This window comes from Nomascus leucogenys, chromosome 11 (genome assembly GCF_006542625.1).
Source record: "Nomascus leucogenys isolate Asia chromosome 11, Asia_NLE_v1, whole genome shotgun sequence".
Lineage (NCBI taxonomy): Eukaryota > Metazoa > Chordata > Mammalia > Primates > Hylobatidae > Nomascus > Nomascus leucogenys.
The window spans coordinates 64,109,977-64,398,334 of NC_044391.1; the positions used below are offsets into that span (position 1 = coordinate 64,109,977).

The following is a 288,358-nucleotide window of genomic DNA, read 5'->3' on the forward strand; positions in this document are numbered from 1 at the left end:
TTCAAAACCTAGTTTATGGAGAGTCTTTTACATTAAGTGGTGTTAAATTTTATTGAAAATATTTTCTCCATCTCTTGAGATAATAATGTGGTTTTTGGCTTTAGTTCTGTTTATGTGATGAATCACATTGATTGATTTGCGTGTGTTGAACCAACCATGTACCCCAGGGATGAAGCCTACTTGATCATAGTGGACAAACTTTTTGATGTGCTTCTGGATTTGGTTTGCCAGTATCGTTGATTTTTACACTGATGTTCATCAAGGGTATTGGCCTGAAGTTTTCTTTGTGTTGTTGTTGTTTGGTCTCTGCCAGGTTTTGGTATCAGGATGATGCTGGCCTCATAGAATGACTTAAGGAGGAGTTGCTCCTATTCAATTTCTTTGAATAGTTTCAGCAGGAATGGTACCGGGTCTTTGTACATCTGGTAGAATTCAGCTGTGAATCCATTTGGTCCCTGGCTTTTTTTGATTGGTAGGCTATTTATTACTGACTCCCAGGCACTGGAGGGGCAAGGAAAGCAAAATCCTCCCATGCAGAAAAGCACCAGCAAAGCAATGTGTGGGAGTTGTCGTGGGCCCTGGTGAAGCTGCAGTATGGGGAGGGGGCAGGGAGGCTCTTGTTTGGCTGTAGGGGCTGCCATGCTGGAGCTCTCTGCTGATCAGGAACAGTCTGCCAGTGCAGAAGCTATGGTGCTGGCCCCTTGGGCACCCAAGACTGCCCTGCCAGCAGGTGTGGCCATTCTGGGACCTAGGAGAAGCCATCAGACCAAAGGGTGCTCTAGTTGGACCAGCTTCATCTGATGGGCAACATCGCCTTGCAGAGTTCAGGTCTGACAGTTCCTTTAGAGCTAACATCTCTATGGGAGCAAGTAAAGCCTAGGGAGATGGCTGTCCCTGGCTATGTTCTGCTATAGATGCTCCCACACCAAACCCTCTGGGCTCCACATCAGCTGGCATGCTGACCCTATTACTTCTTTAAGCAGCTCTCCATGCCAATTTGAGTGTCCATGGTGGTCAAGGGGTCTCCTCCCACATGGGTTCTAGAGGCCCATGGTAAGAGCAGGTTACTCCTTGCCCGTTCAACTCACCTGTTCCCCTAGAGCCACTGGGGGCCAGGAACAAGTCCTAGCACACTATAGCCCATGGAGCATTCCCAGCTTTCTCCCCCTTCAGCCCAGCTTCTATGTCTTCCCTTCATCCACTGTCAGTGCCTTCTCTCTAATGATCTGTCAGGAGCACACTAGTCATCTCAGTCCCTCAGTGAGAGGGTTCCACTGCATCTAATTGGACATCTTGCCACCAAATCGAGAAGTGACAAATATTATGAAAACAACCAACCAAAGAAGAAAATTAAAAAGGAAAAAATGGAAAAAGATAAGGCTTACTGAGATGAGACAGATTAAATTTTGGGTTCTAGACTGTGCAGCAAGAGCAGACTTCAGACAACCTGAAGCCTGAGTCTGCTGAGGAGTGCTGTGGGCTTTTAGGAAATCTATCTTTGTTTTGTTGAATATCTCAGTAAACACTCTGGAATATGTGGGAATTATTTATATCAGTTGCTTCTGGTGAGTGGGCTGGTCTTCAAAACAGCCAAGGTGAGGGAGATGTGGATATAAAGCCCTTCATGAAAATGGCTGAAGGAGCATCTCACATCTGGTGGCATCCTCACTCCTTGTTGGTGACATCCTTCCCATTTTACATCCTCTGTCATTAAATAAACTCTGGACCCTCTTCTGCTGGGATATTTTCATCAAAAACACCATCACACCATTGTAACCAACATGATGAAGTTTAACTACTCGTAGAAAGAGATAGCAGAACTAACTTCTAAATTAGCAAGGGGAAAATTTTTAAAAATATGAAAGTCAAACATGTAGTAATATAAAAAGGGCAGAAATAAAAATGTACTTGAAAAACTAGAAGTAGCCAAGATAAACTCCCCTCTTAAAAGACACAGACTGGAAGATTACATTTTTTTAAATCCACATATGTTTCTTAGGTGAATCATGCTAAAACTCTCATGATGAACAAATGAAAATAATGGAATGGCAAAAATAATATCAGGGAAGTTCTGCACAAAGCAGAGTTCAGCAAATATGCTGTGGGGAAAGCCCCAGTGAATTTGAATCATATCAGTTTTCTAAGGTGTCACAGCAGACCCCCATACCAGTCCAAGCACGGCTGATCTCTCCTTCTCCTGGCAGAGAATAAGGAAAAAAGAATAAGGAAAGAATAAGAATAAGGAAAAACAGATGGAGATCATTAGCTCACCTCAGAAAGGTTCTTCCTCCTTGGGATTTTAGTTATCCTGGTAATCCTTGCTTATATAAATGAATGAGTTGAGGAGGAGTCACTCATCTTCAATTTCTTTGAATAGTTTCACCAGGAATGGTACCAGCTCTTCTTTGTACATCTGGTAGAATTCAGCTGTGAATCCATTTGGTCCTGGGCTTTTTTCAGTTGGTAGGCTTTGTGATGCCTTTAAAAATAGGCTTGACTTTTATTTTAATTTAGCTTTTCTAGGTCAAAGTAGAAGCGCTCGTTTGCTATGACCTCCTACATCCTCCTTGAAGTGGAAATCCCAGTTACCTATTAATCTTTCTCATTTCATTTGTCTCCCCCTTCATCCATTCAGTTGCCAAGTCTCGTTGACTGTTTCTGCCAAGTTGCTTGAATTTGGTTCTATCTTTTCTTATTCACAACCACCACTTTGGTTAGTCATTTGATTATCTTCCTAGGATGACTACAGTGACATCTAATTCCCCATTTCTAATTTCGGTCCTGTACAAACAATTCTCCAGACAGTTCTGTAAACTAATCATTGGTAAATGCAGCTCCAATGATGTTGGTCTCCAGCTAAAATATTTCCACGGGTTTCTGACAAGATATAACATCAAATTTTGTTCCCAATTTAATGTCAAATTTTTGTCCCATGTTATCTCTTGTTTTATGGTTCACATTGCTTATGCGTCATCCAAACAAGTCTACTTGGTGATCCCTTAATATATCCCATACATTGCCCCTATTTGTCCTTTGTTCGTGTTATTCTCTCTACTTGACAAATTGACAAGTATTTATTCGTTTACCCCTAATATCTGCTTACAGAATCTTACCCATGATTCAAGTCACTGTTTAAATGCTGCCTACATCTTCGTTTATGCTTCAACGGTATCTCATGATTTTGCCTGATTCTAAATCTTTCTGGTATGTAGTTTTTACTTGCCTTTTGGCACTTACTAAAAATTTTGTCCTACCTTATATTGATTTGTCTGTCTCCACTACTAAAGTGTAAAATTTTGAAGTCAGGGACCTGTTTGTACGATCTGGTAAAATATTCACCTATTAAACCATTTTGGGCAGCAAAGGAGAATAATATTTGTAAAGCAACAAAACAATGGACCACATAATCTGTCTGATTGTACACAGATATTTTCTGATGTGAGAACCTATTCTCTCCCTTTTCTGCTTTGTTTCTCAGCATATTTCTGCCATACTAGGAGTAGAAGATATTCACATTGCCTCTAATAAATACTTGGAGCAAAGTAAACCTCTTGCTTGGCTGTTTTAGCTTTTTCACCTTCAAAGCCTTTATATAGAGATGATTTGGAGCAAGTACAAAATATTGCTCTAAGCAGCATATTGTCTTAGTTTATAATTGATCTTAAAGTTTAAATATTCAGTATTTGTCCACGAAGTGCTTTTAGCACCTCAGAAGAATAACATAATTCAAATACAAAGTGCCATTATGTTGTTATGTTCAGCTCTCAGTCTATGAGGCCATATTTATTACTCATGTAGTTGAATACTTTACATTTCTACAAATCCTTCCCAGAAACAGTCCCACCCTAAATAAAATTGTTCAAAGTGAAGATTCTTAGTTTTAAAGTTAAAAATAAATGATAAAACTGGGTAAAATGATCTGTTAAGCCCCATTTGGAACCAAAGAGCATCAATGAGAAACTTTATAAGTGAAGCAGAGAAACAGTTATTTGTGCATCAGCTAAACTCTGTTGCCTGCAAAGTATCAACTGTCATGTTCTGTAAAATGCTGTGAGTCATACAGATCCAGCAAGCACTTATCACTGCCTATCATCAGCCTATGTGGACTCCGAGCTTGGAGAAAACAAGCATAAGGGTCTAAAGCCTGAAATGATTAATAACATAGTTGAAAGAGATCATAAAAGGAGAATTCTTTCTTGTCATTGGATAATCTGTTATAAGCTATTTGGGCTGTATCTACATTTAATAAAATAACTACTTAATTCAGTAAACCTGGTTTAAAAATGTGCAAACTAATAAGTGTAAGTCATGTAAATACAGTGTAAATTGATATCATAAATATAGCGATTTGCATAATTTTAAACCAAATGTTCCCTGTCTCTGAACTCCAGGAGCAGATTAAAAAGCCCCAGAGAGGGAGGAGTGTAACAGTGGAGTAAGAGTGTAACCCTAAAACCAGACCGCCTAGGGTCAGATTCCCAGCTCAACAATTAGCTATACAGCCTTGAGCAGGTTGATTATAATTGCTCAAGGTGTACCATTAGCCTGTATACCACTAACCTTGATTGCAGTATCAGTTACTGAGTATATACATTTGTCAATACCCATTTAACTAAACACTTAAGATCTGTGCACTCTATTTTATATAAGTAATATGCAGTAAAACAGAAAAAAATGTTTAAAAATAGAATTCCTATATGAAAAGAAAAAATCACAATAGTTATCCCGTATGTTTGTTGTAGGGATTAAATAAGATAACACATGTAGCCCATTAGCATTGCTGCCAGTTTAGTATGATTTACAAAAAAAAGAAAACAGAAAAAATCACATATAAAGTACCCTACAAATTATAACTATAATTATTTGAGTAAGGGACCAAAATTTTGCAAGGTAAATATTACTATCCTTTTTTTTTTATTTGTTTTAAATTTATAAGGAGGCCTGGAGCAGTGGCTCATGCCTGTAATCCCAGCACTTCTGGAGACTGAAGTGGTTGGATCACTTGAGCCCAGGAGGTCTAGGCTACAATGAGTTGTATGGCACCACTGCACTCCAACCTGGGTGACAAAGCAAGACCCTGTCTCAAAATAATAATCATAATAGGGCTGGGTGGGGTAGTTCATGCCTGTAATCTGAGAACTTAGGGAGACCAAGGCAGGTGGATCACTTGAGATCAGGAGTTCGAGACCAGCCTGGCCAACATGGTGAAACCCCATCTCTACTAAAAATACAAAAATTAGCCAGGCGTGGTGGCGCATGCCTGTAATCCCAGCTATTCTGGAGGCTGAGGCAGAAGAATTGCTTAAACCCAGGAGGCGGAGGTTGCAGTGAGCTGAGATCGTGCCACTGCACTACATCCTGGGTTTCAGAGTGAGACTCCATCTCAAAAATAATAAATAAATAATAATAAATTAATTAATGAGGAAGCATAGTCTTAAAAATTTATACAGTCATCCCTCACTATCCATGGGAGATACATTCCAGGACATCTGATGAATACTAAAATCAACAGATACTCAAGTCCTTGATATAAAATGGTGTAGTATTTGCATCCTCCCATAAACTTAAAATCACCTCTAGATTCCTTATAATGTCTAATACAATGTAAATGCTATGTGAATAGTTGTTATACTGTATTGCTTAGGTAATAATGATAAGAAAAGTCTGTACATGCTTAGTACAGAGGCCATTTTTTAAAAAAATATGTTTGATCTGCCATTGGTTGAATCCATGGATGTGAAGGGCTGATTGTACTAACTTGCCAAAGATTTGAAGCTGAGCTTTAAATTCTGATCTGTTGAATGTCAAAGTTTTCTTCACTGTAATAGAAAATTACAATGTGGACCCTCTTTAGGAAGTTTGGCTGGATCAAATGAACAGTTTGGTATAAATCTTGTTCTTTTCCTGTAGTTTAACCATGGGAAAAGCACTCAAGTGATTCAAATGTTTTAGTAAAAATATTCTGAACACAGAAAATTCAAATTTGAAAGTTTACAATTGAGAATCTTAAACTGGATACAGCAAAGGAGGGATGAAAACATTATGGAAAATGAGAAATTCATACTTGTTGTCTTTTAAATGCTAAGGGAATATTTTGCTGTTTCAAATCTGTTTAGAACTGGTACTTTTTCAAATCTGTTTAGAACAGCCTAATAAATGGTGGTAGAAAACAGATAAACTTTGTGTATGACTTTTTGGAGAAATATACATCAACATGAAAAATACGTAAACATAAAATTAGGTACAAACTATGTTAGTTATATCGTTTGAATAAAAAGAAAATCATTATGAAATATACAGCTTGTCTGTATGAACCTATTTCCAAATGACATTTTGTAGGTTATGAAATATTCACCTAAAATTACCATTTGTATATAAAAGACTTACGAAAAAGTTCCCAAATTTCTTCTAAATCACAGTTGAATTTAGTTCCACTTTTTAGCTCATCTCCATTTGCCATACAATGAAAGTGATCCTGAGAATTAAGTAGCACTTTAAATAATATATTACCAGCTTTGATTCTATATTAGTATCATAAACTCATTCGTATCTTAAGAGTTATTCTCTTTGATTTTTGAAATTCTGACATTTTAACAAAATTATGTAAAGGGTTTGACTATTCTTCTGGAAAATCTTATTTAAAATACATCAATAGCAGCATCTTTATGTAAAAAAATCAATGGTTCTGTCATTTATTCATTAAAATAGGACTAGCTACATATTCAGAAAGAAAAAAAAAACCTGCGCAAAGTGTGATTGGTATAGAAAGGCATCCTCAGAGAACTTTCAACTTAGCAAAGGGAAGCAGAATTCATACTGAAATGACCATCATAGACATTACTATTTAAGGATGTCATTTAATACAAGGGCAGTGGGCTAAAAGTAAGAAAAATATTTCTGGAAAAGTAGTTTACTCTGAACATAGAAAGTTCAAACTGAAAGTTTGTAATTAAAAATCTTATATTTGATACAGTGATAATATAGAAGATTTAACAGAGCGATTCAATGAGAAAAACTAAAATGAGCAGAGACACAAAAACACAAGAGCAGAGACCCCAAAATAGGAAAATAAGAAGAAGATTAATACCAACTGGTACAACTACAAATTTTAGCTAGTAGAGAAATAGGAGATAAACGTTAGAAAAGATGGTTGGTGGCAGATTGGGAAGGTCTGAAATGCCAGAATAAAAAATTTAGACTTTTATTCCCCAGATTGTGAAATGCTGGCTTTATCTTTATTCTAAGCAGTGGCTTTCAAAGTATGGTCTTAGGAATCTTCGGGTCCGCCAGTGAGTCTCATGAGGGGTTTTATGAGGTCAAAACTATTTTCCTAATACTATGACCAGTAATAGCAGTTGTCACTCTCACTGCCCCAGAGTTGTCAGTGTAGTTTTCCAAGATGTGTGAAGTAATGTGACAATCCAGGTGTTTTCTCTTAAGCAAGACATTAAAGAGATTTACAAAAGCATAAACACATGCCATTTTTCTCAATAATCATGTTTTTGTTTTGGAAAATGTTTATTTTTCATAAAAATATATTATTTATATAAACATGTAATGGTGTATTATAGGTATTTGAAAATAAATTAATACATATTTTTAGAGGTTCTCAGCTTTTGTTTCTCAACTAAATAAAAATATATAACCTACATAAACAAAAGCTCTTTGCGGGTCTTCATTATTTTTAAGAGTTTAAAGTGATTCTGAGACCAAAATATGTGAGAACCCTAACAGTAATCTGGTCTTGATATAGACTCAATCATGACCTCTAGTGGATACATCCAGCCATTTTGTAAACTTGGGCACATCAGATTCAGTCACCAAAATTAAAAGAAAATCATTTGAAATCTCACTGTCATTTCTTCTTGAGAATTCATTCACGATCTTCTATCATAGGTACCAAATCTATTTTCAGGTACAGTGGCTAGGGCTAGAGTTTTCCAAGTTATCCCTGGACGACCTGCTTCAGAATCACCTGTGAGACAGGCTTACAAGGAAGATTCCTGGGCCTTATCTAGAACTTTCAATCAGAGTCCCTGTGATGCAGCCCATCTGCATTCCCTCAAGAACCCCACAGTGTTCCTATCAACACTGACATTAAGATTCTTGTTTTAGTGTATTTGTGCTGTACTTAAGAGTTTACAAAGAATCACCAAAAAATGGTGGTTAAGACTTACATGGAGTCAAAGACTTTCGCTCACTTGTAATTTCATTACTCACAGACTTAGGTGCTTTTCCACTAGAAGATATCTCGTTATCAGGTAGACATTTAGAACCTAAAGTTGATGGGTCTGTCCAAAGATAGAAGTACCTACAGGTCCCTAGTGAGACCTTAATTCATCAGAGAACCACTCTACCCTCATGAAGGAGGAAAGTATGAGTCAAACCTGCACTTCTAAGACTAACATGCAAAAGAATCACTAGAGACTGCAAAGCTTAAAATATTTACTATCTGGTGATTTAGACAAAATTTGCCTACCTCTTGGTCTAGATCAATGCTTTCTAAGCTTTAACAAACAAATAAATCTTCTAGGGATCTTGTTAAAATGTAGCTTCTGATTCAGTGGATCTGGGGCCAAGATTCTTATTTCTAATGAGCTCCCAGGAAATGCTGCCGAGCTGCTGGCCACCTGAGAGCAGGATTGAAATGCAGAACCCCAGGCCTGAGGGCATGCCCACTGACTCGGCAGGTGCCTTTCACCAGGAAACACAGGTAATCCTCATGCCAGTGAGTGATTACACCGGAAACACTGGTGTAATCTACAAAAAAAAGAGCATGGTTTTTGACTTCTGACAAAGCTGCATTGGAATCCCACTCTTATTTGTTAGGTGTAAGAATGCAGCTTACAATTCAAGCTCTCCTAACATCCGCTTTTTCCTCTGTAAAGTGATGACAAAAATACTTTATCCACCCACATCATAACCTTGTTGTGAAAGTGGAATGAGACAATGGAAACAATTGGTGAATAATAGCTAACACATACTGATGGCTAAGCCACTGCTGTGAATAATTTACAAACAAAGAAATCAAGAAACTGACAAAGAAATTCAGAGTAGTGGAACAACTTGTTTGAATTCAGGCAGAGAAGGGTAAAACTGGTATTCATTCTTGGCTCATATTATCTACTCCTGCCCTCTTAAAGGCCCCCAGCCCTTTTCAAATGTCTGTGTTGATGACTTCTATCATGCTTTGTGAACATATTCTGAGACACATCTCTATGCACAAATGAAAGAAACCTACATTGTGTCCCAATAGGAAAAATGTTGCAAACCTCAGTACACACACCTGACCTTGCCAAAACATCAAAAAGCAATGAAGTAAATCTAAAGTTATCCTGACCAATATCCTATGTTAGGGCAATTTTGTTTAATGAAGATTAAGCTTCAAAAAAATCCAGCAATAGGCAACTTTTATGATGACTGTATTACATGCTGGAGGAGATAGCAGTGTAAAAGCACCTCAATTATCTAGTTTCCTTGTCTTAAAAATCACCTTAGAGATTGCTCTCAGGGCAGTTTTGATACCAAAGCCTCCATCTTCTTATAATCTCCCTTGCCTTCTGAGAGCTATTTCAGTCCTTGCTATTTTGCTCAGCAGGAAGTCACCATCCCTGCTACTCACTTTCATTTTTCCTTCCTGCCCTTATTAGAGGTCACAGTCCTTGAAAGCGCTTTGGAAAAGCTTTATAAAAGGCAACAGCATCCTCTACTGACCGTGACTCAGAATGTCAAAGGGGCACCAACTCTAGCATTTGAGCATGATTTGTGTTACTTCTGCTTTAGTACCCTTATCAGGGATTTTTTTATGTCCCTATTTTATGCTGATTTTCATGTTAAAATGAAACATTGGTGTGTGAACTAATTTTGAGTAGTCAAATAAAATGGCTTTCAGCAGAATAGTACACCAGGTGTTGTTTCGAAAAACATGTAATTCTTTGCACATGGCATGGCCTTGTTTCAGAACCTCCAGGGCTTGCATTGTGATTCTTTGCCTAAGTCTTGTCACAAATTCCACATGGCATTTTTCCCACCATTGATACTTCCAGCACCATAGGGCCTGTCAGATCACATGGTCCAAGTGGCAGGGCTGCCTGGACCCCAACCTGAATGAGCTATAAGCCCTTCCCCATTCTAGACCCAATTCGTAGAACTCACACACTGTCCCATGATTCAGTATAAGAGCCAAAGCAGTGTTTTTAGTTGTAGAATATGCTGCCTCAGAACCCAAAGAAGTCTTCCAGCTATTTTCCTCTCTTTTTCATGGTAAGAGCTATAAAATACAATACTTTGATTTTTATCAGGATGGGATGTCCCAGCAGAACTCTGATCACTAAAATCCCTAAACTCATAGGTTTCTGTCAGGTTTCTGACATTTTTATGGGGTTTATCTCCCCTCCTCTGGAGTGGAGTGGGTGTGTTTTACTTAACAAGACCTCCATCATGTCAGCCACTTCTTGCTCATCTAATCCAATCTACATATGACCTTCAATGTAATGGATCAATGTGATGATCAAAGATGAACACATGATCCATATTTCTTTGGAGTATGACTGTCACAGAAGACGAGAAAGTTAATACAGTCTTGAGGTGAAGCATAATTGTAAATGTAACTTTTTGGGTCCAATCCATGTGATTATTAACTGTTTCTAATTTCTTTCCTTTCGGGGATAGAAAAGAACAAATTTGGTAAATCAGTGGCTGCAGACCATGTGTCTGAGGCCATATTAATCTGTTATAGCAAAGATACCACTTCTGCCACCAAGACTGTGTTGAGAATTACTATTTGGTTGAGTTTGTGGTAGGCTATAGACAAGCTGGTGAATTAAATGGAAATAAGATGAGAAACACTATCCCCGGAACCTGGATTCGTTAGATCCTTAAGGGCACTAATCTCTGCCATCCTCCTGCAATATCACTACCTCCACAATGTGATAAGACTTCCAGACTGGGTGTGAGATCTGGAGACCTCCATCTTCCCTACTATGACAAATCTCACCCCACAGGCCGAGGACCCAATGTGAAATTGTACCAACTGCCATATGTTTCAATCCCAGTTGTACCTTCAGATTAGAGGAATGATCACCAGGTGGACCTATGGATCTATGGACCTAGGAAACCCCCTATAAATTAGAACATCGCCAGGATTCCATTTATTATATGGACCCCATCCCAATGGTTATGATGACACTTCAGGTCTCCAGATGTAAGTATTAGCTCAGACCCAGTATCTAATGGTCTCTGAAATGCATAGACATTCCCATTTCATTAGTGCACAATATCTGAGTAAATGTCCATAGATGTTTCAAAGGAAGTACTGGGAAAACTATTAGCATATAAATTCACTGGGGTTTGGCAGTCTTTCCTCCTGGGGACCAAGCCGCTCCTCAGTCAATGGGTGTTGGGTCTGAAAATTGCCTCAAGTCCAAAAATTTGGCAAAGAATGACTGTGCTTGGCCTCCTTTGATGCCTTCTACTGCTACACGCTGAGTAGTGCCCTTGTTGACTCCCCTCATATTTTGACCCTTTAGATGACATATTCTGTTGACTATCTCCGTAACTCTCAGCAGGGCAGGCCCCCTCAAATGCCACTTCTCCAGCTTCTGCCAGTACATGTTGGCTAGGTCTTGCAACTCCTTTGGGAAATATCTCTTTTCCTTTGTTATAAAGCCCAGTAAGTCCCTAGCTGGGTCATGCTGTGACTTAATCCTACTTACAGGTCCAGTGTCCTAGTGGAGAGGGAAGGGCAGATCCAGAAAGAGGTACCTAAAACCTTGTGGAAGAGAGGCCTCTGCATCATCTTCCAGAATGCAGGGTGTACTGGTTCGTACTAGGGAGAGGCTGGCCATTCCCGTAGGCTCAGAAAGTTCAGAAGTCTTTCAGTTCAAAACATTTGGAGGAATATCAGGCCAGATGATTCTCTTCATGTGTCCCAGGTTTTCCCAAACAGGTCCTACCCTTAGTTTGTCTTCTTTTTGCTTCCTTTTGTTGCTAACATTGATCTTACAAGCTGTGATCGTGTTTTGCTTTTATTTAAAATCAGAAAATATTCTGAGTCTTTCTCTAACCTACAAGTTGTTTGGAAGTTTTGTTTTTAATATCCAAATTAAATTTTCTGACACCATTACATTTTCACATTTTTTCTTGTAGTTCTGTCTATTTTTACTGTTTATATTTTGAAGCTATGAGTTTGGGTGCATGGGTTCAGGATTGCAATAGCTTTCTGATAAATATTTTCTCTGGTTGTGTCAGAGGCATTTGAACAAGAGTGACTCCATCTTGGATAGGGGCTGTGTAAAATAAGACTGAGACCTATTGGGCTGCATTCCCAGGAGGCTAGGCATTCTTAATTACAGGATGAGATAGGAAGTTGGCACAAGATACAGGTCACAAAGATCTTGCTTATAAAACATGTCGTGGTAAAGAAGCCGGCCTAAACCCCGCAAAAGCAAGAGGGCAGTGAAGGTAACCTCTGGTCATCCTCACTCCTCATTATATGCTAATTATAATGCATTAGCATGCTAAAAGACACTCCCATCAGCACCATGACAGTTTACAAATGCCATGGCAACATCAGGAAGTTACCCTATATGGTCTAAAAAGGGGAGGAACGCTCAGTTCCAGGAATTGCCCACCCCTTTCCTAGAAAACTCATGAATAATCTACCCCTTGTTAAGCATATAATGAAAAAATAAAGTGTTCTTACACTAGCAGCCCATGCTGCTGCCCTGCCTGTGGAGTAGCCATTTTTTATTCCTTTACTTTCCCAATAAACTTGCTTTCCCTTTATGGACTCACCCCAAATTGTTTCTTGGGTAAGGTCCAAGAACCCTCTCTTGGGGTCTGGATCAGGACACTTTTTCAGTAATAGTTGTTTGTAATAACTGTCTTTACCTTTTCCAATGCTTTAGGCTTAAAGGATATTTTGCAAATTTTAGTAATTCTACAAGGTTCATACTTACTAAAATATCTCCTCCTCAACCCCTTATTTTTAACTTTTGCAATCACTACGTTTTATATGCATTTCTTTAAAGCACATAAGCTGGACTTGAAAAACGAAAACAAAACCAAAATTACTGATATATCTTGATTCCGTTTTACTGCCTATTTTGTGCTATTTTTTAACCATGCTTTTTCTTTGCTTACTTTATTTTCCTCCATAGCTCCTCCCTTGATGAAGTTTTGTTTATATTCTCTTTCTCCTATCCTTGTTTAGAAGTTAGAATTTTCAATAGTCACCCTTATGATTTTAAACATGCTTATTTAACTAAAGTCTGAATTTTATCTCTCTACTTTCTTCCCAGGCAAAATGAGATCTTCAGAAAGCTTTAATTACAAATCACCCTCCTACCTCTTTCAAACTCATCGTAGGTCAGCATTTTAATTAAAAAAAAAAAAAAGGACATTTTTATTGTTAGTTTTTGCAGTCAGAGCTTATTCAGATTTACACAGATGTTAACTAAATCCTTTGCATTTACATTCTCAGATCAATGCCTTTACTATTGACGTAAAATTTTTAATGGTCAGTAAAGGGTCCATGAGTAGGTCATTGAGCAAGGGTCCATGAGTAGGAAACACAGTCTTTGTGTGAAAATAACTTTATTCCATGTTTATTGCTATTTTTCTGAGTATACAACATTAGAATGACCGTTCATTTCTCTCTACACTTTGAGCTTGGCTATGCATATTGTGGTTGCTGCTGCTCTATCTTATCCAGCATCTCTGCAGTGAGGGGGAGGCCTATGTTACCCTAGCTCACAGAGTGGCCATAACCAGAAGGTCTCTCTAAGAAAAGCCTTCAAGTAGAGCCTCTTCAAGTTGGGATTTCCTTTCCTTTCAAACAAAAACATTCTAATTTTTAAAGCTGGCTTTGTCTACTCATGTGTTGAAGATATGAGCAGAGTTTATAAAATATTTTCCCACTGCACAGCCCAAATCTAAATGAACCAGATTAATTTTTCCTCTTTGTCCCATTGTACCCTGCACCAACTTGAATTGTAGCACTGTCACAACCAAATTCACTTACTTTGCATATGCGTAGCTCCCACACTACAATGTAAGCATGATGAGGGTTGAAAAGGTATGTACTTAGAATTGTATCCCTAGCTCTTCATAGGGTACGTATATAAACAGTGTTTCTTAAATGAGGCAATGGATTAATAAGTTATATTTTCTTTCTTTTCTTTTTTTTTTTTTCATAGTTAGGGTCTCAATCTGTCTTCTATGCTGGAGTGCAGTGGCACAATCATGGCTCACTACAGCCTCAAACTCCCAGGCTCAAGCAATCCTCCTGCCTCAGCCTCCCAAGTAGCTGAGACTACAGGCATACTCTACCATGCCCTGCTAATTAAAAAAAAATTTTAGTAAAGATGGGGTCTCACTACATTGCCTAGGCTGGTCCTGAACACCTGAACTCATGTGAGCCTCCTGCCTCGGCCTCCCAAAGTGTTGGGATTATAGGTGTGAGCCACCGTGCCTAGCCAGTGATGTTTTCAAAAGTGGGAAATCTTAGACCTACTTCTGAATTTCAGTGGCTGTATTAGTCCGCTCTCATGCTGCTATAAAGAGTTGCCTGAGACTGGGTAATTTACAAAGGAAAGATTTAATTGACTCACAGTTCTGCATGACTGGGGAGGCCTCAGTAAACTTACAATCATGGTGGAAAGAAAAGCAAACACACCCTTCTTCACAGGATGGCAGGAAGGAGAAGTACCAAGCAAAGAGGGAAGAGCTCCTTATAAAACCTTCAGGTCTTGTGAGAACCCACTCACTATCACAAGAATAGCAGGATGGGGGTAACTGCCCCAGTGATTCAATTACCTCCCACTGGGTCCCTCCCAAAACATGTGGAGATTATGGGAACTACAATTCAAGATGAGATTTGGGTAGGGACACAGCCAAACCATATCATTTCACCCCGGCCCCTCCCAAACCTCATGTCCTCACATTTTAAAACACAATCATGCCTTCCCAACAGTCCTCCAACATCTTAATTCATTCTAGCATTAACCCAAAAGTCCAAATCCAAAGTCTAATATGAGACAAGGCAAGTCCTTTCTGCCTATGAACCTGTAAAATCAAAAGAAAGTTAGTTACTTCCTAGACACAATAAGGGTACAGGCATTGGTTAAATATAACTGTTCCAAATGGGAGAAATTGGCCAAAACAAAGGGGCTTCAGGAACCCATGCAAGTCTGAAATCCAATGGAGCAATCAGTAAATCTTAAAGCTCCAAAATGACCTCTTTTGATTCCATGTCTCACAAGTAGATCACACTGATGCAAGAGGTGGGTTGCCAAGGCCTTGAGCAGCTCCATCCCCATGGCTTTGCAGGGTACAACCCCCCTCAAAGCTGCCTTCATTGAGTGTCTGTGGCTTTTCCAGGTACACAGCGCAAGCTGTCAGTGGATTTACCATTCTGGGGTCCAGAGGATGGTGGCCCTCTTCTCACAGCTCCACTGGGCAGTGCCCCACTGGGGACTCTATGTGGGAGCTTCAATGCCCCATTTTCTTTCCACACTTCCCTAGCAAATGTTCTCCATGAGGGCTTCAGCCCTGCAACAAGCTTCTACCTGGACATCCAGGAGTTTCTATACATCCTTTGAAATCTAGGCTGAGGTTCCCAAACCTTAATTCTTGACTTCTGTGTACCCCCAAGCTCAACACCACATGAAAGCTGCCAAGGCTTTGGGCTTGTACCCTCTGAAGACATGGCCTGAGCTGTATGTTGACCCCTTTTAGCTATGGCCGGGAAGCAGGGGACAAAGTCCCAAGACTGCACAAAGCAGCAAGGCCCTGCTCCCAGCTAATGAAACCATTTTTTCCTCCTAGGCCTCTGGGCTTGTGATGGGAGGGGCTGCCATGAAGACCTCTGACATGCCCTAGAGACATTTTCCCCATTGTCTTGGCAATTAATATTTGATTCCTTGTTACTTAGGCAAATTTCTACAGCAGGTTTTAATTTCTGCTCAGAAAATGGGTTTTTCTTTTCTATCACATTTTCAGCCTGCAAATTTTCCAAACTTTTATGCTCTGCTTCCTTTTTAAACTTAAGTTTCAATTCCAAAGCGTATCTTTGCAAATACATATAACTGAATTCTTTTAACAGCACCTACATCACATCTTAAAAACTTTACTGCTTAGAAATTCCTTCTGACAGATACCCTAAATCATCTCTCCCAAGTTCAAAACTCCACAGATATCTAGGGCAGGGGCAAAATGTCACCAGGCTCTTTTCTAAAACGTAGCAAGAGTGACCTTCATTCCAGTTCCCAACAAGTTCATCATGTCCATCTGAGACCACCTCAGCCTGGACTTCACCATCCATATCAGTTTCAGCATTTTGGTCAAAGCATTCAACAAGATTCTAGGAAGTTCCAAACTTTTCCACTTCTTTCTATATTCTTCTGAGCCCTCCAAACCGTTCCAACTTCTGCCTGTTACCCAGTGCTAAAGTCACTCCCACATTTTTGGGTATCTTTACAGCAGTGCCCCACTCTCAGTACCAATTTACTGTCTTAGTCCATTCTCATGCTGCTATACAGAACTGCCTGAGACTGGGTAATTTATAAAGGAAAGAGGTTCAATTGACCACATGGCTGGGGAGGCCTCAAGAAACTTACAATCAAGGGGAAGAAAACACATCCTTCTTCACATGATGGCAGGAAGGAGAAGTGCCAAGCAAAGAGGAAAAAGCCCCTTATAAAATCATCAGATTTATGAGGACTCACTCACTATCATGTGAACAGCAGCATGGGTGTAACCTCCTTCATGATTCAATTACCTCCCAACAGCTTCTTTTCATGACACATGGGGATTATGGGAACTACAATTCAAGATGAGATTTGGGTGGGGACACAGCCAAACCATATTAGTGGTGGTTCAGATATTTCCCAGACTTCCTTACTAAGGCAAGTTGTCTAAAATCTCAACTAGGAGAGTCATGTAGAATCTCAATAAGCTGGGGCTTTGCCATTAACGAGTACATCTTTATTTCAGTAAAGTCACTCATAAGCTTCTTTATAATAATAATAAAAACAGTGTACCACTTTATGAGGAGCACTTATATTTGAATTTGATGTGCATTCTGAAAGGCATTTGCAGAACAGCTATCCTTGGAACAGACAAGACTAGAGGTAGGTATGTCTCACCAGAAATGTACAATCAGATATGTTTTTACTTTCAAACAAGACTTCATATGTTTTCACCTTTGCTAAAACCTATTAGACCTTAGAGAACTAGAGCTTTTATTTTGCATGGTTGTAAAACTCATGTCTTAATCCCAAAATTTTATTTACAAACATACACTAAAAGATTCAAAGAAGCCATTTTAGCCTAGAAAAGGAAGTTAATAATTTTTTGTGGGTTGTGATTTGGCATATGGTTAGAATTAGAAAGTGACCTCTATCTCTACATTTTTGAGAGAACTGCCTCTGGCAACATTAAACACAGACTGATATTAAGTAGAGTTTGCATAGTGATCTTTTTTTCTTTTCTTCCCTGTTCTTTGCTTCAGAAACTGATTCTGGTTAATTCAACACAAAATAAATTATTCAAGCATATCCAGTTGCAGCCAGGAAGAAAGGCCAAAATCACTCCACTGGTTGGTGCATTGAAGATTTGCTGACATAGCAGCTGTGCATTGGACTCGTCAGCTTGCTCTACTGATGCATGATGCTGCCACAAGAGCTCCCGCTGCTGCCTCTGGGCCCTGAATCTAGCCATCACCGATGTGCCATCTGTCACTGGTGTGTACTGCACTGCTTCTACTTCTCGGAGTCACTAACTTCTGATGAAAATCAGCGATGGTGCATCTGACTGTTGGAGCTGAGGTCATATGGCTAGGTCTTAGTTGCAAGGGAGGTCAGGAAAGCAAGTTGTCTGATATTTTCAGCCTCTACACTGGGAAACATGCCCCACCTGATAAAGTAGGGCATGCATGAAACATAAGAAAAATGATGTAGATACTGAACACAAAATAAATGATGACTTTTCTCCAGGGAATGTCTCCTGCAAGATTTTAAACTATCTTTGCCCGAGATTCCATGCAACTTTCCTTTTCAGTTATTTTTTCTCACACCCCTCCCTAAATCCCAAGTCTAGGATTTGCCCCACCTATACCTCAATGACACAATACCTCTTTTTCTTTTTTTCTGGCTAGTCCTAATTAAAAACAAAACAAAAGCAAAACTCCAACACTTGCTACTTGAGAAGATACTGAAAACTACATACCAAACTAATTATATACTCTGCGATGACAGGGACTGTGTTGACTTGCTCAAATATTCTTAGCCTAGTGTCTTGGCTAGAGTTGTTTTCAATAAAAACATGCTGAATAGCTTTGGGAAATTCATCTCTATCGAATTAGGCCATTAGGCGAGGCTCTGGGAAATTTGATTCCTCTTGGCTATCCAGACCTTGTTCAGAGAAAGCAGAGAGATATCCCATCATGTGTCAAATTTGATATATTGGTGGTGGTTACCCAGGAAACTATACTAAGAGTTTTGAGGATATATTCAGATTGATTAGTAGTAGGAAATGTCTGGAATGATTAATGCCTACTCTGGGTGCCAAATGGGAGAGTACTGGCACATTTCCTGGTATCTACCATCTCTGGTGTAAATACAGATACATCATTATTACATTTTAAAAATTTGGTTTTAAAAAAAAGCAAAAGAGGTTTTTTTTTAAAAAAAAAAACACTACTTTTATGAAATGATGGAAAGACAGAACCAAAAGTCAGAATACTAACTGATGGATAGATAAGTGTTTCTCTGTAAAGAGAGTCTTTGTGCTAATGTAACTGAAGTTGGCTACACTCTGGCTTGGTTGGCACCTTCACAGATACCTCATACTGAGATAATCTTTTTCAACCATCTGGGTTATACATTTGATGAAGCTGCTTAGAAAGCACTCGACGTTACCTTCCAAGATGGTTTTATGATAGGTCATGCCAAGACATTCATTATGTGATATGTTGAAACAGAAGAGAAATTGGGCAAGGGAAAAAGCAGAGAATTAGGAGGAAGATCAGAGGAAAAAGGAATCAGAAAGGGCAGAAATGGCAAGGTCTAAATAAGACCAATATTGAGAGATCTAATCCACACATTGGACTGTGGCTAATTCTTTCCAAGGTGAGGGGTGATTGCTAATTCAGAGCAGGTCAGGAGCACAGCAGTGGTGTTCAGTAGAGACGGATGGTGAGAGCATCAGATTTAAGTCAGATGGTCCAAGATGATCTATACTGCGAATAATGTATGGAAAAGCAGAAAGCCTCCTCACTTTCCTTGGGACTTGTGTTTCCAAGAGGCAACACTTCCTCTACTCCTCACTACATACACAAAATGTTTGTATGCTATAGGATTAGTTTACGAAAGTATTGACCCTACAGGTCATCATGACAATAGTAATGATAGCTAACGTTTATGAAAACTTATTATGTGCCTGAACTAGTGCAACATTTTACATATTAATATCTGCAACAAAATCAGACAGGTAGTATTAACATTCCCATGAAGCTCAAAGAAATTAAGTGGTTTTCCCAAGATCCCAGGGCATACATAAGCAGTAGAGCTGGAATTTTGACCTCAGAACCAGTCTTCTACTAACTATAATGCTTTCAAAGCTGCTTTCTATATTTAAAATAAAGAGATTTTGCTAATTGGGCCATTTGTACTACTGAAAACATTTTTAGAAGAATAGCCCGTTTAGCTTCACAATTTTTATGCCAGGAAGGTAAGCAAGACATTTTTTCTTCTATTCATTTTGCAATTGAGAATACTGAAGTTCAGATTGTATCAGTGTTTTTCTGTGAGACCACACATCCAAAAAGTGGCAGAGCACATCAAAAACTCACGTTTTCTTAATTATAAAACACTGGGTATAAAACTGTGAAAGGAGTATATCTTTGCTTTGACATATGTAAATTGAACAGTTTTCTGTATCACAAAAGTGAAGAGTAGATTGGTAAGTTACCCCGAACAGTTTTTTACTCACATTAAATACCAAGTAGCTTTACACATTTAACAAATAGTAACTGCTAACTGGTGTGCCAGACACAATTTACACATATAAACTTTCACAGCTGAAAAGTACCTTATAAGTCATTTGTTTTGAATTTCTGATTTTATAGCTGAGGAAAAAAAAACCCAAGTGGTGAAATTATTCAATGTTACCTTATTCATTACTGCTACACCCTGGTCCAGAAAGCCTCTGTTCACATTCCACATTTCCCCCCTTTATAGAATAAAAATTCCTGAACAAAATTATTACATGAAAAACTTCTTTATTTTCTCCTGGAGGTCAAGGAAGATTTTGTATTAAGAATGTTCTCCGATTGAAGTTGTAAAAAGAACGCATGTATGTATGAACATAGGATATTAATATAGATGTCGATATTAATGTTAAATTGGGTTAAAGATGACTCAAAGATAGTTTGCCTAATGCATTGCAATAGTTGTGCCTGAAGATTTCCAGGGAAGTACGGAAGAAATTAGGTTGGCAATTTTTCTTGATTCTTCTGAGGAATGGCTATGGCCAGCAGATGCCACTGTTGTCAGTTATAAATATTCTTTCAAGTTTCAAATATGGAAAATTACTAGAAAAAGGGGTAAGTGAAAAGCAGCAAAAGTAATCATGTTATCTTTTAAAGATTGAGTAGTGCAAGTACTGTATAATTGAATCCTATTATTTACCTTTTAGCAAAATATTTAAGTAGACACTTAGCAAAAAAAGACACTCTAAAATTATAAGAAAAAAATTAACAGGGGAAAGAATGAGTTCTCCATGTTTGAAAATTGTACTCATTTTTAAAAATTAGAAGTTCATACAATGGTCAGTGTTGATTGATAGCTACATTTAGTAGCCAACATATATTTTATCCTGATGAGTGACATTGAGGGAGAATAAAATAAATTAATTCTGTTCCTTTTTGTTATTATAGCATCATAAAACAGTTTTATATTTTTCAAATCTGTACTCAGTTGTGAACAAGTTGTTATTGCAAAATTTATTATATTACTATCTTCTGTTTCCATCAATGTTTGTACATGATGTTAGGGTTTGTTTGTTTGTTTGTTTAAGAGACGGTGTGGTTCCGTTGCCCAGGGTGCAGTGCAGTGGCACTATCATAACTCACTGCTACCTTGACCTCCTGGGCTCGAGCAATCCTCCCACCTCAGTTTTCAGAGTAGGTGGGATTACAGATGAACACCACCATGCCCAGCTAATATGTAAAGGATAATTTATAGTATCTTATTTATTTTAAAAGACGTGTAAAACAAGAATTTATATAAAATTGTATTTGAAGTTTATAACATTGAAGGTAGATTATGATAGGTTAAGGATCTATATTGGAATTCCTGGAGCAAACACTAAAAATAGAGAGAGAATTACCTGTTTTACAATTTTTTTAATTGCAGTACTGACTATATTGATTACAATCTCTCAATAATCAATACTACAATTAGAAAAATCAATAAATATATAGAAAATATTTAAACAATATGATAAACTAACTTGACATAATTACTGATTGTACAGGAAAATGAGATATTTTTGTTTTAATATGGAAGAGAGGCAAACATGGTTTTTGAATGAAGAACAGGAACCAGTGTTGAGATAAAGGAAAGGGAGACAGAATAATCAATGGAAAGAAGTCTCAGAGAATTCAGAGTGGGAGAAATCAAAGGCAGAGGTTGAGTGTTTATCCTTAGACATGAGCAGGGTAATTGTTTCTCCATCAGGGCATGAAAAAAAAAAGATAAAATAGATGCAGGGAGCATGTCATCTTAAATGTTAAACAAGTAAATCGTTATAAGTTGTGTATTAATATTTGCAACTAATTTAAGGTACAATACAAAAGCATGCTTTTTGGCAAGAGATTCTCAAATGTTTTAAATTACATCCACATAAAGCTGCTTGGCTTTTATTCAGAAATATGACTTTTTTTTCTTTCACTTTTTTGGGGCAGGGGACATGGAGAGGAGACGTGTAAGTGGCAGGAAGTTGAAAGAATTTATTTTCAATGGTTTTCTTGTAAAATAGAAAGTAATGCTATCTACTGAGAATTTGGGGTTAGAAAGGAGGCAAAATATTTGAGCAAAACAGCAACACTTTGACACAGACACTGCGAGGACAAAGGAAGTGAATTTAAAATAACAGCCCCAAACTGTAAACTTCTATTTTTCTTGTTCCCACTCTGATGGTAATTTTTAAAAAGCCTTTTAACTTAAAAAAAAAATCCTAAACCAAAACTGAAAAAGATAATAAAAAAGTGATTCTCAGAAAAAGAAACCAAATGTAAAAAAGTATGAGAGATCCCCATCTGGTATTCAGATAAATATAAATTCAGACAATGAAATACCATGCTATGTCCCATCAGATTAGAAAACAAAACAAAACAGAAATTCAGGTGTCATTGAGAATATGGATCAACTAAAATTTTTATTCTCTTCCAGTGGTAATTTAATTTATTAAACCACTTTGGAGGTACTTGGGCAAATTCTAGGGAGGTTGAAGATGATATATTACAAGGACCTGCTTCTTGCCTTGGGAGAGATTGTTGTCCCCAACCATTTCCATACATCTGGCCATCCTGCCCTGCAGGAGTACATTTCCCTGCCCCACTGTGTAGGACTTGGTCATGTGATCTGGTTTGGTCACTTGAATCTGAGTGGACACCAATAGTCCTAGTATATACAAGCTTTCAGAGGCATTGCAAGCTGTTGCCAGCTTTCCTGCCAGGTTTCCTATGCCATGAGAAGGGCATAGATAGGAGCTGTGCTTCATCCTAACTGCACGAATTTGATTAAAAATTTCTTAGAATTAGCCGGGCATGGTGGTTCATGACTGTAATCCCAGCACTTTGGGAGGCCGAGGCAGGTGGATTGCCTGAGATCAGGAGTTCAAGATCAGCCTGGCCAACTTAGTGAAACCACATCTCTACTAAAAATACAAAAAATTAGCTGGGTGTGGTGGCGGGCCCCTATAATCCCCTCTACTAAGGAAGCTGAGGCAGGAGAATCACTTGAACTCGGGAGGCAGAGGTTGCAGTGAACCAAGATCGCGCCATTGCACTCCAGCCTGGACAACAAGAGTGAAACTCTGTCTCAAAAAAAAAAAAAAAAAAAAAAATTAGAATTTCTAAAGCTTTAGAGTTATAGATCTTTGCAGTGAAAGTTCTTTTTTTAACATGTAAAGACAATAAAAACAAAGTGCTAATGAATCATAAAAATATGTTTATTTAAATGTTTATCAATTGTAAGATTCTAAATATACATGAAAAGATTCCTGGAAAATGTCACACATTTTGTATTAATGTTTGTAACTGGCTTAAGGCACATAATACAAAATACTTCTTTTGATACAGACATCTTCAAATGTTTAACCACATTGAAACAAAATTGCATTAGAGCTTTATATGGTACAATACATCTGTAATAAATGTTTGGTTGGGAGAAAACACTTTGTGAGTAAAACAAGTACACTAGTATTCACAGGCAGAAATCTATTAGTAGATTCCATTTGGCTTTTTTTTTTGTTGTTTTCAGAGTAGATTTCCATAGAAAAATATTATTTGTCTACATGTCTTTCAAAAGCATATTATTATATAATACATGGTTAAATTATCTGCATGAAAAAACCTCTTAATACCTGAGAATTTGCCAATTAATAGTTAATTTTTATGCTCCCTTATGTTCTGGCTTTGAGAAACCTCTGATATAAAATAACTTAAACATCTCTAATAAAACTTTTACATATGAAAATATATTTTTATGTTTACCAAAATAAGATCTTCAAAATTAAAAGAATTCTCACATATTTAATTAATAGAATACAGTACATAACTTTGAGAAAATAGATTTTTAAAGAATATATATACACATAAAAGAATTATAAAGGCAAAACAGGATATAAACATTATAAAAACAATGTATTGTTCTTATAAGTACAATCAAATTTGAGGTAGATTTTAAAAATTAAATTATATCATATCTTTATTATACCCACAAAATTTTTTATTTACTATTTAACCCAAACATACATTTTTAATACACAATTCGTACCTCATTTTGAGGACTATTTTTTAATTGAAGCACCATAATCCACAAGCAAAAATTAAAGGAAAAATAAAACAAGGTATTTAAACAGTTTGAGTAAAAAGTATAATGGCTCTGTGCTTTTTTATGCAACTATTGATTTGTCAGAAAGATTCAATAATGTTTATAGTAATTTTGAATGTTTATTATCCTAATATTTACTTGCTTCATTTTAGCAAGTAGAATAAACATTTCATTGTACAATACAAAACTGAGCAGAGATTTACATGTGTGTTTATAGGTATAAAATAAGTGTGGTCCAGGCCAAGATGTTAAGAGCAACACTGTCTTGGTATAATTCATTCAATCCTGGTATTCTCTATTATAAATTATTATGTTCTTTAAAAAATATCCTGATTAGATATAAAATAAATTAAGACAGCTCTTAAATTTCTTTTATAGACCTTATTAAGCAGTGATTTGAATCCCTGATGAGCACCCTGAAAAAAAGGCAGAGACATATTGGACATGGAAATCTCAGGAAGGGAGAAATAAAGAAATGAGCACCAGTTATTTGAATGTTCCAGAGAATATCTCCTCTTTAGGGCATACTTCCCCCTTCTAAATGTTCATATGACTTGAATTGGGAGACCAGTAGTCATGCGAGGAAGACACTTTCCACAGTATCCTCCACACTTGCCGAAAATTCTGGTTCCATCCTGAAAATTGGAAGAAGAAATACAGAAGAATCTTATACAAGCTGGTATCTGCATGCAAATAGCAGAAAAAGCAAATGCTTTGAATCATATGGCTAAAATCATTAGCAGAGCTTTCCTATAACAATTGCATTTAAGGTCAAAGATCATACCCCTTTTGATATTAGTTCAAATTGGTGGACATGGGAAAGTTAAAGGATATTAGATAACCTGAGATTCATATTAGCTAGTTGAATATTATATACCCTACTATAATTTAGACAATTTAAATCTCAATTAAGATTTAAATCCAATCCACATATTTCAATCTCAATCCACATATTTTTTCATCTAGGTATCTGTTTGCTTCAGTGAGTTTATTAAAACCTCTCCCAATTTGCAATCCAGTATTTACATAATTTTATATAATAATCTCTTAGACTAAATAAAAGAAAGATATTGTGCAAACTTGACTTTAAAGGCATATAATTCATATTCTATCCCATTTATTTCAAGCATCTCGTGGAGGCATTAGAAACACACTCTGGAGAAAAGTATAGAAGGTGGTAAAATGGAAAAAAAAATAAATAAAAACTCGGCTGAAAGCAGTCATTAGAATTAGAAAAGAACTAAAATGGGAGACTGTTCCATAAGCAGAGCAGTTCACTGAGGAACAGGTGGCAGAGGTAGGCTAAAGTGGGTTGGTTAGGACGTGATAGATGCCTCACATCTTTAGGTCTAAAAGTCAAGACTGAAGACATTTCCAGAACATGAGACAAAAACAGGTTGAACTCCTATCATATCTGGAAAAGGTAATTTTTTTAAATCTAAGGGAGTAAAGATAGAGAAGAAAACTGTAGGTTCTTGGGACATTTTGAGATGGAAGAATGTTTTGAGACCGGAAGCTTTTGAAGTTACCTTCTCTTTCTAAAGCAATTTTAACTCTGGAGAATCTGAGTACACAGAGAAGGGAATGGCAGTAAAATCCCAGAGTTGTATTCCCTATTCCCTCTGTTGAAGTAAAAACTCAATCTTCATTAAACTTATTGGCAAAGGAAAATATGTTTGCATTTCTGTAAGTATATCTGGATTTTACCAGTCAGTTTCACACCAGGCAATGGATTTCAAGAAATACTTATGTGCAACATTTTTGATTGAGAAAGAACTTCTCAATGAAATGAATAATGAATTAATCTTTAGAATAGAAGTTAATAAAAACACAAATCCTTTGTTAAGCACAATTTTATCATCTTCAGAAATAGAGTGTTTTAAAGGCTATGACTATCAGAATATTAAATTTCATTTATAAGAAATATTTATATAAATAGGAGTATAACAAAATTTACTTTTATCATAAGAAATAAAAGTCATAAAACATTAGAGTATACAGGGGCTGTTGCTGGTGCTAATTTATGTGCGATATAGGTGAGAACACATATAACCTAGATCTAGATTTACTATGGGCAGGGCTATGTTATCTAAGACACAATAGCCATAAGTAATAGAAAGCATTTCATGAAGTGTACATGTTGGAACACCACACCTGCAGAAAATTAAGTGGATTCTACTTTGGATAATACAACATGTGCTGTAGTTACAATAATTATATGAACAAACTATAAAAATAGTTATAACTATATATATAAAAATACTACATAACAGTCTATACTTTTATAGATAAAATAACAATGTTATCTAGATAAAGATAGGAAAACATGAGTACAACATAAATACATAATCCTAACTCTTGAAAAAATTGTGAAGAATATTTGTTAAATGACAAGTGTCTCCAACACCACCCCCATCACTAAAACAGTGAGGGAAGAAAACAAAAAATTTAACCCTCATTTTGAAATATTAAAACCTGTAAACCTCCAGTAATTAAAGTATAGTAAAAAGCATACCTTTTTTGAACATCTGTATTTCAAGTCATTAGCTCCAAACTTGAGATAGACAAAATCTATACGTCCTGGCATTTGGCAATTTATGTTCAAATAGCTATAGCCCATATATGGATTCATAAGTATACAAAACCTCCACATGCACATTAATACAAATGAATCCCGTTTCATTTCATAAATTGATGTTGTGCTCCATTATACGTAATATACCCATTATATGCAATAACTCTTTAGTCATCAATTTCATATAAGTTTACATTTTAGGTAGAGAACTTTTTCATAGCTCAGAAGTATTTCAGACAGGCTTTTTGGTCCCACAGGACTTACCTCTGATCTTCGTATGCTGACAGAGGTATAACTCCCCTGAGCGAGCCACTTTGCTGTGCTGGATATCTTCATCCCAGTTCCTACCAAATTAATGCTAAACTGTCCCTGGATTGTAAATAAAACAAAGAAAAATAGATGGAATTTACAAAATATTTAAGAATGCTCTTGGCTAAAAACATCTGAATAGGAATTATATAAGGATGGACTCAAAATACTTTTCAAGGGTCTTTTATAAAATGAAAGAATATCGATATAACCTTACTGTAAAGAAAATGAACCAGTTAAGGACTTTGACAATTGATTGCAAGTGACAACTGAATTAATACCATATAATGTTATTTGTGAAGAAGTAACTCTGCCCAACTCTAGGACTCTATGATTTGACAACTAGAAATAATGGTCCTGTAGAAATTAGCAAGTCCTGACAGAAATAGTGTTCATGGGACCTACATTTGCTGCACTTTAACATTTCTACACTTTCCATTTTTGACCCTTCATTGCTGACTTCTGTGATGTTTCACCTATCTAACATATTTTCCAGAATCTCTGTTATCGCCCCATTCCTTTTGTGGTAAGAATATTACTTCTTAACTCACCACACAAAACGATCTAATATAATATTATTGTCCTGGAAATTACATCCATTTTAAACACCAGAAACGGTGTGTAGATGTGTGATGCCACATGATTTACACACATTATGGTGTGTGGGTCCCCTATGAGCTTCATGATCTAATTCTTTCCAAGTACAGGAACATTTTCATGTCAAAATATTTCAAACTATCTTTGTTAACAATTAAATTGTAAATGTTAACTGAGAAAATGTGTTATTAAAATGGGTAACATTTGTGTCATATTTATATAATTTTACAGTACAGATTTGAACATTGAAAAGTAGAACTGCAAACATGTTCAGTCTACTGACAATGTTCAGTATGCATATAGATTCAGAACAATATTAAGACATTCTTTAATTACCTCACAATATCTCAGTGGCTTAAGACTCATGAATCTTGAGCAAGTCTGTGATGAAACACTGGATTTTATATTATATGAATGAAAATATTATCTTGTCATAAAAGCAAAAGCTAAATAAACTCCATATGTAATGTGAATTATTAATATTGCTAAAACAATTAGATATCAATTTAGTCATTAACTTGGATTTCTTAGCAATCTTATATGGTATATTTCTCATTTAAAAACAAATAAAGATCAAATATTTGTATAAAACAATGACAATAAATTGAGAATTTCCCATTGCAGAAATAATTAGTTTTAGATCAATTTCAAAGAAAATGTATCACATACAACATCACTTGGTTATGAAATTTAGAATATGAACTCTATGTCAGCTTCATTGCTATATTCCCAGAGCCCAGAACAGGGCCTAAGTTCTCAATAAGTGTTTTCAAATGGATGAATTAAGTGCAGCATTAAAAACATTAAATAGTAGTATTATAAAAGTAAATACACAAGTACATATATAAAACTCTTCAGACTCTATGATGATGAATGACACTAAAGCTAGACAAAGTAGTATTTTATGTTTACAAATATTTGAATAAAAAGAATTGATTCTTATGATATATTATTCTATTTGATACTTAATCAACCTGATACAGGTTTTGCACTGTACACCTCCAATCTCACATTCCTTCTCAAATAGGCTTTTCACCAAATAAAGTTATTAAAAAATGAAAACGTATTCTACCATGTAAATTTCTTGTAACCAGATGCTCCTTGAGTGCCCGGATTGGGCCATGCAACTTAATACTGTTGTTCCATTCTTCCATTTGTCCTCTACCTCCCTGATAAATGTGCCTTAAAAATATTCAAGTGTATACACACTGGAAGTAAAAGGAATGAATCTGACTGACTACTAAGAGCCTTAGGTGGTCATTAACACAATTAGTTGAGTCTAGAACTATTGATTGTTCCATTTCTCTGGACTAATTTTCACGAGCTTTACTTCTATTCTTAGTCCTCACTTAAAAACTACATAATACGATCTCAAAAAAAAAATGGTAAAACAATTATTTGAAATTTGGTATGATGTTGACAGAGCTAAAAATACATCTCACTCATTTGTTCAAAATGAACTGACTGGCAGAGATGATGTCAAGTACCATGAGAGTTCAGACAGATCTCACTCTAAATCTGTTAAGTGAAATAGCATATGTACCCCAAAAAAGTAATTCAACGAGAGAACAGTAAGTGCCATATAAAGGTATTTATACATTCCTATAGGATTTTAGAAGTAATGAATAAGTGAATAAATGTGTTAATTAATTCCAATACTTCATTTAAGATTAAAATTTAAACCTCAAACCTAATCTTTAACCTAAAAATTAGTTCAACATACGAGGTTCTCTCTCTCTCTCTCTGTCTCTCTCTCCATACATGCATATGTAGTATGAAATGTCAGGAGAGTAGATACAGAGTATGAAACTTATCTCCTCTTCTACTCTCCTGACATTTGGAAGAAACAGCCACTATACAAAGTAAAATTTCAGTAGCCAAATCACAAATGGAAGGTAACATGATTCAGAAGACCTAGGAATTCAATAAATTGGAATGTTTATTCTTGAGTAACTGGCTGCATCAAAGAAAAAGGTAAGTATGGGTATAAGATAGAGGAGAAGCATATAGATAGATGCAAGTTTTAATGTTCCACTTCTTAGATTGACTGGTTGGTTCATGTGTGCTCATTAAATAATTATGTTTTAGAATTTTTAAATGTACTGTACACATTTTATTATGTATGTATTCTATAGATCTAATATAATACCAATACAGATTTTCTACCCAGAATCTTTGTAGATACAGAGAGTTGATTCTAAAATTTACATATCAAGGCTATGGATTTAAATAGTCAAAATAAGCTTACAAAAGAAGAATGAAGCTGGAGGACCCATACTACTTTAACACTTGTCATAAAGCTATCCTAATCAAGACATATGGTGTTGGTGAAGACAGACACATGTATATCAAAGGAAATAAAGACCCACATAAATATGGCCAATACTTTTGACAAATGTAGAAAGGCAAATAAGTGGAGAAAACATTGTCTTTTCAACACATGGTGTTAGAACAGTTGGCTATCTATATGTTTTTGGCTCAGACAAAAAAATTAAGTCTATAAATCCCTCAGACTTAATACAAAATTTAATTCAAAATAAATTGTAGGTCTAGGTATAAAGCAAAAAACTATAAAAAGTTTTTGAAGAAAACTTCCAAAAGGAGAAAAATCTTAGTAATTTGAGTTTATTTAATGGTTTCTCAGAAATGATTCAAAATGTATAGTCCATAAAAGAAAAATTTGACTTTATTAAAATTGAAAACTGCGTTGTGAGAGATTCTTAAAAGAAAGAAAAGGCAAGGTTCGGAGTAGAATGCCGTATCCAACAAAAGACCAGAACATATAAAAAGCTCTCAAAACTCAACAGTAAGGAAACAAACAACTCAATTTTTCAAATGAGTAAGACTTGAAAATACATAGCACCAGCCAGGCACGGTGGCGCATGCCTGTAATCCCTGCACTTTGGGAGGCCCAGGTGGGTGTGTCATCTGAGGTCAGGAGTTCAAGACCAGCCTGGCCAACAGGGTGAAGAAACCCTGTCTCCACTAAAAATACAAAAATTAGCTGGGCGTGGTGGCAGTCACCTGTAATCCTAGCCACTCAAGAGGCTGAGGCAGGAGAATTTCTTGAACCTGGGAGGCAGAGGTTGCAGTGAGCTGAGACTGTGCTACTGCATACCAGCCTGGGCGACAGAGCACGACTCTGTCTCAAAAAAATAAATAAATAAATAAAAATAAATTTTAAAATGAGCATAAAAAGACATAAAAAGAGATCGGGGTAGCAATGTTGATAAAAGACAAAGGAGAATTTGAGTCCCCAATCATGAAACCATGACAAGCAAGTGCTAAAAGTAATAATCCACAAAGAAGACATAACACATAATAAATATTATGTATCAAATCATACAGCAACAACTTTTATGAAGCAAAAACTATGAAATATGCACGGAGACACAGACACACCCTAATAATAGGAAAAATCGATATACCACTTCCAGTAACAAGAGATCAAGTGAACAAAAGTAAGGACATGATCTAAACAATGTAATCGAAAGGGTAGATCTTACGGATATATATTAAACTCTACACCCTGATAACAATGAATACACATTCCAAATACCTAATAACTGACTCTTAACATTCAAACTGGATGCTGGCCATGACCCACTGACATTAGCCGAATATGATTATTTCTCTTACTTTTATGTAATTACCAACCAGTTAAAGAGATCCACATTCCTTCTGTTTTTTAAAAGTTTTTGTGGCTTTGCAAAAAGTACAAAACATTTACTTTACTTTACTTTCGACATATGCATTCTAAAGTCACACCACACTCCTTAACTTCGTCTCATATTGCAATGTGGCAAAGTTTATTTTCCCTAAAGAGTGCCATATGTGTCCATACTCTTTTTAGCATTCCTATCCCAGACTATCCTGTCACGTGCAAACACAGAGGATTTGGGTTTGATGAATCTCAAACAACAGAATAAGTTCTTTCTGTGACATCAAACATCTGGAGAGTATGCATGCAAATGCTGTGTAACATAACACAGAATCTGGTTTATATATTACAGAACATCTCCAAAAATATTGGGCAGTTTGTATTTTTGGTAACAGTAGCCTCAAACAGATAAATACAGGCTGAATATAGATGGGCACAGCTCCATTTGACAGCATGTGTCTATGCCCAATAACAACTAATTTTGGAAACGGAGCTTTTCATTTCAGAAATGCCTAGAAAACCATGCAAGGGAGACATCTCGCCCCAGTGGGCAGGAAGAGCATTTTATTGCTGGTTCTGCCTATGCCTTTCTTAAGGATCTTGGACAGACTGTTAACATAGAATGTCTGTCTCTTCAGCTATAAACTGGGTAATCGCAGTTTATAGCTATATAACTTTTTCAAGATCTTATAGGGAAAAAAGAGGATTACAGAGAAATTGGAGAAAGGGAGTTAGAAAGAAATGGAAATAGCTATCATACGATTTAAAAACCTGATTGTGCAAATATCTCATTCAAATTCCATGTACATGAAGAAATATTTTATTTGTAATAATTGGATTTATGTTGATATTTCCTATAAGAAAAGTTCTTTAATAAAATAAAATAAAATTTTAATTCCATTTGACAGTTATATGATTTACTTGTATATGCGTCTCCTGTGATTTTCTTGATGTCTCATTGACCAGACCTTTCCCAATTCAACACGTAATGACAAGCACCAGATTTCCAGAACTGGGTAACCTTTCCAAAGTAACAACATTTGTTAGGCCTTGTATTAGCAGACTAGGTTGCATTGTCAATTTACTTATCTCTAATTACATCAAATATATGACCAGAAGGCACAGCTTAAAAGGAGGATGGATTGTTGGACAAAGTTGACCAGTCTTGAGATAGGTTAACCATTGTAGAATGTATAATCTCCATTTAAGAGGGTTGAAATGATGTGTCACCAACAAAAGATATCCACATATCAAGGAAAAAACTGTTTAGAATGTTAAAAGTTTTAGATTACACATCCTTGACTTAAGAACAGGTATAAAAAGAGACAGTGCAGGACTTCAGGAGAGGAGGGGCTCAGCAGAGAAAGGACGGTCCTTGGAAGGGAACTGAATGGAAAGTAGTAGGTCAGAGTCACCATGTTGGAGGTAGGTATTCATCACCAGTATGGGTGAAATAGGGAATTGGGAAGAAGAATGGACATAAATAGGGCTAACCAGCCTCAAAGATTGAATGAGAACGTAGGATTCCTCTGCAAAGTTGCCTGCCTTTAAGAATACGATCATGTGAGGAAGCACTTCTAGAATGGTGATGTGAGGATCCCATGGACACTCTCTCCAGTGAAACAAACATGACTGGTGAAAATTATAATTATAACCACCACTTACGGTCTCTGAAATTTGTCCTATGGTTATACGGAAAAGGGAGAAACATTTATTCAAGAAAATCTTCTTCAAGAAGACATTTATTCAAGAAGAAAATCAAGAGGATTTTCTTGAATAAATGTTTCTCCCTTTTCCGTATAACCACAGAACAAATTTCACCACACCAACATGGCACATGCATACATATGTAACAAACCTGCACGTTGTGCACATGTACCTTAAAACTTAAAGTAGAATTTTAAAAAAAAAGATGAAAAGGGGCCAAGAGACAGGGAATGCAGGCAACTTCTAGAAGCTGGAAAAGGCAAGAAAACAGATTATCTCCTAGAGCCTCCAGAAAGGAATGCAGCCCTGCTGACTCCTTGATTTTAGCCCAGTAAGACCCATTTCGGATTTCTGACTTCCATAACTGTTAAGTAATAAATTTGTGCTACAAAAGAAAAAAAAAAGAAAATCTATTAAATCTAGGTAAGAACAGTGAGAACCTGTGGCATCTGAACCATGACTCACCCTCTTTTCCTCCCACCTCAGCAAGATGATCATTCTAATCATGGTGAATGCAGTTAAGGATACAGGACTCCATTTCCCCCTAGCTCCCTGCCACGGCTATGGTTTCTCTTTGAGACAGGCAGGCCACCAGTATTTCTCATCCCACCCAACTCTGTACTGCAGAAGTTGTATTATAGGCAAGAGTAGCTGAGAGTCTGAAGCTCCCTTCTTTTACCCAGTCCCTACCCATAGAGCAGTCAATCTATCCCAGGCATGGTAGATCAAGCACACTAGGCCTGAAATGTCCCCACGAAAAATCGTTGGTAAGGCAGACACTCCATGCTGACAAGGTCAAAAGCCAAGAAGACCAGGGATTACTGCCATGACTCAGCACTCCATTTATAGAGCAGGGGTGTTACTCTGAGGAATGGACCACTGTCCCTGTCCCCAGATCCACAGTATTGCAGAGCTTCTTCCCAGGGAGAGAATCAAGTTTTAAAAATAGGAAATTCACTAGCTTTTCCTATTGCGACTGAGCTTATTTGGAATAGAACCTGGAGAAGTTCAAGTTTAGGTACTCTATGGAAAAGAAGATTTTAGTGGTGTGTTGTTAAGAGGAGGGCAGTAGCTCAATGAAGGCAAACGGTCGATAAGACTGAAGTTTAACAGAGAGAACCAGGGAATGAGGCAGCTAAGAAAGGCTCTTCTTGGGGACTTTCCTGATCTCAAAAACAGACTATAAAACTAATTGAGGCCATGGGGCTTCTATTTAATTGGATCAGATTATGGAGTTATTTATGCCCCCAAAATATTGTTGACAGACTAGGGAAATCATCTAGCAATTAGTGGAGACTAAGAGCTAAGCATGATATCAGTAGAGACAGACCATGAATAAACTCAACACAATTTCAGGGAAAGAGAACTGAAGAAAGCCCAGCTAAGACTATTGTTATCCCTGAAGGAGAGGAGCATCACGGTCACTGTGCATGCCCAAGACTGTGCCTGCTGAGGAGTAACATCAAAGGCCGCATACTACAAGGGAAATAGAATTCACTGAAACAGTTCAGCCAGGTAATTAAAAAAATACACAAACAAAGAAGTAAACAATAACCATAACAAGAAGCCTCAGAAGGGAGGGTGAAATCAGTAATCACAGTTGCTAAAATATAGTACCTAAAATGTCCAGTTTTCAACAAAATTTATGAGGCATACAAAGCATGATGCATACACAGGAAAAAAGTCAAGAAAAACTTCCTTTGAGAGATATCAGATGTCAGACTAAGCAGACAAAGACTTCAAAGCAGCTAATATAAATATGTTCAAAGGACTAAAGAAACCATGTTTAAAAAAGTAAAAGGAGGTATGATAACTGTGTCTCATCAAATAGAGAATAACAATAAAGATGAAGATATCATATTTTACAAAGAGTCAAAGGAAAACTCTGAAGATGAAAAGTACAATAATCAAGATTAAAAAATTCACGAAGGGGGCTGAAATTGTCTACTGGAGCTAGTAGAATTGGCAAACTTAAAGGGATGTTAATGATGCAATCTGAAGAACAGAGAGGAAAAAAGAAGAAGAAAAATGAACAGGGCCTCAGAGCAATGAACGCACACCATTAGGTGTACCAACATATGCATAATAGAAGCACCAAAAGGAGAGAAGAATTAAAAAGAGTAGAGAATATATTTGAAGAAATAATGGCTGAAATTTTTCCAAAATCAGTGAAAGATATTAAAATAATGAGTGAAAACTTTCCAAAATCAGTGAAACATATTAATTTACCCATCCAAGAAGCTTAGTGGACTCCAAGCCAAGTAGACACAAAGAGAGGCACATCAAATATGACACAGTAAAGACACTGAAAGACAAATGCAAAGAGAAACTCCCCAAAAACACCAAGGGAAAAATGACCACATCCATGGAACCCAATAAGATAAACAGCTGACATCTATTATCTACTTAGAAGTCAGACAGCAGTGTGATGACATATTCAAAGTGCTGAAAATAAAAACTGTACATCAATAATTTTTAATAAGCAAATCTATCATTCAAAAAGAAAGGCAAAATAAAGACACTCCTAGATAAACAAAACTAAGAGGAATTCTTGCTATCAGATCTACTTTACAAGACATACTAAAGGAAGTTCTTCAGGCTGAAATCAAGTAACATCAGACATTAATACAAATCAACATAAAACAATCAAGAGTACTGATAAAGTTAATTATATAGATAATTATAAAATATGCTATAATTGCATATGTCTTCACTTTTCTTATTTTAACTGATTTAAAAGCAATCACATAAACCAAGGTGTATATAATTATTGACCTGTAATATATAGACATGTAATATATTTGACAATAATGGCTCAAATAAGACAGGTGGAAGCAAAGCTGTTTTAGAGTTAGGAAATGACGCAAGACGATAAGTCAAATCCACGGGAAGAAATAAAGAGAACCAGAAATACTAAATGAGGTTTACATAACAAACTCTATGAATATACAATTGCTCTATCTTCTCTCATATTATCTAAAAGACATAAAATTATTTAAGTTAATATAATAACAATATGTTGCAAGTTTGTTGCCTTTATAAATGGTATATGTATAACAAACAGCAGAAAAAGAGAAGAAATAGGTCATTTATAGTTAGTACTGTCTTTATATTTCACTGGAAAGAGAGAAATGTTCAATAGTAAAATGTAAAGTACATTCTGATAAGATATATATTGTAAGCCTTTGAATAACCACTAAGAAAGCAATTCAAAAAATTGAGGAAATTAAAATGTTACGCTAGAAAACATTCACTGAATAAAAAAGAAAGCAGCAAGGAGGAACAGCTGAACAAAGACAACATGAAACAGATAGAAAACAAAAAGTAAAATGGCAGATGTAAATCCAGACATAGCAATAGTGACGTTAAAAAAATCCAATCAAAGGCAGTAATCCAACAAAATACTCTATAAGAGACATTCTTAACAGCCAAAGATATAAATAAGTTGAAAGTAAAGGGATGAAAATATATACAGCAATTCTAACAGAGCTGGAGTGGCCACACTAATATCAGATAAATTAGCCTTTAAAACAAAAACATTACTGTAGATAAAGAAGAATATTTTATAATGATAAAAAGGTCAATATGTTAGGAAGTTATGACAGTTATATATTCGTGTACAACAAAATCTCAAAACAAATGAAACAAAAGAAAGTACACAAGAGATTGAATTGAGAAACAAACAATTTAAAAATAATAGTCGTAGAATTTCAGCAGATAGAACTAAGCAGAAGATCAACAAGAAAGAAAGAGTTGAACAACACTATAAACCAGTAAGGTCTGTAGTCTATAGAACACTTCACCCAACAACAACGGAATGCACATTCTTCCCAAGAATGTATTGAATGTTTTCCAGGACAAACTATATGTTATGCCATAAAATAAGCCTCAATAAACGTAAGTGGATAAAATAACACAGAGCGTGTTTTCCAGTCACAATAAAGGTTGAAATCCAAAAAAAGAAAATTTGGGAAATATACAAATATGTGGAAATTAAACTCCACACTCTTAAATAACCAATAGATCAAAGACATAACTATAGATAATAGAAAATAAAATAAATGAAAGGAAACACACAACATACCAAATATTTTGGGATGCAACAAAAGAATTGATTAAAGGAAAATTTATGACTACAAATGCCTATATTAAAAAGGAAAAATAATCTCAAATCAATAATCTACACTTCTACCTTAAAACACTGGAAAAAGAAGAGCAGAGGATTGTAAGGGAATACTATGAACAATGTGTGACAACCAATTTGTTAACTTAGATAAAACAAACAAATTCCTAAAGAGACATAACTACCAAAACAAATTCAAGAACAACAAAAATTTGAATACATCTATAATAAATAAAGAGAGTAAATTGGTAATTAAAACAACTTTCACAAAGAAAAGCCCAAGCTCAGATGGCTTTGCTGGTAAATTCTACCAAACATACAAAGAATAATTTTTTCTCAAACTCTTCCCAAATAGTACAAGAGGAAAAAACACGTCCCACTACATTCTATAAGGCCACTATTTCTGTGATACCAAAATGAGACAGATATCACAAGAAAAAAAATGATACAACAATCTCTGCTACAAACATGAATGAAATATTCTCAAAAAATAGTAGCAAACCAAATTTAGCAATATCTGAAAATAATTATACCCCATGACTAAGTGGGATTTATCACAGGAACGCAAGGTTGTGTTTCAACATACAAAAATAAATCAGTGTGGTAACACTCTATCAATCCAGTAATGGACAAAAACCACAGGATCTTCTCCACAGAAAATCCAACATCCTTTTATAATAACACTTAAGCTAGAAAGAAAAGGGCATGTCCTCAACCTGATCAAGGACATCTAGAAAATAATCCTAGCTGACATACTTAACATACACATGAAACTAACATACTTACTGCTGAAGGACTGAATGCCTTTTGCCTAATATTGGAACACAAGGATGTTCACTCTTGCCACTTTTATTCAGTATTGTAATAGAAGATGTAGTCAGCACAATAAAACAAGATAAAGAAATAAAAGATACCTAGATTGAGGAGGAAGTAAAATTATCTTTATTCACAGATGACATCACTGTGTATAAAGAAAATCCTAAGTAATCTACTGTTATAAATAATAAATGAGTTCAGCAAAGTTGCAGAATACAAGATCAATCCATACTAATATAAGCAAAAATTGATGATTTATTTGGGCCCCAGATTTGGGTTCTCCTTACCAACCACTCTACCTGTCAAAGCCTTCTTAATGCTGAGCTGGAATCTACTGCCCTATTAATGCCTCCTGGAGGAACACACACGACCTCACTCCTCTTTCATGGTAGTTCTTTAAATATGTAAAGGTCGTTACCATTATCTCCCACTCTTTTCCTGGCTACCTTCTCCATTTTCCTTAGTTGACATGATTTAAACCCTTCTTTCTTTCCTGTGATCTCCTCTTACTCCTAAATAGATTGAAAATGATGTTTTACAGACAGAAATTTTAAAATAACTGTAATGTTCCAGTGTCAAATAAAAATAAATCCTTCAGTCTTGCTATTTTGTTTTGGAATCTTACGATTATATTAGGTTGTTTATAAATCACTCCCTGCTCTAAAGGAGTCATACTGAACTCATGCTGGGCGAAGAAAACACCTATGTCTTTTTCATGTAACATCACCACATTCTGTTTGAGTTTCTGGACCTAAGTTAAGATGTATAGATTTATTCAGGTTCTTACTCATTTTAGCCTGTAGTTCTAGTGTCTCTTGATCTCCTTTAAGTTCTCTAACAGAAAATGTCCTCTCTTCCTAATGTAAGCGTAACTTCGATCATATGATGAAAATTATAAATGGAATAGTCTAAGAAGAGATATCTATGACAAACTATTAACTAATTCTCTTCAAAATGATATCAATATAGTAATTACCACTTGTCTTAGGTAGTAGATTTGATTCATATATTCAGTTAGCAATGAGTCACCTAAAAGTGCTATATTCATCTAGCTTACAATTCTTTATCTATCATAAAAATATTCTTTTCATTATCTATGTAAAATCTCTAGTTAAAAATGTAAGAGTAAATTTTCTTCTAGGAAGCATGCTCTATATTGGCAATCATGGAAATGACATAAGAGCATGTGAAGAGAACTCTAGAAATAAAGGATAAAAGCAAGAATAAAAATATGAAAATGTATTCAATATACATTTTATTGATAATAGACTGTCATTTGGAGGGTGTTACAGACCCAGGAAGCTAATAGAACTGATGTCAGCAGAAGTGTATGAAAGTCATATGCTTGTGATCCGTTCCTTTGCCTTTTGACAAATATCTATTCATTTCCATGGACTAAACAGAAAGATGAAGAAACTGATAACATATTATGGCAGAAGAAATAGAATCTGTTTAAACTTACTGTTATACCTTTTAAACAAACCCAAAATTGGCAAAGATGCTTTTCCTCCAAAGGTTATCTATAACCTTTGAAACAAAGTGCATACATGAAGCTTTGCATTTCTATTTACTTATGTTTCTTGCAATATTCTGGTTAAAATAATGAATGAAGAGAAGCTATAACTTTTTCACAATGTAAGAAAATTAATCAAACAAACATGAAATACCTGTGGGCATCTGAAAGCACTGTAGCAATCTCCAGCTGTGGCAAATGGAACTGCATTTCCAAATATTGTTTTGGAAAAAAGAAGGTCCGTAGCTAGAAAATAATAAATAAAACTCTTTAGCATGGAGACAATAATGCAATCTTTGTTGTCAAACACAGAGTTTTCATATTACTTACTTAGTAAATATACATATTTATATATTAATTTTAAAATTTTAAGCACCAATGCCACAATTCTAGTATATATCATAGAACAGGCTCTCATTGAACAAATTTTGTTTAATGCAAAAATGTTCATATCAAGAATTGCCCTAACAAATGACAAGTACATTTGTGATTAAACAGAAGAGTTAAAACTAAATAAATGCATTATTACATTTGAAGTCATAGAATACTTGAAATAGGTAAAGTGGAGTCAGGAGCAAAATCACTGGAGAAAAAATGGTTATGTAAACACAAATGACAAAATGATAAAACTGAATGCTTATAGACAGCATATATAAAAATTCATTTAGGCAATTCAAAATCTCTCTGCAAAAAAGTATGCCATTTTCTTTTATTCATGTCTTATTGCGTTATGTTATTCTTTTTATTTTTTTCAAACTTACTTTTGCTAACAATGTTAGCAAAATTTCCTGACTGGTAATAATGCTGAAGAGTCTACATAAAGTATCAAAAATAGAGCCATTGGATTAAAACAGGCTGGAAGTAACCCTAAAAGTCAGCTGCTTCAATCACCTATCATGTTTGAATCAAATATTATCCCAACCAAATCATCTAGCCAGTGGCTGTCACCTCCACTATGTATTCCAAATCTCTTCACTTTCAAGACTGCAAAATCACTGCATGTCCCAGGATGACATCAGTCTTTCAGAGGCAATTCCCAAAGATAGCATTTCTGGAAATATTTGTCCTATCTCCAAAGGGAAGTTTCAAAAACCAGGAAGCTTTCCATGGTTTACCAGAGCCAGCTTGTACCAACTAGTGAGAGCCAACTGTGTGCATCTCTTCCCAAGCCCAGGTACAATGAGGTCATGTTGGTAGCTTATGATTGGTCAGGGTGGGAATATATACACCATGTATATATTAGTGCCTAACACCACAAATCAGACTTTTTCTTCCCTGGATAACTGGTCGTCATTCATCTGCACACCACTATTTATTTGTGGCATTTGTGGGTTAGGCTGGGGCACAGCAGAGACACAACTTTCAAAGCATCTATTGTTACTAACTCCAAAAGCATGTCAGTCAACAGCCAGTTTCATCAGCCAATTACACAATGATGACTCATAAGTATATATTCCAGTCTACCTGATCTGATGAGTTACAGAACATATATCAAACTCCTATTGGGCATCATTACTTGGATGACCCACAGATATCTGTAATTTAGCTAATAATAAATAAAGCTAAATGCATTATCTTTTTCTCCAAATTTACTTGCCCTACTCTATTTCCCATTTCACTAAACTGTACTACCATCTGTCTTGTTATTTTAGAAACCTTTCTAAATATTCCATGTCACTAATTCTCACACCCCTTCTATCAGAAAATCCTGTAGTGTCTACCTCTTTAATATTTCTCAAATAGGTATCCTAACCCATGTTCCCAGTACTCATCACTTTTTATCTGAATTGTTACATTCGCTTCCTAATCATTTTTCATGGATACAATCTGTTCTGCCGCCAACCAACTCTATTCCTTCCCCTGCTTATGCCTTTATGCCTTTATTCCAATGGCTCCTTTAACTTGCAAGATAAAATTCAATTGTATAGTTTAGTATACACTGTTCTTCATGATCTGCTCTCTGCTAACTTCTCTAATAAGCTACCATCCCCCAACCTACATTTGATTTATGTTAGACAAAACTAGACTGCTTTTTATTCTCTGATATCACCAAAATGCTTCTCCCTTCCATGCTTTTGTTCATGCTTCTCCCTCCTAAAACTCATTTTTTTTTGCCTCTTTTGTTAACTCAAAGTTGTCTTGAGATTGTTCAAGCTATCTGTTCCTATAAACCTCTTGAGAAAAGTGAGGACTTTTAATTCAACAGATACTGATTTACAATATATTTTGCATTGGGCAGTACTGTAGATATTGCAAACACAACAGTGGGTGAAACAGAGGCCAGTGGAACCTGAGTCTTACCAGGAAGAGACAAGTTATAAAATAAATATTACTGTTATGGTAGGGGTGATACTTGCTATGGAAAGAAAATAGAGCAGAAAATAGAATGGGGAGGAAGAGAATTTAGTGGTGGAGAGTGGTTCTGGATGGTCTTATTTAGAAGATAAATTTCAGTAGAGACCCAAAAGAAATGAAGAGGTAAACCACACAGACAGCTACAGATGAATGTTCCTGGCAGATGGAACAGTAAGAGAAAAGGCCTTAAGATGGGGACATGCCTGGTGTGTTCAAGGAACAGAAAACAGGCCACTGTTTCTGTAGTAGGAGTGATGACGGGGCTCAGGGCAGCAGAAAACTGAGAGGGAATAGAGGTGGGAAGGTCATGGTGACTTTTGTTGACCAGTGAAATGCACAATTTTGTCCATAACAGCATGCACATTGAAAATTCACCTGACAGAAGTTGATGATGAATTACATGTGGGTGTAGAAGAAAGGTAGAAGTTGAAGATGTTGCCAGGTTTTAGCCAGACTAAGTAGAATATTATTGGTGGCATTTACTGCAGTGGTAAGCATTTGGGTTTGAGGAGCAGGTTTGGCAGGAAATATTAGAAGTTCAGTTTTGGATACATTGAGTTTGACATGCCTATTAGACATTCATATGAATATGCTGAGTAGACAGTTGGATTTTTGAGGTTAGGGTAGCAATCCAAGTTGGAAATGTGCATTTGGGACTGTCATTTAATAGACGGTACTTGAAATCTATTAATTTAATGAGATTCCCAAATAACAACTGAATCCTATAGCTCCCCAACATTCAGAGTTGTAGAAGATGAAGAATAACTTGCATAACTTGCCAAGTCGATAAACGGTGAGAAAGACAGGAGAAACAGTGGATCAAGAAAGGCACAAAACCATTAGAGGATGATGTCCTGGGATCCAAATGCTGCTGATGCATCATGTAAGATGGAAAACAAGACTTTATCATTGAATTTAGGGAAACAGCCTATTGATGACTTTGATAAGGACTGTTTCCTGGAAGTGATATGAATAAGAGATTGATTAGAGTATAGCATGGGGAAAGAGAAATTGGAGAGTGCAAATTATAACTCATTTAAGAAATTTTACTATAAATGAACACAGAAACTGGACAGTGGCTGGCTGGAAGGATAGAACTCAAGATGATTTGCACGTGATTATGATGAAAGAAATAAAATGTTTCTCTATGAATAATTTAAATGATTCAGCAGCAGAATTGAGGATGTGAGAGAGATTAGAAAATGTGCTGAAATAATGTTCTTGAGTAGGTACAAGGCACTGAGCCTAGAGGACAAGAAGCAGGATTTGCCTTGGATGGGAGCATGAAGATTTTATCCAGAGTAAACAGGAGAAAGCAAAGGAGACAGGTAAAGATTCAGGTAGGCTGGTAGATGTGGCAGTGGGAACTTGAGCAATTCCTTTCTGGTTATTTTCTCAGTGAAATAGCAAGCAAGATCACCAGCAGTGAGTTAGTAGAGTGGAGGTATTAAAAATTTTGAAATTTGAAGCTACAGGAGAAGGTATAAGTTAGACGTTTAGAAAAGTAGGAGAGAGAATGGACTAGGGAAGTGCAATAGGATTATTTGGCAGTGCCATGGATCTGTGTAAGCTTAATACTCATGTGTTTAAAATGGTATCCGTCAGAAGGGCTGTGTATTATTTGCCACATTCAGTTTTATGCTGCAAGCACAGAATGGGTGGAGATTTAATTTAATCAAGGCTGGATTTTTACCATGCAAGTTTGAGGAAGAAAAAGAGAGGAGAAACTGTATATATTTGACATTGTATGCTCCGGGCCCAGACCAATGCCTGGCAAAATGGCAGCTTTGTTAAAAAGCAGTCTAGTTAACAGCAGATAAGCTACTGAGTGTCTATTAGAAACTTAGAGTGCTAATAACATACTTATAACCATACACATCATTAAATAATAACCAATATTTATAGAGCATGTACTCTATCAGGGATGTCTAATCTTTTGGCTTCCCTGGGCCGCACTGGAAGAATAATTGTCTTGGGCCGCACATAAAATACACTAACACTAAGAATAGCTTATGAGCTAAAAAAAAAAGTCACAAAAAAAATCTCAAAATGTTTTAAGAAACTTTACAAATTTGTTTTGGGCCACATAAGGGCTGCAGGCTGTAGGTTTGACAAGCTTGTATTATACGTAAAACAATGACTAGATATGTTAGAAATATCATCTCTTAATCCTCACCAAACAAGAACAAAAAAAGAAGGAAAGAAAAAGGAAATGAAGAAAAAGCCTTAGTAGTAGTTTCTCATTTTACACATGAGGGAACCGAGGCTTACAGACATATGCCCAAAGTCACAGAGTTGATAAATAAAGAATTACACCCAGACAGTCTAGAGTTTATTATTGTAACCATAGTAATATAATGCTTCCACACTGTAGTAGATGGTGGATGTTCAGTAAATCATAGCCACCATTATTAATAATAATGGTTCATAATTTTATGACTATAATTTATATATTATGTATTCATGCATATACTGTCTTAATTTTTTTTGTTGCTCTCTATGACTTATGCACCATGGTAGGCACTGATGATTCAATGGCAATTGAGATGGAGTCTCTGCTAGTGAAATGCACTTTTTTGCCTCTTCATGTAGATGTGTAACTTTCTGGACAGCAGGCTGCATTTGCCCGGTGCATATGAAGTTCTATAAATATGTTTTGACTTGATTGTATTATAAATTACTTTCTAGATAAGCAGTATGATCTATAATCTAAGGTCTATGAGTAGGACTTTGTTTTCCGTAATGCCAGTTACTAACTGTATGAATGGAACAAATTGCTTAACTCCCATATTACTTGTAACATTGTGATATAGTATCCGCCTTAACTAATAAAAGAGTGTTAAAAAGGTCAAATGAGATAATGTATTGGAAAATACCTGATAAATTATCATTAGAAACTAATGTAAATGCTTACTTTAAACCCTGCAAAAAGCTTCCACAAGTAGACCGAGGATATTAACTTTCTTATCCTTAATGTACCTGAGGATTTTAAGGTAGAGGGTTTTATCTTGGAAGGGCAGTATCTTACTTGTTACTGTCATTACATTTTTATTAAGAGTCCCCAGCTGGAGTGGTGGCTCATGCCTGTAATCCCAGCACTTTGGGAGGCCAAGGTGGGTGGATTGCCTGCGATCAGGAGTTCAAGACCAGCCTGACCAACATGATGAAATCCCATCTCTACTAAAAATACAAAAACGTTAGCCGGGCATGGTGGCATGTGCCTGTAATCCCAACTACTCGGGAGGCTGAGGCAGGAGAATTCCTTGAACCCGGGAAGTGGAGGTTGCAGTAAGCCAAGATTATCACGCCATTGCACTCCAGCCTGGGCAGTAAGAGTGAAACTCCGTCTCAAAAAAAAAAAAAAAAAGGCCCCATGGTGCATGTCATTGCAGAGGAAGTATGTAGCTAACTGTTTTTAAAAAAAGTAAGTAATTTTTGCACAATGCCAGGTCCTTCTCTGTACCCTGGCTACAACATACACCAACACATTGTTCGACGTACATAAGCAAATGGAGGCTTTTAGATTTTAAAATATAGATTGAGCACTTACTTCTAATTTGCATGGAAGTGAGATCAATTCTTATTTTGCTGAAAACCGTGTATCCAGCAGCTAAGTGTCCATTGTCACATTCACAGTCTTCCCTCCTACTTCCATTAAAAGGACATTGATATGGATTTTTTAGTCTGTAACAACATTGGAATATTTTAGTGTTAGATGCAGTTACTAGGCCATAATGTAGACAAACTTTGGGAGTAGAAAAATAAAACACACTCCTGCTCTTCGATATTATAGTGTCAACAAGTTAAACAAGAAAGAAGCAAAAATCACTTAAGGTGAACATACAACATTTTCAATGAAACATTTAAGAAGAGCTTGTAGAAAAATAATTCAACAGCAATTCTTCTAGCTTTTATTACTGGAACTAGTTTGATTTTGTGAAAATGCACATAGTTCTTAAATTCTTCCCTTCTTTATGTCCCACTTCTCACCCACAGTATTCTTAGTCAATCTCTCTGTTAATAGTCAATATTAACAATACATGTTAATATTTAAGGCTTTATTTCTGAACAGGCATTAACAACATCTGGTTTAGGTCCTAACATGTCTACCTTCTCCTACATTATTTGTCTCACATGTAAGCTATTCAAGTATCACTCTGAAGGCTAGAAGTTCCAGTTCTCTTGGAGGACCATGAAAATGCTCAGATAGACCAAAACACGTCTCGTACCTAAAGGCATACACTTCAGAAAAGTTTTCTTCACCTTGGACCAGTGTTAAATATTCCTTAGGGTTCTCCAAGTACATGTCTGCACAATAAATCTAAAGAAAAAATATAAACATCTAGAAAAACTTTTTCCAAAGTTAATGATCAATGTTAAAATAAAAAAGGAATTGTTTTCATAATACCTTTATTATTCTTCCCTTAATGTTAAGGTAATAGTCACCATCCTTTCTAATGTGGTTTTTCACTTGAATTTCTTTGCAGGTGGTAAATGATTTACCTTCAAAGACAAATTAACACAACTTAACACAGAGCAAATTACAAACACAGCAAGAACTTAATCATAGAAATATTGCTACACTCTGAATATCTGACACTTTGTTTAGTGGAGTGTGCAACTACTACAGATATTTATTTTAACTGAAACTTATTAGAAACCCTTAGGTATTAGGTAGATTTTTGAAGTCTACTACTTACAGTCATTGGCATAACATTTCTTTTGAGCACCTGGTTTTAAATGGTTTAAACATAAGTCACTGGACAAACCATGTTTGGTAATGCATTTCACTTGTCTCTTCATTATCCCAATTCCACAAGTCACTGAGCACTGTGAACAGAGTAAAATTTGAAGGTAAACTATATTATGAATCATAAGGCCAGAAAATCCAAGTCTCTTTTTCTTAGACCAGGTATTTCTGGAGCACACTGAGGATCAGTAGTGGCTAGATCCACAGAAGACACAAAACTATGCTGGGGGCTGGATAGTCACAGGTGGGAAAAATCCTTAGGCATGAGCCTGAATCTGTGATTTCTCAGTTACTGGCTTCTTTTCATTCATTTTGTGCAGTTAGCAACAATACATTGTAAATACTTAATAAACATTAGTCAGTGATAGTAATTAAAACTATCTCATTAAGTTATATGCTAAGTTTGCAAAGTGATATTTACTTGCTGTCTATCAATTAAATTGGAAGTAGAATATGATATAAATAACTTTCATTACTCATATGTTAGATTTATTTACTTCTTCACTTAACCAATAAATATTTCTTAAGCACTTACTCAAAGTGCAAGCCACTGTGCTAAGTTCTCTGAGGAACAGAAGTAAGTATGAGTTATGGTCTCTGCTTTAAGCAAGTTATAGCAAGCATCAAACAAGAGATAAGATATTTATATAAATAACTGATAATGTGGTTTTTAGACAATAGTGGTCTGAGGCAACTCTGAGGAGCTAGTTAGACATACATACAGATTACCAGATTTCCCACACCTAAAAAGTCTTATTCAGAAGTTTTAAAATTCATAATTGTACACCAACCTTGCTCCATTTTCCAACTTTCCAAGTGGCCAAATGCAAACAGCTGTTAATGCATTTGTAAACCTGAGAGGAAGGCACCACAGGGCATTCTTGATAGACTACAGGCCGAAGTCGATGGAGCTTATGTTTCTTAGTAGCTGGGATCTCAGTGCAATATGTAATCCTTTGTCTGTAACTAAATCCACAGTTGTTTGCACACTGAAAAATACATAATTACAAGAAAGAAAATGTCATTAACTTTAGCCAGGGCCTAATATTTGTCAGATGCTTAATATATATTGTGCTGTGTCATTTCCACAACAATCCTATTTAATTAGCTTCATTTACAGATGAGCAAACATAGGTTCAGTCATTAGACAAGTTTCCCAGTGTTGTACCAATAAATGAAAGAAACTCAGATTCAGGCTAGATTTTCTATCTGTAGTGCCCGTGTGTGTGTGTGTGTGTGTGTGTGTGTGTTTTCATTACATTACCATCTTAATTGTATGAATTAATAAAACATTTTGAGGGTCCTTACCGTAAATAAAGGGTATCTATTAGCCTTAGATCACTGGTAACTACGTATAAGTTAGCACAAATGTATCTTCATAGATATCATGGAAAGTCTAATAACATTTGACTAAAATAGGTAAGTGATTTAGGTGTAAATTAAAGCCCCAATCCAAAAATGGGCAAATAGATTTCTGCTTTTAGCAAAAGAGGAGTAACAAGGAATAGATTTACCTTCTAACTTTAAACAACCAAAACATCTGAACAAAATATATAAAGCATGGCTTTTAAGACACTCAACATTAGACAATGAAGAATAGTAATCCATGACAGATGAGAAACAAAGTGACACTATAAAATCATTCCAGCCTACTGCTTGGAAAACTTTCCAGGTCTTGGCACAAGGAAAGGAAGACAGCAGAGCTCTGACCAGCAGTGTGTACATACCTGTGAGGACACCAACCAAAGTGAGGCAATTAACCAAACAAAAGGCTTAGAAGTTACTTTTTCTAATGATCACACAGAACCAAATATAGTGCCTATTCCCTCCAGCTAGACTGGAAAATTTAAATACATGAAGAAATAGGTGAAGTACTCAAAAGGGTCTTGCCACAGTAGAGAGGAACAGTTAACCCTAGATTAAACAATATACTGATCTGCCTACCAAATCTTAAGTGCAAGGCAAGAGAGGGTCAAACTGCTCTCCAACAAAATAAATGCAACCCATAACAAAACTCAAAATATATGTATACGAGTAAAAAATATCTAGTCACCAAAAAGGTAAAATTCATGGCTGACATGCAACAGAAAATTAATTGGCATGCAAAGAACCTGGAAAATAAGACTCATAATGAAGAAAAAAACCCGTCTATCAAAACATCCCTAGAGGGGTGACAGCTGTGAAAATGGAAGAGTAAGGACATCTAAAAATTCTCTTTTCTATAATAGCAGTGACAAAATGGGCAAAAATTGCCAGATCAGTTTTTTCAGAACTCTAGATACTGACCAAAGACTTGCAGCAATCCAGAAGGCATTTATTCAATAAACATGGCTAACTCTTGGTAAGAAGAGCAAGTTTTGTGATGGTTTAATTTCCCCTATTTCCATTCTCTTCTTTCTAGCTCCATGGTAACCTTCAAAATCAACAGCCCTGTGATTATGGTGAAACCAGAATTCTGGCAGCCACTGGAGGGGAGCAGAACAGGCTTGGATATCATTCAAAGCCTCATTCCCAGAGAACTGTCATTATTTGAACTATTCAGTGGTTTTCTGGAAGACCCCACTTGCAAGAATGTCTTTATTTGACCTGACTTGCTCAGTGCTAAAAGTCTAGGGACATTTGTTGCACTCAATTAAAAACCATTGTTTAACTTTACAGTTTCCAGGATGCTGAATAACAGTTGGAGCAACAACAGGCTAGCTAAAAAGGCTTAAAAGGAAAAGCTAGGGAATAAGATGTTCATCAGAGCTTTGAAAAGCTCCAATGTATTAATGGGATCTAGATGGCCGTGAACATGCATCAGATTGTACACATGTCCAGGTCTGTCTGCAAGCTCAGGAAGCATCTGAGGCGGGCCTGCAGCCTCTCTTCCAGCTGACCTCAAAGCTCTACACACGCAGAAAGTTAAGATTAAGGAACAGTTGTCAACAACCTGATGAGTGTTGAAGGCCACACCCTACTCCCAACCCCCCAACACACAGTACCTTGGCAAAGGCTAGGGAACCAAAATTATTGGTTCCAGATATTAAGGAAATTACTGTCTAGTCATAGCTGACAACTAAACTAAGTGAGCAGAGACTTCAGTGGCCATGTATGACAAAGAATACAGACTTAACAGTTAGTTCAGAAAAGTCACTAAAGAAACAAACAACAACAAACAGCAGCAACAACAAACCCTGGGGAGGAGGGAGAATCTGAATAGACATATCACAAGTAAAGAGATTAAATTTGTAACCAAAACACTTCACACAAGAAAAGCCCAGGACCAAATGCTTAAAGAAGAGTTAGCACCAAGCCTGCCAAAACTCTTCCACAAGACAGAATAAAAAGGAGCACTGCCTAACTCATCCTATGAAGCCAGTATTTCCCAAATCCAGACAGACATCACACACAAAAAAACTATAGACCAATATTTCTTAAGAATATAGATGTAAAGTTCTACAACAAAACACTAGCAAAACAATGCCAGCAACACATAAAAAGGATTATACACCATGACGAAGTAAGATTTATCCCAGGAATGCAAGGTTATTGTAACATATGAAAGTCTATGTAATATACCATACTAATAGAAGAAGGGACAAAAAATATGATAATTTCAGTAGATGCAGACAAAACATTTGACAAAATCTAACACACAATATAAACACGAAGCAAACTAGGACTAGAAGGGTACTTCTTCAATCTGATAAAAGGAATCTACAGAAAATCCATAGTTAGCATACTGAATTGGGAAAACTAAAAGTTTTCCTACAGAGAGCAGGAACAAGACTGAAATGTCTGTTTTTACCACTTCTATTTAACATTATTCTGGAATTTCTAGATAGGGAAATTGGACAAGGAAAAGGAACAAAAGGCATCCAGCTTTAAAGAAAGAAGTAAAACTATCTATTTGTAGATGAGATGATATTGTAAGTAGAAAATCCCATTTAATTCACACACTAAATAATTAAATCCCCTCCAAAATTTTCAATACACAAAAAACAATTCTATTTCTATACACTAGCCATGAATAATCAGAAAATGAAACTAATAGAACAATTCCATTTACAGAATATAAAAAATACTCAGGAATAAATTAAAAGAAGTGCAAGATTTGTACACTATGACATACTTGAAATAAGTTAAAACCTAAATTAATGGAAATTCATTCCACATTCATAGATAAGAAGACAATATTATTAAGATAATAATATTTATCAAATAGATCAAGAGTCATTGCAATCTCTAACAAAATCTCAGCTGGCTCTTACACAGAACTTGACAAACTGGTCCTAAAATTCACATGGAAATGTAAGAGACTCAGAATAGCCCAGTAATCTTAAAGAGGAAGGAAAAAAGTTGGTTCACTCATACTTCCTGACTTCAAAACTTACTATAAAATTACAGTCATCAAGACCACATGGTAAAATATATTGATAGGCATATAGATCAAGAAAATAGAATTGAGAGTTCAGAAATAAACCAATACATTTATGGTCAATTGTCAATTGATTTTTGACAAGGATGCCAAGCTAATTCAATGGGGGAAAGAATAAGCTTTTCATGCAGAAGGATGAAATTAGACCCCTACCTCACATCACATACAAAAATTAACTCAAAATGTATCAAACTCCTAATTGTCTGAGCTAAAATTATAAAAGTCTACGAAGAAAACACAGATATATATCTTTGTGACCATGAAGTAGGCAACAGTTTCTTAGATATGATACCTAAAGCCAAAGAACTAAAACAAAAAACAAAATAAATTTCACTTCATCAAAGCATACTATTAAGAAAGAGGAAAGATAACTCACAGAATTGGATAAAATATTTGCAAATCATCTAACTGATAAAAGTTGGTACCCAGAATATATAAATAATTTACAACTCACCCAGTGAAAAAATGAGCAGCCAGGCATGGTAGCTTATGCTATAGTCCCAGCACTTTTGGAGGCCCAGGAGGAATGATCCCTTGAGCCCAGGTGTAAGAAACCAGCTTGGGCAACACAGGGAGACCCCATCTCTAAGAAAAAAAAAAAAGCCAGAAATGGTGGCACATGGCTGTAGTCCCAGCTACTCAGCAAGTTTAGGTGGGAGGATTGCTTGAGCCTAGGAGGTCAAGACTTCAGTGAGCTGTAATTATACCACTGCACTCCAGCTTGGGCAACAGAACAAGACTGCATCTCAAAAAAAAAAAAGAAAAAAAGAAAAAAAAAAAAAGATGGGCAGAAGATTTGAATAGACATTTATCTAAAGACATACAAATACCTAAAACACACACAAAAAGATACTCAACATCGTTAGTCATTAGAGAAATGCAACTTAAACATAAAGCAGATACCATTTCATACATACTAGGACGGTTATGTTAAAAAAAAAGATGGATTATAACAAGTACTGATGATGACTGATGATGATATGGAGAGAGAAATAGGAAACTTTATACGTTCAGAAAGAAAAATGGTGTAGCCACTGTGGAAAACAGTTTGGCAGTTCCTCAAAAAATTAAACAGAGTTATGATACCCAGCTATTCTATTCCTAGGTATATGCCCAAGAAAATTGAAAACATATGTCCACACAAAAACTTGTATGCAAATATTTCTAATAGCATTATTCAAACGTCAAAATTGGAATCAATCCAAATGTCCATCAACTGACACGTAGACAAAATATAGCATATTCCTACAATGGAATATTATTTATCATAAAAAGGAATAAAGCATTGATGTATGATAAAACTTGTATAAAGTTTTAAAATATCATGCTAAGTGAAAGAAGCTAGACACAAAAGACCACATATGGTATGATTCCATTTATACCAAATGCACAGAACAGGCAAATCTACAGATAAGGAAAGCAGATTAATGGTTGTCTGAGACTAGGAGAAAATGTGAAAATAAGGAATTACTACTTATGGGTGCAGAGATTTTTCTGGGAGTGATAAAAAGGCCTGGGATTAGATCATGGTAATGCTTGCACATACAGGTGATTATACTAAAATTCGCTAAATTATAAACATGTGCATAGATGTTACAATTAGATGTCCAGAAGAAGATGTTAAAAGGATAGTTTAAAAAAAAACTTCAAGAAAAAAATAAAACTTGGAAAATTTTACCTACAAAAATAAAAGTTACTAACTATGTTTCATATGTTCAAAATGTTAAGTAGAGATATGGAAGACATAAAAAAGCTGAAATTAAACCTCTAAAGATGAAGATGATAATGGCGTAGATAAAAAACAGACCAGATGGGGATCAGACATCAGAAAGAAAAGAAAAGCAAATGTAAAGACATCCATATAGTGGAATATTATTCAACAGTAAAAGAAAAAGCTATTGATACATACTACAACCTGATCGAATCTCAAAATACTTACATTGCAGTAGACAAAAAAAAGTACATACTGTATGATCCACTTATATAAAACTCTGGAAAATGCAAACAAGTATAGTGATAGATCACTAATATAGACAACAGGTGAGGTCACTTATTGGGTAGGGAAGGAAAAGGGGGGGGAAGAGATTATAAAGCAGCACAAGGAAACTTTTGGGAGTGATGGAGATGCTCTTTATTTTGAAAATGGTACTGGTTTTATGGCTGTGTACATGTGTTAAAACTTATTAAGCTATATATTTTGAATATATGTAGTTTATGGTTCATCAATTACACCTCGATAAAGCCATTTCTAAAAAGTGGACAACTGTACAGGGCCAGTTTGCCAAATTGTTCCTGGTGGTTGGTTTCACAGTTGGCACCTACTGACACTTCAGACTTGCACTAGAGTTTAACACATATGTCACTATTACTCTATTTTCACCGTCCAACTGTCAGTGTTTATTCCTTAGATTGATATGCATACCATCATCTGCCCTCATATTCAAATTTTATACCCAGTTTCAGCTGTGTCAAATTGTAGATCCAGCTGTTTTATCAAGGAGCAAAATTTCTCAACTTCCTTTCTTTACCTTACCTGTGATGAGTCTGCTGTTACCACAATGTAATTGCAAGGAGGGTTCTTGCAATTCTTGGATGTAAGAGATATGGTTGAAGAATTACAGACTATTTCATTCACTTGTCTGATTTGGTTATCTGTGCACTCCGTTCGTTGATGTGAATCTTTTCTCTCACATGATGTTGAACACTAGAAATGCAATAACCAAATGAATAACACATTCTTATATGCAGTGTCTTTGAAAATTTACTTGTCGATACTCACATTCAGCCTCTCTCTTTCCACCCCCTTGTGCTGCACACAGTCCTGACTCCAACATTGCCTCTGAGAACGAGGTCGGGTGGACTGATCACACATTTCTTCAACCACCTGACCAACACCTTTCAGTCTGCAGTATACATCCCTCTGCTGAACTCCAGAGCCACAGGTCACAGAGCACTACAAAGGAGTCCAGTTGATTTGAACAATTAGCTAAGAAATAACAAATTATATAAAAATAGCCAATGGAGCCATTACATATTATTTATTTTAAATACAGCCTGGTGTTAAAACATGAATTAGATAAAAAATACATACAATAAGTATTTTTACCATTATCTCTGTAAATGTATATTTTCTCTGTTTGGCATAAGGCACTTCAAGCTTTACAGAAACTCTGACAAGCGAATCAAGTTATAGTAGACAGCAACTCAATCAATGACTCTGTCTTCTGACTTAAATGAGTATAATGTCTATAAAAATTACCACAGAGTTAATTATGAATTATTCCACAACATTGCTTTTAAATGTTAATTAAATTCTTAGACTATACTCATTATCTCCCTCAAAGAAACAATAATTTCCAAGATTGTGTTATATTCATCTTTTTATCTATAGTACTTACTATAGTTTGTACCTGTTATGGAATCTAAATACTTGCTAATTTTTTTTATACTTTAAGTTCTGGGATACACGTGCAGAACTTGCAGGTTTGTTACATAGGTATACATGTGCCATGGTGGTTTGCTGCAACCATCAACCCGTCATCTGCATTAGGCATTTCTCCTAATGCAATGCCTCGCCTTGTCCCCAAACCCCCTTGACAGGCCCCAGTGTGTGATATTCCCCTCCATGTGTCCATGTGTTCTCATTGTTCAACTCCCACTTATGAGTGAGAACATGTGGTGTTTGGTTTTCTGTTCCTGTGTTAGTTTCCTGAGAATGATGGTTTTCAGCTTCATCCATGTCCCTGCAAAGGACATGAACTCATGCTTTTTATGGCTGCATAGTATTCCATGGTGTATATGTGTCACATTTTCTTTATCCAGTCTATCATTGATGGGCATCTGAGTTGGTTTCAAGTCTTTGCTATTGTGAATGGTGCTGCAATAAACATACATGTGCATGTGTCTTTATAAAAGGACGATTTATAATCCTTTGGGTATATACCCAGTAATGGCATTGCTAGGTCAAATGGTATTTCTGGTGCTAGGTCCTTGAGGAATTGCCATACTGTCTTCCACAATGGTTGAACTAGTTTACAGTCCCACCAACAGTGTAAAAGCATTCTTATTTCTCCACATCCTCTCCAGCATCTGTTGTTTCCTGACTTTTTCATGATCACCATTCTAACTGGCATGAGATGGTATCTCATTGTGGTTTTGATTTACATTTCTCTAATGACCAGTGATAATGAGCTTTTTTTCATATGTTTGTTAGCCACATAAATGTCTTCTTTTGAAAAGTGTTTGTACATATCCTTCACCCACTTTTTGATGGGGTAGTTTGTTTTTTTCTTGCAAATTTGTTTCTTTGTAGATTCTGGATAATAGCCCTTTGTCACATAGATAGATTGCAAAAATTTTCTCCCATTCTGTAGGTTGTGTGTTCATTCTGATGATAGTTTTTTTGCAGAAGCTCTTTAGTTTAATTAGATCCCATTTGTCAATTTTGGCTTTTGTTGCCATTGCTTTTGGTGTTTTAGCTATAAAGTCTTTGCCCATGCCTATGTCCTGAATGGTATTGGCCAGGTTTTCTTCTAGGGCTTTTACGGTTTTAGGTCATATGTTTAAGTCTTTAATTCAAATTTTTGTATAGGGTGTAAGGAGGGGGTCCAGTTTCAGTTTTCTGCATATGGCTATCCAGTTTTCCCAACACCATTTATTAAATATGGAACCCTTTCCCCATTGCTTGTTTTTGTCAGGTTGTCAAAGATCACATGGTTGTAGATGTGTGGCATTATTTCTGAGGTCTCTGTTCTGTTCCATTGGTCTATATCTCTGTTTTGGTACCAGTACCATGCTGTTTTGATTACTGTAGCCTTGTAGTATAGTTTGAAATCAGGTAGCGTGATGCCTCCAGCTTTGTTCTTTTGCCTTAGGATTGACTTGGCAATGCAGGCTCTTTTTTGGTTCCATATGAACTTTAAAGTAGTTTTTTCAAATTCTGTGAAGAAAGTCATTGGTAGCTTGATGGGGATGGCATTGAATCTATAAATTACCTTGGACAGTATGGCCATTTTCACAATATTGATTCTTCCTATCCATGAGCATGGAATATTTTTCCATTTGTTTGTGTCCTCTCTTATTTCTTTGAGCAGTGGTTTGTAGTTACCCTTGAAGAGGTCTGTCACATCCCTTGTAAGTTGTATTCCTAGGTATTTTATTCTCTTTGTAGCAATTGTGATTGTGAGTTCAATCATGATTTGGCCCTCTGTTTGTCTAATATTGGTGTATAGGAATGCTTGTGACTTTTGCACATTGATTTTGTATCCTGAGATTTTGCTGAAGTTGCTTATCAGTTTAAGGAGTTTTGGGGCTGAGACATGGGGTTTTCTAAATATATAATCATATTATCTGCAAACAGAGACAATTAGAACTCCTCTCTTCCTATTTGAATACCCTTTGTTTCTTTCTCTTGCCTAACTGCCCTGGCCAGAACTTCCAACACTATGTTGAATAGGAGTGGTGAGAGAGCATCCTTCTCTTGTGCCAGTTTTCAAAGAGAATGCTCCCAGCTTTTGCCCATTCAATATGATTTTGGCTGTGGGTTTGTCATAAATATCTCTTATTATTTTGAGATACGTTCCATCAGGACCCAGTTTATTGAGAGTTTTTAGCATGAAGGGGTGTTGAATTTTTTCACCTGCATCTATTGAGATAATCATGTGGTTTTTGTCATTGGTTCTGTTTATGTGATGGATTACATTTATTGATTTCTGTATGTTGAACCAGCCTTGCATCCTAGGAATGAAGCCAACTTGATCGTGGTGGATAAGCTTTTTGATGTGCTGCTGAATTCAGTTGGCCGGTATTTTATTGAGGATTTCTGTATCGATATTCATCAGCGATATTGGCCTGAAATTTTCTTTTTTTGTTGTGTTTCTGCCAGGTTTTGGTATCAGGATGATGCTGGCCTCATAAAATGAGTTTGGGAGGAGTCCCTCTTTTTCTATTGATTGGAATAGTTTCAGAAGGAATGGTACCAGCTCCTCTTTGTACCTCTGGTATAATTCACCTGTAAATCTGTCTGGTCCTGGGCTTTTGGTTGGTAGGCTATTAATTACTGCCTCAATTTCAGAACCTGTTACTGGTCTATTCAGGGGTTTGATTTCTTCCTGGTTTAGTCTTGGGAGGGTGTATGTGTCCAGGAATTTATCCATTTCTTTGAGATTTTCTAGTTTATTTATAGAGAGGTGTTTATAATATCCTCTGATGGAAGTTTGTCAAAGATCAGATGGTTGTAGTTTTGTGGTGTTATTTCTGAGACCTCTGTTCTGTTTCATTGGCTATTAATTACTGCCTCAATTTCAGAATTTGTTATTGGTCTATTCAGGGATTTGACTTTTTCCTGGTTTAGTCTTGGGAGGGTGTATGCGTCCAGGAATTTATCCATATCTTCGAGATTTTCTAGTTTATTCATATAGAGGTGTTTATAATATCCTCTGATGGAAGTTTGTCAAAGATCAGATGGTTGTAGTTTTGTGGTGTTATTTCTGAGACCTCTGTTCTGTTTCATTGGCTATTAATTACTGCCTCAATTTCGGAATTTGTTATTGGTCTATTCAGGGATTTGACTTTTTCCTGGTTTAGTCTTGGGAGGGTGTATGCATCCAGGAATTTATCCATTTCTTCGAGATTTTCTAATTTATTTGCATAGAGGTGTTTATAGTATTCTGACGGTAGTTTGTATTTCTGTGGGATCAGTGGTGATATCTCCTTTATCATTTTTATTGTGTCTATTTGATTCTTCTCTCTTTTCTTCTCTATTAGTCTGGCTAGCGGTCTACCTATTTTGTTAATCTTTTCCAAAAAACAGGTCCTGGATTCATTGATTTTTTGAAGGGATTTTCGTGTCTCTGTGTCCTTTGGTTCTGCTCTGATCTTAGTTATTTCTTGTCTTCTGCTAGCTTTTGTATTTGTTTGCTCTTGCTTCTCTAGTTCTTCTTTGCTTATGAAGCTTAGTTTGGCTGGATATGAAATTCTGGGTTGAAAATTCTTTTCTTTAAGAATGTTGAATATCAGCCCCCACTCTCTTCTGGCTTATAGGGTTTCTGCAGAGAGATCCAATGTTAGTCTAATGGGCTTCCCTTTGTGGGTAACCAGACCATTCTCTCTGGCTGTCCTTAACATTTTTTCCTTCATTTCAACCTTGGTGAATCTGTCAATTATGTGTCTTGGGGTTGCTCTTCTCCAGGACTATCTTTGTGGTGTTCTCTATATTTCCTGAATTTGAATGTTGGCCTGTCTTGCTAGGTTGGGGACATTCTCCTGAATAATATACTGAAGAGTGTTTTCCAACTTGGTTCCATTCTACCTGTCACTCCCAGATACACCAATCAAACATAGGTTTGGTCTTTTCACATTGTCCCATATTTCTTGGAGGCTTTGTTCATTCCTTTTCATTCTTTTATCTCTAATCTTGTCTTCACACTTTATTTCATTAAGTTGATCTTCAATCTCTGATATCCTTTGTTCCGCTTCATTGATTCAGCTATTGATACTTGTGTATGCGTCACGAAGTTCTCGTGCTGTGTTTTTCAGCTCCATCAGGTCATTTATGTTCTTCTCTACACTGGTTATTCTAGTTAGCAATTCCCCTAACTTTTTCTCAAGGTTCTTGGCTTCCTTGCACTGTGTTAGAACATGCTCCTTTAGCTCAGAGGAGTTTGTTATTACCCATCTTCTGAAGCCTACTTCCGTCAAATCGCCAAACTAATTCTCTGTCCAGTTTTGTTCCTTTGCTGGCAAGGAGTTGTGATCCTCTGCAGGAGAAGAGGCATTCTGGTTTTTGGAATTTTCAGCCTTTTTGTGCTGGTTTTTCCTTATCTTTGTGGATTTATCTACCTTTGATCTTTGATGTTGGTGACCATTGGATGGGGTTTTGTCATGGACATCCTTTTGTTGATGTTCATGCCATTGCTTTCTGTTTGTTAATTTTCCTTCCAACAGTCAGGCCCCTCTGTTGCAGGTCTGCTGGAGTTTGCTGGAGGCCCATGCCAGACCCTGTTTGCCCGGGTATCACCAGCAGAGGCTGCAGAACAGCAAAGATTGCTGCCTTTTCCATCATCTGGAAGTTTTGTCCCAGAGGGGCACCCATCAGATGCCAGCTGGAGCTCTCCTGTATGAGGTGTCTGTTGACCCCTGCTGGGAGGTGTCTCCCAGTCAGGAGGCACAGAGGTCAGGGACCCATATGAGAGGCATTCTGTCCCTTAGCAGAGCTCGAATGCTGTGCTGGGAGATCCACTGCTCTCTTCAGAGCCAGCAGGCAGGAACATTTAAGTCTGCTGAAGCTGCGCCCACAGTTGCCCCTTCCACCACGTGCTCTGTCTCAGGGAGATGGGAGTTTTATCTATAAGCTCTTGAATGGGACTGCTGTCTTTCTTTCAGAGATACCCTTCCCAGAGCAGAGGAATCTAGAGAGGCAGCTTGACTAGAGCGACAAAGCTGCAAGCTAGAGTTGTGGAGGGCTCCACCCAATTTGAAAAAATGAATTGTGGTGGGCTCCATCCTATTTGAACTTCCCTGTGGCTTTGTTTACACTGTGTGAGGAAAACTGTCTGTCAAGTCTCAGTAATGGCTGATGCCCCTCCCCCCACCAAGCTCCAGCATCCCAGGTCGACATCAGACTGCTGTGCTGGCAGCAAGAATTTCAAGCCAGTGATCTTAGCTTTCTGGACTTCATGGGGTGGGATCTGCTGAGCTAGACCATGTGGCTCTCTGGCTTCAGGCCCCTTTCCATGGGAGTGAACAATCCTGTCTTGCTGGCATTCTGGGTGCCACGTACAAAAAAAAACTTCCCGCAGCTAGCTCAGTGTTTACCCAAACAGCCGCCCAGTTTTGTGCTTGAAACCCAGGGCCCTGGTGGTGTAGGCACCTGAAGGAATCTCCTGGTCTGTGGGTTGCAAAGACTAGGGGAAAAGCATAGTATCCAGGCCGAATAGCACCGTCCCTCCAGGCACAGTCCCTCACGGCTTCCCTTGGCTAGTGGAGGGAGTTCCCCGACCCCTTGTGCTTCCCAGGTGAGGCAACACCCCATCCTGCCTGCTTCTGTTCACCCTGCGTGGGCTGCACCCACAGTCTAACCAGTCCCAGTGAGATGAACTGGGTACCTCAGTTGGAAATGCAGAAATCACCTGCCTTCTGCATTGGTCTCACTGAAAGCTGCAGACAGGAACAGTTCCTATTTGGCTATCTTGGCTAATTTGTTGATTCATGATTATATTTCAATGGATAGGAGTTTTGGAAAGCTGGCTCTGTAAATTGTAAACTTAGACAACCTTGTCCAAGTCTTGTTTTTCTTATGTGTACAATTTTGTGTTATTTGTGAAACGTCACAGAACACTTTCCATACATTTATTCCTGTCAACAGCCCTATAAAAGCGGTACTATGGCTGAGGACACTGGGACTCAGAGGGGTTAAAGTCCCTTGCCGGAGGTGCTGCCTATAGTTAGTGATTGTCTTAGTCTGTTCAGGCTGCTATAACAAAATACCATAAACGGAATGTCTCACACACCAGAAATCTATTTCCCACAATTTTGGAGGCTGGAATTTCAAGATCAAGGTTCTGGTAGATTCTACATCCAGTGACAGTCCACTTTCTGGTTCCTACCGGGCACGCTCTCACTGTGTTCTCATATGGAGGAAGAGATGAGCTAGCTTTCTGGGGTGTCCTTTATAAGGGGCTAGAAAAGGCCCCACCTCCTAATACCATCACCTTGGGGGACAGAACTTCATCATATAAATTTTGAGGGAACACAATCATTCAGATAACCCCATTCTTTCCCTGCCCCACTCCTCAAATTCGTGTCCTTCTCACATGAAAAATATATTCATTCCATCTCAGTAACACCTAAGTCTTAGCTCATTCTAGCATCAATTCAAAAGTCTATAAAGTCCAGACTCTCATCTCAATATCATCTCAATCAGATATGAGTGAGATTCAAGGTATAACTGATTCAACCTGAGGCAAATATCTCTTCAGCTGTGAACCCGTGAAATCAAGAAAGTTATGTGCTTACACAACACAATGGTGATACAGGCAAGCCATAGAGTAGACATTCTCATTCCAAAAAAGAAAAGCAGAAAAGAAGAAAAGAGTAATAGGACTTGAGTAAGTCAAAAACTTGGCAAAGCCAACAACAGTAAATCTTAAGTCTTGAGAATAATCTTTGATGCAGTGTTCCACCTTCTGGACACACTGGGGCAGCAATTGGGTCCTCAAGGCTCTAGGTGGCATTGCCCCATGGCTTTGTTGTATTCAGCCCATGCCACAGTTCTCATGGATTGGAGTTTGGTGCCTATGGCCCTTCCAGACTGAAGTTGCATGCCAGTGGCTATAGTGGTCTGGGGTCATGGGGGCAGCTATGACGCCATGGCATCACCTTAGGTGGTGACAATTCAGCCAGGTTTTTTCTTTTTTTTGCCACTTTAGAACAAGGATGGACTTTCCTCCACTGTCCAATAACATGATAACGTGTTATGATTTCTATCTGAGACCTCATGGCCTTTACTGTCCATATTTCCATGAACATAGCTCTGCCCTTGCAATGGCCCTCTTCCTGGCTCATGTGCCCAAGTCTGTAGGCAGCTCTATCCTTTGAAATTTAGGCAGAAGTTGCCACACAACCATGACTAATTTACTCTGTGTGTCAGTGGAGATAGTCCCACTTGGACACTGCTAAAGTTTATCACCTGTGCACTCTGGAGGGATGGCCATCATAGCCATTGCTGTATTTGGGACCACTGGAGACACACCTGGGGTAGTTGAGGACTGCTGTGCCAGAATGTGGGAAGCAGAGCCCATAATGAGAGGTGGCACCAAACCATTGCAGCCCTGTTCTGTCCTTAGGCCATTGCACTCTGGGCCTGTGATGGGAGTAGGCATTCCTGAGGAGCTTCAAAATGCTGTTGGGAGGCCATCCTTCCATTGTCTTAGACAATATATTATGGCATCTGTTTAGATAGCTGTCTAATCTCCCTATTGTACTGATAAACAGCTCATAGCTTAGATTGAAATGGCTGACTCAAACTAATCAAACTAATCTCCTTATCAAATTCAGCCACACCTTTTGTATTCTCTCCTGAACAAACTTTCTCATTTTTTTCAAATATAAATAGGCTGAGAATTTTCCAAAATGTTAAGTTCTGCTTTCCTTTGTATTAACAACTCCATATTTGTATCATTTCTCTCTTTTTAAATTTTTCTATTAGCAGTCAAGAGAATCCCAGTTGCACCTTCAATATTTTGCTTAGAAATATCCTCAGCCAAACAGCCAATTTCATCACTCATCAGTTCTATCTTCCACAAAACACTAGAACATGAGTACAGTTCTGTCAGGTTTTTTTTGTTTGTTTGTGTTTTGCCTCTTTAGAGCAAGCATGGACTTTCCTCCACTGTCCAATAACAATCTCTATCTGAGACTTCATGGCCTTTACTGTCCATATTTCTAAGAACATTCTGTTTGCAACTACTTAGGTATTCTCAAAGATTGAGGCTCTCTCTAAAGCTCTCCTCTTTTCTTTATGGGCTTTTACAAGAATAGCCCTTAATGATCCATTTGTAGCACTATAGGCTTTTTCTAGAATGCATCTCAAAGCTCTTCCAGCTGCTAGTCATTACCCAGTTCCAAAACCACTTCTGTATTTTAGATATTTGTTATAGCAGCACCTCATTATCAGTACCAATTTTTCTATCTTAGTCTATTAGGGCTGCTGTAACAAAATACCATAAACTCATGGCTTATAAACAACAGAAATTTATTTCTCACAGTTCTGGAGGCTGGGAATTTCAAGATCAAGGTGCTGGTGGTGTCAGTGTCTGGTGAGGGCCTACCTTCTGATTTATAGAAGAGTGCCTTCTCACTGTGCCCTCACATGGGTGAAGGAACAAGCTAGCTCTCTGGAGTGTCTTTTATAAGAGAACTAATTCCAACAATGAGTGCTCTACCCTCAAGATTTAGTCAGCTCCCAAAGTCCCTACCTCCTAATACCATCACCTCAAGGATTAGGATTTCAACACATGCATATTTTTTTTCAGGTGTAGGGTTGGCAAATATTCAGATCATAGCAGCAGTGAAAAATAGTTGAAGTTCCATTCTTTTTTTACTCCAGACTGAGCTCTTACTGTGTTGCCTCCTGGGGATGAAGAAGAACTTGGCAATCTTTCAACTCTAGGATGTCACGTGTTCCAAAATTAAGTAGTAAAACCATATAATAACAGAGCTTAACTACAAGAGCTGTGATGCCAACGTTAATAAAGTGTAGAGTATGTCTAAAGATATTTAATTTGTGAGTTTCATTGTTATATTCCTTGTCATTCCAGTAGGAATTGGAGGTCATAATGAGTAATATTGTTTGAGGATCCATTAGTATTCCCAACTGTAATATTATAAGGGGGAAAAATCAGGTTATTCACCAAGTTCATTATTTCTGCAGGATTCCAGAGTAACTAATTTCCTTTTCACAACAGTAAATATATATCTGCAAAATACAGTTTTACCCTGAAAGAAAAAAATTTAAAGCCCACAAAAGCTAAGAATTTCATTTACCCAGTAGACTAAAATTCCTCTCATAAACTGTGTCAACATTTTTACTGGAAAAGCACTTTAAAATTTAGTTTTCTCTCTTGTGAGTAAAAGCAGCAACCACTGACTTCAAAGAGAATTTTTGTTGTTTTACTTATGAAGTAAAATATAAGGCATATCTAAATGTATAAAATCTTATGTATATCTATATAACGTACACTGACCTTCATGTTATGCTTAAGCAGTTGAATTTTGCCAACTCATTAAATATTTTCACAAAAAAAATACAGTTCTTTGTGTAGAGAATAATAATTTCATGTGCACCTTGTGTATGGCACAATATTAAATAGACAAATGTCTGGATGTAGTTTAACTTAAATGAATCTCTTATGAAAATGTCTAGCCTATAAAATAAAGGTCCTGAAAACATTTTTTCACAGCTAATTTCAGAAATATAAACTATATTTGGAAAACATCCTGCCTCTAAGCCTGAAAAAGAATTCCTGGAAAAAAATAGTTTATAAAACACAGTTTAGCAAGAAGTTCTATTAGATAAATATACTTTCCTACAATTCAATAAACCACACTTGATTATTGGTCCTTTGATCCTAGCATGAGTTTAAAAAAAATCCACTAAGAGAGGAGCTAGCTACTATATTGTTGATATGAACCTCTTCTCTAAAAAAAAAAAAAGGGACTACTACTTGGAAGAAAAAAGTAACTTGTTTTTCAGTTTTTAGGAATAAAAGTACAAAAGCGTAAATCAGTATGGTTTTAGATTTTAACACAGAAGAATTCATTGCTTAAATTGAATATTCCTTAGCCTGCTGTCATCAATAACTCCAATTGCCAAGTCCAATAGAAAGTTTTCAAATCTTTTCTTAATCTCCCGAACACATTTGGCACCACTGATCACTTTCTGTTGAATTATTCTGGTTCTGTGATTGAAACTCCTTTAGTTCTAGGGGGTCTCCTCTTACCTCTTGAATTGCTCCTTCTCAGGGTCTTTTACTATTTTCTCTGCATATTCTTTAAATGTCAGCATATCCCAGGGTTCCATTTATAACTGGCTTCTCTTAAAAAGCTCTTTCTGAGCAATTTCTTCTATACGTGAGTAATTTCTAAATGTTATCTCCAGCTTTGATCACAATTCTGAGTTCTGCATTTACATTTTCATGTATTTATAAGAACTGTTTCATGTACTTACAAGATTTTTATATGTTTTCTACTTAGATATGTCAAAGGCATCTAAAATTTAACAGTTCCATAGCAGAACTCTTTCCCTTTTCCCAAAGCCATTTCCTTCTATGGTTGTAGATACAGGGAAAACACTATCATCCACTCTTCAGTGGCTTACTAGAATGACTTCTCAAGGTACATTATAACTCCTAAATATGTATCCATTATTTTAACAGTTTTATAGAGCTAATATTTATAAGCATGTCAAATTTTGTCTTTTAAAAAAATCCAGGTAATGAATGTAAAGGCATTGTGAAGCTGTAAGTGCAATTACAACACCAGCTAATTGATTGGGATGCACTACTTCATCTATATTACATAACTCAATCCAGACAGTTCATAAATATCCTATTTATGAACAAATAAAACACTGCGTACATTAGTGCTTTAAAGACTTGAGAGTGGAAATGAATTAGGTAAATTTTAGCAAATCCACAGGTACTGTAGCCATTATAGCTATTGTGGAGCAGAGATAAGGAAATATTAGCTTGTGCATTGCAAAAATGGGTTCATCAAGGCTGACTCACTCTGCTATTTAATAAATAATTATTTAAAATGAAAATAGGGAAATCTTCTATTTTGATGCTTTGTTTGTATATTTTTTTATTATGGATAAGGTTTTGATTTCATTATAGTCACTTATTTGCAACTATGGTTTATTTCAACGGAATCAATAATATAGTAGTACCATTAGCAGTAGTATAGTATTTTAAGGTTAAAGAGACTCTAGGAATAAGTAATCCTAATTTATCTTTCATTATGAAATCCTCCTATAACAAGAATGAATGAGTGACCATAAAACCTACCCATACTTAAGTAACTTCATTGTGGGTATGTTCACTGTATTGTGAAAGCAGCCATGGCATTTTTTAATCTCCAATGTTAGCAAATATTCTCTTATATTGAACTAGAATTTTTTTTAAACTTTAATGTACTGTCCAGAATCTGTCTGACTTTTAAGTGTAGAACAAATACATACCTACTTTCATGTGAGAAAGTATGAAGATGTGAGGACTGGAATTGTGGCAGCCATTTTATGACCATTACGAGTTGAACAACAGAATCACAGAAATGCCAATCCAGCACTCTAATGTTGCAGAGCTGCCGAATTAAAATTAAAACCAGCAACACTCTGATTTTGTTATGTAAACAATGAAAGTCTTTGTAGTTTAAACCACTAATAAAATCAGGGCTCTTGCTACTCGCAGCAGAACACTAGAAAACTGACATAACATAGTTACTACCATTTAATCGTTTTTCTCTGGGGATCTGGAAAATTGTCAAGATTTTTCTTATAATCTGTATTCCAGAATAGGCACTACTCCAAATATCTGATCAGGATACATTAGTGCCCAACACTTTGAACATCATCCTTCTGTTAATGTAACCTAATATGTTAGTGATTTAAGCAACTCCATCATATTTAATATGTGATCAACTATATCCTCAGTTATTTACCCTTTAACCTGTAAAATTTATATATATATATAATCTCATATTTATGCAACAGACATTTTTACATTAAAAACTTGCAATGAATTCAGCACAACTTAGAAATTACATTTCTATTGACTACATTATTATACATGGTGCAGTGACGGCCTGAAATTGTGAACTTCATGTGTCCTTCTTGGCCAAAGGGGCAATAATTTGCTAAGGAAATACAAGGATGAGCTAATGCATAATGATAATAATGGGATAATGATAACTAGTATAATGGAGAAAGCTCAAATAGACCTGTGTTCACATCCCTGCCCCCAACATTTCCTGCACTATGACCTACAGAAGCTCCTTAACCTTTCTATAAGCTGTTGTTTCTTCATCGCCTAATGAACATAATAATACCTGCATTTGTGGGGAACAAAAACTCTCTTATAGTGTCAGGAAGTGACTGTCCCTTGCTGCTCCCTTCTTCTTCTCATCTTTTTTACTTTTTTAATGGAGATTCAATTGTTTATGCCTTGAAAAGTTTGATAAATGCCTTAAGTTAGAGTGCTAGTCACCTCAGCCTACCCCAAGAAAGGCCATTTTAAATATCAAGAAAGATGATAAAGGAGGAGCATTAACAGACAGCATTGAAATGAAAAACAGAATTTCACTAGCTAGAAAAAATTAGGAAGCAAAGTTTACCTAGTGCTGGAAGCAGGAAGGCATCCTCCCTATCCCTGAACGCTAGTCCACCTTCACCAGTAGAAATGTCCCTGAATACCCTGACATTACAAATGAAGGAATCACAGATTCTTAGGAGCTTTAGGGACTTAAAATATTAACATTTACTATTTTTCAAATTATAAAACATATATGTATATGTCAGAAATTCTGAAAATATAGAAATATTTATAGTTATGTATTTTTGAAATATAGACAATATGGAATTACAGAAATACAAAATCTCTTAAACATCTAGCATTTAGCACATAATTTCTTTCTTTTTTTTTTTTTTTTCCAAATTATGGGCTTTGGGTGGGGAGAACTGGGCAGCAGATTTGTGGGATTTTGGAATTTATATCACCTTTGGTCCCAGCTCTGATCTTAAAATGCAAGTAAGAAAATGATGGGTCTCAAAGAAGGTGTAAGCAGCCAAGAAGCTGATTTGACCTGGTTCTACATTGAATATTGTTGTGTGAGATTCTTTAGGTATCTAAATTGTCCAGCAGGTTTGCCATGATTAAGGGGAGGTGAGAATTCAGAGTATTTTTTTTCCTAAATAGAGACTGTGCATTTGGATGGCACTATAAGTTAAGTAGATGGGACCTGAGACAATGAAGAATCTAGAACCATACTAGCTTTAAAAACTTGAATTTACAAGTGAAGCTGCTATTCCCAAATAGATAAAATTAAACGAAAAAAAAATCCCCCTGCTTCCAGGAAGTGGGGGTGGTGTGGGGTTTTTTTTCTTTTAAATGATTCGATTATTTAATTTGCACCTAAGGATATACATCTGAACATAGAAGACAAACGGCCCTGTAGAGCAATGTTTGTTCCTGTTTAGCAACAGTCACTAAAATGCATTACCAAATCCTTTCATTAAAAAAAAGATACAAATATCAAATGAAGAGTGTTCCTTCAAAACTCATTTGAGCACCTCTGTGGTCAAAATTTACCAAATGAGTCTTTCCATTTAAGGCATCATGTAAAATAGTAATAAAATGAAATTATTTTAAGAGTGAGTGATTATATTAAAGCAATGTTACAATTTATACAATCGGAATAAAGCAGCAACCAGTGATTATCTTGTAACTACCTCTGAAATTGCACTTCTGTTTAATACATTCTTATATGTAGTGCAATGACAGCTTGCAATTGTTAACTTCGTGTGGGTGCTTTTTATAGAATGAATCAAAAGACAACAACTTCACAAGTGGTCATTTGTTTCTGGCAGAGATTTGGGGACTGTGTGGGTGAATGCAACTAATTTCTGCGACAAGGAAAACTAATTCAAAGAGAAGAAAGCAAATTATATAAAAAAGCATCTATTTTTTATAGTCCTTAAATATTTATGTCAGTGTTTTTGAAGCCCCAGAAATACGTTCCTTTAGCAGATCTTACATAATTTCATATTTGGTGGTAAGCCAAGGCCAATTTGTTACCACAGATGATGGATTCACTATTGTGGAGCTGGAGGTTCAGAGACAGAAAGTGTCTCTGATGAATACCAACCACAGCAGCTGCAGCAGCTGCACAGCAACAAAAGAATCTTTGGGACCAACAGGAATGTTGGTGGCCAAGACACAAAAAGTCTCTCCCAATTCCACTCCCATGCCCCTGTGTCTCCTGTCTGATGTAGGAACTGGGAGTTAACTGCTGGACAGATCTGTGGCTGGTCATGTTCAGTGCCTTTACAATGTTTCACACCCTTGGGGAAAGCTACTTTGCCATTATCCTGCCATACCTCTATCCAGATCAAGTAAGGCAAACCTCCACTTTAAGCAAAACCACAATATGAGAAACATAATAATTTAAGAGATGGTGAGTATTTTTGCAATTAGATCACAGTATTCAAAGTAATAAGTATTTAGCTTAGATACAAACTAGGTGCTTAGGAAACAAAATATCCATTGTCACCAAGAGAAAAAGAGATACTGGTCTGAGATAATTCTGAACAAGTGAGCATGGGTTAGGTTTTAGTCTTACTCCCTAAAGATAATGCTTAGTCACAGATGTTATTAAGTGACACAAGATGATATTAAGTGACACAAGCATATCTGAGTTCTTCTGAGCTCACAATACATGAATGTAAATAATGGTCAAAATATATGTAGAGAGGCCATTATAGGCTCAGGAACAGATGACGATGAACTATTAAACTAGACCAGGGTATGTGCAATGGAGATTCAAGAGCTACTTAAATGAGAAATGAGAGAATCTGTTGAGTGACTAACTATGGAGGCAAGGAAAAAGGGTAAGGATGGATCCAGTATTTCTTTCTTGAACAACTTAGTAGGGAGTAGTGACATTTAGGAAATAAAACAAGTTAATAGAGAAATCTTTTAAATTATGACCTCTGGTAAAGCATGAAAAATAACTGATTTATTTGATGAACATTCAATATAGAAGCAAATGCCCAATAATACAGCTTTTTTGTGGGATAAAAAACAGAGACGCATTAGCCTCTGGTTTTCAATTAAACATTGACCACAAGCCCCAGCACATTAACACTTGACAGAGGCTGCCTCTTCTACAAAGAAATTTGAGGTTTTTACTCAGTTTGGGAGGCTTTTATTCAGTATCAGTGAGGCACTGACGTAATTCCACTCCAAAGCTGTGCACCCTGCATTGACATGCTGAGCGCGAAGACAGAATGATGATGACTTTGGACCCAAGGGGAAACTCCATTTCCTTCTATCTCCCCAATAGACATAACTCAAACATCTGACAGAGATAAGGAAGTTCCAACATCAGAAGATGGGTTTCTTTTTCCTTTTGCAGGACTAGGCCCTTTAAGAAATAGATAAGCTCTCTGAGGTACTGCTGAGAGCAGCCAGATGGCGACATTGAAAGTCTGGCCCCATTGAAATCAGTCCTCAGGAAATTATTCCAGTTATCTTTTCTGACTTCATTCATGGTTTTGTCCTGTCAATACTTCCCAAGCTGGTGGTGTTTGACAGTCATTTGCAAATGCATGCCTACCTGAATTTAAATTTTGATCTCTTTTCTCTGAGTATGCCAAGTGGTATCAATTACCCTTCTTTTATAGGCTAAATTGTCAGCCTGGGTCTCATTTATTTATCAGCTTCATTTTTGCTGGGTCTTTTCATTTTTGGGAGTCTTTTCATTCTAGCGCAGCCTGGGCTATCTATCTCTGACAACTCCGTAACTCTCAATCTCTGATTACAATCCCATCTGGAATTTACCCGTCCCTTCTCCAGGATTCAATCTTAGCTAAAATTCAAGATTTGGGGGTAGAAACAAGGCAGTTACTAAATGTATCATCATATATACTTTTCTGTTAGACTGCAGAGAATAGTATCATGATTATCAGTAGCCTCTGCTAGTATTCAGTAACAAAATTTCTTATTAAGTTTATAGTCACAAAAATCAAACGACTAGGCTGGGCACAGTGGCTCATGTCTGTAATCCCAGCACTTTGGGAGGACAAGATGGGAGGACTGTTTGAGCCCAGGAGTTTAAGAACAACCTGGGCAATATAGCAAGACCCTGTCTTAATTTTTTTTAAAAATCAAATGACTGATTTATTATTTAACTATAAACTTAGCAAATGTGTTAACACTGTTTAGTATTAATACTAACTTAGAGCATAGTGCAAAAAAGTATATAACAACACATTTTAGAGAAGTAAAACATTCAAGGTTATGAAAAATAAGAATTAAGATTTTCTTTTTAAATGCAAAAAATACATATATAATTAGAAAATATACTTCATATACCTCATTCCAGCTATTGGCTTTCCATGAAGGGCATCTGACGGATCTACAGGCTTTGTGAGTTGGAGGTTTCTGTACTTGACTGCAATTTGTGTCTTCTAATTTCCTTTGGAATTGGTCGATGCAAAACACTTCACGGTACTTTCTACCTTTACCACAAGAAGCTGAGCACTAGAAAAGAAATATGAATGCACTTGATTCATTTTCATCTTGATTAATTTAAGCTTCTCTTAAAGAAGTACAAAATGTAACAATCCACACATAATTGCTTTGATATTTTTATTAAGATATGCTCCAGTATTTCTAACTAGCGAAAAGTTAAAATTTACCAATCTGCTCTGGACCATCAATTAACGTGAATATCATAAGGTAATATGATGACATTTTTATAATTTATTCTACAAAAATGTATTGATTGTCTACAATATACCAGGTACTCTTCTGACACACCAATGCTTTAAATCTTTTAAGGTTAGACTATCCTCAACTCCTTTTATCATCCAATAAAACTTGCATTCAATTTTGTAACATCAATACCCATTCTATTTTTATCTCCACATGCTTTTCTATACTGTAAAATATGTTTTCTGTGTTAAAAAATTTTAGTAATCTCTCAGTGAGAAAACTGTTTGAGAAAGCAGAAAGTTTATTTTTTTAACGGCATTTCAGTTCAGGCTGTTTTTGGCATCAGTGTGGAAGATGTCTTTCGCTACCATCAACCTTCTGATTTATTTAGTAAACCAAAAATAACTGAAGTCTTTTTAAAAATATAGGTAAGATAATGATTTGACTTCATTTGTCAGCCAGTTTTCATTTTTTGAGTGAGGACAGTGCAATATGGTAGAAAGCACGTGGGCTCTGGCATTAGCACTTCTGCCACTTATGGCCGGGTGACTTTAGGCACATTTCATAACCTGTCCAAGCCTTGATTTTTTTTCATTTATAAAACATGAGTAGTAGCATCAATCTTACAAACTTGTTGTGAAGATTAACATAAGATAGAGCATATGAAATGTCTAACCCAGTCCTACTACACTTGATAGATCCTCAGTAAACATTAGCTTCCTCTTCCACCATTTTCCTTCATATAGTCTCACAGAGGGTATCGATAATTTCAGCATGATATATGTACCAGGGGAAAGCTAAGCAAAGAAGTCAGAGTCCAGACAACCTTTCTCACTCCTCTGAGACCGTTGCTGGCATATGGTTTCATTTAGAAACACATTATGCACTTTATGCATATTGTGAATTCATAGAATATTAGACTATATGGACTATTTGATACTCAAATACATTAAACTTTTAAAAAATGAACAGTCTGGAGATAATTTACCTTTTTATATTACTAGCAATATGTTGCAATAATGCATTGATTATTAAGAACTGTCATCATATCTTAGATGTTCTCTACCTCTCCTCCACCTCATTAATACTTACAGCCATTCCATGCCACTTAGAACACACTTGGTTCTGTGAAAATCTCTAATGGATCTTCATATGTTGTATTAAGATACATTCTTTCCTTCTATTGATCTAGACCTACCTATATGCTTTACTGTTCCTGACCACGTATCTTGGGCACTTTCCCTGCCTCTTTCTTTTCTTCATTGTTTATTTTTCAGAGTATAACCTATTATATACTAAAAAAAATCAAATATTATTGAGTATCAAGTATATACCACAGAGTGTGCTGACTACTTTGGTTATGTACATGTTCACACATGGGAGAATAATTTTCCCCAAAATAACACTTTTAAATTGTTACCTTTTGAACAAAGGAAGCATTTATTACTCCCTCTGCTAGCCACTTTATTAAAAGGTAATAATTATTGTGAATAGTCATGCAAAGATTCATTAAACAGCATCTCTTGCTTTTGCCCTTGATGTATCCTCAAAGTGGTTATAATCTAAATGATACACATCATCTATGAAGTGAATTATACCAGTGTAGGTCTTAATATTGCACTCAATGAAGATCAGAAAAACAAAAACACTACACGATACTAAATACCATTAAAAGGATACAATAAAAAGCATGATGGAATTTAAAAATTCATGAAATGTAGCCATTTCTTTCTAGGATATTTGTAAGTGCTCAAAGAGAAGGTAATATTTAAATTCATTCTTGAAGGAGAGGTAGGTTTGTTGATGGACAAAGATGAATGGTCTTATGTGTATGTTTGATATGACTTATCTAGACATTGTCCAGATGTGTCTGTTTTGTAAAATTCCCAGAGTTCTTTTAACAATGCCAAGAATCCAAGAATCAGCCAGTAAATATACAGTAAATTGTTGACATTTCTGATAAGAATGGCCAATTCATTTACAAAGCTATGTAACATAAGAGGAGACAGGTTAAATTCCAAATCTAATTAAGAATTCAGCAATACATTTCCTCTATAAGCATTATCTATGAGTGGAATGTAAACTCACATGTGTAGTACACTGCCAAAGTTAAGAATTATATTTCAAGAAACTGAATAGTCTTCTACTCTATAACTTTAGGTCATCTTTGCTTCTCTCTCTTCTTTGTTACTTTAATCTATTAAACTAGTATAATCTATTACTAGTCTAATCCAGACTGTTATCGAACATAATTTAAACATAAATCTATTTTTGTCAATATATTTTATAATTTATAAGCATATTTTATGCTTTTGTTTTTTGCTCAAGAGCTGACAATGGGTTTCTTATTGTCTTAATAGCAAACTAAACTTATACTCCTTGCTTTCTTGATCCACCAAATTTTAGTCAACGTGCCTTTCCAACTTTACATTTTGCTGCTTTTCACCATGCAAATCTTTGCTCTCTTTAAGCATAATTGCTTTCTCTTTAATGTGACACATTTGCTCAAAAACAGGGCCTAACTCATTATTTCCTTTACCTAGACTAATCACTTCCTCTAATAATTATCCTTAAAGCCCTAATTCAATCCCATGTCTAGGGTAAATACACATCAATCTTTCACTTCCCTGAACTCTTCTGAGTCCTACCCTGTTTTTAGCACTTCATCATTTTCTGCATTTTCAATTTTTGTCACGTGCTTCATCTACCCAGCTTCCTGGAGAGCAAGTCCTTTTAGATCACCCATGTCACCTACAAAGTGGCATGTGTAATAACTATCAGCTGATGGATGTTGATTAATGGTATAAGCAATTTTTAATTTGCTTTTATTAAACTCTAAAATAATTTATTTAAAATTTTTAAATTCCATGAAATATATTTATTGGTTAAAAAACCAAAAGTCTTCTAGGAATGACAGAAAAAAATACAAAATCAAAGAATTATAAAATAAATTATGCTTTAGATGTACTTTTAAAGTAAAGCTCTTTTTCTCCAAGATCTGAAGAGGGTAAGTACAGATTCTATTCTCAAGATTTAAAGAGGAATAAGTCCAGTATTTTATCATATCTGATGGAATTCCATCTGGGAATTTCTCTAAAGTAAAAAAGGACGTGTTATGCAAAGAGTTATGTTTTAGTTGGAATGAGGCATCCATAGAGTAAACAACTAGTGAAATGATACTTTCCTTTCAAACCATAATACATTCTGAGTTGTAAGGATTCCACAAAATAGCCCATTTGGTAGGAGTATTCAAACATGCAGTTTTTTCTTCTGGTATCCCAGCAATCTGTTGTTTTTTTCCCTCTGTTTTATAACCCTGACACCATCATAGTCTTTTGAGGTTTTATTTAATGCTGTATAATTCATTTCTAGCATTCTCATCAAGAGACTTTTTCTCAAAAATCAGCCCTAGTTCCCTTAATTGACATAGCCTTAAACTCTTGCTGAGATTTTTTTTTCCATGACTACTATGGAACAGTAGATACAGCACACAACCCATTTCAGAAGTAGTGATACTAAATAAACATACAAGTGCCCCCGAACTGATACTTCTTATAAATCAGGTGAAGACAAATGTCTAAGATAAAACAGAGCATTTGAAACAAATGCAAAATTTGCAAGCCCTGAAAATGTAGTAGACTCTTTAGAGTTGTTCTAGTTGGCTGGTACTTTGCCTTCCAGGATGGAGAGCTGAAGTTAATTAGTCCCCTCTAACCTGATAACTTTGGAACAAGTATATTTTTATTTTTAGAGAAAAGCTGTACATAATTATAGAATAAGATTACTTCTCATATTTGAGGTGTGGATTTTTTTGTTTATATTATAAGGATGCTGCAGAAGAATGAACGTATTGACTTAATTTGTGGGTATCTTGTTGATTAATTCTGGAAACTTAAATTATTAAACAAAATAAAATAAGGAAATAAAATTCATTTAGCTTCAGCTGTAGAAAATGGAAGCCTTTTTTTTTTTTTTTTTTTTTTTTTTTTTTTGAGGCTTCCCTAAACTCTTATATTGATCTGGCACTGTATCATTTCTGACAGTAGGGGGAAACATACAGGTACCAGTTAGAATTAATATGTACCCTAACTAGTAATTGTATATCCCTGAAAAGTAACTATTACACTAGTCACGCATAAACTGTGCCCTTTATAGATCTTACAAGCTGGGTAACTATAGGATACCTATTTCATATACATCTCTGGCTAAAGGTAAGATGAAAGGGAATTTTTTTTTAAAAGAGAGAAATAGCCAAACTAAGAAAACTCTAAAGACATCTGTAATGCTATAACAACATGCAAAATAAAATAAAATCAGTAAAGAACTAAAAAGAGTAATGCAGAACATCACACTGATTAGATTCAGGACAAGACTGAAAATGTCTCCCATAAAGCAAATGGAATAGTGAAGACGAGACAGACAGAAGAGATGGAAAGTCAACGTATGAATGTCGTTTCCTGGAAAATACTCTGTCATTCCCAGCTGAAGTCATCATATCATTGCACATGTCATCATATCATTTCCTCCCACGCCGACAAGTTCACCCATTTCATCCCCACGTCTTTTTCAGTGCTGAGTTTAAATCTCATTTCTTCTCAAAACTCCCTTCTCTGATGAAGGATGTCTGATGTCCAATTTAGACCAGATTAGGTAGCACCCTTTCTCCCTTGCTACACTCAGTACACCTCTAAGTGTCAATAGAACACTATGTCTCTTTTCTTTTCCAGACTATAAAATCTGCTGAGAACAGACATATTATAGGGAAACACACACACACACACACAAACGCACACACAGAAAGCACCCAGAATCACTCGCTTTTAATTTAGTGTGTCATGAATCATTCTACCTTTCTTTTACAAGGAGGAAATAATACCAATGCACCATGAAACATAGGATCTTGCATCAATTTACTGACCAATGTTTGTCTGAAATGGTAGATATTCCGCTGGCCCACATGAACTGATTTAGATGGTACGTTTCCAATGTAATTGTTATTTTATATAGTAATGATCATCCTCAATTTTAGCTATAAAAATCCCTTAGCTGGCCATTTGAAAAAAATGCCTGAAGTTTGATGTATAAAAAATAAAATGAAATTAAAATTAAGAGTAAGCATTATTTATCCATTGGATCTTTTAATTAAGCTTGGCTAGAAAAGTAGCAAATATCCATTTCATTTGCTACTACATAGTTTCATCTATGGATGAAGGTATATATATATTTGTTTTTATGTTAATCATTTAAACTTTAGTTAAACTTCTCTAAGAGTAAGTATCAAAACTAATATTTAATACGCTAAAAATTAGTCTTTGAAACACAATATTAGAAAAAGGCTTTGACATCAACTGTAAGTTTTATGTTAAATATTTTTAGTGACTAAGATAAAGTTGATTATTGAGAGGGACTTTAAAGAAAACCTAGTTTACCTTCATACATGTTTCCTTCATATAAATTATTGTGTTCTAATTTAAAATTTTCTAAATCAGCACATAGCCTAATTATTGCCAGCTGAACAAACTTTCAATGAGTGAATTTGGCAATGACTCTTTTGCTGAAGCAGAGATTGTTTAGTTATTCCAGGTCAATCAGTAAGAACTAGAAGTATCTTACAACAGTTAAACTACTACTCCTTAAACATGCCTCCACATTTGCTGATAAGAAAAATATTTAAAATGAAATAGAGGCCAGGTCAGGGGGCTCATGCCTGTAATCCCAGCACTTTGGGAGGCTGAGGCCAGAGGATTGCTTGAATCCAGGAGTTTGAGACCAGCCTGGTAACAAAATAAGACCTCATCTCTACAAAAAAAAAAAATAATAATAATAATAATAATAAATAAATAAATAAATAAATAAAAATATGCCAGGCATGGTGATGGTGATGCACATCTGTGGTCCCAGCTACTTGGGAGACTGAGGTGTGATGATCCTTGGAGCCCAGGGGATGGAGGTTGCAGTAAGCCATGATCACCCCACTGCACTGCAGCCTGGGCAACAGAACGAGACCTCTTCTCTAATCATCATCATCATCATCATCAATAAATAAATTAAATATTTCAAAATTTGATAATATAATTGTAAACATTTCATATGCTTTTTCAAAAACCGTTTTGGGGGTGGTTAAAAATTATTGCACTTAATTTTTCAGCTACCATAAATAACCTAACTAGACATAAACTTCATAATTATCGTTTTTCTCCCTCAATCATTTTATTTTAGTCCTCTATTGTTATTAAACAAAAAATGATGATAAGAAAATACAAAACTGAGTGAAAATAAATGAGGTGATATTATTCAATTTCACTTTGGCTTTTGAAGTTTTCTGAATTTTTTTCAAAACATAATAATTAAGAAGTCATCAAATGATCAGACAACACATTTTTACTTTATTACTAGATATGTAACTTCTCTTTGTCTGCTTTCTGACAGCAAGGTGCATAAGTCATCATTGAAAATGTAAGCACTTACAACCATATGGCTGGGTATCATGTCTATCCTATTGCTCATTGCATGCCAGGTATTAGCTAATTTCTGCAGACAACCAAAGAAAACATGCTGAGGGTTCATGCAACATTTTTGTTTAAGTAAAGGTAAACTTAAGGAAACACACGTATTATACACAAATTATATCACAAATTCAAATCCACCTTCTCATTACAAACCAGAAATCATTTCCATCAAGGTAAGTGCAACTTCATAAGATGTATCATACAATACATAAAATAGAGTGGTTTTTCTTTAAACATCCACATATTATAATAGTTAAAGATAATCAGATGTTGGAGTGTCTCTCTTGGAACAATTTGAGAGGATTAGTTGTGTTTTCTTTAGTCTTTGGCAGTTCCAAATGTATCAGTGAACTTTTCAACATTATTATACGTATTATTTATCCTGTTTTTATCTCTTTTCAAAATTAAATTATTTCATGCATCTGCAGCAAAGTTAAAAATTTTTAATAAAGAACATATTATAGCTATTTTGCTAAATAATTATTTAAATGATGTTTGAGTGAGTATATTAAATGTCTTTAGAACACTATTATGAAATAAAAGATTAGTGAATGAAACAACATATTAAATCAGGAAATGATAGAATTCCAAGTCAAAACAGACCAGAAATTAGATATTCTGAGAAACAAAATGCTATCATGTGTATGCATCCATGTACATGTCTTTCATTGTTTTAGAAGCCTACAATAACATTCTCTAAATAAAACAGAGGCTAAATATAAACCCCAATAGTTCTGAAATCTTCCAGAAGCCAATGATACTTGTAGATCTAAGAGAAAAGCCCACTACAGTAAAATCTTAGATATGAGTTTATACAACTACTTTGTAATTGAGGGAATTCCCTAGAATGAAGAAACCTTTTTTAAATTGAGCGTCTCAATTATTAGCAAAGTAAAACATTAAAGTAGCTATAATAGAGTAGTAGGATATATTTCTGCTTAAAACAAAAAAATTGACAAAATATGCATATTAAGAGTAGAGTGTCAACTTTAAATTAGTACTGCTACTGTTCCTTTAATTCAATGCACATGTGCTCTAGGGAGTAAGACACTAAATCCATCAACAGGGACCCCATTCATAGTGCTTCCTGAAGGATTATACTTACAGTTTTAAAGTTTAATGGAGTTTGAAAATGTCCTTTTTAACTTGTTACAGGCATTCTTTGACTATTCAGCTCTAATAAGCCAAGAAAGCATTTGGTTTTAAAAATATTTACCACTGAAATATTTCATTCCATTGCATTGCATCTAATCATATTTAAAATTTGTAGCTCCAGACATTTAAAAATTTAAAAATCAGATTAATTTGCAAATATATTTTACTCTCAACTTAAAGGAAAAGACCAAATGATTAACAACAAATATATCCAGCAGACTTTGATTAAATTAATATCATTGTAATAATAATACGTAAGTTTATATTATTTTGAGCATATATGTACATGTATGTACACTCATAATGGATTTACAGTTCTTGGCTAATTAATGCAATATGAGAGAACTTACATGTAATTCATCTAACTCAATTGGAAGTAATATTTAAAGATAATTTACTATAATTATTAATATTTTCTATATTATAACTTTGGAAAAGTTTTGTGATTATTTTCACTTTCAAATGTAAAACCTGAGGGAAAGCTGCAGTAATTTATGCAAGTATCTTGTACAGAAATACTCACTTATCTCATTTTATAATATTATTTTCCACAAATAACTATTAGGAAATCGAAACAAGAAATCATCCATCCTAGTGAGTGAGAATTAAAGGATTCAATTATTGGATTAATTTTCTTCAATAATAAGTTTTGATAAAGAATCATTTCAAACCTGCAAACATTAGTTATTGAACTTGAGTTTATTTTGGTAGAAGCAATAGTAAATGTAAGTCTAACTCAAGATGTGAGCACTATTTGTAGCAAAAAATACTCAAGAAAAACTGCCATTCATTTAAAGCTTGTAATTTATACTTTTAACTTTCTAATAATATTTTTTGTATGTACTACAAAGGGGAAATGAACATTTCAGACTCCTCTATAAAATCTGTTTAGCAAGTGGAACTCATCTAAAGAGTTCCTGTTTGGAGATTTTGTTGACTCATCCAGTAACATGAACTTTTACAAGTATAGGGTGACATGGAGAAAAATGGTATGGTTAATATGAGAATAATGCAAATGTTGTCTATTTTTAACAATTTTTTGGGGGCCATTGTTGTGAATTTACTTTTTCTTAATGTTTTACACAAATCAAATGAAACACTGCTTTTGAAAGAATGTGTGCCACATTCCATTATAAAAACTCCACTCCCATCTTACCCCTGAGAGCCTGCATCCAGAAGCATGACCGTCTGCCTTCCTGGACTGACAAATGCGGAAAACTAGTGTGAGTAGACCATAAAAAGATAAAGAGATCAGAAAAATATCTAAAGCATACCTTTTTAAAAAAAAATAGTCTTTTAAAGCATTACTTACTATGGTAACATTTACAAAATTCTTAAAATCAAGTGCCAACAAAATAGCAGGATTTACCATTTCAAGCTCCCACAAATGTTTTATGTGCTAGCTGTGGGAGTTAACAGCCATAAAGCCAAGAAGTTTGCTTTTAAGTAGGGTTATAAAGTCCTAAAAAGGAATACGCACAGAGTACTCTGAGATGAGAAACAAATGAGTTCTAAGGATGCTTTGAAAAGAGAAATGTCAGAGTTGAGATTAAAAGACCACACCCACTGCACATATTAATGTCTGTTTTCCATATGTAAAAAAAAGTTGAGGGGAGAATGTTTTAGAGATTAATTTCATATTTCAATGAATTTAAGTTAATTTCTAAGATTTTGCCTTTAATCACACAAAATTAACTATTTGTATCAATATTTAAGTTGAGGTTTCATCATTTTCACTAGTGGAGAGTAGCAGATAGAATAAAAATCTAGTAGTAGATGGGATTTGGTATCAGAGGGCTACAACTGAATCTCAGTTGTCAGAAGCTATGATAATAATAACACTTACATCCCAAGGTGCTTGTGAGATTAAATTAGATAATGTATGAAGAAACCTGAAATAGTGCTTGACACAATTATCTAAAAGCATACTAAACCTGTATTCCTTTTTTTTACTTCCTTTCTCAAATCCTGAGTGTGTCTTTATCAAGAGAAAATAAAGAGAAATAATCCCGTGAAAAAAAAAAACACTGTAGTTATGACAGAAATGTAGATCCTATATGGACAAAACAAAAATAGAATACTGTGACACTAAAACAATAAGAATGCAAGTAAAACATTTTGATAATTAAAAAATATAACTAAAATAAAGATTTCAATATATAGTTTAAATATTGATAAAGTTTCCCATCAAGTAAAATCAAAAGACAGAAGTAGAAATAGGAAGATAAAAACAAGAAAATTAGAAGACCAATCCAAGAATCCCAATATTTAACCAGAAAGAGTTTTTTAAAAAATGGTTGCATAGCAATTATCAAAGTGTAATACAATAAATTTTCCCAACACAAATCTTTTTAATGAAAGAGCTTACAGAAAGAATGTCTAGAAAAGTAAATTTTAAGCACATTCGTAAACACTAAGTCACTTCACCAGAAACTGTAAGAATGACAGGGATAAACAGAAAGAAAATACCAAAAGCTTCAGTGGAACAGGCATGGAAACAAGGGCACATTCAACTGGGAAGGAATCAGAATGCATTTGGACTTCTCAATAATAGCTCAGAATGCTAAAGTAAAATAAGCAATGCCTTAAAAATTTTGAGGGAAATTATTTTCAGGCTAGAATTTTATAGCTAGTCAATTATTCCAACATAAGGACTGACTAAAGACAGTTCCAGGTTTGCACAGAAAGAAAATTGTACCTCTCATTTTTTTCATTTTTAAGGAAGGTACAGGCAGGAAGAAGTGTTTTAGTATGAGAGGGTAAACCAAAAACAGAAACATATGTGATGTAAGAAAAAGTTATCAAAACCAAATACCAGTGAAAACACTTCACAGGATGAGAGACTGGTACAGCAGGGTTAAGGTCATCCATGCCAGATCAGAGGAGGCAGATTAGGGGTGGAGGGGTCTCTGGAAGGAGTCCAAAATAGAAGAAATATCTGAGCATTTAGAAAAACCGTTCATAGAGATTTTACATACCTGTTCAAGCCCTTGAGGAAAAAAACAGTGATTAAAACATGACAAAACTAAGCAAATTTTAAAATAAGCAATCCACCCCAGGAAAAATGAAGAGTTGTGTAAGAAAGGAGCAATGTTTCAAAGTACAGTACACTACTTGGCTCCACACTGACATTGCAGCACTGCTGACTTCATCAAAATTTATTTGGAATTAATTTGGAATTCTCAACCTCTATAAAAGGGAGTCAATAGGTAAATTTGTTTGGATATATCCAGAAACAGCTGAATAAGCCTATTATTTGGCAGTATGGAGGGTAACTATCAAAAGATACAGATGAAAGGATTAGAGATTACTTCTAGGGGAGGAAAGACTTGGATTTCTGGAAAGCAGAAGGCAGAGAGAAACAACTGTCTTCAAATATTTACCCTATAGAGGAGGAATTTGATTGATTCTTACTTCAGGGTGCAGAATGAGAATTGGAAGCAAATGTTTATTTAGTTTTCCTAAAAAGAAATGGGCTATATTGTATTATGTATGGCCTCCAACTTTAGGAAGTTTCACTAGGACACAATTGAAGCTTTACACACTTCAATTGAAAATTGTCTTCAAAGAATTTATGTTTTGTGTAGATAAGAAGGGATAAGAGAGAGAAAACTGGAAGTCCTTCCCAATTTTAAAGATATGATTAAAAGAGAGGGAAAATCATATCTTAAAAATATTTCAAGAATCACAATAATTTAACTCTTTAGATATATACAGTATTTATGAACTAATGAAAATACATTGCATTATTGTTGTTTACTCAAATGAGAAAAATGCAAATTCTACCTGAATTATGGGGCATCCTTTGACAGAAAGGGATTCTGCCATCCTTTAGTCTTCAAAACTATCAAATAAGTGTCAAAGGTTTATATTGCCTCTTTTACTATGACATCAAGTGTCTAAATGAAACCTTTAAGTTTTCCCCAGACTTTTATATTTTAGCTTTTGATAAAATTGGTTTTCAAAAAGCATCTGTTTTTTGTTTGTTTGTTTGTTTGTTTATTCAGACGAAGTTTCGCTCTTGTTGCCCAGGCTGGAGTGCAATGGCATGATCTCAGCTCACTGCAACCAATGCCTCCTGAGTTCAAGTGATTCTCCTGCCTCAGCCTCCCAAGTAGCTGGGATTACAGGCACCCACCACCATGCCCGGATAATTTTTGAACATTTAGTAGAGATAGGGTTTCACTATGTTGACCAGGCTGGTCTTGAACTTCTGACCTCAGGTGATCCACCCACCTCAGCCTCCCAAAGTGCTGGGATTACGGGCGTGAGTCACCACGCCTGGCCCAGCATCTGCTTTTTAATACCATAAGCTAAACATCTTTCCAAGTAATGTCTCTTTTAAAAACTTCTCTAGAATTTTTCTAAGCATCCAAAAAAAAAATAAAAATATAAAGAAACATTTCCTCAATCTGTAAGAAACTGAGTTTTATTCATCATAGTTTTCTCCACATTTTGACTTTAAAAATAACTATGTAAAATTTTCAGAGCCTCCGAGTGACACAGAAAACTTTAGAGAGAACATTTAATAAAATACAAAGAAATCTCTTAAGGTACCTCCTCAGTGTATACCATAATATTAAATCTCCTACTTTACCATATATGAATAAATGGAATACCTTATTAACATACTAGAAATTTGAATAAAATGATGAAATCATAAATGAGAATGCTAAACTCAATAACGGCAGAAACCAGTTCCATAAATGTTTACTGAATAAAGAAATGAACCGATGCTATGTAGGAAAAAACCATAGGAGCAAATTTGTATATATAGAGATAATCAGGTTTATATATGCTTTCGCGTATTTCTACTCAAATTATTTTTATACTTTTTTTACATTACAAAGCTTCAAATTGTCTAACATTTTTGCTCCAGAAATGTAAGATCTGATATACTATTCTACGCTTACTCTTCAATAGAGAGAAAATTCAGTTGCTTGACCGTTTTTATTTAAAGGGTGAAGTTTTACAAAGTTGCAATGTATATGTACAACAAAGACCTTTTAAATATGCAATCTACTTTATCTGAATGGCGCAGAGATGAATGATCTTCAGTCCCACAAAAATAACCTTGAAAGGAAAGCTGCACGTAATAGATCTCTTTTTCAAGATTTCGGTTGTTTCGTTCTGATTCTAACGGGTATCCTGTAGATCAGCAGAGACAAGAAAGTTCTCCTGATTTCACCTGATTGACACCTTGCCTATTTTAGAGGAGAAATGCTGACAAGGAGACAGGATTCCATTTGAGCCACTATCTGTGAGCCAGCTCCCTGTTACAGAAGAAATGTCCACGAGTGAGGGAGGCATCATGTCTGATTATCTTCCCTATTTCTAGATGTGAAAATTCTCCTAAGGCCCGCGAATAAACAATAAAGAGGTTGCCCTTAGATAGATTCTCTAGTTGGCAGAATAGGTAATAATTTTTTTTTTTTTTTTTTTTTTTTTTTTTGGAGACGGAGTCTGGCTCTGTCGCCCAGGCTGGAGTTCAGTGGCGCAACCTCACTCACTGCAAGCTCCACTTCCCAGGTTCAAGCCATTCTCCTGCCTCAGCCTACCAAGCAGCTGGGACTACAGGCACGCACCACCATCCCCAGCTAATTTTTTATATCTTAGTACAGATGGGGTTTCACCATGTTGGCCAAGATGGTCTCGATCTTCTGACCTTGTGATCTGCCCGCCTCAGCCTCCCAAAGTGTTGGGATTACAGGCGTGAGCCACCATTTCTGGCCAGTAATAATTTTTTTATTAGTGTATCAGTATAAATTTTATTTTATCCTTACCTTCTCCTAAAAAGAACATAGTCACATCGTTTACACATTATCATTTATACATTATCATTCACACATTTTAATTATCACACTATATTTAATGGCATCCCAAACAGAATGATTAATCATTAATGATACAAAATGTCTTCTGATTTTTTCTATCAAATATTATAGGGTTTGTGTATGATGGGCAAAATCTACTATAAGACATGAACTTTCCTAAATTTTTCAATGTTTACACCTTGAAAAAAGTTATAGGAAAGAAATAGAAATGGTTCTACTGTGGGCAAGTCTTTTCCTGACAATTTTAATGATTATAAGAAAGTAGAAATCTGACTGCTTGCTTTGGTATTTTAGGTATGTTGTTACTCATATTTTAGAGCTATTTTAATTTAGAGTAATTCTTACTATTAATAAATATCACCTTAAAAGAAATACTTGTCTCAAAATAATGCGACAATCATGTTTAAGTATTTCAATAATTTATACTTAATGATTAAACATATCAAATGGATTTTATAAAACTATTTTTTCCTGCAAATTTAATTTCGTTGCAAGTTTCTACTGATTTTGAATGGGTTCTAACTTCCAGAGGTGGAATTCTTTACCAAATATCAAACTGATATTTAAAATACCTGAAAAAGCTAACAATAATGAAACTTGACTCAGGGAGAAGAAAATTCATTTCTTCCCTTTTCAGTCCTTGAGGAATCGTTCCCATCCCACATCCCACCACACTCCTAAGCACTTTCCTCTGCACTCACATGATTGTGTGTGCAGAACTAACCATATGTATATTCTTTCATTTTAACATTTTTTAACCTGCTGTAATAAAAACTCTCTTATGTCCTGATCTAATTGTATTTTTATCCTCTACATCTATTGGTATCTAACACACAGTAACTGCTAGGTATATATCTACTGAATAAATAAACTTAATAGAAATTCATAAAGGTTATAAATTAGGGATTTAACATTTTTTAAAAGGAGAAATAATGCAGGGAGACTAATCGTTCTTCTCTTAAGTAAACCAGCAGAGTAAAGTAGCAGGTTTTCCCTCCTAAAAAGTTTGCCTTTCAAATAATTTTAAAATAAATCTTTGCTACACACAAGCCATCCATTCTCTAAACAGAACAGTTTGCTGTTCTCTCCATATTTGTTCACTTTAATTCTCTCAGAACCTCCCATCTATCTACTTAATGCAAAGAAGTAGAAACTTGTTTACTATTGCTACTTCTCAGTAGCTATTCCTGGGATTGGATGACCATAAAAGACTGAAATGAAGAGGTGATATATCCTTCAATACATATATTTAACAGGATACTTATATCAAGAACAAAAAAAACCTCCCATATATCAATAAGATAATGCAGAAAATCCAACAGAAAAGTGGACAAAAGACTTCCATAGGTGCTTCAGAAAATATGATATCCCCTGGGAATAAACAATTTAGCCATCAGAGAAATGCAAACTACAACCACAAAGAAATACCACTACACACTCACTAGAATTGCTAATATTTAAGAGTCTGATAATATCAAGTGTTGACAAGGATTTGGGGCAACTGAAATTCTCATACAGCCACTTTAGAAAACTGTCATATACTATGTACCAAAACTACACTAGTTTACACTAGATACACTAAGATCCTGCAATTCATCTCCTGGCTACCTAGCCAACAGATATCGATATACATGTTCACCAAAAGACATGTCTGAAAAATGTTCATCACAGCATTGTTTGTAGGTCCCACATTAAAAACAATCCCAAATATTTGTCAACTGAATGATAAATATTAATACAAATCATATTAATTCATCTATTCATAGAAGTCATGCAAGTTATATACAAGTCATAGAAGTTATATGTTTATACAATACAGTACTAGATTGCAATGAAAAACTACAATTACATGCAACATAATTGAGTCTCAAGTACAGTATCCTAACTCTCACAAATTTTCTAAGTTCCATTCAAATAAAGTTTAAAGGCAGGCAAATGAATCTATTATGTTTGATGTGAGAAAAGGGGTTACCTTTTGGGAAGATAGTAACTGCAAGGCGGGATGTGGGGGAATTTCTGTGGTGCTGATGTTCTTGGTTTGAGCATTGTCTACATAGTGTGTTCACTTTGGAAAATTCATTGAACTGGACCATTATGATTTGACGTTTTGCTGGATGTCTTATTTCCATAAAAGTTTGCTTAAAAAAACAACTCCAGTCCAAATTGATTCCTCTCTTATACTAGAGTACAACTTTCTCAAGTAGACTTGTTTCAGATTGTTTGAAATATTATTAGCCTTTTCTACTATATTTGGATTTCTAACTCGAGGAAAAATAATACATACTTACTGGATAAGCAAACTATATTAAGCCTTTATATAACAGGCCCTATTTCAACCACTTTTCCTATTCCATTTTATCCTTAAAAAATACCCTCCTTAGTTAGCTATTATTTTCATTCTAAGAAAATGAAATGTTAGAAATGCTAAGTAACTTGGCAAAGGTCACTGAGTAAAACAGGAGTAAACTGAGGCATTCTAATGCCACAGCTCTTATTCTTACCTACAAGATCTAGGATAGACTTAATATTTAATATTTCAAGGCTTAGGAATAATACGTCTTCAAACTCTTTTGGTAAATGAAAGTTCACATTTCTTTTGGTAAAGTCAAGATTATATTCTCTTACATGAGACTATCTAATCCAAAATCTTGTTATGCATCATCAAATGGGCCTTTCACACTGCAATGTGTAATCCTAGTGTTCTCAGATTGACTTTTTCACTCACTGCCCAAACTTTTAATCTCCTCAAGTCCAAAACTTCCCTGATCTCAAAATTACCCATCATGGCTTTTCTCAAGTTTATTGTGTTCAGATGTTGTCTTATACCTCTTTTACTCCCACCTTCAGATGCCACCCCACCCTTGGATCAAAAACAGCCCCATCAATCACTCCTCCACTGGCTTCTTCTACTCTACCTACAGACACTTGAGTGCTCTGGGTGAGTAATCCATAAACATTTGATGACTAGCTGCATGAATGGCCCCTAAATCATCCTCGGCTTTTGGAACATTCCCTCCTTGAATTTTCATCTCTAGTCTTTCACTTTTCAGTTTGCTGATATTTTATGATGAGAATTGTCCACTAATCTTCTCAAGACACAGTTCTGACACCCAGTCCAAAAAAAAAAATTAGTTTTTCTATACCTATAGAATTTTCAAAATTTCTGAGGCATGATCCTCATTGGTCCTCTTTGACATGGCCCCAGTTCATATTTCTAACTTTATGCCCACCCCTTGTTCTCACAAACCAGTTTCACAAACTGGCTTGTCATTACAAACAAGTCAAACTGACCTTTTTTTTTTTTTTTTTTTTTTTTTTTTTTTTGAGACGGAGTCTTGCTCTGTCGCCCAGGCTGGAGTGCAGTGGCGCGACCTCGGCTCACTGCAAGCTCCGCCTCTCGGGTTCACGCCATTCTCCTTCCTCAGCCTCCTGAGTAGCTGGGGCCACAGGCGCCCGCCACCACGACTGGCTAATTTTTTTGGTATTTTTAGTGGAGATCGGGTTTCACCGTCTCGATCTCCTGACCTCGTGATCCGACCGCCTCGGCCAACCAAAGTGCTGGGATTACAGGCGTGAGCCACCGCACCCGGCCAAACTGAACTATTTTTTTCTGGTCTCTATGGTTTTGCTATAGGTGGTCTCCTACCTGGTACCTCTTTTCCCACTCAAAATCCTATCTACCCATCAATCCTTAGACAGACACCTTCTCTCCCATAAATCCTTTCATGTTTCTCCAATTAGACGCATATTTTTTGACTTCCTATGATATCCCTTTCTGGCTTGTTATAGTTATTTGCATGTATATTTAATATTTTTCCTAGACTGTGAGTCCTTTGAGGAGAGTATGCCATTCTTATTTATCTTGTTTTCCACAATTCTTAACCCAGTGCCTGGTAGATATGGGATCTCAATAATCTTGAGTGGAATGGTAACATGCAATTCTGGCAGTGCAATGGCCAGGATTCCCTTCATAACTACTTCTAAGACCTCTGGGTTTCCCTGAGTCACAGCTGCAAAATATCAAAAGCTGTCTAATAGGATCACTTTTCAGTTCAGTTAACTGACACAGAAGGGTTTACTATGTGACCTAATAACTGAACTATCAAAAACTTTGCAATATTTCATTTAATTCTTACAAGAAGATGTATAACATATAAGAATGTATAAGAGTTTTAATACATAAAAGGCCATGTTACAACATAATGTGATAACAAAGTACCTTCCTAGATATGTCCTACCACTGGTTAGGAACTGGGTAAAATAGTGTATGAGGTTAAGTACAATCTAGGGGGTGAGGATTACAACCAGGAAGCAGTCAATGGTGGCTATAAAAACAAATTACGTAATTCCAATACTGACTCCAATTTATAAGTTTTGAGAGATCTTATTGAACATATATTCCTCGTAAGTATCTGAGTTTCTAAGTCACAGCCTTTCAAACAGATATATTGCTCAGAGGTGGCAAGGGTGATTCACTGGAGTACCCAAAACATTATTTTTTAGGACATATACTCATACACTCCAGGAAAATAAGCAAGATTTACTACATGGGGCTATATGTCAGTCTGACGTACAACATTTATAACTCATTAGATTTCCTGACAGAAGAAGGAGACCATCACTCTGTCATCCACTTTCAGTGTACTCACTGCAGCTCATACATGCACACTGAGGAAGATACATGAACTCTATCATACGTATAAACTCAAAATCCTCTGTAGTGAGATGAGGAGTGCCAGGAGGAACTGCAACTACAACTGCTGCTGCTGCTGCTGCTGGTTGGTTTATGTTTTAGTTTTAAGCACGCAGACTTTTGCTGGTTACGTTTAAAGTCATAATGATGAATGGGCTCATAAAGATGAATTACCAATTTTTATATTACCAAAAAGAGGCTTGTTCCAAATTTGCTGAATATTTTTCTATGAGAAAAATGTGGTACCTAATATCTAGTCTTTAAGGTGAAGAAAACATTTAGCAGTAGTTGAGAAAGCAACTACTTTTGGAAACTCCTTCTACTCAGGAGAGAACATTTTGTTTGGAAACGTTTCTCCTGCTAGGTGATTTTGCCTAGGGCATTGTTTTTTTTTTGAGACAGAGTCTCGTTATGTCACCAGGCTGGAGTGCAATGGTGTGATCTTCGCTCACTGCAACCTCTGCCTCCCAGGTTCAAGCGATTCTCCTGCCTCAGCCTCCTGAGTAGCTGGGATTACAGGCACGCGCCACCATGCCCAGCTAATTTTTGTATTTTTAGTAGAGACAGGGTTTCACCATGTTGGCCAAGATGGTCTCGATCTTACTGACCTCGTGATCTGCCTGCCTCGGCCTCCCAAAGTGCTGGGATTACAGGCATGAGCCACTGCGCCCAGCCTCGCCAAGTGCATATTTTTAAAACTTTGAAGCAAACATTTCAGAAACAATATGCCAATTGTGTATTTCTAAAATGTTGAAACAAAAATTTCTAATCTATTTAAATGGCTTCTGAATATTTCAAAGTTTCACTGAGTTTTAAAGCTTCTTGTTAAAATATTGAACTATAGCTTCTTTTAGTAGTACTTCAAGAACTGAATGACCTGGAAAATAGAAATTTGCGAAGCAAATTTCAATTTTTTTCCAATAATTATTTATACTGGATTTGAAGTCAATTACTGGTCAGTGATAAACTTTGTTATTTGGAGGTATTTTGTGAGGTATATTTTTCAGCTAAAGAAGTTATTGAAACCACATATTGAAATAAACCATATTTTAAAACTGCTATAGCACAGTGTTGAAACAAAATTTTCAAAAGTAACGCAATAGTCTACTACTTTAAAAAAAATTAAATGGTTAGAACAGTTGTGAGAGAAAAGTTACTATTCACAAAATAAAAATTATATTTAACATTAATTATTCAACTTACCCTTTTAAATTTACACTTGTATATCTTCTAGAAATCACATAACCATATGCTAGTTTATGTATGCAATGTATGACTATATAATACATATATATAAGGGCACATTCTTAAAATGTTCTACTGAGAATGATATATATGATCAAAAAATTAAAAATCAATTAAAAATTAAAACTGAAAAAAAAAATCAAATGACTTAAAAATGTTTATTCCTAACTAGGAATAAACATAAAAAAGTTAATGTCTGAGTGATGTGATAATGTAGAAATTAAAATATGATTTTCTCAAACTATTGGAAGGTAACACACAAAGGTTCTATAACAAAAATTTGGGATATTTAAATGTACTAATATTAAGAATGCTTATATATCTTTTATAAACAGCCTCAATATACAGCACATAGATATTGTGGAACACCGAGAACAATTTCTTGAGATTCTTAAACATTCCTGAAGCATTATGCCTGAAAAATAGGAGAACTGCCATGGAAACATGGACATTTTCACTTTCTTTAACATGGAAACATATAGAAAAAATATGGCCTATAACCATTTCATATTGAGAGTTTTTAGGGTTATTTTATACTGTACATTCCAACATTATCTCACACACACACACACACACACACACACACAGTCTCTTCTTTCATGATCTCACCATTAATTAGAGTATCCACTTAAATTTTTCCCAGGCCATACATTTCAAATCTGCAGGGCCCAATTTTGTCTTCAAAATTATTTTCAGAACATCATATCTAGGACAACCTATACATGCATCTACATTCTGTTCTTTGGTGACATATGAAATCCACATATGCAGAAAAGGTAGATGCTGCAATTATGCAAAATATTATTCTTTTATGGTAGGGAATTAGGACACTGCTTATCTCTTGCCAGGTTATGACACAGTAGCCTACTAGTTTAGGCTTTGTAGAAGGAAAAATTGCCGAATTATTTTATTGTTAAATACAATCTTCATTACTAATTCTTGGATTATCTCAACCTAGTAAGCCCCAAATATTATGGGTCTTCAGCATGATAAATCACATGGTTGTTACTGAAATGTGTTAGAAATCTCACCCTGCATTCTGACCACCTGTTTATTAATTACGTTCATTACTAAACTGCAAACACCTTGTCCACAGTGCCTGGTTTATTTCTAGTGACCAGTACGATGTCTAATATGTAGTAGATACTCATACTTTTGGGGAGAATCAGTGAATGTACTTTAGAAAGATACAGTAGAAAACATAATAAAGGGAGAAATACTAGTTAAATACTTAATTGTTATGAGAAATCTATTATAAAATTTATTTTTAAAATATATTTCTAACCTGTTTACTAGGCTTATGTGTCTTTTTCAAATTTAAGAAAACAATTACTATGTTTTCACTGAACACTCCACTTTACAAAGTCAACATAAAGAAGTGGCAGTTTCTTGAAACTATTTGCCTACACGTTACCTGGCTCCTGCTGGCCTTAGGAGCAATAGAGGCAGTTTCTTCCCGAGTGCATTTCTCTTAAATGGGAGCTACAGGGGGAGGCAGAGCCCAGCACCCTTTGCTCAGACCCTTAGTGCTCTTTTCAAATGGACAAACGTCAGATTTACCGGTGTTTGCTGCTACTACGTGCTCATTTCTTCTTCTTCCTCTTCTTCTCCTCCTCCTCCTCCTTCTTCTTCTTTTTTTTTTTTTTTTTTTTTTGAGATGGGGTCTCGCTCTGTCACCCAGGCTGGAATGCAGTGGCACCATCTCGGCTCATTGCAACTTCCACCTCCCAGGTTCAAGCGATTCTTCTGCCTCAGCCTCCAGAGTAGCTGGAATTACAGGTGCATGCCACCATGCCCAGGTAATTTTTGTATTTTCAGTGGAGACGGGGGTTTCACCATGTTGGCCAGTCTGGTCTCGAACTCCTGACCTCAAGTGATCCAGCCGCCTCAGCCTCCCAAAGTGCTGGGATTACAGGCATGAGCCACTAGGCCCGGCTTACATGATCATTTGTGACAGTGCTTCTATTTGTTGCATTCCATTATATCATATAATAGATTTAGAACAGTATATATTTTTTTCTGTACAATGTTTCAGAAGGACATTTTTTTAAGAAGAAACACAAAGTGAATGAGCCAGAACTTAGGGTTCAAGTAGCAAGCTTTCATTAAAAAAAAAAAAAAAAAAAAAAAAAAAAAAAAAAAAAAACTTTCTCTTTTTTTGTGTGAAGAAAAACAATCTTTAAGGCAAAAAGGAAAAAAATATATATTCTCTTCACTACTGTTGGGTAGTCATCATTCCCAAAGCACACTGGAATACACACTATTTGTTTACCAAATATGATTTCATTCTATGTCAGGAATAAAAACATTCCAAGAAAATAAATAACTTCTAAAATGAAACTTAGTGAGAAAATATAAGTTGATTAATATGAATTTACTTAAAGAGCATTTGCTAGTTGAATTATGTTACACGTAATGTCCCTTACTATATATGAATGAGAAAAGTAAAATTTTTACTCACCTTTTAAAGACTACCTTGGTCATAAGCATATCTATTTTTAACCTATTGAATAAATTTGCTTACATCATTAATTTGTATTCATTGTTTATAATATATAAAAAGAAAATTATAAAAATTTCACAGTATTGAAAAATTGACTGCTAACAAATAAGTCTGATACTTTTAAATCCCAGTGTTAGTTTCTAACAGGAATATTATGTAAAAAATACAATAGCTTATACGTAAACTAAATACAATTATGAAAACATATACTATTCAACAATTAAATGTTTAATAAGAGAAATTAACAGTTTGCTATTTAAGAAAAACACCACCGAAAGAAAGGAGGCATTCCTTATATTAATAATATAAGATCTGTTCAGTGACTCAGAACATTTTAAGTGCAAGGAGTAAAAATACATCATACATATGAATGACATAAAGCACAAAGCCACAATACCCACTAATAAACGGGTTGAAATACAATCATTTCATGCTGACTGATCACCAAAAATGTAGCCATTAAATTAACGTAGGTTAAGATTTATTTATTCCTTTTTTTATTACAGCACAAGACTTTCTACAACATGAAGAAAATTTAAATGTATCTTAAAGCTTTCTAATAATATTTTAAATAATTTTACATTTCACATTTCATTTGCTTTAAAATGAAAAATGTTTCTGAGATTTCATGTCACTCACTCATACACACACACATGCATGCATACACACTCTTAATTTTCTACTTAGTCAACAGGACCTGCTGAAGTTAAAGTTATCCATGAAAGAATATTAATCTGATATGCTAATAAGGTATTCTGAAGTTTGTCTAATATGCACCAACACTGAAAGAGGTAAAATGTTATATTTGGTATTGACAACAGAACTTCAGATCCCCTAAACCCATTTAATATAAAAGGCTAATTTAACAAATAAATATGCTGCATATAATAAAAGAAATCCAGTCACTCTAATGATATGTAAGTACTTCATACATACAAAAAAGTAAATATGATTGTAAAAATTCTATACAAACCTTTATTGTGATTCTTAAAACTTCAATATCTTCAACTTATCAAAAAAATAAAAATATTACATTTCTTCATAGTGGAAAGAGTGAATTATTCAATGAACTCCTTTTGGGATATACACGTAGTAACACTAAAGAATTCTGCACATCTGTCTTACTATTTGGCAATCTGTGATTATTGTTTTCTTGGTCATTTGTTTTTGTGAGGTTGAAAAGTCATCTATACACAGGACTTTAATGAACATTCAGATTTTTCACTTGTGATATAATTTACATACAAAAAAATAGCATAACAAAAATATATTGGAATATAGTATTAGATACATTTACATAAACATTGCATGTATATCACAGTGGATATGTAGAGAAGGTTGATAAACCTTAAAATGTAAAACATCAAAGGATCAAAAACATCTAAAACTGACCTGGAATGAATTATTTGTAATTTTAATATTCTATAAATCTAAGTACCTCTTTATGTTAAACTTAAAAGCATTATAATGTTTATTAAATAGAACAGGGGTCAGCAAACTTTTCCCAGAAAAAGCCAGATAGTAAATATTTCAGGCTTTGTGAGTTACAGAGTTTCTATTGCAACTAATCAATGCTACTGCTGTAGTGCAAAACCAGCCATAGATAACACATAAACAAATGAGCATGACTGCGTTCCAATAGAACTTATTTACAAAAATAGGCAACAGGCCAGATTTGGTACATGGACCATAGTTTGCTGACCTCTAAAACAGAGAATCTGACTCACAAACACTTAATTTTAATTGCTTCAATATCTAATATAAAGCATGAGACCTAAGTAAATGTTTAATGCTTGGTGAATTGAAGTCATGAATGCGTAGGGAAAATAAAACGTCTGTGCTCAGAAACAAATGCCATTACAATTCAATCTCATTAGCGGTTAGGATTCTGCTTTCCTAATTGGGAAAAAATTCCAAGAAAGTAATCCATAGTCTTCTTAAGAACTAGGCTTGCAAACTAAAACCAATAAAATGAAAGAAAATGCAACAGAGACATAGTAAGCAGAAAGTGGATTTCCAATCTAAGGATAGCTAATAAAATATCTTTTTACAGTGAGTTCTTATAGTATTTGAAATCTCCCCAAGTAAACTGTAAACTCCATAGGGATAAGAAATCTGTTTCAATTCTTTCTGGATCGCAGTGCCTAGGATATAGTAGATGGTCAGTAATGACATTTATTAAGTACCTATGTGAGTGCTTTCCATGGCAAAGTATGTTTTTCATTAGTTCCCACAAGATGATGGTCCTTTGAGGCAGCAATTTTACTTTAAGATCCTCCTATAAAGTTAAAATGTTCTGTTGTTTAGTATCATCAGTCACACTTTGACTATAAAGATGAATTTCAGTGGTTTGTAGTTCTCCTTGAAGAGGTCCTTCACATCCCTTGTAAGTTGGATTCCTAGGTATTTTATTCTCTTTGAAGCAATTGTGAATGGGAGTTCATTCATGATTTGGCTCTCTGTTTGTCTGTTATTGGTGTACAAGAATGCTTGTGATTTTTGTACATTAATTTTGTATCCTGAGACTTCGCTGAAGTTGCTAATCAGCTTAAGGAGATTTTGGGCTGAGACAATGGGGTTTTCTAGATATACAATCATGTCATCTGCAAACAGGGACAATTTGACTTCCTCTTTTCCTAATTGAATACCTTTTATTTCCTTCTCCTGCCTGATTGCTCTGGCCAGAACTTCCAGCACTATGTTGAACAGGAGCGGTGAGAGAGGGCATCCCTGTCTTGTGCCAGTTTTCAGAGGGAATGCTTCCAGTTTTTGCCCATTCAGTATGATATTGGCTGTGGGTTTGTCATAGATAGCTCTTATTATTTTGAGATACGTCCCATCAATACCTACTTTATTGAGAGTTTTTAGCATGAAGGGTTGTTGAATTTTGTCAAAGGCCTTTTCTGCATCTATTGAGATAATCATGTGGTTTTTGTCTTTGGTTCTGTTTATATGTTGGATTACATTTATTGATTTGCGTATGTTGAACCAGCCTTGCATCCCAGGGATGAAGCCCACTTGATCATGGTGGATAAGCTTTTTGATGTGCTGCTGGATTCGGTTTGCCAGTATTTTACTACAAGGCTACAGTAACCAAAACAGCATGGTACTGGTACCACAACAGAGACATAGATCAATGGAACAGAACAGAGCCCTCAGAAATGATGCCGCATAGCTACAACTATCTGATCTTTGACAAACCTGACAAAAACAAGAAATGGGGAAAGGATTCCCTATTTAATAAATGGTGCTGGGAAAACTGGCTAGCCATATGTAGAAAGCTGAAACTGGATCCCTTCCTTACATCTTATGCAAAAATTAATTCAAGATGGAGTAAAGACTTATATGTTAGACCTAAAACCATTAAAATCCTACAAGAAAACCTAGGCAATACCATTCAGGACATAGGCGTGGGCAAGGACTTCATGTCTAAAACACCAAAAGCAATGGCAACAAACGCCAAAATCGACAAATGGGATCTCATTAAACTAAAGAGCTTCTGCACAGCAAAAGAAACTATCATCAGAATGAACAGGCAACCTACAGAATGGGAAAAAATTTTTGCAACCTACTCATCTGACAAAGGGCTAATATCCAGAATCTATAATGAACTCAAACAAATTTACAAGAAAAAAACAAACAACCCCATCAAAAAGTGGGCAGAGGACATGAACAGACACTTCTCAAAAGAAGACATTTATGCAGCCAGAAAACACATGAAGAAATGCTCCTCATCACTGGCCATCAGAGAAATGCAAATCAAAACCACAATGAGATACCATCTCACACCAGTTAGAATGGCCATCATTAAAAAATCAGGAAACAACAGGTGCTGGAGAGGATGTGGAGAAACAGGAACACTTTTACACTGTTGGTGGGACTGTAAACTAGTTCAACCATTGTGGAAGTCAGTGTGGCGATTCCTCAGGGAGCTAGAACTAGAAATACCATTTGACCCAGCCATCCCATTACTGGGTATATACCCAAAGGACTATAAATCATGCTGCTATAAAGACACATGCACACGTATGTTTATTGCGGCACTATTCACAATAGCAAAGAGTTGGAACCAACCCAAATGTCCAACAACGATAGACTGGATTAAGAAAATGTGGCACATATACACCATGGAATACTATGCAGCCATAAAAAATGATGAGTTCATGTCCTTTGTAGGGACATGGATGAAACTGGAAAACATCATTCTCAGTAAACTATCGCAAGGACAAAAAACCAAACACCGCATGTTCTCACTCATAGGTGGGAATTGAACAATGAGAACTCATGGACACAGGAAGGGGAACATCACACTCCGGGGACTGTTGTGGGGTGGGGGGAGGGGGGAGGGACAGCATTAGGAGATACACCTAATGCTAAATGACGAGTTAATGGGTGCAGGAAATCAACATGGCACATGGATACATATGTAACAAACCTGCACATTGTGCACATGTACCCTAAAACCCTAAAGTATAATAAAAAAAAAAAAAAAAAAAAAAAAAAAAAAAAAAAGATGAATTTCAGCCTGAACCAGAGCTTGACCTACTCTTCAAATAACATGACTTGAAACTTGGGTTTGCATCTTATTATAAAGATGTTTGAGTAGGGCAAAACAAAACAAGAGCAGGCATCAAGGGTTGGTTATAAAACTGGAGTTATAGCTGATTTTCAAATAAAGAACCACTTAGCTTTATAAATTTAATTACAAATAGGTTATAAACTCAAATCAGTCGTTTTTCACTTAATGGAAATTTACTTGGTCATTCATGATTTAAAAGATCAATGGTAATCAAAATGCCTATTTCAATATAGTTATATATTAATTACTTCTCAAAAAAAGATATTTGAAGACTACTAAATAATCATTCATGAACAAAGTTTATGAGTTTTGTCTATGGCGCCAATAAAAACCCAGAAAATTAAAATATTCCCAAACCACTAACTCCACAATGTGGGAGAAATGCATAATCATATAAATTATTACATAAATTAAACTTTTGCATGATATATGTAAAACACTGTAAATGAGCTACGTTATGGAAGTAAATTTCTCTACTTTTTTAAACATAATATTTTCACATTTCCAAACAAAATAATAAGTAGGATAATGACAAAAAACAAGTTTTAAAGAATACTATTTGGTTTTTGGAGTGGTTATGGATATCAACAGATGAAAGCCACACATAATTATATGCTTAAGCAAGACACAGCCTTAATTTGCCACTTTTACAAGCGCAATGTCAACATTATATATAAACATAAATAATACAATAGTCCTGATTAATTGACAGCAAGCCAAAGATAAAATGGAGAAAAATATTTCCATTAGAACAATAGTATGGTTCAAAGTTCACATATTAAAAAATAAATATATAAAAAAAACTATTATATATGTTACACTACTTGAAATTAAATAGATTCCCCTTCCAAACTATCAAATTTCAAAACACAAACCAAGAGGGCCAATGATATACTTTAAAAATAAATCGGACAAGATAAAGTGTATGCATTCCACAATTTATGAAGAGAATAAATTAAAGCAAAAGAGACAAAATAAAGCAAAACAAAACAAAAAAGAATAAGAATATTATCATACCATACACAGCACGGAATACTATGCAGCCGTAATAAGGAATGATATCATGTCCTTTGCAGGGACATGGATAGAATTGGATGCCATTACCCTCAGCAAATTAATACAGGAACAGAAAGCCAAACACTCCATGTTGTCACTTATACGTGGGAGCTGAATGATGAGAACACATGGCCACATGGTGGGAAACAACACACTGGGGCCTGTTGGGGGAGGAGTGTGGGGGCAGGGAGAGCATCAGGAAGAACAGCTAATGGATGCTGTGCTTAATAGCTAGGGGATGGGATAATCTGTGCAGCGAACCACCATGGCACACATTTACCTATGTAACAAACCTGCACATCTTGCACATGTACCCCTGAATGTAAAATAATAGTCGAAGAAAAGAAAAACAATGAACTCTCCGTCACTCAGACTCAAACTTTAAAGTATGACATGTTAACAAACAAGAGTGCTATCATACCAATGTCCACGGTTCCTGATGCCATGACACATCAGCAGGGCAAGCATGCATATGACACTGTATTACACTAGGTGGCTTGTTTACGATTTCACAGTTGCGATCTTCTAATATTTGGCCATTGGGAAATTGACATATTACAAGTCTTGATTTTATTCCTCCTCCACATGTTTGTGAACACTAAAAACAAGAATAGTAAAAGTCAAAACTATGTGGTTTTAAAGATAATAATGTATTGCTTCATTCAATGTTTAAACGTAATTAGTAATTATGTTTACTCTAGTAATTTTAACATAATTAGTTTACTCTAGTAATGTTACTACAGTAATGGTAGCATTTAAGTTTATAATTACTTCATAATTATCAACATTTCTCCCTAGACAAAAAAATAAATCAAAGTTTCAATTCCACGACTTTAAAAATTGACCAGATTTTGAGGATTAGTATCATAATATATTTCAATAAGATATCCAGGACCTATAAGATAATGTTGGCAGGTTAAGCCAGAATCAAAATTTATTTATTTAAGTAACGAGCATTAATTACATAATGTACAATATCCAATCAGCAGGTTACTAAGTAACCATGAAAGCTACTAATAATAAGGTATGTCTAATTTTATAAACATGAAATGTTCAGTATTTATAATATAAAAACAGCAAATAACAAAACAGCTGTATAATGTGAATCAATTTCTAAAACTCATGTGGAACAAAAGCCTGGCAGGAAATATACCAAATCTTGCTAAAAGTTTGTATCTCTATTTGGACATATAATCTGAATTTTCAAAATAAGTGTATGTAAACTCAGAAATAGAAGTTACTTTCATTTTGGAAAACAGTAAAAGTGTATCTTAAAAATGTGCTTGATATGTATTAGCACCTGATTTGGGTGTACTTTAAAAACATGGTTTCAAACTCCCAATGAACAGAAATTATGTGCTAAAAATCATTAAGCAAAAACATTTGACTAATTAGGTCATTCATTTTATTTATCCAAAGCTAATAGAAATTTTTGCTTCTTATTTATTACCATTCCACATTATGAAGGAGGTTAGTATTAAAAGTGACTTTTAAAAATTATCTTTTTATTTCCAGTGCCTAGAGAGTGCCAGTGCATGGAGCAAGTGCTCAATAACTGACAATTATCTGGCTTAAAGAAAAAGATTTGCCAAATGCATAACTTAGTAATAGGATTAAACATGCTTTATATTTTATTCTAGTTTTCTATTTTTATATCAACCTAATTTTCTAAGAAATTAAGAGAATACACCAATTTTAGAAAGATACTAGTAATTCAAAGACATATTGCCTAGCATATTAGAGTCTGTTGAAAAATCTAGAATATGCATTTTTTAAATCATGAATGAGTGACCTAAACCATGACAGAACATCTATTAAAAGAACATGGTTTAATCACTCAATTAGAAAAAAAAATCTAGTCAGGAGAATCACTTGAGGCCAGGAGTTCGAGACCAGCCTGGTCAACATGGTAAAATTCCCATCTCTATTAAAAATAAAAAAAAAAATAGCCAGCCATGGTGGCACACACCTGTAGCCTCAGCTACTCGGGAGGCTGAGGTGGGAAGATCACTTGAGCCTGGGAGGTGGAGGTTGCAGTGAGTCGAGATCGCGCCACTGCACTCCAGCCTGGGCGACAGAGTGAGACCCTGTCTCCAAAAACAAAAACAAACAAACAAAAAATCTTTTTCTTTTTTTTTTTTTTGAGACGGAGTCTCGCTCTGTCGCCCAGGCTGGAGTGCAGTGGCGCAATCTCGGCTCACTGCAAGCTCCGCCTCCCGGGTTCACACCATTCTCCTGCCTCAGCCTCTCTGAGTAGCTGGAACTACAGGCGCCCGCCACCACGCACGGCTAATTTTTTTGTATTTTTAGTAGAGACAGGGTTTCACCGTGGTCTCCATCTCCTGACCTCGTGATCCGCCCGCCTCGGCCTCCCAAAGTGCTGGGATTACAAGCGTGAGCCACCGCGCCCGGCCTTCAAAAAATCTTTTTCTACGTAGTATAGTGAAATCAGATTATCGAACAATATAAGATGCTTTTTACTTTCAGTCTTCAGAGATGTAATAATCTCACAAGTTTAGAAAATATTGTGACTTACTTCTCCCCAATTTCCGTAGTTCCACTGTGGACAAGGCCCTGAACCACAGTGCTGTACCTCTGGAGGCTTGGAGGCTGCATTGCAGTAACCAGCACTTTGTCCATTTTCATCCTGGCAGACCACAGCTCTACGCTGAAGACCTCCAGAACAACTGCTAGAGCACTGACAAGAATAAAACACAAAATATGCACAAACTGCAGATTCCACATCATGAATTTACATGGTTAAAAAGAAATCAGCATTGATTCAATAAAAATCAAACTCTACATTAAAATCTCCTTCATTGGAATCACAATTTGAATTGAGAAAATCTGTCAAAACACTTGAGTTTTACTGGGAGCTTCATTAGAATTTGTTGATGAAAAGGTGGGACTTTCAAGTTTGCATTAGGAAACAATTTTCACTTCTATCGTAAGTGTTAAGTAAAAAGAAATTAAAGTTTTGAGGTCTCACTAGAAAGAAATAAAAGACAGTATTAAATTACTTAACTTTACACTGCTGTTTTTCTTTATTTTGTACTATTAATGTTATGTAAAATATGAACTACAACTATACCATTTGTAGTTTGTCATGATTTTATACCAGCTTATTGTATTGCTATCACAATAATTTGGGGATTTAGGTTTATTCATAAACATTTATAGTCTTACCCCTTAAAGCGTTTTCTTTTGTTTTTATTATCATGAATTCTAATCAGATTGTTAGTATATATCAATAGTACATTCCTCCGTAATCATAATAACACATTAGTGCATAATTCAATAAGAATTCTAGCATTTGTAATGAGCATCAAAGACGCTTAATCCTTTTAATATTTAAACTATTGATCTTGAAATAAATTTAGCATTTAAAGTACTTATGGCATCATATACATACTTGTTAAAAGGATGTAATATAACAAAATTACAGAATTAATATAACTCAATAAAGATGACTTACTGATCCCCATGGTCCGGTTCTCCACTGGTTTCCTCTGACTGATGGATGGACCACCTGATTTTCATTATCTTCAAGTTTGTGAGTTAATGGCAAATTCGTGCTTAGATAATAGCTTGGCTGCACAGGGGAACTAGGAAAGTGGCTGTGTGCAGGAGGGCAGGCTGCCAGGCTACATTCCTGTTCCATCAAAGGGCGAACTTCAGGATCACAGTAATTCTCGTCAATTGGCTGATGGTAGTTCGTGCATAAAACTTGTCTAGTTGTTTTTCCACGGCCACAGGAAGCTGAACACTGATCAAAAATTTAGCCAATGGTAATATACAACATTAATTTATATTTAATATCAGATATATTTAAATTTTTCATTTTCTTTTTTTCTCGTAAGAATACTTACGGGTGACCAATCCCCTGCTTGCCACTCTCCACAAGGGGTAAAACAGTCCCATATTTCAGCAGGTCGGGGTAAGTGGGCACAATATGATTCATCTGCTATTCTATCAAGAGCATCACGACAGCTTACATAGCGGGCTTGAGTACCTCTTCCACAAGATACGGAGCACTTTTTAAGAAATCAAATTGTATCCAGGCATTACACAGTAGTACCTCACCCGTGTCCCTTATACGTAACTGTTGCTCACATTTCTAAAACATCCAGTTTCTTGAGAAATTTTAAATTATTATAGATAATATTACCTGACATCACTTCTGAGTCAAATAAAGATGGGGTAGTGAATATTCCAATCAGTTTAGATCATAAATTTCACAAATAATGTATAACAATTTCAATAATACATAAATATAATGATTTAAAATAATGCTTAGTTATTTTCTAAAATTAAAGATCCTGCAAATATTTTAGGTAAGAGAATCTTACGATATCAATAAAAATAATTTTGATATATAATATCTACTATCTAAGTAACAGGTATAATTCCACAATTAAAATATTCAGAGAATATGTGAAGCTTAAAAATACATATTCTATAAGATTTTAGTAACGTATACTCCACATACATTAAAGCTTTCAGTGTAGAAAAACAGCATGAAAATGTTTGTAGTTTAAATAAAAGCCGATAAAGCCTAATACTAAATCTGTTTCTCATAACAACCTGTGACATAAGTATTATTAGTATTCCCATTTTGAAGATTAGAAAATAGACTCAGAAAACTTCAATTTCTTGTCCAGAGACACAGAGCTCTTGAAAGGCAAAGGACTTAGCTATTAATTCCTAATTCTAAACCCTATACTTCTTTGATACCACCAAAATACCCGAGAATAAATGCATACATTAATTTGTGAAATCTCTAGCAACCATTTTGTTGATGTCTAAAAGCCGCTGTAATAGAAACCCTGTATCTATTAAAGAAATTCACTTACTGGGGTCCAAGAACCATGTCGCCATTTTGCCATCTTTTTTATGAGAACAGTTGATAATGAAGCGGTCTCAAGTTTAGAAATAAATGAGCAAGGTGTAAGTACACAGTTCTGTTCAGAAGAAAAATGGAGCTCGTAAAACATTAATTAATGACTGATTTATACAAAATCTAATACTTCACTTCTTCTGTATGTCTCAAGAACAGTTCCATACTAAATTACAAATTGGTAATATGAATGTTTTCATTTTCAAAAGCACTAACTACAGTATTGTCAAGTGTCAGTAGTGGATAATGACTGAATCCTAAAGTTTGGACCATTCTGTTTGATTGCTGAAAAGGAAAAGAGCATCAGTCCTTTAAAAATACTGCTCAGCTAAAACATTCTGAATGGACACAAAACTCTACCTTAAAAAGCACAATACACTTTAGGAGTTCATGATATTTATAATAATAGATATAATCCTTCTTCTTCAGTTCAAAGAATGGAAATTCACAAGTTAAATGAGTGAGGCCTTAGCAGATAAAGAGTAAAAAAAAAAAAAAATTCATTAATAAAGCTACAAAGCTGGCAAAACCAAGAACAACAAATTCTACTTTTTTGCCTCTCTCTCACACATACACGTTTTTAAGGAATACAAGTTTAAGTGGAAAAAAACAAGTAAAGAAATAATTTTAACACATCAATAACCTTTCTGTCTCATAAATCTTTTTGTTTGTAAACCATGAGTCTTTTTACCTGTCTGTCACTGGGGCGACTAGCTTCATGGCATTCTGTGTCCTCTAACACCGCACTAAGTAGCTCATTGACACATTTAACATCTCTCATCTGATACCCATGTCCACATGTGGTTGTGCACTGAAAGAAGAATATGAATAGATATTAAAAAAACATTGTTTTCCAAAAGTTACATAAACTTCTATTTTCTTAATGAATACCCTGTTAAGAATATACTTTCAATAATCTTTTTATCAGTCCTTTATACCAGATTTAAGACTTACAAAGAGCAAATTCAATAAATATGCATATTTATTCAAATTTAGTAAATACCAATCAAATATTGAAGTTAACCAAACTGTACAACAATTAATGTATTCTAAAAAGTTGTCATATGAAAATATAAATAGAGGCCTGATATTTTAGAAACAGTCAATATGATTTAAGGAAACTAAATACTTTTCAAACACCACTTAGTGTATGCATGTCATTTGATATACTAAGTAAATTTTAAAGAGACAAAGAAGGAACAGCATATAAAGTTAAAGGGAAAATGAGAGAAGGCTTCCTGTCAACTGTGGCAACCTCTACAGAATAATAAGCTACTCCATCCTCATCCAGCCTGAGCATTGCTCATCCTGCAGACTCCTAGCTGCCTGTTCAGCAAAACATCTAAACAATGCCTATCCTAAAAACAATAAAGATATCAATGCAGACACAGAGATGAAAATATTTATAATCTAAATAATGCTGATAAAAGCATAAAGTCTGTAGCATTTTGGTTAACAAAAGGGAGTTCAAAGGCAAAGCTGAAATATTTATTACAGCAAAATTAGCAGTACTGTCAACATGTTACACATAAAGATTCACATTTCAGGGTTGTTGCTGTTGTTTAATAAACCAAACCAAATTCCATTGCATCCACTAAGGGAGGAGTAAATATAACACAACTTTTGTGCTATTCTGTAAAGACAGATCAAATTAGAAAAACCCGTATGATATACTCACAGGACCCCATGGTCCTACTTGCCAGGAAGCACATGTATGAAGTTCACATGGACTCAGAGATTCAGGTTTGGTACTTGAATTACAGAAGCCATCACTCAAGTGATCTACATTCAGCTGACACCATACCTGCCGCTGCTTTGTTCCTTTACCACATGTAACAAGGCACTGTAAGAACACAACTGATCATTATTTATTTGCAGCATTAGTCAACACAAATGCCTTAAACTGATGCAATGATCAATTTTCATATGGAAATACAGTTGAAAAACCATTCCCAAATGCATTTTCCCTCACTCCACTAGAGATATTCACTGGGTAAAATCAGCCTGCCCCTAATTTCTGCTGCCCAAGTCCCACTGAAACATCCATTTATCCTAGAAACAAAGGTGCAAAACTAACCTTAGAATAAGTATTCATCCCAGGCTGCTGTGGACCCTAGCACTTTCTTATGCAAAGGGTTATAGATTAAATATCAGTTAGTGTTATTACTAGTCAGATACTATAAATAGTATAAAGACAAACTATCTTGTACATTTCATTTTTTTTTTTTTTTGAGACAGATTCTCACTCTGTCACCCATGCTGGAGTGCAGTGGCCAATCTCAGCTTACCGCAATCTCTGCTCATTGATACCTCCACCTCCCAGACTCAACAATCCTCCCACCTCAGCCTCCCGAGTAGCTGGGACCACAGGTGTGTGTCACCACATCCGGCTAAGTTTCACTATGTTGCTCAGGCTGGTCTCGAATATCTGAGCTCAAGCAATCTGCCCACCTCAGCTTCCCAAAGTGCTGGTATTACAGGCATGAGACACTGTGTGCCTGGCCTGTCTTATAAATTTCTGACAGCTTCGATAATAGTTATTTACAAAATGATGAAATAAATTTAAGCACTTTTAAATTTTGTAAAGTCTTAAGATTACAAAGCTTTACTAACACAATATTTTAATAGTTCCAAGCCTTATGTGTTTAACGTACCTCACTCCATTCACTAGCAGCCCAACTGGGACAGGAAAATTCATTGCAATTCTCTCTCGTCACTCGGGACAGTTCTTGGCATTCATTGTCAGCAAGACGATGGCCAAAGTTATTCATACAATAAGATTCTCGAGACCTTTCCCCTCCTCCACAACTCCTGGAACACTGATTTAAAAAAACAAAAAAGTGGTAACTAATGGAAAAAAATCAGATTTTCAACAAAATTATACTTTAGAGTAACATAAATATATAATTAGAAAGGGGCAACTTTTTTTAAGCAATCATTTTTATTGTACCTGAGACCATTCTGAATAATGCCATCTTGTGAAGACACAGTTACCATGGCATAATTCTCGGGTAGGAGGTTTAAGCTGGTCACCACAGTAGTGGTCATCAACTTGAACAGTCTGTCCTTTATGAATGGAATACTTCATGCAATGGATGTCCAAGGTTCTATATCCTTGACCACACTGGGATGAACATTCACTTTTGCCAATAACATGCCACCTTGAAAAAAGATGTTACTATACTTAGGAGATATATAACATAATTTAAAAACAGATTCAGAGACACTCATGCATTCAGTTTTTAAAATCCTAAGAGTTGATGGACAAACCACCAAAAAACAAAACCAGCCTGGAGCCAGGAAGCCAGCATTATACTACCAACCTCATGCCAGCATTTGGTGGTAGCTTTGGAGGTGTGTCCAAGGAACCCCAAGCTTCCTCAAAAACCTTTGAAAACAACTGGTTTAGATCATGATTACCAATTACTTAGTGGCAGATTTAAGATAATAACTGAACATATCTGACTGCCAATCAGATAGTTTCTCCCTATGCAATCCCTCTGTAAATATTTCGATTTTATGACCAGAGAATGTCTAGGAATTTGACTACATCAATAAAAATAAAGCATTTAAAAAGTTAACTAGTTTTTGTAAAGTACACCACACTTTCTCATTCATTCCTGTAATCTATATTTAGACATGCTTCCAGGTAAAACATGTTTTCCACAAGTAAAAGTGTTAGTTATAGCCAAATTATCCCAATTGTAGTATAGCATTCATCAGTGTGAGGGCACCAGTAGAACAAAGCACAGAATTCGCGGAATTCATTTCCATCCCTAATAGCATCTCAAGAATTTCACTGTGCTTCCTTTCCCTACTATGTAGTGGAGGCAACTTATATAGGCAGTTCTACTACTGTGCTTCTGCTACGTCTTCAAACAACATCATGAATATATAGAAATTCTCATCAAGTGACAGAGGTTCTGGCCATACCTGAATGTTAAATGGCACCTGCTACAATGCTAAAAATACATGTATAAATATGATAGATGGACTCATTGTATACCATGTCACTACAAGACCAATCACACACACACACACACGTACACACAAACACACACACACACACAAACCAAATAATAAGAAATTTAAATTAGAAGTATAAATTTGCTGTCATGATCTAGGACCAATTTCCCTAAAGTTTAATGGACAAAATACTGATAGAATATCAAGGAAATCAATCAATTTGATTTCTCCAACCCCCAAACTTCAGAAGTTTACTGGTTCATTAATTCAGTGGAAAATAAAGAATCATGCTAAAAAATTTATTTTTTCAGATCTTTAAACCATCCATTTTCAGATTACAGTTTACTTGTATTTATTTTACAGACAAAATTGCAATCTTTTTCTACACAAAATGTTGAGGCCTATATACTGGTATTCAGAAAATACTATGAATGAAAATTCAAATCAATTATGTACTGAGTTTTACCATAAAATAGTGAGCCTGAAATTTTTTCATGGCATGGCAGATGATGAGTAATAATTACATGTCCACGCTGTGTCAGTCACTGTGTTAGACATTTTAATCTTAGCTCACTTATTAATCTGGTTATATTACATATTATTTCTCTTTTACCTTAGTTCACAGTCTGTATTGCAACTTTGAGTAACAAATGATGGAAGTGGCAAGTGGTCACATTTTTTATCAGACACAACACTATGATCACTCTTATGTATGCAAGTTATTTTTCTTCGCTGAAGACCTTGGCCAAAGTCAAATGAAAATAAAAAATGAAAGAAAAATTCACAGTTAGATGTTCCATGATTATGTAATTCTGCTAATAGCTTAAAGGAGTCAGCTAAGCAAGTAAAAATTTCCAGTGCAACATATAGGATATACTAGTATAGAAATCTAGTGAGAAATGACTTTTTATAATAAGTAAGCTGAATCCTGAATGACTGAAAGTTTGCTTAATGAAGAGATGTACAGAAGATGGGACAGGCATTGGAGTAAAACGAAATTCACTATAGTGGTATAGGGTGGATATTGGTGAATAATTGAGTAGCTAAGGACAGCGCTGTTGCTATACAGTACACTATATTACTGTCATCCATCAGCTACCTCAGCTACCTCCCCTTTTCCCGTAAGAGGATTGCACATCTCTATTGCTACAATGTTATATAGTAACTTCCTGTAGGGGAAGAACTCTTTCCTGTCCCTTGGCATCAGGCTTTTTATCAACAGATTGAAAAGAAATGTGACCTATTCCAGTCCCACCCAGCTCTCTTTCCTTTTTCCCTCTGCCTCCAGAACATCATTTCCCAGATAGAGCTGATCTTTCAGCCTGGAATCATGAAAGAAAAAGGCATAGACAGGCAATAAAAAGAACAGTGTCTGTCACTGGTTGTGGGGGAAGGAAGGAAGAATAAATAGATGAAGCACGAGAGATTTTTAGGGCAGTGAAACTACTATGTATGATATTATATTGGCGAATACATGTCACTATACATTTGTCAAACCCATAGAATTTACAACACAAATAGTAAACTCTAATGTAAACTATGGACTTTAGTTAATAATAATGCATCAAAATTGTCTCATCAATTGCACAAATGTGCCACACTAATGCAAGAGGTTAATAATAGAGGAGTGTGGAGGAGAATGGCAGAGGGAAGAAAGATGAATATGCAAACTTTCTGTACTTTCTACTCAATTTTTCAGTAAACCTAAAACTTCTCTAAAAAAATAAAGTCTAGGCCGGGCATGGTGGCTCACACCTGTAATCCCAGCACTTTGGGAGGCTGAGGCAGGTGGATCACGAGGTCAGGAGATCGAGACCATGCTGTATAACAAGGTGAAACCCCATCTCTATTAAAAATACAGAAATTAGCCAGGCGTGGTGGCGGGCGCCTGTAGTCCCAGCAACTTGGGAGGCTGAGACAGGAGAATGGTGGCTGAACCCAGGAGGCAGAGCTTGCAGTGAGCCGAGATCGCACCACTGCACTCCAGCCTGGGTGACAGAGTGGGACTCCATTTCTATAAATAAATAAATAAATAAATAAATACAAAAATAAAATAAAATAATAAAGTCTATTAAAAAAAAACAAACAAACATGGATACAGATACCAAGTTGGAGTAGACCCATAGCCAATTAGCAGCCAAAACATGACATGAGCAATAAATAAACCTTTATTGTTCCAAGCCAATAAGATTTGGTGGTTTGCATGCAAGATAACTACAGCAAAAGCAAACTAAGAGAAGTGGTCATAACTGACCAGAGTCATTTGAACTTTATGCTTTCTGCAATGAGGAAACAGTAAAGAGTTTAAGCAGTCAGTGACATGAACAAATTTCTGTTTTATCAAAGTTCAACTTTGTGCTTCCAGTAAACTAAACATGATCATATATAGTTATCTCTGCTCCTTCCTAAATATCTTTTGAAATAACTATGAGAAATTCTGAAAAGGCATAAACCTAAAAGAAAAAAAAAAGAAAAAGAAAAAAACAGCAAGAAAAGGAAATTTTGAATATGAAAAGTAGATGGAAATAACTATTTAACAGAGCCAAGGAAGATGGAATCTAAGCCTGCAAAGTGGGAAAGTAAATAAGCAACAAATCATTCATGACATAGAACCCAAGAAAGGCCCAGGAATGGAAAACACCAGGTTCCTCTGATGGGGTGAATGTGTGAGGGGTAGGCCTGAAATAATAAAGAATTAATTGAAAAGTATTTAAAAGGAATGGTTAGACCACTAGCTTCCTAGTTGAGAACAGCACTATCCAATGAAAACAGAATGTGAACCACATCTGGAACTTTGTATTTTCTAGTAGTCACGTTAAAAAAAAAGTTAAATTAATTTTAATAACCTTTATGTTTAGCGCCATATATTTAAAATATGATCATCTGAACATATCAATATAAAATTATTAATAATATATTTTATGTTCTTTTTTCATTCTAAGTCTTCCAATTTAGTATGTATTTAACACTTACAGCACATTTCAATAGATTAGCCACATGTGGCTAGCAGCTACCATATTGCACAGCATAGCTCTAGAAAAAGTGAATTTGAGGGCGTAAGACACAGCTGAGAAAAGCTGGAAACACACTCTACTGAAACAAGGTGGCTAAGTAAAGTTCCCCACACTGAATGATGTGATCCCAGCCCATTCAGTGCTCAATCTCCTGCTGGCACCATGCCAACTTCTGTTATCCCACAGCACCCTCATGATAATCAGAAGAAAAGAGAATTCCTCTCTTGAAGGACTGTTTAACTCAAGAAAAAAGATCAACTGACAACAACATTTGAGACTTCTCTCCAATGACATATGAGAGGGCTACTTAATGACCAAATTACTGTATAATGAAACTTCTAGTTAACTTGTCTGACCCACAGAGGACTTTCAGTCAGACTTTTAGTAGTTTTAAAATATGAACAAACAGCACAAGATCAGCAGACATTTTAGGAAAGCCTCTAACACACACAAAAAAGGTAAAATAAATAAAAACAAGATAGAACTAGGATGAAACACATATAAGTGAGGGAGCAGAAGAAAACTTAAAGACTACGATTAATACACTCAGAGATACGATAGAAGGTATCACATTCATAAAACAAAAGCAAGATGTTATGAGAAGAAACATTAAGAAAACAATGAAATTGAGAGAATAAATTAGAAAATAAATATCAGTTTAGGAATGTGAACATCCAAATAATACTAGTTTCCCAAAGATAAACGAGAAAAGTTAATGTGAGGAAGTCATCTAAGAACATGATAAAATTTCTCAAGACAAAGATTTATGTTTCCAAATTGGAGTGGCATCTTAATTACCTAGAAAAATAGATGAAAAAAACAATAAATCAAGGCATATTGTCCTGAAATTTCATACCACTAGAATTAAAGAGAGGAGCCACAAAACTTCCAGAATACAACATGCCATGTACAAGCACAGTAAATTGGAAAATAAGCTAGAAAACAAGACCTTCAAAATTCTAAAGAAAAACAATCTCTATTTATACCAGATAAACTGCTGATCGAGCATGAGAATATAGTTATGTCATTTTCAGATATGAAAGGTCTCAAAAATATACTTTTCTTCTCAAGAAAACACTGAAGGATATGTTCCACCCAATGAAAGAAGTAAATCCAAAAGAGGGACTGATAGGGTTTAGAAAAGAGGGAATATAACAGAGAATACTGAAGAGAATTCCCCGGACAATAATGAAGGGAAATCTCAAGATGACAGTCATTAAACAAGCCTAAAAAGCAACATGAACAAATTAGAGAAAAGAGGGCCACAGTAGCCAAAGGTCAAGAAAAAGTGAAGGAAAAATCAAATTGATAAATTCTATAATATGCTTGAAAATATTAAGACAAAATGTAGAGTTCTGACAAAAAGTTTGAGGACTGATAACTTTCAGTACACAGAAACAAACAAAACAGAGGGAATTTAACTTTAACTTTAGAGAAACTAAAAAAAATTACACACAAAAAAGGGAATATAATCATAGTTCACTACATGGTAAAAGAAATGATAGTTGCTTTTCCCCTGCACGTGACTGTTTAAGAGAACTCTCCTGCTTTGGACTCCCAAATCGTCTCTCACCGTATTTGTCCAAACTTCCATTTTGAATCTTGTTATTCTCGGTGTGTTCACTGCATTTTAAATCTTGTTATTCTCGGTGTGTTCACTGCATTTTAAATCTTGTTATTCTCGGTGTGTTCACTGCATTTTAAAATGTTCCTTCATTCTCTTGTTGCTGAAATTTCTCCTTCTAGCTCCTTATATCCATGGTCACAGATGAGCTTACCCACTCATGTTGGAATGCTGATCCCACCTCCCCAAATTCCAATTATCTTCTAAAAGGATATTCAGGACCTTTCTGTCAAAATAAATTTTTCCTTCTTCTACGTTAACCAAAGCTCTGTGTTTTCTACCTCTAGCATTTATCCCCATCTATCTTGCATCATTTCCTTGTATCCCTCCACTGAGACACTGTTAAAACAGGAACATTTGTTCCCATGAAATCATTCTGAGAAGCACTGTCTAGAAGCCACAGGACCAAGACTGTGCCTCTTCCTGAATAGGGCACCACAGTTCCTTTGGCACCTCGTCAGGTCAGATGGTAGACTGTTCTTCACATTCTCACCATCTTTGGTCACCGCCTCTGGCTGCCCACTTTCTATGATAAGCTCATCTCCACATGGTTCTGAGCTTCCTTTGCCCTGACCCACTCCTGCCCTAATTCCCAAGCTGTTTCTCTATTCTTCATGAAAACTTTTCTTCCATTCTATACAACATTCTCTATCTTCAGCTTCAGTATCCTCAAAAACTGCTCCCTCCACCTTTTCTGAGGTCCACACTGTGCGTATCTATAGTACTGTATTTACCATTTTATTAATAAATTAACACATATATTCATGCATCTGTTTCAAGCACTAGAATAAAACATGAATTCAGAATTGGGATCTTATTAATAATCTGAACATATTCCCTCAATAAATATTTACTGCATTGAACATAATGTTACACAATTAAATATTCATAATTACAGACTTCAGACTCTAGTCTTTCCACTTTTTTCCCGACTATAAATTGCCCTGCTGTTCCCACTCTGCTCCTTTACCCACTCTATTTCTTTCTGTTTTTCATGCCATCTATACAATTATACTTTCTCGTGGTCAGGGAAGGAAAATAAAAGATGAAAGAACGTTTGATATCTCAACAATAAAAGAGGAAGCCAGGTTGTTGAGAAAGACTGTGTGGAGATGAGTCGAAGAAAAGGCAGATATTTCACCAGGAAGCAGGATATATATAAGTTAGAGAAACTTTCTGTGGCTGTGAAAAAGAGAATGAGAATGGGAAAGTAAAAGAACAGTAATAGATAGAGAAGGGTGAAAAGAGTAGCATTAAATAGTGCTGTTAAGTATAAGAAACAGAAAGAATTAGTGAAAAAAGTAGAAAGGAAAAAAAGATTGAAAACCTTTGTATGTCTGTGTGGGATATGTGTATGGACAGTGGGGAGGATTCCATAGGCAGCCAAGACTCAAAAGTACCCAAAATGATGCCAGAATGCACAGTCAATCTTTTGTCCCTTATTGAATGCCAGCGTACCTTGACACATTTTGGTACAGCCTTCCCATGGTCCATAGGGGTCCCATGTGAACACGTCACTCCTCTCTTCCAAAGGGATATTGAAGGAATAATGTACATCAGGGTTGTATAAATTACCCACACACAACACCTCAATAAGAATATAACAGAACATACAATTAATTCATAAAAATATATTCTTAAGACATCATTTTATATTTGATAATGTTAAGCACTTAACCAGTAGTTTACTAATATAATTAAATCTAAGTGTTTTTACTGATGACTGAGAATTTACCTGCAAAATAAGTTCTTTCTCTTGTCGATTAGTACTATTAATTCTTTCAACTGTGTTATTTGATCCACTGTATTCAATAACAGTTCTTGTTCCTTGCACATTGATTTCTTTTTTTGATGTACTTAGAAGAAAATTTCCATTGAAAAGAAAATTCCCTTCAGCATCAGATAATGCTGTAAAAGAATAAAGCATAACCCATGAAATAGTAACACCAATCAACAATACAGAAAATACTTGTTTAACTTTTTCTTTTTTTTTTTTTTCTGAGACGGAGTCTTGCTCTATCTCCCAGGCTGGAGTACAGTGGCATGATATTGGCTCACTGCAACCTCCGCCTCGCCTCTTGGGTTCAAGCAATTCTCCTGTCTCAGCCTCCCGAGTAGCTGGGATTACAGGCATGCGCCACCACACCCGGCTAATTTTTGTATTTTTAGTAGAGACGGGGTTTTGCCATGTTGGCCAGGCTGGTTTCAAACTCCTGACCTCAGGTAATCTGCCTGCTTCGGCCTCTCAAGTGCTAGGATTACAGGAGTGAGCAACCGCACCTGGCCTTAACTTTTAAAGTTCAAATCCTTTTTTGAAATTAAAGAATGCAAATGTAAATTAATGTTGAGGAAATAAACTTTATTTTACTGTAATGTGGGATTTTATCAGTAAGTTGGGTAACTTCAGCACATCAGCCAAAGATATTAAAATAAATTCACTCTATACTTTTCTATCTCAGATGGTCATCTTCTTTCATGAGGTATGTAGCGTCAGGACAAGCAGTGGGAAAGCAGAAAGAAGGCATGACCCCCGCAGACAGATAAGTTCAATCATCCTAGTCATCAATGGTAGGGAAAGAAGGAGCAGCCAGACTGCTGCATCATTCCATTTATGCTTATCTTAGAAAAAAGGTACAAAGCTTTAAAACTCTAGGATCGGGAGGCCGAGATGGGCGGATCACGAGGTCAGCAGATAGAGATCATCCTGGCTAACACAGTGAAACCCCGTCCCTACTAAAAATACAAAAAAATTAGCCAGGCGTAGTGGCGGGCGCCTGTAGTCCCAGCTACTCCAGAGGCTGAGGCAGGAGAATGGCATGAACCCAGGAGGCGGGGCTTGCAGTGAGCTGAGATTGCACCACTGCATCCAGCCTGGGAAACTGAGGGAGACTCCGTCTCCAAAAAAAAAAAAAAAAAAAAAAAAAACCTCTAGGATCAACATTCTAGAAGGCCATGCAATGACTATGCCATTCTCTATACAAACGTCTAGATCGTCTATAGAAAAGCCCTCTATCCCTGTTAACACATACATGGATATCTGCTTTTCAGAATAATACTCCTATTTCCTTCTCTGTTCACGTCCCCTTCTTGTTCTCTCTTTTTCCCAGGGACAGCCATTAATATATACCTATAGAATATGTGTATGTGAGTATATGTATTTATATACTATATATACAAATAGATAAGACAATTATATAGTATGTATTAGTAACGTTACTTTTTAAATATAAAATTACATGTCACCCAAAATCATGCGTAGTAAAAAGAAATCAATGTGGGATTAAAACAATGGATTTAAGTTCAAGTTGTTGCGATTAATGTCTATGTAATCTTGGACAAACCTCATGCTCAGTTTCCTAAACTGCATAACAGAAATAATAAAAATTTCTATTTCAGTCTTTTAATCAGGATCAAGTTTGAAAAATGTAAGTGTGTGAATTGTAAAGTACTGTGCTATTTATGTTTTTATTTTTATTTTATTTTATTTTTTTTGAGACGGAGTCTCGCTCTATCGCCCAGGCTGGAGTGCAGTGGTGCAATCTCGGCCCACTGCAAGCTCCGCCTCCCGGGTTCACACCATTCTCCTGCCTCAGCCTCTCCGAGTAGCTGGGACTACAGGCGCCCACCACCACGCCCGGCTAATTTTTTGTATTTTTAGTAGAGACGGGGTTTCACTGTGGTCTCGATCTCTTGACCTCGTGATCTGCCCGCCTCGGCCTCCCAATGTGCTATTTATTTTTAATTTTCAAGAGGGTGTGTAATACCTAAAATTTTACACTAAGAAAACCCCCATATTAATCAAATACTTTTTTGCTTGCTTAAGTTATACTTTTCAATGGAAGAATAACCTTTTCAGCAAACATTTGTTTGGCATTCCAGGAAACCTCACCGAAGCACACAATTATCTATGGCTAAACTTCCTAATATAAATACAATACCCCTCTGAAAAAGCAATACTGAAGGGATTATTGTAAAATAAATTTGGTGTTTCTGTGTATATGTGGACTAGTGTAACTGTCATTATGTATTACACTGAATTCAGTGAGGAACAAATAAAGTTCTATATTTAGTCTATGACATAGACATTCCTCTATTTAAGAATCTGCACTTTATCAACTGTTGCTAGGTCTATTTAAGGGATTATTGGTTACGTTAAATTTAAGGGAAATAAACAAAACCTTACTGGCTTAGAAAAAAAGTCCACACCCCGGGCGGGCGCGGTGGCTCACGCTTGTAATCCCAGCACTTTGGGAGGCCAAGGCGGGCGGATCACGAGGTCAGGAGATCGAGACCACGATGAAACCCCGTCAGTACTAAAAATACAAAAAAATTAGCCGGGCGTGGTGGCGGGCGCCTGTAGTCCCAGCTACTCGAGAGGCTGAGGCAGGAGAATGGCATGAACCGGGAGGCGGAGCTTGCAGTGAGCCGAGATTGCGCCACTGCACTCCAGCCTGGGTGACAGAGCGAGACTCTGTCTCAAAAAAAAAAAAAAAAAAAAAAAAAGAAAAAAAAGAAAAAAAGTCTACACATTTCACTACTTTTAGTTGCCAAATTTCATAAATATAAATGTTTTAAAAATTCCTTCTATTGACATCACATGTCTATTTTACTCACTTCAATTTAGACTTTGATATTTCCGTTTGTAATTTTCTCACAAAGTATATTGATACTTTATTGGTGAACATTTTTTATTTTTTTGAGACAGAGTTTTGCTCTTGTTGCCCAGGCTGGAGTGCAGAGACACAATTTCAGCTCACTGCAACCTCTGCCCCCCGGATTCAAGCGATTCTCCTGCCTCAGCCTCCCAAGTAGCTGGGATTACAGGCATGCGCCACCACGCCTGGCTAATTTTTGTATTTTTGGTAGAGACGGGGTTTTGCCATGTTGGTCAGGCTGGTCTCAAACTCCTCACCTCAGGTGATCCACCTGCCTCGGCCTCCCAAAGTGCTGGGATTGCAGGCATGAGCCACCACGCACGGCCAACATTTCTAATTTTTAAAGTTGAGAATAACCTGTGATCTAGTCCCAGAAAGATATATTTGTCTACATTTGGAATCTAAGAGATACCTATTAAATTATTTATCTCCAATACGGTAGCATATATCTATGTAAATGTACTGAAGCAATATTTTTAGCACAAGGAAAAGAATTTCAACTAAATGTAAAAGGCTAATAAATCAAACTATTTCTGTTTGATTTTAATAAATATTTTGCATTTTTTATTGAGGTGAAACTGATATAACATAAAATTAACCATCATTAAACGAACAGTTCAATGACATTTAGTATATTCACAATGACGTACAACCATCACCTCTATCTAGTTCCAAAACCTGTTCACCCCAAAAGGAAACCTTGCACCCATTAAGCAGTTGTTCCCTTTACATTTGGCTTTATAGTTCCAAATGCAATTCATGAGATAGGCTGTTCATTATAGATTCAGACTGCCAGTTACATATAGGTTAATTATTTGAGTCAATATTTCACATCTTATTAATGTACAGCAGATGCTTTCTCAATATCAGCTCTGCACCATTACCTACCTACTCCAGCTTGATGAATTATAGATAACTCACTATTAAGATATTTCACAGGCAGAAGGAAAAGGTTTTTAAAGCATCCTTTTCATGTTTGTGTCTAAAGTGAAATTCTTTAAGCCTGAAAGCTAATTTCTAAAAATAAATAACATAAATTAAGTTTATACTTTAGAAATAGCTAACAGACAATATACTGTGACTACATTCATTAACATATAAAAATGTGAAACTACAGCTCTTTTTCTGACTTTTTTAAATACAAGAGCTTTTAAAAAACTGTATTTAAATACTTTAGCTACATAGTAAAAAAAATTAAGAAAATTATTTAAAACATTTAACCCCAAAGAATTCTATAATTAATATTAGATAAAATGATAGAAGAGAATTTTACTCTAAATACACATGAAACTAATTGAATATAACTTCTGGTTATCTAAAATACTCACATGAGAAAAAAACTGAAAACAAATTATTGTTCAGAATTTCATCAAGTTTTTTTTTTAAAGTAATACATTTTGGACTGCTTAAGAACGTATGTATAGGGAGCCCTAAGCTCAGTATGAAATGAAATTGCATGTTTGCTAAAGGGACTCTTGTTGTCTTGCAAGAATTTACATCAACTACAGACTTCCATGAAATTGCACATGAGCCACATACTGGCTACTGTTTACAAGAAGTGTTTACCAAGGTAACTGTCATCTGGTTGTCCAGAATAGCTGTACTGACGAATGTCAACGTTTGTTGCTCCTGCGGGAATCTTTACAACAACATTATAACCTGCAATATAATTTTACATATGTTAAATTTCACAAAAAGCAGATGGCCCAGAGATTATTACTGCTGAACGAGTGAAAAATATGAATAGCATAGTCAGACTTAATTTTGTTGTGTCTATACAAAACTACACAGTGGTTATTCCTTTTGAGTCAGTACCTTACACAAATTACTGAGGATTGAGAAAAAGTGGTTGTTGTCAAGAAACAGAGTTTAAGATTCTTAACTTTTCCTAATCTTTTCCTACTTCTAATATCCTTAATGTAGAATGGAATGAAGCTAGTATTTTAGCTCCTGAGACATTTAGTACACATACTTATTTTTAAGCTTTGTTAATGCTTTTATATTTTATACTGGGAAAAAACTAGAAGATTTCAAATACAATTCACAAGTCCAGGAGATATTAAAATAATTGGTCATTGCCATGATATATTCGCACAGACTCAGTAAACAGCAAAATAATAAAATTTTTCAATTTCATTATTGAAAAATCATAAAAAAGAAAAAGTTTAAAGCTCAACTTTTAGTTTGTAGTATAAGCAGGAATCTCTTCATCTATTCCCCAAATTTTACATTATTTTTACAAGAATACTAATAAACTTGTTATGAGAAAAGTAAAAAGTTTACTCAAGTGAAATGAATGTGATATTTCCATTTTATGAGGCCAAATTCAGCGACATTGGCACTGCTCAAAAGAGGAAACATTTTACCTAATATATATTAAGAAAAAACATTTTCATGAAACTAAAAACACTCACATTACATAGTTATCCAAATACTCAGGTTTTTAAATATATAATTGGTTATACTCTAAGGATATTATTCTAAGTTTTTCCTTTTCCTTATTTATTAGGATTTCCCCCTAGTTACTGCACCATGAGTAAAAGAAGTAATTTTTCTAATACACTACCTTTGATAAATATGGAATTAACTTAAGAAGACAGTTTAAAAAGAGCTTAAATTTACAACCCTAATGTCAGACTATCTTGCATGTGTTTTAGAGCAGCCTTATTTATATCTAAGGCATCACAGTTTTAGTGTAAGATGATAAATAGTTTCATGATTCGGTATACACTATATGCCTACTGGTTGTAGGTTATTGACCTACAAGAATAATTTTAATTAATCTCCTTTTCACTATAAAATATTCTCACCCATTACTTTTACTATTTATATCTTTAGTATTTATTATATTTTTTTCAAGAAAGCAAGACTAAGGCATTGCAAAGGTGACAAGATGAAGGCTACCACCAGGGGGCAGAAATGTGACAAATGCTAATCAGACCTTGCAAATAAGTTTAACACATTGTTCTATTTGCAAACTGATTAATAGTACAATTTTCACAAGATTACATATTTGATCTTAATTTGGTTCATATGGCTTTATCCTGGAAAAAATATTTTTCAGTAAATACAGACTGTAATAAGTATGTGCCATGCATTATAGAAGGGAATCAAATGTGTGTAGCTCCCAAGAAATAACTAGAAAAATCATATATCAAATCATCTAGTAACCGAGATTCGTAAATATCAGAGTATAAAACGTACTATGTTTTTCACATACATAAAAACATAAATATTAAGTTTTAAATTATACTGTTTTAATGGAAGTAAGTAACAATTTGAACACACATGAACACAATTTAAAGCTGAACAGTCAGACTGTAAAAAATAGGCTAGGTGTGCCTGTAATTTTGGGACTTTGGGAGGCCGAGATGGGAGGATCCCTTGAGGCTAGGAGTTTGAGACCAACCTAGCAACACATTGAGACCCATCTCTACACACACACACACACACACACACACACACACACACACAAATTAGATGGGCATGGTGGTGAGCACCTGTAGTTCTAGGTACTGGGGATGAGGAGGTGGAAAGATTGCTGGAGCTCAAGAGTTCAGAGCTGCAATGAGCTATGATTGTGCCACTGTACTCCAGCCTGGGCAACAGAGTAACACCCTGTCTCTAAATAAATAAATGAATAAATAAGGTTGTAAGAAATAAATTTAATTTGCAAAGAAAGTTTTAAAGATCTGCTTTTATTATCATAAAAACAAAAAACGTTTGTCCAGAAAACATTACAATGGAAAATACTTTACATATTGTCATGCTATTTTGGAGAAAAATTAAATTATGGCCAATATGTGATCCAGATACTGCCTGGAAAATCAAATGTGACAATAATTCTGAAACATTTAATTCAGAAAATATTTAAGTTAATGGTTTCATCCTTCACCTTCAATCAAAATTTTCTATGTACTATTAATAAGAAATGCAACAGATAGGCCAAATCATACCAAAAAAAGAAAGTGATTCAGGTAATGAAAATATTTGAAAGCAAGTTTCCTGGGAAAAATCACAAATATATACATTTTAGGTTATGGGGAAAAAAACATTTCATTAATGGGAGGATTATTCACATATCACACATCACAGTCAAATAGCACTGAATTTACTCTAAGAAATGCACCTAATATATTTTTAAGAATCAGATTTGCCTGGGGCAGGTGAATTCATTAATCAAGGATACATCTGGTCTAATACAGTATTTAATTTTTTTATATTTAGGAAATTTTTCCTTAACAATCATTTTGGACTAAGGGTATAGAGTAGACAAAACAGTAACAAAGAATTACTGTTACACCTTCTTCACAGACTCCATTATTATACTAAATAAAAGTGAAATCTAGAAACAAATACACAACTTACCATAATGAGAACTGTTGAAGACACCTATTATTGTCTTGCATGAAGAGTTGTCCCCACCACACACTCCACATTTGTCTATCTTGGCACTGGAGTTTAACACGTGATCACAACCAGCTGCCTTCAAGACACAATTACAATCAATATTATAAGAATGACTAATTATGAAGAAAAGAGAGAAGATCCAAATACATACAATCAGAAATGACAGAGGGGATTTACCACTGACCCCAGAGAAATTCAGATAACTCTCAGAGGCTACTATGAACACCTCTATGCACATGAACTAGAAAACCTAGAAGAAATGGATAAACTCCTGGACACAAACACCCTCCCAAGACTGAAGGTGGAAGAAAGAGAATCCCTGGACAGACCAATAATGAGCTCTGAAATGGAATCAGTAATAAGCAGCCTACCATCCAAAAAAAAGCCCAGGATCACACGATTCCCAGCTGAATTCTACTAGATGTACAAATAAGAGCTGGTACCATTCCTAGTGAAACTATTTTAAAAATTGAGGAGGAGGGACTCCTCCCTAACTCATTCTATGAGGTCAGCATCATCCTGATACCAAAACCTGGCAGAGACACAACAAAAAAAGAAAACTTTAGGCCAATATCCTTGATGAATACTGATACAAAAATCCTCAACAAAATACTTGCAAACCAAATCCAGCAGCAAATCAAAAAGCTTATCCATCACAATCAAGTAGACTTCATCCCTAGGGTGCAAAGTTGGTTCACCATATGCAAATCAACAAACGCAATTCATCACATAAACAGAACAAAATACAAAAATCACGATTATCTCAATAGATGCAGAAAATGCTTTCAATAAAATTCAACACTCTTTCATGTTAAGAGCTTTTCATAAACTAGGCATTGAAGGAACATACCTCAAAATAATCAGAGCAATCTATGACAAACCCACAACAGCTATTATACTGAATGAGGAAAAGCAGGAAGAATGTCCCTTGAAAACTGGCAGAAGACAAGGATGCCCTCTCTCACCACTCCTATTTAACATACTACTGAAAGTCCTGGCCAGAACAATCAGGAAAAAGAAAAAAAGAAAGGGCATCCAAATAGAAAAAGAGGAAGTCAAACAATCCCTGCTGGCTAATGACATGATTATATATCTAGAAAACTCCATAGTCTCGGCCCAAAAGCTCCTTAACCTGACAGACAACTTCAGCAAATTTGCAAGATACAAAATCAATGTACAAAACTTACTACCATTCCTACACACCAATATTAACAAACTTGAGACCCAAATAAGGAACACAATCCCCTTCACAATGGCCACAAAAAGAATAAAATACCTAGGAATACAGCTAACCAGTGAGGTGAAAGATCTCTACAATGAGAATTATAAAACACTGCTCAAAGAAATAGAGATGACACAAACAAATGAAAAATATTCTATGCTTACGGATAGGAAGAATCAATATCATTAAAATGGCCATACTGCCCAAAGCAATGTACACATCCAATGCCATTTCTATAAAAATACCATTAATGTTCTTTATAGAACTAGAAAAAACTATTTTAAAATTCACACGGAACCAAAAAAGAGCCTGAATAGCCAAAGCAATCCTAACCAAAAAGAACAAAGCTGAAGGTGTTATGCTACCCAACTTCAAACTATACTACAGGGCTACAGTAACCAAAACAGCATGGAACTGGTACAAAAACAGACACACAGACCAATGGAACAGAATAGAGAGACCAGAAATAAGTCCACACAGCTACAACCATCTGATCTTCAACAAAGCTGATCAAAACAAGCAATGGAAAAAGGACTCCCTATTCAATAAATGGTGCTGGGATAAATGGCTAACCATATGCAGAAGATTGAAACTGGAACCCTTCCTTACATCATATAAAAAAAATCAACTCATGATGGATTAAAGACTTCAATGTAAAACCCCAAACTATAAAAACCCTGGAAGACAACCTAGGCCATACCATTCTGGACATAAGAACTGGCAAAGATTTCATGGTGAAGACACCAAAAGCAATTGCAACAGCAAAAACTGGAAAATGAGATCTAGCTAAATTTAAGAGCTTCTGAACAGCAAGAGAAATTATCAACAGAGTAAATAGACAATCTACAGAATGGGGGAAAATATCTGCAAACTATACATCTGACAAAGGTCTATTATCCAGCATCTATAAGGAACTTAAATAAATTTACAAAAAAAAAACAGCCCCATTAAAAAGTGAGCAAAGAACATGAACAAGCATCTTTTAAGAGAAGACATACATGCAGCCAACAAGCCTATGAAAAAAGCACAATATCACTGATCATTAGAGAAATGCAAATCAAAACCAAAATAAGATAGCATCTCACACCAGTTAGAATGACTATTATTAAAAAGTCAAAAAATAAAAGATGCTGGAAAGATTGCAGAAAAGAGAACGGTTATACACTGTTGGTGGGAGTTTAAATTGGTTCAACCACTGTGGAAAGCAGTGTGGTGATTCCCTAAAGAGCTAAAAACTGAACTACCATTCAAGTCAGCAATCCCATTACTGGATATATACCCAAAGGAATATAAGTTGTTTCACCTTAAAGACACATGCAGGTGTATGTTCACTGCAGCACTATTTACAATAGCAAAGACATGAAATGAACCTAAGTGTCCACTAATGGTAGACTGGATAAAGAAAATGTGGTACATATACACAAAGGAATACTATACAGCCATAGAAAAGAATAAAATGATGTCTTTCACAGGAACATGGATGGAGCTGGAGGTCATCATCCTTAGCAAACCAACACAGGAACAGAAAGCCAAATATTATACGTTCTTGCTTATAAGTGTGAGCTAAATGATGAGAACACATGGGCACAAAGAGGGGAACAACACACACTGGGGCCTGTTGAGGGTGGAGGGTGGGAGGAGCGAGAGGATCAGAAAAAGTAACTATTGGATACTAGGCTTAGTATCTGGATGATGAAATAATCTGTACAACAAAACCCGGTTACAGGAGTTTACCTGTATAAAAAAACTTGCATATATACCCCTGAACCTAAAATAAAAGTTAAAAAGAAGAATGACCAACTATAAGAATGGCGCTTTGAAGTTTACAAAGTTTTTTTCACAAATATCCTTTCAATTAACAGGAGATTCAGTACAACAGAATTGTTTCAAATATGTACTCATCTTGCTGTATGTCAACGTTTTCACATATTCATTTACATGGTCTAAAAAGCCAAGTTTATTAAAGGGTCATCCACAGACCTCCTGCATCAACATCACATGGGGTGGTATTTTAAAAGACAGTATCCCAGATCTTCTGAATTATAATACTGGGAAATAAAACCTAGGAATCTGCATTGTAACACTGGCATTGATTCCAGTACCCACTGTCATTTGAAAACCACTCTTAAAAGAAATGTAATTCAAAGAGACTAAAGTATGAGTATGTAAGTAACACATTAGAATACTCCAAAAAGATGACTTCCATGGTTATTATTTTAACTCATGACCTTAGAACTCTGCAAATAGTCCTAGCTTCAAATAAATATTTAAAAGTAACATTTTCTCTAAAACTAGTACCCAGCATAACAGTGCTTATTTTTAAAAATGAATGAATAAATGAATGAATATGCAAGTAGATGGCTTGTTCCAGAAATTTCAAAAAAACAAATGCAGCTCCTCTCCATGAAGAAGCTGTCCTCTGCATACATTGCAATAACTCTTTCCATTGTTTAGAATGGCCCTCTAAATTTAGTGATCAGTAAAGAAAATTTCTTAAGCCTAGTGAATTTTTTTATATACAAGGCAGACATTTTCAAAATCAAAATTTTAAGCATATATTTTCTGAAAGTAGTATGCCTCTATATGTTCAGATAATCTTCAGCATAACTTTTGCATTTTCATATGACTTTATGCTGCTAATTTAAAGCACAATTTTTTTCAGGCCACTGAATAAACTTTTCAGTATTTAAGCTGTTTCCAACTTAAATTATTTTAATTCTCTTTGAACATCTCATTAGCTCTTTGGGTGAAGAACATTTATCACTGAGATAAGGTAATAGGTATTTGTTTATGGGGAGATGAAGTCGGCCCTATTGAGCTCCACTTTAACAAAAGGAATAAGTTCATAAGATTATACCTATATTTTTAATTATTTTTTATCTTTTATTTTTAAATTGACAGATAACATTGCATGTTTTTATCATGTACAACATGATGTTTTGAAGAATATTAATACATTAAGGAATGGTTAAATCTAGCTAATTAACAAATGCATAACCTCACATAGTTATCATTTTTGTGAAGACAGCACATAACATCCACAAAAAATAGAACTACCATACGATCCAGCAACCTCACTACTGGGTATATATCCAAAGGAAATGAAATTAGTACATCAAAGAGATATCTACACTCCCATGTTTATCATAGCGCTATTCACAATATATATATTCACAGCGCCAAAATATGAAATCAAACTAAGTGTCCATCAGTGGATGCATGGATTTAAACAATCTGGTTATATACAAAATGGTATATTATTCAGCCATAAAGAAGAGGAAACCTTGCCATTTGTGACAACATGGATGAACCTGGAGAACATTGGGTTAAATGAAATCAGCCAGGCACCAAAAAACAAATACTGTATGATCTCATTCATATGTGGAATCTAAAGAAGTTGATCTCATAGAAGTACACTTACTATATTCTTTAGACCACATTCACTATCCTAGTTCTCAAACTCGCCATCCATTCTGCCATTGCAATGTTTGTGCTTTAACTCAGCATCTCATCTGCTCTGACCTACAACCCTGTTAAATGGACCACCTGCCTCCAATCTTCTAAACCCAGTATCTTGAAGATTCCAATATGCAAATCGAATCACATCTCTCCCTTGACTTCAAATGCTTCTATGTGTTTCCAAGGAGTTAAGAAAAATAAAGTGCATTTGACAACCATCTGCTAGTCCCTAACTCCAACTCTGCTCCCATACTTCCTCATCTTCCTAAAACCTACCCATTTCAATACTTAGCACAAGTCTTATGCGCACTAATGAAAGGTTCTCTGAATCCTTTACCCACCTCCCCATAAAATAAGACACTCCTTTCAATATCTCCATGCTACCTTGCAGATGACCCATAGCACTACATTCTAATTGTTTACATGCCTATTTCCCCCACAAATCTGTGACCATCTCGAGTGGGGTTCTCTGCTCCAATCTTTTATCCTAGTGACTTGAACAGTATCTGACATCTGGTAGCTACTCAATCAATGTTTGTTGAATGTACATAAAAAATAAGTGACAGAGAGCTGGAAAGAGGAAGGGAGAATATCAATGGTTTTAACGGACAAGGAAAACGTTACTGTAGAAGCTTACATTTAAAGTAGCAAAATCTCTTTACAATCCTTGTATCCTATTATTTTCTATATTTTTAGGAAGCTGACCTCATTCCTATTTTGATTGTGAGTACAATAGACCACAGAAAGTCATTAAATTTATCTTAATGCTTTGTTAAGGCATTCTTGATGACAGAGAATTCCCAGTAACCAGGCTAACCTTACTTCTATAGATAGCATGATAACAAACGTTGCTTTGTTGGAATGCATAAGAACATATGCTGAAATAGTAAAAGTAATATTTGGTTATATAAATAGAAAAAAACATTATTCTTAAAGTCACTTTAAATATAATAGAAACTTATAGTTTACTTACCATACACTGGCCTTGAACACAGATGTCATAAGTTTCAGTTCCACAAGGAGTACCATCTTCAACCATATCCTTCAATAGGTAGAAATCATTGGTCCCAGCAGCCTGACAATAGAGTTTACAACGATCTTTTGTGCCAACTGTAAAAAAGAAAAAGGTCAAATTTTTAATGTATAATAATAAAGCTATGTGTTCTTATGTCTCAGAAAAATGTACATCAAAGAAACAGCATAATCTACTTACTGCCACTGTATCTTGGAAGCCACCTCACATTAGAGGGAATGCCACTGATGTCCAAATGTTTACCATTAAAATCAGAGCACTGCTTCTCTCGAAAGTCTTGTGTGCCTTTTGGACATGAATCAGTACTACATGATCGAAATTTCATCCTGCGGCCCACACAGTAATTTCCTCCGTTTCTTGGCCTGGTCAAATTCATTACATTTTAAAGCACATCAGTACAACATTATTTGTGCCACTTACTTCTAAAAGTTCCATTCTTTTCTAGGAACTAGAAAACCAGTGAAGTCCCACTAACGCTTTTTAACAGAAGTATGTAACATGAGTTTTAAGCAATTCTATGGATAATGAACCACAAAAATATCCACCTTAGCGTGGACAGTGAGCCTGGAGGGCAGAAATGATACCGTATTCTTGACTAGGTTAACTAGCAAGAAACCAACAATAGAATTTTGTTCTTAAACTTCCAAAAAGGGGTTTGCTCATTTTCTGGAAAGAAGAAAAGACATATAGTGAGCCACAGACAATAACAAAGGCAGATGCCATGTTAAATAAAAAGGAAATATATACACATCTTTGTCATGTATATCTTATTTATCACTGAATTCAGGGAGTTTTATGGTATCAATCTATATCCACGCTATTTTGACTTATGTTGGAAAATAAAATTTTTTGCAGAATTTTTGGAATATAAAGACTTCCAGTATAATTTATCCTAAAATTTAAATGAACCAAGATTTTATTCAGAGTAAGTCACATTTCTGCATTAAAAATGCTTATTAATGATACTTTAAGTAAAGAGTATCATATTGCTTACCAATTTATATATCATATATACAACAGAAACATTAATTTAAAATCTTAATGCAATATCTAAGCCCTTTTAAATAGTTCGATGAGGGGGAGATATGCTTTAGCACTTATTCAGCTAAAGACAATGATGCATCTATAACACAAGAAGCAGAGAAAAGAAAATATCACATGTCACATTGCATAAAACAGTAAAAAGTTGGGAACCAAACTATACATGTTATCCAGAAGATCCGAAACATAAGTGAAAGTAGCCAGGACGTTTCATTAGGCATACAGTAAATGTGAAAATGCCATTATATAACTGTCATTCATAAGTATGTCTCAAAATTTATACTAAATTAAAAAACAAAAAAAAATGAAGACAATGGATCTCAGTTCAGATTATAAAATTTAATCTATTTAGGGTTTTTTTTAAATGTCTGAATCTACCAAAATATAAATCAATATGGCTTAAAGTGTTCCAGAAGTTTTCTGAATCTCAGAAACTTACGGACTGACCTCCAGTTTTAGGAGTGAGTGAAACTGATGTTTACTTTCTGGTGCCTCGAGATAATCTTAATTTATAGTGACATAAAAAAGACATACTCAGGATGATTACAGTGCCTGGTTGCGCTTTCTATTCCGCCTCCACATGTTCTTGAACAAGAACTGTAAGGTTCCCATGGTCCCCATTCACCATTTACAGGATGTGTTTCCATTTCTTTGTTTACACATAGCCCACGACGGCAATGCTATAAAAATAATAAGCACAAAAAGAAATGATGCATGTCTCTAATTAGAACATCACAAAACTTATAATAGCAGCATAAAGATCAATAGAACAAACTAAACAATTTGAAGCTAGCTGTTATTAATTCAGATTACATTTGAAACGATTTTATGAATATTTCCTACCTACTGAGTAAGATCTGTGGAATACAAAAGGAGTGTAATATTTCTCTTGGCTTTAAGATTTAGAGTGTCATTGGGGAGGAAGGAAAAACTAAATAGTAAAATGGAATATGGGGGGTATTTTTTGAATAGAAGAAACCAAATACTAGGTTAATATGGTATATTTCCATCCTTCCATTTTTTTACTCAAAGTATCTATACACTCTTCCACTCTTATTAAAAGCGTTCCACTTTATTCTATCCGAAGTCTCAAATGACAACCTTGTTTCTTTACTTTCATCAGGAAAATGGAAACTTACAGAAGAATCTACCCACAGTCTCTCACCACCTGTTCTACCCATTCAACAGCATCTGCACTCACATTCAGCCTTGCTACCTGTTAGCACACATGCAAAATTCACTATCCCAGACAAAGTCAATCCCTCCGCTTGTGCACTTAATCCCACCCCTTCTCACTACACCAAACATCACTCCAGCAATTCTCTCATCTCTTTTACATCATCGTTTCGGTGATAGCTCATCAAAGTATGACCATGCACTCATGCCAGTCTATGAATTAGTTACCAGACTGAGAGAAGATAACACAACTTGAGAGTAAGAATTTAGAAATTTTTGTAAGATTTTTACGGGGAAATTTTATGTCTAAGTAAATAATTTAAAAATTGGCTTATGTTTATTTTTAATTGTGGCAAAACATGCATAACATAAAATTTACCATCTTAGCCATATTTAAGTATATAGTTCAATAGTGTTAGGTATATTCACTGTTGTGCAACCAATCTCCAGAACTTTTCCATCTTGCAAAACTGAAGCCCTATACCCATTAAGTGACAACTCCCATTTTGTCCTCCCTGCTACCTCCTGGTAACCACCATTCTACTTTCCATTTCTATGAATTTGACTACTCCAGATACTTCATATAATTGGAATCATATAGTACTAGTCTTCATGTGACTGGCTTATTTCACTTAGCATAATATACCCAAGCTTCATCCATGTGTCAGAATTTTCTTATTAAAAATGAATAATATTCCATTGTATGTTGTCTTAGTCCATTTTGTGCTGCTATATGAGAATACCCAAGATTGAATAATTTATAAATAACAGAAATTCATTTCCCACAGGTCTGAGATCTGGGAAATCTAAGGTCAAGGTACTGGCAGGTTTGGTGTCTGATGAGGCCATTCTCTTCTTCCAAGATAGCACCTTGCACACTGCATCCTCTGTAGGGAGAGAATGCTGGATCCTCACAGAGCACAATGCAGAAGGACCGAGACAGCTCAATCCTGAAGGCCCTTTTATAAGGCATTAAACCCACCCATGAGGGAAGAGGCATTATGCCCTAGTCTTATCAAACAGGCCCCATCTCCCAATACTGTTACATTGGCAATTAAATTTCAATATGAGTTTGAGAGGGGGCAAACATTCAAACCATAACATATGCATTTACCACATTTTATTTATCCTTTCATCCATCAATGGACACTGGGTTGCTTTCATCTTTTTTTTTTTTTTTTTTTTTTTTTGAGATGGAGTCTCGCTCTCTCACCCAGGCTAGAGTGCAGTGGCGTGATCACAGCTTACTGCAACCTCCGCCTCCCACGTTCTTGTGATTCTCCTACCTCAGCCTCCTGAGTAGCTGGGACTACAGGTGCACGCCACCACACCCAGCTAATTTTCGTATTTTTAGTAGAGACAGGGTTTCACCATGTTGGCCAGGATGGTCTCAAACTCCTGCTTTCACCTTTAGATATTGTGAATAATGCTGCTCTGAGAATGAGTGTACAAATATCTCTTTGAAATCTTGCTTTCAGTTCTTTGGGTATATATCCAGAAGTAGAATAGCTGGATCATATGATAATTCGATTAATAATTTTGTGAGGAATGGCCATACTGTTTCCCATAGAAAAATGTGGCTTGTATTTTGAATGTCTTTTTCCCATTTCATTTTCCTAGTCAATAATTTTTATTACTTTGTACAAAAGTATGTTTCTAAATAATCAGAAATTTTAAAAAAGAACAGACAATCTTTTACTACAGATAATTTGCAAAGTAGTTCCCTAGACTATTACTACAGATAATTTGCAAAGTAGTTCCCTAGACTATTACTACAGATAATTCGCAAAGTAGTTCCCTAGATTATTCTCATTAACATACAAACACCGCTCTTATTTCTCTCACTTTAAGAAAACAATAGCAACAACAAAACCTTTGTTAGATCTCACTGCCCTTACCAGCTACTGCCCTGCTTCTCCTTGAAAGAGTCGGCCATGTTCATTCTTTAACTCCCTGTCTATTCTCTCATAACCCCGCCCCAGCCAGGTTTTTATATCCTATTCCTCCATGAATCTGCTCAAATTGTTAGAAATGCAAAATGCTCATTCCCCGGTGCTACAAAGAAATAGCACTAGAACATAAATTTAAGTTTCTCAGCAAGGCAATTTTTCCTTTCTGCAAAAAGGGTGCTCCTCACAGATGGAACAATGGCGAGAGCACACCTGGACAGGGCAGGGGAAGGAGTTCTTACTCCTGACACAGACAGCCCCTACTGCTGTGTCATTCCGTACTGGCTAGGGTTGGACCGCATAGTCTAAGCTAATTCTGATTGGCTATTTTAAAAAGAGCAGGAGTACAAGCCAGAGTGGCAGGGTGAGTAGTCTGGTGGGAAGGATGGTTAGGAACAGGTAACTAATGATGACTTAGGTCAGAGCAGGTGACCAAGGGAACAGATATGAACTACTGATTAGGAATGGCAGGAAAGTTGTTTACTGAAACTAGAGGCAAGGAGGCAAAAAGAACCACGAAGTTAAACTTTAAAATGGAGAATCAAAGAATAAGAGAGCTGAACATACTGACATACTGATTCTTTGAAGAGAAACTTGGGGTTCACTATATTTAACAACGTGTAGGACACCAATAGCCAGTTCTCATTCTCTGTCTTCCTTGACTTATCAGCAATGTGTGCACAATTAATCACTCTTCTTCTTTGACATATTTTTTTCCTCTTCATTTCCAGAGCTCTACACACTTGGTTTTCTTCCTTTCTTCAAAACTAATTGTTCTCATTTTCTTCTGTTTTTTTTTTTTTTTCCTTTGTGACAACTTAGTGTTGGAATGTTTCTCCTGGCTCACATCTAGTTTTTTTATTCTTTTCTGTTAACAGTCACTTCTAGTCCAGCTCTCTCTCTTAAATTCTCTTCTTCTCTGTGACAACTTAATGTTGGAATGTCTCTCTAGGCTCATATCTTGGTTTTTTAATTCTTTACTATTAACAGTTACTTCTAGTCCAGATCTCTCTCCTAAACTCCAGACTCATATATATGTTTACTCACTTATGACTATTTACTGGAATGTCTAATAAACATTTCAAGCATAGCACATCCAAAACTGAATTCCTGCCTTCCCAAACCAAAACCTACTTTTACTGAGTTGATCTAAGTTGTTCAGCCAAAAGGCTAGTCATCATTTCTCATCTTCCTCTTTGAACACTCCACATCTGATACATTAGCTAGAATAAATGTTCTAGTTCCTTTTAAAATATATCAAAAATTGACCTTTCATTATCTCACTACTACCACTCTGGTTTGAGCACTAGCACCCCTATCAGCTATCACTGAAATAGCTAAGTAGATGTCTGTTTCCACTCTTGTCCCCGACAGTTTAGCCTTAACACAGTTGCCAGAATGATCTCTTTTTAAACTAAGTCAAATCAGGTATGAATCCATTCAAATCCTTCATTATTTTACCTTGAGTAAATATGCAGTTCTCACAATGGCCTGTGTGAACCCCCAAAATTTAAGACAGGTCTCAGTTAATTTAGAAAGTTTATTTTGCCAAGGTTGAGGGCATGCCCATGACATAGCCTCAGGAAGTCCTGATGACATGTGACAAAGGTGGTCGGGGCACAGCTTGTTTTTATACATTTTAGGGAGACATGAGACATCAGTCAATACATAAGAAGTACATTAGTTCTCTCCAGAAAGGTGGAGACAGCTCAAAGCAAGCCCCTCCCCATCCCCCACTGGGGACTTCTAGGTCACAGGTAGGTGAGAGACAGATGGTTGCATTCTTCTGAGTTTCTGATAAGTATTTCCAAAGGAGGCAATCAGAATATCCATCTATCTCTGTGAGCAAAGTGATGACTTGAATAGAATAGGAAGCAGGTTTGTCCTGAGACGTTCCCAGCTTGAAGAGTCCCAAGATATTTTTCTTTCACACCTGCAATGCCCTACGAAATCTTCCTTCAGTTACTCCTTATAAGTCTCTTTCTCTCTTCACTTCACTCCAGCTAAAATGTCCTCCTTGCTCTTCTTTGAACACTCCAGGCATACTCCAGACTTAGGAGCTCAGCTATTCCCTTTGTCGGGAACTCATTTACCCCAGATATCCTCATAGCTAACCCTCTCATCTCCTTTAAGACAGCTAATTTGGTAACTTCATATAATGTCTGTCTGTCCTGACCATCATATTTTAAATTGCAATCTACCCTCTCCTACCATAAAACTTCTAATCAGCTTCCTGCTCTATTTTTCTGGTCCATGGCACCAATCAATCGGTTTGATGGTACTATTATATTAATTATTTGTAATATTCTAGTCTCCCTTTAGAACTTGAGCTACATGAGGGCAGAGATCTTGTTGAGAGACAGGACTAGCTGGACTACCTAGGCTGACTAAGAATCCCTAAGCCTAGCTGGGAAGGTAACTGCATCCACCTTTAAATACAGGGTTTGCAACTTAGCTCACACCCAACCAATCAGGTAGTAAAGAGAGCTCACTAAAATGCTAATTAGGCAAAAACAGGAGGTAAAAAAATAGCCAATCATGTATCACCTGAGAGCACAGCAGGAGGGACAATGATTCGGATATAAACCCAGACATTCGAGCCTGCAATGGCTACCCTCTTTGGGTCCCCTCCCTTTGTATGGGAGCTCTGTTTTCACTCTATTAAATCTCGCAGCTGCACTCTTCTGGTCCATGTTTGTTAGGGCTCGAGCTGAGCTTTCACTTGCTGTCTACCACTGCTGTTTGCTGCCATCGCAGACCTGCCACTGACTTCCATCCCTCCAGATCCAACAGGGTGTCTGCTGTGCTCCTGATCCAGCAAGACGCCCATTGCCACTCCTGATAGGGCTAAAGGCTTGCCATTGTTCCTGCATGGCTAAGTGCCCAGGTTCATCCTAATCAGGCTGAAAACTAGTCACTGGGTTCCATGGTTCTCTTCCATGACCCACGGCTTCTAACAGAGCTATAACACTCACCGCATGGCCAAAGATTCCATTCCTTGGAATCCGTAAGGCCAAGAACCCCAGGTCAGAGAAAAGGAGGCTTGCCGCCATCTTGGAAGTGGCCTGCTGCCATTTTGGAAGTGGCCTGCCACCATCTTGGGAGCTCTGGGAGCAAGGACCCCCAGTAACATTGTCTGTTTTGTTAACTCATGTATCCTACAGCAACAGAAGAAAATGAGAAATAGTGTACCTAAAATAGTGCTTGACATAATAGGCCCTTGATAAATCTTTGCTGATTGAATGAATCCTACAGCCAAGCTTATAGCAGTAAAAATGCTTTGTGTTCTCCATTAGAAAAAGTCATTCAGTATAAGAAAGCCATATTAGAAGTGAAAAAAAAATCGTAATGTACTATGTGTATGTGCATTTTGTTAGCATCTTGAACAAAAAATTTAAGTAATCCTTACTCTTTTTAAAAAATAATTTGAGAGACTAGAGCATGAAAAAGTTATAATGTTATACTATTCACCATGTAGTAAAATTAACTTATTATCAGAAGGGTTCACCATGGCTTCACACAAATTGATTTACTACCAAAAGTGTTCAGCACACAGACTCATTAGATAGTCACAAGATAAGCAGAATAAAGAAGGATGTTAAGGCAAAATTATAGAATATTTGTTTCAAATGTCCCTTCAATAAAAGGTTTATTTAATACTGAATACAGCTAAATATATAGGGGTTCACTGTGTTTTATTAATTTTAAAAAGATAACTTATACCTATTATAATCCACATGATGCTACCCCAAATACCACCTTTGCTTTCAATCTGCATTGACTGTAAAGTAAATCTTAGCATCTCATCACATTTGCCTTGAATCTCAATAAATCCAGGCCTATCCTACCATCTCATTGGGAAAATATTCAAATGGCTAATAAGCACATGAAAAAAATGCATAAGATTGATAATAATCATGGAAATACAAGTTAAAACCACAATGAGATTCCATTTTATACCTAGGAGAATGGCCAAATTTTTTTAAAAGACTAACAGTATCAAAAGTCGGCAAGAAATACAGGGTAATTGGAACTTTCCTCCATTGCTGCGGGGAGTCTAAAATGGTGCACATACTTCAGAAAATTGTTTGGCACTGTCTTATGATGTTAAACATACACTTACCCTATAATCCAGCAGTTCTATGCCAAGAGAAACACAAACGTATGTCTACAAGAAGACTTGTACAGGGATGTTCATGGCAGCTTTACTCATAATAACCAAACACCAGAAATGATTCAATTATCTATTGACAGGAGAATTGATAAATTATAATACATCTGTATAGCTGAATTATACTGTGGCATAAAGGAATGAACTGCTAATGCACACAATAATATGGATGAAGCTTAAAAATATTATGTTGAACAAAAAGACGCCTGTCCCATTCCACTCCTTCAAAAAAGAGGACATTGCATAGTTCTACTTACAAGAACCAGAAAAAAAACAATCTGTGGAAATAAAAATCAGAATAGGAGTTTTCTCTGGAAGGAAGGAGAGTTGTCTAGATAGAGGCACAACTGAATTTTATTTTTATATATATATATATATATATATATATATATATATTTTTTTTTTTTTTTTTTGAGATGAAGTCTCACTCTTGTCCCCCAGTAGTGCAAAGGCGCAATCTCGGCTCACTGCAACCTCCGCCTCCCAGGTTCAAGCGATTATACTGAATCAGTCTCCTGAGTAGCTGGGATTACAGGCGCCTGCCACTAAGCCTGGCTAATTTTTGTATTTTTAGTAGAGACGGGGTTTTGCCTTGTTGGCCCGGCTGGTCTTGAACTCTTGACCTCAGGTGGTCCACCTGCCTCTGCCTCGGTCTCCCAAAGTGCTGGGATTACAGGCATGAGTCACCGTGCCCAGCCACAACTGAACTTTTTAAAGTGATAGAAATGTTCTAATTTTTATTGGGATGTTGGCTGTATGTGCATCTACATTTGTTAAAATCCATCAAATTGTATACCTAAGATCTATGCATTATATATACCTTAATTTCAAAAAATCATGCTTATGCCCTAACTGGATTTAGAATATTAATAAATTAGCTATAAATAGTATATCTCTTAATATTTGTAAATATATCAATCACTGCTTTTGCCACAGGCAATCAATCCTGAAGGTTCATGGCATATAGTAACTTGAAAAGTTGCTAAGGAACAGAGGAAGGTACCAGTCCTGGATTTTAATCAGGTGAACATCTTGGAGCACATCTTCAAATGTGCCAATATCAGCAGCCCAGCATTCATACTTCAGAAAGATTTTTTTTCCTCTGCTGAGCCTCAGGTAGTCACTCTCACAAATGCCACCTTTTACTCAAAAAGCTATCTACTAATACTAGTCACAGGAACCGAGAAAAAAGTAAAGTCCTTTAAATAACTCTTATCCACCAAATAGAAACGTTATATAAAGATCAAATTTTAAAATTCAAAGCCAGATGAACTGAAAAAGCCCACTAGAACTTTCGTCCTAAAATTACAAAAAGGTTAGTAGTGTGTTAGATGATTTCAATGAGTACTTCAGCTGCTACAAAACTTGAAGTTCCAAATAAAATATTAGTAACCAATTAATTTGTGATGTGAGCAATATTCATAGGAAACACACACCTTTTGATGCACGTGATTCAAGAGAAAAGCAATAGCTAGTATAAATATATCGAGGAAGCAAGAAGTGGTAAAGGCACAAGTTCAGCTACTGAACTGACCTTATTTTTAAGAAGTTTATCTTTTTTGGCTAATGTGAAGGTAACAAAGAGGCAGAATTAGCCAATCCATTGCCAAGGAAGTGTTCCTTTTACACTGAGGGAGCTCAGAGATGCTGACAGACTAAACACTTAATGTAGTCAACACTGGCCACTGAGGCCATCCTGGATCACAAAGTACCCTCTGACTTCATCCTCTCACAAGACACTTTTCATTATCATGGTGAGCGTTATCATTCAACATCATGTTGATGGCTTTAGATAAGTTCATGACTGATGGAATAATAAAGACCTAGCATGGTAGGTGGTTGATTTTAGCAGTATAATGTATCTTGATACACTTAGAAACAATAAAGGTCTAAAGAAGCCACTTAAAACTTTCAGTTGTATTAACTGAATTTTAAGGGAGAAAACGAATGAATGGAAACATCCCTGAATTTGGAGAATTTGCCAAAATATTAGGACTGTTATATCTGTCCTCAATTTTAATAATAATGTTACAATATACATAGATAACTATATATCCATGTAATTATTTATATGCTAACTATACAAAACTTTAATATTCATCTGCCATAGCTTAGAAATAGGGTAAAATTAAAGATTTAATTCATCGACAATGTACTATATCAAACAAACATGACAATAACATTAATTCAACTAGCTGAAGAAAAGTTGACAGCAAATAACAGAGTGCTAAAATGCAGAGCAATCACATCCTTGGATAATATCTTCATACAAGACTCACCCTTCAAGAAAACCTACCATTCCAGGACCGCAGTCTGTTCCATCTGCTGGTGGCACGTGTTGAGTGAAACAGCCTTTGTGAAGCTTTTCTGCACTTGTGCACCACAGATTCATGCATATATTCTCCTGAGTAACAAAAGGCAGGCAAGCCAGTGTAAGGATAACACCACAACACTGGTTCAATTCAGCATTACACATTGGTTTATAAATTGACCAGTTTCCTGGTTCTATGGTATAAGCTGAAACTAATCAGCAAATTTTTTAACTAAGTTCTAGTCATTAATTTTCTGCTAAATACATAAAATTGTGACATTTTCTTTAAAACTTTTTTAGAAAAACTTTATTCATACATTGAATAGGAGTTATAAATTGAAGTGGAAATTTTCAAAATTATTTGAGATAGTTTTCTCTCTTTACAAGGTATCTTTATAAAGAACTTTTTATTGTTAAATGTTATTCATAAGAATTTGCCAAAAGCCGCTTTTGATACAATGGTGGAATGTATGAATAATCTGCATTGAAATAATGTATAATGTATACTGAAATTTCCTATTTTGTGAATACAATGCATACTTTCAACTTTTGAACAAAGGGCTCTGAAGTTTTCGAAAGAAACAAAAGTCCACAGAGGGTCATACGAGCTATACCCAATATAATTCCTTTCTTTTTCTGAATTTAAATTCAAAGTTTATTTAGTGTCTAAATCAGATTGGAAAGAAATGTATCTTTTACAATGATATTTTAAGGTAAATCTTCCCCACTTCACAGTGAATGTTTAAAGGCTTATTGAAATTTAAGGTTTTAGGAAGAATAGTCACTGTGTGAAATGAGCTTTGCCTGTCCTCCATTCTCTAATTAATTCATTCATTCAACATTCAATAAGCATTTATTTTGTGGCATGTACTGTGTGACAAATCCTAAACTGTACCCTAGGAATATATATAGATATTAATTTTAATGACTAAGTCTACATTCTTGGTCCAGTGATCCTCACAACCTAGTAGGGAGGGAAGCAATCAGGCAACAATACATAGGGAATAAGGAAAACTGAATGAGGACTCTACATGGAAAAGTAAAGCATGGATTCACCAAACAAATCCTAAATTTACCCCCATATAAAAGAAAATCATAATTATAAATCTAATAAAAGTGTTGGGATCAACTATTTCAATGACAAAAGTATCTCATCTATGAAAAATCCTCAAAATATTATAAAATAATAGCTCAATGAAAACTAAACAATATGCCCCAAATTTAATTCTTTTGAATTCAAATATATGTAAAGGAAAATATACTCTATTAGTTAGATTCCTGGTGCCTTGAAAACAATTCAGATTCAAAACACCTATAATATCATTTGAAAATGAATATTTCAATGATTTTATTTTCAAATTATATAACTTCCCTATTTTCTAAATGAGAATACTTCATAGGAATTTGAGAGTTAACAAAGATAATTTTTAAGTATCCAAAACAGCACCTGACACATAATAAGTAGTCAATAAGTTTTAATTTTCCTTTTCTTAACCTCTTTTTGATAAATACTAAATTATCAGACTTAAAGGCTATATTTAGTTCAAGAGAATAAACACATTTTGAAACATATTCTAAGTATAACTTTATGGAAGTTTTCGAGCAAAATAAAGGAATTTTCTTTTCTTACTATATGGGGACACATTTGTGACCCAGGACCAAATGCAAGCTCACACTGCTTGTTTCCATCGTATTGTGATCCAGGAAGTTCTGAAGGCAGATTATATATTTCTTCATCTGGTTTGTCAAGAAGACATTCCCCATAACCAATACTGTACCAGTGACAGAAAATAAAATATTGTGAATACACATGGATGCATTCCAGTATGATTCTTTATCACATTTTTTGTAGTTCTTTACTTTCAAAGAGAATATCAGTATTTATTCATAACTTTAAAAACCAACTCACATCAATATCAGGATAGCAATGTTCGTACACATAAGGATGACCTCACAGTTTACAAAGGATCTTTAATATGCATGTTTGCACTTGATCCCCACAACCACCTTGAAGGTGACAATTTTAAAAAATGATAAGCAATAAACACAAATTCATCAGAATATTATTTTTGAAACATACATCCATATCACACTTTTGGTCTACTTTGCTATCCAATAGTAATGCCTCAAGTGTAATGACTAACTGTTAAAATGTTAGAAAAATAAGTTTTAAAATCACTTGAGAAAGTATATTTCTAGTCCTAAACAACAACAACAACAACAAAGAAGCTTCAAAAAGTTTTATGATGTCTCCACCTCAAGAGGTCCTTCAAGGTGGGAGTATAGCAGAGTCAAGATCACTGACTTTGGGAGCTTACATTTTGGTTCCCATCAATTCCCAAGATGCATGGCCGTGGACAAATTTTTTAATCTCCCTATCTCCCTGAACCACAGTCTCCTCATATGTAAATTGAGAGTGGTAATATCTTTTAACATGCTATCAGAATACATGACATGTTTGAATGACTTAGGAAAAAGCATGAGAAATATATATATGACTCCTAATTTACTGTGCAATGTCCAGTATGCAGAAAACTCTGTGGAAATATACAGCTATTCCAATTGGGCTAAGAGCAACAATTTGTCCCACTGCAATAATTAAAATAAATCTTTTTTGAAAAATTTTACTGGCTAAAAGGAAAACTATAAATTTTCCAATTAAATGAACATGTAACCTTAAAAATTTCCTTTGAAGAAAATCAAAATATTACCCCTTCTAAAAAGAAAAATGCACCATTGGTATTTTTACATGTCACATCAGTATTTTTAACCACTGAACAAAGCTGTATACAATTCTGTACAGATCAGCGAGTGTTAAGTTGTGATTTTAAGTCAAGCTCCCATAGAAGTATGTATTATCACTGTTGGTTATAATTTGAGGATATATTTATAAATATATATTCCAAAGCATGATTTTATTTGTTCCCATAGGTTTCATAAAGAGAGAGGGAATTAGAAAATAACTGATGATAATTAAATTGATGATTTAGAATACATCTGTAGAAGAAGTGAAGTAGTGTTACATTTATACAAAAAGATTATTGGGAAGGAGCTCAGGCTTGACTTTTGGAAAAGTTTCAGTGACTCAGAAAGAAACACCATTTGGATAAAAGAAATTGGGAAGCAGAGAAACATGAAGAAGGTGGAGAAATGAGACAAGAAAAACCTGGATCTACTACCTCTCTTCAGAGCTAGAAAGAGCTCCTGAAAGAATATGTAAAGTTAGAGACTTGGCATCTCTGTGGCTGATAGAGAACTATCAGAATAATTCATAGTTTGACTTTAGCTATTCTCTGTCCTTCAGGGGCACCTCAAACTTGAGCCACTCAAATTTCTCTCAAAATATTACCTAGTCACTTCGAAAAAATTCAAAAACACATAAGGAAACTGGAATTCCCATTAAATCTCCCATCAAACATAGTTTTCATCACAAGAAAGAATCCAGAATAAAAAAATAATAGCTAGGTCTAAACTACAATAAAAATATTTATTTTAAAGAGTGAAATTATATATATGTGTATATATATACACACATATGTATACACACACACACAACTCTTCTTGTTCTTAAACATCCATTTGTACAGTGAAAATAAACAAATTTAAACAAGAAAGAGCTAAACAGAAGTTGAACCACCTTTAAAAATATCAATTTCAAATCTTACAGTCGAATACATGTTCAATTATTTAACATAAATTTACTTACTCTAGGAATTCAGTAATACATTTCCGACTACAGTTTGACCAGCTCCAAGGACTCATGTGGAAACTTAAAGCAGGGGCCATTACATGATACTGTGTAACTTTCATTTCTTTACATCTAGGACTATCATCATGTTGAACACCAAGTCTAAAAATAAAAATAAACACTTAAAGGGAATATCAAAAGATGCATACAATATTAGTAACAGATCCTTTATAGTCGCATTATAATACAATACAAAATATAGATAAATCTGGTTATATCATAATTTGAACTCCATCTATCCATAAGGCCTTACAATGTTCATGTTTAGAAGTACCTGATGACTGAGAAATATTATAGGCTGGTGATATGGCATCTGAATCTACACAATCAAAATATTTGGACTCTGTTGCACCTCATCACAATATGGACCACAGCATTGGCATAAAAGTGCCTGCAGATTCGACATGGATATCCCATGTTGTGGATAGAGATGTGTGTGGATAGAGATTAGGTAAAGGTAATACCACACTAAATTCTAGACCATTGACTATGGCTACAATATCACAAGAACTTCGTGAATCGCCAATTCTCATCATTCTACAGTATCCATCTATTTTATATGAAAGACCCTAAATACTATTTTAGGTCCATACTTCCTAAGTGATGCCCAACAGAACTAGAATAATAAAAACATTCCTAGAGGGCAGTCAAATCTTCATGACTTAATTATTAAGTAATTAGCAGGTTGGCAGCAGATCCTATACAATTTGGGGGGAACTCAAGTATAAGCTCAAGTTTAGAAGGAACACTGAAACCACTTAATTCAGATCCTTGCCTGCTAAAATTTGTAATTAAACCGTTTTTTAAATTAAACAACTTACCCACATACTAGAGACACCTAAAGAGTTTCTCAGGAAGAAAACAAATATCTAAGATGGTACTCTCTGCAAAAATCGTCTTCTACTGGTTAGCAGCCTTGAAAACCAGCACATAGTGCCACCCAGATGTTGCCGCAATACTTCTACTGTCCTCAGATATTCTGTTCATCCTATCCCCCAACTTCATAAACAACTTACAAAATAAAGTGTGTAGCTTGTTGATGATTATGAGATATAACCATGCAAAAAGGGAACTGAAGAGATGATCGTTTACTAAAAATTATCTCCATTCGAAATTATTATTCCCCTTGAATGTTCTAATGATTTCTCAAGGCATGACTAGGAAATTAAATGTGGTCAAACTAACAGAGGCAACTCTAGACTCAGGTCCTTATTAGCAGATAACAAAGAAACACCAGGAGTTCTGAGGGATACATTTAGAATCTTTTTTCAGAGGATGCATTTGTAGGGGTTTCTGATTTTCCATGGGAGCTCCAAGGGTATCATGAGAAATCACGGCCTCTATTCTTACAACATAGAACCCCAGCATATTTTTCAGTAATGCAGGAAAAGGTAAGAGAATCCCAAATTTTTATGAGCGACTATGGAAAAAGTGACTACTTAAAAAAAAATCTTTTAGTAACTAAGAAATTCCCATGGGCAATATCCTCTGTTGGGGCACATTACTGAGAGCAAGAAATGAGTTGGTATTACAAATATTTGGGGGAGTCCCCCAGAACCAGGAGCCCATGCAGGCCCTCCCATAAAATGGTAGAGGACAGTACCTGGTCATATATAGGATAACAAGAGACAGAGGCCAGAAGTGCTTGTCATGTATCCAATACAGTAAAGGAAATAAAAGAATTCCCAAGTTCTAGTTCTTTGCTTAGTCTGTTGATCTGTGCAGCCTGTCTGACCTAACATAGATCACAAAAGAGCCAGAGTTAGCATTTCAGGGAAGAAAATTACACTAATAACATTTTATGAAGAAACAAAGGTACTAATTACTCAACTGAAGATAGAATTTCAAGCATTCTGTGCAAAGATAAATAGAATGCACATTAAGGAGGTGACAGAAGGTACTTACGTGTGCCCAAGCTCATGGGCTATAGTAAAAGCAGAAATGAGTCCTTTTTCTTCATTAATAAAGCAGCTTTGTAAAGGATCACATATGGTACCTAAGTATGATAAACCTGAAAAATTTCACATTTGTATTTCATCAAAATGGAAAACACTACCAAAATCATAAAGAATTTAATTTTGAAGCATTTAACCATTGACGTTATTACTTAGAAAAGAATGCAGAATTGGCTGTTAATATTGAATAAACGTTTTAAAAGGTGAAAAAAAGAGAATGGAATGATTTATCTGCAGTTGAAATCATCTTTGCAAATTTTGGGAATCTACTGAAGTAAATAATCCAAAATGTAGAGTGAGCAAACAACTTTTTAAAATACTTTTTAAATTTGTTTAAAAAGAAAAGAATATTTGCAGGAAGTATGAAGTGTTTTAACACATTAGCGTGGGTAGCAGGAAAGAGATTAAATGTGTTGATTGGTAACAGAAAAGCTAATAAGAGAAAAAATGGCACAGAACTCTACAAATCTATGAAGTTTCTTTACTTTTTTAAGGTTTAAAGCAGTATACAAATATTCAGTTATCACATGATATGAGTAAAAAATACGTTAAGTGGTCAGAATAGTGTCTGGCATTTAATATATGTTAAATAAAATAAAACGAGTTTATAATATAAGAATTACTGCAGTCACTGAAAAATTTTGTAACATTTCCGCGATAGGAAATGTACTGCAAATCAGGATCTATTTAGTTCTATATAAAGAATAACATGTAACTCAAATGTGCTGTTGAAAGATGAAGGTATGAACTGGCTGGACACCAAAGACAGCAATAATTATCGTATATGCAGTCCTCTAAAAATAATATAGGATAAGAAACTCAAAATAAATATTCATCACAACAATCCATATTTCATCACCAATCATGTTAGTTTTTCATTTACTTATTTTTTAGCTTAACATAATCCTATGATTTTGCTATTATTATCCTTCAATTTGGTTGTAAATGTATCTGCTTTCCTAGAACTCTTCCTTTCACAAAAAAAAAAGATTTTTTCATAGATAATCAGTTTCTTACTGTAAAGCTTTTGCATTTAGAAATGTCTTAATATAGAATAAACAGACTTCATTAGCTCCTAGCTTAGCTCTTCCCTGCTATGTCATCTTTTATTCTTAGGAGTTAAAAACTTGAACATCTTCTTAGCATTTAAGGTAGATGTCCTAACAACTAGAATGTTTTTGTTGTGCTTTAAGAGAAATGGAAGCTAAACTGAGGAATCCAAATAAGCTGGGAAAAAGTCAAAAGATGAAGAAGTTCATTAGCCAATACTTTTTAATAAAAAGGAAAGATTTGCTCTCTTTCTGACCACACCATCAAAAGGTCTTGCTTCAGCAAGGTCCCTCCAGAAATCAAGCAAGGAAAAAAATTAAAAAGAACAAAAAAATTATTTCTCTGTAGAGAAATTATTTCCTCTGTAGAGTGTGAGGGAATTACTGGCTTCCTTAAGATTCTACAATTCATGCTTGCATGTTCAGTTTTTTAGTGAATCATCATCTTATTATATGTTTCTCTTTTGTCAAGATAAGTTTAAGGGAAACACATTTCTTTCATGGACATACTACAGTAGGATTTATTAGTGTTTTCAATTTGCCAAATTGCACAATTCCAATATTTTCATTTTTAGCGCTGTGCAGATATTTGGAACACATTATTGAGTCCATTACCAACCAAACTTTATGTTTCATGCTTAAAGGTATATACATTTTAAACTGAACATTTTAGTCACATAAGATATTTGTAAAAATATGTATCAAATATGATTAGAGACCAAGCTCAAATATTCCCATAAGCAGGCAACACCTACAAAACTCAAAGTAAGTGGTTAATATTATGGAAACATGCTGCTGGTTGACGGTTTGTGTCTAGACTCATTCAAGCTAATTCTGGGTTCTCTAAAAGTCTAAAGATAGAATAAGGCATCATGGGCCCAAGCTTGATACAGGTTCCCTGTGTTTGGAAATACAAGAAGCTGCATACAGCCACCCAATCTAGCCATCCTGAAGAATGAAAATCACTCTGCAACGTATTTTGCAAAACGTGGTCAGGGACTGAGGCAACAATAAACGTAAATGGAGATATAACAGAAAATCTAGTAATTACTACCAACATTTTGTGTTTATCATTAAGAACTCTCCTTAGTTTGGTATTTTCACATATTTCAGATGAGAAAATAAAATATTAATATTTGCATTAATATAAGCTGTGTGGTCTTGTGCAAATTATTCATCCTCATCTATAAAATTAGAATAACAGTTGTTCTAATATAGTACCTCATAGGAAGCATTCAAATACCTTAACTGTCATTATCATCATTACTCTTGACTTAAGGGATAATAATGCTTTCCTCATCATATTATACGTTTCTAAATGTCATTATGATTTACGTATACAGGAGTGGCAGAAAGCTATAAAACCACAACTGGGGACTAGAAGACCAACCATTTCTATAGGAATAGTCCAGAATGTCTAGCATTCAATCACTAAAAAAATAGTAAGAAATGACAGATACTCAGTAAAAGTTCATACTACTTAAGTTTAAAGATGGGACAACAGGGTATAGATAATGCAAGAAATATATTCAATAGATTCTTGTTAAGTGATCTCATAAAATACTCTTAACAAACCCAGAGAATAGTTTGTAGGGAGGAAGAAATTCAGTCTGTTGTAAAAATTGGAGCAACAAGTGCCTATTTCTACAAGTGTGGAAGACTGGCATTTCCAAAGAACCCCTTAACATAAAGAAACTAGATATTTAATAAAAACTAGGTTTCAGTGAATGCCTAGCTCACATGACTAGTGAGGACTATCAAGTCCAAACCTCAGTAATTTAGCACACATATGCACTCTCTCTCTCTCTTCTTTCTCTCTTTCTTTCTCTCTCTCTCTCTGTCAATACACAAGCATGCAGGCATATGTACACACATACACACACATTCATACTTTTCAAATTCTAAGTGGTAAGCAATGAATAATAACGATAGATGCTATTCTGAGGGCAAATACTGATAAAATATGATCCAAAGAGTAAGAGCTTGCTAGAGGAAGCTTCAAGGTGCATGTGGATGTTGAGTTTTCTTCATTAAGCCAGGGACTCAAGTTATGAACTCCCTTTGGATTCCAACAAGAAATAAAAATCTCTGGAAAAAAGCATACACTTTTTGAGCTAGCAATTTTTCAACCCCATGGCTTAATATTAAATAAATATAAGCTCAGAATCAAAGACCATCAGACAAACAAATAAATAAGAGAACATATGGAAAAGCAGAAATAAGATGTATGGCTATGAAGTATTTCAGATATATGAATTTTCAGATACATAATATAAAATTATTCCACATAAGATGTTTAAGAAAATGAAATTCAATTAAAAACATGAACAAATATTTTTTAAATGTAAACAAAATTAACAGGTAGATTTTTAATAAGAACTAAGCAGTATCTTTTACATTGAAAAATATATATATTTTAAAATGTAAAATGTGAAGGATGGGTGAAATACCAGATTAGACATAGCTAAGGAGAGAGCCAAATATACTAACTTATATTATTAAAATGGAAATCAGAGCTGCTTGAATGAGGCATGAAGAGAAAAAGAAATGAAAGCATAGAAAACAGAATGAGAAGATCTAATACGGATGTAGTAGAATCCCACGGTGAAAACAGACAAAATAATAGGATAAAATTTGAAAGAAAAAAAATGAAAATTTTCCAAAATTGCCGGAAGATAAACAGTAGATATAGGACTCATGACATAGCCCAAGCAGGATAAATAAAAAGAAACATATCTATATTAGGATGAAGTTTTAATGAAACTGCTTTATATTCAAGACAAAGAGAGGATCTTATAAAAGACAAATCACCAAAAAATCTACAACTAAACCCACTAAAGATTTCTCAATAGCAAAAGGCAGGCACAACACAATCATATATTCAAAATATTGAGAGAAAATAACTGTCAACCTAGAATTGGTAACTAGAAAAATATATTTCGAAAATAAGAGTATTTGCCTGTTAAATCAGGAAAAAACTGAAACCTATGAGTTATTTTAGTAAATTATTGAATCAGAAAGAGTGGGTTGTGAGAATCCCTGACTTTGCAGCAAACTCAGACAGATGTGTAGGTACCCTGGGCACCTAATACTTGCAACTGGTGCCTGAAGTAAGGACGGTTTTATAGGACTGAGCACTTAAACCTGTGGAGTCTGACACAAACTCAGGGTAGTTAAGTGTCAGAAATGAATTGAATTGCAGAGTATTTAGTGTCTGGAGAGTTGAAGAACTGGTTGTTGATGTGGAAAGAACCCATACATTTATTGTGAGTGACAACAGCTGTGACACACCAACTCTATTTTTTCTTTAAAAAGCATTATCAGAGATAAAGAGTCACTACATAGTTGTGAAAGGTTCTATTCACTAAACTATGTATCTAATAAGTTAGCCTTAAGCTAGATGAGGTAACTAATTGTAATATTATGTGAAGAAAGTGATAGAGATATGCTTCATGTTTCAATTAGTAATGTAATTAGTAAATAAATAGTTGATTTGAACTACACAATTAGCAAATTTGATTTAATAGACAAATACAGAACTCAGAGATATACATTCTTTTTAAGCATACATGGAGTATTTTCTTAAATTGGCTACATAATAAATCATAAAGGAAATATCAAGATTTCAAAGAATATCAATAGATCACATTCTCTAACTACAATAAACTTAAATTGTAAGTCAATAAATAAAAATAACAAGTCTCCACACATTCATAAATATTTAAATGCATTTTTATATAATTCATGAAGCAGCAAATAAATCATGATGGAATTTAAATATGATTTACATATATTTAGAATTTTTAATGACATGGAAAATACCAATAAAAACTTATGGGGCACAAAAAAGTGATACCTTGAAGTAAATTGATAGTCTTAAATAATAAAATTAGAAAAGAAGAAATCCTGGACATTAATCAGTTAAGCAATCAACTTACAAATAGAACAGCAGGAGTAAATTGAAAAACAGAAAGACAACAAAGAGCAGACATTCATGAAATAAAAATAAGACACAAAAAGCAAATAGTTGGTTCATTAAAAAGACAAATGAAATAAACAATATTTCAGTGAATTGATCTATTTAAAAAGAGAGGCACAAACAATATCAGAAATAAATTGAGACACAACTAGAGGGAGAAAGCTTAAAACGATAAGAAAATGCTATGAAAATCATTTAAGCTAATAAATGTTACTAGTAAAAGAAATAGTCAAATATCTAGAAAGAATAACTTTTCAAATATATTTAAGAAGACATAAATAAAATCTGATTTCCACTGGAGAAACTCCATAAATGGTTAACCTTCCGCAAAGTAAATATGATGGCAAGTAAAAGCAAATGAGGCCTATCAACTGTTCAAATGTTGAAAGGATGTATCATTCCAATAGCACATAAAATCTTCTAGACTTGGGGAAAAAATAATACACCTTAACTCATTTTATAAGGTGAATGAAACCTTATAATCAAAATGAGAAAACTAAACTAAAAGAAAGGAAAATTACAGGCCATCTTCACTCCTGAAAATGTATGCATGAAATTAGCAAGTGGAATCTAGCAGTGTGTGGGGGGTAAAGAAGGAAAAGTCTTGCTCAAGGTTGGTTTACCATTAGAAAAATCTATGCTGCAATAAACATGGAAATGCAAATGTTTCTTCATCATACTGATTTCAATTCCTTTCGATATATACCCAGGAGTGGGATTGCTATATCATATGGTGGTTCTATTTTCAGCTTTTTGAGAAATCTTCATACTATTTTCCATAATGGCTGTAGTAATTTACTTTACCGTATACAACATAAGTATACATCAATGCATAAGTAGATAAAGAAAATGTGGTATATATACATAATGGAACACAATTCAGCCTTTAAAAAAGAAGAACATTCTGTCATTTGCAACAGCATGGATGAATCTGTAGGACATTATGCTCAGTGAAATAAGCCAGGCATAGAAAGACAGATATCACATGATCTCATTTACATGGAATCTAAAAAAGTCGAACTGTGATAAGTAGAGAGGAGAATGGTGGTTTCCAGATGCTGAGGGAGTGTGGGCAGATATTAGAGTTAGGGAATGGGGAAGTTCTCAGTCAAAGGGTACATAGTTTCAGTTAGACAGGAGGACAGTTAGACAGGAGAAATACGTTTTTGAGATCTATTGCACAGGAGGGTGACTACAGTTATAATAATGTTTTATAATAACTAAGAAACTATGTTTCAGATGTCTCACCAAAACAAAGAATAAGATAATAGGTATGTTAATTAGCTTGATTTAATCATTCCACATTGTGCACATATATCAAAACACTACATTTTACTCCAAAAAAATGTATATAATTATGATTTGTCAACTAAAAATAATATTAATTTTAAAAATCTATGGAATTCACCAGATTAACCCATTTATACAGGAGGTTGCACATTTTTTGTGTGTGAAAAATCTGACCTTGGTGATGACCTTGAGCATTAGGAGATAAATAACTTCCACAAGCTTAGCGTTCCAATAATGGAACACTAGGCCTAAATGGGTTAAGATGAAATAACCATATGATCATTTCACTATCTGCAGAAAAAAACACTTCAGAAAATGAAACATATATCTTTTTTTTTTTTTTTTGAGACGGAGTCTTGCTCTGTCGCCCAGACTGGAGTGCAGTGGCACGATCTCGGCTCACTGCAAGCTCCGCCTCCCAGGTTCACTCCATATATTATTTTTTAAAAGACTCAGAAAACAAGGATAATAAATTTATCTGCTAAGAACCTACAGCAAATATTTTTCTTAATGGTGCAACTTTAAAGTATTCCTTTTAAAATCCAGAAACGTCTCTTCATCGTTCTACAAGAGGTTTTTATCTTGCAGTAAGACAAGAAAAGTTATAAGGATTAAAGAAGAGGAAATATATTGCCATAATTCACAAATATAATTATTCCCACATAACAATCAAAAAGAATCTACAAGTGAAATTATGAGAATTAATTAAAGTGATGAATCAGGTGGCTACATTTAAAAATCAACAAGCCAAATAATCTGTTTCATTTCTATGGACCAGCATCATAAAACATGTACTTAAACAATAGAAAATAAAAGTCATTTTTTTGTTTTATTTTTTTTCTGCAAGATGGCTAACTGGAGGTATTTTTGGCATGCCTCTCCCACCTGGAAAGACAAAATAGTGTGTGGAACTCACACTGTGAACTTTTTTCCAAGGAGCAACACAGGAACTTAACTGAAAAATGGAAAGAAACCGCAGACCCTTTGAAGTAAGCAATGGGAAACAGCCTACATCATGAACCAGACAGAAAATGGAGCCTCTCAAGTGTGAATTGGGGAGAGCCTGCCACCGTGACATGCACTCCCACTGGGGAGCCAGGAAATCCAGGCCATGGGGAGAAGGCGTTAATCCTACCCAATGCTGCAGCTGATTTAGTGAGCAGTGGGGAATATACGAGAAGGAGCGGCATCAGTGTGTACTCCCAGTCTCCAGCAGGGATGGAAGAAAGCCATTTCTGATCCTTTCTCACAAGGAACCTTGCAAAAGTTGGCCAGCTAATTCAGGCAGTGGTCACAGGTTGAGAGAAGCTCCCAAATGAGGTTTGCAATATAATCTCAAGTAGGAACGAACCTCGTTGGCCAGACCCGAGGAGCGAGCCTGAAGTGTGTTGTCACCACGGGGCAGGAGCTGGACACTTTTGCTTCATGGGCAGACAGGAAAGGGTGTGGCCTGAAAGTCACTCCATCTCCATAGGGAAGGCTTATAGTCTGGAGAAGTTTCGAGTTCTGAAACAAGCTGCCTGAAACCCAGTTAGCTGCTATTAGCAGATCACTGTGGGTGTAAGACCTGCCTTGCAAGAGTGTGGGAGCTGAGTGGGGCTTACTGCCACCTCCCAGTGTAGATTCTTTTGTGTAGCAGAGGCAGCTGTGCTCCTCCCTGGAACATTACTCCAGCAGCCAGGGAACTGCCTTCTGCTTCCCACTGGGGCTGCTGCTTGTGCCTACATGTGAGGAGCCAGAGCACAGACTTGCCTGACCCATCCCCAACCTAGCTTTGCCCCTCCACCTGCCCTGGTAGCGTAACACAAAAGACAAGGACATTTGGGGGTTCCATGGCTCCACCCATTGCCTGAGACATCAGAGTACCTCCCCTGGGTAACATAAGGCAAGCACAAATTCCACTGCTACCACCATAACTGGTGTACTTTTGAAAGCACCGTCTCCTGGCTTGTGTGCAACTGAACAGCCAGTTACAACATCTGTAGGTCAGATAACAGATTGTGTCTCCTTCCTGGCTCAGGAAGGAGAAAACCTTTGCACAACCTCAGCTGTCACCACTGCCTGCATTACCCTGGCTATCCAGGAGATCTTGAGTCTGTCCATGAGCCAGTATATCACTACTACAGCTGACATTTGAGAAAGCCAACACACTAAGGCTACTTATAATGAAAGAAATCTCAGAGTCTACATCACTCCTCTTCCACCTCCATCAGAGCTGGTACTGGTACCTGCTACTGGAAAACTAGAGGACAGGTCACATCTCTGGATCCCTTGCAGACACTCCCCAGCACCAACCTAGGGTGTGGCAGTCTCACTGGGCAGCTAGACCCAAAGAAGCAGCAGGATTCACGGTAGCCTGGCTTTCAGGGACTGCTAATTCTAGGGGGAAGGGGAGTGTACCATATTAAGGAAGCACCCTGTGGGACAAAAGAAACCAGACTGGAGGCCATGAGTCCCTGAATTTTCCACCTATGGGGAGTTTCAGCAGAGGCATAGGTACAGTACTGAGCTCACTGGGGAGCTCTACCCCAAGAGGTAGGCAGCCCTGGTGCCCATGAAGGGTCTTAGAGAAAGGGACTTCTCCCTCTCACCACCTGTAGACAGCATTTCTGGAGTACTTCAGGGTGACAACATCCCCACTGGAGGAGCACCCTCCAGGTCCAGGCTTGCACAAGAGGTGGAGTCACAACCCCTCTCTAAATGGAACATTAGCATTCCTAAAAATGAAATGAGGTGTTTGTCTGATCTGAATAACCAGAACATTGGGTCAGGAATGTGACTGGGTGGTGGATCACTTCCCTGCTGGCTTGGAAGGAGAGTCATGGTGGCTCCTTCTCTTCCCCTTGAAAAGTCCTCAGTGCAGCTTCCCCAGCCTGCTGTGTCAAGGCTGAGATGTCTGCCCAACACTGGGGTATTGCATTTATTCACCTGCTTTAGCCGCAGCCAGTTTTTACCCATGGGTACCACTTACTGGCCTGAAGCATGAACTATTCAATCCCGTGAATAAAGTAATTGGGATAAAACACTTTTTAAAGTGCACACCATGGGGCAACAAGATAAGTGTCATGAGACCTCTTCCATTCCAGCCACACAGGAGACAGTGAACTCATAGACCCACCAGATCACTACGACAACCAGCATCTGAGATACCCATTGCATGAAGATTTTCTGTAACTGAGGAACTCATACTGAGTCCACCACTGAAAGCACCCAGAACCAAAGCTAGGTGACAATAAACTATAAACATTAAAGGCACATCCTCAAGGGGGAAAAATGAAATTCTAAAAAAACCCAGTTGAATAAAAAATAAAGACAAAAATAATCAGAAGAAATAGTCTACCAAAATGAGAAGGAATCAGAAAAATAATTCTGGCAATATCAAAAACAGGGTTCTGTGACATCTCCAAAAGATTATACTAACTCTCCAGAAGTGGGTGTAAGCCAAAATGAAATCTTTGAAATACCAGATAAGGAATCCAAAAGGTTGATTATTAAGTAACTCAAGGGGATACAATAGAAAGGTGAAAAACAAATAGGATTTTTAAAAAATTCAGGATATAAATTAAAAATGCTCTAAAGAGATATTTTAAATAAAAAAACAATCAGAACTTGTGGAAATGAAAGACACATTTAGGAAACTAGAAAGTGCAGTGCAAATTTTAACAATAGACTAGAAGGAGTCTAACAACAGACTAGAAAAGATAATTTCAGAGCTCAAAGACAAGACTTTCAAATTAACCCAATCCGACAAATTTTTTAAAAAAGAATGAAAAGAAATGAACGAAGCCTCCAAGAAATATGAGATTATGTAAAATGGCCAAACTTAGGAATTATAGATGTTCCTAAGGCAGAAGAAAAATCAAAAAGTTTGTAAAATCCATTTGAGGGAATAACTGAGGAAAACTTTCTCTGGCCTTGCTAGAGATTTAGACATGCAGATACATTCAGACATTCAGAAGCTCAAAGAACTCCTGAGAAAATCATTGCAAAAAGGATATTACCAAGGCTTACAGTCATCAGGCTATCTAAAGTCAACATGTAGGAAAGAACCCCAGGGCCAGAGAGATTCACTACTGAATTCGATCAGTCATTCAAACAAGAATTAGTATCAATTCTACTAAAACTATTCCAAAAGATGGAGGAGGGAATCCTCCTTAACTAATTTTATAAAGCCAGTATTTCCCTGATACCAGTCAAGAAAGGACATAGCCCAAAAAAAAAGCAACAACAACAACAAAACCACTACTGAACAATATCCCTGATGAATATAGGTAGAAAAATACTTAACAAAATACTAGAAAACTGAAGAGTGCATTGAAAAAATAATGCACCATGATCAAAGAAGTTTAATTCTAAGAATGCAGGGATGGTTCAACATAAACAAGTCAATAAATGTGATTCATCACATAAAGAGAATTAAAAACAAGAACTATATGATCATATCAATAGATTCAGAAAAAGAACTTGATAAAATCCAACATCGCTTTATGATAAAAATCCTCAAACTAGGCATAGAAAGAACATATCTCAAAATAATAAAAGCCATATATGACAAACCCACAGCCACAATCATACTGAACAGGGAAAAGCTGAAAGCATTCTCCCTGAGAAGTGGAACAAGACAAAGATGCCTACTTTCACCACTTCTATTCAACATATTACTAGAAATCTTAGCCAGAGCAATCAGGCAAGAGAAAGAAATAAAGGGCATCCAAATTGGAAAAGAGGAAGTCAAACTATCTCTGTTCACTGATTATACGATCGTATACCTAAACCATCTTACAGACTCCTCCAAAAGACTCCTAGATCTGATAAATGAATTCAGTAAAGTCTTAGGTTCCCAAATCAACATACACAAATCAGTATCACTGCTATAGACCAAAAACAACCAAGCAGAGAATCAAATCAAGAACTCAATCCCTTTTACAACAGCTGCAAAAAAATAAAATAAAATATCTAGGAATACACTTAACCAAGGAGGTGGAAAATTGCAACAAGGAGAACTAAAAACACTGCTGAAAGAAAACATAGATGAGTAATAAATGAAACAAACAGAAATACATCCCATGCTCGTGGACTGGAAAAATCAATATCATTGAAAATGACCATATTGCCAAAAAAATCTACAGATTCAGTGCATTTCTATCGAAATATCAGTATCATTTTTCAAAGAATTATAAAGCAACAATTATAAAATTCATATAGAACCAAACAGGAACCCAGTAGCTAAGGCAATCCTAAGCAAAAAGAATAAACCTGGAAGCAACACATACCCAACTTCAAACTATACTACAAGGCTATAGTAACCAAACAGTATGGTACTGGTATAAAAGCAGACATACAGATCAATGGAACAGAATAGAAAACCCACAAATAAAGCCAAATACTTACAACTAACTGATTTTTGACAAAGCATACAAAAACATAAATTGGAGAAAGAATACCCTATTTAATAAATGGTGGTGGGAAAGTTGGATAGCCACATGTAGAAGAATGAAACTGGATCCCTATCTTTCACCTTATACAAAAATCAACTCAAGATGGATTAAATACTTAAATCTAAGACTTGAAACCATAAAAATTCTAGAAGAAAACTTAGGAAAAACTCTTCTGGACATTGGCCTAGGCAAAGAATTTATGATTAAGACCCCAAAAGCAATTGCAACAAAAACAAAAATAAATAAATGGAACCTGATTAAATTCAAAAGCTTCTGCACAGCAAAAGAAATAATCATCAGAGTAAAAAGACAATGCAGAGTGGGAGGAAATATTTGCAAACGGTGCATGTGACAAAGGACTAATATCCAGAATCTACAAGAAACTCAAACAAATAGGCAAGAAAACAAATAATCCCATTAAAAAGTGAGCAAAGGACATGAACAGATATTTCTCAAAGGAGATATACAATTGGCCAACAAACATATGAAAAAATGCTCAACATTACTAATCATCAGGAAAATGCAAATTAAAACTACAATGAGGTACCATCTTACCCCAACCAGAAAGGCCATTATTATAAAGTCAAACAACAATAGATATTAGCATAGATGTGGTAAAAAAGAAATGATAGTACACTGCTGATAAGAATGTAAGTTAGTATAACCTCTGTGGAAAATAGTATGCAGATTTCTCAAAGAACTAAAAACAGATCTACCATTTGATCCAGTAATCCCACTACTGGGTATTTACCCAAAGGAACAAAAGTCAGTATATCAAAAAGACACCTGCACACATATGCTATCTCAGCACAATTCACGACTGCAAAAATACCTAAGTATCCATCAACTGATGAGTGGGCAAAGAAAATGTGGTATGTATATGCCATGGATTACTACTCAGACACACACACAAAAAGAATGAAATAATGTCTTTTGCAGCGATTTGGATGGAACTGGAGGCATTATTCTAAGTGAAGTTACTCAAGAATCAAAAACCAAATACTGCATGTTCTCACTTATGAGTGGAAACTAAGCTATGGGTATGCAAAGGCATACAGAGTGGTACAATGGACACTGGAAGCTCGGAAGAGGGAAGGGTGGGAGGGTGGCAGGGGGTGAGGAGTGAAAAACTACCTATTAGGTACAATATACACTACTCAAGTGATGGGTGCACTAAAATCTTAAGACTTCACCACTATATAATTAATCTATGTAACCAAAAACCACTTGCACACGCGAAGCTATTGAAATAAAAAAATTAATAAATTAAAAAATTAAAGTCTAGCAAAAGTTGTACATAACACATTGAAAGAAAATAATTTATTATTGAATGACATTTTAACTTACTTAACGGACAGATAAATGTTTTGAGAGCTTGACATGCTGATTCCAAAACTTCCACAGATGAACAAAAGTCCAAAAATAGCCAAAATATTCTTGAAGAAAAGAAGCTGGTGGTATACACCCCACTGATTACTATTTATTATAGAACTATAAAAATGAAAATATTATGGAACTGATGCGTGGATAAATAGCAAGTATGGTTCCATAAAATGGTGGCATGATGTTGCAGACTCAAGTGCATACCGAAATTTTATATATGACATTGCAGATTCTAAGAAAAAGAGAGGAATTATTCAATGTATAGTTTGGGGAATTGGTTATTCAAATAAAAAAGGATTATGAATGTAATTTCACAGTGAACTTCAAAGCAGTTGTTTATTTTGAGGGTTAGAAGAGTTTTTTTGTTTTTGTGTTGTTGTTGTTTTTAAATCAGGTACAACTGATTTTTCAGAGTGGTTCGATTTGGGGAGTTGAGCGAGGGAAGGAAAGATGTTAAAAAGTAATGTTTAGATGAAAACAAAAGGTATGGATGTGGTTATAGAGTTCAGGTTTACCAAGGAAAATCTTTGGCTTTTTTTTTTTAACTTATGTGTTATGTGGTTAACCATCAAGGGGTATAACAAGTTATTCCAGCTTTTCCAAATATTAATTATATTGGTTTTAAGAAGTCTCCATAATCACAAGTGGCATTTTCCCTTTATCTGTGGGAGTAGATGATGCAACCCACACAGTGACTTCGAACTTCTTTGATAGAATTTCCACTGCCTTGTTGAATTTCTCACTGTATTGCATGTCTTGCCAAGTGTGAAATAATGAGTTTATGAAAACTTCAAGACTACACATCATTTTGCATGAATAATACCCATTCAAGCTAAGGAGACTGACATGTTTTGTAGCATTTCCGGGTAAATGAAAATTTTATTGGCATTCACCATTTACTAGCTTTGTACAATATTATAAAGGTAGAAGCAAAAGAGCAGCACATTGGGCTTGGCTTATAAGGATGGCTTTAACACCATTACGTTAAATAAACAAGGCACATAGTGTATTGTAAGTGCCTACTCTTGCAAATTTACAATACTTAAATATACTTAACATTCTAATGTATTAAAAGTATAAAGAAAAAACTAAACAAACATTTATAGCAATACTATGAAATCTCCAATAATTGTTTTGACTGTTGCCTTTGGCTCTTTAGTGCAACTTTTCTACATTGTAATTACTATATTGTATTGCTTTGTGTTTCCTATTTGTTATACATAACTTCAGAGTTAAGTACCAGTACACCAAATACTGCAATCACCTTTCACTTATTGTACATGCAATGTAACAGCATACAGTTTTGGTGCTTAATAATATTCCTTTTTTTCTTTAATAAAGGATATTTATTTGAATTTTTTAAAGGAATAAAACTAAATCTCTACCTAATATGATATCAAAAAAATTACCCCAGTGGATTAGAGATTTATGTTAAAGGACAAATTTTAAAATATTTACAAGAAAACAGAATGATATGTTTAGACCTTGAGTTACACAATGGTTTCTTAAAGAAGAAACAAAAAAACTAACTCTAAAAGGATAGGTTTATAAATTCAGCTACATTTTATATTTTCACACATAAAAGAATGAAAACAAACCAACAAACTGCTAAAAGATGTTTGTAATATGTATAAACCACAAAGGATTTGGTGTCAGGAAGTTATCAAGAATACCTGAAAAGCAGTAAGAAAGCAACAAATACCACACCACAAATATGGGCAATGTTTCTTTCATTTATTTCATTCCTTACAGAAAAAGAAATACAAATATATGAAAAGATGCTTGAATTCATTAGCAATCAGTGAAAAGAAAATCCTAATGGTAATAAAATATATTACATTTATACTAAAAAAATGAGAAATCTGAAGATACCCAGTATTTATAAAGATATAATCAAAAGGAATGTTTATTGATAAATGTAAAAATTGGTATAACCACTTTAGAAAATAATTTGCTATAACATATAAATGTAAAAATTGGTATAACCACTTTAGAAAATAATTTGCTATAACTTATAAATGTGGATATTAGCTCACTTAATGTCACAGGCATCTTAATCCTAGGGATATACCCTAGCTCTTCCAGTGAAGTTCATGACACAAAAAAAGTAGAATCAGCCCAAATACACACTAATATGATATAGATATATAAACTGTAGAAGAAATATATAACAGTGAAAATGCATGAACTTTGACTATAGAATTCAGAAATAAGCAAAAGTGATTTTTGTTTAGGAACACATATATATGTAATAAAAGCAAATAGTTTTTGTTTAGGAACATATATATGTAATAAAACTATTTTTCAAGAGACAGAAGGAATTGGTAAATACAAAATTCATGCTATTGGCTACCTCATGGGGAAAAGTAGAGCGATGGAAAATGACTGAGCATAGACCACGCAATAGTAGTGGCAAAGTTCTAACTTAAATCTAATGGTGAATTCATGGCTATTCATTTTATTATTTCCCTTTAAACTGGCGTATAGGTGATTATGTATTATTTCTCATGCACAGCATTTGATATTTAGTAATTTGCAAATAAATGTTAGTTCTTATCATTTTGTAAAATTTACAGCAGCAGAATGAAATAAGTGACAAGTGTAATAATTTACCAAGATAATTAATCAAAATTACTAAAATGTGAAATAAATGGAAAATAGCCTAAACATTATTTTAAATAATTCAGTAAACAATTACATAAGCTAAACTTAATTGACAAAATAACTTACCTAACATGTTACATTTCTCTTTAGATGAACAAATGTCTTCCCTTAAAATAAAAGATTTATTTTGAAGCATTTTTGGAAAATATTTTTGCAACAAGCCAAAATAAAAATAAAGAAGCTTTAACTATGACATGACTACTACCACAAACTAACTTCTAAAATCTAGTTCATATTAACCTCTCAAAAAGTCTAAACCTAGAGTAATGCACCATCTGTCCACATCAATAAGCAATACGTACTATAAAATCAGTGTTGTAAATAGTTGAATCATTAACCAAGTTCAATGAAAAACTTTCTATTTTTAATGTCTCTGCCTTTACTTACACAGTGTATGTAATATAGTTTACCCTCATGATGATTCAATGTCATCATGAGCTTCAGTTATCATTCTCTCATGCAAAATAATGGTGTTCTCAGATGTTACCAAGTTGCTAAATTTTTTTTGCTTCTGCATTACTTAGTCCATGGCCATTCAATCTGACAGTTCTCATGTCTCCTTTCTTATCACTTCTTTCTTATAGCCCTTTCTTCCTCCCATATTTAATCTGCTATCTCCAATATCTCCTGCTTGGCTTTTAACTACAATTCAAGGAAGAACCATGGACTATATATAACATAATACTATGTATAAAATTAAATCAATTCTACTTTAGTTTTGAAAAGAGATTAAAGTACAGTCATGCACTGCATAACATGTTTCAGTCAACAACGGACTGCATATATGACATCGGTCCTATAAGATTATAATACCATATTTACACTGTACCTTTTCTATGTTTAGATAGGTTTAGATACACAAATGCTTACCATTGTGTTACAAATGCCTGTAGCATTCAGTATAGTAACACACTGTACAGATTTGTAGCCTAGGGCCAGTAGGCTATACCATATTGCCTTGGTGTGTAGTAGGCTACACCATCCAGGTTTGCATAAGTACACTCTATTATGTTTGCATAAAGGCTAAATCGCCTAATGATGCATTTCTTGGAATGTGTCCCCATCATTAAGCAACACATAACTGTACATGAACCACATGTTAGCTATTTTACATTGGCTGAAGTTTTTCATTTCAGGATTCTAGAAAGCTGAGATTTCCTTGAGTTTGATGCCTAAATAAAGGATTTCTTTGGTTAGTCAACCAAATATCAAACCTAGGGTTTATATATTCTGGTAGTATCACTGTTCCTGAAAGAAAGGTGTAAATTAACAATGTATAGCATTGCTTGTAAAATAAATAATAATTTTATAACAGCAGAAGCTGTTTTTCATATAAATAAGTAGGTTTGAGAACAACCCTAGCAAAGGTAGCCTGGTAATTAAGTCAGGCATTAAGCATCAAAACAAGGAACAGATAAACAGATTTTTAAAAGCAAAGGGAGTCCAAAAAGGGGACAAATGAAAGAAGAACAAAGTTGCTCTTCTTTCCAAGCAACTGAAATACCAAGAAGGGAATGAACAAAACCTGCTCTCAGTTCCATAACTATGTTAATTTCTTAATTCTCTCATTCTGTCACTAATATCTTAAGGAAATTGCTTTGTTTAGATCAAACCATTACTCAGCAACCTGACATTGCTAATTTCCTAGAGAACTAACTAGTATTCTGGTTTGAAAGAATAGAAGAATGCTTTTATTCGATAGTTTCTTTTGTAATACAAATCCTTATAGAACACTTCTGTGTATTATTAACAAAGAATTAAGAAGAAGTATCAGTCATGCAGGAGGGAAGAGTAAAGGATTGTATGCGAAGGGTTATTTCTATAATCATACCTAGTGATAAGAACAGCAGCGTCATGGTGGGAAGGGTGAACATCATCAAGGTCGTTCTGAGATTGTTGCCATGAACAAAAGTTCTTTAATGTGGTAGCACCATCAAAATTAATGACTGGTCCTTCCTATGCAAAATAAGCAATGCAATACTATGTCAAAATATTAATGTCCTCTTTTCCTTCCAAGTTTATCAGCGTCTGCACAATTTATCAAATAGCATTCTCACAGGCAAATGAAGGAGTGACAGCATCTCTTCTTCATATATTAACTATAATGTATTTTAGCAATATCTAAAACATTATGATCAAAACTGAATCTAATTAGATCTTCTTAACATAACCATCCAATATTTAGGAAAAAAACTTTTAAAAATGACTATATTCTAAATCCTCTGACATTAGGATTATAAAAATGAATACTAAGGTTTTTAATCTTTTATTTTTGAATTGTTTATTCACTTTTGTTACTTCCTTTGCTCAGTTAAACACCGTTGTCATTCTATTTTATTTCCATCACAATGCATAAGGGTAATCTCATTCCTTCTCAAATCAAGTCTTTAAAAATTTTAAAAATATCTCATTTCTAATAAGAGTTCCATAATCTCTATGTATTGTAACTAAAAGCTTACTACAACTAAGGTTACTAATTTTAGACCTGTTTCTTACCTCCTCGCTGTGAATCATAACTAATTTTACCACTACTATGTGTATAAAATTTCCAATACTTGGATCTTTGTAGATTGTTGCAACCTGCATGTTAAAAAAAATGTAGGATTAGTCGTTTAAAATGAATATTTCTTCTCAAAAGTAAGTTGAAATCAGTCACAGAATATCAATTCTCCAATTGCACTACACGTAGGAATCTTGGAATCTCTTAAAGCGCTTTAACAAATCCTCATGTTCAGACCACGTCCCTTACCAAATAAATCAGAATCTGCAGGATTGAGACCCAGGCATCTTAAAGATTCTCAAAATTTGGGTATCTTAAACCTTGCTACTGAGACTGATCCATGGATCAGTAGCATCCACATAACCTAAAGCTGATATGAAACAGAATCTTAGGCCCCACCCTGGATTAATGATTCAGAGTCTGCACTTTAACAAGATGTCAAGTGATCTGAACACGTTAGAGTTTGGAACTGCTATTATGGATGATTCAGCAAGAAATTCACTTCATTCTGTGTCATAATCCACAATTTACATGACTACAGTATTCCATAAAAATATGTAAGTTTTACCTACTCTTTTCTGATAGTTCACCTAATCTTTCGGCCACAGTTGCATATTTCCAACTCCAAATATGGTTATTATTTTTAAAGTTTAGCATCATCAGAATCCATAGAGGCAAATCCATCTAGAATCATACAAACAGCCCTAGAAGAGGTCATGAGTCACAACCTGGTCCTCAATTTTCCAGGATTGGAGAATGTTAGGCACTCTGAATGGGCTCTACATGGGCTCATTTACGATTCATGATCAAGGTGCCATCCCATTCTCTAATTCATATTCTCTTCTTGTAGCCATTATAGAGGTTGCCACTGCAGTAGGAGTGTCTTCCATGGCCAATGCCTCTGCCTGGTACTTAATTAGAGGCATATCCCACTCTGGATCTGGGCTACCTGTGCAATGAAAACTGCTTCTAAACCCTAAATCACCTTTTTGTTGGCCACTGCCTAAGTCAAGGCAGCAATTGCTCCAGGGTGTGCTACTTCCCTCAATTGTTTAATAAAGAAATGTTCAGTATCTACTCGCTGCTTTGTTAGCTAGAGAAGCAGATATAGATAAGAGGACAAAGGCCCTGACCTTGTGGAGCTTACAGTTTGTTAGAAGTATCACTACCGGAGCCCTCACTCTATCAGACAAAGCTGCTTCACCACAGCATATAACATGACTGCTGCCAATGCCTCTTGTGCCAAATGGACTACTACCAGAACTACAGCCAAAAGCATCTTTAGAGCTGCTGACACTGTAGGGTCAGCATGAGCATAGATACATAATCCAGCATCTTTACTACTGTTATAGCTGTGCAGCCTCAAATATTTACAGGTTTGTCATCTGTACCTATAGTGATGACTTTGGCTCTGGTGGTAGCATGTTTTGGCAAGAGTGGAGGTAGCCCCAGTGGGGTTGACAGTAAGTTAAGAGAGGGATGGTCAGCTGATTGGCGATTTCAAGCAGGTCTGTTAGCAATGCAGTATTTCTCACTTTAAAATAGGAGCTGTGAATTTACAGTTGAATTTATATATTCATTTTACATGCAATGTTTTAAAATACATCTACCATGGAGAAAAAAAAGCACACCTGTAATTATGATTTTGGAGTTACCTTTGATCCTGTGAGTTTAAAAGTGGATGCTTTTCTAAGTCAAATTACAAGGTAAAAGATACACCTCAAAAGTATTTATAAAAGCTCTTTTTCCCCTATAAATGAAAAACAGCTGTGAAGACTTCTGTGTCTCAGAATAATATGCATATCCAGTAGTCCACAGAAAAAAGAGCATATGCACTATGAGGTGTCTACATGGCTAACTACTACATCCATTGTCCCAAGTATTTTGACTATGAATGAAAATCTGGATGTTATAATATCAGCTATAAAATATATAATCACAAAAATATTTCCAGTTTCAGAAGGAAACAGATGCTGCACCTTTATTTAAAAGTGACAAATCTGCAAGCTAGAATTTGGAAAAAAAATTCCCAATATTCTGATAGTATAATTTAAAATATATTACTACAGCAAAATATCCTGAAATATAACACTAAGGAAAAGATAATGCAAACAATTGTTATGCAAGGTGGATAGTGGCTAGAAAACATAGTTATTTAAGGCAAACAGACACAGGTTCCAATTCTAACAGCCATTTGATAAAACCTAGTTCTAGGCTACTATAAGGATTAAGTGAGATGGTCTGCAAATAGTATTTAGATTAGGGCCAGGATCATAGGGATCAATCACAGTGGCTATTGTTCTTATTGCTACTTATAAAGCTTTTTCAGAAGAAAAGGCATAATACAGATATAGATATAGATATACATAATGCTAGTTCTAGTACATGTGTTTCAAGTTAATTATCACAGTATGTCTAAATTGGAAGCAAAATATCCAAAAGCATGATTGCTTTATTATCTGTTTTAGTACTTACCGAATATCTATTGCCCATCAAACCCTGTGTTGCTTACTAAATATACAGAGCTAAACAAGGCATAATCTCTGCCCTTAACTCACAGTCCTCTGGGGGTAAAAGATACAACAACAGATGGCTTGATTTAAATAATTTTTACTTCCCCCAAAGAAAGTGATATTTTGCTTTTACACTAAAATAGTATATTTCATTAAATAATTAAGGATGTCATCATGCTCATTTTTTCTAATTGTATCTCTTATTGTTTTACTGACCTTTATAACTTAAGTGCTCATATAGGATATATGTATACCTTTAACTATATTTAGATGTTTGAAGGTGCTGTTATTGAACAACTCTATTCAATAAAGCTAAATTGTGATTCAAGCAATGAATAGCCACAAGGCCCATTTGGTACTCAGAGAATTTTTGAAGCAGTATGTACAATGCACTTCTCTCCTTCCTAAAACTACCACCCCAAATTAGATTGCCTTGATGAGAGGATACATTTGCTATCAATAATAAATGAGTAAATATTAAATGATACATAAAATATTTATTCAATGTTTATTGTGTGCCAGATGTGTTCAAGTTTAAATGTATTAATTCATTTAATTATCACAACAAATCTTATGAGATAGGAACTATTATAGTGTCCATTTTACAGATAAGAACAGTAAGATACAGAGAAGTTAAGTAAGACACTGAAGGTTAGGCAGCCGGTAGCAAACAGAACCCAATTTTCATTCTGTACATTCTGGCTTTAGAGCACTGATCTTTATTCAGCATTCTGTACCAATTAGTTCTTGGTACAAAACATTTCAAGACATTTCAAAACCCTGCTGCAACACGTCCCCTGGCCACTGGTATTGTCCTGTTATGTTCACTTGCCCGTGGCCTCAGAGAAGTCCTAGGCAGTCAGCAGACCTGGTCTTTAGTTCCAGCTCTATTAGTAGCTACAAGCTAGTTGTTCAACCCTGGAAAATGAGTTTATCTTTTTTTTTTGTCTTGATGTCCTTAATATGCATGTTGAGGCACTGGGTACCCTTGAGTCACAATGTCCCTTGCATATTGGATTAATATTAACCAGGTGCGGTTTGGAAGAGTTGTGAAAGACATTTGTTTTAAAGAACAAAATCATTCCACAGTTTGAAAAATGAGCTAAAATAATTAGATATCTTCATGGAATCTTGAATAAGCTAACACACATACACACACACATACATATATTAAATCTATGAGACAGAGATATTATATACAGCATTTCATGTAACTATATGACCACAGTCCTTAGCACCCCCCACCATGGAGCATACCACAGGACTAATTTCCATTCCAGATTTCTAACGTATCATCCTATTCTAAAAGCCTTGTAATATTTTCAATATATTACCTTAATCACTACATTTTAGAGTGCTATGTATTCGAATTTTTATTGATCTACTTAAAATGTATTTAATCTTTTATTCCTTAAATGTTAGTTTCCTTCACATAAGTAGTTCTGACTTGTTTATAGGTTTCATAAAATAGTAAATATTATTCTTTCATGGATATTTAATGAAAGGTGAAGAAGAAATGGTATGAATTGTACTGTTGAAATCTTTAAGAAAATTCTAGGTAAAATATACTTCATACAAAGCATGAAACAAATTGCTATCACCATTAACTTACCAACCATTTTGAAAACAATTTCGAGATAGAGCTTTAGCAAACATTCACATATGGTATGTTCATAGGCCACCTTCGTTAAGAAGTACAAAGTCATCTATAAAAAACTGATTTTGACAAACAAATTTTGTTTACAAAGATCATTACTCCTTACTTCTTTGGAAAGATCTTTTCATTTTTAAATGGAAAATGATGAAATTCTACATACATACAAAGCGAATATGTGCAAATAATTAAGAATATGCAGAGCACTAAGTTGAAGGGAAAAGTAATATAAAGGGTTATACCTGAAATATGAAAGCATATCATTAGTTTTTATTTTAATATAGTTAAAAATCTTCCCCATCCTAATAACGTCAGTAAAAGCAACTAACAAAATTGAAAGTAATGGTATAAAGTCAATGTAATGCAAATGAGGGTTTTTAGTTGATATATGCCTCTAATAATAGTAACCATATTTTAATGAAAGGGTTAATTCTTTAGGATTACGTGATGCTCCTTAAATTTACATTATTAAATCTGCAACAGGGTGAATATTATAGAGTCAAACCTTTACAAACACAATGAAGTGTGGAAGTCTTTAATACTTAGTAAATATTTAAGGTCTATTAAATAACAAATTGAGTATCAAAGTAAATATACTGAAGAAAAAACTGCTCTAGTTTAGATATATTTTAGTAGCTTAATAATGCATATATAAATGCCATTTTAACCTGGTGTTGTCACCCAAATTCCCTATGAATGAAGGTTTTAGAATAGCAGCTGAGTATCTCTGCTCATTTAACACAAACACTACTTCACTAGATATATTATACATCACAAGTGTATTCTTCCCCACTAATTTTAATGTTAATTCCAGAAACCTTTAAGTAAGAAGGGTCTCTAGGCTATTCTAACAACATTAAGTGCAACTAAAAAGTGAATTAAGTCACATTCTTTCCTTCAACATCACTGCACTCAGGTATTTCGTTAAATTGTTGAAAGCAAAGAAAAAGTTTAAGAAGATAGCACAATTGTTTACTTTGTGCAGGATGAGTAAGGATAGTAATCTACGTTGTGTATATAATCCATTTGCTCAATCCTGAAAGCATTCCCTTATTTCCCCCATTATATCTGGAGCGCAACAGACAAAAATTATTTTTCATCACTTTGAACTTGTCTTTATCATATACCAAGCCTATGTCACATTGTCTTGACCTTTTCCTAAATTACCGTGACAGAATATCACCAATAATCCATGTGTATGTTTGAATAAATGCAGTTAGTGCCTTCTAAAAACTGGAAAAAATATGCAAAACCTGAACAGCTCCTTCCTAAACTGGAAATATCTGCGGACACTTATGTGCAAATAGCATTTCTCTTACCTCTTTAAAGCGGTTTTTGAAATGGACTTAACAAGTAGCAATAAAACAAGTTGGACTGGATTTGATCGCTACATAGTGTGATCAACAGTCCCAGTTTGCTCAGGACTGAAGGGTTTCCAAGGACATGAGACTCAATACCAAAACTGATCAAGTTCCAGGTAAAACAGGGAGAATTTGTCACCCTGTCTCTTAAGTTCCCTTTCACCTTTAATATTTTTGCAACCATAAATATAGTTGTGATCACTGTTTTTTAACCAATAAAACAACAATTTATGTACAGAACCATAGGGTCTACTAGTTTTCCTATGCCCTTATTTGAACATTCTTTCAGTGAGAGAGAAGAAAAGCACTAAACCCAGGTAGCTTAGAAGTCATCTGAAATTGGGCTTCTTAGGAAGAAAGAAAGCATATACAAAAACTCAAAGTATCTCAAAAGGGAGACTTACCCTCCTTAATTTTTCCTCCTACCCCACTTATATTTGGAATGCACACCTTTCCTCAACTCTGTTGCAGCTATCTCCCTGAGAACAAAAGCTTAACACAAACCAGATAACTGTGTCTATAAAAATTCTGTCTTCAACAGAAACCTGCTCTCTTTCTACTGGGCCTAAAAATCCAGAAAATGATAAGTACATGCATTGGTCTGTTGTTTCAAGCAATCTCAGATGCAGATTTGCTTTCCATGAAGTCAAAAGGTCTGTCTCCATTCCCTTCAATTAACTCTGGCTTTAAACCTTCCATGGAGAACTTTAGTTATCTCAAAGTATGTCACAATATCTTCTAACAGTGATGATACCGATATTTTTATTTTTATTTTTATTTTATTTTTTTTTTAGATGGAATCTTGCTGTGTCACCAGGCTGCAGTGCAGTGGCACGATCTCGGCTCACTGCAACCTCTGATTCCCAGGTTCAAGTGATTCTCCTGCCTCAGCCTCCCGAGTGAGGCTGGGAGCTGGGATTATAGGCACGCGCCACCACGCCCAGCTAATTTTTGTGTTTTCAGTAGAGACTGGGTTTCACCATGTTGACCAGGATGGTCTCTATCTCTTGATCTCATGATCCACCTGCCTTGGCCTCCTAAAGTCTTGGGATTACAGGCATGAGCCACGGCGCCTGGCCAATACTGATTTTTGTGTAAAATATAGATAACAAAACCTTTCTGAGGGTGGTTATGTCACCAAGAATGCATGAAACTATTCCAAAATTAGTCCTGTGTTTATTCTTTTATTCCTTCTAATCAGTATGCCCAAAGCACTGACAATAGTTATCTGTCATTTACCATGTTTTAAAATCTATCAAATCTAGTATTTTCCTTCAGTATCTCTCCCACCCAACTTTCTTTTCTTATTGCTTTTTTTTTTGAGAGAGAGTCTCAGTCTTTCGGCCAGACTGGAGTGCAGTGGCATGATCTCGGCTCACTGCAACCTCCGACTCCTGGGCTCAAGCGATTCTCCAGCCTCAGCCTCCCAAGTAGCTGGGATTACAGGCATGTGCCACCACGCCTGGCTAATTTTTGTATTTTTAGTAGAGACACGATTTCACTATGTTTGCCAGATTGGTCTCGAACCCCTGACCCCAGGTAATCTGCATGCCTCGGCCTCTCAAATTGGTGGGATTACAGGCCTGAGCCACTACGCCAAGCCCCAACTTTCTTAATGAATGTCATCTCCTTTAACCGTTTTCTATTGCAAAGTATATCCCAGTGTTCCACATAATTGATACAATCTTGTACATATCAATTGACATCTTCCACACCATAGTTTTCATTAGAATCCCTTCATAATTTAGAGTTTGCCATACCAACATTTAGATAATTATACATCTAGATAATACATGTAGGTAATTTTACTTCAAATTCAGAATTTAAAAAAAGTAATTAGAATAAATTTCTATCTATACTTCTGTTGTCATTTAAAAAATTCAATTGAAGTAAACAAAATAAGGGTCAATTTTACACAATTTCAAAAAATCATTTTATACATTTCTGTTTTTATTTATCACAATGCACTGAATTCTGAAAAAAATATTACTCTTATTAATACTTTAACCATGTCTCCATTCATTCTTTCAGTAACTATTGAGTACCCATGCTGTATCATATACCGTGTTTAGGCAATGTAGACTATGGTATAACAATAAGAATTCAAGGAAAAATGTCATTTTAAGGTAAAATGACTATTCAAAAGCATTTGTTAACTACCAAGTAGAAAATAAAAATATCCAGGACTTCTTATGTTTTTCTCAGTATGTAAATTAGGTTTTCAAGTCAACAATGACATTTAATCTCATTACAAAGTAGTAACATTTTGTAGGATGAAACTTTATAAAATATAGAACAAAACAAACTTTCTTTATACTACATATGAAAAGCACCAAGAACAACAGAAAATTAAGCAAATAATTTTACAGTCATTTTAGAAAAATGACTGTATCTTATGATCTTCATGTCACAATGAACTGGGATGCAGCCAAGGGAAATTTACAATGTCCTATAGATATGCCCTTGCTAAGTCTTTTCAACCAAGTGGGCCTGAATTCCCTATATGTGAATAGAAGTACTTCCAGCAATGAGATATGTTCCAAATACCCTGAATCTACAAATAGGTGGCTATGTAATTCTTCTTCTTTTTTTTTTTTTTTTTTTTTTTTGAGTCATAGTTTCACTCTTGTTGCCCAGGCTGGAGTGCAATGGCACGATCTTGGCTCACTGCAACCTCTGCCTCCCAGGTTCAAGCGAATCTCCTGCCACAGCCTCCCGAGTAGCTGGGATTACAGGCACTCACCACCATGCCTGGCTAATTTTTTGTATTTTTAGTAGAGATGAGGTTTCACTATGTTGGCTAGGCTGGTCTCGAACTTCTGACCTCAGATGATCCTCCCGCCTCAGCCTCCCAAAGTGCTGGGATTACAAGTGTGAGCCACCACACCTGGCCAATAATTCATCAACTAAACTAGCACGAAAAGGGCTACCCTTAGTGATTACTCTAAAATAACAGGCCTAATTCAGCAATGTCCCAGGGTGGTGGAGGGCGATACACACACACACACACACACAAATACACATAAGGATGAAGGGTGATGCCACTAACACAGGATTGACACCCTTCACTAGCTCTAGAATTCAGTTCTATGGGTACTAGCACTACTTGACAAAGATAATAACATCAGATCAAGGACCCTTAGAGATATTGTGACCTTATACTCCAAATTTGTTAGGACTGTTCTATTAGTAATAGCCTATCCCTTTGTTGCCATAAATACATGCATAACTTAAAATATTATGCGTCCAAATTTCTGATTTGGAGAATATAGCCATAATAAAAATAGTATCTTCTCCCGTCTGTGCAGAAATAGGGCAAGGTTTTAAAATTCAGATTCAAAGAGCAAAAAGATCAATGCAACTAGGATAGTCCTGTCACTAGAGGGCAGAAGCCATTCATGTGATGAAGTAAAGAATAATACAAGCATTTTCTATAAGCGGTTTTGGGGATTTTTAAATGTTTTAGAAAGGTGTCCAAGTAACAGAATAGGATACTTGCTATACCTCTATCTAAACTAAACTTCAATGAAATCTTATTTTTGGCTTAAACCTAGATACAAAATTACATCTAAAGAGTTTGGGAAAAAAATTTAATTAGACATGAAAAAATTTCATTAAGCTAAACATTTTAGGAAATATAAAAATCATATTAAGTTTACTTACAATTGACATTAGAGTCAGTATATAGTTTTGCAAATTCGATCCATGAGCAGAAACCACTTTAGCATCAGCTGTAACCATAATTTCAACGTATCTTGGATATGATATAAGACGTTTTTTCCTGGAATGTAATTGACTTCTTTCATCTTTCAATGGTACATTTTTTGATGTGTGTCCTAAAACTCTTTCTTTCATTACATTAAGATCTTCATTCATGTTGCCGTAGGTATGAAAGGGTAAACTGGTTTCCTTTATTTGACTTTCTAGGGAGAAAAAAAGAATATAATGCAGAGCCATTAAATTGGATGTGACCAAAAATATCGCAAAAAATAGAACAGCCAAAAATATTTAATACTTACATACCTGTTCCCAATGTGAAAATAAAAGGACAAAGAGAAATTATTATTTAAAATAGTATTGTACAGAATTATCACGAAGATTGCTTTTTATAGTAATAAAAAGTTTGCAAAAGTTCACATTTTCTTAGATTTTACTAACAAGAAATTTTATCTAAGTCATATTTGAAAAGGTATGACTATTCAAAAGTATTTATTAACTACCAAGTAGAAAATAAAAATATCCAGGACTTCTTATGTTTTTCTCAGTATGTAAATTAGGTTTTCAAGTCAACAGTGACATTTAAGCTCATTACAGAGTAGTAACATTTTGTACGGTGAAACTTTATAAAATATAGAACAAAACAAACTTTATACTACATATGAAAAGCACCAAGAACAACAGAAAATTAAGTAAAATAACAATATGTGGGTGAATCTATTGAATTCAGAAAGGCAAATCTTCCTATAAATTTTTTAATACTTGATTATATAAAATACCTGATTTATTATGTTCGCTTATATATAAATACTGCATGAAAAATAATTGAATATTAAAGATTAGTACAGTGAAGTAATATGCATTTAAGTCCTACGCACTTACAGAAACTTACACATTTATGTCTATGCATTTAAATCTTAATTAATTGCCCTAATGGAAAAAAAATTCATAGGCTGCACAGGTGCTTGTCCTGTTTCTCTCCCCTTCATTTTGTTCCTCTCCTTTCCTCTTTACTTCTTCCTCTTTTTCTTGGCTAATTTTTCTGCCAATTGTTTGGTGGTGGTATTTTCAATAGAAAAAAAGGAGTCAAGCGAGAAGAAATAAAGGTCCTGGATAGTTTATAAACCAAATAATCAATACCAAAATAATCAATAACCAAGACATGGCTGTATTATAAGAATTAGATATAAATATAAAAACGTATTTCATTATTATTAAAATAATTCATTTTAAGTACAAATATAATCCTATGGCCGTAAGAAAGAAATGGAACGCTTTAGACATTAAGTTTCCACAGATGAATTTTTTTAATTAATATAAAAAATTTTATTTGTCTTATTCTTTTTTTTCTATTTAGCTTTTATTTTAGGTTCAGGCATACATGTGCAGGTTTGTTCTGCAGATAAACTCGTGTCATGGGAGTTTGGTGCACAGATTATTTCTTACCCAGGTACTAGGCATGTTATCCCATATTTGTTTTTTCTGATCCTCTCCCTCCTCCCACCATCCACCCTCAAGTAGGCCCAGGTGTCTTTTACTTGTTGTGTCTATGTATTCTTGTTATTTAGCTCCCACATACAAGTGAGAACATGCAGTATTTGGTTTTCTGTTCCTGCATTAGTTTGCTAAGGATAATGGTCTCTAGCTCCATCCATGTTGTTGAAAAGAACATGATCTTATTCTTTTTATGACTACATAATATTCCATGGTATATATGCACCACCATTTTCTTTATCTAGTCTACCACTGATGGGCATTTAGGTTGGTTCCATGTCTTTGTTACTTTAAATAGTGCTGCAGTGAACATACGCATGCATGTGTCTTTATAGAACAATTTATATTCCTTTGGGTATATGCCCAATAATGGGATTGCTGGGATGAATGGTAATTCTGTTTTTAGTTCTTTGAGGAACTGCCACACTGCTTTCCAAAATGGCTGAGCTAATTTACACTCCCGCCAGCAGTGTGTAAACATTCCCCTTTCTCCACAACCTCATCGGCATCTATTTTTTTTATTTTTTAGTAATAGCCATTCTGACTGATGTGAGATGGTGTCTCATCATGGTTCTGATGTGCATTTCCCTAATGATTAGTGACGTTGGGCATTTCTTCATATGTTTGTTGGCTACCTGTATGTCTTCTTTTGAAAAGTGTCTATGAACTTCTTTTTCTAATTCCTAAAAACATCTAGCTTTTAATATTGCTATGTTCCTAGGTTTTAAAATTTATCTCAGTGGGAAATTCTGGAAATTTGACAAATTGTGCAGTCCTAAAACTTTTTCCTGCCATTTTCTCCTGAAGTGACTTAGCCACTAAAGTATCCATCACCAATTACTGGACCCTAGAGGAGATCCCAGATATACCCGATATATAGAAATCTTAATCAAGGAAAAGATAAATATTTATGCTTTGATTTATTTGTTAATTTTAAAGAAACATTGCATGTCTAATCCATATCAGGAAACATTTAGATATTGAAGAGAAAATAGCACCTAATAAAGCTTACACTCTAGTTGAAAGAGGCAAAAAATAAATTAACAACATAGTAAAGATAAAATTTCAGGTATCTTCAGGTGCTTCAATACCAATTCAACCAAGAGACAAAAAAAATATGATTCTACCTACCAGAATGACTAAAATTACAAAGAGCAATAATACCTAGTGGTACGATGACTTTGAAAACCAGTCTGGCAAATTTTAAATTAGACATGCATCTACCCTATGACACTGCAGTTCCACCCCTAGGTATTTATCTAAGAGAAGGAAAACATGCTCACAAGAAAACTGGTATAAGTTCATAGCAAAACAAATATATAGACTGAAGAACTACAATAGAGACCCCAGATACAAACCCTTATGTATATGATCAAATGATTTTTGACAAGAGTGCCAAGACGGCCGGGCGCAGTGGCTCACGCCTGTAATCCCAGCACTTTGGGAGGCCGAGGCGGGCGGATCACGAGGTCAGGATATCGAGACCACCCTGGCTAACACAGTGAAACCCTGTCTCTACTAAAAATACAAAAATATTAGGCGGGCGTGGTGGCAGGCGCCTGTAGTCCCAGCTATTCGGGAAGCTGAGGCAGGAGAATGGCGTGAACCCAGGAGGCGGAGCTTGCAGTGAGCCGACATCGCGCCACTGCACTGCAGCCTGGGCGACAGAGCCAGACTCCGTCTCAGAAAAAAACAAAAAAGAGTGCCAAGACCACTCAATATACAAAGACTAACTCAAAATGAGTTACAAATCTAAAAGACCCAAAATATTAAAACTCATAGAAGAAAACATAGAGAAAGTGTTTCATAATGTTGGATTTGGCAGTGATTTATTGGATATGGCATCAAAAGCCCAGGCAACAAAAGCAAAAACAGACAAATGGGAATACATCAAACTTAAAAAATTATTGTTCAAAGGACACAATCAACAAAGCAAAAAAGCAGCCTATGGATTAGGAGAAAATATTTACAAACTATATATCTGATAAGGAATTAATATCTAGAATATTAAAAAATTTCCTACAATTCAACAACAGGAAAACAAATAACCTGATTAAAAATGAATAAAGACTTGCATAAACACTTTCCCAAATGCATTATACAAATTATCAACACACATATGAAAAGATGCTCAGCACAATTAATTATTAAAGAAATGCAAATCAAAACCACAATATCACTTCACACTCATAAGAATGACTACTATTAAACGCACACACAGAAACAGAGAGAAAGAGAGAATAACAAATGTTGACAAGTATGTGGAGAAGTTGGAAACCTTATGCACCGTTGGTAGGGTTGTAAAATGGTATAACCACTATGGAAAACAATATGGACGTTCCTTAAGAAATAAAAATAAAACTACCATATGATCCAGCAATCCTACTGGGGTAAATATCCAAAAACAATGAAAGCAGGGTCTTGAAGAGCTATTTGTACACCCATGTTCATTGCAGTATTATTTACAATAGCTAAGAAGTAGAAGCAACCCAAATGTCCATTGACAAAGGAATGAATAAACAAAATGTAGTATACACATACAGTGAAATATTATTCAGTATAAAAGAGGAAGGAAGGCATGCGTGGTGGCATGCACCTGTAGTTCCAGCCACTCTAGAGGCTGAGATGGGAGGATCACTTGAGCCTCCAAGTTTGAGGCTACAGTGAGCTATGATATACCACTGCACTCCAGCTTGGGTAAGAATGAGACTCCACCTCTAAAACAAACAAACAAAAACAACAACAACAAAAAAGGAAGGACATGCTGTCACATATGACAACATGAATGAAACTTGAAGTCATTATGCTAAGTGAAATAAGCCAGTTTTTTAAAAATCCTGTATGATTTTACTTAAATGAGATACTTAAAATAGTAAAATTCACTGAAACAAAAAGTATACTGGTGGTTACCAGGGGACAGAGAAAAGGGAAAATGGGGAGTTGTGAATGGATATAGTCTCAGTTTGCAAGATGAAAAAGTCCTGGAGATCTGTTGCATAACAATGTGAATATACTTAACACTACTGAAGTGTACATGTAAAAAGGGTTAAGATGGCAAATCTCATGTTACCTTTTTTTTTTTTTTTGAGGTGGAATCTCACTCCATCACCAGGCTGGAGTGCAGTGGTGCGATCTCGGCTCACTGCAACCTCTGCTTCTTGGGTTCAAGCAATTCTCCTGCCTCGGCCTCCCAAGTAGCTGGGATAACAGGCGTGCACCACCACGCCCAGCTAATTTTTGTATTTTTAGTAGAGATGGGGTTTCACCATGTTGGTCAGGCTGGTATCGATATCGTGACCTCATGATCTGCCCACCTCGGCCTCCCAAAGTGCTGGGATTACAGGCGTGAGCCACCGCACCTGGCCACCTTTTTTTGTTTGTTTGTTTGTTTTACCACAATTAAAAAATATTTCAAAGAATGTTTATAGCACTTTTATTCATAATAGTCAAACCTAGAAACAACCCAAATGTCTGTCCACAGGAGAAAACTAGAAAGGATAAGAACTAAGCTTCACAAAGGAGCTAGGGAGTGAGGGAAATGAGGAGATGCTGGTCAAACATACAAACTTTTAGTTATAGGATGAATAACGTCTGGGAATTGAACGTACAGCATAGTGACTATAATTAATAATACTGTCTTATTTAATGGAAATTTGCTAAGAGAATAGCTTTTATGTGTTGTCAGCACACACATCACTCTATGAAGTGATGATGTGTTAATTAATTTAATTGTGGTAATCATTTCACATGTATACATATATCAATCATCATGATGTATACCTTGAATATATACAGTTTTTATCAATCAATTATACATCAGTAAAGCTGGGGTGGGGGAAGTGATAATGAACAAAGCTTCAGCAAGAGATGCTTTCCTTGTCCATACGTGGCATCCTATTCTGGGAAAGGCTGACTATGATACCTGGTGTAGCAGCACTGGATATAATTTGCAATGTGGGACAAGCAGCCCTCACCTGAGAAGAGAAAAGCTGTCTCCACACTCCTCAAAAGAATGCATCCCTCTTGTCAAGTAACTTACCACTTGTCTCTAGCAGAAAAACAAATCCCATCTTATCTTCTACTGCCCGTTAATATCTCACTGCCTGAAGAATCTCCAAAAGTCTGTCTAGCTTGACTGCTAAGAAATTATACGTCTCACTGGCTAACAGTAATAAGTAACAAATAACACAATTCAATTAAGAAAGCACCATGGTTTGAAGAAATCAGGCTGACAGAGACTAAACTAGAATAGATGGTTTCAGTGCAAACTAAGATAATGAAAGAGTGCCACATTATTCATAATGCTAAATGCCCATCAATGACAGAATGGATAAAGTAAACATGGTATATATACACCATGGAATTCTATGCAGCCATGAAAAAGGAACGAGATATCTTTTGGGGGCCATGGATGAAGCTGGAGGCCATTATCCTTAACAATCTAATGCAGGAACAGAAAACCAAATACTGCATGTTCTCACTTACAAGTGGAAGCTACATGATGAGAACTCAAGTTCACAGAGAATGGAACAACAGACACTAGGGCCTACTTGAGAGTGGAGGGTGGGAGGAGGGAGAGGAGCAGAAAAAAAAATAGCTATTGGGTACTGGGCTTAGTACCTGGGTGATGAAACAACATGTTTGACAAACCCGTGTGACACAGGTTTACCTACACAACAAACTGGCACATGTACCCCAAACCTAAAATAAAAGCTAAAAAAATAAAATAAAATAAAATGATGAAAGAAAGTTTCTGTCTGGAATGAGAACACTGAAGGAGATGATAATTAGATCACAGAAAAAAAGTCTGCAATAAAAAAGCATAAATTTTTAAAGACTATTATTATTATCATTGAAACATTTAATAACACCACATAAGATAGGTGCTATTGTTAATCTCATTTTACAGATGAGGAATCTACAACTTATAGAGCTTAAGAAACTCACATACACAGCTGCTAAGTAATGGAGGTAGAAATAAAAACAAATAAAAGGAACAAAACTAAACAGATCATTTATCATGATCAAACTGAATGGGTTGAATTTGTCCATCAAAAAACAAAAACTTTATAGAACTGAGTTAATAAACAAAATCTAGCCATATGTTAACTAATGAGTAGCATGGCTGGGATTCAAATCCTGGGGACCTGGTTCAGAGTTTTTTTTAATTAAAATTTTTTTATTATTAAAAAATACTTCGTAAGTACATAGTAGGTATATATATTTATGGGGTACATGAGATATTTTGATAGAGGCATATAGTACATAATAACAACATCAGGGTAAATGGGGTATAAATCATCTGAAGCATTTCTCCTTTCCTTGTGTTGCAAATAATCCAATTATACTCTTTTAGGTATTTTGAAATGTACAATAAACTATTGCTGACTGTAGTCACCTAGTTGTACTAGACTTTATTCATTCTATCTAACTAGGTATTAAGCCCAGCATGCATTAGCTAGTTTTCCTGATGCTCTCCCTCCCCCAACCCTGACAGGCCCCAGTGTGTGTTGTTCCCCTCCCTGTGCCCATGTGTTCTCGTTGTTCAACTCCCACTTATAAATAGTGAGAACATAAGGTGTTTGGTTTTCTCTTCCTCAGTTAGTTTGCTGAGGATAATGGCTTCCAGCTCTACCCATGTTCCTGCAAAGGACATGATCTCGTTCCTTTTTATGGCTGCATAGTAGTCCATGGTGTATATGTACCACATTTTCTCTCTTTCCAGTCTATCATTGATTGGCATTTGTTGATTCCATGTCTTTGCTATTGGGAATAGTGCTGCAATGAACATATGTGTGCATTTATCTTTATAATAGAATGACATAAGGACTCTGCTTGACAATGACGTTTAAAGACAAAAGGAAAGAGAACCAAAATTTAACAACAAATACAATGTTATCAATACAGATCTCAGGGGTTTAATTTCATCAGCAATGGAATCAACCATAAGAGAACATTCTACACAACTCTTTGGCAAAGTAATTGAACAATTTAGAAGAACTGTATAATTTCTTACTTGAACACACAACAGTGTTAATAAACGTTGTCACTATAAGTAAGGAAAGTGAGAAAATTAAATCCAACATAGTTTTTAAAATATAGGTAAAAACTAAAATAAAAATATATGCCATATATGGGTATAATAACATCACATAAGAAGAAGAAAGCAAGGAGATGACAAACATGGAATTTAGAATGCTGGTTGCTTCAGGTAAAGGGAGGCAAGTGAACAAAATGGGTGAGGGCAGTGAAATTATGTGGTTGCATTTGGGTTGTTATCCAGGTCCTATATATTGTATTGGGTCATATATTCATCAATATGTATTATATTATTAATAACTTCTTAGTAAATAGTAATATACCAAACTGACTGCTATTAAAGCAATATGCTGGCTCTCATCACTATCATAAAAAATTGTTTTGGTAACACTAGCTAAAGCAATAAGAAAATAAAATGAAATAAACAGTATGAATATTAGGAAGAAAATTTTTTCATTGTTCTGATTTTATTTTGTAGATGAAAGGCTTGCCTAACTGAAAAACCCAGGAAACTAAATAAGAAACCAATTAAGACAATAATCCTCAATAGAGGAATAGTTGAATAATGTAATGTTAGGCAGTTGTTAAATGAATGAATTAGGTCTATAAGTTTTGATATGGAAGGATGTCTAGAATGCATTTTTAAGTAAAAATATAAATGGTGTGTGTAGTTCAATCCCAGTTTTGTAAAAACAAACTCTTTTCCAAATATACAATTACTTATAAAATTTATATAATGAGCCTAAAAGGTATACACCCCAAACATTTAACAATAAGTGAGACAGAAGAGGGAGACAGTAAAACTATTACATGCTTTCTTTAACATCTCGGTGCCCTTTAAATTATTACAATGAGCTTATTTTATTACTGTAATTTTAAATTTAAATTATTATTTTTAAAAACAGCATATATTGCTATTTTCTTGGCTAAATATCTAATCTCATTACTTTTTTTTTTGTATTTATACCTAAGTGGTGTTACAAATGTTGATACAATTACCTTTCCAAATACCCTACACAAATGGCCACTATTCAAAGCACATTGGCCAGTCCAATTACATCATTTCTATGTAATGCATCCCTTTCTATTTAGGTCCCATTTAGTCAAATGTTAAAATAATGTGTTGTCTTTTATTAATAACAAGCGTATTATGACCCAAAACTAATTTAGACCAAAGCAAAACACAAAATCACGCACATCATGCAACAATGATAATCTGCCCACTAGAGCATAAAACACTTGAAAATTACCATCATTGAATATATCTTATAACAGCATGGTGTATTCTAGAATGCAAGCAGGATGTTAAAACAATAATAAGAATATAAACTACTAGAAAATTACTGTTAAATAATAATATAATTAGAATCCCATAATTCTACTTGGATGTCCTACTGGCATCTCATATTTAAACATATAAAACCGAATTCATCATTTTCTTCTCCCATACACAGTTTCCCTTTCTATTAATGTAAGAAATAGCCTCCCAATACCTATAACTCATATTCAAAACTGAACATTACCATTGGGCTCCTCCTACCCTCCTTCACCCTTTATATCTAGTCACCAAGTTTGGCCATTTCTCCTTCAAAATGCTCCTTGTGTTGCTTCTCCTGCAGGGTCCTTGCCTTCTCATTCAGGTCCTTCTCACCTCAGAACATTATTAGAATAACGAATACAAAATTAGACACAGAGTCTCCCAAATGTTCCTGCCATCTTCAATCTCTTGTCCCTCCCATTCATCTTTCATTTATGTCCAAAAAGATTCATTTTAGAAACATTCCTTTTATCTCATCCTTATTTCGGATGAGATCTAATGGATCTTCATTGCCCATAAGATAAAGTCTAAGCCTCTCCCTACTAGCCCACCCCTAAACACAGTCACCACCACCAAGCTATAAATTCCCTAAAAACTGAGAACACTGTTAGGCAATATGTTCTGCCTCTTATAAGTGCTCAGTAAGTGTTCGTGGAAAGAAAGAAAAAGGATTAGATGAAGAAAGGAAGAATAATGGAGGAGGGAGATAGAAAGAAGAAAGGCAGTGAGAGAGGGAAATGAAAGAAAAGAATATATTGAAGAACAAGACAAAAGAGTTTATCAGGCCAGATCTTCAGGATGGGAACAATACTAATTGTGATGTACAAAAGGAACAATTCAAAGACAGATATATGATCTTTGATTTGCCTAATATTAAGTACAACATTCATTCTGATGTCTGTACACAGGCTAGAATTGACATAATGCTCTATATTTGACCAGATAAGGAAACACATTTTACACTTCTCCACTAGCATGCAACCATCCATTTTTTAAATGAGGACGTAAAAGTGAAATGGTGCTTATTCTAGACTTAACATCTCAAACAACTTGCTGAATGTGCAACAGATCAAATACCTGGGTGACCCTTGAGATAAAGTGTGACCATATCAGATGTATTGTGAAATCTCACATTTTCTTATGATTTAAATTGTTTTCTGGATCTATTATATGCCCTGCGTTGCCACACTATTTTCTTATTAATACTACTATCAACAACAATAAAGATATAATACTAATTGCTTATTACATATCAGGTACTAGTACACTTCACATATGTTATCTCATTTAGCATTAACAAAAACCCTATGAGGTAAGTACTATTATTATCCTCATTTTATGTATGAGGATAATTTTTATATGAGGATAACAATAATCATAATTTTATACATGAAGATAATATTTTTATTATATATGAGGAAAGTGAGAAACAGGAAGGTTAAACTGCCTATTGTAATATAACTAATAAAATAAAATACCCTCATTTTATATATGAGGATAATAATTTTATATGAGGATGATAATAATCATAATTTTATATATGAGGATATTATTATTATATTTGAGAATAGTGAGGAACAGGAAGGTGAAACTGCCCATTGTAATATAACTAATAAAATATAAACCTGAAATACATTTATTTTAAAAATTAGTAGTATTTCATAACATAAAAGTGTATGAAAATCTAGTCCTCTGTGATTTCTCAATATTATTAGAAATTTCAACCAGTACTTTAGAATTATGGCTTGCAGCTTATAAAATATTTTATAGTACTTTTTTCAAAGAGTTTCACGAGTTAATAATTGGTACACCAACTACTACTAATAAATTTGCAGAAGATTATGAACTTGCCAGTGGCCAGCTGAAACTTGAAACAAATCATTACACCATCAGTCTTCCTTGCATCCCTGAATCACTTACTATTATTGTGTACATTTTAAAACACAGAGACATGTGACACAGATTAGGTGAAATTTCAACAGCCATCAACTGAATAAGTGGCATAGCAAAGATATGAATTCAAATTTCTCAGCGTCAATTATTACAGCTGAACTCCCTATCACATGACTCTTCTAAAGGTTGAATGTAGTAATATATGAAGACTGTTGAGAATGTAGTAACCAGGGTCATGTTGGTAAATGTTGATTCCTAGAAAACTAAAAGACTAGCTACCTATATTCAAAAAAATGTGCATTACAGGGGTTCTCTTTGCATTATAGAAGCATAGAACTGAGCCAAGATTTGGATATAAAGGCTTTTGGCTCTACTTAGAATAAAAACCTGAGACAGATCTGATACTGTCCTTTCATCTAGTGGCCTTGAAGGAAAAAAGAAGGCATTAGAAACCCCCAAATTACCCCCATTATTCCTACAGATACCAAAAAATTCTACCTCCTCCCACTATGTGTGCTAACAGGACAATGGAGCACACTGATCAAGCGTCACAGAATAAATATTTTTCATTCTTCCACATTCTTAAGAAACCAACACACAGGATTTGTTCTAAAGAAGTATGAGACACACTTCCCTTAAAAGCTGCATCAAAGTTTCCTGCATACATCAGGAACTGAAAACAGGCACATGTTCATTCACAAACTCAAGGCCTTTAAGGTTTTTTTTTTTAATGGAAAGGAACATGCACACCTGCTGTCTCTTTCGAGCTTTTGGCATCTTAATCTCTAAACTTGAAGAGCATTAAAACAAGGGGAACATTTGTGTAGCCCTCTGCATTTTTTTTCACTATATTGACCAGGCTGGTCTCGAAATCCTAGGCTCAAGCAATCTTCCCACCTCGGCCTCTCAAAGCTCTAGGGTAAAAAGCATGAGCCCGCATGCCTGGCCTCACCCTTTGCATTTTAAAAAATGCTTTTCTGGCCAGGCGGGATGGCTCACACCTGCAATCGCAGCACTCTGGGAGGCCGAGGCAGGCAGATCATGAGGTCAGAAGATTGAGACCATTCTGGCCAACATGGGAAACCCCATCTCTACTAAAAATACAAAAATCAGCTGGGTGTAGTGGTGCGGGCCTGTAATCCCAGTTACTTGAGAGGCTGAGGCAGGAGAACAGTTTGAACTAGGGAGGCAGAGGTTGCAGTGAGCCAAGATCTCGCTACTGCACTCCAGCCCAGCGACAGAATGAGACTCTATCTAAATAAATAAATAAATAAATAAAATAAAGCTTCCCACATCTTCAAATGCGATTTACCAGAAATTCTAAGTGAAGAAGTCGGACTAAGGTGAATCAATAGATCCTAATGTCAGAATTTAGATGGATGATTATACATATAGCAATGTGATATTCCAAACTCTTCCTCCATTATTTTTTGAAAAGATGTGCTTTTGAAAATCTTTTATCAGTGAATTAAATATATACTCTAGCATTTGAACATGTAAATGAAACGTATCATTTTGTTCTTTAAAGAAAAACCATGTGTTCAGAATTCATGCTGAATATTGATATCTACTGAGTGACTCTTGCAAATGTGTGAGGCTGCTGAAATTAGAATATGGCATAACTCTATTAAAATTGACAGTAATACATGATTCTACTACATTAATCTTATTTTCCTATTTTCAGATGAGCCTTCATGGCACTCTATTTCCAAGCCATGTCCACTGACTATGATTTAACAGCAGACAATAAATAACTCCTTTGTTTTCAAATTTTTATATGGGTTGTTTCTGAACTAGATCAACCACAATCTCTAACTATCTGCTGCATATGCATAAAATCGTTCTAGAAATAACTTGAGATAATTTTAAGTACTAAGAATTCTAAAATACTTCCCAAAATACAAAGGTAATTCAAAGTAACCATTTATAATTTTTAACTTCTCTATTTACTCCATCAATTCAAGTATTGATACAATACTATTTTCAACACTGTTTTCAAATAACTTGATGAAATATTAGTATGAGCTTTTCCTTTTGTTATCAACTCTGTAATTTATGATGAATATTTGTTTAAAAAGTCATAATTCAGATATCTAAGACGTAAGCTAAGTTTACACTTTAACTCATTCTTTATTCTGATACTACTCTTGCGAATTTTTTTATTAATCTACATTTACTCCTCCTGGCTCTGTAATTTCTGAAAGAGCTTTTGACTGAAAACAACAGAATTCTCATATGAAATGTCCATCTAACCTTTTATATTTTCTTAAAAGACTTTGTAAAATAAGAAATATTAAAGATATTTTCCAAAGTAAATCTAGTGTCGAAAAACTTAGAGATGTAATTAAAAGATGGTCACTAAATGAATATTAAATTTTAGAAACAAAAATTCTATGTGATATATTAATAGTACTTAATACGTTTATTATGGAATCAGTTTTATTCACATGGCTTTTGTCAGCTGTTACTAAGTTCACTATTTTTAGATGTTACAAAAGTAGGAAAAAAATCAAACTTTAAAATTATTTATAGATTGAACACTTATTTTCAAACAGGTATTTTTATGCTACATCCCAGAATTTAATAATTCACCATTTTTCAAATGAATGTTTTCTCGATCTTATTTAACACCAAGAAAAATCTAGTATCTGGATACAACTGAATACGTGCAAAAGAACTTGCAGACTGATAGGTCAGAGTGGGGAGGGAGGATCCCCCCCACCCCATCGCCCCACCACCTTCAGTTTTCTGACTCTCTTTCAAGGGAGAGAACATTAGTCCTGAGGTCCAGTAGTCTGAGATGCTCGCCACATGAAACAGTGTATTTGTTTCCTGTCCTGGTGATGGGTCCAACTCACTCCAACATATGATCTTTACAAAGTACTGAACACATGCTAGGGCCAGCCAAAACCATGAACCATCCTCCTTTTGCAGTTTTCCCTTGCATTTGTACTCTGTGAATGCAGCCCAGTCAGACGTGTCAATGTCTTTAAAAATAGGGCGCTTCTGAATGGTGCAATTCTGAATCAGATTCTAATTGCAAACAATTAGAATTACTGCTTCCTTTTCATAAGCAAAGCATCATGTGGCTAAGCAGCTCTCTACTAGAGCCAAAGATTCAAATTGACTTCGCTAAGCATTTACAATTAAGTGGTTGGTAGACCAAAGGAAAACTATAAAAGGAGCTACATGGCTGATTAGTGATCTAATATTTTAGATAGAAAAAGTTGTATATCTTGCTCTCTACAAATCTATTTATTTTCACTTATCTTCTTTACCTGGTGAGTAAATCTAAATGAGTATCAACTGTATAAAACAAAAATGATGTCCTTACAGAGCTTATATCCTATGGTCCATTATTTCAATCATTCCCTTCAATAGGCCCTCATCGTCCTTGCTCTTCTTCTATCCAACACAAGAAAATTACAAACTATGCCCGTTGTGCACATGTACCCTAAAACTTAAAGTATAATAAAAAAAAAAAGAAAATTACAAACTAAATTTACTCTTGAACATACATGTAAAAATTCTAAACATAACATTATCAAACCAAGACTGCCAAAAATATAAGGTAGACATGACATTTGAGAATCAATTAATCACATTCATCACATTAACTTAATAAAAGGAAATATGTATATTTATATATCTATATAATCATCTTGGTATATACAGGGAAAAACTTGATAAAATTCAACATCCATTCATAATAAAGATTCTTAGTAAACTAGAAATTTAGGAGAATTTCCTTAATCAGATAAAGGGTACCTAAGAAAAACCGACAACAAACATTGTATGTATTAGAAAAGGTTGAAAGCTTTCATTCTAAAACTTGAAGTGAGGCAAGGATTTTCGTTATTGCTATTTCTAAGGACAGTTCTAGAAAATCTAGCCAATGTAACAAAACAAGATGGCACATGGATACATATGTAACAAACCTGCACATTGTGCACATGTACCCTAAAACCCTAAAGTATAATAAAAAAAAAAAAAACAAGAAAAATAAATAAAATATTGAAAGATTGGAAAGGAAGAAATAAACTGTCTACATGATTATTAAGGTACAGAATCCAAAAGAATCAACAAATAAACCACTAGAGTACATAAATTTAGCAAGGTTGCTGAATATAGGGCCAATATTTTAAAATGCTTGCATTTTTATATAGAATAAACATAGCAATTAGAAAATAAAATTTTTAAATGATATCATTTACAATACTGTCAAAAGAAAACCCACCAAATGCCCAAGAAGAAAACTAACAAAAGATGTGAAGACCTCCACAAAGAAATCTATTAAATATTATTTGGTAAATTAAAGAATGAATTGACAATATAACATATTCATGGGTTAGAAAACACAATATTATAAAGATGTGATTTCACCACCACACTGATCTGTTGACTCAATGAAGTACAATAGATATCTCTTTTTTTCTTTTGTGGAAACAAGATGATTCTAAACTCTGTATGTAAAATTTAAAGGGTTAAGAATGGCTAAGAAAATCTTGAAGAAGAATGAAGTCAAAGGCTTCCTCCAACATATCAAGACTTATCACAGAGCTATAATATCTCTAAAACAGTATGGCATTGGCACAAATAGACCAATGGAAGAGAACTCAATGTCCAAAACAGATCTACAGTATAGATACTTTTTGAATAAATGTTATATATGCTAAGTTTTTTAAATTTCTTTGAAATATCTCAATTATATTTTACAAGATAAGGTTTTACTAACATTGCTATTGATAATTTTATTTTCCACTGTTTTTGGGTTTTCATAAAGGAATAAGTCAAAGTTTGAAATTATTGATAAATCAAGTTCTTATTTTCAAACAGGCATTTAATTTCATTTTACTTAATGCTATATCCCAAAGTTCAATATGTCACCTTTTTTTTTAAATGAAGGTTTTCACCGCAATAGGATTAGTCTCCAACAAGGAAGAACTAAAGACAATTCATCTAACTCTTAACTCTCCTTTATGATACCTAAGTTTTATAAGTTTTACTTATGCAAATATTCTCAAACACGTTCCAATTAGCTTGTTAAGGTCACCAATCACCTACTTTGCAAAATCCAGTAATCAATTCTAAATCTTCATGTGCTTTGAATTCTCAATACCATTTAGCCAGCTAATCAGTCCTACCTTCTTGTAAATCTTTCCTCAAGTGGTTTTTGGGCAAACATTCCTCAGTCTTCTTAGAATGTCCTTGACCTCTACTCTTCAATCTTCCTAGTTGATTTCTCCTCATCTCCCCAACTGCCAACTATTGGCATGCCCCATAGTTCAGTCTTTGGATTTTTTTTTTTCTGTCTCTCTATCTAGTCTATTCCCCAGACAATCTCATTCAGCCTTATATCTTTAAAAATCATTGGCATTCTGACTCCTAAATTCTTATCTCAAGCCTAAACCCCTCTACTGATGTTCCAGTTCACTTACTCTATTGCCTACTTCTCTCCCTTTGGATTTCCAACAGGCACCTCAAACTCAAAATGCCTAAAACCTAGTTGTTAATATTCCCTCCTGAACTTGTATTTCCCACAGACTTCCCCAACTTAGTAAATGAGAACTCCATCCTTCCATTGGCTCAGGAAAAAAAAAAAAGAATAATCTGACAACTCTCTTACTCTCAGCCCTCACCTACAACTTATCTGTCAGCTTGACCATTAAAATACATACAATACCTGGACACCTCTCACTTTCTTCATAGTTACCACCATAATTCAGCACCTCACCACTTCTTAACACAATTATTGCAGTGTACTGCAGCACCTCCTAATTGGTTTCCTTGCTTTTGCTTGTTCCCCTAGTTTTCTTCCCCACGTAATCTGAGTGATCTCTTTAAAATGTGGACTGATTATATCATTACTATCCGACAGTAGCTTCCAATGTTAGAGTTTAGCCAAATTCAGTACTGTGACTTAAAATGTCCTAAATGTAGAGGTGGATTCACCATGAACCTAAAAAAAAGCTTAAACTTTTGGTCTCTAGATATTATGTATTCATAATTTTCTGTTAAAGAGCACTCCAACTGTTTAATCTTCAGGATTCCACAACCTGGAGCCACCCATAACTACATGATCTGGCCTCCCACTACCATTATTTCTACTGATTTCTTGCTGATTTCCTACAACCCTCTGTCCTCCCTCACTGCACTTGCATAGGATAGTCCTGCAACAGTGAGGAAGGTATTCAGTAAATATTTTATGAATAAATGAACAAATAAAAAAAACCCATGCTGGGGCAAGGTTGACACCTCATTTTGCAGAGTTCTTATGTGCAACAAGAACAGGAGTCTCCTCTTAGCAATCAACTTTTTTCTTCACTTATTCAATGTCCAACTCCACTCTCATATTCTAATGTGGAGCACGAAAAACCTGTATGCGTCTTACCACTGCACTCTTCTGGCTTTCCTTCTCATTTCTTCTCCCGGCACACCTACCCCATGGTAAGAAACTTTTCATTTATTCACTCTATGCTATATTTTCTCTTTTCAGCTGAATGTTATGCATTGATTCCTCCAGAGTTAATACTCAATATACAAAAGAGAGAGATAATGAATTCAGAAATTTATCTTATTTGCTGTTGTACAATCAGATTTTGAAAGTCACAACCTTAATATCACCTTGGTCTTTCTACCTGCAGCCTCTCCACCTCCCAAATAAAAAATCTGAAGAGTGGTCATCAAATAATCCCAATTTGCTAGAATATACACAAAATTATTAAATGCCATGGCAAAAAAGAAATGATTTAACAAAAAACTGGGCAGTTTTGCGCTATTTCTAGTTCTCGTTCTTTTACCACAGCCTGTATTGTATTTGCTAATACCTCAGTTAAAATTTTTTAAATGTAAAAAATAAATTAGGCACCAAAAAAGCCTTCTTTTGGAGCGTGTATGTGAAGAGAGAGGTAAAAGAGAGAGAATGGCTTCAGGCTTAACTGTATTGAATCTAAGATATCACTGGTACATCCAAGAAAACATGCACGTCAGGAAGTTCATAGACCTGAGTTTTAATCTAAAAACAAGCGCTTAAGTTAAAAGTTTTAACATCATGTATCATTTAAATTTGTAGTTAAAATTAAGAAAGTAGAAAAAAATTACATAATCTAAATTAAAACATAGTCTAAAATGGTGGTCCAGGAAAAGCACTTTAAAAAATGCTTAACTTAGGAGATGGGAAACCAATAACAACCAAGAAGGGAAGTGGGGGGAAAGAAAGAAAGAAAAGAAGCAAAGTTAAAAGCAAAGTGTGCCAGTTAAGCCAAAGACATAAGAAAATTCAGTTAGGATAAGCTGATGGATAGTGTGACATGTTCCTCAAAACTGTAACAGTAAGACCAAGAAAGATTAATGCTTTTGACAAGTAGATGGTCATAAGTGATCTTTGAAAGAGTAGTTTCAGTAAAAAAGTTGGAAAGGAGAATAATATCTCTATAGTCATCTCTACATAGATTTAGAAGCTTAAGCTGACTCTTTAAAACACCATTAACAAGTTATAGTACACAATAATGGGCATGGTCGTGGCCATATTTATAATCTTCTGTCCCTACATTAATTAATGGCACCTTCTTCTCTGCTCACATGTTTGTAATATGTTATAAATAGTAGGGACTTCAGAAATCAAGTAAGAGATTGCAAACTGATAGCTAATGAAATTCAGCTCTCGTGTTTCTTTTTGTTTTTTTCCACTTTAAAAAAAAATCTAGATTTTCATCTTCTTTGTAAAGTACAAAAGGTCTGGTAATACTGGTCTCACATTCCCAAAGCATCTTTTGCAAGAAGCATGTATATTCCAGTGCCCAAGGGACAGCTCAGTTCCTTCATGATACCTCACCTTACTCCTTTCTGGTAACTGCCTGATCCCTTTAGCTGTAAGGTTAAAAAGTTAATAAGTTAAAAACCCGTAAGCTTGCCAATTAGTTGAATAGGAAACTGATTAAATTCATTAGCTATTCATTATCTACTTTTGGTAAGAGAACTTTAGGTCTGAAAGCCAGTTAGTAGCGTAGCCAGACCTCGCTTACTGAACAAACTCTGGCCTCTGCCGAAACTAAAAACACTGGACTTCCTCCAGACCAATGCTGATTAAATTATTACATTTAAAGGAATGGGAAATAATCTGTACATAATTTTATTTAAAAGGCAGTTCTCATGGATTCACAAAAATATTTTCCAAATAGATTACTCACACAAAAAAATAAACATCTCTTCAAAGTTGAGAAAAATATTTTCAGGAAATTATCTTCAATTTACTTCTTTATGTGCACTTTTCCTTGTTTGACACTTAAATCCTTTGTTGATAAGATGGATTTTTTCTTTAATTCAGTCTCCCCACCTTCGGCCTCTTATCATTCAAAGCCAAAATTACATATTTTTTTAAAAGCTGCCACAGCAACTAATACAACTATTTTTTAAAGCAAATTATATAATATCTCTTTTAAAACATTTTTGATAATATCTCTGCTTTAAATTTTTTTTGTTTCCCCAATGCCTATGGGGTAAGCAACAAAATCCTTAAAGTTCTTTCATAACTAGTCTCTGTGCGCCTTGCCTGCCTCCCCAGACTACACACAGACCTGCACCTTACTCTCCTGATATAGTAAATGGGTTACTCTTTTCCACACACATCAGGACTTAGAAGATACAAATGTCACATTCCCTCTTGGCTAGAGCCCTGTTCTATCCAATCTTTATAAATTTTGTAACATTAGGAACTCAAAGACTACAAGAATAAATAAATTTAGAAAACTTTTAGGAAAAACACAGAAATTTAAAGCTGGCTGACATCATCTTAAAACCCAGCTGTATTAGTTCGTTCTCACACTGCTATGAAAAAATACCTGAGGCTGGGTAATTTATAAAGGAAAGAGGTTTAATTGACTCAATGCATCATGGCTGGGGAGGCCTCAGGAAACACAATCATGGCAGAAGGTGAAGTGGGCAAGCAAGGCACCTTAATCACAAGGCGGCAGGAAGGAGAGGTGCAAACAGGAAATGCCAGACACTTACAAAACCATCAGTTCTCATGAGACCCACTCATTATCATGAGAACAGCATAAGGGGAACCACTTCCATGATCCAATTACCCCCACCTGGTCCCACCCTTGACACATAGGGATTATGGGGATTACAGTCCAAGGTGAGATTTGGGTGGGGACACAGAGCCAAAGCATGTCACCATCTAAAGACATTTCATTTTCACTTCCATCCAGTCATCTGTTTTATTGCTCTACAAATCCTTTGCATCCTAACCCATGACACTGAGATGAGAGGGACAGAGTGGGTGATAGAAGTGGAGCAAAACTAATGAGGTCTCCTGAGGAACACAGACTGGCTGTGATCTGCCCTTAGAGACAAACCATAGCAGAACTACACTTAACAGAATTCAGAGGCTTTTTTTCATTCCTGTGAATCTTCTTAGGGTCCTTCCTCACTTGAGTTTATTTATTTTGTATAGTTTTGTTTGATGGTGGTATTTGAGGGGTTTTTTGTCGGTGTTTGTTCATTTCATGGGTTTTTAATTTGCTTGCTTTACCATTTCCACTGGATTTTATTTAGAATATATCTGATATCCATTTGAGAGCCTGATATCCACAGTGGCTAGGTTTACCAAACGTAATTTGGATGACCTTGAGGCACACAGTGAACTTTGACCTTGGAAACAATTTAATTCAAGGCTGAAACCACCATGAATTGTAATATTTTAGGGTCATAATGAATTAAAACTATCAACAGAAATACCGTATCAGAAAAAGATATCACTTTTCCTTTTCTATTTAATCACTTTGTCTCATGTGCCAAATCTGTAGGCCCACCTATTTAAAGGACTCTCTGGGGAACCTCCTGAAGGTTCATCCATTAGAATATATAAGATCTTCGGTCCCCAGAGTGTGCAAGGTGGAGAGACTGCCTCCAGGAAATACACCCCCACCAGGAAACTGGGGAATCCAGGTCACAGGGCAAGGCCTTAACCATACCCAGAGCTAGAACTGATTTAAGGGAAGGAATATAAAAGTAGGAGAGGCAGTGGAAAGAGCCTTGCATGCACTCCCAGTCTCCGTGAGGAACGGCGGAAGCCATTCCTTATTTTGTCTCACAGGGGACCTCATGGAAGTCTGCCAGTTAACTCAGGCAGCGGTCATAAGTTGAAAAAAGCTCCCAAATGAATTTTGTGATATAACCTCCAGTGGGGAAGAACTCCCTTGGCCAGAACCAGGTGGGGGTGGGGGGCAAGTGGAAAGAGTGCAGGAGTTGGGTACCCCAGCTCTGCAGGCAACCTGGGAGGGATGTGGCTTGAAAGCTGCTGTTGAGTTCTGAGCTTAGATGGCCTAAAATTTAGCTTGCTGCTGCTAGCAGAAAAATTGTGGCTTTGATATCTACCTTGCTAAGTGCATGGGAGCTGGGTGGAGCTTACTGCTGCCTGCTACTCCTTACTCCCTGGGTGAACACTTCCATGCAGCAGAGGAAGCTATGCTCTCCTCTGGAACATGAGACCATCTCCCCAGTGACTAGACACCTACCCTTTGACCCCCAGAGGGGTTGTTCCTTGCCCCACACTCAGAGAGTCAGAGCAAGGACTTGCCTGACCCAGCCCCCAGCTGGCTTTGCCCATGCCCCAGCACCCCCCTGCCCCCCACCACCCTGGTAGCTTAACACAAAGGACACACACTTGGGGGCAGCTTTATGGCCCCATACATCGCCTGAGAAACGAGAGTACCTCCCCTCGGTAACATAAGGCAAGCACGAATCCCACCACTGCTACTGGAGCTGGTGCTCTCCTGCAAGCACCACCTCCTAGCTAGAGGCCAACAGACACAGTCCATTACAGCTTCTCCAAGTAAACATTGTGCCCAGGAAGGAGTTAACTTGCACATGACTGCAGCAATCACCACAGTCTGCAGTACCTTGGCTAATCAAGAGGTCCTGAGCCTGTCCAAACAGTCCAGTAATTAATGTGATCAGTTTATTACTACCACAACTGTCTTTTGAGCAAGTCAACACATTAAGGCTATGGACAACCAAGGAATCTCATATGTCACTCCCTCACCACTCCCATCAGAGCTGGTGCTGGTACCCACTACTGGGAGACTTGAGGACAGGTCACATCACTGGATTCACTGCAGATGTTCCCCAGCACTAGCCTAGAGTGTGGCAGCCCCACTGGCAGCTAGACTCAAAGGTGCAACGGCATTCCCAGTAATCTGGTTCTCAGGGATTCCTACTCCTAGGGGAAGAGGGAATGCACCATATCAAGGGAACACCCCATGGGACAAAAGAACCCAGATGGCAGGTCTTGAGTTCCAGACCTTTCTGCTGGTGGCAAGTTTATATCAGCAGAGGCACAGTTGCAGTATTGTGCTCAGCAGGGAAAGTCTGCAGCTCTACCCCAACACTCAGGTAGCCCTAGTGCTTGTGAAAGGCCTTGAAGACAGAGATTTCTTTTCTCCCTCATCCACCACTGCAGACACAACTGAGGCTTTTCCCATAGGAGTTTGGCATGAGTACACCTATAACCATCCTTTCTGCAACTCTTCAGGGTGACTGCATCCCCACAAGAATACTCCCCAGGTGTGGGTTTGCAAGGGAGGTAGAGTCCAGATTCCTCTCTACTTGGAACATCAATATCCCTGCAGATTTAAACAGCTGCCTGCCTAATCTGAACAGCTGGAACACTGGGTGAGGATTGTGTCTGGGAAGCAGATAGCTTTCCTGCTGACCTGGCAGGGGAGCTGAAGTGGCTCTGGCCTTTCTGCCTGATAAAACTTCAATGCATTTCACTGAGAGCTTCCCCAGCCACATCTGTCAAGGATGGGCCCTCTGCCCACCATTGGATACTGCATTTACTCACCTACTTTAGCCACGGCCAGTTTTTCCCTATGGGCCCTTCCCCTGCTGGCCTGAATATTCAACCTAGTAAATAAAATTCTAGGAAAAAATAAATAAAGTACACACCATGGGGGAATGAGATAAGCTTCAAGAGACCGCTGCCATTCCAACCCTATAGGACACAGTGAACTTGCTCAAACACTGAGCGCATTGCTGCAAGCAGCATCTGAGAAAGTTATCGCTCTCTATAATCAAGGAACTCATACAGAGTCTTCACCCCTGAAAACAACAAGAGCCTAATTACACTACAGTAAACTGTAAACATTAAAGTCACACCTTTAAGATGGAAAAAAGAAATTAAAAAAACACAATCAAATCAAAAATAAATTCAAGAATAATTAGAAGAAATATTCTACCCAAATGAGAAGGAACTAGAAAAATAATTCTGGTAATATGACAAAACAAGGCTCTATAAAACATGCAAAAGAACACACTAGCTGTCCAGCAATGGATCCAGATCGAGATGAAATCTTTGAAATGCCAGATAAAGAATTCAAAATGTTAACTATTTAGTTACTCAAGAAGAAGAAAGGTGAAAGGTAAAAACTAACATAAAGAAATTTAAAAAACAATTCGGGATATGAATGGAAAAAATTCTAAAGAGATAGATATCAAAGAAAAATCAATCAGAACTTCTAGAAATGAAAGACATGCTTAGGGAATTACAAAATGCAATGGAAACTTTCAACAACAGACTTAGAACAATTACAACGAAGTATTTCAGAGCTCAAAGACAAGGAATTCAAATTAATCTAATCAGACAAAAATGAAGCAAAAAATAATTAAGAGAAATGAAGAAAGCTTCTAAGATTATGTAAAACAATCCAAGTCTGGGATTAGGTAAAACAGCCAAACCTAAGAATAGTTGGTGTTTATGAGTGAGAAGAGAAAGCAAAAACTTTTGAAATTTTGTTTGAGAAAATAATTGAGGAAAACTTCCCAGGCCTTACTAGAGATTTAGATGTCCAAATACAAGAAGCTCAAAGCACTCCTGGGAGACTTATTGCAAAAAGGTCATCATCAGTGCATATAGTCATCAGGCTATCTAAAGTAAACATGAAAGAAAGAATTCTAAGGGCTATGAGACAAAAGCATCTGGGAACCTATAAAGGAAATCCTATCAGACTAACAGTAGACTTCTAAGCAGAAACCTTGCAAGCAAGAAGGGATTTGGGGTTTTAGCTTTAGCCTCCTTAAACAGGACAACTGTCAGTTAACAATTTTGTATCCAGCAAAACTAAATTTCATAAATGAAGAGGAAATAAAATCATTTTCAGACAAGCAAATGCTGAAGGAATTTGTTACTACCAGACCATCCCTACAAGAAATGCTGAAAGGAATTCTAAATCTTGAAACAAAAGCTTAATATGCACCAAAATAGAATCTCTTGAAAGCATAATACTCACAGGGCCTATGAAACAATTACACAACGAAAAAAGTATCTAGGTAACAATTAACATGATGAATGGAACAGTATCTCACATCTCAATACTATGACTGAAAGTAAATGGCCTAAATTCTCCACTTAAAAGATACAGATGGGCAGAATGGATTTTTAAAAATCACAAACCAAATATCTACTGTCTTCAAGAGACTCACCTAACACATAAGGATTCATATAAACTCAAGGTAAAGTGGTGGAAAAATACACTGAATGTAAATGGAAACCAAAAGTGAGCAGTAGTCAATCTTATATCAGATAAAACAGACTTTAAAGCAGCAACAGTAAAAAAAGAAAAAAAGTCGAAGAAGATCATTATATAATGATAAAAGGATCAATCTAACAAGAAGAAATTACAACTGTAAATTATATGCACCTAACACTGGAGCTCCCAGACTCATAAAACAATTACTACTAGACCTGAGAAATGACATAGACAGCAACATAATAATAATGGGGGAATTCAATACTCCACTGTCAGCACTAGACAAATCATCAAGACAGTAAGGCAACATAGAAACACTAGGCTTAACGTACACTCTAGAACAAAGGAACCTAAGATATATGTACAGAATATTCTACCCCAAAACTGCAGAATACACATTCTTCTCATCAGCACATGGAACATTTTCTAAGATAGACCACATGGTAGGCCACAAAACAAATCTCAATAAATTTTTTAAAATAGGAATCATATCGGCCAGGTGTGCAGTGGCTCACGCCTGTAATCCAACACTATGGGAGGCCGAGGTGGGTGGATCACGAGGTCAGGAAATCGAGACCATCCTGGCTAACACAGTGAAACCCCGTCTGTACTAAAAATACAAAAAAATTAGCCAGGCGTGGTGGCAGGTGCCTGTAGTCCCAGCTACTCAGGAGGCTGAGGCAGGAGAATGGTGTGAACCCGGGAGGCAGAGCTTGCAGTAAGCCGAGATTGCGCCACTGCACTCCAGCCTGAGTGACAGAGCAAGACTCCATCTCAAAAAAAAAAAAAAAAAAAAAAAAGGGAATCATATCAAATATCTTCTCAGACCACAGTGAAGTAAAACAGGAAATCAACTCCAAAATGAACCCCCAAAACTACACAAATACATGGAAATTAAACAATCTGCTCGTGAATGATTTTTAGGTTAACAATGAAATCAAGATGGAAATTCATAAACTATTTAAAATGAATGATAATAGTGACACAAGTTATCAAAATCTTTGGGACAGGGCAAAAGTAGTGCTAAGAGGAATGTTTATTGCACTAAATTTGTACATCAAAAAGTCTGAGAGATCACAAGTTAACAATCTAATATACACCTCAAGGAACTAGAGAAATAAGAACAAACTAAATCCAAAGCTAGCAGAAGAAAATAAATAACAAAGTTCAGAGCAGAACCGAATGAAATTGAAACCACAAAAACAATACAAAAAAAATCAGTGAAACAAAAACCTGGTTCTTTGAAAAGATAGACAAAATTAATAGACCATTAGTGAGATTATCCAAGAAAAGAAGAGAGAAGATTCAAATAAGCTCAATTAGAAATGAAACTAGGGACATTACAACTGATGATACGGAAATAGAAAGATCATTCAATATTACTATGAATACCTGTTTGCACACAAACTAGAAAGCCCAGAGAAAACAGATAAATTCCTAGAACCATACAACCATCCTAGAGTAAATCAGGAAGAAATAGAAACCCTACACAGACCAATATGCAGTAAGACGGAATCAGTAATTTTAAAAATTGCAAACAAAAACAAGCCCAGGGCCAGATATTCACAGTTGAATTCTACCAGACATTAACAGAAGAATTGGTACCAATCCTAATAAAACGATTTCAAAAAATTGAGAAACAGGGAATCCTCCATAAATATCCTATGAAGTCAGTATCACTCTGATACCAAAAGCAAGAAACGACATAACAAAAAAAGAAAATACAGACCAATATCCCTGATAAAAATAGAAGCAAAATCCTCAACAAAGCACTAGCTAACCAAATCCAAAAAGACATCAAAAAGATAATACACCAAAATCAAGTGTATTTCATCACAAGGATCCAGGGATAGTTTAACATACACAAGTCAATACAGGTAAAATATCACATAAACAGAATTAGAAACCAAAATCATATGATCTCAATAGATGTAGAAAAAGTATTTGAAAAAATTCCAGCATCTCTTTATGCTAAAATCCCTCAACAAACTAGGCATAGAAGGAACATACCTCAAAATAATAAAAGCCATATTTAACACACTTACAGCAAACATCACACTGAATGGGGAAAAGTTGAAAGCATTCCCCCTGAGAAATGGAACAAGGCAAGGATGCCCACTTTTACCACTTCTACTCAATATAATACTGGAAATCCTAGGCAGAACAATCAGGCAAGAGAAAGAAATAAAAGGCATCCAAATTGGAAAAGAGAAAGTCAAACTATCTCTGTTTACCAATGATATGATCGTATACTTAGAAAAGACTAAACAGTACTCCAAAAGACTCCTAGATTTAATAAACAAATTCAATAAAGTCTCAGGTTATAAAATCAACATAAACAAACCAGTCGCACTGCTATACACCAAAAACAATCAAGCTGAGAGCCAAATCAAGAACTCAATCCCTTTTACAATAGCTGCAAAAAATAAAACAAAATACTTAGAAATACACTTAACCAAGGAGGTGAAAGATCTCAACAAGAACTACAAAACACTGCTGAAAGAAAGCATAAATAAATAACAAACAAACAGAAATACATCCCATGCTCATGGATTTGAAAATATCCTGATAAATGACCATATTGTCAAAAATAATCTACAAATACAATGCAATTCCTATCAAAATACCAACATCATTTTTCAAAGAATTAGGAAAAAAATCCTAAAATTCATATGGAACTAAAAAGGAGACCAATAGCCAAGGCAATCCTAAGCAAAAAAAAAAAAAAAAAAAAAAATCTGGAGGCAATATATACCCAACTTCAAATTATACTACAAGGCTATAGTAACCAAAACAGTATGGTACTGGTATAAAAGTAGGCACATAGACCAATGGAACAGAATAGAGAACCTACAAATAAAGCCAAATACTTACAACTAACTGATCTTTGACAAAGCATACTACATAAATTGGAAAACGGGTACCCTGTTTAATAAATAGTGGGAGAGTTAGATAGCCACCTGCAGAAGAATGAAAATGGATCCCTATCTCTCACCTAGTACAAAAATCAACTCAAGATGGATTAAAGTCTTAAATCTAAGACCTGAAACCATAACAATCCTAGAAGAAACCCTAGGGAAAACTCTTCTGGACATTGGCCTAGGCAAAGAATTTATGACTAAGACCCAAAAAGCAAACACAACAAAAACAAAAATAAATGGAACTTGAATAATCCCAAAGCTTCTTCACAGCAAAAGAAATAATCATCAGAGTAAACAGACAACCCAGAGAATGGGAGAAAATATTTGCAAACTATGCATCTGACAAAAGACTGGTATCCAAAATCTACAAGAAACTAAAATAAATCAGCAAGAAAAAAAGCAAATAATTCCATTAAAAAGTGGGCAAAGTCCATGAATAGACAGTTCTCAAAAGAAGATATAAAAAAGGCCAAACATATGAAAAAGTGCTCAACATCACTAATCATCAGGGAAATGCAAATTAAAACCACAATGGGATACTACCTTGCTCTTGTAAGAATGGCCATTATTAAAAAGTCAAAAAACAATAGATATTGGCATGGATGTAGTAAAAGGGGAATGCTGATACACTTCTGGTGGGAATCTAAATTAGTAAAACCTCTATGGAAACCTGTACAGAGATTCCTTAAAGAACTAAAAGTAGATCCACCAATTGATCCAGCAAATATGATGACTGGACATCTACTCAATGGAAAAGAAATCATTATATGAAAGAGACACATGCACACATATGTTTATTGCAGTCAAATTCACAGTTGCAAAGATATGAAACCAATCTACCTGCCCGCTAACCAACAAGTGGATAAAGAAAATGTGGTACATATAACCATGGAATACTACTCAGCCACAAAAAGGCATGAAATAATGTCCTTCACAGCAAGTTGGATGGAGCTGGGGGCCATGATTCTAAGGGAAGTAATTCAGGAATGAAAAACCAAATACCATATGTTCTCACTGATAAGTGGGAGCTACACTATGAGTATGCAAAGGCATACAGAATGATATAATGGACTTTGGAGACTCAGAAGCGGGAGGCTAGGAGGGGGGTGTGGAATAAAAATCTACATATTAGGTACAAGGTACACTACTTGGGTGATGAGTGCACTAAAATATCAGAATTCACCACTATATAATTCATCCACGTAACCAAAAAACACTAGTACCCCAAAAGCTATTAAAACTTTTAAGAAGAATATATAAAACCTCCAAGTATTTCTAAACAACAACGTGTGAACTGAGGGAGGAAAAAAAATACCTTAGATAATTTTAATTGCATTTGCAACGCTCCACTTTTACTAAAATATGAGTATTTATTAGCTAATTTTTAGACCATTAATTAATTGCCTTTATTAGTGATTAAAAATGTGTATGCTGATTGTACCTAAAATTGGAGGCAATTTAAGACTTGAAAAGGATACTACCTTTTACATTTTATTAGATAAATATTGTAGAAAAAAAGTATTTTATGATTAAAAGAAAATGAAATCACTTAGCTTTCTAGTTGCTTTTTATTTGTAGCTTTCTAATAAATCTTTAGTATAAAACTGTTCAACAACAACAAAAAGCCTAGCTTTCCTTGAATTATATTCTTGCTTGTGAATGCAAAACCTTCCAAATTATTTGAAACATTTATGTATTCAGAATGTTACTTTGTGGTTTTCTTCCTAAGAAGCTAAACAATTCATTAAACAAGCTGCTCTTGAATAGTAGATCAGAACAAGCATAAGCTGCCTTCTGTAGAATTCTATTGTGAAGCTGTACCCATTTGTGTTTTCTTTGAAGCCATAAAAATGAAACCCTTATGCTCATATTAAAAGCATAAGAAAGGCATCTATTATGTCAATAGATTTAAAACATGGCCTTAGACACAGTGAGAACCACTCTAAAGGTTAAGAAGTGCATTCCCAGGGAAAACCATCAAAGGCCTACATATCATTATATCTCAAAACAGATGGCATCACAGTGTTTGGAACTATAGTTTACGGACACCTACGATCTCAAATAAATCCTTGCTAATCCCACTCTTTTGTCTAGATTTTGTACTTTGATGGTAACTGCAGGTGCCTTTTCTCCATCATATCATTGCATGTCATTCTATGAATCACGAAGATACATGTACCTATATGGACACAACTCTTAATAAATACAACTTTTATACAATATGTAAGTATTTTACCAGCCACAGATACACTCTTTGTAGAAACCTATGCTTCTTAGATTCTAATCTATTATAAATCTTCAGTAGTCTAAATTTTATAGAAAAAAATGATGAAAATATACCTCTCTCATAGATTGGTGAAACTATAATATTGATTTAAAAATCACTTTGTAAAACAATGTGGAATTATCTAGTATCTATGTGTATATCCTGGAGAAACTCTCAAAAACAGGAGATGGGGAAAAGAATATTCACAGCAGCATTGCTCCTAACACCAAAAACCTGCAAGCAGCCCAAAAGCTCAACAGGAAAATTGATATACGAACTGTGTTACCCTCAAACAATGAAATGTTGTACAACAATGAAAATAAATGAACTGTTCCTACATGCACCAAAATAGATGAACCCCAGAAACAATACTAAGCAAAAAGGATAAATCACAGAAAACTATATACAATATGTTTCCATTTTATATAAAATTAAAACCATGCAAAATTGAGCAATGTGTTTTTACTGTTACTTAGGTCCAGGAATTTTTTTTTCATCTAAAATCCTGCTGAAAAATATTAAATAATACTACTGTGACTAACAGATTAAAGTAAAATTTTTCTATGATTATTTGCTACCAATCTCATATACTGAAAAACTTTGGGGATTCAAATTTAGTTTATTACAAAAAAAGTTATCTACAGACAGAAAAATCTCTAATGCATCCATACAGATGAAAAGATTGTTTAAAAGATCATGTCCTTCAATATTTAAGAAATATCATATGACCTCATTTATATGTGGAATCTAAAAGAATTGAACTCACAGATGTAAAGAGTGGAATGGTAGTTACCAGAGGCTGCAGTTGCAGGGGGGAAGGAAAGATGTTGGTCAAAGGGCATAAAATTTCAGTTAGATAAGAGGAATAGGCTACTGTACTGTACATGGTGACTATAGTTAATAACAATGTAGTGTATTCTTGAAAACTGCTGAGTAGATTTTAAGTGTTCTCACCACAAAAAAAAGAAAAATAAGTACATGAGTTAATGCATGTGTTAATTAGTTTGATTAAGCCATTCCACAGTGTATGCATACTTCAAAGCAACATGTCGTACATGCTAAACATACACAATTTTTATTTCTGAATTTAAAAAATTAATTAAAAATAAAATATGGAAGGGAAATATATAAATTATAACCTATAAAAAAGATTTAAATAGTTCACTATTTAGCTGAAAAGAGTTCTATTTCACAGTTTACCTGACACATTGCAATACTTCAGAGTCTGCAGCAAAGAGTTATTTAATTCTTGTCTATATATAAGATGTGGCTTGTTGTGACCATCTTCATATTCATTCCCATCTGCCTTCATTATAGGTTCTAAGAAATATTCACCATCCTGTCCTTTAAATGTTCCTGTCTGAAAATAAAGGAAACAAAAATGAATTTTTCCTAACAGTCGCCAAGAAGAAAAAACACATAGTAGCACAGGTTAAATGAGCAGACAGAAGCAAAACAGCAAGGAGGCTGTTCACTAAGAGCCATCAACTGAGCATAGAAAGTTTCCCTTCCATGGGTCATTTTTCTCTGTCCACTACTATGTATAAAGTCATGAAGACTGGATAGTATTCCAACAGGCCAAGCTAAGTGACAGGCATTCCAGGTGCAAAGAACAGCACAGACAAAAGCATCAAAATGGAAAAAGTGTTTAGAATAGTCTATAAATAATAAAGCCTGTGCTGTTTTGATCTGTGGGAAAATAGGTACTTTAATACTTTAATACATTCGTGTTGAAAATATAAATCAGTACAATCAGTATGTGAAGCAATTTGGCAATATTTAACACATTTGTCCTTTAACACAGCAATTCCCCTTCTGAGAATTTATCCTACAAATACTATACATTTGCATGTGTGAAATAATACACTTAACAAGGTTATTAACCATAACATTGTTTTTAATAGCAAAATATTGGAACTACTTCAAAAGTCCATTGATAGAGTCTGTTTACATAAACTTTGACACAACTATGTGATGGCATCCCTTGAGGTTATAAACAAACAAAAAGAGAAAACATTCTGTGTAGTGATATAGAAAGAACTCCAATGCATAGCATTACACCAAAACAAACAAAAAAAAAAACTACTAAACAGAATGAATACTTCACTACTATTGCATAATAAAGGAAGAAACCCAAAAACTAAATATTTCTATTTGCCTGGTTACTACTGAAAAAATTCTAAAAGGATTATTAGGAACAGTGCCGATAGAAGTGGGAGAAACTGGGTGCATGTAGGATAGACTAGGTATGGCATCGTGCTTCCTACATGCTGTCCCTCTACCTAAAATGTTTCTCTACTTCCCACCCTTCACCTCTACCTCTGCATCATCACACTCAGTCTGGCTAGCTTCATCTCATCCTTCAAGTCTCAGCTCAAATAACAACTACCCAGAAAGTTTTTCCTTGACCAGTTTTCTAGGTAACCACATGCCCATCCCTACTCCTAAAAACACATTACGTCTGCTTGATTTCTTTAGCACATTTATCATGTGTTGCATTTATGTTTTGTCTGCTATTTAAAACTATTCTTCCCCACTAGACAGAAGTCTTCAAATAAGCAGTGACCTATCCCTGAATTTCTACTGCTGAAGAGACTGAGATCTAGGCACATGTGGTAAGCAGTAGATATTTGTTAAACCATGAAAGCTATTATTTCCTAACTTTGCAAGCTCGGTTTATGTTAAGCAAAAGTAGGGCATAAATTTGAAAACTTAGGCTAGACCTAGAATATAAAGACTCTTGCTTGCAGGGATTTTTGTCAGAGGAGCCCATAAACTTGGGTGAGAAAAAAAATTACATCCTTATTATCATTAACCTAATTATAATTAACCTATAAACTACTTCATGAAAGAAATGCTAAATTTGAATGTAGGCTACAAATTCCAGTAAGGTTGTCAATAGAAAGCACAGATATTTTCATCACATGATGATGTTTGAAATATCTAAAAATATTGTTTATGCTTATCAACACTTCAAAATTAAGGTAGTTATTAGTCTGCCATTAGATCTTATTATTTAAAGTGCTAATAAAAGATACATAATTTTTTTAATATCTTGATAACTATATTTCAATATAAATGGTTTACTTTGTATTTTTGTTAATATTTTAGGTGCACTGAGATTCTGAGAAGGGTTCATTTAATCATTAAAGAATTCAAATAAAAGTGGGAGTGGGGAGCAGAGTCAAAGCTCACGCCTGTAATCCCAGCACTTTGGGAGGCCAAGGTGGGGGGGTGAATCATGAGGTCAGGAGTTCAAGACCAGCCTGGCCAAGATGGTGTTTCACCACGCCCAGGCCTTAATGAATATTCTTAAGTTATTGTACTCTTGAGACATGTCTGGAATATAGTTATATGATGGTTTTCTTTCAATGCTGAAAAGTAAAATGTTTAGACATCGTTATATAGTGTGCTAATGTGTTAGGATTACACATTTTTAAATAGTTCAAAAATTAATGAAATTCCATCAGACATACTGACTATAAAGCACTGAAATTATAGTCTATAAAATAAAAGGCAAAGCTATAAATATTAAGATTCTTATCTATTTCTTAGATACTTTTCTAGGGCCAATACCCTACCATATTTCACTAATTCTACCAGTGTCTATTTTCTAAAGATAACTACAAATCACTTACTTTCAACAAACACCAATACTCTAGCATTCTCTGCCTTCCTAGAAAACTAATTTTACCCATACTTATAAGAAGTAACAAAGACACTGTTTTGAAACCTGAGTACATGGATCCATGGAAGATCCTTTTCTGCCTTTTTTAAAAAGCATGCTGAAGAGGGAAAATGTGATACTATCTTGACAAAACACACTAATAGACATGAGGCAGCTTGTTTACTCAACTAACTGTACCTACAAAGCCACTTTAAATAGCATCACACTATCTTCAAGCAAAATTAAAAGTACTTATATTAACCATAGATTTTTTTTTTTTTTTTTTTTTGAGACAGAGTGTTGCTCTATCGCCAGGCTGGAGTGCAGTAGCACAATCTCAGCTCACTGCAACCTCCACCTCCCGGGTTCAAGTGATTCTCCTGCCTCAGCCTCCCAAGTAGCTGGGACTACAGGCACCTGCCTCCATGCTCGGCTAATTTTTTCTATTTTTAGTAGAGACGGGGTTTCACCATGTTGGCCAGGCTGTCTCGATCTCCTGATCTCGTGATTTGCCCACCTCGGCCTCACAAAGTGCTGGGATTACAGACGTGAGCCACCATGCGCAGCCAACCACAGAATTCTTTTAAGTTCCTTTTGGCTCAAACTCTGACTAGGAGGTACTATTTTAATATGCCAATAAAACTGCACATGGGTCCAATCTGTGTTCCCATGTAAGGAGAAAACGTAATTCTATCCAGAAACCACCTGTATCTCCTTTTAAGTTGTGCTAGAACACTCTAGCCTTTAAAAAGTATCGCCTTTATAACTTAAATGAAAGCTTGTATGTTTGGAAACACTAAGTTAAAAAACAATGGCAAATATTTGTCCTCAAACTGAGGATAAATACTTGTCCTTTTTATTTATTAATGAAAGACTTAGAAGTATTTTGCCCCCATTGATTTTTCTATAACCTATCCCATTGCAGTGGACTTTTTGTTCAAATAATTAAAATATTAGAGCTTTGCCTAAAGGCTCCTAAGGAAGCACTTTAATTTTTTTTTTAACTTGGAAAGAACTCAGCAAGGAATTAGCAGACTTAAAAAAAACAGGTGGTTCATAGAATTGCATTTAGATCATGCCATATTTTTAGCAACATGCCTATCTGCAGATGGGCCCTGCAATTTGATTCATGATAAATGCCAATCAAATTCCCAACACTTTCTTTCAATGACTATTAAAAGCAGCAAAACTAGTTTTCACTTGGGTAGGAGTTTCTTGATTACTTAGAGTAATGATCTTCTATTTGCCAAGCTGTTTTGAAAGGCAGTTAAGTGACTATACAACTGGCTCCAATTTATTCTCATAGACCAAAATTTTTATATGTTTAGAAGATTCTATAAAATTGTTTTTCCAAAATGTTCTTATTTCAGTATCATGGCATTCATCCATATATTTTTTTCAAACTACATAGCAAATACATGTACTTTTGCTACAACCACTAAGGTACTCTCAGATTTCATTAAAGGGTAATAACAAGTACAAAATACAAATGCTTTGAACTCTTTTCCCAAACCATTTATAGTTATCACATTAAACACTGTCAACTGAAGAACATTCGGAAATAAGGTACTGCTGAAGTGTTGACTAAAATACTTAGTTTTTCTATCTTCAATCATATAAATAAATCATATCATAAGAATCAGTATGATGATATATAAGAAGAAAGCCTAGGCATGAGTTCTGGGTTTGTACTCATAGAATCTTATGTAAATTACTTTATATCTTTGACCTTCAGTTCCATTGTTTGTAAAACAAAATTGAAATAATTGTATCTACCCAATTTCCTAGGAAGGTTAATGTGTGTTTAAGTGACATTAATAATAGGAGCTTCAATAATTGTTTTGAAATTGAACGTATTTTGAAGCAAGATGAAAAATTCTCCACTAACAACACAAATGTGACAGCCACTCTTTTTACCACTGGCAGAGTATAAATATTATGTAATCAAAGACCACAAATATGAACTCTGAGATTAATTTTTATTTGGGGATAAGTAAACATGTAAAAAGTTTTCTCTCTCTGACAGTTTCTACTTATAACACCATTAATCATGCCTAGGAAATAGTATATTATACACAAACACACACTGAATAAATGAATGAATCAATGATATAAAGAAAACACAAGAATTAGCTCCAGATGCAAAAACAGAAAATTCATAGTAAGGGTTTTGTTCTGTTTTTTAAGATTAGTTGTTCTTCTCTTTTCTAGCAGCATTATTTGCCTTCCCCATTCTGAGACAATTCCAGATCTCTAGTATAAAAGTGAAACAATAAAAGGGAAATAAATACATTGCTGGTACCTTACTTTTTTAAAAGGGAGTGGTCTCCTGCCAAGTCCTGGCCTATTCAAATCGAGAAAATAAAACAAAGACTCTGGACTCATCTACCCAAGATTTATATATCCAAAAGACACAAATTCAAATAGTGCCCAGCAGCCTTGATAACATGCAGCAAATTCTGTAATATTTCTCATTCTTGTGGGCACTGAGGTGTTATGAAGTCATATGAACTAATTAAAAAGAGGAAAGAACTGTCAAAGAAATGGCCACGTTCTTGTGGGGTCTGCATAGTGGTCCTCAGATGGCCTCTCCAAAACTGTCTCCAAAATATCCGTGAAAATATGAAATCAAAAATCATAACAATGAGAAATTTAAAATAATAAGAAATCATTAAAAACTATTTTGTATGTCTATAATGGAAACATACTCATGATATATTGTCAAAATATTCTAAAGCAGTATTACTTTAAAACAAACACAAAAATACATATAATATCTAGAGGGACATAAGCCATACATATGCCAGACCACCTGTAATATTTGTAGCATATATTTTCCTAGTTTATTTTTAAATTTTTTTACAATTATTTTGACATGGTACTCTTCAATTATTATTTGGGCAAATCTATTGATTTTTTTCATTTGCTATTTCTTGTATTTTTCCCTATCTAAAAATTACAATATACTGTCATTTTCTTTTACTTTAGTACAGTTGGAATTTTATTTGGTTTACCAGTAAAGTGAGAATTCAAAATTTAGTTTTTCCCTATAATAAGTTCTTGGCATTAAAAGATTTAAAATAAATGCCTTTTAGGCTTTGGCAACTGTCACAGAAAACTAACTTGAAGCAATTATCAAAACTTGATCTGCTGTCAGAAGCCAACTAAGTTTTAGAGGGATTATACTGTCAAAGAAAACACTAGCCTGGACTGAAAAAGCCTTTGATGGAGTTCATTGTAAAATAACCTATAGGCTTTCAGAATTACCCCAGCATTCTTGAAGCTCCCCCAAGACAACATCCTCCTGAGACCCCATTTTAGATGTGGCCATGGAGGAAGATGGACAGGACCGTTCCAGAAGGCAGAACCAAGGATCTGGGCAATTGAGATCCAAGGATCCCAGCCAAAACCAAGGGCTGGGCACTGTGGCTCATGCCTGTAATCCCAACACTTTGGGAGGCTGAGGCAGGAATGCTGCTCAAGGCCAGGAGTTCAAGACCAGTCTGGTCAACATAGGGGAACACCATCTATACTAAAAATTTTTAAAAAGAAAAAAAAAACTGGTCAGGTGTAGGGGTGTGTGCCTATAGTTCCCAGCCACTTGGGAGGCTGAATCAGAAGTATTTGAGCCCAAGAGTTCAAGGCTGCAGTGAATTATTATCATGCCATTGCATTCCATCCTGGGCAACAGAGCAAGGTCTTGTCTCAAAGAAAGAAAAGAAAGAAAAGTAATCAAGGAGCTCCCCTCCTTCCAGAGTAGTGAGTCTCCACAATTCCTCTTCAGCAGTCAAAAACTGCTAAATATCAGTGACTACTAGGTGTCTCCTATTCTTCTTTCTGTAGCAAGTTGAGGTCAGGGTTGCAGTCATGCTGGTCATGCTGTATACTTGGCTGGTAGCTGAAGATAATTTATCTTTTTAATTCATATTTTTCCAAGCTACAAAGAGCCACATCTTTACTTTACAGAGAAGACTGCATTATCCAGAGATCCCGGACATTGAGCCAGAGTCAGCGCCCCTGTGGGAACTTTGAGTTTTCCCCTTATAGACAAGATGAGTAGGTTTCATGTGTGATCTGTTTGGTGAACAGAAGGGCAGCCTGTAGTAAAGACTACTGGAGATCACCAATATGGGTGTTCTTTCTTTCTCCTAAGAAAAATCAATGCCCCTCATTTTCCAGTCTTTTTTACATCTAGGTAGAACCAGGCAACTAGTTCTCCTCTATAGAATATACATAAAATTGGTTTGCGTCACCTTCGGGCTGAGAAAGTCAAGATCCAGTATACCTTCTCCATGCTCTTACTATAGTTATAAATTATATAGCTCATAAGCATATTTGTAATTAATAAACACAATATTTTTCCAATAGAAAACACATAATTGTACCACTAAAACCTAATAGTGGCTGTTAGATAATAAATGACTGATAAATATTTGCTAAAAAAATGAACAATGTGTTTCTTCCTCTGCATATTAGTATGAGTTGGACAGCTTAAACATATTTCATAGAAAACAGTAATTACAATAATTGCAACAGAAATAAAGCCACAAAGGGGGTGGAGCCAAGATGGCCGAATAGGAATAGCTCTGGTCTACAGCTCCCAGCATGAGTGATGCAGAAGACGGGTGATTTCTGCATTTCCATCTGAGGTACTGGGTTTATCTCACTAGGGAGTGCCAGACAGTGGGTGCAGGACAGTGGGTGCAGTGCACCGTGCACGAGGCGAAGCAGGGCGAGGCATTGCCTCACTCAGGAAGCACAAGGGGTCAGGGAGTTCCCTTCCCTAGTCGAAGAAAGGGGTGACAGACGGCACCTGGAAAATCGGGTCACTCCCACTCTAATACTGCGCTTTTCTGATGGGCGTAAACAAAAACAGCACACCAGGAGATTATATCCTGCATCTGGCTAGGAGGGTCCTACGCCCACGGAGTCTCGCTGATTGCTAGCACAGCAGTCTGAGATTAAACTGCAAGGAGGCAGCAAGGCTGGGAGAGGGGCGCCCACCATTGCCCAGGCTTGATTAGGTAAACAAAGCAGCCAGGAAGCTCGAACTGGGTGGAGCCCACCACAGCTCAAGGAGGCCTGCCTGTCTCTGTAGGCTCCACCTCTGGGGGCAGGGCACAGACAAACAAAAAGACAGCAGTAACCTCTGCAGACTTAAATGTCCCTGTCTTGACAGCTTTGAAGAGAGTAGTGGTTCTCCCAGCCTGCAGCTGGAAATCTGAGAACGGGCAGACTACCTCCTCAAGTGGGTCCCTGACACCTGAGCAGCCTAACTGGGAGGCACCCCCAGGTAGGGGCAGACTGACACCTCACTTGGCCGGGTACTCCTCTGAGACAAAACTTCCAGAGGAAGGATCAGGCAGCAGCATTCAAAGTTCACGAAAATCCGCGGTTCTGCAGCCACCGCTGCTGACACCCAGGAAAACACGGTCTGGAATGGACCTCTAGCAAACTCCAACAGACCTGCAGCTGAGGGTCCTGTATGTTAGAAGGAAAACTAACAAACAGAAAGGACATCCACACCAAAAACCCATCTGCACGTCACCATCATCAAAGACCAAAGGTAGATAAAACCACAAAGATGGGGAAAAAACAGAGCAGAAAAACTGGAAACTTTAAAAAGCAGAGAGCCTCTCCTCCTCCGAAGGAATGCAGTTCCTCACCAGCAATGGAACAAAGCTGGACAGAGAAAGACTGACAAGTTGAGAGAAGAAGGCTTCAAATGATCACACTACTCTGAGCTACAGGAGGAAATTCAAGCCAAAGGCAAAGAAGTTAAAAACTTTGAAAAAGAAAAAGATGAATGTATAACTAGAATAACCAATACAGAGAAGTGCATAAAGGAGCTGATGGAGCTGAAAGCCAAGGCTCGAGAACTACGTGAAGAATGCAGAAGCCTCAAGAGCCAATACAATCAACTGGAAGAAAGGGTATCAGCGATGGAAGATGAAATGAATGAAATGAAGCGAGAAGGGAAGTCTAGAGAAAAAAGAATAAAAAGAAATGAACAAAGCCTCCAAGAAATATGGGACTATGTGAAAAGACCAAACCTACGTCTGATTGGTGTACCTGAAAGTGACGGGGAGAATGGAACCAAGTTGGAAAACATTCCGCAGGATATTATCCAGGAGAACTTCCCCAATCTAGCAGGGCAGGCTAACATTCAGATTCAGGAAATACAGAGAACGCCACAAAGATACTCCTTGAGAAGAGCAAATCCAAGACACATAATTGTCAGATTCACCAAAGTTGAAATGAAGGAAAAAATGTTAAGAGCAGCCAGAGAGAAAGGTCGGGTTACCCACAAAGGGAAGCCCGTCAGACTAACAGTGTATCTCTCAGCAGAAACTCTACAAGCAAGAAGAGAGTGGGGACCAATATTCAACATTCTTAAAGAAAAGAATTTTCAATCCAGAATTTCATATCCAGCCAAAGTAAGCTTCATAAGTGAAGGAGAAATAAAATACTTTACAGACAAGCAAATGGTGAGAGATTTTGTCACCACCAGGCCTGCCCTAAAAGAGCTCTTGAAGGAAGCACCAAACATGGAAAGGAACAACTGGTACCAGCCACTGCAAAATCATGCCAAATTGTAAAGACCATCAAGGCTAGGAAGAAACTGCATCAACTAACGAGCAAAATAACCAGCTAACATCATAATGACAGGATCAAATTCATGCATAACAATATTAACTTTAAATGTAAATGGACTAAATGCTCCAATTAAAAGACACACGCTGGCAAATTGGATAAAGAGTCAAGACCCATCAGTGTGCTGTATTCAGGAAACCCATCTCACGTGCAGAGACACACATAGACTCAAAATAAAAGGATGGAGGAAGATCTACCAAGCAAATGGAAAACAAAAAAAGGCAGGGGTTGCAATCCTAGTCTCTGATAAAACAGACTTTAAATCAACAAAGATCAAAAGAGAAAAAGAAGGCCATTACATAATGGTAAAGGGATCAATTCAACAAGAAGAGCTAACTATCCTAAATATGTATGCACCAACACAGGAGCACCCAGATTCATAAAGCAAGTCCTTAGTGACCTACGAAGAGACTTAGATTCCCACACAATAATAATGGAAGACTTTAACACCCCACTGTCAACATTAGACAGATCAACGAGACAGAAAGTTAACAAGGATACCCAGGACTTGAACTCAGCTCTGCAGCAAGCGGACCTAATAGGCATCTACAGAACTCTCCACACCAAGTCAACAGAATATACATTTTTTTCAGCACCACACCACACCTATTCCAAAATTGACCACATTGTTGGAAGTAAAGCACTCCTCAGCAAATGTAAAAGAACAGAAATTATAACAAACTGTCTCTCAGACCACAGTGCAATCAAACTAGAACTCAGGATTAAGAAACTCACTCAAAATTGCTCAACTACATGGAAACTGAACAACTTGCTCCTGAATGACTACTGGGTACATAATGAAATGAAGATTGAAATAAAGATGTTCTTTGAAACCAGCGAGAACAAAGACACAACATACCAGAATCTCTGGGACACATTCAAAGCAGTGTGTAGAGGGAAATTTATAGCACTAAATGCCCACAGGAGAAAGCAGGAAAGATCTAAAATTGACACCCTAACATCACAATTGAAAGAACTAGAAAAGCAAGAGCAAACACATTCAAAAGCTAGCAGAGGGCAAGAAATAACTAAGATCAGAGCAGAACTGAAGGAAATAGAGACACAAAAAACCCTTCAAAAAATTAATGAATCCAGGAGCTGGGTTTTTGAAAAGAACAACAAAATTGATAGACTGCTAGCAAGACTAATAAAGAAGAAAAGAGAGAAGAATCAAATAGATACAATAAAAAATGATAAAGGGGATATCACCACCGATGCCACAGAAATACAAACTACGATCAGAGAATACTACAAACACCTATATGCAAATAAACTAGAAAATCTAGAAGAAATGGATAAATTCCTCGACAAATACACCCTCCCAAGACTAAACCAGGAAGAAGTTGAATCTCTGAATAGACCAATAACAGGCTCTGAAATTGTGGCAATAATCAATAGCTTACCTACAAAAAAGAGTCCAGGACCAGATGGATTCACACCCGAATTCTACCAGAGGTACAAGGAGGAACTGCTACCATTCCTTCTGAAACTATTCCAATCAATAGAAAAAGAGGGAATCCTCCCTAACTCATTTTATGAGGCCAGCATTATCCTGATACCAAAGCCTGGCAGAGACACAACCAAAAAAGAGAATTTCAGACCAATATACTTGATGAACATTGATGCAAAAATCCTCAATAAAATACTGGCAAACCAAATCCAGCAGCACATCAAAAAGCTTATCCACCATGATCAAGTGGGCTTCATCCCTGGGATGCAAGGCTGGTTCAACATACACAAATCAATAAATGTAATCCAGCATATAAACAGAACCAAAGACAAAAACCACATGATTATCTCAATAGATGCAGAAAAGGCCTTTGACAAAATTCAACAACGCTTCATGCTAAAAACTCTCAATAAATTAGGTATTGATGGGACGTATCTCAAAATAATAAGAGCTATCTATGACAAACCCACAGCCAATATCATACTGAATGGGCAAAAACTGGAAGCATTCCCTTTGAAAACTGGCACAAGACAGGGATGCCCTCTCTCACCACTCCTATTCAACATAATGTTGGAAGTTCTGGCCAGGGCAATTAGGCAGGAGAAGGAAATAAAGGGTATTCAATTAGGAAAATAGGAAGTCAAACTGTCCCTGTTTGCAGATGACATGATTGTATATCTAGAAAACCCCATTGTCTCAGCCCAAAATCTCCTTAAGCTGATAAGCAACTTCAGCAAAGTCTCAGGATACAAAATCAATGTACAAAAATCACAAGCATTCTTATACACCAATCACAGACAGAGAGCCAAATCATGAGTGAACTCCCATTCACAATTGCTTCAAAGAGAATCAAATACCTAGGAATCCAACTTACAAGGGACGTGAAGGACCTCTTCAAGGAGAACTACAAACCACTGCTCAATGAAATAAAAGAGGATACAAACAAATAGAAGAACATTCCACGCTCATGGGTTGGAAGAATCAATATTGTGAAAATGGCCATATTGCCCAAGGTAATTTATAGATTCAATGCCATCCCCATCAAGCTACCAATGACTTTCTTCACAGAATTGGAAAAAACTACTTTAAAGTTCATATGGAACCAAAAAAGAGCCCGCATCGCCAAGTCAATCCTAAGCCAAAAGAACAAAGCTGGAGGCATCACGCTACCTGACTTCAAACTATACTACAAGGCTACAGTAACCAAAACAGCATGGTACTGGTACCAAAACAGAGATATAGATCAATGGAACAGAACAGAGCACTCAGAAATAATGCCACATATCTACAACTATCTGATCTTTGACAAACCTGACAAAAACAAGCAATAGGGAAAGGATTCCTATTTAATAAATGGTGCTGGGAAAACTGGCTAGCCATATGTGGAAAGCTGAAACTGGATCCCTTCCTTACACCTTATACAAAAATTAATTCAAGATGGATTAAAGACTTACATGTTAGACCTAAAACCATAAAAACCCTAGAAGAAAACCTAGGCAATACCATTCAGGACATAGGCATGGGCAAGGACTTCATGTCTAAAACACCAAAAGCAATGGCAACAAAAGCCAAAATTGACAAATGGGATCTAATTAAACTAAATAGCTTCTGCACAGCAAAAGAAACTACCATCAGAGTCAACAGGGAACTTACAAAGTGGAATAAAATTTTCACAACCTACTCATCTGACAAAGGGCTAATATCCAGAATCTACAATGAACTCAAACAAATTTACAAGAAAAAAACAAACAATCCCATCAAAAAGTGGGTGAAGGACATGAATAGACACTTCTCAAAAGAAGACATTTATGCAGCCAAAAAACACATGCAAAAATGCTCATCATCACTGGCCATCAGAGAAATGCAAATCAAAACCACAATGAGATATCATCTCACACCAGTTAGAACGGCCATCATTAAAAAGTCAGGAAACAAGAGGTGCTGGAGAGGATGTGGAGAAATAGGAACACTTTTACACTGTTGGTGGGACTGTAAACTAGTTCAACCATTGTGGAAGTCAGTGTGGCGATTCCTCAGGGATCTCGAACTAGAAATACCATTTGACCCAGCCATCCCATTACTGGGTATATGCCCAAAGGACTATAAATCATGCTGCTATAAAGATACATGCACACGTATGTTTATTGCGGCACTATTCACAATAGCAAAGACTTGGAACCAACCCAAATGTCCAACAACGATAGACTGGATTAAGAAAATGTGGCACATATACACCATGGAATAATATGCAGCCGTAAAAAATGATGAGTTCATGTCCTTTGTAGGGACATGGATAAAACTGGAAAACATCATTCTCAGTAAACTATTGCAAGGACAAAAATCCAAACACTGCATATTCTCACTCATAGGTGGCAATTGAACAATGAGAACACATGGACACAGGAAGGGGAACATCACACTCCGGGGACTGTTGTGGGGTGGGGGGAGGGGGGGAGGGATAGCATTACGAGATACACCTAATGCTAAATGACGAGTTAATGGGTGCAGCACACCAACATGTCACATGGATACATATGTAACAAACCTGCACATTGTGCACATTTACCCTAAAACTTAAAGTACAATAATAAAAAATAAATAAATAAATAAATAAAAAGAAAGTTCACTGAGGCAAATCCTTGAGAATTTTCATGTGCCTTTAAAAATAAAACGTGTTAAGTCAATCTGCAGCATAAAGAAAATACAAATGAAAAAAATGAAATAAAGCCACAAAAAACAAGGATGTGATGTAAGCTTAAATGAATGAACTAATAAATAGAACGCAATTAACTTAGGTATCATCGGAAAAAATTTAGTCAATACAAAATTTCTTAAATATGCCCAAGCACTTTAACTAAAATTGATAAAGTAATTTTCCTGCATCGAATGACTGATGTAAAGATGAGCTAGCTAAATATTTGGCATATATAAATAAAAGTTAGCTGCTTATCTTACTCATAATACACGTATTGAGCAATTCTGTATGTTATATTAGGTGCTAAAAGAAATATGACTATAATTTCTACCTTCTAATTCTATAAATGAAATAGAAATGCAGACACATAGCTTTAATTTAATATGTAATGAGGGTACACGTGCATAAAACGTCAACTGGTACAATAAGGATGCCCTGGTAAATTTTGCCAAGAGAAGATCAGGGAAAAAGGAAGGCAGCTCAAAATGGATCAGGAAGGATAGTTAGAAGGTTGAGGGAAAGGATGTTCTATACAGAGAGAAGAGCAAATATAAATTCAAGCAATTATGAAGATTAGAGTAAATCTGTGATAGAATCAAACAAGTGTCTCCAGAATAATTACCTTTCTTGCCACTTCTGTCATCGCCTTTTTTGGTTAACAGCCACAAGATCATTCAGTCATTTAAGCCAGAGTCATTAAAACCTTTTTGGTCTCCTTCACCAATGCTCCAGAATTCTAAGGGGTCTCCCGCAAGGCTGCTCCACTTCAGCACTACGGACAGCTTGATAATTCTATGTTGTAGGGGGCTGTGCTGTGCATTGTGGGATATTGCTGGCCTCTACCCATGCTCTGCCAGTAGCATGCTCGCCTCAATGGACCCACAGTTGCAACAACAAAAATTGTCTCCAGACATTGCAAATGTCTTCTGGGGGACAAAACTGTTCCCAGTAAGGAAGCACTGGTCTGCAGTAGCATACGTTCCATAGGTACCCACTCTTCTCCTTCCCCACTGCAACATTACTTTAAATAGCTTCTCTTCCTTACCCGCAGTAGGGCAATAGACCACAACACTGGTCTTCTCAGTGACTCACTGCCTCCCCTGTATCCTGCACAATGTTGCATAAGAGGAGATGTGCCTCCTAATACATTGAACAAACCTACTACATACTGTTCAAATCCTCACTCCTTTACAATGCATTTCAGGACCTTAACAGTCCGATTCCTTGGCCTTAAACTCTCACTACCCAATCTACCCTGTTTTTCAGCTGCACAGATCCACAAGAAGTCCTTGAATTTTCATATCCACGTTTATTCATTCCTCAAAGTCCAGTTGAGAAGTCTTGCCCAGCAGAGGTCTCACAACTCTCTTAATCACTCCTTCCTTAATTATTCCATTCCTCAAAGTTTACACAGCACTTTTTATGCTGTCTACTTTAGCAAGGGCACTTTGAAATCCATCACAGTGTTTGCACCCTGGCCATAGCTCCCAAGGACTTCTCCCTGTCAGTAACTGAGTATGGTAGGGATACCATGGCAGACCTGTTCTTGAGAGCCATGGACTCTTGTTCTGGCCAAGTCTGGCTCAAGGATGGCTTTGCTCAACCTTGCTTGGACTGCCCAGCAGCCTAGGATGCTACTACCCAACATTCTCATCCTTTTTTTCCTGTGTAAGCCTTTTTTCTTACATAAGCTCTTACATAGCTCTCCCAGCTCTCTCCTTAGTTTCTCTAACACAGACACTTCCCCTAACTAAAATCTTATCTTTGCATCTGCCTCTTGAAAGACCTGGACTAACACACACTAGAATGTTAAAAGAACAGCATAGGAAATTTTCCGTACTGCTGTTTGACTAGTATTGCAGCAGGTACATGAATAACCAAAAGAGGTTCTTATTAGTTTTCCCAATAAGAAAAAATACGAATACAGAATGGCATGTGTAATAATCCAAGGCTATATTAGTTCTAGGAAAATAGAAAGTTTGGAAAATAATAAAACTAAAATTTTGCCAGAATACACAAAAAACAGTAAAAACACTATCGATAGTTTCTATATTTTTATTTCCTGTCTGAACAAGAAGTTACTAGAGCAACTCAATAATCAGTCATCAGAAAGGTAATGCTTGACATGTTGCAGAATGGTTCATGTGAGAAACTTCAAAAGTACACACAGCCATGACAAGCTCTACTCCATGAGAATACTGTATAAGTCAGATGCAATGTCTGATTTTATGACATCTGGAAACTGTTTCCTTCAACCAGAAAGACCGCATTGCCTCAAATCCCACCAAGAAATAGTGAAGTTAACTGTCTAGGCAGTTGAGTTAATCCCTGAGGACCTTAGGAAGACGTGAACACCCTAGGTAATACGACAAAAGGGCTACCAGAAGCATGAGGGATTGTCAGAAACAGCCTGTGTAAAGTTTGTCAATTCCATCCTGACAAGTATATGCCAACTTATTAAATACTGATCTCTAAATACTTTGGCAAGAATATTTATCAACATTATGAGATGATAAACAATATGACCATAAAAAAGAAGTTTAGAGTTGGTTATAGGGATATTAAGTCCTGGTAACTATACATGCTGTGAGATAGCCTATCAATGGATTAAAAACAAAGAGCTTGATTAGCCATTACATTACTTATAGATAATGTTATGATTCAGTTCCATTTTTATACCTTTTATAGATCTTGGAAATGTATAAATAAATCTCTGTTCAGAAATGTTTGAATTATGGGATGACTAAATACTTACACTTATGGGAAATAAAAATTATAGACAAGAAAAGATTAGAAAAGCAAGAATTATATACATGTTAAACAAAGAAAATTTCTGCCAGACTCTTCGACTCTTCTGATTCTTGGGCTCAAAATACTTAGGAAAAAAACTAAACAATACTAGTTATGGTTCAGAGAAAAACATAAATACCAAAACTTCTAAAAGTGGGGGAAATTTAACCATATAGAAATTAAAAGAAAGTATTAGTTCACATGTTTGGGGTTAATTCAAAACTAACAACTAAACGGAATCAATAAATACATTGGGGTGTCAACTTTAACAAATGGTTGTACGGAGATATTTTGAAAATATTAATTTGATTTGTTTTTCATTCTTTTTCTCTAAAAGCCACATTCGCCACCACCAGAGAAGGGAAGGAGAGAGTCTACCTCAGTTGGGAAGATGGAAAGGCAAAAGGTCAATTAAATGAGATGTGAAAAGGGAACTCAGTAGATACTGGGGGGAAAAAAAGGCAATGGAGGCAAAGAAAACAGATGGTAAGATGTATGCGCATTAACTTCTCCACTGGGGGTTTAAAATCCCAGAAACAGAAGGCATATTGCATTGTTCAAAGGGACTGCCCGAAGAGGTGTTCTAGGGTGCTGACTATGTGGGACTCAAGGAAGGAACCCTCTGAAAGAGTTCCCTACACATATCAAATTTAGAGGTGTAGAAGAGTTCGACAAAGAGAGGAACTGAATCCCTCTTGACTCTCAAATGCCATAGAGGGCTTGAGGCCTTTAGAGGAGTCTGCAAGAAGAGCAATAGCATCACCAAACCAGTTTACCTGGAGAAAGTGATGCAGCAGGACTTTGTATTTGAAGGCTGCACAATGAATCACTGAGACAAGAAATCAAATGGATATTACAGCCAGAATTCAGAGGGATATACAGCACTAGTGAGAGCCCAGAGGAGGATGAGTCAAGACCAGTGAGCAGAGGAGAAAAAAGGCCATAAGTTCTCAGGCCCAGAAATCAGCTGCTGTTAACAGAAAAGTACAATGAAACTATGGCACAAAGAACATCACCAGACACTTGAGGAACTGAAGGATGGTACAATTTCCTCACCCCTCTGCCAAACAATACAAAGACCTCATAACACGTTATGACCCTGTATATAGTCAGTTTCTATCAATGGTCAATGAATTCTTGAATCCACCAATATATAAAACAATACCCACTAGCAGAAAAAAAAATGAAATTGGATGCTCATTTCAATATATTCAGGAAAAACATTTAATAAAACACAACATCCATTTATGATTAAAAGCAAAACTAAAGTAAAGCAAAAAGCAACTAGAAAAAGAAGAGAACATCTCTGAATTAATAAGTCTGGCTCTGAGAATCCTTCAGCAAACTTCAACCTTAATGTTTAATGGACTGAAAGGCCAAAGCCAGATATCAAGTACACAAGGTGGCAAAGATAAATTAGGAAGCAAGTAGGAGCAGGGCCATCAGGTTAGCATTATGGAATTTCCAAGCTTTGTATCAACATCGATCTGCAAAAAATTCAGCTGGTCCAGGTTTCGGATACTACAATTTACCTAGATACAAAGACTAAAGGCTGATCTGAGACTAAAAAGGGGAATCTGGTATAATTACAAATGGATTCTAAAATCTGCCAGGTTCTATTATTTGATGAAACTATTAATCCAAAGAAATTTAATCGTAGAGTCAGTGTAGAAATAAATATATATAATCATAAATAGGTAGCTAATATCTGTTTTAGTGCTAATACAAAAAAATGCAAAATTTTTAAAAAGTCACTAATCTCATCAGTAATTTAGACTTACAATTGGTTATGATCACACTACTGAAAAAAATGTAGATCTTGATACCTCTAGTTATTTCCAGTGTTACTGGAAAATTTCTGTCTCTACAATGATTGAAGTATGCAACTAAGCCTTATGCAAATACAGAGAAATTATGTGAAATAAAGCTAAGTTATGGAGGTATGAAATGTTTAAATGTTTTATCAATAACTTCTGATGATATCAATAAATTAATCAAAAGCAAAGTACATAAATGGGATTATTTACTTGCCATTGAAAGTATGACTCTTATAGGTGATTCTTCCTCTTCAAAAATTTAGTAAAAGAACATTCAGAACAAATCATTTTATTTGTGTGTAGTTTCTAGTAATCCCTCAACTAAATTAAATAATTTTGTTCTGAATATTTTATTATAAAATTTATAACATAAATGATTGATTTCATTTTTGATTAATGAGTACATTGCTAAAGAAGATAAATATTGCTGATTAACTTACACATAATATATTGTATGATACATTAAATTATCCACATAAATGATGAAATAATAAATCTCCACACGTAACATTATAAAAACATTAATATTAATTTTTAGATATGTTAACAAAATGAACTAGGTTATAAAACAAAAAAAGTATGATGATGACTTGGGCAACTGTATCCAAACTGACACAGTGACTAGAAAATTATGACTCAAAAATCTTTAACTGCTTTCTGAATTCAAACAGAGGATATTGATCATAAATATATATACCTACTATGTACCCACAAAAATTAAAAATTTTTAAAAAGGATATTGAATAATAATTTAACTACATCAACATTATGAATCAAAATGAGCAGGAACAGCATTCCCTATAATGCCTTCCCATCTGGAATGCTTTTCCATGAGAAAACATATTGACCATGACAAATTTGTGTTAGCAAGTCTAGGATTTTCCAGACAAACTAAACGTTATTTTAGAAAGGTTTCAGAATGGAGAATTTTTTTGTCCTTTGAAGTATAGGTGGCTATGTAAATATTAGAGTGTGATTCTGCCACTGTGATGTTGCAAGTATTTTACATGGAAGAAAGAAAGGAAACGGTTCTAGCCATTTCATGTAAAAAACAACTCAAGATAATCACTTGAAAAAGAGCTCACATCCAGGAAGACATCTTAAATCAGTTAAGCCAAAGGAGTATTATATATGAACTGCAGAGAAATGTTATCAATTTTTTATTTAATCAGAGAATAAACAGTGTTGATGTTCTAAAAACATCTTTGAACACCTTTCCAGAAGTATCTTTTGTAAAAGTATGTATCTGCTAAACAAAAGCTAGATACTTACGAACTGTAGAATCCTGTAACCAAATTCCTAGTTCTTGTTTTTTCTTGAATATGTATTTGTCAGAGGAGTTACTGATGAAGTGAGCCTATATATGTTTTAAAACAATTGTCCTTACCCTGGCGTTCCATGAACTTGGATGGAAAAAAGTTACATCTTTATTTTCACTAACCTCTGATACTGAGCATTTCCTTCAAGTATGAAGGTAGGTGAAACCACAGACATTGTGGCTTTATTACCAATAAAATGATACTTTTATATCACATTATGGTTGGTGTAGCTATGTGTCAACTGATTACCACCACAAAAATATAATAGACATAACCAATAGATTTTTGTAGATAGACTGTTTTCAGGTATGATGCATTTTAAACTGATTCAAACTCTTCCCTACTCTACTTCACAGGCCATCCCCATACCATCAACAAAACAAACTTTTCCTATTCAGACCTTGCCAGTGAGAGCCATTTCATTTTATGTATATTCATTCTCCTTTCCTTCTATCAAATTCCAGAAACAAACTTATTTAAGTAAATCCAGGGGATTCTGCCCCAATAGGACCACGAAAGGGTACATCTGAGTCAAACAGCCTGCCCTCCACTTGGAAACCACACTCCATTTGTAACAGTGGTCCCACAGGCCACTCCCTGATCACCACTCCAGCGTCTGACACTTTCAAGAAAGATGCTTGAAAGAGCATCTTTCATCAGCGTTGCACAGCGGGTCGGTTTTGCCCAGCAGGCAGAGACCTGCTCATCCTGCAGCGAGAGCCTTCCGAAGGAGTTGCCTCTGGCTTGGTGTTAATCCTTCTGGTAGCCCAACCTGAACTCCAGGGTCATCAGCCACCAACTCGAAAACCCAAGGCCCTGTTTCCTGAATGTAGCCCTTGCCTGGATCCCAAGAAAATGCCAAGGGACCCGAGGACACTCACCAGGCCTCCGCATAAGCTGACGACGGCCTTGTAATCCTCCTGTGAGTTGACCTGGCCGCGGTAGAAGCAGTGGCGCAGGTCTGAGGGCCCTGCGTCGCTCTCCCAGGCCCCGCGCTCCGGGGTTCCCAAGTGCACCTCGGTGTAGCCGGCGGCCAGAAAGGATGCATCGGCGGTCAGGTTCAGCTGAAAGAGCTGCCGATAGGCAGTGAAGCGATAGTGGGTTCTGAACGGCATGGGTTCCAGCGCCTCGGAGCTGCGTTTCTGCCGGCTGAAGTGGTGGCTCTGAGGGAACACTTCTCCAAACTCATTGACCCGCTCGGGGATCACTACTTCATAGGAGGTCAGTGTCCTCACCAGGGCTTCTGCAACCACAGCGACAGGACCAGTGAGCTCCCACGCGTTCCTCATTGTCCAACTCTAAACTTCTTCCACCAAACGTCCCCGCTAAAGGTCCCAGGTCCCAGTACAGCCAGGGGCATGACAAATGCACACATGCTGATGCGCACGCACACACACACACGTGCACTGGGACTGTGCACTGGGACTGTTAGTGCTCTGCTTTCCCACACCCCCGACTTGCCCTACCCTCCCCAAGCAAAGACCCTACCACTTACGGCCCTAAGCAACCCACTTCCTTCCCCGGTACCTCCTAACCTCCCCGCAGCCGCCAACTCCTTCCCTCCGGGTGCACGCGCCCCCCCTGCCCTTTGCGCCCCCGCCGTCTGGTCCTGGGAGTGCGATGCGTCTCAGGCGCGCGCGATTCCTCGAAACCCGGCGCAGTCGCGACCTCTCGGGCTGACTGGTCCGGGAGTCCCGGGAGCTCCAGCAGGGCCAGCGTTCCCCAACGGGCTGAGCCGCTCGTCCCCTCGACCCGCATGTCCCACTCGGGCCCCGCGTCCCCACTTCGCCGCTGAAGGCGTCTCGCGGTGACTTTACCTTGCCTGGGGTGGAAGTGAACTTCCCAAGACCTGGTGATGAAGAGCGAGAGATGGTAGAGCAGCCCAGTCAGCCACTTGGCCACCCACATGGTTCCACCCAGGGGACCCCGATCGGGGAGGCCCACCAGAGCCGCCGGCAGCCGAGCCGGCTTCCCTCGCGCTCCGATCCCTCTCCTCACTCTCGCCCGCCGCTCTCCGCGCCGGCCGCGGCTCTCCGCGCCTCAGCAGCCTAGGGAACAGCAGCGCGGGCCCTGGGCCGGCTCGTCTAGCCACACCGCCTGTCTCCGCTCGCTGAGCCGCTGCTTCATCGCACTGCAGCCTCACTCCGCTTCCTGCGCCCGCACTGCCCTCAGAAACTCTCTGCTCAGGTTCAGCCCGGCGCGGGGAAGCAACTCGACCTAGCAGGAATGGTGCCAATATAGCCACCCCGGACCGGCGAGCACCGGGGAGAGCCCGCCCCTATGGGCTGTTGCCGGCCAATCAGCGGGAGGCGCGGCCCCTGCTCGCCCTTCCTCGCGCAGCCCCCTCCCTTCTCCACTCAGCTGCAAGGGGACTGCGGTACCCTCCTGCTGCCCCAGTGGGCGCGCAACTGGCTGAGTAGCCCCAAGGCCCGGCTGGGCACGAACTCCGGACCTATGGAACCCAGCGAGATGCAAGCACCTGCGTACGTAAAAGGTGCCTAGGGTTTTGAGCTCTAAGATGAAATGACAAGCATCAGATAGAAAGTTTCTGTTTTTTATGTTTCACGGTACTTTTAGGCTTCTCAAATAAAATAAAATAAGCTACAACTGAAGTTCTTGTGGGCAGAGGATGCTACCAATGAAGCTCAGTGACCCGGCCTCACTTGCATGGGCACCTGTGTGTGCTGGGAGTTGCCGAGAGTTGAGGAGTGCCACAGGTGGGGCGAGGAAGCCGAGTTTGCACACAAGCACTTCTGACAATTGCCGAAATAAATTCAGAAAAGGATCTGAGTCTCCAAAGTTTTAGTAACTTACTGTGGTTTATTTTTCTTCTTTCTAATATTCATATTTGTACTTAATTTTGTATCAAGAGCCCTCCAAAATTGTATAAACGTCAAGACCCACAAAACTTGGATCTGCCCTGCCTGCGAGAGTTTTTGCCGTTAGTTCCACAGTATTCATATACACTTTGTTTATAATATACAAATAATCCCGTAGATTCACAATTATCCTCCTCTGCAATTACTGTGGCTCTGAATCCAGTTGTCCCCAGGTGTCTCTTAAATTGAATGCACCTCCGTGGTAGCCGAAAGCAATTATTTTAGTACGGTTTCTCATTTCTCAAATCCACCTGTTTGATTTGCAGGTTACATAATTACTTTTCTCTATATCCAGTATGAAAGCAAAGCTGGTGGGAGTAGTCAGATTGTCTTAAAATCCAACCAGGGGAGAGAAAGAATATGAGAAAAAAAGGAAAGGAGTATATGAGTAAATCTTCACACACACAATGGAAAACACTTTTAATTTAGTTCCTGACTGCCCTACCTCCTCTGAGCTCCCAACAGTGGAAATGCTGCACTCTTTGAATTGACCTCTGATGGCATGCCTCTTCACTTTTATATCATACACTTGGTCATCTGTTGTTCACCACAAATGTGGAACAATCTTGTTCAATGAAAGAGGGTTTAATCTTACATCTCCCAAGGAAATCACCCAGCTTGGTGATGGTAATTCTTCCATAATCATTCCCCTTCTTTTGTACTCTTTTCTCACAAGTGACATTTCATTCACCAAAGAATTATAGACTTCTGGTGGGACTTATTTCCCAAGCTAAACATAGTATTATTCTCAACAAAACAAAAATGGACTTTACTCACACCTGTCTATTTAGTGGTTACCTTCAGTACATTATAATTGAGTCATTTTAATTACATTGCAGCTCTGAATATGTCTTCACATTAGGAGCCATACCTTCTCTCCTACAAATACCAGAAAATAGAACTGCACCTGTTTAATTGGCCATCTCATTGCTGACTACAGGGAAAACTTGATATTTCATTTCCATCACTGAATGTTTGTAACTCAGGGAAGTATTTACAATCAAGCATTTGATTTTCAGCTTGCTCTAAGAATGGGGCGAGGGATTTTTTTTTCTTTTTCCTTTTTTCTTTTTCTTTTTTTTTTTCTTTTTTTTGAGATGGAGTTTCGCTCTGTCACCCAGGCTGGAGGGCAATGGCATGATTTCGGCTCACTGCAACCTCCACCTCCTGGGTTTAAGCAATTCTCCTGTCTCAGCCTCCTGAGTAGTTGGGACTACAGGCACTCACCACCACGCCTGGCTAATTTTTGTATTTTTAGTAGAGACAAGGTTTCACCATGTTGGTCAGGGTAGTCTCGAACACCTGACTGCAGATAATCCACCCTCCTCAGCCTCCCAAAGTGCTGGGATTACAGACGAGAGCCACAGTGCCCAGCACCATTTTTCAAATAAATGACAAGGTATGTGGGATGTGTATACTATATCATTATTATCTTTACAGTGTTCAGTAAAATGTATTGTTTTCTACATTTCATAGAAGATAGATGCTACATTGTCATACAGTATCTAAGCTGGATTTCTACTAATCCTTTCTGACTCCAAATGCTTTTTCATTATACTGAGCTATAAATGTTATGATATTCACATTGTCTCTCTTCTTTCTTCCTACTCTGCTAATGAAAATGTCATGAATAAGCTAATCTATGCCATTTAATTCAAACTATTTCCTCACATTGATAATTAGAGCTATCACTTATGGAATTCTTTGAAATGTATGAAATTTGAAACCAAAGAGATTTGGGTCTAACTTGATGCTAATCCAGAGTGAATTATATAATCTCTCTGAGCTTCGTGGAGGTAATAGGTAAGTTAAATGGTATGTCAGAGGAATTCCATAAGTGGTACCTGATCCCAGTGCTTTGAGAGGCAGAGGTAGGAAAATCATGTAGGCCAGGAATTTGAGACCAGCTTGGGCAACACAGTGAGACCTCCGTTTCTTAAAAAAAAAAAAAAAAAAAAAAAAAAAATTAGGCATAGTGGCACTTGCCTGTTGAACTAGCTACTGGGGAGACTGAGGCAGAAGGATCATTCCTGAGCCCAGGAGCTCAAGGTTACAGTGAGCTATGATAGCGCTACTACTCCAGTCTGGGTAACAGAGTGAGATCCTGTCTCTAAAAATAATAATAGTAATATAATATAATATAATATAATAATTAATAAAATGTTGTTTGATTTGTAATTGAGACATTAATCATTATAAACACAAGCCATGCGATCAGTTTTTGGCACAATGTGGAGAAAATATATTCAATCCTGCAAAGGAGAAATATTCTCACTATACTTAAGGGTTAACAGACCTTGTTTTATAATCCTAATTCTACTGTAAGCAGCTGTATAACGTTGAACAATTTGCCTAATGTAAGCCTACTTTTTCTCAGTTGTAAAATAAAGTTAATAATAGTAATCTCGTGCAATTGTTAAGATGATTAAAAGAGACAATACAGGTAACATTCTTGACATAATACTGAACAAACTATGTTCTCAATGCATATTCGTGCTGATTATGGAATACTGAATGTTTATACTAAAAGGAACAACTCTTTGAATATATACTGCTTTTCTAATATTAATAGGTAGGAATTAGGATGGTCAACTTCATGATTTACCTGAGACTGGGGAATTTCCTAAGATGCAAGATTTTCATTGCTGAAACCTGGGAAGTCTTTTGTAAACTAGGATTAGTTGGCCACTGAAGTTTAAGGTTTCTCAACCAAGGCACTATTAACTTTTGGGGTTGGATAATTATTTGTTATTGGAGGCTATGCTGTGCTTTGTAGTATGTTTAGCAGTATCCCTGGCCTCCACCCACTAGATGCCAGTAGTACCCTACCCCTGTTGTACAACCAAAAGTATTTCCAGATATTGCCAAATCTCCCTCGAGGGCAAAATTGGCCCCAGTTGAAAACCTCTGCTCTAGTACAGGAAGAAAACAGATAAATAATAAATGCAAAGTGGGTTTTGTAGAAGACTCCACAGATACTGCTTCATTTGTAATTGTAAATAGCCAATTGCTTAGTAGAAACTCTTCATATATGCTAATGGGTATGAAAATTATCCAGCAGTGTAATTAAAGCACTGCAACCTGTGGTCATTTTGTTAATAATTTTAAAACATTGTCATTGTTTCCAGGAATGCAGAGAAAAATCAAACTCTTCTACCCAGCCACTTATTACACTCTGTATTAATTGTATATTTACTTACCTGTATTTAATACTAAATTATATCACCAGAACAAAATTCTGTTCCCCCTATGAAATAGAAATAAATTAAACATTCATTAAATGAATAAATACAAATACTAAGATGTATATAACCTAGGGATAATTGGGCATACTATCAGCCAATCTTACCATCTCTGTCTTTTAGTTGGGATATTTATACCATTTACATTTAATGTAATAATTTATATAGTTACATTCAAGTCTATCATCTTGCTATTTGTTTTCTATCTGTCCTATCATTATTCATTCCTTTTTTCTTCATCATCTGTCTTCTTTTGGGTTAAATTAATATGTTTTTGATTCTATTTAATCTCCTTTACTACTCCATTCCTTGTTTTGTTATACAAGTGGTTATTTCAGGATTTATAGTATACATATTTAGCTTATCTCTATCTTCAAGTAATAGTATGCCAATTCAATTTCTTTCTTCCAATCTTTTTACTTTTTACTTTTTCATATGTTATAAATCCCATATTGCATTGTTGCAATTTTATTTAAACAGCTGCTTTCATCTAACATCAATTTTGTTTTCCCTGAAAAGCTTCCTTTAGCCTTTCTTATAGTGTAAGTATGCTGATAATGAATTCTCTCATCTTTTGTATGTCTTAAAAAGTATTGATTTCATCTTTATTTTTTAAGCCTATTTTTTCTGAGTATGGAATTCTATGCTGAAAGCTGTAGGTTTTCTTTCAGTAGTTTGAAGACATTGATTAATTGTCTTCTTGCTTCTTTCTAGATTTTTTTCTAACAAAAAAATATGTCATGAATGAAAAATCTGTTATACTCGTCTTCTGCAATAGGGTATCTTTTTGTTGTGAACACTTTTAAGATTTTTCTGTCACTAGTTTTGTACAAATTGATTACAATAAGACTTGACTTGATTTTCTTAATGTTTCTTGTGCTTGGAGTCCATTGAGTGTTTTGGGAACTGTAGGTTCCCAAATTTATTTTCATCAAATTTGCATAATTTGAAGTTTTTTTCAAAACTTTTTCTTTTTTAAGAGAATTTCTGCATACCTTTAATCCTGTGTTCTCTAATGTTCACATATTACATATATAACTATAGTACAACTATTATTATTTTTATTTTTTTTATTTCCGTAGTTAATTGTGGAACAGGTGGTGTTTTGTTACATGAATAAGTTCTTTAGTGGTGATTTGTGAGATTTCGGTGCACCCATCACCCGAGCAGTATACACTGCACCCTATTGTAGTCTTTTATCCCTCAACCATTTCCCCCTTTCCCCCTGAGTCCCGAAAGTCCATTGTCCATCTTCTCATTCTTATGCCTTTGCATCCTCATAGCTTAGCTCCCACTTGTGAGTGAGAACATACGATGTTTGGTTTCCCATTCCTGAGTTACTTCACTTAGAATAATAGCCTCCAATTTCATCCAGGTCGCTGTAAATGCCATTAATTCATTTTTTATGGCTGATTAGTATTCATTTATATATTCATATATAAATATATAGTATTCATATATATATGTGTATATATATATATATATATATATATACCACAGTTTCTTTATCCACTCGTTGATTGATGGTCATTTGGTTTCGTTTCACGTTTTTGCAATTATGAATTGTGCTGCTATAAACATTTGTGTGCAAGTATCTTTTTCATATAATGACTTCTTTTCCTCTGGGTAGACACACAATAGTGGAATTGCTGGGTCAAATGGTAGTTCTACTTTTAGATCTTTAAGGAATCTCCACACTGTTTTCCATAGTGGTTGTACTAGTTTACATTCCCACCAGCAGTGAAGAAGTGTTCCCTGTTTACCACATCCATGCCAATATCTATCATTTTTTAATTTTTTGATCATGGCCATTCTTGCAGGAATAAGGTGGTATCACATTGTGGTTTTCATTTGCATTTCCCTGATTATTACTGATATTGAGCATTTTTTATATGTTTATTGGCCATTTGTAGATCTTCTTTTGAGAATTGTCTATTCATGTCCTTCACCCACTTTTTGGTGGGATCGTTTGTTTTTTATTGCTGATTTGTTCAAGTTCATTGTAGATCCTGGATATTAGTCCTTTGTCAAATGTATAGATTGTGAAGACTTTCTCCCACTCTGTGGGTTGTCTGTTTACTCTGCTGACTGTTCCTTTTGCCATGCAAAAGCTCTTTAGTTTAATTCAGTCCCTGCTATTTATTTTTGTTTTTATTGCATTTGCTTTGGGGTTCTTGGTCATGAAATCCTTGCCTAAGCCAATGTCTAGAAGGGTTTTTCCAATGTTATTTTCTAGAATTTTTATAATTTCAGGTCTTAGATTTAAGTCCTTAATCCAGCTTGAGTTGATTTTTGTACAAGGTGAGAGATGAGGATCCAGTTTCATTCTCCTACATGTGGCTAGCCAATTATCCCAGCACCATTTGTTGAAAAGGGTGTACTTCCCCCACTTTATTTTTGTTTGCTTTGTTGAATATCAGTTGGCTCTAAGTATTTGGGTTTATTTCTGAATTCTCTATTCTGTTCCATTGGTCTATGTGCCTATTTTTATACTAGTACCATGCTGTTTTGGTGACTGTGGCCTTATTGTTTAGTTTAAAATCAGGTAATGTGAGGCCGCCAGATTTGGTCTTTTTGCTTAGTCTTGCTTTGGCTATGCAGGCTCTTTTTTGGTTCCATATGAATTTTAGAATGTTTTTTTCTAATTCTGTGAAGAATGATGGTATTTTGATGAGAATTGTGTTGAATTTGTAGATTACTTTTAGCAGTATGGTCATTTTCACAGTATTGCTTCTACCCATCCATGAGTATGGGATGTGTTTCTATTTGTTTGTGTCATCTATGATTTCTTCCAGCAGTGTTTTGTAGTTTTGTATTTAAGTATTTTTTTGCAGCTATTGTAAATGGGGTTGTGTTCCTGATTTGATTCTCAGCTTGATCACTGTTGGTGTATAGAAGAGGTACTAATTCGTGTACGTTAATTTTGTATCTAGAAACTTCGCTGAATTCTTTTATCAATTCTAGGAGCTTTCTGGAAGAATCTTTAGGGCCAAAACTTTTTCTGTTTCCTCTCTCCGTTTTCTTTCAAGGACTCCAGTTAAACATATATCAGCTTGCATGAAGTCCCACAACTCTCTGAAGCTCTGTTTCCTTTTTTAAATTCTTTCTTTTTTGTTTCATTTTTGATAATTTTATTGCCATATCTTCAAGTTTACTAATCTTTTCATCTGCCTTGTCTATTCTGCCATTAATCCTATTCAATGTACCTTTCATTTCACATATTGTCATTTCTATCTCTAGAACTTTAACTTGAATCTTATTTTGTATCTTACATACCTCTACTTAACTTTTTGAACATATGAAATGCAGTTATAATTCATTTGATGTCCATTCTAACGTAAAGGTCAGTGCTCAGTGAATTTAGGTGAAATGATTTTTCCCTTAATATTTGTCATATTTTCCTGCTTCTTGAATGCCTGATGTTTTTTTATTGGATGTCATACACTGTTAATTTTACATTTTGGGGTACCGGATATTTTTGAATTCTTATAATTATTCTTGAACTTTGTTCTGGATGAAGTTAAGTTGCTTGGAAACAAGTCGTCTCTGGTCTTGCTTTTAAGATTTATTAAGCAAGAGTAAAGCAGGGCTCAGTCTAGGGCTAATTATCTTCTACTACTAAGGCATGACCCTCTGTGTACTCTATCCAATGCCCATGAATCAAAAGGCTTCCCAATGTAGTTAGCAAAAACAGACTGTTCCTGGCTTTGTAATAGCCAGAGGCACTATCACCTCTAATTCTTCTGGGTGATTCTTTCCCTGTTGTTCCACAGTTATTTCATGTGCATGTGCACTATTTTTTAAGACGGTAATGCTTCATAGAGATGAAATATAAAGAAATTAATTTAAAAGATGAATATTACTATATATACCAGAATAGTTCACTCTCACTTCCTGGAAATTGTTTTTTTAAAGAAGAGGGATAACTCCCAGATCACATAACGGTTGCCATAAACAAATGAGGTAGAAGCCATATGGAGAAGTAAACTATCCAGAGAGGAGCAAGGAGGCTTAGCAGAGGCAGATGTCAAGTTACACCAGAAAAAAAAAAAATGTGTTTGCTGAAGGTGAGTGTTAACCTTGTTTTGTGAAAGCTATATTCCATCTATGGAATATCAGAGATTGAGCACATGAGCATGTTGCCAGCAGAAGTCCTCTTGGAGCAAATTTTGACCAAAAAAGCAGAGGAAGTGGGTTATGCAAATAATAACAAAGAGGAGCAAGAGCTGGAAGAAACAATCTGTCTCTGTAACAGCAGAGAACTACAGAGGCTAGAAGGCTAGTCTACACCTCTCAGCCTCAATAAATAGCTAGTCCAAGAAAATCCAGTTAATTCAAGGATGCTTTATTTTATTTTATAAATTATTTTATTTGTTCCATGATGATTTAGAGGGACTATCTTCAAACAGGTACAAATGTTTCATAAATAATATCTGGCCATTTTCTAACCAGTTGAGTAATGTGTTGCACAATAAGCTACCTCACATCTTTCAGCAAGAAATACTTTAAATTTGAATAGTGAAGACATTACAAAATGAATTAGGACACAATTAAAATTTACTTTAAATGTTTCTTTGGGGGAGGAGGACACCACACTTCTACTCAATGAAGAGAAACATTTTTACAGTCTGGATGTATTTTTTTAACACCTATTATGCCATGAATTCATAGAGAATATGAATAATTCATAAGGAACTATTAATCAAGGGAATAGGTTCCAGCAGCTCAGGCTCCTTTCCATTGGTTCCCACAAAGCGTGCTTCTCTGAATGGAGCAGGCTGGCACTTCAGTTGAACCCAGGTACCTTTCTCCTTGGCTTCCTTCTTTTTCTGATCATTTTCCTTCACGCATTTCAGGAAGCTATCTCAACTCTTAGAGTGCTTAATGTATTCAATACGCACATTCATTCTCTTGGCAAGAATCTTACCCTTGACTTGTTTACAACAATGCCAACAGCATGCTGGGTGATATTGTAGACTCTTCCAGTTTTGCCATGGTAACCCTTGTGGGGCATTCCTTTTTGAACAGTATCTATTCCCTTGATGTCGACAATATCATCTTTCTTATAGATTCGCATATATGTGGCCAAAGGAACAACTCCATGTTTTCTAAAAGGCCTAGAAAACGTGTATCAGATGCCTCTCCTCTTTCCCTTTGTGTTTGTCATTTTGGTGAATTACTGGAAGATGGTGATTCTGGCTGAAAGAAGGATGTTTTATTTTTTAAGGATTGCATTTAATAAATAAAAATGTATTATAAGAAACAAACATGGGAAGGAACATCAAAACTTACCTACAGATGAAAGAACACTGCAAACAGGTTGCCATGGAGCAAATAAAAGTCGTCACCAAACATTTTGTCATGGATTTTTTTTAAAATTAATGAAGGGACTACTTTTGAAGTAAGACCTCAAAATAGAAACATAGGAACTCTGGGAAGATATAGAAAGACAACAGAAAGAAATAAAATATGATCTGGAAGAATTCAGAAAAGAAGTAGAGAGGGGAAATTATTCTAACAAAATAAATTGAAACTTGCGCAAGGGAAAATAGGCAATATGAAAAACACAATAAGGAATATGGAGAAAATGGGAAACTGACCACATTGAAATGAAAATAAACAGAGGAGGGAAGAAAGGAATGGAAAGGAAGGGGAGGGGAGGGGAGGGGAGGGGAGGGAAGAAGAGAGGGAGAGAGAGGGACAGACTAAGGATATAGGGAGATAAATATAAATAAAAGATATACATTGGAGATCCACATATACATGTTGGCAGAAGTCACTGAAGAACAAAAAAAAATGAACAGAACAAATTTTAAGGTATAATTCAAGAGTGCTTTTGTTAAAATGAAAGACTTAAATTTTCATATTTGACAAACACACTGGGTAGAAAGAAATTGACCAAGAATAGTTAACATAAAGACATTTCCTAGTAAAACTACTGGGCTTTAAAATAAAGATTAACTTTCTTCCTAGACAGGCAAGATAAATATTATTTATGAGGAAAAAGTCATAGGTCATATTCATATTTCATCACAGCAACATTTAACAGCAGAAAACATCAGAAGGCATTCAATATCCAAACAAGATTCTTACCGTGTATTAAGGATACAACCTTTAATGTATATCAAGGAAAGAAGTATGAGTTGAGGATTCGATCCAGCAAAACTGTCTTTCAAATACAGACTATAGACAAACAGTTTTGAATCTGCAAGAACTCAAAGAATATTTTCCTGAAGGCCAAAAGGCAACCAACCAAAGAATGAGTAAATTAGGGCAGAAGGAATGATAAACAGTTTTGAAAAATTTTAACTTACAGCTAAGACTGAAATCAGTGTTGGGTACTGAAGCAATCCAAATGTTACAGAGTGAAATGAAACATTAATAAATATATGGCAGTTATGAGTATGTATATAAGTGCATAGCATAGCAACCACCTCCATGTAGCAAAAATTGCAAGCATTATAAGGAAATATAGGAAAGAATAGACTAGTAGTAGTAGGAAAGTAGTAGGAAATATAGGAAAGAATAGACTAGTAGTAGGAGTTTTTAATTCATACCTACCATTTCATGACAGGGTAAAAGGGCAAGAATATGGATGAGAATGTAAATAATCTTTATAGTATAACTAATAAAATAGTTGTGTCTAGACTTTTTGTTTAACATTCATAAATTCCAAAAAGTAGACCTAGTTTAGCTAACATTCTCTGATTACAGTGTAATAAACTAAAAAAATAAAGCAAGAAAACTGAAGGTTTTCTTCAGAGGGAGTTTTTGTTGTTGTTCGTTTGTTTGTTTGTTTTTTGAAATGGAGTCTCGCTCTGTCGCCCAGGCTAGAGTGCAGTGGCCTGATCTTGGCTCATTGCAACCTCCGCTTCCCGGATTCAAGTGATTCTCCTGCTTCAGCCTCCTGAGTATCTGGGATTACAGGTGCGTACCACCACCCCTGACTAATTTTTGTATTTTTAGTAGAGACAGGGTTTCACCATGTTGGTCAGGCTGGTCTCAAACTCCTGACCTCATGATCCGCCCACCTCGGCCTCCCAAAGTTCTGGGATTACAGGCATGAGCCACCGCGCCTGGCCTCAGAAGGAGGTTTTTTTGTTGTTGTTGTTATTGTTTTTGTTTTTGTTTTTTTTGAGACAGAGTCTCGCTCTGTCGCCCAGGCCGGACTGCGGACTGCAGTGGCGCAATCTCGGCTCACTGCAAACTCCGCCTCCTGGGTTCACGCCATTCTCCTGCCTCAGCCTCCCTCCCGAGTAGCTGGGACTACAGCCGCCCTCCACAGCGCCCGGCTAATTGTATTTTTAGTAGAGACGGGGTTTCACCGTGTTAGCCAGGATGGTCTTGATCTCCTAACCTCATGATCCACCCGCCTCAGCCTCCCAAAGTGCTGGGATTACAGGCGTGAGCCACCGCGTCCAGCCCTCAGTGGGAGTTTTAAAACAACTCGAGTCAAGTAGAAAATGCAAACATTTATATTTGCATTGTATCTATGTGCATGTTTATATGCATATTTTGAACATTGTTTTAGAAAATCATCAATAGGCCAGGCGCGGTGGCTCACGCCTGTAATTCCAGCACTTTAGGAGGCCAAGGCACACGGATTGCTTGAGGTCAGGAGATCGAGACCATCCTGGCCAACATGGTGAAACTCCGTCTCTACTAAAAATACAAAAATTAGCTGGGCATGGTGGCAGACGCCTGTAATCCCAGCTACTCAGGAGGCTGACGCAGGAGAATTGCTTGAACCGGGAAGGTGGAAGTTGCAGTGAGCCTAGATCGGGCCATTGTACTCCAGCCTGGGCCACAAGAGCAAAACTCCATCACACAAAAAAAAAAAAATAAGAAAAGAAAAAAAAAATCAGCAATAATGAAAAGCTACACATCAGAACAAATGGGATAGAGATACAACAGGACTCAGAAGAAAATTTATTACCTTAAATTTTTAGATAATTTTTTAAAAGGAATGAAAAATTAATTCAGCCAATAACCAAAATGTTGATTAAAAAATCATGTAAAACAGAATGCAGGAATTAATAAAAATACAAGCAAAAATGAAAGAGTTAGAAAATAAACTACAGGCCCTCATGATTCTAAAGATAAATGTGTTTAACTGACTTTGATGAGAAAGTTTGCCATAGGAGAAGGAAAATTCAAAAGTCTGCTTGAGAAGTTAGCCTGTAATATGTGAAATAGGCCCAATGCAGTGGCTCATGCATGTAGTCCTAGCACTTTGGGAGGCCGAGGCGGGTGGATCACCTGAGTTCAGGAGTTCGAGACCAGACTGGCCAACACGGCAAAACCCCATCTCTAGTAGAAATACAAAAATTAGCTGGGCATGGTAGCAGGTGCCTGTAATCCCAGCTACTTGGGGAGGCTGAGGCAGGAGAATCGTTTGAACCCGGGAGGTGGAGATTGCAGTGAGCCAAGATCACACCACTGTACTCCAGCCTGGGCAACAGAGTGAGACTCTGTCTCAAAAAAACAAACAAACAAAAAATGTGAAACATAAAATAAGAAGGCATTCACATTAACTTAGAGACATTTTGTTTTGTTTCATTTTGTTTTTTATCATGGACCAGGAGCGTGACTTTTTAAGAAAAAGAACTAGGCTTCTTAGTCTTAGTTTATAGAACTGAGAGAAAAAAAATAAAAAATATATTTTGGCCGGGCGCGGTGGCTCACGCTTGTAATCCCAGCACTTTGGGAGGCCGAGGCGGGTGGATCACGAGGTCAGGAGATCGAGACCGCAGTGAAACCCCGTCTCTACTAAAAATACAAAAAATTAGCCGGGCGTGGTGGCGGGCGCCTGTAGTCCCAGCTACCTGGAGAGGCTGAGGCAGGAGAATGGCGTGAACCCGGGAGGCGGAGCTTGCAGTGAGCCAAGATCGCACCACTGCACTCCAGCCTGGGGGCGACAGAGCGAGACTCCGTCTCAAAAAAAAAAAAAAAAAAAAAAAAAATATATATATATATATATATATATATATTTTACATCAATACCATTATGTAACAAAACTAAAAGGTAATAACAATAGCAGTGTGTAGAAATATACAAATGACAGTGTCAGAGTGATAGTCTTGGGTGGTAGAACATTCTGCTTTCTCTACAATGAATATGTATTCTTTATATAATAAAAATTAAAATACGATTCCCTACTTCACAGCATACCCAGAAATCAATTCCAGATGCATTGCAGATTTATATGTGAAAGAAAAAGAATAGAGCTTTTAAGGAAAATGTAAGATAACATATGGGCCTTGGGAATAGGTAAAAATTTATTTAGAAAGATTCAAAACTGTCAACCAAAAATGATAAACTGGATTACAGTAAAATTAAGAACCTCTGTGCATCAAAAGATACCATTTGGAGAGAGATCAGTATGTTGGAGAAATTATTTGTAATTATATAAAATGACAAAGAACTTGTTTCTAAATAGAGAAACAAAGGAAAAAATAAGACATGAGATTTCTAAAGGAAAAATAATACATGGGATTATAGGAAAATTAAGAACTATTTTAAGTCACTGTCAAGAGAGTGAAAAGTGTAGGAGACCTATTTATCTAACAAAGATTTGTATCTGGAACATATTAGTAAAGGCTCCTCTACATTAAATAAAAGACAACCAAACAATAAATATAGTCAAAAGACTTTAAAAGACATTTCACAAACAGGATATAAAAATAGCAAATAAACATTGGAAAATTTACTCAAAACCATTAATCAAGATAATGCAAGCAAAAAAAGCACATACCCACAGGTTGAATAAGTTTAAAAGATGGATAATATCAAATGGTGGCAACGACATGGTGCAACTGGAGCTCTCAGACACTGCTGAGTGGGGATGCAAATTGCTACAACCAGCTTGAGCTAAACCTAAAAACTACCCAAAAGCCAATCATCAGTAGAAAAGATCAAGAAATTGTGGTATATGTGCACAATGGGATACTAGACAGAATGAAAATGTAAAATCTTCAGTTACATGCAAAATATAAATGAATGTCACAAAGAAACTGTTTAGAGAAAGACCCAGACCCCACAAAAAAGGATATATATTGCATGATTCCATATCTATACAATATGAAAGAACAGAGAAAAATATGCTCTATGTCATTAGAGGTACTATACAGGTACTATACAGGTACTATACAGGTACTATACAGGTACAAATATAGGTACTTGCTAACCCTTGGGATGCAAAGAATAGAGGTTAGAGCGAAGTTAAGGGATTTTCTAAGATAGTAGAAGCATTCTGTTTCTTGATCTGGATTTTAGTTGTACAGGCGGGTTGTTTTGTGAAAGTTTATACATCTACACTCTTACATTCATTTTTCTATGTGTGGGTATGTAATACTGTATTTTTATTTAATATGTTAATATTGAAAACACTTTTTTTTTTACTATATGGGAAAAGCTTAAAAGAACCTCAGGTAATTAAACATTAAAATAATCTTTGAGGGTAAATATTTATTTCCAGATACAATTCAATACAAAAATTGGAGCCTATAACTAGACTCTCACAATCCAAAAATATCAGGAAAATTCTGACAAAAATATGATCTATTGCTATTTATGAGTCACTTAACAATGTATTCAATTTTTCTTTATATTTCCTCCAAAGAACATGTTTGCATTTAATTAAAATACATTGGCAACTACATGGTGCTTAACTCATGAGTTAAAAAATAAAGAAAAAAGGAAATTAATAACTTTCCCTTGATTTTGAGGGATTCATGAATGATTCATTAGTTTTCTTTTAAAATATGTAGTGCTGCTAAGTTTACTCAAGAGAATGTAGACTCCTGATGGGTCTAATCATCACTATTTTATTTGAAACTTCTTGACCTTTTACACCATTTTGCATATTAAGGTCTATATCCTGTTGTACAGTATTATAGGATTATTTAGTAGAAGTATTTTTTCTGACACAATGGATTCACACAAAATACATCAATTGACTTCTATACAGAGTGATGTTTCTAGTCCAGGAAAAATGAAATATAAGTGGAACAATCAACTGCTTTAAAGGAAATACATTTTTCTAAACAATTATACCATTGTTTCTGTTTAAATGGTCTTATATTGGAATTGTACAAAGCATAATGAACTGATGTGTCTTGCTCCTGAAATTGGTCTTTTGGCAAAATGCTCTGGAAAATAAGTTCTTGATATCTATGGTTTAAGGGCCATATAAGTAAAGTGCTTCCATCTATACAAAGTATTCAAGTAGTATATTCTGCATTTCAATTTGCTAATGAGACAAAATTTTAGCAGTCTGTTAAGGGTAGAAAAGGTTAAAAGAATTATTACCACTAAGATTTTTTTTAATTCTACACTAAGGCAAAGATAGATTGTATTGAGAAAAAGCAAAAATAATTGTATTTTAAGGAAGTGTTAAACAAAAAATAGACATTATGTGGCATTTAACTAGTAGAGGTTTTTGCTAGGAAAAAAAAAAATGGCAGAAGATTAGAGAACACAGGAACCAGTCTTGGAGTTTGCCCCAGTGACCTGACTGAATGACAAATAAGGTGGAACACCACCAACACAGGGAGAAAAAAAGGCAAGGAGACTTTAGCAAGCCAGTGAAGGAAGGGAAGACATTGTTCCAAGGTTAGAAGAAGAAGAAAGGAGATGCTCTCTCCCTATCCAGTTTAAGTTACAAAACTCTGGAAGCAATGGGAGGAGCTAAAATTACAACTCTGTTCTAGCTGGGGAGGTGCCTGGAAACCCATGAGGCTAACGATAATGATTGAATGGTTTAAATATAAGACTCTCTAATATGTTTGCAAAGAGCAAAGTAAATGCCTGCACTAAGGAGCAGGGATTTGCTGACTCTGAGCAAAAATTCATACAGGCTTTTTCATTCCAGTATACTTCACCACATTTTTTCAAAAATAATAACTATTTATAACCAATATAGCCTAGTAAGAGTGATACTCAAGACATTGTCACACCAAAGAACATGTATGTCAAACCTCTTCTCCTTTTAAGGTCTCTGTTCTCTTACCTGTAAAATGAGAAGATTGGACTGGATAACTTCTGTGACCATTTACACACCCAATATTTTATTTTTCTATAATTTTATGATTTAGAATAAAGTTTAAAATATACAAGACCACCTGGGAAGGGAAGAGGTTTTAGACTAAAGAAGGACAATTTGAATATTGAATCTTTATTATGAAGGGAGGGTAGCAAAAAATAGATGTTGCACTTTGGGATATTATATAGGAGTTTCAAGAAATACCTTGTTCCTTGATGAAACAAAGTAAGGTGGAAACAGAAAGCTGAAATCAATATTTTGGTATCCAAAAGAGGCCTACTAAGCTCAGATGAACTACATGTAGTCAATAAAGCTTTACAAACAGTGTAGAGAGAAAAGGGTGCGTTAGATGGTTTCTTTTAAGAAATTTTGTAGATTATGCACACTGACTTCTTTTGTTCCAACATTTTACACTGCACACATATACAGAGACTTATGTATTAGGGTCATTTAAAAAACTGAAATGAACTTATCAAAGTGCAGGGTTTCTATTACTGAATATTCTCACCCTCACAAATTGAGATCAAAATTATATTTTATGTAAAGGAATGTACTTTTTACAGAAAATTAAAATAAGATAAATTCCAATAAATAAATTAAGATAAATAAATTCAAATTCACAGGAATTACTTTGAAAATACATCAGCCAAAGGGATGACTTACATAGTATTTCTTTACTTTCATGGTTTTTGTTTGTTTTTTTAAGCAAAATTCATATTTTATTTAGATTGAAATAAACTACACAAAATTGATTTTCTTCACCAAAAATAACAGCAATATTTTCCATATTTTTCTAGATAAACCTCAACACTTATTTTTGTAGGTTTTCCAGGTTTTGCTTATAAATCAAGATGAGGCAGTAGATAACAGTCATGGGAAAAGACAGAAAAAATCAGTTGTCAGTATCCATGGCCTCCGATTCTGTCTTCACCATGAAATAGAAGTGTTCAACATATACCTGCTAAAAAGCTTAGGAAGATGTAGGCTCCACAAAGGAATGTAAACAGCAACAACGAGATGTGGAAAAACAACAGGCTCTTCCATTCAAACTTTAACTTTTGTTTGTTCCTTTAAGTTCATTTGAGAAAGACAAAATCGAAGTCCTTGTTTGAAGAGCTCACAAGCTTTTCTCTGGTAATTTCTTGTAACTGTCCAGTATAGATTTTTAACACACTTAAAACTCCTATTAGTCAAAGGTCAATTGTGGGCTTCACTGTAACATTTTATAAAATGTATTCCTTCCTCCCATACCTCTTCAAAATATATTTCTTCAAAGAATTCATAACATCCAACGAGTAGAGATCCACAGTGATAATAAATGCTATGTCTAAAATGACTTAGCTAAAACAATTCCAGAGTGCCGCTAGCAGAGATCACGCAGAAGGAAACATGGCACTTTTAGTGTTCTCTTCTGGAAGAACAGATAGGTCTTCAAAGCATGAGAGTTCAAACAGGGGCCATTTAAACAGGTAGATTATCAATGGCTAATGTATTCAGTGGAGTCCTATAGGCAAAGATATTTAGTGATTAAGTGGCCTACATACACCTTATGGCTTTTCTTCCAAATATCAAATATGAGAAAGCCAATTTTTTTTTTTGAGACAGTCTTGCTCTGTCACCCAGGCTGGAGTGCAGTGGCGCGATCTCGGCTCACTGCAAGCTCCGCCTCCCAGGTTCAGGCCATTCTCCTGCCGCAGCCTCCTGAGTAGCCGGGATTACAGGTGCCCGCCACCACGCCCAGCTAATTTTTTTGGTATTTTTAGTAGAGAGGGGGTTTCACCGTGTTAGCCAGGATGGTCTCGATCTCTTGACCTCGTGATCCGCCTGCCTCGGCCTCCCAAAGTGCTGGGATTACAGGCGTGAGTCACCGCGTCCGGCCAGGAAAGCCTATTTTTAAAAGTCTCTTAGGTATATTCCACAGTTTCTGAATTATCTGTGGGAAGCTCTGACTTACTTGTATAGAGTTTAACGTGTGTGTCCACCATTAAATCCAGGTCATGTTTTATATCAAAATTTATGTTAAGCAAAGCCAAGTTACTCGACCTTTGGTCTGTCAAAGTGTTCCCCAAATAGGCCTTAAGATGCTTTCATCCGTTTTCATACTGCTCATTCTCAACCTTCATCACAGGACCTTCAGCAATGCATACACATTAGGAAAAAACTTGATGTCAGGCATGTGGAGGGCTTCATAGATGGTGGATGGAAGCTCTATATTTTTCCTCCTGTGTTTTCATTTGATTCTCCAACAATGAAGCTCGGCTGAGAGCGTGTCGGGATTGGGTAAGTCACTACTATACAGGTCAGCATGGTGTTCCTCCAACGTATTAACTTTGAGCTGTCCCATGACTGAGGGTACCAGAGATAAGCATTTAAGAGCTTTGAGGTGCTGTTCTGAGAATCTATCTTTAAGTTCCTGAATAATGTGCTCCAGTGTTGGGACACTTAGGATTTCTTTATAGTAACTCTCAGAGATTAGCTGAGATTCCAAGTTGCCCTGGTGAGCTCTGAGGAATTTCCCGGGGAGTTTCATTTGAATATCAAGTTTGGTTGCCAAATTTGTGGCTTCCTCAAACCAAAATTCATGATAAACTTCAGTATTTTCCATCACTTCGTTGAGTGAATGCAGTACTGCAGTCAAGCTACCGGCTGCAAAGAAGACATCAGAGGTTTGCTCTTGGAGGTTTTTCCCAAAGGCCCTTGTAAAAGATAGGACATTTTTAAGAACAACAATAGTAACAATGAAATCAAAATCTGTTACTGCACTGCAGAGTACAAATGCTCGGCCAGCTATACAGTTATTCCATCTAATATTTGTGTCACTATTTCCACCATCTAAACATAAAACAAGTGCTTGCAGGAGTTCCACTAAAATTTCAAAAGCATTAGGCCTGCCTGTCCACTGAGAATGGCAGATTTCCTTCAGTTCTTTACCCCTTTCTTTACTATTCTGAAAAAAAAAAAAAATTACATTGTCAAGTTCTAAAAGCAGTTGTGGTGGTCGATGGAAAAAAGAACACACTTCCTCAATTGTTCCTAATGCAACAGATACTCCCATAACAGGTACTGACTTTGCCAACCACATATTTAAGGCACAGGAAGAGCAGATTGTGTAGATAGCTTGGGGATATTTCTTTAAAAGTCTGGAAGCAACAATTTTCATTTTGGAAGAAAATCCACTAGTCACAATGTAAGCCTGGTCACGACAATACTCCATATTTAATCCCCACTTCTCAGTTATCATAGTGTGAAATTTCACAGCCAAAATTTCTGCTTCAGCTTCATAATGCAGGAAACCTACAAATTCCTCTCTTAGGTTATGAGATTCATCAACAAACCTCACCAACATAGGTAGGTGCCCTTCCCCTGCTATGTCCACTACGTCGTCAATGATAATGCAATAGAAGTGTGAGTCTGTCACTTCCCTGAGAGTTTCTTCTCGAATACAGCCCTGACAGATCTCTGCAACTGCCTCTGCTGTGTTTTTGAACAAAATAACGTTTTAACTGCTGTTGTCTCAAACTGCTTTCTCAGAACCTCTTCACCAGAATTTATCCGGCACTCCAGCAGTGCTTGCAAGTTATCTGGAGTAGAGACCTTCTGGGATTTCATCAGCCTCGTGTCCATCCAGAGATATGTTTTGCCTTCCCATCAGAATCAAGATTTCAAATAGAGATTTTATGTATTCCTTGTTTTCCTTCTCTTCAAGGGTTAGAGGCAAAATGTCCTCATCTTGCCCTTCACCCCCTTCTTCACTGGGGTTCTGAGCATTGCTATTGTTGGTTTCTTTATGTTTTTGTTCCTGCTCGGAAGTTTCATCAATGTTTTTTTTTTTCTGTTTCAGTGTCCTGATTTCGTCTTCACTCAGTTTTTTATTCGTTTTCTGTGTCTACTATGTGGGTTGTTCAAATGACTGATAAGATCAAATGTTGTTGGTATTGCATTATCTCGAAGAACTGTCCTATAAGGACCAGTTCTACAAATCATAGAGGTCGCAAAATGTTTGGCACATAATAGATAATGTTTATTTAGCTGATCAGGTGTTTTGTCTTCTAAATCTGCTCTCCTACAATTCTCCACCCACTTCTGGCGTCTGGCCGGGTACCGCGGGAACCTGAAGAAGGACAGGTCGGACTGTGTGCTCTTGCGCATGCGGTTGAGGGCAGCGCAGAAGTTCGGCACCGTAGCCCGCCTGCCGGCCGGCCCAGCTCTGCCATCCCCGCCTCCTCAGGAGAGTACGCCCGCCCATCGGTGCCGGAGAGGGGAGCCAGGCTGGCCGGCCGGCTCATCAGGGCCGACGCGCGGGGGAGGGGCGGGCAGGCGAGAAGCCTACTTTCATGGTTTTGTATAAATAAGTGCTATTGTAACTTTCCCTGTCCTTTGAGATGATGCTAAGAATAATACACAAAGATTGTTTGTATACAAAATAGAAATGTTGCTTCAACGCAGACCAGATATTGTCATCTCTCAACATCATCTTTTCTTGACTCTTCCAGAAGAAAACAGAAGTTTTCACAGACACACTGAGCTTGTGCCATATAAACTTGTAAACATTGAAAATACCTAGATTCCCATTTCCTTGAATAAATACAAGATAAGGAGGGGCAGGCTCAGTCATCTATTTTAGAGTAGTTCACCATGATTGTGAATCAGACCTCACCGCATCAAAATACTTATTGATTATTCTTATTTGTGCTTTTTCTCATCTAATGTAAGCTATAGTGAATGTAGGAGGAGTAGACAGCCCAAACCACGTCTGTCAGTAAGAACTATCAGCCATGATTCTGCAATTTTTGTTACAAAGTACCACCTGTGAATTTACTTAAATCCTCTCTCTCTTACTGTGTCTCTATTTTGATTTCATACAGTTGTCAGGGTTTTGTTTTTTCCAGAGTAGCTCCTAAATGAAGCATATTGAGGATATCTATTTGCGATCTCCCCTTCCCCTCTTTCTCCCTGTTTTTCTCTCTCTCTTTGTTTTAAATATGGGAACACGTATAAGGATATACCCATCTCTGTGGGATTAGTTTATCACACTGGAATATGGAAAAAAAATTCTTCCAGCTTGTTGCTTCATTAAAGCTGCTAGAATGGTTCATTTTAAGATGTTATCTTTAAAAAATTGGGGAAAAGGTTAAAATATGAGTTAAAATTGGATTACTTAAGAGCCAGAATACTTCTGGAAGGACCATTAGTCAACTAAGAATGGGGAAGAGGTAAAATAAAATGAAGAGTGATAATATCTACTGGATTTCACAAGAAGAGAATCATCCATGATGTTAGTGGACCCATTAGTGTGAAACGAACAGATCATACACCGGGAAGCAAGGCAGGTGGATACAATGAGCACAGACACGTATTTCAGAAACTGAGTTATGGAGAGAGCATGAGCTCTGGGAGACATACAGTTGAAGAACTTTTTAAAGATAAAAGTGTTGAGAATATTTAAAAGCCAATGGAATAACGAAGGAGCAGTTGAAGTTTCAGGAATGAAAAAGGAGTAAGGATAGTATCCTGCGAAGTGGTAGATGGATTGGTCTTGGGCAAAAAGAGAGACATCCAGTGAGTAAAAGGATGGTTTATTTCATGTAACATAATGACCTCCAGTTCTATCCATGTTGTTGCAAATGACTGAATCTCATTCTTTTTTATGGCTGAATAGTACTCCATTGCGTATAAGTGCTATATTTTCTTTAACCATTCATCTGTTGATGGACACAGGTTGCTTCCAAATCTTGGCCATTGTGAATAGCAATGCAATATACATGAGAGTGCAGATATCACTTAAGTAGAGGATATATTTTTAAATCAGATATTTGGAAGAAATTCTTAATACTCTTCATTATTCCCCAATATTATAATACGAAAGGAATAAAGAGCAAACACCACCACACACGAAGAACTTCAAAGAATACTACACACAGAAAAAGAAATGGTTGCTAAATATTACTACGTGACAAGCAATCACCTAAGATTCTTTGGAAAGAAGTTCCCTCTAAGGGAATTTGCAGGATGCATCTCCAGTGATAGAGAACAAAGGGGAATCTTTGGAAAGATTGGTTGGAACATTCAGATGGCATCTCATTCTCTAGCTGGATGCTTTCTAAGCTATATAAACTATTTGGATCATCCAAGGCTATTTCAAGAATGAAGCATGATAGTCTTTGAGAGAACCTAATAAATCCGTGGAGTTTGGAGAGCAGAGGGTCTAGGTATGTGGCTCTCACGTGGAGCAGTCTGAGGGTGGCATATTATTGCAGTTGCCTTTGGTTGCTAAGTGAATAGAGAGGAAAGGGAAGGAGTGGGAATGGCCAGCTTGCATTTCCAGAGTTTCGCAGAACTAGTCTGGATGAGTTCTGGGGGACCAAATGAATGTCATTGAAATAAGCCTGACTCCAGTCTGAGAGAGTTGTCTGCCTAAGAGAGTTGTCTCATGGGAAATGGGGGATCAGGAGAGACAGGTTGTGTAGGGTCTACCTCCAAGACAGAGGCCTGAAAAACTGAAGGTTGCCCTACAAAGTAAGCTAGAGAATCACCTATGACAGAGAATGATAATGTGGAAGTCCCCGAAGCCTTTAGATGTGTATCTCAGAGGTAGTCCAAAAAGAGCCTGCATCAAAGAAAGAGCAGTACTTGGGCATCTGCCCTGCAGAAGGCCCCAGCAGCCAGATAACAACAGGAGCTTCCGTCGAACAGCAGTCATTTTCCTCCTATTGACCTCCAAAATTATTTTCTGATCAGCTGTCTTTGAATTCAGCCTGTTTAACCAACTGCTTTCCTCTTAATTTGCAGTAATTTCTTGGCTGGTCTCCTTATCTCCAATCTAGCAGCTCTTTTTTTTTTTTTTGAGACGGAGTCTCGCTCTGTCACCCAGGCTGGAGTGCAGTGACGCAATCTCGGCTCACTGCAAGCTCCTGCCTCAGCCTCCCCAGTAGCTGGGACTACAGGCGCCCGTCATCACGCCCAGCTAATTTTTTTTTTTTTTTGTATTTTTAGTAGAGACGGGGTTTCACTATGTTAGCCAGGATGGTCTCGATCTCCTGACCTTGTAATCCGTCCGCCTCGGCCTCCCAAAGTGCTGGGATTACAGGCATGAGCCACTGCGCCCAGCCTCTAGCAGCTCTTTGTGCAACATTTTCAATGCTGTCAATATTTTTTTAGAAAATATTGCCTCCAGGTCAGACACTGTGACTCACGTCTGTAATCCCAGCATTTTAAGAGGCCAAGGTGGGCAGGAGTTGAACCCAGGAGTTCAAGACCAGCCTGGGCAACATGGAAGTCGAGGCTGCAGTGAGCCATGATCACACCACTGCGCTTCAGCCTGGGGGACAAAAGTGAGACCCCATCTCAAAAACAAAAACAAACAAACAAAAACCCAGAAAAGAAAATATTGCTTACTTGCTCGGATACGTGGCCCCTCCAAATTAAGACTGAACTCTTCAGTATTCATATATGGGATTCAATAATCTTTTCCTTTTATTCGCTTTCCAACAAAAAAGCATTTTGAATCGTATTAGGAGCCACTTTGAAGGGGGCCATTTTAAAGTATCTTTAGGAATATATTTTGTTCCCCCAAAGTTCTGTGACCATGCAATTTTATTTCCCCAAACTGGCCATGGGTGTCACAACTGTCTGTCTATGTCAGTCTCTCAGTCTGAAGTGTTTCCATACCTCCAATCAAAATCCAACCCACCCTTGAAAGCTCAGCTCAAATATCACCTCTTCTTAAAATTGTTACCTGATTCCCACAGTTGGAATCAGTTAGTCCTTAGCCCTTAAAGCAAGGGAATCCTTGACCTTTTCTGTATTCTTTTGGTTTTGATCTTCTTTCATTCTGTTTTATATTACAGTTGTGCAGCATGGGCATCAGGCAAAGCCCAAAATGTACATCCACTGTAAATTTCCAACATATCAAGGAATAAAAGAAAAGAACTTGGAAGATTCTAGTTGCATGCAAACTGAAGAGCCCACTTGAAAGAAGTTTCTGAGACCCTTGAACAAATACAGGGTCAAACAAACCTCCCACTCTGTAGGGAGCGAGGTCTTGAGATGGACCTGAGTGAGCAGTGTGGAAGAACTAGAACTGCACTGGGGCACTAGCAGAAGTATGTCCGGGATGAACTCAAGGAATCAAACAATAGTGAAAATACCAGCACCCAACAATGGGTTTGGAAGCCTTAGGTGAAGAATTTTTAAAAACTGAGGCTAATAAAGTGTTTTTATCTCTAGAAAACTGCAAGGGATACTATTTGGGAGTCGGTGAGGAGTTACTTCACTGGAGAGAAGAAGGCTATTTCTTACCTAAAATGAAGATGAAAGTGATGGAAAAGAGAAAGTATTGACAAGTGTGATAATATGGGCATGATACCAAAGAGAAGATGACAAGTCCAAGTCATAGCAGTCAGCTTGTATGAGTGTGGTTAGGGATCGAACAATAAAGTGTGTGGGGTCAGTGTGTGTACAGGCAGAAGAAGTGGGACCAACAGGGCAGCTGTGACCGTGATGTTGTGGTGTAAGCAGCAGGGCCCTTAGATGAATTAGAGAATTCAGAATTACAGAAACAACCACATGTGGCTGCAGTGAGGACATTCTAAAAGTCACAAGAGGCATTCATAAACAACTCCACCAAGGCAAGGGGTTTGAATTTGAGTTTTAGCTACTGCTCACTGCTATATCACAACACAGAAGAAACTGTACATAAAAGTTTACAATTGTAGACAATTAATAAATATCAATTGAATAAATAATAAACATATTGTCATTTTCTGCTGGAAATTTTATGACCAGTTCTTAGAAAACAGCATATCCAGCAATTCTCATTTTCTCACTAGATCCTTAATTTTCCATATAATGGCCATCTACACTTTTGTATGCTGAACATGCCTCTTTCTCTTTCCTCTAGTAAATGCAACTTCCTTCTTTTGGGAAACTGGTTCTTCCCTGCTCCAACTATTTGACACTGGTGAGGCTGCCAGCTGTAGACACACAAACAAGCCTCACAATCTCAACAGTATCCTGCTGTGTTAGCAACAGGGATTGGTGTCAAGGATAGATATAAGACTGAGATGTGGTTAATCAGAATTATTCATTAGGAGTATTATATATGGAATAAGGTAGAGAGAAGCCCTGTCTTTGCTCAGAGTCATGAAGTTGTCATGTTTACAACCTCGGAGCGGCTGCTACCCATCGTGTTCTCTATCATGTGGGGAAAGCCTGTTTGAAGGAGGGGAGAATGAAGGCCAGCAAGGACAATCTTAGGGGTGTATGTGTGTGTGTGTGTGTGAGAGAGAGAGAGAGAGCAAGAGAGGGAAAAGGGAGAGAGGAAGAGAGAGAGAAAGAAAGAAAATAAAAGTTTTATTAGGAAAGTAGTAACTTGAATATTTTTCTGTTTGCATTCTCTTTATTAACATTTTATACTGTTTAAACAAAAATTTTTTTAAATAAAAAGAAAACACAAACATATATAATAAAGCACATATTGGTAAGACACATGTGAAAGTTTATTATCATTTAGCTGCTCCAGCCTCACCAGGCTTGCCTGTTTTAGACTGTTTATTTCCAGTCTATCACCATGTGTGACACTAATGAAGATTCTAGCTTCTTAGCGCATATGCTAGAAGCTGCCTTGTTTTCTGTAACGTGCTGGAGTCCCACTATAAATATTTAAAGCATGTCAAGCTCATTATCTACAAAAGAGATTATGGGCAAGAATAGAGCTTTAAAACTCAAAACATTAGAGTGGGATAACAGAGTCATTATACAACCATAAAGCCTTGTAAAATTCATGCTGACTTTTTTATTTTAGATTTGGCATTTTTTTATATCATTCTTTGTGTTTCTTATTTCTGACTAGATAGTCCTGCTTAATATTTCTAAAGCATTAGATCATCATCACACTGATTCTTAAAAATCAATAAAACTTAAAGCACAGGAGGAAAAAAAGCCAAAAACCTTGGGACGAAAACTAGGCACGGAAGAAAAGTAAATCAAAATTGTCTTGAGCCACCAACAGGTTTAAAAGTTGAATTATTCAACGAAGCACATTTTCTGTTTTCCAGCTCTATGCTGCAAGAATTGGAAACAGAAACAGTGGCATTGTTATGTATTTTTCACTGCCAGCCTTTTGCTGCCACCACAAAGCACCTCAGCCTCTGTCCTTATTGCTAGTGGGCAAGAACCTTGCATAGAAAATAACAAGCAGAATCCCTGGTTCTGTTTTCAAGTGATAAGGACACACCTTTAGACTTCTACAAAGAAACTTCTCCATCCAAACTTTCCCTAATTGATTTGTCTAATAATGTTATCAGGTAAGATTTGCTTTCATCATTTTTTTCACAGTTAAGACACAGCTGCAAACATAAAGATTGGATGTAAGAAAGCGGAGCGTTTTTGGAAAATTCATGCAATTTCCATAATTTCTCTCCAATTTGTAACATTTAAGTTGACATTGCCACAATTACCCTAAAATCATGTAAACGATAGACTCTCTCTAATTTCTTTACAAAATTTCATGCCTCCTAACTTCATAGTTTTTAAATAATTGGGACTGCCACAAAACACTGAATTCAGTTTGATTTTTCTTTACCCTTTTTCAAACAAACAATTTTTTTCTCTTTGAAATTTTCTACCCTTCATTTCATCAGGATGATCCATGGGATGTTTTTTTCTTACATGAAGGCAGGTCTAGTCTGTCTGTAATTTGAGAAGCCCTGAAGAGACGCCTTGCCCACAATATTTTTTTTCCTCTCCCAAGGCTACTTTGTATTAAATCCCACATCTCTAGAAAGCTTCAGTTATACTTCAGGGGAATAAATATCTGGGAGGAAGAAGAGAAGTTGGAGAGGGCCAGTCACTTCCCTGGGAAGGGAAAGCCCCAAAAGAGAGCATCATAGCAACAAGCAAAGGACACACTGAAAAGCTTTAGCGTCAAAAATGAGTTGAGAGTTTTCTTCAGATTTCAGTGATGCAGCACATGGGAATGCACTACCACAAAGCTTGGCATGACAAGCTCTTTTGCAAATGTTTCTGTCTTTCCTCCCTCCTTCCCAGTTCTCCACATAACAGAGAATGAGACTGATGTAGGATGCCACTGAAGACCCCCCAAAACATGCACATGTCCACATTTCCAACACTAATTTGGATGTAAGCTAATTCGGTACTATGCTTGCAGCAGACTTGTTCTAGACAATACATGTCTAATGAAATAAGTTTGGAAAGACTAAAAGTTCCCGCTATATCTCTCAGCTAAAATTACATACAGATGCTGCTCAGTGCTTGCATTAACTTGTAACTGTGAACAAATTATAAGGTTTTAAGATCACAGAAAACTTTTTGAAGTTGAAAATAACCACCATTACAGACAAAATAACCTGTCACTTCTTTTCGAGTTCAAGGAAATAAAATGTTGTTAAGAAAACAAAACATTCTGGCTTTGTGCCAGAACATAACATTACATTCTCTCACACGCTTCTAAAGTGCTGAAGTGTCAGCAAGTGGCTGTTTGTTTAAATCCATGTCCGTTAAAAATATTTAAGATCTTTTTAATTGACAATATGGAGTGTCTGGTATACGTGCAATTATGTATTAACTTTGCTCTAAAGGCAATAGTATCCAAACCTTTATTTCAACTGAATCAAACTTATATTAATTGCAAAACTCATCTGCAAACCAAGAAAAGAAAAATATTTGATACGTATAATAAAGTGACAGCTATATGCATTTTAATTCTGCAATGTGTTTATTTTCCTGTATTTTGTCATTTGAAAAAAACAATACACAGAGTTTAGAATATATATATAACTTAAAATTTCTGTCTCCAGGTACTTTATCTTGTAAAAATAAGATGTAAGTTCAGAAAACCTACATTGCATTATTATTATAATAATGTAAGTTCAGAGAAAATGAGGTCTGATAATTTTGAGTATCAGTTTAATCATAAAGAATAAATAACTGATATGAAATTAAAAGGGAAGTTGCTTTCGCCAACACTCTACCCAGAAAATATGCATTATATCTCTCAAAGGGGAGAAAACCAGTTCTCTTGAGATTTCCCATCTGCAGCTGTATTCTACAGGGATTGAGAAACCATTGAAATGAATTGCCCCAAGGTTCAACTCAAGGTTTTACTTTGAAGGGCACACTGAGGGTAAATTTTTGAACTTAATTATTATGCCACTTCAAATACACTCCTTCAGCTGATGGGTGGAACACAGCCATCTATACGTAGGTTCAGCATCTCAAACATGTACCCTTCTGACCCTTCTCAGTTCCTCTTCCTCGATGCCAAGCTATGCTGGCTTTTATTTTCTTTATTACATCTTTCTTGTTCTCAAGGAGGAAAAGCTAATGCAAAAGAGACTGAACCATGGTACCAAGCTCCTTGGGCATGTAGATAAGCAGATAGAATTTATCAAATATGGATTCTAAACCCTATGTATTTTTTGAATAATGAAAATCAAGAAAATGATTTGTAACATTCACTAGCAATATCGGGTCCATTATGATATGTCAAACATGCCAGAAAGTTTAAAGTCTGAGACTACCTTCTGAAGAGTGGAATTGATGTATCATACCATTTAGCATAAGAACTACAGTTTAGTTTTGCCTTTTCGTTAACAGGTATTAATGCTTTGGGGTATTTTGGAATTGTATTAATTGATTTAAAGGTCGCAAGTTCCAGATCGCACTCTGCCCTCAAAACTCTGTGTAATCTTGAGTAACCCCCATGTAAGTTGCTTGTAAGTTACAAGTTAACGTGTTTCCTTATCTATAAAGTAAGGAAGTTAAGCCAAATCCATTTCTAACCCGTGAGTCAAAAACCCTTTCAGAGTCATGGGGTTACTGAAAGGGAAAAGGTAAATCAAATGCACAACTGAATAAATGCTACTATCACACAGGTACGTAGAATACTAGTGTCGTCAAATGTGTGCACATGCTATTGCTGTTAGTAAAATATAAGTTCACTTAAAAGTCTTACTGAATTCGGAGCAGCATTTTGTTACTTTCATTTCCATTAACCATTCAATACTAAAATTACATAAGAGATCTGAAAAAACGGCATTAAAAAGAACCTCCATAGGCTGCTCTACAGAACAGCTATAGAAGCTTTGAAATAGAGCAGCAAATGGGTATCTTTTTGTCCTGTAGCCTGTTTTTCACCCAACTAGCCAATGAAGGCCTTTATGGAGTATAGGAGTTATGGATTCTAACCAAGAATGCTTCAGACTCCAACTTAAACTAGGAACACCGGATATCTTCAAACATGTCTATTTCTCTTTCTCGGAGTTACCTATGAAAATAGGCATGCCTATAACCATTGCAACATTTTTCTTTGAACAGAAAGTTTAAGCTACAATATTCAATGTTAGAAAATAGTTCTGAGACTTGATGTAAGAAGTTTGTGGTCATTCTTCTAGAATAAAAGCTAAAATTGAGGAGATAATACAATTCTATAGAATTTTAACCAGGGAGACAAGAAAAACTATTTTCTGTATCCATTTTGATTCTTTAGGCATGATAGGTTTTCTTTTTAATTCTCTTTTTTTTTCTACTGTCTTATGTTAAAATGTATCTTTCTAAAATCAGAAGTAGAATAAAGTCCTTACTGAGGACACCAATTGATCAATTATCAAGACAATTATAACAAATTTTTCTTTCTTTGGATGATACTTCCACTGTCTATACATCCTCACAATCACTTCAATGGAGTTTTCTCAGTGTTCTGCCACCCGCAAATCTCAGAGCTCCCAGATTCCTCTCATCAGCTTAGAGAATGCTGATGCTCACCTTCCATCCACGCTGATTTCTTCTAGTTCGAGTTCATGTTGTCCCAGTAGAACAACCCAGTCCTCATCTGTGACTGATTCTAGGTCACTCCCTACTCAAATTCATCCTATCCTACCATCAGAGTTATTTTTCTAGAACAGTTTACTTCTATTAACAGCTGCACTCAGATTTTGCTTAAATCTTCAACTACTCCCCATTAGCTTAAAGAGAAGGTCCAACCTACTTAACATAACCTACAAAATTTCACAATCTAGTTGTGCACCTAATTCTTTAGCCTCACGTCCAGCCAACTTAGTCTTAGTGTATTACTTGAATACACCATGTTTTATTTTTTGCAAGTCTTTTTCTTTCCTTCTGCTACTTACTATGTCTAGATTATTTTCTCCCCAAAGCCTCCCCAATCCTGTATCCCTTTTATTTAGTCTTCAAGATCCAGATATTTTCTTCCTATATTTAGCTTTCTCTTACTCCTTTCTCCAAAGCAGAATTAATTGAATCTCACATGTAACACTAACTGAATGTCTGCTGTGTCTAATAGCACATTAGATACTGGGGGTACAAATATAACAAGACTAGTTCTTACCATCCAAGAACTTTCAGACTAATAATGGAGACAGTCCTGTATAAAAATAAAGGCAATTGAGTTATGTTAGCTTTATGACAGAACCCAGTACGGTTGACCACAAAGAAGGAGGTGGTCAGTTCTACCAGAAAAAGAGGGAAGGGAACAAGAAAGGCATCAAAGAGGAAATAATAATTGAGCTGAATCTTGAAAGATCAACAGATATACAATTAGTAAATAAATAATCATCAAAAGAAGGGGGAAAGTAGAACCAGAAATACCATTTGACCCAGTAATCCCATTACTGAGTATATACCCAAAGGGTTATAAATCATTCTACTATAAAGACACATGCACATGTATGTTTATTGCGGCACTGTTCACAATAGCAAAGACTTGGAACCAATCCAAATGCCCATCAATGATAGATTGGATAAAGAAAATGTGGCACATGGAATATTATGCAACCATAAAAAATGATGAATTCATGTCCTTTGCAGGGACATGGATGAAGCTGGAAACCATCATTCTCAGCAAACTAACATAGGAACAGAAAACTAAACACCACATGTTCTCACCCATAAGTGGGAGTTGAACAATGAGAACGTATGGACACAGGGAGGGGATCATCACACGCTGGGGCCTGTTGGGGGTCGGGGGGGTTAGGGGAGGGATAGCATTAGGAGAAATACCTAATGCAAATGACAGCTTGATGGGTGCAGCAAACAACCATGGCATATGTATACCTATGTAACAAACCTGCACGTTCTGCACATCTGTCCCAGAACTTAAACTATAATAATAAAAATAAAATAAAATAAAGAGGGAAAGTCTCTTCAGTCATTCAATTATTCATTCATCCAATATTTATTGAGTGACCATGATATTCCAGGCACTGCACCAGGTGCTGAAAACATAAAGATAAATAAATTATATTATTTGTCCAATAAAAGACAAACAATTATATAATTATGTTACAATGGATACGTTAGACAGCTCCCAGTAATAAGGAATCTGACACCAATTTCATTTTTGATGTTTGACTATTGACAGCTTTCATGCCCTATCCTATGCCTTTCCGTTTTGTCCCACATAAGGGGAAGATAAAAAGAAAGCCTTGGGGCTCCATTCCTTGGTGCTGGTGGAGAAGTGCACACCATTCAAACCCAGTTCCTCTGGGAACACTCACTACAGCCCCATCCTTTCAGCACAATAGAAACCAAAGCCACTGGCTTCCCTTTTCACTCAAGATATTCCAGACCAGCTTTTATTCCTGCCCAGCTTTTTTTTAGAAAGTCTCATTATGTGAGCAACAAATCTTTTCCTACCACTTGGATGGAGGGATGGAAGCATCTTTAGTCTCACGGTCTCATCATCCTAACCAATTATGGATGAGTGTTTATTGCCCTCCACAAAGCAACCACAAAACACCCCAGTGATCCCTGCCTCCTGGTATTCATGCCCTTGTATAATTCTCTCCGCTTGAATGTGGGCTGAGCCTAGTAACTAGCTTCAAACAAATAGAATACAGCAAAAGTAATGGGAGGTCTTTTCCAAATTAAATGTCAAAAAGACTCTTGGTTTCTCTCTTGCTCAACTTCTATTGCTCTCTTGCTTGCTCTGATGGAAACCAGTTACCTATGAACAGGTCCACCTCATCAGTAACTGAGGGAGGCCTGTGGTCAATAGCCAGGGAGGAACTGAAGCCCTCAGTCCATCAGCCCATGTACAGCTGAATTCTGCCAATGACAATGTCAGTGAGCTTTGAAGTGGATCTTTCTCCAGTTGAGCCTGTATATGAGAAGTTGTTCCAACCAACACCTTCAATTGTAGCCTTTCAAGAGACCCTGGATAGAGGACCCAGTTAAGCCGTGCCTGGATTTCTGACCCACAGAAACTGTGTTACAATAAGTGTTTGTTGTTTTAAGTCACTAGCTTTTGGGGGAGTTCGTTAAACATCAATAGATAATTAATACAATGGAGTAGTGCAGTAGTGGTGAAAATATACAAAGATATGGACACTTTGGGGTGATGGTTAGGGAAGGAAGGGCGGCTAACCCAGTTTGGACAGCATGGGTAAAATATGGAGACCAAGAAGCCTGGTGAATCAATGAAATGTAGGTGCTTAAATAATTCCATATGACTGGACTAGGAAGACAGAGGAGAGTTTGTGGAGCGCTGAGTCTGGAGATACAGATTGAAGCAGGATATGAGAGTGCCTTGTAAGACCATGCGAAGTAAGCAGTTATTAAAGAATTCCAAACAACACAACGACATGATCATATCTGTGTAAACTGAGCCTGAGCTGCTTTTTACCTCAGATTAGGACGTGTCCAGACAGGCATTGAGGGCAGGTGGCCCAGGCCCTCAGTAATCTGTTTGCCTGAGTAGTCAAGAAACTTCTTGGGAAACAGTCCATCCATAAGAAGTAAGAGTTCCAAGAACTCTTGGAGTAGGTGACAAAAGAGCAGTGATTCTAAGCTTAGGAATGCAATGTCTGTTCCTGATTGTTCTCCTTCCTAGTCCCCAGGGACTGATGCCTCAGCCCCAAGGAGGAGGAATTGCAATGTTGCAATGACAAGCAAAGAAACACCTGTTCCACAAGATGCCCATGAGAACCTCAGATCCCAAGACAATATGATCAAATCAGCGTCAAACATTGGACACCAACATTGACATCAGTGCCATGGTAAGAACTCCAGCAGAAGGCATTATTCTCTCTTTTCTTTGAAAGAACAAGACAGAAGAAAGAGTGGACAACAAGACTATTTCAGAGCACACATTAAATGTCATCAGCCACTCAGGCTTCTGTATTTGGATAAAAATTTGAGGGATCTAGAGCTTCCCACAGAGGGAGGGAGTTTTGGGAAAGAGAGAGAGAGAGAGAGAAACTGTTTTTTATTAATAGGCTATTTTGTAGTACAGTTTAGATTTACAGAAAAATCTAACAGATAGTAAAGACTTTCCACATGCCCATCCCCTGCAGTTTCCCCTGTTATTAACATCTTATATTCATATGCTAGATTTATTACAACTAATAAACCAATATTGATACATGAGTATTAACCGATGTTCATAGTTTAGTCATATTTTCTTAGTTTTCTTAGGATCCCATTTTCTTAAGATTCCATTCAGGATACCACATGACAACTGGTTATCGTATCTCCTTAGGCCCCTCTTAGTGGTAATGTTTTCTTAGACTTTCTTTATTTTTGATGACTTTGATAGTTATGAGGAATTGCAGAACCCTCCTCTCTTTAAATTTACCTGATGCTTTCCCCATGATGGGTTTGGGGTTATAAGTTTTGGGAGGGGAAGTACTATTTTGATATTGATGTTGTGTCCCCTTATTACCTCCACACTGCTTTGACCTGAGAAATATAGTGCATTACATTTGTATTTTGAAAGGATCACGATTGTGGCAAAAATATGAAGGGCCAAGAAACTAATCAATATGATCAACTTGAAAACTATTGCAACAATTCAGACACAAAGAGGATCCGGGCTGAGGCAACAGTGGTGTAAAAAGAATGGATGAGATAGATAAAATATACATTAAGAACTTAGAAATCACAGAACTCTACAACCAATTGTATTGGTTATAGATATATGAATGGGGAAATCTGTAAAAGTGACTGAGAAGAAATGGTTAAAAATATGCAAGAAGAACCAGAAAGAGCAGTGTGCCAGAGCCGAAGGAAAAGAAAGTCTCAGGAATGCTGTAGTAATTCAAACAAATGAGGACCAAGCAACCTTTGCACTTGGAAATTAATATGATTATTAGTGAGCATTATTGGGAAGGGCTGGAAAGTGAATTAGATGTAAGGAAATAGAAATAGTGTGCATTAATATTTCTAAGCATTCGAATTATAAAGGAAAGGAGAATGATGAGGGTCATAGCTAGAGATATATAGAATTGAGGACTTTTAATGATATAAGAGACAGGAGCCAATAAAGAAAGATTGAAAATATGGCAAAATGAAAAACTGGTCTTAGAGCAGATGAAAATGTGGAATCATTAATGCTAACAATAGCTACACCCACTGAATATCTGTCTAACTGTTTCAGGTCCTGGAGTAGGGCTTTAATGCATAAATGACATTAACCTTAACACTCCAGGGAGGTAGGTGTGTGATTATTCCTATGTTATGGACAAAGAACTAAGACATAGAGGACTGTGAGTCAAGATTTGAACCCAGGCAGCTTAACTCCACATGGTTAATCATTGCTTTACATTGCTTCTCCAAAGCCTGGGTGGCAGCCTGAAACAGCAGAAGAGACATCTGTGAGATGAAGGAAAATTAATGAGTGTGGGTGGCACATGGTGGTTGCATAATAAATATTTGTAGGATGAATGGAAGAATAACAGAGTATAGATAAAGATATGTAGCTATAGGGCCAGAAGTCAAAAGAGGTCACAATTTATAGTGCTGATTACATCACCATCGATGAATGTGTACCATGTTATGCACGAACAGTATAGCACTTTTTATTATGTTACAATTCTGTGTTTCACCTCTGTCTCCTCATTTATCTGAATACCCCTCCCACAGCTATGAGATTGGTTGGGGCTAACCTATCTGGCCTGATTCCTTAGGCCAGAACTGGAAAAGACCAGGAAATGTCAGAAGCTAGGAGAAAACAAAGCTCAATGAAAACGTGAAATCCAATGAGCTGAAAATCAAAAATCCGCAAATAGATGGAAGGAGCAGAAGCAGGTTTGGAATTCAAGAGTCTGAAGCCCAGAATTTGAAATCCTGGGAGTCAAGAGCCAGGAGAGGTCTGGAAAAAAATGATCTTAACAGATTTCACCTTCTGAGTTTTATTTTTGTCTGTCAGTCAGTCACGGTGATGAATGGCCAAACTGGCTACTTTAAAAGGTTGCAAGGGGCCAGATACCTCCAGGTAGGAAACATCCTGGGGGAATGGGCTATGTCTTTTTTTTTTTAAACCTGTGATTATGTCCCTAGTATCTGACACAGTGCCTGGCATAGAGAATGTGCAAAAAAAAAAAAAAAAAAAAAGACTGAATAGAATGGACTAATCATCTGTGGGTTTGAGTTAAATATTTTGGGGGAGTGATTAATAACTATTTTGAGTTATAAGATATCTGAATTTGAACTTGATGATCTGAACTTGATAACGCAAATTTAAGCTACAACGTCACTTGAATTTACATCTTACAGAACATCCCTGGCTTATCATTTGGATGTTGTTGACACATGTAACCTATAATCCTACTTAAGATGATAAATAATTACCTTTCAAAGGGAGCAATAAATAGAACCATGATTCATAAATTTATTAATCCTTCTTTCTAATTGCAGACAGCTGCAGTGTTCCAAAACATTTTTACCAGATATATTACCAACCCAGGTGCATCTATCTGGTCTTCAGGCTTCGCCAAGTGTCACAGTTAGGATTTGATCAGTGAAGTAGAAACACTGTAATTGCTATGGGATGAGGGATTTATTATGGAGATTAGGCCTTAGGAAATTGTGGGAACTGATAAAGAAGTCTAAAGAAATACATTGTCTCTGCCTCTGGTGATGGGCCTGAAGTCACTGCAAGACAATAGGACTGACAGTCTGGATGTGAACTGACATTGTCTAAGGACAAACTAGAACCCACAACAATAAGAAACAGTCTCTCACTGTTTCTAATCTTGAGATGAGGTAACACGCAGAAGGGATTCATTCACTTTGTGGAGCTGCACATGTGCATGGCTCAGGACCCCAAGAAGCTGAAGGAAGACATGAAAGGAACAGGAGAAACTGCAGGCCAACTACAGCCCTGCACCAAGAAATTGGGCCAGTAGGTCAGCAATGAAGTGCACAAGCTTCAACCATGCCTAGCACCTTTGATGGACTTTCAAAGCATAGTTGCTACTGTTTTCCTTCTGCCTCCCAAATATCACACAAATCTCTGCTGAGGTCAATTCTAATCTGGAACCATACAGTAAAGGGATTTTGGGAAATGTTATTTCAATTTGGCTGAGTAGACACAATATAAAACCACCATACTAAGTCACGTCTATGTGCTCTGCAAATTTGTGTTGGCCCCTCAATCAGGACCAATCCCACTCCAGGTGCTTTACAGACCACTTCCCTTTGTGTCCCAAGTATTTTGTCAGGTTGTTAACACACATCATCCTATTTTTACTCTAGTGTGGGCACAGCTAAGTCTCTGCTGAAATGTTTGATAGCCTGGAGTAATGGAAGTATGACATAGCTCTAGAACTGGCTAAGGCCAATGGACCTCCTTTTACTTCCACCCACCAAAAGGAAACTCTAGACATCAGTGTCCCTTGAGCTCCCATATCAACCACCCATAGGACTAGAGAAAAGAGGCAGATTTCAAATTCCGAGCACCACACCCCATTTTCCATATCTGCCTCTGCCTCGTTTCCTTCCAAGCCTTTCCTCCAGGGAGAACGACAACTTAAAGAACGTACTTTCTTTCCTTCAGGGAGAAAATACTCTCCCGCACCTATCAAGTGTGGTTTGGCCCGCATGGCCCAGAAAAGGAAAAACAATGATAACCCAGTAAATTTCCTAAATTAATCTTAAATAACACCCTTTGTGGGATGCCAAAGTGATGTTAAGTTAGTACGTGAAATGTGACCTGGCTCCTTTTTTAGCTTTTCCTGATATAAGATGAAGAAATCATGTCTGCATTTCTTTTCTGCTGCGATCTAGTCTTGTGACTAGCTAATAACAAAGTTCGAGCAAAGAAAACTCTTCCTCATGTACGCAAACGCATACCTTTCAAGAATACTAATGCTCTTGGGCATCTGGCAGCTTAAGACCAGACTCGATAAAAGAGAGGAGAGAATTCTCTGTCTCCAGCATGGAATGGTCCTCCTAAAAATGTACAAAATATTTTTATTAAATAGAAGCTTTAACATCTCCAATGAAACACTGCCTATCGAGTTCATGATTGTTTATTGTTTTCTCCAAGAATAATGGATCGATATTTGTCTTATATTTGTATAACTAAAGGACTGCATCTAGTGATTCCCACAACCTCACCACCAAATCAAAGTCTGTTTCAAGGTAAACTGACATCTCTACCTCTAGAAACAGAAAACTGTTGGCAACTTTTAAAGATTCTTCTCTAATTAAAAAAATTTAAAGACTCAACGAGCCATGCTATTGCCTATCTAACGCACCTCCCCACAGAGATTCTTTCATGTCTCTGAGCCTCAGTTTGTGAAATGGGGCAATACCTTCCTTGAAGACGTATTATAAGAAATAAATGAGATTTGGTATAATATTTTTATGGCACAAACAACATATATTAAGTACTCATCTTAGTCTATTTATGCAGCTATCAGAAAATGCCATAAAGTGAGTAGTTTATAAACAATAGAAATTTATTTCTCACAGTTCTAGAGGCTGGGAAGTCCTCGATCAAAGCACTGGCAGTTCGATGTCTGGTGAGGGTCCACTTTCTGGTTCAGAGATGGCTCCTTCTACTTGTGTCCTCACATAGTGGAAGGGAGAAGACAGGTCTCTGGCTTCTTTTACAAGGGCACTAATCCCATTCGTGGGGGCTCTGCTCTCATGGTCTAATCACTTCCTAAAAGGTCACAGGTCATAATACCATAACCATGAGGTTAGGACTTCCCTGTAAGAATTTGGGCAAGACACAAACATTCAAACCACAGCAGTGGCTTGAATCAATAAATAGAAGCTATTATTATTCTATATTACATATAATATTCATTTCAGACGTGTGTGTACAAACATATGGATGTATGCGTGTATGAATACATTTCCTTATATATTATCTACTACATATACCAGAGAAAAATAATTCTTATTTCCACATTGCGCACATGTGTGAAAGAGAAAGAAACCCATCTGTATAAGGAGAAGGACATGGAGTGAAAGAGAGCAGTACTGGATAAGAAAAGTTTGGTGAAATAAAACAGAAACTGTCTATCAATTAACTGTAGTGAAATCTCACTTATGTTCCAGCTTAGACACACCACCAGATATGCTTGAAGAGTTTATTTGATGTCAAGTCTACTGAAATCAACTGCCCTTGATTTTTATTCTTACTCGCCATAGAAATAATACTAAAACTTTTGAGGACAGTGAATTATGACAAATTTCCAGCGTTTCTCATAAGAACAGGTGGTGTACTGTCTAATTTTTCACCTCATTTTTCACTTATGCTAAATCACAGCATGTGTTTTTTACACTTAAATGTGCAAAGTTGGAACCATGTTACTTTTTTCTGTCATTTCATATTCCTCAAATATTTCTCATTGTCTTCCAAAATAAAGCTATTTAAATTATATGGGGGTGAGGAATCTCTCCATTTATCATGCTTTTCTCACTTAGCAAATAATAAATAATTTGACTCGTATTGCTAACCAATTCTCCCATGTGCCCAATACTCTCTGAATAGTTATTGAGATTCTTCTGTGTACCAGGCATTTTTCTAGACCCTGGAGAAGCAGGAAGAGGTATCAGTTTCTGACTCTAATAGATTATTAAGTTTACTACCAGGATATTCAATAACTATACAGTGTGACCAAATATAAATACAAAATACTATGTGATGAAAAAGTAAGGAATAAATATTCTGTAGGGGACAAAGGGAAAGTTAAAAAATACGTTACCACTGAGGTAATATTTTAACTGGTTATTGGTAGATAAACAGGAGCGGCTTAGACAGAAATGATAGAAAAGGGTTTTAAGTAGAGGAAATAGCCTAAGCCATGGTGGAGAGAAGTGAAAGACCACGAGGCTTCCTGGGTTAAGGGAAGTGATGCTCCCAGAAGGGCGTTTTTCAAATCAGAGGGAAACAAACACAGCAGAGAAATTTAGAAAGGCAATCTAGGATGCAAGTGGAAGAATTCGGACTTTGTCTTATCAGCACAGAACCCTTCATAGATTTATTTTCAAAATATTGACTTAGCTCAAATATTCAAAAACTGAAAATCAAATAAAATGGTATGGAATTGTTATTTTTCTGTGTATTTCTTCCTCAATTTTAACCTGGTCACGATAATATTTTACTAGGTTTCCATATATTTAAAAGGCCTGCTGATGGACTGTGAAACAAAGCCTCAAAGTGAAGAAATTTTAAATAATGCAAGTCTGGGAATAAATTCAGAATAGAATGAAGCTTTCAGTTTTTGTTTTAAGGCTCTCTATCATTACATTGTGAGAAGATTTGGTGGAGGACCTAAAATATTGAGGAGTCTTTCTCTTCTAACTTACCTGTCAGTAGTGACTGCAAATTATTTGTAAGACAATGTTTTAGTAATCCATTAACGTATAAGAACAATATATTCCTTGATGGGGAGGAAGGAATATGCATAAGAAGGGTGGAATAAAAAACTAGGTATTTTAAAGATGCCTGAGACTGATTTATCAGCTGTGATGCAATGTCTTTGAAAAAATAACAAGTAATTCCAAGCAATATTTAAAACAATCCCAGAAGCTAACAATCTCCCTCTGAAAAGAAGCTAAAACATTGATAGAAAGAATGCAAAACTGAAATAGACTGATTTTCAGAGTGTCACCAAACCAGGGAAGAAGAGCAGGCCGAAGATATAATAAATTTTTAAAACTTCAATTTCAGAATTTCTAAGAGTTAAAATTAAGAGTCATCTTTCATTAACTTTAATTCTATAGAAAAAAGTTAAATGCATTTCAAATTGCAGCCATTTACATCCATTGACTTATATAAATTGATATAGGTATGTTTTACACAGTTGTTATTAGACTGTACATATTTTTTATTCACTATTTCTCCAAATACATATATTTATGCACAGTAATTTCTAATTACTGCAATATATTCTAATTAGGATTTCTAGTTGGCTCAACAATGTGGGTAAGAAGGAATTTCTACCATCTCCAAATAAAAAATCACTACCATTCATAATTGACTTGCATGTGAAAGCAAAGTAGGCCAGGAACTAGGAGGCCATCTTTTAGTCCCAGTTGTATGTATTGTTAATATCCCAAGTCACTTTACTGCAAACTATATTACTTTCTTCAGACTTCCTTTTCCCAATTTACAATAGAATGTCTGAAAGGAAGATTTAAGTCTTCTGGGTCCCAGATGCTGAGATCCTGAGAAGTACATTCAGTCATTAATTCATGTACTTATTTATTTATCCATTCAACTAACATTTACCGGGCATCACATCTGCGCAGGTTCTGGGATACAGTTCCTGGGGATACAGCAGTGGAAAAGGCCATCAGAAATCCCTGCTGTCTGAAATTTATACATTCATGATGGGAAGTAAACAATAAGCCAATAAGTAAATTAGGTAATTTCAGATAGTTATAAATGCCAGGAATGTAATAAAGAAAATCCAATAAGAAGCAAGGATTTGGTTTGGGTACCTGTGTACAAACTGAAGTACAATGCAGAATATACTTTGTCTTATAGTGCTTAATCTTTGGGAAGTGTATCTTGCAATTAAATTACTCATGGTACAGTTAGTAAAAACAAGATGCTTATAGGCATTTGATGTTGTTCTTTATAGATCAACTGCCCAACACTGGCAAATTCCCTTTAGAAATATCATTATAACCCAGATCATATAGACAGAATATTAACATGGAAATGAAATATATTTAAGTGAGGAAGATGAGAAAAGGGCCATTCACTTGCTCCTTCTTTGGGCACCATGATGGATCAGAAGGGGGGTAATATTTGCCATGTTTGGAAAGGCAAGGTAGAGTCAAGAAGACTATGAATCCCAGGTTTTCTTTTATAATTTCCCTTAGACTATAAATATCTGTTTCAATGTTTTTGTCTTATTAAATGACAAAACTATTTATCCCTTTTTATTTAAAGACAAATGTATAATCTCCCTAAATATCAGATGATTTTTTGCTACTATGTGCACATTGTATTAACAGAATCTATATTCATCTCTATAATGGAAAAACGCCACTGCATAATGTCACTAAAGAGTGATTATAATTTTAAAAAATAAAAAGCAGGTGTATATTTTAGATCACAAACTCAAGAAATCCCTAAGGCCATTTTCTTTTTTTTTTTTTCTGAAACAGAGTCTCACTCTGTCGTCCAGGCTGGAGTGCAGTGGCGTGATCTTGGCTCACTGCAACCTCTGCCTAAGGCCGTTTTTGTCATAGCTGATTTGGTAAACAAGTTCTGCATCTTCTCAATACGTATGTTTCAAGTAGTATTATGCAAAATGAACTAGAATTATTAAGAAACAAAAAAGCAGTTCAACCTCTAGGTGATGGAGGATGTCTACTTTGTTGATACGTTTATTCACATAAGAGTTTTGGAAAATAATATTAAATATGCCCCATTCTCCTGGAATTTTAGCAAGGAGAGCATCTTCCCTTTATGTGGATATCGCATCAAATGTAAAAAATAAAAATAAAAAATAAACTTTCTTTAACAGGCCAAATTACACTTCCTTTAAAACATGGGGCCAGTGTGGTGGCTCATGTCTGTAATCACAGCACTTTTGGAAGCCAAAGCAGGAGGATCATTTGAGCCCAGGAGTTCAAGACCAGCCTGGGCAACACAGTGAGACCTCATCTCTGCAAAAAATTTAAAAATGAGGCAGGAGGATCACTTGGGCCCAAGAGGCCAAGGCTGCAATGAGCCATGATCATGCCACTGCACTCCTACCTGGGTGAAAGAGCAAGACCCTGCCTCAAAAATAAATAAAATAAAATATGGATGGCTTGGCCCCTAGAATGCTAATCACACCAGCTTATAGCAGAACAGCTGCTGCCTAATCAAAGAGTTTTGGTCAATACAACAGGACAGAGAGGAATAAATTTACCTCAGCTGAAGTGCCTGTGACAGTGTAACTGTAGATAATATAATCCATGCCATTTTCAAAAGTAACAAAATTACTCTGAGAAAGTACCTCAAAGTCAGAGCTAAAGACAATACCACTAGATTTTTAGATCTAAAATTTCTCTTCCACAGTATGGAAACAAAATATACATATTTAAATCATTTTAGATAACATTGTCTGGAAAATTATGAGTTCAAGACACTATTGTATTCATTTATCAATCTATTTGCAACCATAAATAATGACACATTTTGCATTGAGGAAACTATGAAATAATTTTTAAAACAACTTTTTGGTAGTTATAGATATTCTGAAAGTAAAAGATGATTTGTTTTAAGATAAAAGCCTCTATTCAACTAGGTACACAGATATAAAATGAAAAAGTATCCCAGCTCCTTAAAAAATATGAGAGTCGGAAGTGTCATTCTGGCTATGTTATAAAGAAAACAGAGTATCATCCTGTATGCCATTGTCCACATGGGCCCCATGACAGGTTTTGGTACAATTGTGTATGTTGTTGCCCTTCTTTTTTTTTTTTTTAAGTTTTAGCTTCGGGGAGCACATGTGCAGCTTTGTCACATGGGTGTATTGGGTCATACTGTGGTTTGGGTTTCCAGTGAGCCCATCACCCAAATAGTGAACATAATACCCACAGATAGTTTTTCAATTCTTGCCCCCCTCCCCTCTTTTGGAGCCCCCAGTGACTACTACTTCCATCTTCATGTTCATGTGTACCCATTGTTTAACTCCTTACTCATAAGTGAGAGGATGGGGCATTTGATTTTCTGTTCCTGTGTTATTTCACTTAGGACAATGGCCTTCAGCAGCACCCATATTGCTCCAAAGGACATGATCCCATTCTTTTTTATGGCTGGTAGTATTCCATGGTGTATGTGTACCACATTTTCTTTATCCAATCTACTGCTGATGGACATTGAGGCTGATTCCATGACTTTGCTATCATGAATAATGGAGGCTTAAACGAGACATTTAGGAGCAAGCATTTATCTTTTCTTTCAGTTCTTTGCTCTTTGCTAAAGATACACAGGCAGAGTGAACTGTCATAGCATGGGCAGAACTGAAGACAGGGTCAAATGGCCTAAATAACTTTCAAACCAGCTATGCCACTACCAAAGCTGGTAAAGAGCTACCCACTCACAGAATTTTTGAATTGACTGTGCCTTTCCACCTTGAATTCAAAATTAATTTGTACCTCATTTTGTCTATAAATATAGAGCTTGGAGTTATTCAGTGGATACTTTTCACTTTTTCTTCCAATTTAAGAGAGTGCATCTTGCTGTCATTGTTCTTAGATCTCCCACTAATTGATATGGCTACAATTTTGTACGTGACAATGATTTTCAATATGTGGAGGTAAGTAAAAGGCTACAGTGTTTTCTTTCCCAAATTGTGGAAGTAAAACAAGTTGATAATATGTCTTCTAATCTTAAAATAATACCTTGTTTTTCTGGCATACTTCCATGACAATAGGAGAGACCTGCCCTCTAATATCGCATTAAATCTGCAGAGCAAATATTACACATAAAATATTTCAAAGATATGTGAAAATTTTCTTAACCCTTAGGTTAGCCAAATAATAGTTGATGGTTAACATAATTCACCTTTATTTAGTCCTTTTTCTTTTAATTTTCTGCTACTTCGCTCCCATTCTCCATTATTTTCTTCTTTTGAATTATTCTAAACAAACTGCTTACATGGATCTAATACTGGCTCAGTCTGTGTCAGTCATTAACAGTCCCTAAAAGCAGTCTAATTGCTTTTAATTCATAGGTGTCTTCATAACCTCAATTGCTATCGTTGTTCAAAAATATGGGCTGGTAACGTTATAAATGCTATGTGTTCTTGAAATATTTTTGCTACATTTTGTGGAAGACACAGAAGCAGCAATGGGGAATGTAAGAAGAGAGAATAAATCCATGTGCTTGGTGGAGAATGTCAGGCATGTGGAGGTTTATACTTGGCTTGTCCGATTGCTACTTTGACTCCTGCTGAGGAGGTGTTGTAAAGGCTGATGAGATAGCAGCCCATACAAGGCACCAAGCTGGAGCCAGAGATAACCAGGCCCATCCTGTCTAGACCTTACAGCTTTGATTTTGTTGTTTCTAGTTATATTGTTGCACATACTTATAGGAATTGAGTCATTTCGTGATAATTTAATAGCATATTAATTTTAAAAGAGTCAAAGTAACAGGGAACAGGCTGTATGAATGTACAGATGTTAACATTTTATAATTTAAAGGTAAAAAAATTATCTCCACACACCACAAATGTACATTTTTCTCTAAGTATCCCATTAATCTAGGTATTCACCAGATTTCAGCCTTCAATCCTCATTAATCCTCAACCTTACAATATCCATGGGGGTAGTTTCTGTTCTCATGACTCCAGTTACATCAATAGATTTATAATCCCCAAATCTAAATCTTCAACTGGTCTATTCATTTGAGCGCCAGGCCCATACGTGTGACTGCCTGCTAAATATCCTGCATCTTTCCTACTTTACATTTCCAAATCTGAATGAATTCCGCCTCCACTACCCCTAGTATTCTTTATCTTTGTATGCTGTCAGTGAGTGTCATCACCATTCACCTAATTATCAAAAGCAACGCTGGAGGGCTTGGCTTCTTTCTTCTTCGTCACCTCAACGCCAACAATTCTGGTCTTCTAAATTCTTTTCTTATCTAGATCTCAAAGCTGCCCATTCCCTTAGAAAATTCCTTTATATATATAATAGGATAGCCCAAGATCCCAGAAGACTACTAGATATAGACTCTCAGTTATGCTTTCAATAAATATTTGTTAACTGCTTGATCACCCAATTCACCAAATACAATACACTTAAAGATCTAATATAGATTTTAACCATTTTACATATCATTTGCTTAGCAAATTTCTTGCATACCCATGAGTCCAAATTTTTGATAAGACACTGCATCATAAAGCGATGCTGATCAAATCCATGGAAAATATTTCTACTCTATTTACTATAAGCCAGAGATGCATTATATCAGAGTTCCATTGGCCCATGGATTTCATCTTCCTTTGAGTACTCAGGCTGAGCAAAAGTTACTAGAGAGTGCAAGGGAATAAAAGAATTTGGACAGAGGAGAGGATTTGGTGTTATTTAACTTTATTTTTCCTGCCTCCTAACGTCAGATTTATCTACATTCAGTATAGTTTTAGATCTACCAATTGGTATGTGATCTTGACAAACCAGAAGAGAAGAAAGAATGTGTCAGCAAATTTGGTTCTGTCTTGACTGAACTTTACCTTTTTGGAATGGTCCTTTTTTGTGCCATATATTTCTTCAACACTCTAAATGTAAGAGGCATGCTCCTTGTGTTAGCATTGATATGATCCCGGAATTGTTAATTCTGCATTTTGTCCAAACCTTTGTCTTCCATGATAAACATGTCCAAATCCACCTGAGATATTGAGCCTACCCCCAATCATAACTGATGACCTTTTTCTTTGGACTATCTTTGACCCTCACCTTTGGTAATGATGAATGACTGGGGAGAATTACTTGGGGAAAGGTAAATTAGCTTCACATTCTTTATATTTAATCTCAAAAGAAAGTCAGATTTATATATTCCCTAAAGAGACAGACCAGCTCCTAGGCCTACAAGAGGTGAAGATAATTTCATTAAAATGTATTAACTTATTGATACTCAAAGTGTGGTTTATGAACCAGCTATACTGACATAACTGCTAGCTTGTTAGGAATACAGTATCTAGGGCTCCATTTCAGATATACTGTATTATAATCTTTTTTACAAGATCTCTAGGTGATTCTAATGCATATTAAAGTTTGAGAAGAGCTTTATTAAATTATCTCAAACAATAATGCATGAAACTGAAGGAATATTGATCAATTATGAACACTATTTTAAAAATGCTTGTCCCACAAGAAAATGATCAGAGTCTATTCCAGTAGAGTTTAGGGGAAAAGAAGTCAGTCTTCAAGTATTTGCATGGGCAGAGTCATTCCTACTGTGAGCTCATCCTCTATAAGCATTTCTCCACAAGTAATATATGCCTAGCATTTATATCTGTCCTTAAGAGGTGGAGGAATGAGGAATCATAAACCCATTTATGATCAAAGACAGTCCTGGATTAGATACGAGCACCTTAAAGCAATAGTTAAAGCTCATGTGCTCCTTATTTACTCTATATGGTTATTCTTATTATAACAAAAATCCTTATCATAACTTTTTATTCTTCTTATGGATTCAACAAAGAGCCTTATTTGATATCTAATGAAACTGTTCCAATTCTGAACTCTTCATCAGTTTGAACAAATCTTGTGTGGCTCTTTTTGCCCATAAAATTTGTCACTGTGTTTATATCTAAGTTTAGAAAAACTCAAGCCTATAACAATTTATGACAATTAGATGTTCAGTGCCTTGGTTTCTCACTCTTTCCTTTTTATATAGTCTTTATTCTTTTCTTTCATTCTTTTCATCCTTTCTTTCCTTTCTTCTCTCTTTCCTTTCTTCCCCATCCTTCTACTTCTCTTCCTCCCTTTATTCCTTGCTTTCTTCCCTACTTCTTTCCTATTAATTCTAAACCATTAATACAGTAAATATCTCTTTGTTTAAACCATTGTGCAATCTACATACTTAGGAGATATAATATGAGAATTTCCCTTGTACGTTCTTCCAGATTGGTAACCAATATCCTTAGAAAATATGACTGCAATTTTCTTTATCAGGTGAGATTAAGGAATAAGGAATGCCAAAGGATTAGGATCAAGGAATAAAATATCTATTTGCCAAAATCATTGTTTTAAATAGGGCAAATCTTTGTGTCAGGCCCAATGTCCATTCATAAGAAACAGTAGACCTTCTCTTTTGATAATCTAATGGTGGAAACTCCCTGCATCCTGGCAAGCAGTGAAGAAATGTTGCTTCAAGCAGGATTATAGATGCCTTTAAATCATACCAGGTAAGGCAGCCTAGGTAAACAACTAGTTCGAATTTTTTAAAGGAAAAGTCATGTATCTTGAGAGCAAGTAGGTATGACAAAAACAGCATTAAACTGTAAGCTGACGACTCAGAGAGCTAGTCCTAGGTTCTGCAATTCTCTGGCAATCGCTGATGAGTTACTTCAAGTCTTGGACCCTCAGGTATTCAACTGTAAAACGAGAAATCGGATCCTTCCGGTCTCTTCCAATTTCAATATCCTTTTTTCAATGATTCGTCATAAAAATGAACTCAAAAAATAGTAGTGATGTTTAAATGAAATAAGTGAAGAGAAAAATAAGGAATATGAAAGAGAGTGGGTTCAAGTATGGAATGAAATACTTCCATACTGCTATGGATAAATATACAGCTATATATAGCTGTATGAATGAATAAATATACAGCTATTTATTTATGAACAAATGAGATCAATTTAACAGACAAATTCTTGCTGTGCTTGTGGTCTATGGGTGTTCTAAATGAGATGCAGTCTTTGCTCACTGGCAGGTCAGAACCTTGTCTGGTCACTAGGCTAAATTTCAGCAGTGAGCTTGAGATCCCACAGAACATCAAGGGTGTGTTTTCAGGAGATGATATAGACTCCTAGGGACCATTACTACAGAGGGAAGGGTTCTCTGTTCTGTTTCACAGATGCTGTCTGACAGCAAACACACAAGCATTGAGCATATTACTTGTTTTTTCCTATGCTTTCTATGTGAATGAAAGGGGTCAAGGAAGCAGAAAGTTTCAGTAAGAGTTCTCTTAATAACTCCAAAATAGATTCTGACAGTTTGATAGAAAATTAAGTTTTTAATTTCATAATTTCATTCTTTGAGTCTCAGAAGACTAAGACTCTCCTCCCCCTTTCTTTCTTTCTTTTTTTTTTTTTTTTCTGAGATGGAGTCTCACTCTGTCACCCAGACTGGAGAGCAGTGGTGCAATCTCAGCTCACTGCAGCCTCTGCCTCCCAGGTTCTAGCTGTTCTCTGCCTCAGCCTCCTGAGTGGCTGGGATTACAGGCATGTGCCACCATGCCCAACTAATTTTTTTTTTTTTTGTATTTTTAGTAGAGACGGGGTTTCACCTTGTTGGGCAGGCTGGTCTCGAACTCCTAGCCTCAGGTGATCCACCCATCTCCCAAAATACTGGAATGACAGGCATGAGCCACCGTGCCTGGCCCCTCTTTTTCTTTCAATGTATTTATTTTGGGAAAATTATATTGAAATGCTGACTTTAAAACTTTCCCAATTAACTACTCTATGATTTCTGCAGAGCCTGAGTAACTCTCAAAGTTCAAAGATCACAGTTCTTTACAAGTCCGCTCAGTATAACATGCTTGTGTTCACACAGAGAAATGAACTGTAGTATTTCATGCTCGTTCAGAGTGTTAACTGTTGGCAGGGCAAAACTTTTGGTAATCCTTTCCCCAGCTACAAAATAGCTTCTGGGTGTCATATCATCAGATCTAATGACAATAAAAATGCACAATAACTTAACAAATCTACATTTAATTAAATTATTAAGACAAAAAATTAAGATAACCAAAGTTTCACATGCTGACATCAAATGATCTTATTTATAGAACGTACATATTAAATTTGTTTGTTACATCACATGAAATTTACATTAAATGTAACTAACTTCATCTGACAGTGGTTTATTTGGTTAGGACACACGGTAGTATATACATGCCAGGAAGATTGCTGTTCAATAAGCAGAAAAAAATTGAATTCATAAATGTTTGTGGAGGACTGGAATGTTCTACACTAAGACTAAATTTCAGTGATGTATTATTTTTAAATTATAACAACAGTTTGGAATGTCAAGTGTCGGATGTACTGTGTACTAAGAAGCTATATACAAATACCCTCTATTTTGAGACAAATCTAGTAGTTTTAGTGTTTCCACTGCCACCCAGAGGGGGTAAAAATCAACAAATCAAAGGAAAAAAACTTCTCTACAGTCAGCTACTGTAAATCAACATTAGGAGGAAATTATTCTGCTAAAGGGTTTCTTCAGAAATTTGTGTATGGAAATCATCAGCCAAAGCAAAACAAAAAAAAAGAGAAAATTTTTAAGTGACGAAGAAAATAATCCTCAGCTGGAATTTATACTTAGCAAGTGTGCTAGGGATGGGGTGTCAGGTAGCTGTATAACGCATGCTTTCTTGGTGTAAAGCAGGAAATGGAGCATTTCTAAGCACATCCCATTACTTAAATGCATGAAAGTACTCACTGGAACAGCTGGGTTTTTTTCAAAGCTTTTATCCTTCATTTAGTCTGGATAAAGTAACTCATTTTAAAGCTAATTGTAGGTTGCTCTTAAATACAGTGTGAGGGGTCTCCAATTTATGATTCTCCTTTTCTTGATGGCAAAGATAAAAGTACTGTGTGTGCATGTATATGTATGTGAGTGTGTTTCAGTTGAAAGACTTTAATACGTTTATTTCCTAGAGTATATGAATGGTCTTCTTAGCAGAGATATATTTTTGTTCTATTGATATGTTTCTGGGTAACCCTTTATTCTTTCTTCATTTTAATATATGTTTTATGCTTTTCACTCTTCTAAACAATTCTCAATAGAGTTTCGTCGGAAAATGTGATCCCTTTGATCAGAAAAGGTGTTTCCACTATTTTACTGTCTAATAAAAGATATTTTTCATAAAATAAGCATTAAAAGTTGATTAGTGTCACCGTACACAGCCAGTGGGAGATATAGATGCAAAAGCTCTGGTCCTTAACTTTCAGGAGGCTTATAAATTAATGTACAAGATAAATTTTATGTATATATTTTACGTATAAATATACAAACACATATTATATTTGACTTCCACATTATATAATGACATGTATAATGGGGGAAGTTAAATTTATAGTTTATTCTTCAATACTTTTTAACTTTTTATGTTTTTAAGTTGTCAGTAAAAATTATATATATTTATCATGTATAATATGTTGTTTTGAAATACAGTATGTATACGTTGTGGAATGACTAAATACAGCTAATTAACGTATGCATTACCTCACATACTTATCATTTTTCTATGGCGAGAATGCTTAAAATCTACTCTGTTAACCGTTTTCAAGAATGCAACACGTTCTTATTAACTATGGTCACCACGTTGTACAATAGATTACGGTACATCACTTGAACTTATTACTCCAATCTACAGGAAATTCTGTACCCTTTAACCAACATTTTCCCATAACCACTATTCTATTTTCTACCTCTATGAGTTCAACTTTTTTAGATTCCACACATAAATGAGATCATGAGGTATTGATCTTTCCATGCCTGGTTTATTTCACCTAACATAACGTCCCCTAGGTTCATCCATATTGTAAAAAAATGACAAGATTTCCTTCTTTCTTCAGGCTGAATAGAATTCTATTGTGTGTGTGTGTGTGTGTATACACATACCACATTTACATATATGTGGTGTGTGTATACACATTTATATATATGTGGTATGGGATACATACCACAATTTTTAAACCCATTCATCCATTGATGGACACTTAGATTGGTTCCATGTCTTGGCTATTGTGAATAATGCTGCATTGAATATGAGAATACAAATATCACTTCAAAATACTAATTGCATTTCCTTTGGATATGTACCCAGTAATGGAATTCCTAGATCACATGGTAGTTCTTTATTTAATTGAGGAACATCCATTCTGTTTTTCATAATGACTGTATTAATTTACATTCCCACCAACAGGTGGATTACCTTTTATTCACATCCTCTCCAACATGTATCTTTTGTCTTTTTGATAATAGCCTTCCTAATAGGTGTGAGGTGATATATCCTTGTGGTGTGAGTTTCCATCATAATTAGTAATATTGAGCATTTTTTCTTATACCTGTTGGCCATTTGTATGTTTTCTTTTGAGAAATGTCTATTCAGATCCTTTGCTCTTTTTTAATTGACTTGTTTTCTCACAATTGAGTTGAGTTCCCTATGTTTTGGAAAATAATCCCTTAACAGATATATGATCTGCAAATATTTTCTCCCATTCTGTAGGCTGTCTCTTCACTCCCTTGATTGTTTTCTTGGCTGGGCAGAAACTTTTTAGTTTGATGTAATTTCATTTTTCTGTGTTTGCTTTTGTTGCCTGTGCTATTAAAGTTATATTCAAAAAAGTCATTGTCTAGCCCAATGTAATGGAGCTTGTTTTCTTCTAGTAGTTTTACAATTTCAGGTCTTAATTTAAGTCTTTAATCCATTTTTAATTGATTTCCATGTGTGGTATGTGATGACAGTCGAATTTCATTCTTCTACATATGGATATCTACTTTTCCCAGCACCATTTATTAAGAATGAGGATTCTGTGTTCTTGACATCTTTGCCAAAGATCAATTGACCATAAATGCATGAATTTATTTCTGTGTCTCTTTTCTGTTCTATTTTTCTATGTGTTTGTTTTCATGGAAATATCACAGTGTTTTGATTACTGTAGCTTTACAGTATATTTTGACATCAGGAGTATGATGTCTCCAGCTTTGTTCCTTTTGCACAAGATTGCTTTGCTATTCGAAGTCTCTTGTGCACTCCATACAAATTTTAAAATTGTTTTTATGTATTTCTGTGAAAAATGTCCTTGCAATTTTGATAAGGATTGCATTAAATCTATAAATTACTGTAGATAGTATGTACCTTTTAACACCATTAACTCTTTCATCCTATCAACATGGTATATCTTTTCATTTTTTGTGCCTTTAGTTTTATCAATATTTTGTAGTTTTCAGTATACAGGTCTTTCATCTCCTCAATTAAATTTATTCCCAAGTATTTTTTGTAGCTATTTTAAATTGGATTGTTTTCTTGATTTCTTTTTCTGATAGTTCATTGCTAGTGTATAGACATGCTACTGATATTTGCGTGTTGATTTTATATCCTGCAACCTTACTGATTTTGTTTATTAGTTATAACTGGTTTGGGTGGAATTTTTAGAGTTTTCTACATATGAATTCATATCATCTGCAAACAGGAACAATTTAACTTCCTCCCCTTCTAGTTGGATGCCTTTATTTTTTCCCTTACCTAATTGCTGTGTGTACTAATTCCACTACTATGTTGAATGAGTGATGAGAAAGTATTCTCGTCTTGTTCCTGATCTTACAGGAAAAGCCTTCAACTTTTCACCATTGAATATGATATTAGCCGTGGGTTTGTCATATATGGCCTATATTGGGTTGCAGTACATTCCTTCTATACCTAATTTGTGGGTTTTCATCATGAATGGATGTTTAATTTTATCAAAGGCTTTTTCTGCATCTACTGAAACGAGTTTGAAAGTATTCCTTACTCGTCAATTTTTGGGGAGAAGTTTGAGAAGGATTTGTATTTGTTCTTCTTTAAATGTTTAGTAGAATTCAGCATTGAAGTCTTCAGGTCCTAGGCTTTTCTTTGATGGGAATCATTCTACTATTGATTCAGTCTCATCACTCATTATTGGTCTGTTCCGATTTTTTATTTCTTCATGATTTACAAATTAATATTTTATGATCAAGTTATATATTATGTTTCAAGGGCAAAAATATGTTTTGCTATTACTTAGTGTGGAACCATCAGACACATCCATCTATACTGCTTTATTTTATAACTATATTAAGGTATAAGTGAGGTCAATAAAATACCCATATTTAAATTTTATGATTTAATCATCTTTGACATAAGTATACACATGTGAGATCCTCACCACAATCAAGAAAAACATTTCCATCAACTCACATGCCCCTTCATAATCCATCCCTTTCTCCACCCCCCTCCCCAATCAATGATCTGTTTTTTGTTCCTATAGATTGGTTTACATTTTCCAGAATTTTATATAAATGGAATCATAGAATACATACCCTATTTTATCCAGCTTTTTTCATTCAGCATAATGATTTTGTGATTCACCCATGTGATTGTATTCATTTGCCTTTTCTTAAATGAAGACTAATATCCATTTTATGTCTATACAACAATTTGTTGACCCATTCTTCTTTTGATTGGCTTTTGGGTATTTACCAGTTTGAGGCTTCTACAAATAAAACTGCTATAAAGTATCATGTATAAATCTTAGACTTTTTATTGACTACCTTCCTGGGAATTAAAAGGTCGAGTTATATAGTATATGTATATTCATTTAAGAAAGTACCAGACTCTTCCAAAGTAGTTCTATCATTTTATATCCCCTTCAGCAGTAATGAGAATTTCAGTTGATACACATCCTTACCAACACTTAATATGGTTACTTTAAAAAATCTCCACCCCAAATCAACAGAATATACATTCTTCTGAGCACCACATTGCACTTATTCTAAAATTGACCACATCATTGGAAGTAAAAGACTCCTCAGCAAATGCAAAAGAACAGAAATCACTACAAACTGTCTGTCAGACCACAGTGCAATCAAATTAGAACTCAGGATTAAGAAACTCACTCAAAACTGCACAACTACATAGAAACTGAACAACCTGCTCCTGAATGACTACTAGGTAAATAACAAAATGAAGGCAGAAATAAAGATGTTCTTTCAAACCAATGAGAAAAGAGACACATTGTACCAGAATCTCTGGGACACATTTAAAGCAGTGTGTAGAGGGAAATTTATAGTACTAAATGCCCACAAGAGGAAGCAAGAAAGGTCTAAAATTGACACCCTAACATGACAATTAAAAGAACTAGAGAAGCAAGAGCAAACAAATTCAAAAGCTAGCGGAAGGCAAGAAATAACTAAGATCAGAACAGAACTGAAGGAGATAGAGACACAAAAAAATCCTTCAAAAAATCAATGAATCCAGGAGCTGTTTATTGAAAAAATCAGCAAAATTGATAGACCGCTAGCAAGACTAATAAAGAAGAAACCGAGAGAAGAATCAAATAGACGCAATAAAAAATGATAAATGGGAATCACCACTGGTCCCACAGAAATGCAAACTACCACCAGAGAATACTATAAATAGCTCTATGCAAATAAACTAGAAAATCTAGAAGAAATGGAAAATTCCTGGACACATACACCCTCCCAAGACTAAACCAAGAAGAAGGTGAATCTCTGAATAGGCCAATAATGGGTTCTGAAATTGAGGCAATAATTAATAGCCTACCAACCAAAAAAAGTCCAGGACCAGACGGTTTCACAGCCGAATTCTACCAGAGGTACAAAGAGGAGCTGGTACTATTTCTTCTGAAACTATTCCAACCAATAGAAAAAGAGGGAATCCTCCATAACTCATTTTATGAGACCAGCATCATCCTGATACCAAAGCCTGACAGAGACACAACAAAAAAAGAAAATTTTAGGCCAATATCCCTGATGAACATCGATGTGAAAAATCCTCAATAAAATACTGGCAAACCGAATCCAGCAGCCCATCAAAAAGCTTATCCACCATGATCAAGTCGACTTCATCCCTGGGATGCAAGGCTGGCTTAACATACACAAATCAATAAATGTAATCTATCACATAAACAGAACCAATGACAAAAACCACATGATTATCTCAATAGATCCAGAAAATGTTTTCGATAAAATTCAACAGTGCTTCATGCTAAAAACTCTCAATAAACTAGACATTGATGGAACATATCTCAAAATAGTAAGAGCTATTCATGACAAACCCACAGCCAATATCATACTGAATGGGCAAAAACTGGAAGCATTCCCTTTGAAAGCTGGCACAAGACAAGTATACCCTCTCTCACCACTCCTATTCAACATAGTGTTGGAAGTTCTGGCCAGGGCAATCAGGCAAGACAAAGAAATAAAGGGTATTCAATTAGGAAAAGAAGAAGTCAAATTGTCCCTGTTTGCAGATGACATGATGGTATATTTAGAAAACCTCATCGTCTCAGCCCAAAATCTCCTTAAGCTGATAAGCAACTTCAGCAAAGTCTCAGGATAAAAAATCAATGTGCAAAAATCACAAGCATTCCTATACACCAATAACAGACGAACGGAGAGCCAAATCATGAGTGAACTCCCATTCACAATGACTACAAAGAGAATAAAATACCTAGGAATCCAGTTTACAAGGGATGTGAAGGACCTCTTCAAGGAGAACAACAAACCACTGCTCTTCAAATAAGACACAAACAAATGGAAGAACATTCCATGCTCATGGATAGGAAGAATCAGTATCTCGAAAATGGCCATACTGCCCAAAGTAATTTATAGATTCAATGCCATCCCCATCAAGCTACCAATTAATTTCATCACAGAATTATAAAAAACTACTCTAAGGTTCATATGGAACCAAAAAAGAGCCCACATAGCCAAGGTAATTGACTTTAAACTATACTACAAGGCTACAGTAACCAAAACAGCATGGTACTGGTACCAAAACAGAAATATAGACAAGTGGAACAGAACAGAGCCCTCAGAAATAACACCACACATCTACAACCATCTGATCTTTGACAAACCTGGCAAAAACAAGCAATGGGGAAAGGATTCCCTGTTTAATAAATGGTGCTGGGAAAACTGGCTAGCCATATGTAGAAAGCTGAAACTGGATCCCTTCCTTATACCTTACACAAAAATTAACTCAAGATGGATTAAAGATTTAAACATAAGACCTAAAACCACAAAAACCCTAGAAGGGTATTTAATTAGAAAAAGAGGAAGTCAAATTGTCCCTGTTTGCAGATGACATGATGGTATGGGCATGGGCAAAGACTTCATGACTAAAACACCAAAAGCAATGACAACAAAAGCCAAAATTGACAAATGGGATCTAATTAAACTAAAGAGCTTCTGCACAGCAAAAGAAACTATCATCAGAGTGAATGAGAAACCTACAGAATGGAAGAAAATTTCGCAATCTACTCATCTGACAAAGGGCTAATATCCAGAATCTACAAAGAACTTAAATTTACAAGAATAAAACAAAAAACCCCATCAAAAAGTGGGCAAAGGACATGAACAGACATTTCTCAAAAGAAGACATTTATGCAGCCAATAGACATATGAAAAAATGTTCATCATCACCGGTCATCAGAGAAATGCAAATCAAAACCACAATGAGATACCATCTCATGCCAGTTAGAATGGCCATCATTAAAAAGTCAGGAAACAACCGATGCTGGAGAGGATGTGGGGATGCTTTTACACTGTTGATAGGAGTGTAAATTAGTTCAACCATTGTGGAAGACAGTGTGGTGATTCCTCAAGGATCTAGAATCAGAAATACCATTTGACCCAGCAATCTCATTACTGAGTATATGCCCAAAGGATTATAAATCATGTTACTATAAAGACACATGCACATATATGTTTATTGCAGCACTATTCACAACAGCAAAGACTTGGAACCAACCCAAATGTCCAGCAATGATAGACTGGATTAAGAAAATGTGGCAAATATACACCATGGAATACTATGCAGCCATAAAAAAGGATAAGTTCGTGTCCTTTGCAGGGACATGGATGAAGCTGGAAATCATCATTCTCAGCAAACTATCACAAGGACAGGAAACCAAACATAAGTGGGAGTTGAACAATAAGAATGTATTGACACAGGGCGGGGAACATCACACACCAGGGCCTGTCAGGGGGTGGGGACTAGGGGAGGGATAGTATTAGGAGAAATACCTAATGTAAATGACGAGTTGATGGGTGCAGCAAACCAACAAGGCACATGTATACCTATGTAACGAACCTGCATGTTGTGCACAGTACTGTAGAACTTAAAGTATAATTAAAAAAAAATCTTAGACATTTTAGTATCTGAGTTGTGGTATCTCCTTGTGATTTTAATTTGCACTTCCTTGATAACTAGTAACTTTGAACATTTTCCCATCTTCCATTAGGTTGCTTGTTGATGATTTACTTGTAAGAGTTCTTTATATACTTAGTATATAAGTCTTTTGTTTGATATGTGTGTTGCAAATAATTTTTACCAGTTTGCAGCTTGCCTTTTGACTTGCTTAATTGTGTGTTTTGAAAAGCAAACTTTTTAATTTTGATTAAAACAAATTTTTTTTTGAGACAGGGTCTCACTCTATAGCCCAGGCTGGAGTAAAGTGGCACAGTCTTGGTTCACTGCAACCTCGACCTCCTGGGCTCAAGCAATCCTCCCGCCTGAGCCTCCTTGAGTAGCTGAGCATACAGGTGCATACCACAATGCCTGGCTATTTTTTTATTTTGTTTTTTGAGATAAAGTCTCACTCTGTCACCCAGGCTGGAGTGTAGTGGTGCCATATCAGCTCATTGCAACCTCCACCTCCGGGTTCAAGCAATTTTTGTTTCTTAGCCTCCCAGGTAGCTGAGATTACAGGCATGCACCACCACGACCAGCTAATTTTTTTTTCATTTTTGATAGAGACAGGGTTTTGCCATGTTGGCCAGGCTGGTCTTGAACTCTTGGCCTCAAATGATCCACCCACCTCGGAAATAAGCACATTGTGAAGAATGAGATATCCATCTCCTCAAGCATTTATCCCTTGAGTTGCAAACAATCCAGTTACTCTTTATTTTAAAATGTACATTTATTATTAACTATAGTCACCCTGTTTTACTAGCAAATAGTAGGTCTCATTTATCCTTTCTAACTATTTTTTATACCCGTTAACCATCCCCTTATCCCCTCCAGCCCCCCACTACTCTACTAAGACTCTGGTAACCATCTTTCTACTCTCTATGTCCATGAGTTCAGTGGTTTTGATTTTTAGATCCCACAAATAAGTAAAAATGTGTGATGTTTGACTTTCTGTGCCTGGCTTATTTCGCCTAACATAATGATCTCCAGTTCCATCCATGTTGTTGCAAATGACTGAATTTCATTCTTTTTTATGGCTGAATAGTACTCCATTGTGTATATGTACCACATTTTCTTTATCCATTTATCTGTTGATGGACACTTAGGTTGCTTTCAAATCTTAGCTATTGTGAACAGTGCTGCAACAAACATAGGAATGCAGATCTCTTCCATATACTGATTTCCTTTCCTTTGTGTAAATACCCAGCAGTGGGATTGCTGGATCATATGGTACCTCTACTTTCAGTTTTTTGAGGAATTTCCAAACTGTTCTCCATAGTGGTTTTACTAATTTACATTCTCATCAACCGTGTACACCTTTTTTATACATTCTTGCCAACATTTGTTATTGCCTGTCTTTTGGATATAAGCCATTTTAACTGGGGTGAGATGATATCTCCTTGTAGTTTTGATTTGCATTTCTCTGATGATCAGTGATGTTGAGCATCTTTTCATATGCCCATCTGCCATTTGTATGTCTTCTTTTGAGAAATGTTTTTTCAAATATTTTGCTCATTTTTATTGGATTATTAGATTTTTTCCTATAGAGTTGTTTGAACTCCTTATATATTCTGGTTATTAATCCTTTGTCAAATCGGTAGTTTGCATATATTTTCTCCCATTTTGTGGGTTGTCTCTTCACTTTGTTGATTGTATCCTTTGCTGTGCAGAAGTTTTAACTTAATGTGATCCCAGTAGTCCATTTTTCTTTGGTTGCCTGTGCTTGTGGGGTATTACTCAAGAAATAACCCATATGCCAGGGCCAAAGGACATTGCCCGTACCAATGTCCTGCAGAGTTTCCTAGATGTTTTCTTATAGTAGTTTCCTAGCTTGAGGTCTGAGATTTAAGTCTTTAATTCATTTTTATATGATTTTTGTATATGGTGAAAGATAGGGGTCTAGTTTCAGTCTTTTGCATATGGATATCCAGTTTTCCCCAGCAGCATTTATTAAAGAGACTGTCTTTTCCCCAGTGTGGTCTTGGCACCTTTGTTGAAAATGAGTTCACTGTAGGTATATGGATTTGTCTCTGGGTTCTCTATTCTGTTTCATTGGTCTTGTGTCTGTTTTTATGACAGTACCATGCTATTTTGGTTATTATAGCTCTGTAGTGTAATTTGAAGTCAGGTTATGTAATTCCTCCAATTTTGTTCTTTTTGCTTAGGTTAGCTTTGGCTATTCTGGGTTTGTTGTGGTTCCATATAAGTTTTAGGGTTTTTTTTTTTGTATTTCTGTGAAAAATGTCATTGGTATTTTGATAGGGATTGCATTGAATCTGTAAATTTCTTTGGGTAGTTTGGATATTTTAACAATATTAATCCTTCCAATCTCTGATTTGGTATGTTTTTGTTCTTTTCATTTTTGGGAGTGTTCTCTTCCATTTTCTTCACCAATATTTTACAGTCTTCATTATAGAGATCCTTCACTTTTTTGGTTAATTTCTAGGTGTTTAATTGTATGTGTGGCTACTGTACATGGATTTTTTTTTTCAGATTGTTCACTGTTAGCATATAGAAATGCTACTGGTTTTTGTATGTTGATTTTGTATCCTTCAACTTTACTGACTTTGTTTATCAGTTCTAATAGTTTGCCTTTAGAGTCTTTTAGTTTTTCTAAATATAAGACTGTATCATCAGCAAACAATGATAATTTGACTTCTTCCCTTGCAGTGTGGATGCCCTTTATATCCTTCTCTTGTCTGATTGCTCTAGCTAGGATTTCCCGTACTGTGTTGAATAACAGTTGTGACAGTGCACATCCTTGTCGTGTTCTAAATCTTAGAGGAAAACCTTTCTGTTTTTTCTCATTTAGTATGATACTAGCTGTGGGTCTGTCATAGATGGTTTTTATTATGCTGATATATATTCCTTCAATATCCAGTTTTTTGAGAGTTTTTATCATGAAGAGATGTTGAATTTTATCAAATGTTTTTTCAGCATCAATTGAAAGGATCATATGGTTTTTGTCCTTCAGTGTGTTGATATGATGTATCATATTGATTGATTTGCATATGTGGAATCATCTTTGCATCCCAGGGATTAATCCCACTTGGTCATGATGAATGATCTTTCTAATGTATTGTTGATTTGGTTTGGTAGTATTTTGTTGAGGATTTTTGAATCAATATTCATCAGAGATATTGGCCTTCAGTGGTGAGGTTTGTGGGCACTCAAGTTCTGACTGTTGGGATCTGCAATTGTCCTCTGACTAGGGCTGCTTTAAATGCTCTGTCTGTGTGTGGGTGCTAGCTGAGTTGGGTCCAGTATTTCTTTCTGCCCTAACAGGACAGCATTGAGTTCAATCCCTCACAATTGCTGTGTTCCTTCCCCAGTGTGCAAGGAAGCTCTCCACACAAGGCAGCTGCTGCCCAGGGTGCCGGCATGGTGGTGTTGGCTGTTTCGGATTTTTTTTTTATCTCTTCGGTGCTTCTTTCAGAGATAAAAAGTTAAATCCAACCAGTGCTATGAACACTCGCCTGATTTCTGGTTCTTACGAAGGCATTGTTTCTGTGTAAATAGCTGTTAATTTGGTCTCCTTGCAGGGGGGACGATCGGTGGGGCTTTCTATTCCACCATCTTGCCTACATTTATGATTGTTTTTGAGCTAATTTTTATCCATGATGTTCAGCAAGGATTAATTATTTATTTCCATTCAGTCAATCTAGTGCCTTTTGTTGAAAAGATGTGTCCCATTGAATTGCCTTGGCACTTTTGTTATAAATCAACTGGTTATATATGTATAGTTCTATTTCTGGACTCTCTGTTTAGTTCTACTAATCTATATGTCTCTATTATCATGAATACCAAACTATAGGGTAAGCCCTCCACCTTTCTTCTTTAAAAAAAAAAAAAGTTTTGTTTACTCTAGATCCTTTGCATTTTCATGAAAGTTTTAGGAAAAGTTTGTCAATTTCTATTAAAAACATGCTGGAATTTTATTTGGGATTGCATGTATTCTATAGATAAATTTGGGGACTTTAAGAATATTAGTTGGCTTAAGAATAATGAGTCTTAATTTCTCTTCGTATACGTAGCATTTCTTTAATTTTTATCAGCTATGTTTGCAGTTTTCAGTGCAGATTTCTTGGACACGCTTTGCTAGCCTCATTCGTCAGTATTTTATGTTGTGACTTGTTTTTTTGTGTTATTCAGAAAGAATTTCTTTTTCAGTTGTTTCTTGTAAGTATATAAGACTATAACTTTTGTATATAAACCTTGTATCCTGCTAAAATGCTAAATCCATTAATTAATTTAGTAATTATTTTGTCAATTACCAGAGGTTTATCTATATAAACAATTACAGAATCTGCAGATAGAAACAGTTTAATTGCCTTTTTTCAATGTCTAAGACCTTAGACCACTGTTGAGTAGAAGTACTAAATCAGGCAGTATTGGTTTGCTCCCAGGCAAATGGGGAAACAATTCAGTTTTTCATCATTAAATATGATAGCTGCTTGCTGGTACCTTTTATTTCTTTCAGAAAATTCCCTACCATTTCTAGTTTGCTGATACTCTCACAAATATAAGCTGAGTTTTGTTAAAAGCTTCTTCTGCATTTATTGAAAATATGTGGGGTTTTTTATCATTATACGAATATGGCAAACTTTACTGATTGTTTTTTGAATGTTAATCAACCTTGCATTCAGGGGATAAGTTCCATTTTATTATAACGTCTCATCCTTTTTAAATGTTTTTAAAATTAATTTACAAACATTTTGTTAAGGATTTTTGCATTTTGATTCATGAAGGATATTGGCCTATACATTTCTCTAGGATAATGGCTTATAAATTTCTCCTGTGTGTGTGTAACATTTGTGTCAGTTTGTCATATTAAGGTAATGCTGGCCATTAGTCAGTGATCCCTCCTCCTTTATTTTCTTAAAATGTGTGTGTAATATTGGTCTTGTTTCCTCCTTTATTTTATTTTTAATTTAATTTAATTTTATTTTTTTGAGACGGAGTCTTGCTCTGTCGCCCAGGCTGGAGTGCAGTGGCGCGATCTCGGCTCACTGCAAGCTCCGCCTCTCGAGTTCAAGCCATTCTCCTGCCTCAGCCTCTCCGAGTAGCTGGGACTACAGGCGCCCGCCACCACGCCTGGCTAATTTTTTGTATTTTTAGTAGAGACGGGGTTTCACCGTGGTCTCGATCTCCTGACCTCGTGATCCGCCCGCCTCGGCCTCCCAAAGTGCTGGGATTACAGTCGTGAGCCACCGCGCCCAGCCTCCTCCTTTATTTTTAATAAAATTTTCTGGTGATAATCTATGGGTTTCAAATTTTCTTTTTAGGAAGATTTTAAATAAAATAAATAAATTTCTTTCATTGTCATGATAGTTAAAATTCTTGTTTCTTTTACAGCAAATTTTGGTATTTTTGAATAAATGTCTATTTTATCTGAGTTTTCAAATTTGTTAGGCATACATTTGATTATAGTATTCTCTTATTATCTTTTGGCTGTCTATGTGATCTGTGATAACAATCCCTTTTTCATTTGTGATTCTTTTCCCCTTGATTAGTCTAACTAGACATTTGTTGATTTTATCGATCTTTTCATATAATCTGCATTTGTCTTCCTTCTTGTCTCTATTATTGGCCTGTTTTCTATTTCTTTGATTTCTGCTCTTCATTATTTCCTTTTTGCTGTTTAATTTGGGCTTACTTTGCTCTTCGTATTCTAGATTTTTAAGCTGGAAACTTAGGTCATTAATTCTAGATCTTTCTTCTTGTCTAATATACGTATTAGAAGTTAAAATTTTCTCCCAAAGTACTTCTTTAGCTATGTTTTACTTTGACATAATATTTTCATTGTCATTTTGTTCAGAATATTTTTTACATTTGTCTTGTGATTTTGTCTTTGACCTGTAAATAATTCATAAATTGATTAATTTTTAGTTATTTGAAGATTTTCTAAATACTTTTTTTTTTTTTGAGATGGAGTTTTGCTCTTGTTGCCCAGGCTGGAGTGCAATGGTGCAATCTTGGCTCACCGCAACCTCTGCCTCCCGGGTTCAAGGGATTCTCCTGTCTCAGCCTCCCGAATAGCTGGGATTACAGGCATGCACCACCACACCCAGTTAATTTTGTATTTTTAGTAGAGACAGGGTCTCTCCATGTCGGTCATGCTGGTCTCGAACTCCCGATCTTGGGTGATCCACCCACCTCAGCCTCCCAAAGTGCTGGGATTACAGGTGTGAGCCACTGCACCCGGCCCTAAATACTTTTTATTAATTTCTAAATTAATTATGTTTTGGCAAAAGAATATACTTTGTATAATTATTGATCCATTTAAATTACTGAGGCTTGTTTTATTCTCTAATTTATACTCTATTTTGGTAAATCCACTATACACACTTGAAAATAATGTGAAGTCTGCAATTATTAGATGTGGTTTTTTTTTTTTTTTTTTTTGAGACGGAGTCTGGCTCTTTCACCCAGGCTGGAATGCAGCAGCGCGATCTCGGCTCACTGCAGGCTCCACCCCCCGGGGTTCACGCCATTCTCCTGCCTCAGCCTCCCGAGTAGCTGGGACTACAGGCGCCCGCCACCTCGCCTGGCTAATTTTTTGTATTTTTAGTAGAGACGGGGTTTCACCGTGTTAGCCAGGATGGTCTCGATCTCCTGACCTCGTGATCCGCCCGCCTCGGCCTCCCAAAGTGCTGGGATTACAGGCGTGAGCCACCGTGCCCGGCCTAGATGTGGTATTTTATAAATGTCAATTAGATCAAGGCAATTGGCAATATTATTGAGATTTTCTATGTCTTTACTATTTTTTGTCTCCTTGCTCTGTCAATTGCTGAAATACTTGTTTTTAAATCTCCTACTATATTTGTGTAGGAGTATACTACTACTTGCCTTTTAATTCTGCCCATTTTGCTTCATGTATTTATGGATTTGTTATTAGGTGAATACATACTTATAATTATGTATCTTCCTGATGAATTATCTGTTTTCAAGCAAGATCATTTTGTCATTATTATTATGATGTACAAATTTATGGGGCACACGTGAAATTTTGTTACATATATATAATGCACAGAGATCGAGTTACTGTGATCACAGGGTATTTACAGTATCCATCACTTGAGTACAATACATTTTTGTAAACTCAATCACCCTGTTCTGCTATCAAACATTGGATTTATTCATTTTAACTGTGTTTGTATCCTTTAACCTACTTCTCTTTATCCTCCTCATTTCCCCCATACTCAGTTTTTCCAGTCTCTGTTATCTATATTTTCACTCTCTACCTCAATGTGATCAAGTTTTTTAGCTTCCACATATATGTGAGAACATGTAATATTTGTCTTCTTGTGCCTGGCTTATTTTTCACTTAAGATAATGACCTCCAGTTTCATTTAGGCTGCTGCAAATGACATGATTTATTTCCTTTTCATGTCCTAATAGTATTCCATTGTATGTATACACCACATTTTCTTTATCCATTCATCTGTTGATGGGCACCTACCTAGATTCTATATCTTTGCTATTGAGAATAGTGCTGCAATAAACATGTGAGTGCAGATACCCCTTTAATATATTGGTGACTTTTCCTTTAGGTAGATACCCAGCAAAGGGATTGTTGAATTGCATGAGAAATTTTTTGAGAAATCTTCATGTTTTACATAGTGACTATACTGGTTTACATTCCCACCAGCAGTGGATAAGGGTTTTGTTTTCACCACGTCCTCACCAGTATCTGTAATAACCATTCTTCCTGGGATAAGATGACATCTCATTGTGATTTTGATTTGCATTTCTCTGATGATTAGTGATGCTGAGTAATTTTTCATACACTTGTTGGCAATTTATGTGTCTTCTTTTGAGAAAGGTCTAGTCATTTACTTTGCCCACTTTTTAAAGGAATTATTTGTTTTTTCTTGGTAAGTTCCTTGTATATTCTGAATATTAATTCCATGTCTAATGAATAATTTGTAGATATTTTCTCTCATTCTGCAAATTGACTCTTGTCTCTCTTGAATCTTTTTTTCTGTGCAGAAGCTTTTTAGTTTAATTAAGTCTCATTTGTCCATTTTTGGTTTTGTTGCATTTGCTTTTGGAGTCTTAGTCATGAATTCACTGTCTAGGCCAATGTCCACAAAATTTTTTCCTAGGTTTTCCTCTAGTATTTTCTTAGCTTCAGGTCTTACATTTAAGTCTTCAATCCATTTTAAGTTGATTTTGTATATGGTGAGTGATAGAGTCCAATCTCATTCTTACGTATGTGGCTATCCATGTCTCCCAGCATCATTTATTGAAGACAATGTTCAATAAATGGTGGCAGTTAATGGGGTGCAGTTAATAGTGGAGGCTGTGCTGTGTTTTGCTGGTGATTAGGATGCCAGCTTGGCCAGTCTTTGGGCCCTAGTGGTGGCAGCAATGGACTGAGCATGACTTTTGGGCAACCCAGGGCAGCTTACAGTACTATTGGTTCTAGAAGGGCTGATTATTCCAGTATTGGGATCCTGTGTGGGTGTGTGCTGGCTGTGGTGCTATTGGAAAGTTGAATCAGCCCAACCTCAGAGTCTGGGAGGAGTGCTCAGGTGTTAGCAGTAGCAGGCTTGGCTGGAAAGTTTCCACAGTTCTGGATGGCATGCTCAAGTACTGGGTAGAGGGGCCCAGTCTGGAAGATTTGTCCTCAGGCCCCGTGGTGGTGCATTCAGATGTTGGCTTTGATAAGCAAGGGACTGTGGTCCCCAGGCCATGGCAGAATGCTCTGGTGTGGGCAGCAGTGTCTATGCTGCATACCTGCCACCGG

General features: G+C 36.0%; 1 protein-coding gene and 1 pseudogene across 1 annotated transcript; both read right to left on the reverse strand.

The window, feature by feature from the left end:
• Window positions 1–24,321: 24,321 nt before the first annotated feature.
• ADAMTS20 (ADAM metallopeptidase with thrombospondin type 1 motif 20) lies at window positions 24,322–222,750 on the reverse strand. Its single transcript, XM_003252282.2, has 39 exons — window positions 222,359–222,750; window positions 221,423–221,784; window positions 201,350–201,509; window positions 170,633–170,892; window positions 161,438–161,521; window positions 160,773–160,897; window positions 159,008–159,048; window positions 143,089–143,194; window positions 141,142–141,285; window positions 139,066–139,207; window positions 137,421–137,525; window positions 128,363–128,508; window positions 126,968–127,149; window positions 126,728–126,864; window positions 121,032–121,149; window positions 118,230–118,322; window positions 113,744–113,916; window positions 113,467–113,596; window positions 107,984–108,110; window positions 106,355–106,565; window positions 106,059–106,223; window positions 105,083–105,247; window positions 104,096–104,215; window positions 103,361–103,468; window positions 102,377–102,541; window positions 101,983–102,273; window positions 101,044–101,205; window positions 98,929–99,105; window positions 70,592–70,759; window positions 53,725–53,898; window positions 53,479–53,649; window positions 47,317–47,514; window positions 46,476–46,605; window positions 46,184–46,278; window positions 46,005–46,096; window positions 45,326–45,459; window positions 39,575–39,666; window positions 26,959–27,063; window positions 24,322–24,754 (listed from the first exon to the last, which is right to left on the reverse strand). Exons 1-39 carry the CDS (start codon window positions 222,447–222,449, stop codon window positions 24,665–24,667), a joined length of 5,739 nt encoding a protein of 1,912 aa, XP_003252330.2. The 5' UTR covers window positions 222,450–222,750; the 3' UTR covers window positions 24,322–24,664.
• A 17,860-nt stretch (window positions 222,751–240,610) lies between these two features.
• Window positions 240,611–246,153, reverse strand: LOC100596888 (annotated as a pseudogene).
• Window positions 246,154–288,358: the final 42,205 nt, after the last annotated feature.

Coding starts and splice junctions, on each gene's coding strand:
- ADAMTS20 (XM_003252282.2), bottom strand. CDS start 222,449: ATGTGGGTGGCCAAGTGGCTGACTGGGCTGCTCTACCATCTCTCGCTC. Junction 105,248..106,058: donor CTGCTAGTGAATGGAGTGAG/GTACGTTAAACA, acceptor GTGTTCTTACAG/TGCCTTGTTACATGTGGTAA. Junction 104,216..105,082: donor AAGTAGGACCATGGGGTCCT/GTGAGTATATCA, acceptor TTCTTCTTTCAG/TGCACAACCACATGTGGACA.